The sequence below is a fragment of the Eschrichtius robustus genome, chromosome 12 (genome assembly GCF_028021215.1).
Source record: "Eschrichtius robustus isolate mEscRob2 chromosome 12, mEscRob2.pri, whole genome shotgun sequence".
Classification (NCBI taxonomy): Eukaryota; Metazoa; Chordata; class Mammalia; order Artiodactyla; family Eschrichtiidae; genus Eschrichtius; species Eschrichtius robustus.
The window spans coordinates 100,527,239-100,784,112 of NC_090835.1; the positions used below are offsets into that span (position 1 = coordinate 100,527,239).

The following is a 256,874-nucleotide window of genomic DNA, read 5'->3' on the forward strand; positions in this document are numbered from 1 at the left end:
TGGGGAAAAAAACCCTCAAAGAATAAAACTCGGTCCAGTAGACCCTGATGATATACCAAGTGTTAAGGATCTTTCAAAATATACTGGAAACCAGATTGTATATACGAAAATGTAGCTAAGAATGCGAAGTGATATGAAATAAGTATCACGTGAGTACTGTGAAGGTTTAGAAGAATGAGAGTTTTGTCAACACATTCATTAAGCGTTAAGTGCCCATGAGGTGCCAGACATTGTTCTTGGAATTGGGATAAAATGGCCTATTGGAGCTTATGTTTTGGTGGCGGGCCCAGACAGTAACCAGCCAGTGAATGTTTGTATAATGCTAAGTGTTATAAAGAAAATACAGAGCCGGTGAGAGGATGGAGACAGATCAGGACCCCCACAAAGCAGGGGCTTTCCTCCTCGTCTGTAATTAGGGGAACATGGAAGGAGTCGCCATTCGACCGGACACTGAATGAAATGAGAAAGAGCCGTGTGGGGTGAAATGGCCCATAAACAAAACTGCAGCAAGATTTTCTGCTCTAAAGACCTTTCATCTCCTTAATTGAGTGAAACTGCCTACAGCCTCAGGGTTATTACCCAGGATGCAAATACCATCAACCCCTGCTTTCTTCATCAGCTTGGTGTCCCGAAATACGTCCCAGCACAAGCAGCAGCGGGAGCTCCACAAAGAGCCCGTCGGTCCAGCTCAGACACCTTTCCCCCCAGTGGTGTGAAAACACTGGTCACTTGTTACCAGACTTAGTTCAAGTTAAACACAACAGATCCACTCTTTTTAAAAAAAATATTTTATTTATTTATCTATTTTGGCTGCATTGGGTCTTCGTTGCTGCGCACGGGCTTTCTCTAGTTGTGACGAGCGGGGGCTGCTCTTCGTTGCGGTGCACGGGCTTCTCACTGCGGCGGCTTCTCTTGTGCAGCACGGGCTCTAGGCGCGCGGGCTTCAGTAGTTGTGGCTCGCAGGCTCTAGAGCGCAGGCTCAGTAGTTGTGGCGCATGGGCTTAGTTGCTCTGCAGCATGTGGGATCTTCCCGGACCAGGGCTCGAACCCGTGTCCCCTGCATTGGCAGGCGGAGTGGAGTCTTAACCACTGCGCCACCAGGGAAGTCCCCAGGTCCACTCTTGAGCTCAGTCTGTTTCCACCCCTGTAAATTGGGGGAAATACCTAACTTGCATGGCTATTGTGAAAATTTTAGCTAATATACATCAAATACCTGGCATATATTAAGTGTTTGAAAAACAGGAGCTATTATTATTACTCACCATTGTGGTTATTAGTTCATTTATATCTACCTTAATATGTGGCAATCAAATTACAAATGTTCCCCCAGATTCTTCATCAGCTGACTTAGTTTCAGTCTCATTATTTGTTCTATGGAGTAATTTTTATAACGATTTAGAGTTCCCATAAACGAATAAGAGTTCCCTACCTCATGCCTCCCCTCAGCCTACCATAGTCAGCTGCTCCCTCCAGGGTATGGTAGTGGAAGGTAGGTGTTGAGTGGGTGGGCCTCTTCAGGGCAGTTTGGGGGGATCAGTGTAAAATATGCGTGAGTGACATTGTGGGAACTCAGCTGCATGAAAGGCGAAGATTTTATCACGTCTGCTTTCAGCCGTCCTCCAAACCTCTCAGAATCGTTCACAAATGTGAACACATTTCCATTCTTCAAACACATGGGCGACTGGCTGGGAGCAATCCCTCAGGGGCCTGCAAAAGGGGTTTCAGTGTTTGACAGCCATCCCGAGCCCGGGGAACAGGAGAGAGGCCTCACTGTGGGACGGGGCTCTAGTCTGTCCCTCGCCCCTGAGATTTTCAGAGTCATGTCTGGTTAACCTGAGCTGTCAGATCCCATTTCCTGACCTGCTGTCATCGAACACTTCAGATTTAGTTTTCTCTGAAATATTAAAAAAAAAAAAAAAGTAAAGATTTGGATACTGTGTCTTCTTCCAACTTAACACACTGTTTCATAAACTTAATGGCTTTTGCTCATTTTAAAAAGCAGTGAGGGAAGGGGGTTGGTCATGGAAAATAGGTAACTATTCTGACTGAATAAGTTTACTTAAAATGTCGTGTAGGGGCTTCCCTGGTGGCGCGGTGGTTGGGGGTCTGCCTGCTAATGCGGGGGACGCGGGTTCGAGCCCTGGTCTGGGAGGATCCCACATGCCACGGAGCGGCTGGCCCCGTGAGTCACAATTGCTGAGCCTGCGCGTCTGGAGCCTATGCTCCGCAGCAGGGGAGGCCGCGATAGTGAGAGGCCCGCGCACCGCGATGAAGAGTGGCCCCCGCTTGCCACCACTAGAGAAAGCCCTCGCGCAGAAACGAAGACCCAACACAGCCAAAAATAAATAAATTAATTTAAAAAAAAAATGTCGTGTAAAACTACGTCAACAAAATAGGACCAACCCAAGAGCTAGAATCATTGGATTTTTATACAACATAATGCCCGTGATAAATACTAAAAACCATAACTGCCTAAAACAACACTGAAGGAATGTGAAGAAGGGATGAGTGAAGGAGGGAGGAAAGAGGAAGAAGGGGAGGGGGAGGGAAGGTGAGAAGAGGAACAAGGAACATGAAGAAGGAAAGGACGGGGGAGAAGGAAAGGAAGAGAGGAACCCGGCATCTGGTTTAGAGAGCACTTAGAGACCAGGGGACGCACAGGCAGAGCTCTGGTGGCAGGTTTATTTCCGCCTTGCTTCCTGGCTTGGCTTCTGTGGAACGGCCCTGAGTCATGGTGATAGCGATTCTCATCCGATGGCAAGACGGCCTTTGCAGAGGAAAGTCTGAGCCGTCAAGGTGTTCGGGCTGGGGCAGTGCCCGCAGCAATCAGAGTTCACACCTTCGAGAACAGACCAGGAAGTGGCCTCCTGTTGGAGATGCCCCTGATTTATGTTGAGTCTCAGTCATCACTGTGGTGGCCAAAAATTAGGTGTGCCCCTCACGTCTCTCCTGTGTCCCAGGTACTCTCAGAAAATGGTAACAGAGGCAGGAGGGCATGGTGATCCAGTCCACCTGTGCTGAGAGATGCATGTCACATGGCTGGGAGGACCATCTCACCTTTCCATAAGAAGTCAGCCCAGTGGGTCTGCCTCTGATGGGTCCCGGCTACCCCCAAGTGGTGTTCCTTCTGGCAGTAGAACAAGGGGCAGACGCAGGACATCACTGGGTGGTACACAGCACTGCTCCTGGGGTGGGATACGCAGGGTGTGGGAGGTGATGATGGCAGTTGCAGTGGACGTGATGAGGTGGGTGGAGGTTAGCTTGCTCTGGGTTAGGGCTCTTTGATCAGAAAGATACATTTCTTTTTTCTAATTTATTTATTTTTGGCTGCATTGGGTCTTCGTTGCTGGGCGCGGGCTTTCTCTAGTTGCGGCGAGCAGGGGCTTCTCTTTGTTGTGGAGCACGGGCTCTAGGCGCATGGGGCTTCAGTAGTTGTGGCACGTGGGCTCAGTAGTTGTGGCTCATGGGCTCTAGAGCGCAGAGTCAGTAGTTGTGGCGCACGGGCTTAGTTGCTCCGCGGCATGTGGGATCTTCCCGGACCAGGGCTTGAACCCATGTCCTCTGCATTGGCAGGCAGATTCTTAACCACTGTGCCACCAGGGAAGCCCAGAAAGATACATTTCTGATGCTCTTTATTCCTTTCCGTAAATGCTACTTTCCATATGGAACCATTTCCCTCTAGATTGTTCCTTAAAGAACATCTTGAGCATACCTTGCGGTGCAGTTCTGATGCTACAGATTCTCTCACTTATGTGTGTATGAAAATGTCCTTATTTCACCCTCATATTTGAAGGATATTCTGCTCCTCTCCCCTGCAGTCCCCAGGCAACCACTGATTTTCTATCACATAGATAACTTTTTACATGAAAGGCCAGAAAATAAATGGAAACAGAGTGTGTATTCTTTTTTTTTGGTCTAGCTTTACCGCAACATCATAATTTTGAGATTCATCCATGTTGCGTGTGCATCAGTAGTTCATTCCTTTATGTTGCTGAGTAGTGTTTCATTGTGTGGTTATATCACAGTTTGTTTACCCATTCACCTGCCCTGAGTATTTGTATATGAGTCTCTGCATGGATACGTGCTTTTTTTTTCTTTTGGGTGGCCTAGAAGTGGCATGCTGGATCATATGGTAGGTGAATATTTATGTTTTTACCAAACTGCTAAACCGTTTTCCAGTGTGGTTGTACCATCTTACATTCTCATCATCTGTGGTCGGCAGTCAGCGATACACCTTTAAATAAGGCCCTACCTGCTCCCAATCTTCCCATGCTTCATCTGTTGCTATACACAGGCACAAATTGAATTCAAAGTCATGGAACGTGGGCTTTATTACACGGGCAAGGAGAAATCGCTAAAGTTGTTTTGGATGTGAGCTCAGAGAATTATTCTTTGGCAGAGAATTCTGTGGCCTGGGGAACTTGGAACACAGTCCGGAGGGGGAAGCTATGGCCACGGGCAGGCGTTTCCCTGGCTGAGAGGATTCTTTTCCTGTGTGGAGGGGAATAGCCAAAGGGTGACCAGAGTGGGGCCCTCTAAAGTGTGGGGTGCAGGCGGCAGCCATCTTGCCCAGGTCTAAGGGCAGAACTATTCCCCTCTCCTAATCCAAATTCTAACCATGTTTAAAAACCCACCTTAGGTCCTCACTCGCGTGGTATCTTCTGTCACTGTGGCCGCTCTGTGTATCTCCTCCTCCTCAGCTGTTGGGTGTCTGCCCTTCTCCGTGTCTCACTTACCAGTTTGTCTGTAAGCTCTTGAGGCAAGCACTCCATCCCTTTTTTCTTCTTGTGTCTGACAAAGTATTATGTACATAATAGCTGTTCAGAAATGTGGGTTGAATGAATGAAGTGCTGCTGGTAGTTGGTTTTTCTCAGCTCCTAGGGGTCACCTGAGAGAGTGTCCAGCACGCTTCAGCATTTACCATACGTAGGACCCAGGGTACGACTGGGAGCTCATTACCCACGCTCTGCTCTCATCCTTTGCTAACAGTTCGTCCTTAGTTGGCTGACGCTACCCCAACTCCGTACTTTCTCTTACCTTATACTGACCCAGGGTGAACTCTGATTTGTTCTTCTGATGTCCTCTCATCATTGTCTCTTTAGACTACATCCTCACTAACTATTAAATAACCCAGAACCAAAGAGGTAATTGTTTTCAGGTTTCTGACCTTCCCAGCCTTGGCTTTATTTCTGTCAGATAGGTCACTAGAGACCCTGGCCATAAGCATTTCCCAAGTGAGTCATGTCTCCGTATATTTGCTGATCCTTCCCTCCTTCTCCATCTAGGCGACGTCCTAGAGTCTTTCAAAACTCAGCAAAGCAGCAGCTCTTCCTGGAAGGCTTCTCTCTTTAAGAGATTTCCATGATATCTCCTGTCTTTTCTTTTGTTTCAGGTGTACAGTATAATGATTTGGTAATTGTGTATATTGCAAAATGAGCGCCGCAATAAGTCTAGTTAGTATCCATCACCTCACAGTTACAATTTGTTTCTTGTGATGAGAACTTTTTAGATCTACTCTCTTAGCAACTTTCAAATATGCAGTACAGTGTTATCATCTGTAGTCACCATGCTGCACATTGCATCCCCCTGACTTAATTTTTTTTATAACTGAATTTGTACCTTTTGACCCCCTTCACCCGTTTCTCCTATCCCCCAGCCCCTACCTCTGGCAACCACCAATCTGTTCTCTGTATCTATGAGTTTGGTTTTTTTGGTTTTGTTTCTTTTAAAGTCCATACATAAGTGAGATCATACAGTATTTGTTTTTCTCTTACTTATTTATTCACTTAGCATAATGCCCTCAAGGTCCATCCGCATTGTCGCAAATAGCAGGATTTCCTTGTTTTTATGGCTGAATAATACTTTCTTTCTCTCCCTTCTTACAGCACGTCCCCGTAAACCCCTCTCATCCTCCTTAAAAAAGCTGGCCCGTAATTACTGATTACTTGCCTGTTACCCTATCTGAAGATAAGGACCATGCCTCATTTGACTTCATGTTTCAGCATCTAACATGGTGCTGGTACATAGTAATGTCCAGAAAATCAGTTAATGAATCAGTAAATTAATGACTGAAAGAATTCATTCGTATTCATCTTTCATTCTCTTATTTTCTCTTCATGTCTTCCCCTCTTAACTTTTGTTTCTGTTTTTCTCCACTGTGACTAAATTTCTGCAAGATAATAGAAATAATATGAGCTTTGTGACCTTTAGAGTTTTCTTAGCTCGACAGATGTTGGAAGATGGATTTTGAACCCTAGCAAACAAATTGGAAAAGTTTAAATGTTGTGGGTAGATGTGGCAATGAAGATTTTATTGGTGTCTGTCATGAGGGTGGGAACATCAGTGAGGTTAACATTCTTTGCTCAGGAATGAGAGGCCTCTGGACAGATCTGCCCTATTCTAACGGCAACACAAATAAAATTCTGTCACACTGAGATGTTAGGTAGTTGACCTTTCTCCAATCTGGAGGTCTCCCAAGATGTCCATTATGGAAACCAAAGGTAAAGACACTGTTTAAAACCTTCCAAACTTGGTTTAACCCAGATACTTTTCATAGGGATATGACGAAATAATAAAGGTCCTAATACACTGGTCAACAAGTCGTGGGTGCTAATAAATGCTAGGCTTTCGTCGTTATCCTCCTTCCCGAGCTTCCTAAGGTACCCAGAGACCTAAGTTTCCTTGACATTTCTCTTCGGATCAATGACATGAATAAGGGACAGATGCAAACTGTACGTGCCAATCACCAACGTGCACATCTTCTTTACAGATGGCAGGAACTCAATTCTCCTCTTCTGCACCTATGTTTTCTTTGAGAGTAAGATGCTTTTGACTGCACTCCAGCTACTGATTATGGAGAATGTTCTGTACAGACTTCCTGAGGGCCGTCCAGGAAACTCACACGTAGTCAGGCACCGGTCCACTCGCCCAAAATCCTCCTCACAGATCCCTTTCCTAAGAGCACTGTGCAGTGATCCATCTTTTCCTACCTTTGCTTGAGGGAGGGGCTCTAGACCTTAGCAGCAGGGGTAGGGAACACCTGAGCAGGTATTTTGAGAGGTTATAGTGTCAGACCAGCGTGAAGAGGAGCCAAGTCAAGAGCCAGCAGCCAGTTTATCAGCATTAAGATTCTTAGCAGAAACTCTCCAGTCCCAACCTGAATCCAGTTAAAGTGGTGGTAGTTAATCTGGGATACCCTAGTGACGCTATATCTACTGTAACATTAAATAGATGCTAAGGTACTGAAAATGTTTTGAAAACAAACAAAACATAAAGGTAATGGGAAAAATAGCTATAGTGCTTAATTTCCTTACTTGAAAAACGTCGTCTTAATGGCTTTACATTCAGCTTTGGGAAATACAGTTCAGATGAATTTTCATTTAATAATTATGTTATGTAACACAGGTGTAGACTTCCCCTATTGCTTGCACACAACCCCTGTTAATTGCAGCAATAGAAGTTGCTTATGGAAAAGCTTACACCTCTAAAAGCATTGTCAAGGGAAATGGGATGGTCAGTAACCCTTCAGTGTCTAAAGGTACCAAACCTGTCTTCCAGGACTCCTCTTGCCTAAGAAAATGAAAGAGGAATTGTTTCCTTCCAAATCCTTACAAGCTTGTGAAGGTGAGGCTGCGTTTACTGGTCCACTTTCCTTAAGTCTCTGCAGTCAAAAGTCCTCAAGGCCAGGACCCTTGGAGAGTCTGTCAACCTCATGTTGTTGGCAGTGGTTCATTTTGAGAGATTCCAAAAACACCCACTTAAATCATTTTTTCTTTGTCTTTTCAGGAGCATCTAAAGGCCTTTGATGATGAAATCAATGCCTTTTTGGACAATATGTTTGGACCTCGGGGTGAGTGAGCTGCTTGAGAACTTAATGTGGAAGGAACCTGGTTTAGTGAGAGCAGAGGATGCTGTCCTTTCTGGTGTCTTGAAAATGGTACTTGGCATGGAGGGACTTACCCGCCCTCACCTTCGATGTCCTCCTCCCAGAACATGCAGAGGCGCCCCCTGCCTCCTGCTCAGCCTCTCCTGGGATTCAAGCTCCGGGAGCAGGAACAGAGTGCTGTGCGCTCCTTGCCTCTGGGCGCCACGGTGGCAGTACCCTTCCTTCCAGGTCTGCTGCTTCCTCTCCCCCTTCCGCCCATCCTCCTCCCACCTCCTCACGTGCACAGTCACATGCAGTCCTTCTGCCCTTACCCGTCCTGGTCCGCTCCCTCTAAAGATGTGTGGGCTTCGTCTGCCCAGGGCCACGGGGTGGGGCTCCTCAGCTCCGCCATCCGAGTGTCCCGACGGTTCCTCCATCACCGGTCACTCAGGCCACTACAGGGCGTCCTCATGCGTCTGCCCCTTTCTCATCATCTGTTAAGCGCCAGCTGCTATGATACTTTAGAAGCCTAAATTGTAGAATGCGGTACTCTAGCTTAGCACTCCCCAGCACCTTCCGGCGTCCTCAGGATGAAAACCCAGTTCCTCATGGTGGACCACGCAGCCCTGTACTGTGCAGCCGCAGCTGCCTCCCCGACACCAGTGCTGCTCTAGACGTCTCTCGTTTCCTCGACACGTGAAAGTCGTTCAGATGCTCTTCCTCCCGCTGGGTCCTCCCCCTCCCCAGTGTAGTCAGCTCCTCCGCATACGTCAGGTGCCGGCTTGAACGCTACCTTCTCCGATAGGCTCTCCCTGACCAGGATGGCAGAGGTTTGCCCTCGAGAGTGGCAAATCGAAAGCCTCTCGTTATGCTGTACTTCAGCCTCTCTGGATTTCCTTCATACGCTTTATTCATAGCTCTTTCTCCCACGAGGGCAGGATCCGTGACTGTTATCTCCAGGGTGTATTACGGTTCTAGGAACCTGTGAGACACTATATTTTGCAAATAAATGAATAAATTTTCAACAGCATGTTTTGTTTCCCTTGAGCCTTGCTGGTTCACAAAGCTGGAAAATCTACAGGTTCTCTCCTCAGCATTATTGGGTGGGAGGAGGAGGGAAGTGAGGACGTTTTCCTCTTTCTCAAAATCTTTAAACAGAATCACACAGAGATGACTTAGACCGCTCTCCAGTTTTCCATACAGGCTCCATAAACCATCCTGTGTGAACGACTATTGATATAGTTTTAGTGAAACGATACTGATTGTACAGAGCTTTAAAATATATGTATATTTTTTCACATTGCCTTTGGTTTTCGTTTTGTTTTGCATTTTATCCTTGTGATGATCCTACAGGCAGGGTGGGACCTGTGGCTCGTAACCTGCTTTGTTTGACGTGTTCTCTGCTGTACCGTTGTAGCGGGTAGCGTCGAGGGCGTGATGCTCTAACAGGCATGCGGGGCTTCTGGGTGACAGGCTTTCTGCGTGACATTTGTACTAGAACCATCAGTGTCTCTGAGCCAAGGTCACACTGAACTTTGCCATTGGTAAGGTCACTGTGACCTGGGATTATTTATTATTACTGTGGACGGGGATTAATTAAGGAATGGATTGCAGTTGTTTGCTCAGCTGTGGTCATTTTTGTGGGAGTTTCCTTTGTAGCAAGGAGGTTGTGAGATTGACAGTTGACAGCTGGATCAGGTGACCTCCACAGTGACAGGGAGTCTAGCCTCCAGGTCATCAAGTGCCCACTTCCCCTTTGAGGAGTGGCCCAAACTTAAGTTGTCTGGCAGGCCTCCTGCTAAACCGGCAGGTGTCCCCAAGCCTTTTCTGCCTTTACCCACACCACGTTGGTACCATCAGGGGAGACGGTTCTAGGCAAATACGTGACCCAGATGCAGAGCTAACATCTCAAGCCCCAAAGATAATAAATGATATAAGTATCTGCTCCCATCTTTTGGTTGAAACAGTTACGGTCTTCCCCAACAGCGGCGGCAAACATTTACAGGGCTGGGACAAAAGAAAATGCCAGCCTCAGGCGCTGTGTTAGCTAAACGTGCTTGACTCAGTGTGTCGATTGATACGCATTTAATGACTCTTCCCGTCAGCTCTGCACTAAGTGGCGATAAGTTACGAGTGAGACAGAGTAGAAACATAAGACGTAGTCGGGTCTCACAGAGCGTGCACTGTGGCTGGGAGGTAGAACCGTCACCTCTGAGGCAGTCGGAGAGCAAGGAGGTAGACCATGCGTGCTCGTCTCTGGGGCTGTCGTAGCAAAAGCCCACAGACTGTACGGCTGGAAACAGCAGCAGTTTATTCTCCCACGGCTCTGGAAGTCAGGGTGTCGGCAGGGCCCTGCTCTCTCTGCGCTTCAGAGAAGCCCGTTCATGCCTCGGCCCTTGCTGCTTTCTGCTGTTGCCTTGTGGCTGCGTGGCTCCGTCTCCGCCTCTGTCTCCATGTGGCCTTCCCCTCCTTGAGAGCCAGTCTGCCCTCCTTGTCAGGACGGACACTGGTCACTGAGCAGCGCCCACCCTAATCCAGTACGACCTCATCTTAACCGGCTTACGTCTGCAAAGGCCCTATTTCCAAATAAGGTTGTATTCACAGATACTAGGAGTTAGGACGTGAACACATCTTTCTGGGGGACACAGTTCAACCCCTAATACCATTAACAAGAGGCAGGGTGGCAGTTTAGTTCAAGTTATTTAACTTTTTTACCCAATTTTTCTCAATCATAAAGTGGAGATAGTACCACCTATGTGATGGATTTATCTATCACCTCGCCTGTGGTGATGGCATCACAGGGGTTTGCAGATGTCCAGACTCAGCAAATTGTACACAGTAAATATGTGCAGGACTTTATCAACTACACCTCCATAAAGCTGTTAAAAATAATATCACCTATATCATTAGCTTGTTTTGAGAATTTTTAAGACGTTAATGTATACACAAGGCTTTAGGACTGTGTGTGGCACAAAATCAGTGCTCAGTAAATGTTAATTATAATAACAGTATTATAGCCATGACAACATGTAAATTGTGAAATAACTATTTTGTCATGCAGATGATGAGCTGTAGTTAGGGAAGAGCAGTGGGAATTGGCTTCCTTCAGAGGCCAGGACCTCGATCTGGGGGTTGAAGGACACGGAGGCTTTAGGCCACGTGGCACGTAGGATGTGGAGGGGACATTAGGAAGTGGCACAGCGCACAAAATTTATGACGGATAATTGTGAGCCAGCTGTGCAAAAGGTAGTATCTGTTAGTTGCGTGAATGCTCCTCTCTTACCTTTTTATCTCTGTCAGAATAAGGAGAAGTTTACAGAAGAAGCGGTGGGACAGAGCTTGAGAAGGCACTTTGCTCACAGAATGGTGCTCTGTAGGATGGCGGGTGTAGAGAAGCTCGGGGTAGATGGGGTGGCAGGGAGCAGAGAGGGGAACTGGGACCGCGGGGGCCCGAGGGATCAGGAAGAGGGAGAAACCAGTTCCTACAGCTCTGTTTACAGAGATCAAAAGCAGCATGCAGTTGTCGTAATTCTGGGCCAAGTCATTTTCTCTGTTTAAGCCACAAAAAGGAGCAGAGAACAAAAATCGTTTTGTGCCTACAGTTATTTTCTAATTGCTATATTATAGATCTATTATGTGTGTTTTATTTAGGTTTTAAAATTTTAAAACCTAGATGAACAGAGGGGGGACACCTCTGTCCAGGTTCTTGCCGCCTGGCTCTTTGTACTTTTGGTCCACGATCGGGTTTGGGTCCTCGGTTGGATTTTCTGCGCTCGCTTCTGAGTCCTCAGCTCCAGGGCTCTCTGCCTCTGCCACCTGCAGCTTCTGCTGGCCCTCCTGGAATCCCACTGCTCTGTTTGGCTCAGCCGAGCGCTCAGCTGTGCCTGGTTTACGCACAGTGATCCTAAGCCAATTCCAGGGAGCGTGGGTTCCAGGAATTAGGACACACTCTCATTGTGTCTGCTCTCCTGCCAACCCAAAGCTTCTCCACGGGAGGCAGCAGAACGGTAAAATGGACGGGAGTCGGGCGTGAATTCCCAGCCACCGGAGCGCCTTCTGCAAATGCGGACGCTTTCGGAGCTGTTTTTACATCCATAAAATGGCATAATACTTAATATTTATTGAGTTAAAGTAACTACGGTAACTGTTCCGAAGTTAGACATTCAAGAATTGTGACTTCCCACCTTTATTACTTGTCCCTGTCACTCAGCGTTCAACTTAAACCCTGTTTGCTCCACGGACCCCTCCTTAACTATTCCAGCCCCCACTGGTTTCTTCTTCCGAACTATAACCCAGACCCAGCTTGCTTACGCTGTGGCCTGCAGTTCCCTGTCGAACTTGGGTGAGCAAATACAGCGCACGTGACGGCGTCTCCCAACTGAGCGTGCAGGGTGCCCTCGGGATTCTCACTGTGTGTTTCTTTGCAGATTCTCGAGTCAGAGGGTGGTTCATGTTGGACTCCTACCTTCCTACCTTTTCTCTCACTGTCTTGTACCTGCTTTGCATATGGCTGGGCAACAAATACATGAGGAGCAGAGCTGCTCTTTCCCTCAGGGGCATCCTCACCTTGTACAATCTTGGAATCACACTTCTCTCCGCATACATGCTGGCAGAGGTAAGTGTTCGTGTAGCTAAAGCTGGAGAACAGTGACCGAGTGATTTTTAGAAGCAATTACATCTGGCATTCTAGAACTATCCACGGTTGCTATCAGTACTGTTCTTTAACATCTCAAGAACCTGTTCCAGTATCTGATGTTATTCTTTCCAAAAGTCCTACAAGTCTTTGTTTCTAACTTGAATTTTTTTTTTATCCCAATTTAGACCTATTTCTTTAGTCCTTAGTCTTTCATTGTAATTTAAAATCACAATTTAGGTCTGAATGGGCCTTTAAAGATCATATATAGTTTTCTTCTTTTATGGATTATGATACTGAGGCTTAGAAAAGTTAACCTGATTTGCCTGAGCATAGACAGCTATTGAGTAACAGTGTTTTTTAAGTTAAATATCAAATGCAATTAGTTTGACCGAAATGCAAATATACGTTCCCTTAAAGGATACTCCTCCCATCTTTGGGTCACTGTGTATCCTCAGGACTGACTTCCAGAGGCCTGGAGTGACATTCCAGCTCGGCTGTGGCTCCCCACATTACATCATGTCTTCCCTGCTCCTTTATAACGTGCCAAACCTAAGTAATTTCACAAGAAAAAGAACAAGTAATGATTGCCCTGCCTATTACAACCAAAGGTTATTTTACTATAATACAAGAGAAAATCGAAAAGTGTTAAATAAATGTGCTTGAGAGAGAGAACTAAAACAGAACAATCTTTTTGGGGAAAAGTTAGGATAAACTCATTCATATAAATTATAAATGGCTGACAGTGGCATAGGTATAGCTGTCTTCCTGGTGTCCTTGGCTTCTAAACGAAAATAAATTCTTGCCTAAAATACAGGCCATCTCACCCATAGAGTTTAATCTGTACATTAGTCTAATATGCACCATTCTAATAATGGTTAATAACCATTATCTAAAATGACTGTCATGAAACTCTAATTATGGAATTTTAGGCCTCAGAGTGCAGGAGACAGAATCTGGGGTCAGGAAAGCCATGCTGACAGCTCTAAAATCATGTCACATAGGTGCTCCCTAATTTACCTGACTCTAAAAGGGGAATTTCTATTTTAGGTTTCTCTGGGTAGATTTTAGTTCACTAGATAAGCTTGCAAGATGGTAATTTACGGAGTTAGTTTCTCCCTGTATGACAGAGGGAGAGTTACTCTTCCTTGAGTGGTTCTCAGAAGTGGCAGCTGCATCAGGAGAGCCGGCCTGACCATCTGTCTGCATTGGAGGCTCTAATCCCTGCTGGAAGCCGCGGTGCAGTGGAGGCAGAAGACCCAAATTCAAGTGTCAGCCTTTCACTTTCTCTGCGACTTTGGAGGAGTTACTTAGGCTCTCTGAACCTCAGGCGGCTTCGCTTTCAAATGGAGATACGATGTCTGTCCTACTTCACTCCCTCGTGAGTGTAAGGATGAATCAGTTCTGTTCAGCCTGCATTCAGCGAGCACCTGCTCGGGGCAGCGCAGGGGCCACAGAGGTGTTCAGACGCGGTGTCTGTACTTGAGGAGTTCGCGGACTAGTGCGCGTAGCAGTCAGTCCCCGCGGAAGGGCCTCGTCGGTCTCCGGGTGAGCATCAGCCGCCGTCAGCAGGGGCGACGGCTCAGCGTTTGAACAGCCAGGCACATGGTTTGTCTTTTTTAGGGAGAACGTCTGCATGGAGCTCATTCTCCGCTACGAGTTTTAACTCTGGCTTGTCCAGTGCTTCTCTTTTCACAGGCTTCCGTCTCTTGGTTCCAAATCACTGCTGTTGGTTGATTGCCTCCTAGTCTCCCAACAGCAACTGCTTTCAGGGCATAAGGTCTTCTCTCTGACGCTATGGGGTATGTTTGGTAGACTCTAGTCAAAGGATAGCTTACCTTAACCTTGCTAACTTGTTACGTCCAGGCCAGATGTTTGCTTAGGCCAGAAAGCGACACTAAAATGACTAACACTCTTCCAACAAATGTGTTGAGTTCCTGCACTGTGTCAGATTGTGTTCTAGGCTCTGGAGCACAGCCTCTGCATGTGCGAGAGGGAGCGATGGGCGGGGCGGGGCGGCCTCTCTGAGGAAGTGATGTTTGAGCTGAGGCTGGGTGATGAGAGCAAGCCCGGCGTCCAGAGCTCCGGGGAGGCGCCGGCGCAGGAGGATCGGCAAGTGTGGAGGCCTTGAGGCGTTCGAGGCCCGTGAGCGGGAGCCGTGTGGCTAGGAGCTAGGACAGTGGGCAGAGGACCGATTGAAGACGAGGCAGGTTGGGGGCAGGTTACGTCGGGCCTTGTCAGGAATTTGGCTGCTCTTCTAAGTGTAATGAAAAGCCACTGGAGGATTTTAATGGGGGAGTGACAGGATCTCCCTTTTTAAATAGGTTATTCTGGCTGCTACATGGAAAATGGACTCAGAGTGAGTTGGGGGCAAGAATGGAAGCGGAGGGTCCGTTTAGGAGATGATTGCAGGGCTACAGTCAGCAGACGCCAGCGGCGTGGATTCAGGTGGTGGACGTGGGGAGTGGACCCTAATCCTATTTCGGAGCGAGTTAGTCCACACCTCCTTAAGGCTAACCCTGTTTGCCAGCCTGCTTTCCTTCTCTTCAACACGTAGGTTGGGTGGTTTCTGCCAGCCAGCCCAGCTAGGGCGTTAGGAAGGGTCCAAGGTGAGCAGCTAGAGCCTCCCGTAGCCTGATTGCTGACTTCTGCCGTTTAGTTTGTCAGATAGTCCTACAGAGGTGCCATGGGGATGGGGACAGCCTGGATAGAGCTGACTAAAGCAGAATACAGCCTGTCCTTCCCCGCCTCTGTATCGTTACTACCCAAAGTTGATACTAGAGCCCCTGACTGCAAAACTACAGCCTGACCAGACAGGTTTTTAAAAATTATTTACTTATTTATTTATTTAGTTTTGGCTGTGTTGGGTCTTCGTTTCTGTGCGAGGGCTTTCTCTAGTTGCGGCAAGCGGGGGCCGCTCTTCATCGCGGTGCGCGGGCCTCTCACTATCGCGGCCTCTCTTGTCGCGGAGCACAGGCTCCAGACGCGCAGGCTCAGTAACTGTGGCTCACGGGCCTAGTTGCTCCGCGGCATGTGGGATCTTCCCAGACCAGGGCTCGAACCCGTGTCCCCTGCATCGGCAGGCAGATTCTCAACCGCTGCGCCACCAGGGAAGCCCCTCCATACGGGTTTTTAATCTTTTTACAAAGTTAAGAAATTTATTTTGAAAAAGGCACACAAAAACTTACATGCACTTCTAGGTATTCCTAGATCCCCTGTGGCCTGTCACGGGTTCCCCTTTGAGAACCAGCATGTAAAGCTGTGGGGTACCTGGGGGGTGACTTGATCTGTAATAGACCCCATCAGGAAAGGTCAGTCTCCTTTACTTTCACCAGATTCACTTACCCTGATAATCTGTACTTGTCATGATGTTAACTGAAAGGTGTTTTTGTTAGAAGGATAGAGAAGTCAATAAGGATAGTAGAGCAAAGACTTGCAAAGGTTCTAGAACATTCCCAATGTTCTTAGTAGTTCATCTCTTCTTACTGTTCAGTTCATGAATATCTGTCCCTCCCTGCTCTGTTTGTGTATTGTAACAGTTCTGTACCTTTATACAGTTCTGATAAAGCAACAGAAAATTGTAGGCTTTCACATATAATATCTCATGTAAATCAAAGTCAAAGGCCTTATATTATATTCTAGAATTTTAAGTTTCTTAGTAATAGTGGGAAAGAATGGAGAAAACTTCTTCTGTAGAATTTTCCACAAAGTTCATATTCTTTTTTTTTTTTTTTAAACATCTTTATTGGAGTATAATTGCTTTACAATGGTGTGTCATTTTCTTATGATGTTGTAGAAAGAATACTAGACAAGGAATTAGAAGACCTGGATCCAATCATTGTTCTACCACTATCTCTCCATATGATTGTGAGCAAATAATCCATTCATCATATAGTCATTGAGCACTTTCTCCATGCCAGTCATTGGGCAAGGAAGTGTAGGTGCGAAGATGAGCAAAGAAGGAGGCGTAGACTTTATGGAGCACTTTGTTTTTTGAGCATAATGGGGAAAACAGATGTTAATCAGTTATAATCGCACAAATGTCTGGTTACCACATCGCGTAAATAAAATGAAGAAAATGATTTAAGAATGTTTCTGAGCCCTGGTTTTCACATCTGTAAAATGGTAGTAAATACATAATTCATAAAATTACTGAGATGATCAAGTAACTATTTATATATAAGCCAATGTAAAGTTTTAACATTTTAGTGGAGTTTCCTCACATTTGTTTACATTTTACTTCTACATTTTATTTATAGAACATATGATTAGATAAATTCCTTACATAAAATATTTTGGTACTCAAATGATAGCTAAATTCTGTTTTTGATGGATGTGGAGGTTAGAAGTAAATTATATTAACTAAGGATTGTAACCACTGATATCAGTTCAACAGCAAGAATTAGATCCTTTGGTATCACGTGTTTGGGGACAGGATCGAGTCAAACATTCTGGGAAGAACTCAATCTTGAATAGACGCCAATCAGAAACATGAATGGGAAATTCAGTTTTCGTCCAAAGTCTCACATTGACTTTTTTTTCTCCCCTTGTTACTTTGACAGCTTATTCTCTCCAGTTGGGAAGGAGGCTACAACTTACAGTGTCAGGACCTTACCAGTGCAGGGGAAGCCGATATCCGGGTGAGTCAACCATCTGTAACCGTTTCTCCTTCCAGATACGACGATGGAAGCTGGGGTTAGATAAGAAACGGTCTCCCGTCCTAATAGAAGTGCTTACTTGGGGGACAGACTGAATGAACCATGGTGCATCCACACAGTGGGTCCCTTTGCAAAGTGGGATGAGGATGACCGCTGTCCTGTTACCGAATCATCTCCAGGACGTAGCTCAGTGGAAAAGAGCAGCCCGCAGACCGTGCTTCCAGTACAGTGCCTTGTGGGCAAGAAATGATAGGAATATGTGTATATTTGCTTATGGTTTTAAAAAGAAACAATGGCAGAATAAACCAAAAGCTAACAAAATGGTTTCCTTTTGGGGGAGGGAACAGGTCAGAGGGGATAGGGATGGAAGCTAGACTTCTCTGAACGTACCTTGTCTTATATTTCAGAACCAGTTGGTGTTTTTACATAATTATAAAACAAATTTTAAAAGATGACAAGGCAGCCTCCCCCCAGATATCTCGGAAATGAACTAAATTAATATACCCACATATTAAGTTGTGTTGACATAACCACCCAAAGAAGAATTATTTCAAGTGCCTTTAAAACAGTGTTTTGACTGCATATCCCAAGTGAGATGCATCTTAACAGCATTCAGTAACTTGGGGGGCTGCTGTTATTAATAAAAATATTGGCATTGCTTGTGGTGAGACTATTATAGGTATACTTAGGGTAAGCTATATAATAATGCTATTATTACAACTAGTATTTGAAACATAGAAGAAAAGAAACTAAAACTCAGTAATTACAGATTCAAATTGGGAATAGCAGAATTAACTTTATTCTTTCTAAAAACAAATGTGTTTTTTAGCTCTGTGTACAGGAAAGGCCTAGTTAGTCTCTGACAGCCCAGCAATGATACCAAAATTGTGCTAAATGTAATCCACCAAAAGGGTTTAGGATTCTTAGAGAGTTGGCCGATTCCTGATTGGGGTGGGAAATGTATATGAGAAGAATCCAGGACATCTTGTGACAGGGCAAGGAAGCTACCCAAGACCACTAGGGTCATGACAAGAAGATGTAGGAGCCACCTTGAAGGGACTCCCACGGCTAAAGGTGGGACAGTTTGAGTATCAAAAGGAACACTGACATACTAAATTTATGAAAAACCGAGTCTAAAATGATACTAAAAAAAAACCCCTCATTGTTACCTTTTGAAGGTTGCTAGAACACCTAGAAGTTCTAGACGAAAAAATTAAAGGATGAGAATCAAACATTTATCTTGCCTTTCATACGTAAGTTTCCAAATAACTAAAGAGGAAGAGCTCTTCTCTATAAAGAGAAAAATGCATAAGTATGAAGAGAATTTGAAAATCACCATTTTGCAACTTCTAGTGAAGTAATGGATCCTAGACAGCAGTCATCTGTAAATGATGAAAGTAATGGGTCAAAGTTGAATGGACACTTCATAATGATTAGATTAGGCTGTTAACACCCAAACTCACTGTTGATTTTAATATCGGAAGTTAGGTACCTCTCGATGTGATTCCATAGGAAGTACCCAGAACCACGTCTGAAGTACGGTTGACCATTAAACTACGTGGGTTTGAATCACGCTGGTCCACTTATACGCAGACTTTTTTCAGTACTAAATACTACAGTACTGTACAACCCGCAGATGCGGAGGAACCACGCTACAGACGGCTGGCTGTAAGTTGTACACAGATTTTTGATGTGCAGAGGGTCAGCGCCCTAACCCCCGCGTTGTTCAAGGGTCAACTGTATTCTTGCCCCAAACCTTAAACCTGAATCCAGTTAAGCCTCTAACCCTTATTGCTGTTTACAGAAAATGGGGGGGTGGGGGGTACAGAAACAAGTTAAACCACACGAGGAAGAAACAGTCATCCAAATCCATATTAGGAGTTCTGTACAACTGATCTAGTTTAAGAAAGAAAGGACATGAAAGAAAATAGGGGAGCAGGGAAAGGGAACTGTTACTGATTAGAAGAAACTTAAGACCCACATCAAATAAATGCAAGCTGGACCCTGATCCTGATTTAAACAAACCAATAAAAAGACACTTTTGAGAAAATCAGGTGGATTTGAAGGTGGACGGACTATTAGAAGATATTAAAGATTCATTAATTTTATTAAATAAGAGATAAGATAGTGTCTCACCTAATGAAACTTAAAAGCTTTTGCACGGCAAAGGAAACTATAAACAAGAGGAGAAGACACCCCTCAGAATGAGAGAAAATATTTGCAAACGAATCAAGGGACAAAGGATTAATCTCCAAAGTATATAAACAGCTCATGCAGCTCAATATTAAAAAAAAACAACCCAATCAAATAATGGGCAGAAGACCTAAATCAACATTTCTCCAAAGAAGACATACAGATGGCCAAGAAGCACATGAAAGGCTGCTCAACATCACTAATTATTAGAGAAATGCAAATCAAAACTACAATGAGGTATCACCTCACACCAGTTAGAATGGGCATCATCAGAAAATCTACAAACAACAAATGCTGGAGAGGGTGTGGAGAAAAGGGAACCCTCTTGCACTGTTGGTGGGAATGTAAATTGATACAGCCACTATGGAGAACAGTATGGAGGTTCCTTAAAAAACTAAAAATAGAATTACCATATGACCCAGCAATCCCACTACTGGGCATATACCCAGAGAAAACCATAATTCAGAAAGACACATGGGGGCTTCCCTGGTGGCGCAGTGGTTCAGAATCTGCCTGCCAATGCAGGGGACACGGGTTCGAGCCCTGGTCTGGGAAGATCCCACATGCTGTGGAGTGACTAGGCCCGTGAGCCACAGTTGCTGAGCCTGCGCGTCTGGAGCCTGTGCTCCGCAACAAGAGAGGCTGCGACAGTGAGAGGCCCGCGCACTGCGATGAAGAGTGGCCCCCACTTGCCGCAACTAGAGAAAGCCCTCACACAGAAACGAAAACCCAACACAGCCATAAATAAATAAAATAAAAAATTAGAAAAAAAAAGACACATGCACCCCAATGTTCATTGCAGCACTATTTACAATAGCCAGGACATGGAAGCAACCTAAATGCCCATCGACAGATGAGTGGATAAAGAAGATGTGGTACATGTATACAATGGAATATTACTCAGCCATAAAAAGGAACGAAATTGGGTCATTTGTAGAGATGTGGATGGACCTAGAGACTGTCATATACAGAGTGAAGTAAGAAAGAGAAAAATATCGTATATTAATGCATGCATGTGGAATCTAGAAAAATGGTACAGATGAACCGGTTTGTGAGGCAGAAATAGAGACACAGATGTAGAGAACAAACGTATGGACACCAAGCGGGGGGAAAGGGGTGGGGGTGGTGGTGGTGTGATGAATTGGGAGACTGGGATTGACATATATGCACTAATAGGTATAAAATAGAAAACTAATAAGAACCTGCTGTATAAAAAAATAATAAAATTTTTAAAAAAAGATAAGTGTCTCGGTGGTTATGTTCAAGTCTCCCCATCTATTAGAAGTTGTTATAAACTGATACTTTGTATTTGCTTATGTTACATTCCCCCTGCGCAAAAAAGAAGTGGTAGGAAACAGAATTGATTCCACAAATTGGAATCATACTGAAAATTTTGAACTTCAGGGATAGATACCAGAGGGTTTGCATTCCTTACTCTTCCTGCATTTGTGAATATTTGAAAATTTCCATAATGAAAAACATGGGTTATTAATAAGAGGTGGTAGAAACCTTTTAATTAAAATTTAAAGATGAGCATTTTTAAACATCTTCAAAAGCTGTAATACAAAAAGTAAGATGTATAGATTTCTCTACACCCGTTTCATTTCTGTTATCCCAGACTAGTACGCTTTGGGCTACCATACAGTTCTCTAAAAGCCACTGTTGTATGTATGTGTTTACTTATGGTTTAATATTTTTGAAGGTTAATGATTCCCTCAAACATTTACGATGGTGCCAGCACACCTTATGATTGTCTTCATGGGAAGTAAATAGTAGAGCATTAAATTCTAATTTCAAAGCTCCTCATATAGTGTCTCCTCTTCTGTTTAACCGTGAGTGCTGAGAGCCCGGTGCCTTCAATGCAAGCGCCTCCCTGCGATGGGGGCTGTGTGAGGGACTTGGGAGGGAAGCAAGCCCTCGCTGTGACCTGCTGGGGCTGGGGGTTGAAGGGCAGAGAAGCACCTGGATTTTTCATCTTTTCTTCTGAGGAAGAGACATGAAAGGGTTCGTCCTAGACCGCTCTCGGGAAGCATGATGTTTAAGGGACAAAATATGAACAATAAAGGAGCAGAGAAGAATCAAAATCAGTGGAACAACAGTAGCGACCTGCCAAGCCCCGAGCGGAGGTGAAGGAGACCATCTCTGCCTCGGAGTGACTTACAGCCTAGTGGGAAGGAGACTTGTTCATGATTGTGGTTATTGATAATAGAGGCGTAAAGTAATTTGGGACTACAGATGAAGAAGGGGATGATTCAGCCTGAGATAGGGGGGTGAGGTCACGTTCCAGAGCAAGGTGGCATTTGAGAGGAGTGCCAATAGGATGACAGGAGCATGCCAGACGTGGGGTAGGGGAGGCGTGCCAGACGCGTGAGAATGAGGCGTATGGGGGCAGCAGGGCTCCTGGGAGAGGAAACGACCACTTTAGCAGCACACAGGATGCCCGGGGGTGTGCTCGGAGGAGGACAGTGGACACAGCAGCCCCCCAGGCCCGCGGAGAACCTGTATCAACCGAGGAATCATAGACTTGGTTCTGTAGGTGCAGAGGAGCAACTTGATCAGTTACTGTGTTTTGGAAAGAGAATTCCTTTCACCAGAGGGGGCTGGATTGCTGGGAATAAGGAAAAGCTGGAGGCAAAGACGCCAGGTGAGATGCTTTCTCGATAGCCTGGGAGCCGGGCGCGCTGGTGAAGCACAAACGGGGGGAACGCAGAGGCGGGCAGCACCGGGGCGGCAGCATGCCTCACCTTGTCTTTTTCCCATTGTACATTTCGTACAGGTAGCCAGAGTGTTATGGTGGTACTACTTCTCCAAATTAATAGAGTTCCTGGACACGATTTTTTTTGTGTTGCGGAAAAAAACCAGTCAGATTACCTTTCTTCACGTATACCATCATGCCTCTATGTTTAACATCTGGTGGTGCGTTTTGAACTGGATACCTTGTGGGCAAAGTAAGTAAAGTTGTCAGTTTTTCGGTTCTATGTGATGTGTCTCCCATACTGAGCGTTGCACAATCAGGAGAGAGAACTGGGCCCTGCCCAGCCTGCTTGTCACACGGGGAAGCACAGCTTTGCCAGTGGCCGTTTCGTTTATTGTCTTTGATCCTGGCAAAATCTTTGAGTATTACGATAAATTTTAAAAATGTTTTCTTTTCCATGCACCAAACGCCTGATGGCCGGAAACCCATACCCCAGCTGGAGCAGTTTTACTTCATTAACTGCAGCTGTAAAAAATACAGCACCTTCCACAGTCACCACTTAGCTGTGGTACAGGTTGAGTCACGTCAACTTTGGGGGCTTGTTTTTCCATTCTGAAAAAGTCACGTCACTGTGACCCACCAGAGCAGTGGCTTTCAATTTTCTTTTTTTTTTTTTACTGAGAGCTCAATAAGTAACACGTTTTATATCACAACCCAATGCCCTCATTCATATGTATACATTTTGTATGAAACAAATTTCATGGAACAGTATTTAGCCCAGCTCTGTGTGATGCACTTTATTTCTCGCTGCGTTGGGTCTTCGTTGCTGCGTGCAGGCTTTCTCTAGTTGTGGCGAGTGGGGGCTGCTCTTCATTGTGGTGTGTGTGCTTCTCATTGCAGTGGCTTCTCTCGCAGAGCATGGGCTCTAGGTGCGTGGGCTTCAGTAGTTGTGGCTCTCGGGCCCTAGAGCGTAGGCTCAGTAGTTGTGGTGCACGGGCCTAGTTGCTCCGCGGCATGTGGGATCTTCCCGGACCAGGGCTCGAACCCATGTCCCCTGCGTTGGCAGGCGGAGTCTTAACCACTGTGCCACCAGGGAAGGCCTGTGATGCACTTAAAAAAGGAAGAAAATTGATCTCACTTTTTCGAAAAGCTAATGACAACTCTCACTATATTGATTTCACAATTGATTGAAGTGTTGGTTATATGACCTGCAGTTTGAGAAACACTGAGCTCGAGAGAACAGTACTTTTCTATTTGATATTATCTTGTTGTTTTTTAATTTTATTTATTTTATTTATTTATGGCTGTGTGGGGTCTTCGTTTCTGTGTGAGGGCTTTCTCTAGTTGCGGCAAGCGGGGGCCACTCTTCATCGCGGTGCGTGGGCCTCTCACTATCGCGGCCTCTCTTGTTGTGGCTCACAGGCCCAGTCGCTCCGCGGCATGTGGGATCTTCCCAGACCAGGGCTCGAACCCGTGTCCCCTGCATTGGCAGGCAGACTCTCAACCACTGTGCCACCAGGGATGTACCCAAGAATTTAAAAGTATTCTGTGAAAAATTAGAACAGGTAAAACAAAATAATTTTGTCCTAGGATTTAGAAGCTTGTAGAGATGGTGTTTTAAAAAACCCCAAGGGTATTTGCAATACATCATTGACGGTGAAGATGCAAATTTAAACTCCAGTGTGAAGAAACATTGTTGGGGGTGCAGCAAAGAGAAAAGGGACGCCTTCACACGCCTCCTAGACCGACATACTCCGGTCTTGGTTATTAGGATTACAACAGACTTGCACTGTAATCAAAATATAGGCTGAAATCAGTACTGCAGGACCGTTGTCAAGGTTAAGTATGTTTTACGATTATCAAGTTTCACTTATAACTCACTAAAGCATCTAAAAGTTGGTCTTGAATAATCACTTCGTAAAGACATCGTATTTCATTCACAGGAATTGTGTGTGTGTGATGATTTCTATCCAAGCTAGAATATTATAAAAGTCAGCAACTACTCTTTTTTATTAATTGATGGAAATGAAAACTCAGGTTGGTAAAGAAACATCACTAATATTGTGCTGCCTGGCACTCTGGAACTATATTTGTGTTTTCATATAAATTCACTGCCCCTGACAAGCTATTCCAGCCCATGTATGAGGACTTGCTAGATTCCTGGTGGTGTTCTTCTTGTTTCTTATTCATTGACTTGAATTGATCTGTCTAGCTCGCTAATCCAGGATTGGGAAACCAGGCAGGAGAATTTAAATTGATTAGTTAACCAACATATGTGCAGTGCCTTTTAGTTTATAGAGTATTATCTCATTTAACTGCATCGCACTCTTAAGAGATAATTACTCTATACCTATTTTCCAGATGAGAAACAAAGTTTACAAACTAGTATGTCCAAGGGGACAGAACTATTAGGAGGTCCTCTGGCTCCACAGCCCGTCTCCTGTCCCACAGGGTTGACAGCTCATAGAGGCATAGCGCTCGCTTTGTGCTGGGCACCATTCCGAGCCCCTTGCCTGCACTGATTGATGTCATCCTTATGACGAGTTCCTTGTTTCCGTCTCCGGCACCTTACCCCTTGCAGCTCAGTCCTTTTGACCCTTGGTTGACCCAACCTAGAACTCAGCCCTCGCTCCTTGGTTTCCTGAAACACGATTCACCCACGTTGATGTCAGAAGATTTCATGAGGGGACAGCGGGGGACGGGGGAATTCCACGGCACAGCTCAGCACAGGAAATATCCTAAAACTGGATTTTAGACACTCTTTGTTCCAGAAGTCCACGAGGTGGCTTGGCTACTGGGAAAGTCCCATATGCCCGTCTCTCCCCTGCCCCAGCCTCCTCTTACCCCGCTGGACCTTTTCTCTCCCCTGTATTCTCTTACCTTCTGCAGCATCTTCTGGCTCTAGGTCCCTGCCAGGTAGATTTTATTTACTTAACTACGAAGAGCAGTACATTTTCCTTGACTCTTTAGCACCCTGTTCAGCCATGTACGAAGGCTCTTTCTACAATCAAAATGGCTCATCAGAGGTTTAGCGAAAGCAAAGACATTTCCTCAGATTCTGCCACCTGATTGGATGGTGGTAATGACAGAAACAGCAAAGCCTGTGCAAATCAGGAGTTACCTGTTTGGTTGACACTGACTGAAAACCTACCCCAGGTTAGTCCCTCTATCTAGGTGACCTTGGGTGAATCCCCGGATAATGGCACAGGAATCAGGGTGAATTTTGTTAGTGCCATACTGTTATTTGTCCTCAGTTATGATGTACAGGAAGAGTATTACTTGACAACGAACGATCGTACTTTCTAGAAGAACAGTAATTCATACTGTACTTTTCTAGGCTTCTTTGGACCCACCCTGAACAGTTTCATCCACATCCTCATGTACACCTACTATGGCCTTTCGGTGTTTCCATCTATGCACAAGTATCTTTGGTGGAAGAAGTATCTCACGCAGGCTCAGCTGGTATGTCATCCCTCTGTCGGCTTTTCTCCGTGTGAAGCATCCGCATGGCCTCAGTCCCAGCCCTGGAGGTCAGAGGCTTTTCTGTGTGTGATGAGGCTGCCTATTTTCCTCTAAAAATGGACTGTTAAGAGTGAAACCTTGTGTGTTAAAACGTCCATGTGAATACTTTTGAAATTAATGTCTGTTGTTAAAGCATTTTTACCTGAATGATTTCAACTGTGATTTTTCCAGGAGAAAATTAATCATGGCCAATTTTATACACTTCCTAATTTCAAACAAGATTTCTGGATAGGACGGTGGGCTGCTTCAGCGTTGTCTTGTTTGTTTTACCCCTGCAAGATGTAGGGAGTACGAGTAGTCGATTTCTCACTGCCTGACTGCAGAGTGGTTCCGCCCTTGCCGCCCCTGCAGGTGCAGTTCGTGCTCACCGTCACCCACACCATGAGTGCTGTCGTGAGGCCCTGCGGCTTCCCCTTCGGCTGTCTCATCTTCCAGTCTTCTTATATGCTGACGCTGGTCATCCTGTTCTTGAACTTCTATGTTCAGGTAAATATTCAACTGTAAAACACTAGCCTGTGCACTTTTGCATTATGTATTTAGTTTTACCAATTAAATATTATGGTAGCACAGGCTTGTTGATAAATTCAAATAACAGAGGTGTACACAGTACAAAGTGAAACCTGCATTTTTAACTCCTCTCCCTGTGTCCTCCTCCTCAGAGGATAACCACTGTTAATGGTCTGGTGGGCATTTTGTTAGATGTTTTTCAATGCATGCGTACAGTTTTATCAAAAATATGCATTCAAATCATGTATTTGCACCATGCTACCAAAGTCTGCCCTCTGAAAGTTAAACACTGTGTATAGTAACACAGATCCAGGAATTCTGTATGAACGGATGAAAACATGGACTAAATGAACTTAATATTAAAAAACTGTTTCCATGTCATCTACTGCTACGGTGTAGACTCACTATTTGGGGAAAAAAAAATTATCTTAAGGCGAACCAGTATGGAAAGGTCACATTGACTTTTTCTTAAGTGTCATTTTCTTTTTAACTAACAGTTTCAGTGGAAGAGATTTTCAAAATGCAATTTCAAAGTGACTGTTACAAGAGAACTGATGGCCGTGGTAATAGCACAGGCCTCACGTGGTGGTAGATTTTAAATTGCTCTCCTTTGTGGGCTGCGGAAACAGAAAGCTTCATAAGAAAAATGAGAACACACAGTTTATTCAAAACAGTACTTTTGAAATTGTATTCAACTGTATTTTCTCCTGCTTTGCTGATTTTTTAGTTTGGGTTGACTTTCAGCAAATGCATAGTGGTTTTACACAGAGGACAACTGTGGGAACTGAACTTCTGACAGCTTTTCCGCTCTTGTGTTCCTGAAACTGGACTGGCAAGGCTTTGTCTTTTGTAAGAGATAAAAGTTTCCTTTGAGAATTTCTAAAGAAATAACCATTGAGAGAACCAAACAAAGCCACCACCCAGCCCTGTCGCCCCCCACCCGCCCCCCAAAAAATTGCTCAGTGTTGCAGGAAGGCTAAGGGAATCAATCACCTTGGTGTTGAAACGTGAAGGGAATCGGTAGCCCAGCAGGGGGCGGTGGCGCTCAGAGCTGTGGCCCTACCTGCTGGTTCAAAGAGTCTTAGTCCTTTAAAGTTGAGTGTATGCTTTTCAGTCTTGACCCTTGTTGATGCTATTGCTTTAAAAAAAAAAAAAAAAAAAAAGTGGGAAGAATATGAGAGAACGCAAATCAAGCCAATCCCAGGTACTAGTACTTTTAAAGTAACAGCACTTTTTCACTTGAATTGTATTTTTCAAAAAATTGCATCCTTAAATAAGTCATGGGGATGTAACATACAGCATGGTGACTTCAGTTAATAATATACTGTATTGCATATTTGAAAATTGCTAAGAGATGTTAAAAGTTCTCATCTCAAAAAAGTTCTGTACCTATATGTGGTGATGGTAAACTAGACTTTGTGATCATTTCACAATATATACAACAAATCAAATCATGTTGTACACCTGAACTAACAATGTTGTATGTCACTTGTACCTTGATTTTTTAAAAAGTTCAAAAAAATCATATTCTTTCCAAGTAAGCAACTAATGCAGAATAATTTGAATGCTAATCCCATAAAACTTAGTACATAAATACTAACCTGATGTGGATAAGGCGAAAGAAACAACTTTTCATTGTTGGAATTCATGCATCCGTCTTGTTTTTACCCTATTATTATTTTTAACCCAAAGCTTAAAAATTGTCATATTACAAACAAGAATTCTAACTAGAAAGTTCAGTACCCAGTGAAGATCATGCATTGTTTTAGACCATATGTCACATTATAGACAAGGTCTTATCAAAAGAGTCTTTTCTCTTTCTCTCTCCAACATGTACACAACCAACAGACATACCGGAAAAAGCCAATGAAGAAAGATGGGGAAGAGCCACATGCAGGGAAAGAAGTTAATGGTTTTTCCAAAGCCTACTTCACTGCAACAAACGGAATAACAAACAAGAAAGCACAATAAATGTTGAGTAAGACAAAGCATATATAAATAGCCTAACAGATTCGCTTGTTTTAAAGCAAAGACTGAATTGAAAGTTATATATGTTTTCGCATAAACTAATTTCTTTTGAGTTTATAAATCATTTGTACCCGGAATGTATTACTATATTGCTAATAGGTTAATCTGTTGACTGAATGCTTCCATCAGCAGTGAGGTGACAACTCTGCAGACCTCAGAACTGGTGCGACTTCTCTCCTTCCCGCACCGACCTAACCCCTCACCAGACACTGTCGTGATAAAGCCTTCTGCACCTACAAAGCCAGGACACGGGGAGCACTGTTTCTCACAGCAAGTCTGCAAATAAGTTAGAGTTTTGTTCAGATTAAAACGTTTAAAACAAAATGTTAATTGTCTTCTAAATACAGGGTATGCTCTAATCAGTCCATTTGTTCCTTTACGAATCAACCCCAGAAAATAACCAAATGGTCACATAAATGGAAAACCCAGCAAAACTTTTCTCTCTCGTCGGTCTCTGGAGTCTCAAATTCCCACAACTACTCCTAATTCTCAACTTAGTGACATGGTAATAAAGTTTGTAATTTTTTTTTTTTTTTTTTTTTTTACTTTGAAGAAAAATCTTCTACCAAACCTTCATAGCTCAGGGGCTTGGGTAGGAGTAGTTCCTCAGTTTTAATTGGGTTTCCTTAATTATTCATATATTCACATCTACCTCCGATGTTAAGGTGCCCCAGGTTAGGATACAGGCGCAATGCTCAGTTTTAAAAGCAGGATCTGACTTTGCCTGCCCATTTCCTTTCTGACAAGGACTCGAGTCCAGTGGGCCCTTTTTCTTAGAACGACATGTCACTGGACTATTAATAAGTCAGAATTAATAGAGCGTTGGGGGCAAAACAGACATTGAACTTGCCGACGATTTCTCATAAGCTTCCTTGTGAGTATTATCCCCAAATACCTGCTATCACTCTTTGCAGGTTAAGATTTTGAAAATAAGAAGAAAAAGAGGGCTATGGGAAGGTTCCGGCACCGAGCCACGGGCTGGGAACGAGCCACAACAAAAAGCACCAGTTTGGCAAACTCGGCGCTTCCTTTGCCTGCTCCGAGTAACACGAGCTCCGCTGAGAAGCACGAGAGCAGAGGAAGGTTAGCAGGACCATCTCCCTTCTCCCAGCGGTGGGGCTATTATTTACTATTAAATTGTCCCAAGAATGGAAAGTGAGGATATTTTCTGAAGATTTGATGAAGATTTATACCCTATAAAACAAGATTTGCCAACTTTATCTTCTTCCTACCTTATTTTAAGAAGTTTTTAGGTCATAACATGGACATCAGAGGCGTAAGTGCCAGAAAGGCACTTTCACCATTGCCCCAACACATTACAGTCTGTTTGGGAACGACTTTGTCCTTTTGGGGGCATTTCTTTTTTTTTATGAGTATTTGGAAAAAAAATTTTTAAACTACAGGAAAACAAAAAAAACACACTGACTTCGGTACTGACACATACACTGACGAAACCAACTCTTCTGTTTCCTGTAAACGCCCCTTGGGATTCTGCTGCTCTGAAAGGTGACTGACCTTAGTCCCGTCTTCACGGTGAGGGCATGGTGCCCTGTAGCCCCTTCTCTGCCAGTTGACCCATTTCTACCGAACAGACGTCTTCTGTCTGATGCCCCCTCACTCTTGGAGCTTTCTAAATAGCTTTCTAAAACTGACTTGCTTTAGGGTGCTTAATCCCCGCTTCCATCACATCATACCTGCACGGTTATACGTCTCGTTCTCTCCCAGAAACTCACTTTAAAACAAGGGCTCGCTTCGAGCATGGCTCAGCACTCCTCTGTGACCAAACCCGCGACAGACTGAGGACGAAGCACCCTGGAGCAGCTGGGCTCTACTTCAGTTTTAGGTCTCAGACATGAGCTAAAGTCTGTTACCAAAGTGCACTCACCGCAGGTAAAAATGAGACTCAAAAGACAGATATCACTGGTCAGTCGTTGGCTCCAGCTTATCTTTAATCGTCAGTGAGGCCCTGGGCTCACCAGTTGGCCTCATACCTGCAGTTCTGGATGCACTGATGGGCTTCATATCTGCACAACAAGGAGGGAAGCACCCTTCAGCCGAAGGAGAAAGCCCAGGCAGCTGGAAACCTCTCTGATCAAAGGGAAGAACTTGGTTAGTTTACACTTTCAAGCTCAGTTTGGCTAGAGGTTTCAGGATGCTTATTTCCAACCTGGTCTTTAATTCTAGAGAAGCTTAATGAAACACTTATTGCCTTAAACCATTCAAGGGCTGGTAAAAAATACAGAGCTATATAAAGTCTTAGTCACAAAAATTGCATCAGGTAAATATCTTCACCTGTTTCTAAGTGTTACAATTTTAAACAAAATGTTTACTTTTAACGTGATTTTCCTAAAGCAAAGCTTTAAAAAAAAAATCTGTATAATTTGTTAAAAAAAAAAAAAAAATGTTTTTTCCCCAAATAAATTTCCTCTTACTCATAGGTATGAAAACATTTAAATGAATATTGTAAGCATATATGTTGCTAATTCCAATTTTTTTAAGTAACAAAATGGAATGTTTACTTTCAACCCATTGAAATTATATACTGAACTATTTAGGCATACTGTGCAGGGGGGAAGTCCTCTCCATTAGAGAAGTATTTTTAAGTATTTTAAGTTTACTGTGATGGACCACTAGCACTTTGTATAAGAGACCAGTCTAGTTCTTTCCAGTATTTCCATATCATTTTATGTTTCTGGGGACTTCCTTATTTGGAAAATAAGGATATCACTTTTTTGGTTTTCCTTTGAAAATACTTATATGTTAAGATCATAGTATCATGATTGGGGCAGCCGGGGAGGCAGGAGAAGCCATTTTTCTTTGTAGATTAAAAAGCATTCTGTATAATTGTTGTATAATAAATTGATTTGTACACTAAAGTATGTTGTGATTCTTTTTGTTTGGTTCAAAGAAGTTAAAATGTGTTCTGCATGCTGTTCCAAGTGACCTATTACTCAGGAATTTTTTAAAGTGACATTTTAGCAATTAATTTTAGATGTTTAATTCATTTCAATAAGCAGTGGGCTTTTATGTAACATTGTTACCTTTACGTAGTATTCATATACCAAGTTAAACTATTTCAGAAAATGGTCATTCATAAGGAAAAGTTAAGACCAGTTAGATAAGCAGAGGATATAAAGGTTATCACAAAAACCGCTTTACAGGGTAACCCAGGGAGGATCACTGGATTGGGTGAAGAGATGATGAGATTAGGCACAAACAACATGGTGCCATGCTCCGCAGCCCTGGACTCTCCTGTTGCAGAGACGGGCAGACAGGAGGCCACCGCAGCTCGGGAGTAGGCATGTGAGCTGAGGCTTGACCTTGGTGAAGCCTGGCAGAGACTTAAGGGCGTGGAGCAGATCACAGATTGTCATAGTCGACGCCTAGAGCAGAGGTTTAATGTGACGTTGAGAACAAACACACAGAATGGTACAAAAAAGGGCTCAAAGTCTGCTTATAAGTAGCTTAAAGTCCTGGATAGTAACAAGGATGGGGCAGAAAATACTGAAGATCAGGAGGGGAAGAGGGAGGGGGAGGTGGCCCTGACGAGGGGAAACTTCATCTTACCTCTGAATGGGGGCTAAAGAGCCTCCCTCTTAATCTACTGGGATTTCATTATTTTAAACAACGGGTGGAACCAATTCAATAAAGCACAGTAACTGTCGTTGCAAACTAGAAGCTGCTTATACATGATAAACGTTCACCTAAATAAGTTTTAGTGTCTCCGTATAAAGGAAAATTCAGTGTGTTTTTATTATTAAATTTATTTTATTACTACTTAAATTCATTATTTAGGCTTTCTTCAAAATCAAATTACATTCACATTGACTTACAGAAAGATAGACAAGATGAAAAGGCAGAGGGCTATGTAACCAGATGAAGGAACAAGAAAAAACCCCAGAAAAACAACTAAATGAAGTGGAGATAGGCAACCTTCCAGAAAAAGAATTCAGAATAATGATAGTGAAGATGATCCAGGACCTCGGAATAAGAATGGAGGCAAAGATTGAGAAGATGCAAGAAATGATTAACAAAGACCTAGAAGAATTAAAGAACAAACAAACAGAGATGACCAATACAATAACTGAAATGAAAAAACTACACTAGAAGGAATCAATAGCAGAATAACTGAGGCAGAAGAACGGATAAGTGACCTGGAAGACAGAATGGTGGAATTCACTGCTGTGGAACAGACTAAAGAAAAAAGAATGAAAAGAAATGAAGACAGCCTAAGAGACCTCTGGGACAACATTAAACGCAACAACATTCGCATTATAGGGGTCCCAGAAGGAGAAGAGAGAGAGAAAGGACCAGAGAAAATATTTGAAGAGATTATAGTCGAAAACTTCCCTAACATGGGAAAGGAAATAGCCACCCAAGTCCAGGAAGCGCAGAGAGTCCCATACAGAATAAACCCAAGGAGAAACACGCTGAGACACATAGTAATCAAAGTGGCAAAAATTAAAGACAAAGAAAAATTATTGAAAGCAGCAAGGGAAAAACGACAAATAACATACAAGGGAACTCCCATAAGGTTAACAGCTGATTTCTCAGCAGAAACTCTGCAAGCCAGAAGGGAGTGGCATGATATACTTAAAGTGATGAAAGGGAAGAACCTACAACCAAGATTACTCTACCCGGCAAGGATCTCATTTAGATTTGATGGAGAAATCAAAAGCTTTACAGACAAGCAAAAGCTAAGAGAATTCAGCACCACCAAACCAGCTCTACAACAAATGCTAAAGGAACTTCTCTAAGTGGGAAACACAAGAGAAGAAAAGGACCTACAAAAACAAACCCAAAACAATTAAGAAAATGGTCATAGGAACATACATATCGATAATTACCTTAAACGTGAATGGATTAAATGCCCCAACCAAAAGACATAGACTGGCTGAATGGATACAAAAACAAGACCCATATATATTCTGTCTACAAGAGACCCACTTCAAACCTAGGGACACATACAGACTGAAAGTGAGGGGATGGAAAAAGATATTCCATGGAAATGGAAATCAAAAGAAAGCTGGAGTAGCTATACTCATATCAGATAAAATGGACTTTAAAATAAAGAATGTTACAAGAGACAAGGAAGGACACTACATAATGATCCAGGGATCAATCCAAGAAGAAGATATAACAATTATAAATATATATGCACCCAACATAGGAGCACCTCAATACATAAGGCAACTGCTAACAGCTATAAAAGAGGAAATCGACAGTAACACAGTAACAGTGGGGGACTTTTAACACCTCACTTACACCAATGGACAGATCATCCAAACAGAAAATTAATAAGGAAACACAAGCTTTAAATGACATAATAGACCAGATAGATTTAATTGATATTTATAGGACATTCCATCCCAAAACAGCAGGTTACACTTTCTTCTCAAGTGCACACGGAACATTCTCCAGGATAGATCACATCTTGGGTCACAAATCAAGCCTCAGTAAATTTAAGAAAATTGAAATCATATCAAGCATCTTTTCTGACCACAACGCGATGAGATTAGAAATGAATTACAGGGAAAAAAACGTAAAAAAGACAAACACATGGAGGCTACACAATACGTTACTAAATAACCAAGAGATCACTGAAGAAATCAAAGAGGAAATCAAAAAATACCTAGAGACAAATGACAATGAAAACACGACGACCCAAAACCTATGGGATGCAGCAAAAGCGGTTCTAAGAGGGAAGTTTATAGCTATACAAGCCTACCTAAAGAAACAAGAAAAATCTCAAGTAAACAATCTAACCTTACACCTAAAGAAACTAGAGAAAGAAGAACAAACAAAACCCAAAGTTAGCAGAAGGAAAGAAATCATAAAGATCAGAGCAGAAATAAATGAAATAGAAACAAAGAAAACAATAGCAAAGATCAATAAAACTAAAAGTTGGTTCTTTGAGAAGATAAACAAAATTGATAAGCCATTAGCCAGACTCATCAAGAAAAAGAGGGAGAGGACTCAAATCAATAAAATCAGAAATGAAAAAGGAGAAGTTACAACAGACACCGCAGAAATACAAAGCATCCTAAGAGACTACTACAAGCAACTTTATGCCAATAAAATGGACAACCTGGAAGAAATGGACAAATTCTTAGAAAGGTATAACCTTCCAAGACTGAATCAGGAAGAAATAGAAAATATGAATAGACCAATCACAAGTAATGAAATTGAAACTGTGATTAAAAATCTTCCAACAAACAAAAGTCCAGGACCAGATGGCTTCACAGGTGAATTCTATCAAACATTTAGAGAAGAGCTAACACCCATCCTTCTCAAACGCTTCCAAAAAGTTGCAGAGTAAGGAACACTCCCAAACTCATTCTATGAGGCCACCATCACCCTGATACCAAAACCAGACAAAGACACTACAAAAAAAGAAAATTACAGACCAATATCACTGATGAATATAGATGCAAAAATCCTCAACAAAATACTAGCAAACAGAATCCAACAACACATTAAAAGGATCATACACCATGATCAAGTGGGATTTATCCCAGGGATGCAAGGATTCTTCAATATACGCAAATCAATCAATGTGATACACCATATTAACAAATTGAAGAATAAAAACCATATGATCATCTCAATAGATGCAGAAAAAGCTTTTGACAAAATTCAACACCCATTTCTGATAAAAACTCTCCAGAAAGTGGGCATAGAGGGAACCTACCTCAACATAATAAAGGCCATATATGACAAACCCACAGCAAACATCATTCTCAATGGTGAAAAACTGAAAGCATTTCCTCTAAGATCAGGAACGAGACAAGGATGTCCACTCTCACCACTATTATTCAACATAGTTCTGGAAGTCCTAGCCACGGCAATCAGAGAAGAAAAAGAAATAAAAGGAATACAAATTGGAAAAGAAGAAGTAAAACTGTCACTGTTTGCGGATGACATGATACTATACATAGAGAATCCTAAAACTGCCACCAGAAAACTGCTAGAGCTAATTAATGACTATGGTAAAGTTGCAGGATACAAAATTAATGCACAGAAATCTCTTGCATTCCTATACACTAATGATGAAAAGTCTGAAAGAGAAATTATGGAAACACTTCCATTTACCATTGCAACAACAAGAATAAAATACCTAGGAATAAACCTACCTAGGGAGACAAAAGACCTGTATGCAGAAAACTATAAGACACTGATGAAAGAAATTAAAGATGATACCAACAGATGGAGAGATATACCATGTTCTTGGATTGGAAGAATCAACATTGTGAAAATGAGTATACTACCCAAAGCAATATACAGATTCAATGCAATCCCTATCAAATTACCAATGGCATTTTTTACGGAGCTAGAACAAATCATCTTAAAATTTGTATGGAGACACAAAAGACCCCGAATAGCCAAAGCAGTCTTGAGGCAAAAAAATGGAACTGGAGGAATCAGACTCCCTGACTTCAGACTATACTACAAAGCTACAGTAATCAAGACAATATGGTACTGGCACAAAAACAGAAACATAGATCAATGGAACAAGATAGAAAGCCCAGAGATTAACCCACGCACCTATGGTCAACTAATCTATGACAAAGGAGGCAAAGATATACAATGGAGAAAAGACAGTCTCTTCAATAAGTGGTGCTGGGAAAACTGGACAGCTACATGTAAAAGAATGAAATTAGAATACTCCCTAACACCATACACAAAAATAAACTCAAAATGGATTAGAGACCTAAATATAAGACTGGACACTATAAAACTCTTAGAGGAAAACATAGGAAGAACACTCTTTGACATAAATCACAGCAAGATCTTTTTTGATCCACCTCCTAGAGTAATGGAAATAAAAACAAAAATAAACAAGTGGGACCTAATGAAACTTCAAAGCTTTTGCACAGCAAAGGAAACCATAAACAAGACGAAAAGACAACCCTCAGAATGGGAGAAAATATTTGCAAATGAATCAACGGACAAAGGATTAATCTCCAAAATATATAAACAGCTCATTCAGCTCAATATCAAAGAAACAAACACCCCAATCCAAAAATGGGCAGAAGACCTAAATAGACATTTCTCCAAAGAAGACAAACAGACGGCCACGAAGCACATGAAAAGATGCTCAACATCACTAATTATTAGAGAAATGCAAATCAAAACTACAATGAGGTATCACCTCACTCCTGTTAGAATGGGCATCATCAGAAAATCTACAAACAACAAATGCTGGAGAGGGTGTGGAGAAAAGGGAACCCTCTTGCACTGTTGGTGGGAATGTAAATTGATACAGCCACTATGGAGAACAATATGGAGGTTCCTTAAAAAACTAAAAATAGAATTACCATATGACCCAGCAATCCCACTACTGGGCATATACCCAGAGAAAACCGTAATTCAAAAAGACACATGCACCCGAATGTTCATTGCAGCACTATTTACAATAGCCAGGTCATGGAAGCAACCTAAATGCCCATCAGCAGACGAATGGATAAAGAAGTTGTGGTACATATATACAATGGAATATTACTCAGCCATAAAAAGGAATGAAATTGAGTCATTTGTTGAGACGTGGATGGATCTAGAGACTGTCATACAGAGTGAAGTAAGTCAGAAAGAGAAAAACAAATATCGTATATTAATGCATGTATGTGGAACCTAGAAAAATGGTACAGATGAGCCAGTTTGCAGGGCAGAAGTTGAGACACAGATGTAGAGAATGGACATATGGACACCAAGGGGGGAAAACTGCGGTGAGGTGGGGATGGTGGTGTGCTGAATTGGGCGATTGGGATTGACATGTATACACTGATGTGTATAAAATTGATGCCTAATAAGAACCTGCAGTATAAAAAAACAAACAAAACAACTAATACTAAACTTTCATTGGGTTATTTGTATGGAAATATGTTAATATAAATGTTTCAGACATTACATGAAATTTCTAAAAATCTTATATTTGTATTTGTATGGAAATATGTATGGAAATATGTTAATATAAATGTTTCAGACATTACATGAAATTTCTAAAAATCTTATATTTGTATTTGTATGGAAATATGTATGGAAATATGTTAATATAAATGTTTCAGACATTAAAAAAAAAAAAACAAAAAACAAAAAAACAAATTACATTCACATTAAAGAAGAGTTCTACTCCAGGGCAGGTAAAGAAATAATCACTCTTATGACCCCTAAACTACACTCACCTAAAATATCCCTTGACCTTCAGTAACACATGACTTTCAGTCATGGGGAAAAAAAAAAAAAGCTACTGATTTGTAGGTCATTTTTCTGTCTTGAGAAGCTGCGCTGAGGGAACACTCGGATGACACTAAGAGGACGAGTAAATCTGAAAGTCATACCCTCACTGAGCGCTCTGTAAACTCAGTCAGTATGGCTCTTACGGGCAGCCCACGGGGAGCCCATTATGACACCATCTGCGGCCAAATCCCACGTGGCGGCCCAGCTGGGGTGAGGCTCAGCACAGCCCTCGTCGGCGCTCTCCAAGCTCCGGCACGTACCGTGGCATTTGCATGCACCAGTCTGTTCCCTTGAGACACGGGGCAGTGCTCTTGTGCTTGCCAGTTACCACCACGCAGCCTTTTACACTTGGCCTGTGAACCTAGCTGACCCCGGGAGGCACCTCAATTCGTGAGATCTGAGCACTGAAAAAAATTCTGCATAGTTTTGCCTGGACTGATGTCATGTACTTCGAGGGAAATGAACTTTCCTGTTGACTGTGACCCCAATGATAAATATTACAAGTGGCAAATTTCTCTGAAAGATTTAAGCCCTCTACCAAAGATAGTCCATGTAGAACTAGCCTTTATTTTTTTTTAAGGCTAGTTTAATCCTATGGGCTTTGATAGACTCTACTAGAAATAGTAATGTTCAATTGCAAAGCTCATCAACTCTACCTTCCCAGTGCTGTATATTACACTCGGGATACAAAAGTGACCCAGATGAAATATGTGCCCTTAGAGTTCATAGTCTGGTAACGTAGATGGAGAAACATTTAATTATAAAACAACAGAAGCACTGAAAACAGCTTACCTTGAAAACTTTCCCAAAGGAGACAGTGCCTGAGCTGTCTTGATGGCGTGAGGAATTCTCCAAATAGACAAGGAGGAAACTTTGTCCAAGGAAACTCCAGAGGTTAAACACCCAGGACTCTAATGGGAGTCACGATCCCCTCCGCAATGGTGAGGCACTTCCTCCAGTGCCCCCCACGTGCCAGGCGTCGCACTAGGGTTTGGAATAAAATGGTGAAGAGATCAGACAAGGTATCTGGCTCAAAGAGATCTCGTCCAGTGGGCACCCCCTAGAGGGAAAACGGGGGTTATCACAAAATGGTAAGAATGTGCTGTTTATGCTGTTAAACATGTCAGGATTCAGTCTCCCCTCATTCACGTGGGGAACCAAAGATGAATGCTGAGGCCACTATTTATTCCTGATTCAGCTCACACCACCATGCTACCACTCCTGGCTCGAGAAAAATGACCAAGACAACTGAAACACCATCACCCAGTAAGAATAATCACACTTCTGAAGTCTATTTGAAGTTTTTTTCTTGTTTTGATAACCAAAAAAACCAAACAAACTATTGCACTGTTTATTAGTGTCCAAGCTGAGAAGCAGAACCACTAGGTGAGACCCACATATATCCCCACAGAACTTGACCTTACACAGCTGTGGGAGTGATTAAGCAGCCTCTGTAAGGCTGTTGTCGTCAGGTCTGATGTTAGAGCTTGAAGTCTACACGGCAGACAGTCAGGAAGAGGGGATAGATACGGAATGGGGAAGACCGAGAGCAAGCCCTGAGCTGGAGCTCCCAAGGACAGACTGCCAGCCTAGCTGCCTCTGACCTTGGGGATGAGGGTGACCTGCAAAAGCCAGGGCCTGTGTCACAGAGCTATGCACACACCTGGCCCATCACAGAGGAGGAGGTGACAGAGGATCAGGGGAAGGCAGAGTAGCTGCAGGCCCAGCATCTGCCTCAGGGCACGTGCACACAAAATGGCAAACCCGTTACTCTGCCCTGCAAGCCTCCCGCTGGCCTCTCTCTGTGGCCCACTCTCACCAGAAAGGTACAGGAGCAGGGATCCTGGGAAATTCAGGTCAGCCTAGCCGACACATTACAAAGCCACCGTGTCCCGTTACAAACAATTAAAAATGCTGGGGCTTCCCTGGTGGCGCAGTGGTTGAGAATCTGCCTGCCAATGCAGGGGACACGGGTTCGAGCCCTGGTCTGGGAGGATCCCACATGCCGCGGAGCAACTAGGCCCGTGAGCCACAGTTACTGAGCCTGCGCGTCTGGAGCCTGTGCTCTGCAACAAGAGAGGCCGTGATAGTGAGAGGCCCGCGCACCGCGATGAAGAGTGGCCCCCGCTCACCGCAACCGGAGAAAGCCCTCGCACAGAAACGAAGACCCAACACAGCCATAAATTAATTAATTAATTAATTAATTTTTTTTAAAAAATGCCTGTGCCACATAAAGAAAGAAACCCAGTGACCCAATGGAAAAATCGAAAGGCAAGCCCCTAGCTTACCTGAATTCCCGGTAAGAGGGGTTTCAGCCAATAGTGACCAGTGCTCTGGAACGCAGACGGCATTTGTTTCTCTATTATCAGGTCAGTAATAATGACCATATCATAAATGGGAGAATCAAATGATTAAATGACCAGAAACATAAGAGCCTGACCAAGTACAGCTGGGCCTCCTGCTCAAGAGATCCTGGTCCACGTGGCAACAAGTTTTTCCAGCTATCCTTGACCAAAGACAAAGCTGAGTTTCTTTCATGTTGGAGATTTATTGCTTTACTTAACATACTAGTTTTCTAGCACCAAAATTCCAAACTGATACTTATTATCCACATATTCTAACCACTCCGACCCCCTGCCCACCTTTCTGACACACACACACACACACACAGACACACACACACACACACACACACTTCATTCCTTAGGCTCCTTGGAGAGGTCTCAGCTACACTGGTTTTGAGACACTGGTATTAGTCAGGATTCTCCAGAGAAAGAGAACCAATAGGATATACATATAGATATCCTGATGTACAAAATATATGTATAAATAAATTATAGATGGGGGAGAGATATTTTTCAGCAATTGGCTCCCAAAATTGTGGGAGTTGGCACGTGTGAAATCTGCAGGGCTGGCCAATAGGCTGGAAACTCAGGCAGAATTTCTATGCTGCAATCTTGAAACAGAACTACTTCTTCCAGCAACCTCAGTCTTTGCTCTTAAGGCCTTCAACTGATTGAACGAGGCCCACCCACTTTATGGAGGGTAATCTGCTTTACTCAAAGTGCACTAAGTTAAATGTTAATCACGTCTAAAAACGAAGTTAATTAAACACTTTCATACTCTATAAAGCTTACAACAATATACTAAAACGTAGCTCATTAAAAAATTTTCAAGAAAAATGACGGCAAATTGGGGTTGTAAAGATTGCTTTAGGCTGATTAAACTATAAATGAGCTATATTATGTAACTTAATTATATAATGTATAAGCTGGTTTTCAGTCTACAGCCTTTAATTGTACTTATCGAATCATGAGCAAAGTTACTTTGTAGATGGCCTGAACTTATGTAGGTTTCATTTTCCTAAAATAAATTCACTCAACTGTATATACAACTTCATGCACCAGACTTTATTAGAGCATTTAGTAATTACTGAAAGATGAATATTTCTCCTCTGCTAAAGCTGGTAGTTATGTTAAAGTTCTACAGAAACCAGAATATTTGCGGATCAAATGAAAGAGTAACTATTTCAAAATACAACACCATTTTCATCTGAGCTATGAAAATAAAAGTAAACCCTCCCTTAAAGAGATATACTAAGTAGTATATATACAGATGCTGAGGTTTCCCTGCCCCCAAATAACTTGAAGACACTTCTCAAAAATCAATTTTACTTTAAAAAATCATTAAAAAAAACCCAAATCACTCCAAGTTGCTAAACATCCTGAATTTCCTATTTCCTGACCAAATTTTAATACAAAAGGTTAACGTTTGTAAACAAATGGACAAACTACCAACATATTACAGACTATTCCAACTTGACTGGTCTCAGGAATTCCGTTTGGAGTGAATGAGCACAGAGCATTAAGGCACCGCTGCTGTGGCCTGAGGTAGATTTATCTCCTTCCCGTGGCTCAGACTGGTGGAAAAGGAACAGGAGAACAGTAGTTAGTGGAGCCTGAACTATCCCCTTCCTGGTCTCTAGAACTCAGCAAGCCAACATGAATGTCACTCCTTTTCATCGGCTCCATCCCTAACTCAGATATTCACTGAAGTTGCATCGTACACGGCCACTGGAAGCTAAGGTCAGTGCAATGGGGGAAACTGCCCGGGGTCAAAATCGCTCTCAAAATTCTCTTAAACATGTGCTGCTTTCAAGACACACATGCCATCTCCTGACAGTCTAATGCACTAGGTTATTCTTCCCTCTGGTGTTGGAGAAAAGACAGCTATTTCTTGGGTGAAGGACCAGATAAAGTGGCTGGGCGGGCTTTTGGGGCCACCTTGTATGAAAAAAATGCATGTTGTTAATAACCAGTTGTCACTGAGCCCAGTTGGATGCTCACACAAGAGGTAGGTAGGAGCTGATGTCAACTGAGGCAACACAGTCTCCCATCCTCATGCAAACACTAGGGCGCATGCTCATTGAGAAGAATGGCAGACAGAATCACCTGTGCAATTTACTTCTCCATTTTTTCCTGTGTTCAGCACGTATAATTTAATTTAGGCATGACTGACATTACTGGTTACCTATCCAACATCTGTTCTCCCCTTCTTCCTTATTAACAGAACCCCACTTTGCGGGAGGACGGTAATATGCTCAGTTAGATTCTTGCCACCCCAGATTCCCTTGTAACTAGGGAGGTTCACGTGACTCAACAAGATGGAGACAAAAGTCTATTGGTTTGGCTTCCATGAAAACTGTTTCCTTAATTTTAAAAAAAGGGGAGAAGGACTTCCCTGGCGGTCCAGTGGTTAAGACTCCACACTTCCACGGCAGGGGGCATCGCTTTGATCCCTTCTTGGGGAACTAGGATCCCACATGCCACGTGGCACAGCCAAAAAAAAAAAAAGGGAGAATAGATTCTAGTGGCACACGTCTTTTACCAAATCCTTCACCCATCCCCTTCTCCCTGCCTGGAGTATAGGAGACATGCTTAGAGGCAGAGCTGCCATCCTGTGACCAAGAAGCCCAAAGCCCCATGAAGGATGGCAGAGCGGAAGGCTAGAAGAACCTGGGTCCCTAACGACCACTTAAAGCTGCTGTTTCAGCCCTCCGGGCTGCTGCTTAGAGGGTTAAAATTAAATTCCTATTTGGTTTAGCCACTGGAGTCTGATTTCTCTTACATATGACCAACTGTAACACGTACATTTAATTCGCATTTGATCCAATTCCCCACTAGGGCTGGGAATTCTAATATTCTTAGCCCAGATTAGTCTTTTACCCATATCCTCTTTTAGTACTATTCTGATTTGGAGATTTGTTATTTTTGTTTCCCCCAAATAAAATAGTAATGTCTTCCTGATAACAAAAGTCATTCAAGATATAGGTACAAGGGTATTCACTACAGATTTATTTGAAATAATTTAAAATAATCTGAATGTTCATCAATAGGAAATCACATGTATAAGTTGTAGTAGGCCCATAAGCTAGAATACTTTACAGTTATTAAAAAAATTAGCAGATCCTTACTATTGACTTGGAAAGGAATCCTACTTCTGTTACTGAGAGAACAAAGGAAGAGCAATACTCATAATATTTAGTATATCATTTGTCAATTAAAATATACATAATTAAACTTATAAAGAGATTTGTATATATCCTTACATAAACATAGAGAAAATACCTAGAAGAACATATACTAAACAGTAAGGAGAGAGTTCTCTCTGGATCATAGAGAAGAGGGAGGGTTGGGGAGAGGGGAAAAAGTTCACTCTTACTTTATAAATGTTATGCTGTTTAAGTTTACTACACAAAAGTAATTTATATCTTGCACTAAATTCTAAAAACACAGAACAGCCTATATAGAAAGTAAAGTCACCTAAAATGTCACCACACAGAAATAACCACAGATGACATTTTGATGAATATCTTCTAGAATCTAGACCTCTTACTACATATTCATGTACCCACACGCTCTCATCCTCTGCAACACCACCCCGTCCTTGGACAATTCTTTCTCGCCCTCTTCTTTTTTTTTTTTTTTTTATAAATTTATTTATTTAATTTATTTATTTTTGGCTGAGTTGGGTCTTCATTGCTGCGCACAGGCTTTCTCTAGTTGCGCTGCGTGGGCTTCTCATTGCGGTGGCTTCTCTTGTTGTGGAGCATAGGCTCTTGGCACACGAGCTTCAGTAGTTGTGGCTCGTGGGCTCTAGAGCACAGGCTCAGTAGTTGTGGCACACGGGCTCAGTAGTTATGGCTTGCAGGCTCAGCAGCTGTGGCGCACGGGCTTCGTTGCTCCGCAGCACGTGGGATCTTCCCGGACCACGGCTTGAACCCATGTCCCCTGCACTGACAGGTGGATTCGTAACCACTGCGCCACCAGGGAAGCCCTCTCGCCCTCTTCTGCTGGCTTCCTCTCCCTTATCAAACTTCAACACACTGGAGCAGCCCGAGAATTCTGTCCTGGAACAACTGCTCTCTATAAGTGGTCCCTAAGTCAACTCATCCAGTCTCGTGCTCAAGTCCCTCTGCCGTGAGTTTCAGTCCTGAACTTCCAGTTACCCACCTGACAACTCCATCCAGACGCTGAAGTCACAAATCAGATGTATGTGTCAAATCAAGTCTTCAATATCTATCCACATCCTCCTCCTCCCCCTACCCATAAAACCAGACCTTTCCTAGTCTTCACTATTTCCTTACATGACACCGATCTCCACCTCGCTGCTCAAGCCCCAAGCTGGAAGTTGCCCTTAATCCTGCTGTTTCCCCACCCACCACATCTAACCCACCAGCAACCCTTCCAGCTCCATGTGCCCCGGCACCTTGATCTGACTCCCCACACCAACACACACACGCCTTTGAGAACGGACAGTCCTTTACTTTTATCCCTTTCATTGCAATTAGAATCTAATCCAGTGTCCTTACTGTGGCCTGCAGGGCCCTAGGTGACCACCAGCACCACGCACCCGCCTTCTGACCTCATCTTATACCGCTACACCCTCAGTCCTTTTGTTTGGCCCTCACTGAATTCCTAGAACATACCAAGCTGCTTACGGCCTCAGACATCCCGTCCATTTCCTCCGAAGTGCTCCTGCCCCGCTCTCCCACCAGTGGCTCCATCTCACCCATCAAGTTTGAATGCAAATTTCACTTCCTTCGGAAGGTTTGACTTGACTCTCCTCTTTCCGTACTATCAGATTCTCTCACCTCACACTTTTTTCCTTCTTAGCCTTTACCACTATCATGAATTCTTTTTTTTTTTATCATGAATTCTTATCTGTTTAATTGTTTACCATCTACCTTCCTACTAGAATGTACTCCCTATGAGGTCGAGGACCTCTTGCCTTTTGTTCTACCCCCAGGATCTAAGACAGTAGCTGTTACCTAAAAGACTCAACAGTTCATTGAGTGAGTGAACATACGAACATATGCACCCTCATCTAACATTAAAAACAGATAGAGGGCTTCCCTGGTGGCACAGTGGTTAAGAATCTGCCCGCCAATGTGGGGGACACGGGTTCGAGCCCTGGTCCGGGAAGATCCCACATACCGCAGAGCAACTAAGCCCGTGCGCCACAACTACTGAGCCTGCGCTCTAGAGCCTGTGAGCCACAACTACTGAGCCCACGCGCCACAAGTACTGAAGCCTGTGCGCCTAGAGCCCGTGCTCCGCAACAAGAGAAGCCACCGCAATGAGAAGCCTGCGCACCACAACAAAGAGTAGCCCCCGCTCACCACAACTAGAGAAAGCCTGCGCACAGCAACGAAGACCCAATGCAGCCAAAAATAAAATAAATTTATTTTAAAAAAGTGTAAATTGGTACAATCTTTAAAAAAAAAAAGTGGGATTTTGTTATAGAAGCTGCTTTGCAACAAGCTTTTACTTTTTACTCATGTTGAACATCTTTCAAGTCAATATGATCTAAGTCATTCTTTTTGATGGCAACATGGTATATCACACGAATGTATCAATCTACTTAACCAAACACTAGCTGGGCATCTAGATACCTTCCAATATCTCCCTATTAGAGTAGTTTGTAATACATGTTGGTCTACATGTCTTTGCACAGTCCGATTTCATCTTTAAGGTCATTTCCTAGAAGTGGAATAACTGCTGTGTCAGAAATCTCAAATCACAACTTTGGACACAGAAGGGGTTTTTAGAAAATCACCCACTTCATTTACTCTCAAATAAAATGAAACGGAACACACGTTTTCAAAAAAGAAATACTACATTCGTTAAGATAAATGAAATTGCATTCTTATTAAAGTGTATTTGGATATGGTCTACTTAGGGAACCTAATTCCGACCTCTAGCTTGAAGAAAATCTCAAAGTTGATATCTGCTCAACAAGCCCCGTTATTAAATGCTGTAGGAATGAACAAAATAGTATTCGAAGAATCTAGCTGGGTGGGAGGGTGGTTGTCCTTAAAGTGACTGTGTCCAAAAACAGAAGAGGTGGCAGTTGCTCTACACATTCCGTATTTATTTACTCGGTGGGCCTGACAACACTGCCAGAAAGCTCTTGGAGTGGTAGCCCCATGAGCCACTGGCCCATCTGGGAAGCATTAGGGATCACAGTGGCAATTCTATAAACTCTCTCCTTTAAAAGTCTCTCAGAGTCAATCCTGTCTGGTTTCAAATCCCTCTTTGCCTTCGTAACTGCCAAAAGACAGCCGTTGTCACCCACACTGTCACCCGTTCTCACCAGCTGCTGGTTGTACATCTCCTCCTTTGCCCCAATCTACTCCCCTTCCCCACCCTCCTGAGCTCCTCCTCTCTAGCCCCTACAGCTCAATCTCTTGGCAACAAATTCCCCAAAATCCTCAGCCTCTTCCTGGAAGAAAATACCTCCTTGCCTCCTTCTTTTAACTAAAATGTGACTGACTTCTGATGGTACCACCCATGATCATAAGTGAGATTATTCCATGGGTCTCTCTGCAATTTTTCTTGTTTTGGTATTGCAATGCAAGATTCATTAAAAAAAAATTGAGAATTTTTATTCTCCTATGTGCTAGAATAGTTTCAACAACACCAAAGTTATCCCGCTTTAAAGGACTGGTAGAATTCCTCTGTGATGCAATCTGGACCATACACATATTTGGAGGGAAGTTCTTTAACAACTTTATTTCTTCTATGAATATTTGCCTATGTTTTCACATCTGTTTAGAAGTCTGTTTTATTAAATTGTATTTTTCTGGAAAATTGTCCATTTTTCCAGGTTCTCATCAACACTTGGAGGTGCGTGGACAACTGAAAGTTAAAATGTTAACAAATGAACTCTAGGTTCTGCTCCAGCCACACTTCCCTCCCCAGTCTTCCTTCTCTCTCTAAGTGGCAGCACCATCCAATTGCTAGAAGACAGCAACCTGCGAGGCATATCCCTAACTCTCCATCCTTTACCTACTGCTTCCATCTGTCAGTAATTTACTAATTCCAGCTCCCAAACGTATCTGGAGTCTCTCCATTTCTCACCCTCTCCAAAGGCCTCCAGTCAAGCTTTCCTCCGCTACTCTTCCCTCTTCCAATCAATTTTCAACATAGCAACTAGAAAGATTTTCTTACAGTATAAATCAGATTATATCACCATCACACCCAATGCCTTTGCTCAAACCCATCCATATTTTCCTTCACCCTTAGTATAAAATTCAAACTCCTCAGCATGGTCACAGAGGGCTTCCCTGGTGGCCCAGTGGTTAAGACTCCGCCTGCCAATGCAGGGGACACGGGTTCGAGCCCTGGTCCAGGAGGATCCCACGTGCCGCGGAGCAACGAAGCCCGTGCGCCACAACTACTGAGCCTGCGCTCTAGAGCCCGCGAGCCACAACTACTGAAGCCCGCGTGCCTAGAGCCTGTGCTCCGCAACAAGAGAAGCCACCGCAATGAGAAGCCCGCGCACCGCAACGAAGAGTAGCCCCCGCTCGCTGCAACTAGAGAAAGCCCGCGTGCAGCTACGAAGACCCAACGCAGCCATAAACAAACAAACAAACAAACAAACGTGGTCACAGAGAGTTAGTCATGCTCCCAGCTTCATTTCAAGTAACTGTCCCCCTTATACTACTATGATGCAAGAACTTTCAGTTTCTCAAAGATGTCAAAATTCTAGTGTGAACCTTTGGGACCCCTAAGGAGACTATGTTTCCAAAGGTTCTGTGAGGTCAAAACTATTTTGGTAATAATGTTACTAGTACTAAGACATTATTTGCTTTCTTCATTCTTCCTCTCTCACAAATGTACAGTGGAGTTTTCTAGAGGCCACGAGTTGTGTGGTGTCACAACGGATTGAATCCAGAAGCAGATATAAAGTCTTCTATTAAGCCAGACATTAAAGAGATTTGCAAAAACATAAAACAATGCTACTCTTCTCAAATTTCTTGTTTTGAAAAGTCTGATTATTTTTCATAAAAGTCTGTTATTTACATCAGTATGTAATGATTTATTACTGTTATTTTTAAATAAATACATTAAAAAACTCAGTCTCAACTTTTAATGTGGAAAATATTCACAGATATAACCCACAAAGCAAAAGCTCTCTGGGGATCCTCAATAAATTTTAAAAGTGTTAGGAGGTCTTATTCCAACCAGTTTGAGAACCATTCCTAACCAACCATGGGCATTCAGTGAAGAGAATTTAAATGGATATCCACTTTCATCATGTATAATGGTACATGGAAGACGATGTGTGTATGAAAGAACTTTGAAAATCTATAGACTATGCTGTCATTATTATTCATTATGTTAACTGGAGTAAATAGCAGAATGGATAACTCAAATTTTGACAGTTTTTGTTGTTCTGGTTTGAAATACACGATGTGATCAGAATTATACCCTTTTGGGGACTTCCCTGGCAGACCAGTGGTTAAGACTCTGAGCTTCCAATGCAGGGGGCGAGGGTTCGATCCCTGGCCGGGGAACCACATGCTGCACGGTGCGGCCAAAAATAAATAAATAAATAAATATTTTAAAAGGAAAAAAAGAATAATATCCTTTTTAAAACCACGTGACTTACATTTCTGTGATAAAAGCTGATGCTCAACTAGTAGAGAAAGCTTTAGCCATTATAACTTTATATAGGGATCCCTTTTGATTCAAGCAGGAAGAAAACACTAGAATTTCTCCCAGGGCACAGGCAGTGGAGTGAAGGGCTCCACTCTCCATTCCCCGACTCCCTACACTCTAGAAAGAGGAACAATGGTCCAAATGGATAGAAGCAGCAGCCTCAGAATATAACTGACTAATCACAGTGAAAGGAACGTGCAGCAAGATAAACCCATGTGTTGTTTTAAAATATATATATGTTTAAAATATTTACATATATTATATGTAAGGTGTATAGAATATATTCTTTCAAGAACACAATTCATTTTAAATGAAAATCAACTGTTCACACAGAAACCTCTATATTTTTCTTAAAATCTATTTTAATTTTTTAAAATATTGCTTAAAAAGAAAACACTTTGTATCAAAAAACACTGAAATTCGGATGATCTTTCCTGAGCAATATCCCAAGCCACGCCCTGTGCCCAGAGAGTGCCCCGGAAGTGGCTGCTTAGAAAAGACGCGGCTAATTAGCTACTTACATAAGCTTTTACCAACATCGACCGCTCATGCTCTAGCTAAATACCTCATACTTCCACTAAGATACTTCTAGAAAGAATGCTTGTTAAAAAATAAATAAATAAATACCTCAGCAGTTGCAGTTCACAGAATGATCTCAGATCATCAGACTGTTTCCCCCAAAATTCCTAAAATTGAACAAAAGGTTGGTTGGTTGAAGCGGTTGACAGTCACTCCACCCGGGAACAGATCCTCTTAAGTCACAGAGAATGTTCCAAACAAAAAGAACTTACCAGAACATCCTCTTCAAGGCGCTGCAGACCCCCAATATCCTCCTCAAGATTACTCAGCTCTTGAAGAACGAAAGTGTGAAACTGTTCTAGTTTATTCAGTCTGACAAAAACAAAAGCAACGAATTTCACTGGGACCGCCTGGACCTGACACAAGACCTTCTTAATCTTACTGCAAAGATACTTCATATTTTTCTCTAGACGGTTCTTGTCTTAAAAATACACGACTCCTGGGCTTCCCTGGTGGCACAGTGGTTGAGAATCTGCCTGCCAATGCAGGGGACACGGGTTCGAGCCCTGGTCTGGGAAGATCCCACATGCGGCGGAGCAACTAGGCCCGTGAGCCACAACTACTGAGCCTGCGCGTCTGGAGCCTGTGCTCCGCAACAAGAGAGGCTACAATAGTGAGAGGCCCGCGCACTGCGATGAAGAGTGGCCCCCGCTCGCCGCAACTAGAGAAGGCCCTCATATAGAAATGAAGACCCAACACAGCCAAAAAAATAATAATAATAATAAATAAATAAATAAAATAAATTTATTAAAAAAAAAATACATGTCTCCTTTCTCTTCTTTCCCCTTGGAAATGTTGTTTGTGAGGGATCCCAAGTCCATAAACTTGTTTTGAACCCAACACTTACTTGCACAGGTGTATCTGGTTTAAAAGTTTTATTAGGCAATCTGGTGCTTGCTTTGCAGTTTCTGAATAAAGTGGGCTCCTTCTGTACCTAAGCTAAACCATAACAATAACAAAATGAGCACGGTTGGGTTAAACATAACTACCCAAATCGGGTGTGGGCTTTGTATTAAAAAGATGTTGCCTGCACATAATATTCACAGCAAACATTATCACTAAAGAACTGTAATAAGACACCATGCCACACACTTCATGTGTTACCTCAGGTTTGATACCCATAAAGGACAATAAGCTAAAAATAGTAAAACTTATATTCATGCTATTAATACACATATTGAATATCATGAACAAATTTCCATGATAAATTAGCTTACACTGGTATTGCAGAAAATAAGATTGGAGATCTTCCAAGTTAGTTCAATGAATCTATGTTAGGGTAAGATACTTTTCTCAAATGTGCTAATAGATAACTCAGTAGGGATTTATAAATAGTAGGACAAAATGGAGGGGATGGAAGTGGTTTCAAAGTTCACCTTGCAGGCAAGGTTTTGTGACGGCCTGTAAGTGCGGTGTGTCTGAATTGGCCACCACTCAGCTGACCACCTGCCCACGGTCACCTCCTTCTTTGTCCCAGACACCTCTCTCACCCACATGGTCCCCCTGCCTTCTCTTCCTTGTCTATCACTGTGACCAAATCACTGCTTCCTGGTTGTCCAGTTTTCTGAGAATGCGATCAACAAAACCAAACCTTTCCATATAGGTCCATCTGGTCCCATGGTAGCAAATGGACATGGAATAGCTGTCTCATAAATATAAACCACAATTCACAAAGGCACTAAATTCAGTGACCACAGCTAAGACAAACCTACCTCCCCAGAGACTCAGGGACACCTTCACACAGGAAGGATAACAATGGTATAAATGAATATGAACCTGTTACTTTAAACACATAACAAGCTAGCTTTTCATTTTTAGTGGACCATTACCTCGTATTTTCTTTTCAGTTCTCTAGTGAAGTTTTCAAAGGTGGTGATCATCGCAGAACCTTTCAAGTTCTCTGGAATAACTTTTAAGGATGAAGTAGAAATGCCTTCTGAACAAGAATAGAACATTAAATAAAACTAACAAAGGGCTCAGAATAGGTGTGCTCAGTCCACCCGCTGCCCAGAGTGTGGACAGTCATTTGGAAGCACAGATGCGATCCACAGAAGCCCCACTGGCTGCCTGGCTGTGACCGCAGCAGGGCTGACTCTGGCCGTGACCCACCAGGCCAGCTTGAGCCAAGAGTCCTCGGCGGATGCTTCATGCTGCTTCCCACTAAAACTCACTCTCTGGCAAGTGCTCATTTCATCCAAACTTTCCCAGCACTTTAAATCAGAGCAACTGATAGTACGTCTAAGAAGCAGGCTGAGGTGTGGTAAGAGGCTTTTCGGAGGATGTGATGGGTAGGGCATTTCTAGGGGCAATGCTGGCATAACAGCTTCTGGGTGCCAAGGAGTTTTACGAGGGCTCATGAGGGGTCTGGCACTGTTCTAAGGGATATGTATGTATCAACTCATTTAATTCTCACAAAATCCAAGTGAGATAGGCACTGTTAATGCCCACTTTTAACACAGATATCACATAACTGGTGCAAGCTCACACTGACAGCTCCAGGATTGGAACCCAGGCTGCCTGGCTCTTAACCACAGTCCTCGAGTACCTTAGGGCTTCCAAATTTGCCTTCTTGGAGCCTTTTGTTTCAAAGTATCATAGTGTCACTCATCCAGAAGGCCAACGCCACATACGCAGCCTTTTCACATCAGTCTCCTTCATTTGTACAGAGTGGATATTTCTAACTCAAAATTTTAGCTAATAATCATCACCTAAAGCAGAGACCTGTAAATTTTACAACACCTAGGCCCTGAAAATTGCCACAAAGAGTTAAGAGGCAGAAATCAGATTTCCAGGAGGAGATAGTGCTTGCTTTTAGCTACCATTTGTGCAGCAACGCAGTTGTCTCTGAAAGGACAAAGCGCTTAGTTTTTAGGGTCCTGCAGCTACTATGATCTTAAAACTGTAACTGCCTTGTAATTCCTGTTGGGACATGCAGTGCTTACACATTTGCCACGTTCTTGCTTGACCGGCTGGCTGGGCACACAATGTTACCTGCCAAGTCTGTTTCTTCTGCCACTGAGGAAAGGCATCCTGGAGCGTTGCCTTCTTCCAATCGCGACTGTTTCCACTTAGCGAAATGACCATCTGCTCTGTCTGAAGGCAAGCGCAGTTTGCTGATAACCACACACGCGTTTCTTGGGTCCTAAATTTATCTTGCTCTCTTTTCAATAGTATCTAGCCTTGACGAGCAGCAAGCGAAACTCATTCCCTACTCGTTGCAAATTGCCTATCATTTGGCATGTTGACTAAGAACAACACAAGTATCAAAGCACTAAGTCTACTGGTGCCTGAAAGAGGACCCACGGGAACGTGCAATCCCTTTGATGAGCTCAGTAACATTCAGAAACACTCCCCTGAGTAAGATACAGGCTGCATCAAACGAAAAGCTGTAATGCTTGGCATCAAAACCACTTCCAGGGGCTTCCCTGGTGGCGCAGTGGTTGAGAATCTGCCTGCCAATGCAGGGGACAAGGGTTCGAGCCCTGGTCTGGGAAGATCCCACATGCCGCGGAGCAACTCGGCCCGTGAGCCACAATTACTGAGCCTGCGCGTCTGGAGCTTGTGCTCCGCAACAAGAGAGGCCGCGACAGTGAGAGGCCCGTGCACCGCGATGAAGAGTGGCCCCTGCTCGCCACAACTAGAGAAAGCCCTCGTGCAGAAATGAAGACCCAACACAGCCATAAATTAATTAATTAAAAAAAAAAAAAAAAAAAAGGCAGATGGTTGCTTTAAAAAAAAAAAAAAAAACCACTTCCAGGGCTCTGGGCCAAAGAGCAAGGTGGTGAGGTTTCCAGGCAGACTGGCCCTTGGAAGCGCATCGGATCACCCCGCGGAGGGCGCCACCTGCTGGTGACACAGGAGCTTCAGCACCGAACTGAGAGCTGCCTCATAAAGGAGCTCATCTTGGGTCCTCGCTAGCTCAAGTGACTGAGAGCCTCCGCTGATGAGATTTAAATACAGATTCTGTTTTCAGTTCAGCATTTACTAAACATTTTCTGTTTTAAAAAAATTGAAGTAGAGCTGCTGTACAATGTGAGATAAGCTACAGGTGTACAATACAATGATTCACAATTTTTAAAGGTTATACTCCATTTATTGTTATTATAAAATATTGGCTATATTCCCCATGTTGTACAATATATCCTTCTAGCTTATTTTATACCTCATAGTTTGTACCTCTTATAGACTCACAGATATGGAGAAGAAACTAGTGGTTACCAGTGGGGAGAGGGAGGCAGGGAGGGGAAAGATAGGGGTAGGGAAATAAGAAGTACAGTATCTTTTATTTTGATGTTCAGTTCACCCCAAACATGTCCTCACCCCATCCGGGCCCTCTGTCTTATCAGTGGCATCTTATCACTGTCAATAGTGCACTAGCACCAGGCCCGACTCCTGCTTTTTACCACCCTCTTCTCTCCCACCATCAAGGCCTGAGGCTCTGCCTACAGAAAGAATCCATACCCCTCTGCATCCCCACACCGTGACTGTCCCAAGGCCAGCTCCCAGGGAGGAGCTCATCAGGACATCCCTTCAACTGTCATCCCCCAAATCCCTCTCTTGCCCGAGCTCTCTCAAGCAGCAAACCTGTGTTTCCAACTGCCTACCCAACATCTCCACTCAAAACCCACTCTTTTCCATTCCTCCCCACCCCAGCTGCTCTTTCTTCCCCACCATACACTCAGCCCCGCCACACACACTTAACTGGGAAGACATTTGCTCTTCCCTCTCTCCTCCCACATCTAGCTAGTCACTATAGATTTTCCCCCTGAAAGTTCTGGAATTTAATTTCATGAATTTGCTCAATGAATATTTGAGTGTTACTACGTGCAGGGAGCTGGGCAAAATGGTGGGAAAGCAAAGAGGCAAGTTTCCCCTTCTGCATTCCACTGCTCTACCCTGGTCTCCTTCCAGCTCCTCAGACCCTGGGCCACTCTCACCTCAGGGCCTTTGCACCTGCTGCTCTTCTGACTTGCAGCCTCCCCCCACCACCTCCATAACTACACTAAGGTTTCCCCTGGCCATCCAAACTAAAATTTCAATCCAACCCCCCAGCTCTTAAATCCCCTTCCCTGCTTAATTTTTACTTAGCCTCTATCACAATATAAAATACTACATATTTCACTTTTCTTGTGTATTATGTCTCCCCCACTAGAAGGTAAGGTCCAGTGAGGGCAGGTATGTTGTCTGTTTTGTTCACTAGAATATCTAACACGTAGGAAAGTGGCTGGTGCATAGTAGATATCAGTAGACATTCACTGAATGAAAGAATGAATAAGTGAGTAAATGCTGCAGAATATCCAAGATTCTACAAAATAAGATATATCTTATATTGTCAAAAAAGGATCTTAGTAAAACAAGAATGTATTCTAATTATCTTATGCTAGCAGTGAGGGTAGAGATACAGGAATATCAAAAACCTCAGAGACCCAAATACCTACTACATAAATAACAAACTGAAATTAATAAAATTTAGCATGTTAAGATCTGCTAAAACTACCTTTTGGGAGGAACTGTAAAATACTAATTTTTAGAAATAGCACCATAGTAGGAAATACCAGTCATAAACATCAAAGTGACAGAAGGAAAAGAAAAAGAATTTTGCTATTAAAATTATGCAGAACAGAGAATAGTCAATGTTAAAATAGTTCATGCCCTGTGGTAAAACAGAAGATACATTTTTAAGAAAAATGAATAACTTAGGTTTAAATGTCAACTTAGATTATTTTCTATTAAAGAAACAAAAAGGAAATAGCAAAATGAGAGGTAAAACAAGAGAGATAATAAATATCTAATTGAGAGAAAAGGACGACCAAATGCAGAAAGAACTAAATTAATAATACCAGATATATAGATAAAATGATCATATATGAATGATGACCTTCATGGGACACCTTAGTTGCTTTGTTATAATAGAATTTTCATAAACTGAAAACTTCGGTAGAGGTCACATTCTCACTTGGAAAAGAAAGAGCCCACAACCAGCCTCTCTAATAAAAAAAATAAAATAAAATGAAAAGCATAAGAAAAACTCTCAGCTTTGAGAGGTGCAACTATCGCTTCTCACTGCTCTTAGATTAGGTGTGTTCATTTGTTTGAAAAGTATGGGTGGATATTTTCTAGTGAGTTGCACTGTTTCAAGGCTAAATGATTTTTAAAACTCAAAGAAAGAATCCAGACACAGCACTGTCCTCTTCCAGCCTCAAAACAAATAGAGCTCATGCTTGAATCCCACATGGTGTCCATATCCCAGTCAGGGCCCAAAGAAACCACTTAGAAAGGATTCCAGTCAGCCCCAATTAGGCACCGATGAACAACTACTACGTTTCTTTACATTTCTTTCCATGCTGCCTGTTCTGCCCCTTCCGGATTTTTTTTTTTTTCTCTTCTGACAACATATTTGTAGCAACAGCTCAAAGCATGGCCTTGAATTTTGATTTATCATGCTAATGCACCACCCGTGGAAAAGCAGGGCATCTGCTGGCACAGACAATATTTACCTTCAATGGAGAGACGAATCCAGGAACACTGTGTAAATAAGCTGGTTGCCCCCTGAATGAGCTGCTTGGAATTTGTGAACCTACTAAAGTCATCATCCAGATGGACCACTTCAGGGACATGGAAATAATTTGGCATAGAAAACCCTTTTTGAAGAGGCAATCTTGTTAAGTACTTTACCTGAAACAAAGGAATGGCTCTCCAGAGAGAACAGGGACCCCTAGGGAAATCAGTGCACTTGTTAAAGGATGCAGGTCCTAAGTGATGCAGTTGGCTCAGCTTTGTTTCCATGGTAACTGCATGCCTCTTTTAACCAGGACTTTTTGACATTCTCATAAAGGGGTTAAAACTATGAACACACAGCACTTCAAAAATGAACACAAGCAGTAAACACACTGTGGCTGAAACTAGAGTGATCTCAAATGAATGCTAACTCGTTTGTTGGTGGCTGGTAGAAGGAGTGTACTCTTGCTTTTGAACACAGCTCTCTTCATTGCCATGAAAATTGAAGACTTCTGCCATCTGCGGAGCTTCTGAACTTATTTTGGGCACAGGCTGTAGAGAATAATTTGGTGTCCATATTACATTTATTTACTCATACTTCTGATAAAACGGTTTTTAGTGCTACACAGAATCAACCCTATGATTAATAGCCAAGTTCTCCTAAGTTAAGGCATTTAAAAAAATCTTACTCTGAGGTGACACCCTGTGGCTTAAAATGATAAAGGCCAACAGCCTTCACTGGAGCGAGAATAGTCTTCTTTACCAAAATATCCTTCCTGTGGAGGCATTTTCCTAGCGCCAATTCCTTTGTTTCTTCTACCAATGTGTACTATGCCGAGAATATGAAAAATTGAAGACAATCTTTATTGCTGAATTCCTCAGTCTGACGGGGAGTACTGAAATATCTTTTGCCTGGATTAATACATTTTAAAAATCAGTAAATCAATTAATAATACTTAGTTGTGACTATGTATAAAGGATTATTCAATATGGAATTATGCAGAGGTTCATCACTAAATGACTTTCTAAGTTTCTTAGCATTTTCTAAATTTCTTATTCTGGTCCCTTGGCAAATATTTATTGAATGCCTCTATATGCCAGGCACCAAACTAGGCATTCATAGCACCATTGGAACAAAGAAGCTGTCCTCCTGACTCCTTCCCAATTCTGGAAGCCTCTCCAAGAAGGTACACGAGGGCAAAATGCAAAATCATGAGTAGTCATCCTGTTTGCTTGCAGTTCTGGGAGCACGGCATATCCAAAGTTCCAGGGCAAACATTAAAACAACAGTCTATGAGCAAAATAGCAGAATAGGAGTTTTCTACTGTTTTCCCCCAAAGGACACCGATTTTGAAAATCACCTACTGACAGAGTGGCCTTTGTGGAAGTCTGAGAGTCCAGTGGTGAAGATCTAGCACATTGTATGAGGAAGAAAAAAATCCAAGATGGGATGCATTGAAGACGGTAACAAGGACACTTTCGCTTGAGCCACATCACCACTTGCTCAAAGGCAGCACAGCTCAGGGCCAAGAGAGTCCCTCTTAGCTCATGATCTCTCCACTGGGGAAGGTGAGAGGGTTTGAGGGAGCGCTCAGTTTCCCCAGCTGTGAGGGACCCTGCCAAACAAGACCGTTTCTTGCTTGCCCCATCCAGAATACTGAGGTACACTACGTGGCTCGGGGGTGGGAGAACAGAATCCAGGGTTCTCAGGGAGCATCAAAGGGATGCAGATCTTACTAACTGTTTCAGGGACTCCATTAGGAAAGCCTACTCATGAGCTGCTGGGGAGGCCTCACCTACGGATCCCCCCGCAACTGGACCATGGACAGCGCAACCAATCCATATGCCTCACCCATACACAGCCCCACCCTGTGGCTGGCTCACTTTGCACACACCCCCACAGGGGCAATGACTGTGAGAGTTTGTAGACAGCCAGCCCTATTCAGCAGGATCGGGATTAAGCACACAAGCTCCAGCACCCGCCACTGCCCTAGGGAAAGCAGCAGGAGGCTGTGAGCAATTGGCCTGGCCGTGCAGATTCCAGAGAAAGTGCGATCTGCAGAGGTCCCCCAGAGAGAGAAAAGTGTGGAGCAGGCATAGCCATAGGAAAGGTCTGAGAAGGCTTCAGAATCCCTAGTAGACAAAAAGGTATTTCTCTCCTGAAGCCAGTCAGCAAAGACTAAAGGAGGTGACTGCTTCTTCAAATATGAAGACAGCAACGCAAAACTTCAAGGAACGTGAGAACTCAAGGAAACGTGACACCTCCAAAAAACCACAATAATGATATAGTCACGGACCGCCACAGAAAATGGAGCTCTGCAATTTGCCTAATAAAGACTGCAAAGTATTTGCTTTCAGGAAGCTCAGTTAGCTACAAGAACACACAAAGACAATTCAATAAAATCAGACAAACAATAAGCAAACAAAATGAAAAGTTTAATAGAGAAATAGAAATAATAAAAAAAGAACCAAACAGAAACTCTGGTGCGAAAGAATACAAAAGTGAAATGAAAAATGCAATAATAGAGAATATCAACAGCAGACCTGATCCAGAAGAAGAAGAATCTATGTCAAAGACAGATCATTTACCCAAATTATCCAGTCAGAGGAGAACAAAGGAAAAAGAATAAGAGAGAGTAAAAAAGCCTATATGAACTATGTGATAGCACTAATACAAACAAACTATACCATTAATAGAAACAATTCACAGAAACAGAACAAACAATCCTAAAATTTGTATGGAACAACAAAAGACCTCGAATAGCCAAAGCAATCTTGAGAAAGAAGAGCAAAGCTGGAGGCATCATGTTTCCTGATGTCAAACTACATTACAAAGATGTAATAAAACAGTAGGGTACTGGCATAAAAAAGAGACCCATAAATCAATGGAATAGAAGAGAGAGCCAAGAAATAAACCCAGGCATATACAATCAAATTAATTTACAACAAAGAAGCAAAGAGTATACAATGGAAAAAAAAAGTCTCTTCAATAGATGGTGTTAGGAAAACATGACAGGCACATGTAAAAGAATGAAACTGGACCACAATCTTACACCATACACAAAAGTTAACTCAAAATCAATTAAAGACTTATATGTAAGACTTGAAATCATAAAATTCCTAGAAGAAAATACAGGCTGTAAGTTCCTTGACATCCATCTTGATGATCATTTTTTGGATTTGACACCAAAAGCAAAGGCAACAAAAACGAAAATAAACAAGTGGGACTACATCAAACTAAAAAGCTTCTGTACAGAAAAGAAAACCATCAATAAAATGAAAAATCAAACTACAAAAGGGAAGAAAATATTTGCAAATTGTACATCTGACAAGGGGTTAATATCCAAAATATATAAAGAACTCACATAATTCAATAGCCAAAAAAACAAATAATTGATTAAAATGAGAGTAGAGAATCTGAATAGACATTTTTCCAAAGACATACAGACAGCCAATAGGTACATGAAAAGATGCTCAACATCACCGATGATTGGAGCAAACCAAAACCACAATGAGATAAACTCACACCTATTAGAATTCCTATTATAAAAAGACAAGAGATAACAAGTGTTGGTGAAAGTGTGGAGAATAGAGAACCCTTGTGCACGGTTAGTTGGAATGTAAACTGGTGCAGCTACTACGGAAAACAGTATAGAGGTTCTTCCAAAAATTAAAAATGAAACTACCATATAATCTAGCAATTCCACTTCTTTGTATTTAATAGAAGAAAATGAAAACACTAACTTGAAAATATATATGTACCCACCATGTTCACTGCAGTATTATTTATAGTAGCCAAGACATGGAAGCAATATAAGTGTCCAATGATGGGTGAATAAAGAAAATGTGGTATACATATACAACAGGATATTCAGTCATAAAAAAGAATAAAATCTTGCCATTTGTGTCAACACGGATGGACCTTGAGGGCAAAATGCTAAGTGAAATAAGTCAGACAGAAAGACAAATACTGTATGACCTCACTTACATGTGGAATTGAAAAGGAAAACAAAAAACAAAACCAAACTCATAGGTACAGAGAACAGATTGGTGGTTGCCAGAGGTGGGTGAAGGGGTGCAAATGGGTGAAGGGGGTGAAAAGGTACAAACTTCCAATTACAAAATAAGTCCTGGGGATGTAATGTACAGACAGGATGGCAACTATAGTTAATACTTTATTGTGTATTTGAAAGTTTCTGAGAGAGTAGATCTTAAAAGTTATCATCACAAGAAAAAAAAACTGTAACTACCTGTGGGGATAGATGTTAACTCGACTTATTGTTGTGATCATTTTACAATATGTACAAATGTCAAATCATTGTTATACACCTGAAATTAATATGCTACCTGAAATTAATATGCTACATGTCAATGATATCCCAATTTTAAAAAAAGGAAACAATCTACACATTATTGGAGTCCCAGAAGGATAAAAGAGAGAAAAGGGGCAGAAAGCTATTTTAAAAAATAATGGCTGATAGGGAAGAATGGATGCATGTATACATATGGCTGAGTTGCTTTGCTGTGCACCTGAAATTATCACATTGTTAATCAGCTATACTCCAATATAAAATTAAAAATTAAAAAAAAATAATAGGGACTTCCCTCGTGGCACAGTGGTTTAGAAACTGCCTGCCAACGCAGGGGACATGGGTTCGAGCCCTGGTCTGGGAAGATCCCACATGCCGCGGCGCAGCTAAGCCCGTGCACCACCACTACTGAGCCTGCGCTCTACAGCCCACGAGTCACAGCTACTGAGCCCTTGTGCCTAGAGCCCATGCTCCGCAACGAGAAGCCACCGCAATGAGAAGCCCGCACACCGCAAGAAAGAGTAGCCCCCACTCGCTGCAGCTAGAGAAAGCCTGCATGCAGCAACAAAGACCCAAAGCAGCCAAAAATTAATTAATTAATTAATTTTTTAAAATAATAATAATAATAGCTGAAAACTTCCAAAATCTGGGGAGAAGTTTGGACATCCAAGGTCACGAAGCTCTCAAACCCCCAAAAGATTCACCCACAAAGATCTTTTGCAAGACACATTATAACAAAACTGTGTAAAATCAAACACACAGAGAGAATTTTAAAAGGAGCAAAAGAAAAAAACTTTCTCACATACAAGGGGACACCCATAACGCTATTAGCAGATTTCTCTGCAGAAACCTTACAGGCCAAAAAAGAGTGGGATAATGTATACATATAAAGTGCTGAAAGAAAAAACTGCCAACCAACAACACTTTACCTGGCAAAGTTGTCCTTCATAAATGAAGGAAAGATTAAAACTTTCCCAGAAAAATAAAAGCTTAGGGAGTCATCACCACTAGATCTGCCTTACAAATAGTGTGGAAAGCAGTTTGTCAAAAGAAATGAAAAAATGCTAATTAGTAACATGAAAATATATTAAAAAATATAAAACACACTGGTAAAGTATATATTCAAATTTGGAATACTGTAATATTGTAATACAGTGGTGTGTTAATGAACTCTAGAATAAAGGTCAAAGGGTGAAAATATTTAAAATAATTATAGCTATAATTTCTAATAGATATACAATATAAAAAGAGATAAATTATAACATCTAAAACATAAAATGTGGGTGGGGAGAGAAAAACGGTAGTTTTGTATGCAATAGAAGTTATCAGCTTAAACTATATCTCGAAAATGTTTTATGTAAGCCTCAAGGTAACCACAAAGCAGAAATCTATAGTAGATACATAAAAAAATAAAGAAAAGGGAATCAAGGCATACCACTATAGAAAATCATCAACCACAAAAGAAAACAGCAAGAGAGGAAGAAATTAAAAGAAACTACAAAACAGCCAGAAAACAATTAATACAAAGGCATTAGTAAGTCCTTACAAATCAATGATTACTTTAAATGTAAACAGAGAGTGGAAGCTAACACAACATTATAAAGCAACCATACTCCAATGAAAATTAATTTAAAAAAAAAGAAATGTAAATGGATTAAATTCTCCAATCAAATGGCACAGAGTGGCTAAATAGATAAAATATGACCCAACTATATGCTGCCTACTGGAGACTGAACTCAGCTTTAAGGACGCACATAGGCTCAAAGTGAAAGAATGGAAAAAGATATTCCATGCAAGTGGAAATCAAAAGAAAGCAGGAATAGCTATGCTTATATCAGTCAAAATAGACTTTAAAGTCAAAATATTTAACAAGAGACAAAGAAGTTCATTACATAATGATAAATGGGTCACTCCATCAAGAGAATGTAACAATTGTAAATATATATGCACCCAATATCACAGCACCTAAACACTTTAAGCAAATACTAACAGATCTAAAGGGAGAAAGCAACAACACTGTAATAGTAGGGGACTGCCTTCCGTGGGGTGGGAGAAGAAGCATGCTGGTTGATGGGACCTGGGTCCCAGGCCATATGCTTCTTGACACAGACGTGCTTGTTCCTGAGTGACAACCTCTGCTCCTCCCCTTGACCTTCAGGCACACTTGGAGCTGGTAAGCAGATAACACTGCCCTCTCCAAGGCCTGGCAACTGTCACTCTGTATAGTGATTGTATCTGCCTCAATTTGAATAACAGCCCAGTCTGCCAAAATCAGACTACTTTTGCTTTATTCTGCAAAAAAAAAGTTTAGAATTCTCTCACCTCTGTCTTCCAAGTTTTGCAGTTTATGCTTGAAGCTAGTACTTTTCATCAATGACTCTTGGGTCACAGTCTTAAAAAAAAAAAAAAAAAAAGGCCACAAATACATGTATTCGTGTCAAAATAAGAAACACATGGTGCTACATTATCCCTTAAGAAGGAATAAGCTAGTACATTAAGCAAATATAATATTAATTCTGGAAAACCAGATGAATAACCAACAATTAAATAGTACAATACCTCAGATACATTTTCTTCAACATCTGAGGGCTCCAAGGAAGAGCGATCGCTCAGTGGGTGGGGACTTTGAAGTTCTGAGTATTAGAGAGAATGAATACTTTTAAGGGAATAAACACACTGAGAGGCAATTGAAGCAATAACATTTCACTATCAGTCTATAAATTAAATTTCAACATCCCCTGCCCCACCCCCTGCAAAAGGGACACAGTTCTAAAAAAAAAGAACCCGAAACCCAAACCAAAAACCACTTTGTATCTTGCAGGGCATGCATGGGTATTAGGGGTTACAGGTCTGTAGATAAAATGAATAGCCAGTTACCTACTAGGTCAGCACCTTTAGTAGCTGCCCATCTGGCCCCAAATACACAGCAAGGATTCTACCACCTCAACGTGGTCCTTCTCTTTCCTCTCTTAGATGCATTCCCTTACTCCTCTTCCTCTCTCCTGCTATATTTCCCTCTCTCCTGCTATATTTCCCTCTCTCCCGCTATATTTCCCTCTCTCCCGCTATATTTCCCTCTCTCCTGCTATATTTCCCTCTCTCCTATTTTCGTTTCCCTACTTCTTTTCTTCCAGTGGCAGCCAAACTAAGAGGCTGGCAGTCGTGTGCTTGCTGATGCCATTATGTGCCTGCCAATGTGCTATGCTCTGAAATGACAGAGGTGAAGAAAACAAAATCCCTACTCTTACCAATTTAAAAGATGTGAATTGTTTTAATAAAATACAGTGGGGGCTGAGATAAATCTTACAGGTCAAGGGGTGGCACACTCTGGCCCCTCAGGCCAAATCCAGTCTGCCACCTGGTTTTATAAATAAAGTTTTATGGAAACACAGCCATGCCCATTGGTTTACATCTTGTCTGTGGCTCATTTGGAGCTACAAAGGCAGAGCTGAATAGATGCAACAGAAACTCTAGGGGCCAAAAAGCAAAAAGTAATTACTCTGGTCCTCTACAGAAAAAGTTTACCAACCCCTGCAATAAATCATCATTTGAGCTTCCTGCTATTTTTAAAGAGGAAGAATACCAGCAATTCTTATGCACAAGCTGATCTCAAACGTTAAAACAGAATTCAAACAATGTCCTCTGTCTTTTGTTAATGAGGGCATAAAAGAGAAGATCAATCATAACTTTCACACTTTCTTCAACAGATATTAAAAGAAATACATTTTGCTTTTTCAAACTACCTTTCCCAAAATATAATTTTTTCTATGTAGATTGACAGAAAATCACATACCTATCTTCTGGGCAGAATCTTCAGGAGTTAAAAAGGCAGAACTACTCTGAAATTCCGTTCCAGAAATTTTTGGAGGTGTGACATTATTTTGCCCGGAGGTATCTTTCTGTAATGGTGTTAGAGTTTTAGCCTAAAATAGAGTATTTTTTATAAAGTGTTAACTTGTTTTGAGTGGTTGGGAATGTTATCAAAACATTCCAAGACACTTCCAACATCCTTTTTAAATGATTAAGTATTGGATATGCTCCCTTTGAAAAAAACAGTAAGACCATAAGATCGCAGGGTTGGAAGCACATTCGGTCAGGCATCAATTGATGGCTCTAAGTCAAAGTTCTCAAAGTGTGGTCCCAAACCACAGGCTCAGCAACACCTGAGAACTTGACAGAAAAGCAAATTCTCAAGCCCCAATGACAATGTACTCAATCAGAAACTCTGCAGACAGGACCCAGCAATCTGCATTTCCACAAGCCACCCTGGCCATTCTGGTCACTGAAGTCTGAGAACCACTGCTCTAATTCAGGAGCCAGCAAACTACAGCTCACTGTAAATAAAGTTCTTGTAAATATAAGTTTTACTGGAACACAACACATCCACTCATCTGAGTACTGTCCATGGCTGCCTTCACGCTACAATGGCAGAGTTGAATGGCTGCCACAGAAACCATATGCCCGAAAAGACTAAAATATTTAGTACCTGGCCCTTCACAGAAAAGGTTTGCCAACCCCTGCTTCTAAGTTATTCTCTTAAACTCCAGCACAGAGAAGTGAGTTCTAGATACCAATGTCTGTATAAAGTCAGCAATGCCTTCACTGAAAATCAGCATAGACTTCTTGTCAGTTGCACACCTTAAATTTATGACTTCTCAAAGCTTTCCTGTTTCTTCTTTGGTATCTAGTTTTTTTAAAAAAGCTGTATATTGCTAAAAACTGTTCTTTTGGCCTATTTCTAACTGATAACTCCTTATCTCAGGCTGAACTATTCAACAAATATTTAGGTACTTGCTCTGGCTCACAGGTTGGAGCTATCAGCTCTGTCACCTCAGAACATGAGTGTCCCTTAGCCTCACAGAGGGCAGCACCCCGCGCCCCCAGGCTGATGGCAGAAGGCAGGTCGGGCAGGGAGGGCAGATGACGAGCTACTATTAGAGCACTAACAACATTCTATTTCTGTACAGGCAAGCGGGGTACTGCTGACGCCCTCAGAATGCCAGCAGCTGCCCTTAGAAAACTCTTAAACACTTCGCACTATATTCTGCAGTGTGTGTGTTTGTGTGTGTGTGTGTGTAGATACACATATATAAAATATATGTACATATATGTATTATATATGTACATATATTAGATATGTATATAATATATGTATTACATGTGTGTAATATGTACATATATGTATTTTTATATATGTGTATAGTTTGTACATATAAAATATATGTGCACAATTATATATAATACATATCATATATACATGATTATATATATTATGTTACATATTTTATATAAAATATCATATATACAGTATATATATACACACTATACTATATATACTATCTATCTATCTAATTTCATTTGACAAAGAACAAAAGCCAACTGCTTAGAGAGGTAATTCAGCTAAAAGCATGATAAATTAAGCTCTGAATTGGCCCGGAGGACACTCGTGTCCATGTTCTTAACTACTTTGATATAAAACAAGGATAACTGAGAGGAATTAAGAAACTTTCAGGGCTTATTCAATATTTGAAATGGCTGAAGGCATTTCAACTGCTTGCAAAATAAAGACTTAAATGTTTAAATCATTAAAATATTTGGGAGTAACATGTCAACAAACTGAGAACTAACGGAAGAATTAAACCAAGAAGTTTATTTTAAAATATAAATTCAAAAAAGCATACATTTGCAGGAAATCAGAAGAGCCCAGATTTCAAGCTTAGTTCATAATAAACATCTTGCAACAAATTTGCAACCAATGAAAAAAGATCCTAAATTTTTACCCAAGATTCATATAAAATGTTTAGAAGTCCTTTAAGTTTCTATTGAAAGTGGTTTACATACTAGTAAACCACTGGTTTATTATTCTCATATTTCAGAAAGGAGTTTTTTGAGAAATAAAGGTGGTTTAAAGAGATCAACTTGTTTCAAGCTTACACCATAAGGGCACACGGCAGCCCAGACAAAATTTACTTACTTGGTCTTTCTCAAGGTCACTGCCACCGCTGAGAGGGAAAAGTGGCAAGGCTAGGATGAAAGGGAATATGAGTACAATGGGTAAGTTTACTTATCAGAAATACCAAAATACACACTAGAAGCAATTCCCACTTCCCACAGCTTGCTGAAATGTCTAGCTCTTATGACCTAATTATTCAACTTTGTTCCTCACTACCCAGCATGAATTCTCTGCTCCAGATCCTGTTCCTGAATGCTGTTCTCACATCTTTCTCGTTTTACCTAATTAGAATGCTTCCCCTTCTCCACACCTCTTCAAATCCTATTCTTCTCCCAAGCATTAGCTGAGGTCCCACCCAGCTCTTCCTTGAAGCTTTCCCTGATGATTTCAGCTTACGTCAGATTCCTCTAATCTGAACTCCTTACTCCATTTATCTACGGCTCAAATTTAACAATTATTGGTCAATTCCATATTCTTTTATACTGTTTTACATATGTACATTTTCCCTTTCCAGTCTACCAGGGAAGGAGGACCACATGATCATATATCTCTTTGGTACCCACTGCTTCCATCACGTATTGAAAAATTAATACCTGATACTTTATTTGAAAAGTGACTGGAAAGAAAACACACACCAAACTTACTTCTTATGTTACTTCTGGTTTTTATCTTTTTTCTACTAGGATATGACTTTAGGGATTTCCTTTTTTGGTTACTGGTCCAAGACAGTTCACTGGCACTAGTACTTGAATCTTCATTACTCTCCGAGAAGAGATGTTTCCTATAATTAACCTTTTACAAACACAGGTGATAAATGAGAACTATTAAAAGGACGTTAGTACCATTTATGTGCAATTAAACATATGACTATGAAGTTAGACAACAGAGAAGTAACTCCTTCTTCTAGAAGACTGGGCTTTCTTACATAATAAAAGGGCACAGAAGTAAGGAGAAGGGAGAAAAACAGGATGATTATTTCATTAGTCAGTTCTCCACCAAGCTGCTGTAGTAAAAGATGACAGAATCCTCTCTAATCAAATACTTGTTAGCTGTAGAGACGGTAGGTAACTTTCCAAAAGCTGATGCACCTGATCATTGGGCCAACACTAACTTCAAAACACTAACCCATAGGACTGAGAACCACCGCTAAAAGAAAGTCAGAAGGAGCCTTAACTTGTTTGTTTGAAGCCCATGATCTCTTATTTTAGAAAAAAAAATTTCATTTACTGTTCATACAGAGATTTTTTTTTTTAACGTACTGACAATAGGCTTAAAGCACTCTGCTTCCCAAAGCAAGAACAACAATGGAGAGATGGAAATGGGCGCACACAGGAACAAAACCACATCACTGACTCAGAGCCAAAAATTTCTTTTCAATTCATTAACACTTCTGATTCTATTCAGAGTAAATCTCAGCAGCTAGTAGGTCTTTAATATTTCTCTTCTACTTCATAATCTTTTTTTTTTTTTTTTTAACAAAGCAAGAACAGACTTTTGGCTCAAGGCCTAATACAAGGAAAAGTACAATTCGATATAACTTTGTTATTCTCCATCATATTTATTTGGGGGCTTACCAACTATTTGTTACAACTAATGCTGACTTTCCATTTCAAAGTGAAATGCTTTATGCACATGGCTGATTCACTTTGGTGTACAACAGAAACTAACACAGTATTGTGAAGCAATTATACGCCAATAAAGATCTATTAAAAAAATAAAAATAAAAGTGAGGAAAGAAAAAATAAGTAAATAAATAAAACAAGCTTAAGATAAATTTAACTGAGAAACAGAGAGCAGAGCAATGGTAAAGTTTGAAGATGGTATGCAAATAACTAAAACATGGGAAGGATTGCCCCAAAACAATGAAAGTGATTCCATTACCGACATCCTTGTTTCTTGCTTTCTGTCACCCTCAAAAGCAGAATCTTCCCTAAAAGCAAAATACATTGAATTAATGGAACTGTTTCACCAACATCTTCTCCTTTCCCAACTTCACAGCACTCTTTTTTCCCCTTCACACGTCCTTTGATTGTGAGCCCAACTCATGGGAAGTACCCCATTCTGAGACAAACTTTTTATCTTGCAATCCATTTCCATACATCTTCTGCCTCCCAACAACTGCTATTTAACACAAAACAAACCTTTGTTGAGCCCTTCTCTGTCAGGCATACAAAGAAGAGGCTGGCAGGGTAACATGAGCAAGTAAGCAGTGATTTGACAATGCTACAGAGCAGTGTTTCCTGCCTGGCTCTGCCTTAGAATCAACTGGGTGCTAAAAAGGCAAGCTTTTCTTGATGATTAGTGATGTTGAGCATCTTTTCATATACTTATTGGCCATTTGTATATCTTCTTTGGAGAAATGTCTATTCAAGTCCTTTCCCCATTTTTTTAAATCAGGTGGTTTTTTTTTTTGTTATTGAATTGTAGGAGTTCCTTATATATTATACTTTGGATATTTACCTCTTATCAGATACATAGTTTGCTATTATCAAAAAACCAAAAGACAAGTCTTTCTATTTGTTACCATATAGAAAGAAACTTGATTTTTTTTACGTTAATCTTATATCCTTCAATGTTGTTAAAGGGGAGTTGTTTAATGGGGACCGAGTTTCAGAAAGATGAAGATGAAAAAGCTCAGGAGAAGGATGATGGTGATGGCTGTACAACAACGTGAAGGTACTTAATGCCACTGAATGGTACACTTGAAAATGGTTAAGATGGTAAATTTTACATTATGCCTATTTTATCATAATTTTTTAAAAGTTAGTCTTACACTGGTAGTTTGTGTGTGCATAGTCTTGATTGGGATACAGTAGGATAATCAAATAGCTAGTTAAAAATCCCACTAGGGGATTATAGATAGACAGGGAACTTCAGGGAGCTTTGGGAGACCACTGTAAGTTAATGATCACTCAAGAAAGCAATCGGAAAATCATGAAACAAAGCAGGCTTGCTTAACAACGAAACTAACAACAAAAATATACATCAAGTCAATGATGTCTGTGTCCTGCTGGTTGAGGTCAGTAAGTTAATGATCCCTAGGACATGGTCCTCTGCACATACTAAAAACAAAAATATAAGGGAAAGGTGACATTCCAAAGTAGAAGACCCTCATTATACTGAAACCTGAGATGACTTACCATATTTTAGCATACATTGTCATCCTTCTGCTGATTTGAATAGCACCATGACCGTCCTGGTTTGACCACTAGGGACAAGAAAACTTCCCTGCCCGACATGGAGGAGGAGGTGATGAGGGAAGCTTGGTGTCTACTCAAGAATGAGGAAGAAAGTGGGTTTCTCCCCCCTTCCCACTTTTCCTTTGATTATAAAAATGTAACCCATTAAGTGCTAGGATTTCTCCCCCCTCCCCACTTTTCCTTTGTTTATAAAAATGTAACCCATTAAGTGCTAGGGGCAGAGCCCTCTCGCTTGTACCTCTTGTACCCCTCACAAGCCTCCTATACTAATAAACTCTTTCTTTACCTGTCACTCTGCCTCTTGCTGAATTCTTTCTGTGCTGAGACAGAAGAACCTATGCTCTACTGAGTCCCGAAATGCGTTCTGCGGTTTCAGTCTGAATTTAAAAGCAGTTGCAGGTGTTGTTTTATTCCAACATGAAAGAGCTAAAAAGCTCTGAGCAATACCCAAGATTTCTTTGCAATAATGGCATCTGAACGTCCCTTTTAATTGAAGTACTCATTTCCAGAACAAAAAAACAGAGACCGGGAGATGAACAGATTACTCCAGTCAGGAATCTTTAACTCAGAGTCTGTGGTGTTACTGTTAGATGCTCTAGGGGAATTATGTACCCTCCGTAAGTCCAAGACCTACCCTTCTGCTCTATGTGGAAATATTCCGTAGGACCAAGCACGCAGCCCCTTCCCAAAGCCGAATCTGGACTTCTAGGAGCAACAGCAACAATGTTCCATGCCTCTCAGAACAAGAAAAAGGATTCTCAGATTCCAGTGGGCTGAAGAATTCTCTCACTGCTGAACGGAGGATCAGACAGGCACAGAGAGTGGCAGCAGGTTGCTGGGAAGGCACAGCCCTGGCACGGTTGCCTTACAGCAGCACACTTCCAAACCATGCTGGAAGCCCCTGCCAGCGCCCCAGTCCTTCTGGGGCAGATGTGAGAGGAAGAGGTGAAGTCGGAAGAAACCTGGATTGCTCCAAGGATCTTAAAGAATGAGACACTGGATGCCTGGACAAAAAAGTGTGATGGGAAGGAAGTGTAGGGGTAGGGCAGGTTTCTACCCTCTTCTAGTTGAAAGAGATCCTTGAACAATGAATGGCTAGCCATAGCGATGGTATAAAAACACTACTTTTTATTTCCTGGCTCATGGCCTGACAGAAATGTAGGCTCTATTCCTGGCTTAGAACTCCCATTTTTTAAGGTCAAGAAAGAACAATTTCACAGTGTGACAGAGTGCTTTAAACTAACATCATAAAAGGAGAAATAGCACTGTTCATATATAAATTGTAAACCCTTAAAGCCCAAAACCAATATAGGCTGACACAGAAAAACAATAGGAAAGATATCTAGTAACTCAAAGAAGAAGAATGGTATTGGGGAGGTGGAGCCACAATAACATATAAAAATTAATGAAGTAAATAAAGGAAATTATAACACACTGAGGACCCTTTGGGGGACTGTGCAGTTCTGGCAGAGGAGTGAAGAAATAGCCCACATCAGTATTGGATCTGTTCATTCATTCATCAGTCCATCCATCAATGAAATTGTATTACTGAACCTATTGACAAGAATGTCTAGCAACTAGAACCCTCAAAGATTGGGACTTCCCTGGCAGTCCAGTGGTTAAGACTGCACTTCCAATGCAGGGGGGTGTGAGTTCGATCCCACGTTGGGGAACTAAGATCCCACATGCTGCATGTTGCAGCCAAAAAGAAAAAAAGAAAATCAAATAGAACCCTCAAAGACTGCTGGTGGGAATGTAAAATGCTGCAAAGACTGTGGAAAACATTTTGGCACTTTTTTAAAAAGTTAAACATATACCAATTATGATCCAGCTATCCCATTTCCTATATATTTACCCAAGAGAAAAGAAAACACATCTCCATACAAAGACTTACACATGAATCCTAAGGGCTTTACTTGTAACAACAAAAAACTGGAAACTCAAATGTCCATCGCAGGAGAATGGATAAACAAAATGTGGTATATCCATACAATGGATCCACTATTCTCCATACTACTCAATAATATAAAAGAATGAACTGTTGATACACGATGAATCTCAAAATAATTACACTGAATGAAAGAAGCTAGAAAAAAAGTACTTACTGTTTGGTTCCATTTAAATAAGATTTTTAAAACTACAAACTCATCTATAGTGACAGAAAGCAGATCAGTAATTGCCAAGGGGTGGGAATGCAGAAAGACAGGAGGGAGGGATTTCAAAGGGTCAGGAAGAAATTCTTGGAGATGACGGATATGGTCCTTATCTTGATTGTGGTGATGGTTCTTGGGTGTAGACATATGTCAAAAACTGTATGTCATAGATGCAAAAATCTTCAACAAAATACTAGCAAACAGAATCCAACAGCACATTAAAAGGATCATACACCATGATCAAGTGGGGTTTATCCCAGGAATGCAAGGATTCTCCAAAATATGCAAATCAATCAATGTGATAAGCCATATTAACAAATTAAGGAGAGAAACCATAGGATCATCTCAATAGATGCAGAAAAAGCTTTTGACAAAATCCAACACCCATTTAGTAGGCATAGAGGGAACTTACCTTAAGATAATAAAGGCCATATATGAAAAACCCACAGCCAACATTGTTCTCAATGGTGAAAAACTGAAACCATTTCCTCTAAGATCAGGAACAAGACAAGGCTGTCCACTCTCACCACTATTATTCACAGTTTTGGAAGTTTTAGCCACAGCAATCAGAGAAGGAAAAGAAATGAAAGGAATCCAAATCAGAAAAGAGGAAGTAAAGCTGTCACTGTTTGCAGATGACATGATACTATACATAGAGAATCCTAAAGATGCCACCAGAAAACTACTAGAGCTAATCAATGAATCTGGTAAAGTAGCAGGATACAAAATTAATGCACAGAAATCTCTTGCATTCCTATACACTAATGACGAAAAATCTGAAAGAGAAATTAAGGAAACACTCCCATTTACCACTGCAACAAAAAGAATAAAATACCTAGGAACAGACCTACCTAAGGAAACAAAAGACCTGTATGCAGAAAACTATAAGACACTGATGAAAGAAATCAAAGATGATACAAACAGGTGGAGAGCTATACCATGTTCTTGGATTGGAAGAATCAACACTGTGAAAATGACTATACTACCCAAAGCAATCTACAGATTCAATGCAATCCCTATCAAACTACCAATGGCATTTTTCACAGAACTAGAACAAAAAATTTCACAACTTGTATGGAAACACAAAAGACCCTGAATAGCCAAAACAATCTTGAGAAAGAAAAATGGAGCTGGAGGAATAAGGCTCCCTGACTTCAGACTATACTACAAAGCTACAGTAATCAAGACAGTATGGTACTGTCACAAGAACAGAAATATAAATCAATGGAACAAGATAGAAAGCCCAGAGATAAACCCATGCACGTATGGGCACCTTATTTTTAATAAAGGAGGCAAGAGTATACAATGGAGAAAAGACAGCCTCTTCAATAAGTGGTGCTGGGAAAACTGGACAGCTACATGCAAAAGAATGAAATTAGAACACTTCCTAACACCATACACAAAAATAAACTCAAAATGGATTAAAGACCTAAATATAAGGCCAGACACTATAAAACTCTTAGAGGAAAACATAGGCAGAACACTCTTTGACATAAATCACAGCAAGATCCGTTTTGACCCAGCTCCTAGAGAAATGGAAATAAAACCAAAAATAAACAAATGGGACCTAATGAAACTTAAAAGCTTTTGCACAGCAAAAGAAACCATAAACAAGACGAGAAGACAACCCTTAGAATGGGAGAAAATATTTGCAAGTGAAGCAACTGACAAAGGATTAATCTCCAAAATTTACAAGCAGCTCATGCAGCTCAATATCAAAAAAACAAACAACCCAATCCAAAAATGGGCAGAAGACCTAAACAGACATTTCTCCAAAGAAGATATACAGATTGCCAACAAACACATGATGCTCAACATCACTAATCATTAGAGAAATGCAAATCGAAACTTCAATGAGGTATCACCTCACACTGGTCAGAATGGCCATCATCAAAAAATCTACAAACAATAAATGCTGGAGAGGGTGTGGAGAAAAGGGAACCCTCTTGCACTGTTGGTGGGGATGTAAATTGATACAGCCACTATGGAGAACAGTATGGAGGTTCCTTAAAAAACTAAAAATAGAACTACCATACAACCCAGCAATCCCACTACTGGGCATATACCCCGAGAAAACCATAATTCAAAAAGAGACATGTACCACAATGTTCACTGCAGCACTATTTACAATAGCCAGGACCTGGAAGCAACCTAAGTGTCCATCAACAGATGAATGGATAAAGAAGATGTGGCACATATATACAATGGAATATTACTCAGCCATAAAAAGAAATGAAATTGAGTTATTTGTACTGAGGTGGATGGACCTAGAGTCTGTCATACAGAGTGAAGTAAGTCAGAAAGAGAAAAACAAATACTGTATGCTAACACATATATATGGAATCTGATGAACCTAGGGGCAGGACAGGAATAAAGATGCAGACGTAGGGAATGGACCTGAGGACACGGGGAGGGGGAAGGGTAAGCTGGGATGAAGTGAGAGAGTGGCATGGACATATATACACTACCAAATGTAAAATAGATAGCTAGTGGGAAGCAGCCGCACAGCACAGGGAGACCAGCTCGGTGCTTTGTGACCACCTAGAGGAGTGGGATAGGGAGGGTGGGAGGGAGACACAAGAGGGAGGAGATATGGGGATATATGTATACGTATAGCTGATTCACTTTGCTATAAAGCAGAAACTAACACACCATTGTAAAGCAAATATACTCCAATAAAGATGTTAGAAAAAAAACGGTGTGTCAAAAATTTGATGTTAAAGTATACATCAAATTGTACACTTCAAATATGTACGCTTTATTTTATTTCAGTTATATCTCAATAAAGCTGTAAAAAAAAATCACATGTATGACCCATTCTTCAGAGGCCTACATGGAAAGTGGCAATAAAATAATGCCAAGTAATACATGTTTTCTGGCGAGGGATATTCAGTGTTCTGCTACAGAAAACTACATCACCAAAGAAAACATTGGGACTATAATGGTAGAGACGCATAGATCAAGAGAACTTTCCAGCCCTGCTCAAATCATTCTGCAGAAAACTGCACACAATGCTCTCTCCTTGTGTGGAGCACAGCCAGATGCAAAAAAGGGGGAAAAACCTAGACAGTCGAATTGTAATTAATGAGTCACATTAACAACAATCTACATGGTTTATGAGTTTTGAAAATCACCTACCTAGATGTATCATTTAATTTAGGAACCTGCATTTTTGCTGATGGTTCTTGTAAATCTAAAGAATGCTCGAGTTTTGAAGTAACTTCCAAGCATGAAAATGAAAAACAAAAATTATTAAGCATCTCAAGTAAACATTTAAATATACCATTCAAGTCTTAGGACAGAAAAAAAATCTAACCTTTTTGTGTATCATCCAGTTTCGATTTTTCAGGTGAATTATCAGCTGTATTTGTTTGCTGCAGGAAAAACATATATACCTAAGTTTAATTATGTTGTCTATGAAATTTTTTACAATTCCAAAGAAAAGCATTTAAATAGTAGGATATCAGGCTCTTTGTTCATTAGATTTAGCTCCAAATGACTGTTGGCTGTTCCGTAAATATCAATATCCACCCTCAGAAGATTTGCCACCATCAAAGACAATCACAGAGTGTCTCAGAGTTACTAAGGGAAACATGAAAGGAAGACTTACAAAAATGTCTTCCACAGCATCATAATTGTGGAGATATGTACAAGTTCCCAAAAAGACAATCTATCTGGAGGAATAATCTTTGGTGTATTTGTTTTTAAAAAAATCATAACACTACCACATTTCTGTATAACGTGTCCATGTAATCAAACATAAGAAAATGGACTGAACACCAATATATGCCAAGCAGTGTGTTAGGTGCTTTATGTATATTATGCTTTTAATCCTAAGAGGGCCACACTGTAAACCAGCTATTACCTTTGTTTTATAGATGAGAAGCCTCAGGCTCAATGACGTTAAGTAATTTTCCCAAGTTCCCACAATCAGTAAGTGTAAACCAGGTCTGATTCCAAACATTAGGCTGCTTTCCCCACACTCAGTCTCCAGATCCCAAATGAGGGAATGAGGCAAAGCCAGCCAAAGTGACACATTCCGCGGGAGAGCCAAGATGAGTGAAAGTCGAGAAAAAATAAACACGGCAGACAAAAGTAATTGAAAGGAGGGGATAGTGGAAAAACAGAGAGATGGTTGACCAGGAGAAAATGGACAACAAGCCAGAGAATCAGTTTCCACCTGCCAGCATCCCGGTGGATACAGTGCAGAATCTTGTCCCCAGTTCCCTGTACTCACAGCAGGCTCAGACTGGTTATCTAAGGGGAGAGTTGTTAGGCAATGGTTATCCTCAGCACTGGTTAACTCTGCCAGCTCGGTAGATTCCTTTGCTTGGTCTATACACATTAAGAAAAGAGCAATGAAGAATGGTAACAATAACCGTACATGATGCTGCATACACCCTCCAAACACTCTTCACGAGATTCATACTGCTAGTACATCACCATCTTTTGGTAAGAGCTGGTAATTAGGACCTGTTATGGACACCTTGGAAAACTGCTCTTGGGTCTAACTCATAAGAGATATGTAACCTGTGCAGGGCCAGCTTTGTGGGTAGACAGGGCCCTACACACTTGCCTCCTGCCACCCCATCATAATTTCTCTTTTGTCATTTCCATTTGACCCCAAGACAGACTGTATCAGGTGGAGAAAATAATTCAAGGTTTAATCAGCAACTTTTCTTTCTCCAAAGGTATAGTAACACATTAATTATTCCTATATGACCACAGGTTTTCAGTGACCTCTTTCAAGTAATATTTTATCATTGCTTCTCTACGGAATCCAGGTAAGAAATTTTGTTATTTCCCAACATACCTGTCTCTCTTTCGTGGCTGCTAGGAATCTCAGTGTCTTCTTTCTCAAATTCACCAAAAAGGTCTGAGGAGATTTTCGTCTGGTCAGGCCTCACCTGAAATGCAAACCAAAAATCACATGATTTTCGAAAGCAGTAATCCTTTTAAAAATTTATTATTAACAGACCTAAAGAGACATAGACAACAATACAATAATAGGAAGGGACTTTAATACCCCACTTACATCAATGGATACATCACTTAGATGGAAAATCAATATGGAAACATCAGCCTTAAATGACACATTAGATCCAATGGACTTGACATATACATAACATTCTGCTGGAAAGCAACAGAATACACATTCTTCTCAAGCACATATGGAATCCAGGATAGATCATATATTAGGTCACAAAACAAGTCTTAATAAATTTAAGAAGACTGAAATCATATCAAGCATCTTTACCAACTACAGTGGTGTGAAACTAGAAATCAATTACAAGAAGAAAACTGGAAAATTCACGAATACATGGAGATTAAATAACACGCTTCTGAAAAACCAATGGGTCAATGAAGAAATCAAAAAAGAGATTAAAAAAAAAACCTTTTGGCAAATGAAAATGGAAATGCAACATACCAAAACTTATGAGGTGCAGCAAAAGCAGTTCTAAGAGGGAAGTTCATAGTGATAAATGCCCACATCAGAAAAGAAAAGAAGGACTTCCCTGGTGGTCCAGTGGTTAAGACTCTGCGCTTCCAATACAGGGGGCACAAGTTCAATCCCTGGTTGGGGAACCAAGATCCTGCATGCTGTGCAGAGTGACCAAAACAATAATAATAATAAAGAAAAGAAAGAACTCAAATAAACAACATATCTTTACACCTCAAGGAACTAGAAAAAAAAATAAATGAACCCAAAGTTAGTAGAAGGAAGAAAATGAAGAACAGAATGGAAATAAACAAGGAAATAAACAAAAGACACTAAAAAACAACAAGAGAAAAGATCAATGAAACTAAGAGCTGGTTATTTGAAAATATAAACAAAATTGACAAACATTTAGCTGGATTCACATATATGTGCACGTTATCTATCTATCTATATTTAAAACAGCATATTATTCAGCCATAAAAAAGAAGAAAATCCTGCCATTTGCAACAACATGGGTGGACCTCGGGGGCATTATGAAAAGTGAAATAAGTCAGACAGAGACAGACAAATACCATATGATCTCACTTATATGTGGAATCTTAAAAACAACAACAAAAACAAGCTCATAGATACAGAGAGCAGATTGGTGGTTCCAGAGGAGGGGGTTGAGGGTAGGTGAAATGGGTGAAGGGGGTCAAAAGGTACAAAATTCCTGTTATAAAATGAATATGTCATGGGGATGTAAGGTACAACATGGTGACTATAGTTAATACTATATTGCATATTTGAAAGTTGCTAAGAGACTAAATTCTCTAAATTTTTTTTGTTCTCACACAAAAAAAACTTCTAACAATGGTGATAGTTGTCAACTAGTCTCATTGTGGTGATTTTTTCACAATATATACAAAAATGGAATCATTATCATTTACACCTGAAACTAATATGTTTTATGTCAATTACATCTCAATTTTAAAAACCCTAACATGGAAATGTAAGAGACATGAAAACATACTAAAACATATTTACTGATAAATAATCAAGAAGAATTAAACATGCCACCTGTTTCTCATCTCCTAAAGCTTTAATGGAAGCTTGGGCTATGTTGAATTGCAATTCAAAATGAATTTCTATTTTCATCACTTCTTTGTTTCTGATATTAATAGGCTTCTTCAGGTAAATTTTGAGCATCTTCATCTCAGTTTCTAGCAAAAATAAAGTATACCAATGTAGATCAACATACTGAAAGGTTATATTTTTAAATTTTATAATTTTAAATAACTGCACTGGGATATTTGTTCACTGCCCAGATTCTTCTGCAATGAGAAGTTGAAAAGAAATTATTTTAATAAAGTTACTCTGAAATTATTTTTATTAGATGCACATGTGTATTTTTACACACACACATACACACACACACAATATGTTTAAGCAGTTAATCTAGCAGAGATAGAACTAACCTAGCAGCATAGCAAATGAGATATTTTGTCTTCTAAAATTCAATCCATTTTTAAAAGAACATGTGTGAATACAAAGCTATCATCTGTAACAGGTATTTTACTTCTCAATATATTAAGCACAACATTCATTCTCATTCTTTCTGTCTCTCAGATCCCACTCATTTCTAAAATTCAAAATAAAATCCACTGTTCTCAATATACAAACTGGAATAATCCACACTCATCTCAACAGACTCCACTTAAAGAAGAGAAATGGAAACATTCTCCAGAGAGGCCTAATTCTCAGACAACAGTCTCCTTGAGGGCCTCCTACCAGGACATCAGCCCTTTACTGACAAATAGTAATTGGGTTTAGAAGAGAAAATAGTTTAGACCACAATTCATAGCAAGCCCAAGAATAAGCCACAGTAAGTACACGCTGTGTTGGAAGCAGCAGGGGTGAAAAGAGTAAAACCCATGAAAGAGCAGGCAAAGCTCAGGGTCACAAATTGATGAGAATGAAAAGAGGAACAAAGAGACACACCTGGGTCTAGATCTGTGGCCAGTGATACTTGAAATGTGGCTAGTACAACATGAATTGCATTATAAGCATAAAATACACACTAGTTTGTGAAGACACAGTACCAAAAAAGAGAAGGTAAAATATCTCATTAATTGTTCATATTGATTACATGTTAAACTGTTAATATTTTGGACATACTGAGTGAAATAAATATATATTATTAAAATTAGTCCACTTGAAAAACTTTTTAATGAGGCTACTAGAAAATTAATTAAATATATGGTTCAGATCCTATTTCCATACAACAGTGCTGGCCTCTAGTAAAGTTCAACAATCCCCCAAATGCTGATCTTACTGGATGTTCAGTCACTGCAGAGAAAGTCTCTAAATCCCTGCAGCAAATTCTAAACAAGGTCTGAAAATGTAAATAGCTAGTTGGGCTGTGGGGCTCGATGCAAACGTACAAGGGCAAGAAGAAGTAGCCCGAGGGCTGCCCTCAACAGGCTCCTAAAACACTGTCAACCCCTTAGCAGGAAGGGCTGGGCACGCAAAAGGCAAGTCTTGCTTGTAGTGTTTGCTACACAAGCCTCAGTTTCCTCGGCTATAAAACTAAAACATCACACCTACTTCCTCCAGCTACTATGAGGCACTTTATGAATTTTAAAGTCTCCCCAAAATGTGATATATTTATGAAGTGTAGAATATTACCTTTGGCAAGTTGGTTGCTGAAAACCACCTCAACAGCAAAGTTCAGGTTCAGAAACTTAAAATATGTAATGTTAGGGATACCACAGTCAGAAAATCCATGGAAGTCTTTATAAAATATTGACTTCAGAATAAACACCAATGATATTTTGCATATCTTAAGTGAATAGTAACAGGTAATGACTATATAAATTGTTACTTTTAATTTATGATTATATTTAATTTACATTTCTAGTAAGATGTTTATAAACCCCTTTCCTTTACTACAGATAGGAGACACCTCCAACTCAGCGTATGCTATCTTTCCAATTTTGTGACTGTGTAACTGCACATTTGTGATTCCTCCCATCTGTGACACCATAAGAAATATATATTTGATCTTGGCCTTGGTTCCTGACACAGAGCTCCTGAAACGCATTTTAAGTGATGGGGTGCTAGGAGGATCTTTTGTTCTAATATTTGGTCTTTGACCCTGGTTCCTGACACCAGAGCTTCTAAGGCCCTTGGAATGCCTGGGGTGATGAGTGTTTTATAAGTTAATGAGGTGACTGGGGTTAGAGGACTGAGGGTTGGAGGACTTAAGGATGGGGACTGGTCGAAAACTTGCACAAGCCTCTTAGATAGCCTCAACCACCAGAGGGCAGACAGCAGAAGCAAGAAGAACTACAATCCTGCAGCCTGTAGAACAAAAACCACATTCACAGAAAGATAGACAAGATGAAAAGGCAGAGGGCTATGTACCCCATGAAGGAACAAGATAAAACCCCAGAAAAACAACTAAATGAAGTGGAGATAGGCAACCTTCCAGAAAAAGAAGGCAGAATAATGATAGTGAGGATGATCCAGGACCTCAGAAAGAGAATGCAAGCAAAGATCGAGAAGATTCAAGAAATGTTTAACAAAGATCTAGAAGAATTAAAGAACAAATGAACAGAGATGAACAATACAATAACTGAAATGAAAAATACACTAGAAGGAATCAATAGCAGAATAACTGAGGCAGAAGAACGGATAAGTGACCTGGAAGACAGAATGGTGGAATTCACTGCTGTGGAACAGAATAAAGAAAAAGAATGAAAAGAAATGAAGACAGCCTAAGAGACCTCTGGGACAACATTAAATGCAACAACATTCGCATTATAGGGGTCCCAGAAGGAGACAAGAGAGAAAGGACACGAGAAAATATTTGAAGAGATTATAGTCAAAAACTTCCCTAACACGGGAAAGGAAATAGCCACCCAAGTCCAGCAAGCACAGCGAGTCCCATACAGGATAAACCCAAGGAGAAACACGCTGAGACACATAGTAATCAAAGTGGCAAAAATTAAAGACAAAGAAAAATTATTGAAAGCAGCAAGGGAAAAATGAAAAATAACATACAAGGGAACTCCCATAAGGTTAACAGCTGATTTCTCAGCAGAAACTCTACAAGCCAGAAGGGAGTGGCATGATATACTTAAAGTGATGAAAGGGAAGAACCTACAACCAAGATTACTCTACCCGGCAAGGATCTCATTTAGATTTGATGGAGAAATCAAAAGCTTTACAGACAAGCAAAAGCTAAGAGAATTCAGCACCACCAAACCAGCTCTACAACAAATGCTAAAGGAACTTCTCTAAGTGGGAAACACAAGAGAAGAAAAGGACCTACAAAAACAAACCCAAAACAATTAAGAAAATGGTAATAGGTACATATCGATAATTACTTAAATGTGAATGGATTAAATGCTCCAACCAAAAGACACAGGCTTGCTGAATGAATACAAAAACAAGGCTCATATATATGCTGTCTACAAGAGACCCACTTCAGACCTAGGGACACATACAGACTGAAAGTGAGGGGATGGAAAAAGATATTCCATGCAAATGGAAATTAAAAGAAAGCTGGAGTAGCAATACTCATATCAGATAAAATAGACTTTAAAATAAAGAATGTTACAAGAGACAGGGAAGGACACTACATAATGATCCAGGGATCAATCCAAGAAGAAGATATAACAATTATAAATATATATGCACCCAACATAGGAGCACCTCAATACATAAGGCAACTGCTAACAGCTATAAAAGAGGAAATCGACAGTAACACAGTAACAGTGGGGGACTTTTAACACCTCACTTACACCAATGGACAGATCATCCAAACAGAAAATTAATAAGGAAACACAAGCTTTAAATGACATAATAGACCAGATAGATTTAATTGATATTTATAGGACATTCCATCCCAAAACAGCAGATTACACTTTCTTCTCAAGTGCACACGGAACATTCTCCAGGATAGATCACATCTTGGGTCACAAATCAAGCCTCAGTAAATTTAAGAAGACTGAAATCATATCAAGCATCTTTTCTGACCACAACGCTATGAGATTAGAAATCAATTACAGGGAAAAAAATGTAAAAAAACACAAACACATGGAGGCTAAACAATACGTTACTAAGTAACCAAGAGATCACTGACAAACTCAAAGAGAAAATCAAAAAATACCTAGAGACAAATGACAATGAAAACCCGACAATCCAAAACCTATGGGATGCGGCAAAAGCAGTTCTAAGAGGGAAGTTTATAGCTATATAAGGCTACCTCAAAAAACAAGAAAAATCTCAAATAAACAATCTAACCTTACTAGAGAAAGAAGAACAAAAAAACCCAAAGTTAGCAGAAGGAAAGAAATCATAAAGATCAGAGCAGAAATAAATGAAATAGGGCTTCCCTGGTGGCGCGGTGGTTGAGAGTCCGCCTGCCAATGCAGGGGACACGGGTTCAAGCCCTGGTCTGGGAGGATCCCACGTGCCACGGAGCGGCTGGGCCTGTGAGCCACAACTACTGAGCCTGCGTGTCTGGAGCCTGTGCTCCGCAACAGGAGGGGCCACGGCAGTGAGAGGCCCGCTCACCATGATTAGGAGTGGCCCCTGCTCACCACAACTGGAGAAAGCCCTCACAAAGAAACGAAGACCCACACAGCCAAAAAATAAATAAATTTTTTTAAAAATAAATAAATAAATAAATGAAATAGAAACAAAGAAAACAATAGCAAAGATCAATAAAACTAAAAGCTGGTTCTTTGAGAAGATAAACAAATTGAGAAACCTTTAGACAGACTCATCAAGAAAAAGAGGGAGAGGACTCAAATCAATAAACTTAGAAATGAAAAAGGAGAAGTAACAACTGACACTGCAGAAATACAAAGTATCCTAAGAGACTACTACAAGCAACTCTATGCCAATAAAATGGACAACCTGGAAGAAATGGACAAATTCTTAGAAAGGTATAAACTTCCAACACTGAACCAGGAAGAAATAAAAAATATGAACAGACCAATCACAAGTAATGAAATTGAAACTGTGACTAAAAATCTTCCAACAAACAAAAGCCCAGGACCAGATGGCTTCACAGGTGAATTCTATCAAACATTTAGAGAAGAACTAACACCCATCCTTCTCAAACGCTTCCAAAAAGTTGCAGAGTAAGGAACACTCCCAAACTCATTCTATGAGGCCACCATCACCCTGATACCAAAACCAGACAAAGATACTACAAAAAAAGAAAATTACAGACCAATATCACTGACGAATATAGATGCAAAAATCCTCAACAAAATACTAGCACACAGAATCCAACAACACATTAAAAGGATCATACACCACGATCAAGTGGGATTTATCCCAGGGATGCAAGGATTCTTCAATATATGCACATCAATCAATGCGATACATGATATTAACAAATTGAAAAAGAAAAACCATATGATCATCTCAATAGATGCAGAGAAAGCTTCTGACAAAATTCAACACCCATTTATGATAAAAGCCCTGCAGAAAGTGGGCATAGAGGGAACCTACCTCAACATAATAAAGGCCATATATGACAAACACACAGCAAACATCGTTCTCAATGGAGAAAAACTGAAAGCATTTACTTCCTCTAAGATCAGGAACAAGACAAGGATGTCCACTCTCACCACTATTATTCAACATAGTTTTGGAAGTCCTAGCCACAGCAATCAGAGAAGAAAAAGAAATAAAAGGAATACAAATTGGAAAAGAAGAAGTAAAACTGTCACTGTTTGCAGATGACATGATACTATACATAGAGAATCCTAAAGATGCCACCAGAAAACTACTAGAGCTAATCAATGAATTTGGTAAAGTAGTAGGATACAAAATTAATGCACAGAAATCTCTTGCATTCCTATGCACTAATGATGAAAAATCTGAAGAGAAATTAAGGAAACACTCCCATTTACCATTGCAACAACAAGAATAAAATACCTAGGAATAAACCTACCTAGGGAGACAAAAGACCTGTATGCAGAAAACTATAAGACACTGATGAACGAAATTAAAGATGATACCAACAGATGGAGAGATATACCATGTTCTTGGATTGGAAGAATCAATATTGTGAAAATGACTATACTACCCAAAGCAATCTACAGATTCAATGCAATCCCTATCAAATTACCAATGGCATTTTTTTACGGAACTAGAACAGAAATATCTTAAAATTTGTATGGAGACACAAAAGACCCCGAATAGCCAAAGCAGTCTTGAGGGAAAAAAAACTGAGCTGGAGGAATTAGACTCCCTGACTTCAGACTATACTACAAAGCTACAGTAATCAAGACAACATGGTACTGGCACAAAAACAGAAATACAGATCAATGGAACAAGATAGAAAGCCCAGAGATAAACCCACACACCTATGGTCAACTAATCTATGACAAAGGAGGCAAGGATATACAATGGAGAAAAGACAGTCTCTTCAATAAGTGGTGCTGGGAAAACTGGACAGCTACATGTAAAAGAATGAAATTAGAACATTCCCTAACACCATACACAAAAATAAACTCAAAATGGATGAGAGACCTAAATGTAAGACCGGACACTATAAAACTCTTAGAGGAATACATAAGAACACTCTTTGACATAAATCACAGCAAGATCTTTCTTGATCCACATCCTAGAGTAATGGAAATAAAAACAAATATAAACAAATGGGACCTAATCAAACTTAAAAGCTTTTGCACAGCAAAGGAAACCACAAACAAGATGAAAAGACAACCCTCAGAATGGGAGAAAATATTTGCAAACAAATCAATGGACAAAGGATTAATCTCCAAAATATATAAACAGCTCATGCAACTCAATATTAAAAAAACAAACAACCCAATCCAAAAATGGGCAGAAGACCTAAATAGACATTTCTCCAAAGAAGATATACAGATGGAAGAATGCTCAACATCACTAATCATTAGAGAAATGCAAATCAAAACTACAATGAGGTATCACCTCACACCAGTTAGAATGGGCATCATCAGAAAATCTACAAACAACAAATGCTGGAGAGGGTATGGAGAAAACGGAACCCTCTTGAACTGTAGGTAGGAATGTAAATTGATACAGCCACTATGGAGAACAGTATGGAGGTTCCTTAAAAAACTAAAAATAGAATTACCATATGACCCAGCAATTCCACTACTGGGAATATAGCCAGAGAAAACCATAATTCAAAAAGACACATGCACCCCAGTGTTCATTGCAGCACTATTTACAATAGCCAGGTCATGGAAGCAACCTGAATGCCCATCGACTGACTAATGGATAAAGAAGATGTGGTACATATATACAAGGGAATATTATTACTCAGCCATAAAAAAGAACGAAATTGGGTCATTTGTAGAGTCGTGGATGGATCTAGAGACTGTCATACAGAGTAAAGTCAGAAAAACAAATATTGTATATTAATGCATATATGTGGAACCTAGAAAAATGGTACCGATGAACCGGTTTGCAGGGCAGAAATTGAGACACAGATGTAGAGAACAAACGTATGGACACCAAGGGGCGGAAAGCGGTGGGGTGGTGGGGGGTGGGGTGGTGTGATGAATTGGGCGATTGGGATTGACATGTATATACTGATGTGCATAAAATTGATTACTGGTAAGAACCTGCTGTATAAAAAATAAATAAAATTAAATTAAAAAATAAAAAAAAAAGTTTTGCTTACATATCAATGATCATATTTCTAGAAAAGAAAAAAAAAAATAAAAGGATGGGGACTGGCCACCAGAAAGACCAAGATGTGGTTAAAGGGTTGGAACTTCCACCTCCCCAACCTTCAGGGAGGGCAGAAGGGTCAGAGATTGAGTTAATATTCCATCATGCCTACATGATAAAGCTTCCATAAAAACCCCCAAGCTATGGGGTTCAGAGAGCTTCTGGGCTGGTGAACACAAACGTTCCAGGAGGGCGATGCACCCCAACTCCTCAGAAACAAAAGCCCTTGCACTTGGGATCCTTCTGGATCTTGCCCTGGGTATTCTCTTCATCTGGCTGTTCATCTGTATCCTTTATTATATCCTTTATAATAAACAGGTAAATGTAAATGCGTGTTTCCCAGAGTTCTGTGAACCATTATAGCAAGTTTCAAACCCGAGGAAGAGCTTGTGGGAACCTCTGACTGGTAGCCAGTTGGTCAGAAGTACAGGTGTCAACCTGAGACTCGCGATTAGCACCTGAAGTGCGGGCAGTCTTCACTGTCCCTTCATTCTCCCAGAGCTTCACGGTGAAAGGCTCTCCTCCTCTTCTGCCACTTCCTTTACTGCCTAATCTAGCCCAAATTTCCCTCTTTTTCTAGTATGTAACAGGAAAAATTAAAAATAATATCGCAAGTGATTCTTGTTCATATAAATTCAAATTAATTGTGTCTGTGGAATGCAACAATCTAGTCGTACATGTATTTGTAAATTAATTTCAGCATTGCTTATATCTGTGATTCTTTGTATTCTCCTGGTTATTACATCTTATTAATTTGCTCATTAATTAATGAAATCTTTTACCCACATTTATTTTATATTTGTATGCGGGTCATGATTTTACCTTTTCAAAAATTACCCTTTAACAAAACACCGAAGTTAACTTATGTACACAAGAAATTCCAGCAAGGAACGCTCAGGGCTGAGGAAGGATTACCTTACCCTAAGTAGTCCCATGGGAGAACCGTCAGTTAAGAGTTCAAGGCCAGGAAGGATGGATTTGTTCTTTCCAGGACTTGTATGATGAGAATCATGTTATCCATTATACTTTTCACCCTGGCTTTCAGGAAGCTAAGCACCAAATTTGTTTTTTGTTGTTTTTTTTTTAATTGTACAATTTTCTTTTCTTTTCTTTAAATTTATTTTCTTCTTGGCTGCATGGGCCTTCGTTGCTACACACGGGCTTTCTCTAGTTGCGGAGAGGGGGGCTACTCTTTGTTGCAGTGTGTGGGCTTCTCGTTGTGGAGCACAGGCTCTAGGCGCGTGGGCTTCAGTAGTTGCGGCAGGTGAGCTCAGTAGTTGTGGCTCGCAGGCTCTAGAGCGCAGGCTCAGTAGTTGTGGCGCACGGGCTTAGTTGCTCCATGGCATGTAGGATCTTCCCGGACCAGGGTGCAAACCCATGTCCCCTGCACTGGCAGGCGGATTCTTAACCACTGCACCACCAGGGAAGCGCTAAGCACCAAATTTGAATCTCCATGGTGGCCAGATCAACCTTCGTGATAGACATTTTTATTCTTGTTTGTGGTTCCAATTTTCCATTTCTATTATTTTGTTATAAATATGCAAACTGCCCTAAATCCTTTGTGAAAAGTAGTATAAAATCCACATAATTGCATAGTATTTAGTTTTAACTCTTTAGTAAAGCCAATTACTTAAAAAATGATTATGTGTATTGAGTTATTTTCAAAACATCCCTTTTTTTAAAAAAATTAATTAATTAATTTATTTATTTATGGCTGTGTTGGGTCTTCGTTTCTGTGCGAGGGCTTTCTCTAGTTGTGGCAAGTGGGGGCCACTCTTCATCGCGGTGCGTGGGCCTCTCACTATCGCGGCCTCTCTTGTTGCGGAGCACAGGCTCCAGACGCGCAGGCTCAGTAATTGTGGCTCACAGGCCCAGCTGCTCCGTGGCATGTGGGATCTTCCCAGACCAGGGCTCGAACCCGTGTCCCCTGCATTGGCAGGCAGATTCTCAACCACTGCGCCACCAGGGAAGCCCCCTTTATTTTTTAAAAGACCCAATTCAGGAATCCTGGTCAAGTGTGACTATATCTGAAATACTGAACTGGACCAATACCTTACTTCTACCCACCCAGAAAAGGATCACTCCTGACTCCATGCCCCTCAACTCTACCTACCAAGAGGAGAAGAAAGGTGAATGATGGAGATTTAAGAAGGGGGAGTCAGGGCTTCCCTGGTGGTGCAATGGTGAAGAATCTGCCTGCCAATGCAGGCGATATGGATTCGATCCCTGGTCCGGGAAGATCCCACATGCCGCAAAGCAACTAAGCCCGTGCGCCACAACTACTGAGCCTGCGCTCTAGAGCCCACGAGCCACAACTACTGAAGCCAGCAAGCCACAACTACTGAAGTCCGTGCACCTAGAGCCCATGCTCCACAACGAGAAGCCACCACAATGAGAAGCCTGCGTGCAGCAACGAAGACCCAATGCAGCCAAAAATAAAAATTAATTAATTAATTAATTTTTTTTAAAAAAAGAAGGGGGAGTCAGAGGGCTGATATTTAAATAGTTTGTACATACCCAATTATTAGTATAAATATGTGGGAAAGGGAGGGCAGGTACTATAACCATTTTTAAAAATGGTGGTACAGGACTTCCCTGGTGGCACAGTGGTTAAGAATCCTCCTGCCAATGCAGGGGACACGGGTTTGAGCTCTGGTCCAGGCCACAACTACTGAAGCCCACGTGCCTAGAGCCTGTGCTCCGCAACAAGAGAAGCCACCGCAATGAGAAGCCCACGCACCGCAACGAAGAGCAGTCCCTGCTCGCCACAACTAGAGAAAGCCTGCACACAGCAACAAAGACCCAATGCAGCCAAAAATAAATAAATAAAATAAATAAATTTTTAAAAATAAAATAAAATAAAATAATAAAATTACAAAAAAAATAAAAATAAAAAATGGTGGTACAAAACATAAAGATGGTTGACAAGGTAAATGTTAAGTGCAGAGTTCAGTAGTGCTAAGTATATTCACATCGTTGTACAAGAGATCTCCAGAACCTTTTCATCTTGCAAATCTGAAACTCTGTACCCATTAAACAACTCCCCATTTCCCCTTCCCTGCAGCCCCTGGTAACTAACCATCATTCTACTTTCTGTCTCTATCAATTTGACTACTTTAGATACCTCATGTAAGTGGAATCATACAGTATTTGCCTTTTTGTGACTAGCTTTTTCCACTTAGCATGATGTCCTCAAAGTTCATCTATGTTGTAGCAAGTGTCAGAATGCCCTTCCTTTTTAAAGCTAAATAATAGTCCATTGTGGGTACAGATCACATTTGCTTTATCCATTCATCTGTCGATGGACACTTGGGTTGCTTCTACCTCTTTTTTTTTTTTTTTTTTTTTTGGTTGCACCAGGTCTTAGTTGCAGCAGGCGGGCTCCTTAGTTGCGGCATGCATGTGGGATCTAGTTCCCTGACCAGGGATGGAACCCAGGCCCCCTCCATTGGGAGTGCGGAGTCTTAACCACTGCGCCACCAGGGAAGTCCCTGCTTCTACCTCTTGACTCTTGTGAATAGGCTGCAGTGAACGTTCGTATGCAATTCTCTTCGAGTCCTGCTTTCGATTCTTCTGGATATATATCCAGAAGTGAAACTGCTGGATCATATGGTGATGATATTTTCAGTTTGTTGAGGAACCATAATCATTTTTACAACGACAAAATCAGGCAAGTCATGGAACCCCAAAGTTACAGAGTGGAGGACTCACTAATCTTTTGCCCTGAGCACAGCCTTCTGTCCACAGCACTCACCACCTCCCCTCCATGTCAAGTGCAAGCAAAGTCTGCTCGGGAATTAACTAAACATACACTGCAACTGTAAACAGAAACAATACTCAGGACTAAATGCGGGGTAGTTTAGAATTAACATCTTACCTATTATGCTGAAATTAATCATTGCTTCCTTCAAAAGTCTTACTGAGTCCCATAAAGCGCTCTTGGAAAAAAATAAGTGAAATTCATGAGCACATAACACATACTTGGATATAAACACTCTCTACGCACTTAGGTCTAAACAGGAATCGAACATGATTACCTCAGGGTTGTTTATATAAAAAGTTACACTCTGAGTTCCTAGGTTGAAATCAATCCAAAATTTCTCTAATTTTTCATCTGCAGGTTTTCTCATCTGTAAGATATAATTTCAGCATTAATATCATATGAAAGGGTCAAATGAAAATTACTCCATTAAAAACAGAACTGCTTTTCCGAGAACAACCCTACTTTAAGGTTATAGGGTCACCGTCTATTGCCTTACTCATTTCTGCAAAATAGGAGGAAGGTTTCAATTTTATATAACCAATCTATTTCTGGAAAAACCCTACTATACTTAGCAATTTAATAGATGTTTAAATGTGTCAGATAACTCTAACCACACAAACTTTTTTTTTCTGGTGCGAATCACCGAGAAAACTGCTCTATGTTAAAGCAGTAACAATCCACACTGCCTATGGATAGAAACTTCTAGCAAAGGAGGTACTCTGATCAAATATAAATGGTGACTTGCCATCTAACTTACCATATGTTAGAATAAGGCTAAGACCTGAAAATTTCAAATTATCTTCATTTTAATTGATTACAGTCAGCCCTCTGTATCCACGGGTTCCGAATCCAAAGATTCAACCAAATGTGGATTGAAAATATTTAGGAAAAAGAATTCCAGAAAGTTCTAAAAAGCAAACCTTGATTTTGCCATATGCTGGCAATTATTTACATAGCATTTACATTGTACTGACAACTATTTGCATAGCATTTACATTGTGTTAGGTATCAGATGTAACCTAGAGATGATTTAAAGTACGTGGGAGGATGTGTGTACATTATATGCAAATACTAAGCCATTTTATATAAGGGACTTGAATATCCGCAGATTTTGGTATCCACCAGGGGTCCTGGAACCAGTCCCCCATGGGTACCAAGAAATGACTGTATTATAAAATAAACATATGCTCTTAAAGAAAGAAAGAAGGAAGGAAAGAAAGACGGAAAGAAAAAAAGGAAAGACAGATTCAAACAATATGATGCTAATAGAAAGAGTAAACATCTCCTTCTCTGTCCCTCAAATTCCCATAGGTACCTTTCCGTGGGAACCATTAACAATGCCTTTGCTTCTTCCCAGATGTGTTCTAGACATACTCAGGAAGTATATACAAAGTTTTTATTCCTCAACAATGGGACAAACACTAGACTTAACTATTCTTCCACTTGTTTTCCAGTAAATAGCATTTCTTGGCCATTGTTCCATCATACGTGTCTACTTTTTAACAGCTATAGAGTTGAACAAAGGGTTTTTTTTTTGAATTTTATTTTATTTTTTATACAGCAGGTTCTTATTAGTTATCTGTTTTATACATATTAGTGTATACATGTCAATCCCAATCTCCCAATTCATCACACCACCACCACCACCCACCCCCTTCTCCCCTTGGCGTCTATACGAACAAAGGTTTTAACACAAGTCTATGTCACGGGAAGCCAGTGTAAGGACCCCTACTGAAGCTGATGGAAATTTAGAAGTCCTAGAAAGAAGAAGCAAGCAGAGATTGGAATCCTCAGACAACCAGAAAGAAAAACAGACTTGAAATACAGGAATCAGGCTACCAAAATCAGTTCTAGAGAGAAAGAATGTATAATGTAGTCGTGAGCTAACGGCTCAGCTCACAGAGGCCAAGAAGGGGGCCCTCAACCCAAAACAATGAAATGGTTAACTAGAACATTCTAGAGACACGATCCAGGAAACCTCAGCACAGTCCAGGTTCAGAGACCTTTGAAAAGTTTACCCGGACATTGAGATGCTGCAAGTTGGGGCACTTTTACATGACGGACCTTGTGCCTCTAGAAACCAAAGAAGGGGGTGAAAAGAGACTGTTCAATTTTGGACTATAAAGTACAAGGCAGAATGATCTAGAGAAAGGAGAGTGACCCTAACTGCTGGGGATAGAGTGGGAAGCATCTACTGGGTGGAAAGAAGCAATGGACTTGCCCTACTCCCTCCAATCCAGGCGTGAATAATGTTGTTCATCAATAGGATAAAATAAGGCAAGGTTCCTGTAACTGACCTCATGAACGCAGTATAAACCCTATAATTCCTTTATGTAGAAGTAACACTAGGGCTCTTCAATAATAAGCTTCAGAGTTGAGGCCTAAGAGGAGAAGCAAGTTTCCTTTTTTAAAAAAGCCCTTCTGTGTAGCAAGAGCCATTTGGCCTGATGTAAACCTACCTATGGGTTTCACTATACACCCCCCACCCTCACAGCCCCTGAAAGAGAGACAAACATACCTCATGCTCATCAGCAAAAGCAGCAATGCATGGAAATGAACAGACCCTGCAAAACACCTCACAATTAAAAAGTGAAATAAAATATGGACGGATCGCACACACGACCTACGGATGTTCTATAAACAAGCATGTATAACTAGGTACGCCATTATGTCCCTTGGTACAAAGTATGAAAGGGGCTCTCAAACCTACAAATGGAGATCTACCATGGGCAGAATTCAAATCTCCATCTGGCAGTCTACAAAAGCCAGGTTTTCTGGTACTATATATACCTCAACCCAGCTGCTTGGCAAGAGTCCTAACGAAAGGAGTGAATTTGGTCAATATTTTCTCATCAAGGACTTAACTGTCCATAATATGTCTTTCCCTAGTAACCTCAGATCTATAGGAAATCATTCTTCATAAAATCTCCCTGGAGGATATAAAGTTACAACTGTTCCAAATCACAAATAAATATGTTAAAGACCGAGAGAAATCATTTTTAAACACACACGAACGAATCACTAGGCAGAATGCGTCTAATCTTCTGAGGTTTCTACTCAATGGATAACTTAGTAATGCTCAGTAAACTCTGTATCCTACATTCTCTCCTAAAACAGATCCTAGATTTTTTTTTAATATTAGACATTTTCAGAATAGAATTAGTCAATAAAGTAAAGCTCAGAGAAACGTCTTACCTTCTTTGGTCACCAAGTCTGTCATTTAGGTGATTGAGAAACCGTCTACAATCCTTCAAAGTAAATAATGCAAACTTTTTTGTTAAAAAAAAAATCAAGATATTTAATTTCTATACTACCCTTTGCAGCATGTAGAGGCCAGTGTTTGCTACTACATTTCCAGGATCCAGTGACATCACAAGGCTTCACAAGGATTCATTATTAATTACGATAACTAAAATAATACTTTGTGTCACAAACAGGAGGCTCCAGACTCATGTTCTGAACCCCCAGCCATGAGACTTGCAGCTGAGGAATGCTTAGGTCTCCAGAAGTTTTATGTGCAGGAACAAGCAAGAGAAATACCTCTTACTGATGACCTGGATTGTAATATTTGACTAACCCACAGGGCATCCATCTCCCTGCCATCTCCCCAGCACAAGCCAACCACAAACCCATGAAACTTATCAATTTGGGGTTTATCCTGGTGTATTTAACCACTGTAGATTTTCCTTATCAGGAGTTCTCTAACCTGCTCCTTCCTGGAATCTCTCTCCCGCTAAAGGTTCTAAGAATAAAGAATACGTTTATAGTTCTCCCAACCAACAGCGACCAGGGAGGCAAACTGTTACCCCCAAATTTCTAAAACCAAAGAGATACTGATCCAGACTTTTATCCCTTTTGTTAGCAAGGACGGTCTGTTGTAGTCAAACAGTCCTCACACGCCGTGTCTAGATTCAGCACTAAACGGACATTAATGTGAACTTTCATCTAAAAGCAGTTCCACTAAGAAGCTGACGGCTCTAGGGGGGAAGTGATTTGAGACAGAGGATAATTACTTTTGTCTTACGTTCCCCTAATTTCCCTGCAGATGAGAGAATCGCACAGAGGGGAAAGGAAACTAATACTGGAGTGTCTACAACATCGCAGGCACTTTTAGTTTCTCTCATTTAATTCTCACAATTCTGAAGTTGGTTTTATTCCCATTTTACAGATGAGAACACTCAGGCTTCATGAGTCAACTATCAGCTCCAAGGACATATTGCACAACACAGGGAATATATACCCAGTATTTTATAATAACTATAAATGGAACTATAACCTCTAAAAATTGTGAATCACTATACTGTACACCTGTAACATATAAGATTGTACATCAACTACATTTCAATTAAAATTTTTTTAAAAAAACAAAAGTCAACTACTTTGTCAAAATGTATACATCACATCAGTCGGGGAGGTGGGACCCAAACCCGACTCATGGTATTCCCATTTAGATCAAACTGCATCCCGGCTAAACAACTACTGCAGATCTGGCAACGGGCTTAAAGTCAAATTTAACATATTTAATAATATATTTGTAGGTTCGGATTTAATAAAATCCCAAGTGCTCAGCAGTTTTGACCAGAAAGGCTTTGTTCAACATGAGCACTGTTACGAATAATTTTAGCTTTTCCTACAGAATCACCCTCATTTTAAGAACTTTTTTAAAGGAGAGGGAAAACATTTTAGCTATTTTAGGATAAAGGTGAGTATACAGCAAAGCCATAAACTACGTCTGTGCTACTTGAGGACATAATCACAGTGAGGCTGGGTTGCATGGAAGACACCAAAAATTATTGTTCTTCCAAACTGTGAAGGCTGGAGGGCTCACAACACAAGCACCCCATAATACTCCTCTGCCACCAGAGCACCCATGCCAGCTTCAGCCTCCTGTCATCATGCCAGCTGCTCTCTGCAAGGCTGAAATGCACATTCTTTTCTTCTCCAACTCTCCCTACCCTTCAAGGTTTGTTGAAAATCACTTCCCGCTCCATGACATTGTCTCTGACTGGATCCATCAAACTCACACAGTTCTGTCTCCAGGCTAAGTTTCCTGTAAAGATGTCCTAACTGTATGCTGGTATCTGGTCCACAAATATTCTGTTTCTATTACCCTCAAGTTATTTCACGTAAGTGGGAAACAGGAAGTTTAAGAATGGTGACGTAGTCACATTTAAGACAAAAATCCTCCCCTGAGCCCAACATACAGGAAGGCGCTGAAAGGATGCTTCATAAATATTGATTAAGTGGAATTTTCATGATCAAGAATCTCACCGTCTCAAATTCTCGATCCTTAATTTCTTTGAAAGCCTCAGCAATGGTATCATCTTCAAACCACTGATGGACAAAGTTTTCCCTTGATTTTCTCATGGTCAGTCTACACAATGCTTCACAAAGAGCCACCTGCTGGTCATAATCTAGAGATTAAAAATACGGCAGACATGGATAATTCTGGGCACAAAGCAAAAGAAAAAATGAGTTCCACAGATCAGCATTTGCTCTAAGAAGGTCCATCTTAGAAGACTAGCATTGTGTCTTATAGTTATAAGCAGCAAGACATATCCTGGAGCAATTATAATCATTTAAATTCATCTGTAAGAAATATTAGGGGAAAATCCAAATGATAGGTCAGTATACAACAAATTTTTAAAAAATGATATTTCTGCAATTTATATTTTAGATATATTAAAACATTCATCAAAAGCAACTTTGTCCAAGACTCACAGATAGAACAAGCTAGTGGTTACCAGAGGGAAGGGGGGAGGGGCAAGATAGAAGTAGGGGAGTAAGAGGCACAAAGTATTAGGTATAAAATAAGCTACAAGGATATATTGTACAACGTGGGGAATACAGCAAATATTTTATAGTAACTGTAAATTGAGTATAACCTTTAAAAATTGTGAATCACTATATCGTATACCTGTAACTCATATAATATTATACATCAACTATACCTCAATTGTTTAAAAAGCAGCTTTATCCAGCCTTAAATACGTCTATAAAAATAAAATCCTAAGAAACTGTAGTATTTCACAGCAGATAAACAAAACTACACATATCGACATGTTTAGATTTCAAACAATTTTAAAGGTAAAAAGCAGGTTGCAGCTGGATATGCAAACTTAAATTTGCAAAAACAATAATGTATGTTGCTTGTGAATACACAGAATAAAAGTACAAAAATATTCTTGAAAATGAAAAACAAATCCAAGTCAAAGGATTACCTCTACAAATGGCGAGGGGAATTGGAAGGGGGTCTGGACACAGGGGCTTTACCTGTAACTCTGATTTATTTAAAAAAGGATTTGAAGCAAATGTGGAAAAAGGATCAAATTTGACTACGCTCATTGGTGAGTAAAGGAATATTCATTAATTATTCTTTATGGTTTTAGCATGCTTAACGCTTTCATCATAAATTAAATACAAAAATCTTAACTTCTATTTTTAATTTGACCATAACTTATTCCCCATAGTTCCAAGATGCTCATAAAACCCCCAATGTCCAATATTTAACATTCTAACATTTAAAATTCTTAATACTTCTTACCACCCACAGTCAAGATTGTCCTTGCAAGGTCTTTCCTGAAACATTTAGATAAATTTCATTTTACTGAGATGAACATAAGTAAAACTCTACTATATTGGCATTAAAATTTTAATCCAAGATGTATATTTTTGAAAGTATTTCAAATTCATTGTCAAAATTTCCTCAACGTCACAAATACATTTTTATGGAAAAATTGTCAAGTTTATATATTAATGACTTACATATACTTTTTACAAAGAAGCTAGAGCTACTATACATTCTGAGGTTCTATTTCTTCCTCTGTAAAGTGAATTATAATTTGATGATCTCTGAGGATTCATCAAATGCTAAGATCCTGGAATTTTACAGTCACCTCACCAGCCTGTGTGGATGCATACCCTCTTTTTTTTTTTTTTTTTAACATAGTTTGACACCTGGAAGAAATGATACAGTAGGTGCTGTGGGTCTTTCCTATAAGCTTTTGGAACTTATTTTAAAAACTGATAAGTTTAAGTTAGAGATGTAATGGGATTAAGTTATCACATTATTGTAACTAACACAGACTCCCATATTGCATATTCACTTAAGAATTTCAGTTAAATGCTAACAAGTGTTGATGTTGATTTTTTAATATCTGAAATAACTCTCACGTTAAAGAATGGATTTAAGAAATCTTGTAGTAGTTCAGTTTCTCATAATAAATGGATTGATCTGTCACAATTAAATAGAAGCCTTAGAACAGCACCAATGAGAGTTCTGCTTACTTTTATGTTTGCAGATTTTACATTTGACTTGAAGTGCAGAACACTCAAGAACTAGACTAGAACACTCAAACACTCAAGGCAGGACCACAGCATTAGTTTGAAAACTTAGGAGAAAACATCAGGTCGGCTTCTCTCCAGATCTAAGTACACCACTAAGGGTAATGATTAACTAATCTAATCAATGAATATTTTGTAGGAAAAATTAAGAGAAAACACTGCATCCTGCAAAGACAAATTAAACGGACAAACATGATGAGCTCCATGCTCACCAATCCCGTCTTTCAGGTCTACACTATGATAAATTGGGTCACCCTGCCTCTTGCTAGTCATGGCTGCATGTCCCTAGAATGATAGAGTGCCACAGTGATGTCACCGATGCTGGCTGGTGGTCAGCACACAGTCACAGGTTTAGGTTCAGATTTCAAAACAGGGTGCTGGTGTTGCTTTTCCCATGGTCACACATTACAACCTTCTCTCCAAATTTCTATGTCCCAGGAACTACATAATTGTGAGTGGGTCACCAAAAACCCCAAAATCCATCCCTTGAAAAGCAATACATGCCCTGTTGGTATAGGTAATAGCTGGTAACCTTTGAGCATTTGCTCTCTACCAGGTAATGTGCTAATGGCTTTCAATGGATCGCCTGATTCAACCTGTACAATAACTCTATTGATCAGTGTTAAAGTTGACTCCATTTTACAGATGAGCAGACTGAGGTGTAGTGAGCTAAGACTGTGCTCTAGAGGAGCAACCAGCATAAGTGGCCAAACTAGGATTTGAAGCCTGAAGTCTGGCACCACAGTCTGTACTCTTAACATTCTCCCATGAGTCACTAATCCAGTTCACATTCACAATGAAAAATAATCTATAGCCTGAGAAAGCATTTCACCGCACAAATTTGATGGGGAAGAAAAAAAAAAAACAACCGAACAACCCCAAACACCCAAGGAGAACAAAGACTGAGGTGGTACAACCCCGGAGAGATTTTGCCCTTACGTCACCACCTAATCGGGTCAAGGTCACGTACATAAGACGACACGAGCCTTCCGACAAGACGAGTTGTTTTCTCTCTTCCCGAGGTACAGCTTGCAGAATGCAGTTCAAGTTCCTCAGTGCCTGTTGGGAGTTGGGGAAGGTTTTCACGAGGAAGAAACAAAACGGAGACCTGGGCACGAGCTTCTCCACGGGGTCCAGGGCAACTGCTACCAGCACTATTTGCAACTCACCTCCCGCTGGATCAAACGATTTACACTCTCTTCTGTCACCAGAAATCCTAAGGTAAATATGAAGGAACCCAACATCTGACTTTTCCCTGAAAGCAGAATTTTCAAAGAATCAAACTGATGCTAAAAAAGAATAAGGAAAGGACTCCTACACAGCAGGAAGAGGCAAAGGCTGAACAGCCATGGGCAGTAAACATTTCAGAAATGATGTAGTCTGAGCAAGGGACAAATCACAGCCTGCTTCAAGATCTAGAAACCCCCGGGCCACCATCGATTTGCATGGCATAGACGCCCACTGAGGTGAACAGCAGCAGCACGTGCAAAGTGTGACTGTCTGTGATCACTGCATCTCAGGCAAAGCTACTTTTTTGTCCAGAACGAACAATGTACAAGGGCAGCTCCTGCACACACTTTTCCGCTGTTTCTGTGCATTTCTTACATTTGTGTATTTTATAGAAATAAAAATTTTATAATGGTCTTATGCTAACAGAAGCAAGAATTTTTAAGTAAAGCGTTGGTCTTTGTTAAATAGCTTAATCATAGAAACTTCAATGGCTACTTATGTCAGAACGTAGTAACAAAACAAGGTATGTGGTAATGCTTTATGCTTATTAAACTTAATAAATATTATTAAACTTTATTTTATAATAATTTAAGTTTATTAAATTAATAAACTATTATTATTTCATTTATGCACATTGTGTTTAGATATGACAGTGGTAGTGTACACTGCAAAAACTCATGGTAAAGTCCTAACATTACTTTGATAGGTTCAGAGGTGCAATTTGGATATGTGAATTTTTTTTCTTTTAACCACACATTGCATACTTTTTAATCCCCATATAACTCATGAAATTGTGGGAATCCAAATCAGGGAGTAGAAATTTTAAAAAGATCCCTCTTCAGTCCAAAAAAGCCACATTGATACTGTTGAATGATTTCTGGAAACAAGAAATATGGCCAAGGGCTGAGCCAAAAACTTGCCTGCCGGCTTAAAACTTGAGAGAGAGATTGTAACAGAGCCCAGGTGACCCAGGTGGACAGCAGGGGACCCTAGAGACATTTATGCACTCTGTTAACCAGCAAGTGTCAGATGTCATTCGACCTTTTCACTTAAAGAGTAGTAAAGAGAAACTAACAAACATAGCCCTATGAAAAAGGAAGGAGCATAAGTTAAGAGGTAGCAAAAAAGTGACTTTTTGAAAAATGCTTACTTCAGGAAATAAAAGATAGAAAAGCTGGGAAGCCAAATCAAAAGCATCTGATTTATCATCTCAAAACTCAAAAGAATGTGAATTCTATGAAATAAAAAATTAGATTTGTAAGAGAAGGCAACAGTATAAGATGAACACAGAAGTAAATGAGAAAGAAATATGTAATATGAAAATCTAAGCCATTCTAGATATTTCAATCTGAGAGAATCTAATACAGGGAATTAGTTACAAAAACATAGGTAGCCACTACCACCCCCTATACATCCCTGGAAAGCCATGGGGAAGAAGTGGTATTACCAGATCCCGGGAACGAAGGTCACCTAGCAAATGCTGTAGCCACAAATAAGCCAGAGTCACAGGAACTATGCAGTCACTTCCCAGAGATAGCACCTCAGCAGAAGGGAGCGGGAGAAATGTCCTTCCTACCTCCAATTTCCTGCCATTGGCTAAACCTGGCAGGCAACCAGTTGGTTAAAAAGCCTAGGAAATTGTCCTCTGCAAAGTAGAGAGAGAGGAAGGCAGAGAGAAATGAATCTGAGAGCAGAGGTAGATCACCACCACCCACGGGTTTCAAGGAAGCAAAGATGTGAGAGCAGAATTGAAGTCCACAGTGGAAGCAATGAGAGCAGAATTAGTTAAAGCATTGGCTTCCAAGAAAAATGTAGCAATTGCTCTCAAAATACACAGGAAAAAACGAGTGGGAAAAAGATGTGAAGACAAAAAAAAGATGCAATGGATGAATAATAGATAATCTTAGAAAGAGAAGAGAATAGAAAGAGTAACTGTAATCATCCTTTCCCACCTCCTCTCTGATGTAACAATTATGCTCTTGGGTGGGACTAACTAGCTCCAGGGGTGGATCCTCATTGGCTTAAACTATGCAGGGGCATCCCATTCATCTTTTCACAGTGATCGGTTCATTAAGGGGGTGGAGGTGGGGGGACACAGCAGAGCCAAGCTAGGGCTTTCTTCTGCCGGTTGAGGAAAGTGAACGTTTCTCCCCCAGGAAGCACGGCTCTGGTTGCTGGCCGCCATCTTGCAAGCACTAAGGGAGACCAACTTGAGCTCAGAGACAAGACTCGGAGGAGGCAGAATAGAAAGAACTGCAGGAAACAGAGCCTAGCTACAGCCAAACTGTTCCTGAAACTTCCTGTCTCTGACTTTTTAGTTCCTTGAGCAAATTAAGTCATCTTTATCTCTTAAGGCTGTTTGAACTAGATATCCTGTTACATATACTGAAAGCACTTTAACTCATCAGTTTTCAACTGGAGGTGATTTTTGCTCTCCTACGGCGCTCTTGCAATATTTGGAGATGTTGTCACAACTGGGGGAGTAGCAGGGACTGCTACTGACGTCTAGTGGGTAAAGGCCAGGGATGCTGTTAAACATTCTATAATGTATAGGACAGCCCCCCCCAAACAAAGATTTATCCAACCCGACCCAAATGCCAATATTGCCAAAGTTGAGAAGCCCTGCTCTGATAAAATTATCAAAGAATAAAATTTCCCAAGCTAAAGTAAGATCTGATTTCAAAACAACTCATGAAGAACCACATAAAACAACCCATGTGCACATGTGCTCACAACACTCAATATAAGGCAGTGAAACAGTTTTGAGGTGGAGACTCTGGACTCTGCAAAGCAAGAGTTATATTGGATAAAAGCCACAAGAACACTCTTAAATGATAAAAAGCACTGACCATGTTCCACCCACATACCCTAATAACCTCTTCAAAATGTATTACAGCAGATGGAGACAAAGCAGAATAAAGAACTCAAGAATGAGAACATCAGGCCATAAACAAGCTGGTAGTGAGCCCTAAATAACTACTGTAAATAAGATTGCAATACAAGGCAAAGAGCAAATACTATTTACAAAGACATATATATATATATATACGTGTATATATATATATATATATATATATATATATATATATATATATATACACGTATATATATATATATATATATAAAATACAGGACTAAAACCCTGGATTAAATTAAATAAATCTGGGTAGAAAATGGAGGAGGAATAAAAACATGTTGAATTCTTTGCCATACATAAAGAAGAAATAGGTGCTATCATTTTGGCACTCTCATGTTGATGTTGATAATCAAATTAAGAGTAACAACCAGAAGAATAAAACTAGGACATAAGCCATTCAAATCACTAGAGAGGAGCAAATAGTGAAAGAAAATATAATCCATATAGCAAAGCACAAAACAAAGGAATCATTAAAATGAAACACATACAGTAAGGTGAGGTCATGAGGGTGAGGCCCTCATAATGAGATTAGTGTCTTTATAGGATGCCAGAGAGTGGCTTACTCTCTACCCGTGTGAAGACACAGCAAGAAGGTGGCTGTCTGCAAGCCAGGAACTGTGAGAAAATAAGTTTCTGTTGTTGAAGCCACTCAGCCCATAGTATTTTGTTATGGCAGCGTGAGCTGACTAATGCAGTCACCTAGAGCAGTGTTTCCTCCATTTGGGACAATGGAGTGATTGCAGGGACTATATGAACCTATTAAGTGGTCCAAGCAACAGCTATAGGCTCAACAGATCTCTCTCATATGTATTTCTTTCCAAATATGCAGTGTACACACACTGTTGTAAATCAATAAAAGTTTACTTTTAAAAGTTACAAAATTCAAAGTAGTTTTTACCACTGGGTATTTTATCAACCAACTTTAGAGGCAGGAACTATCACTTATGAAGTTCAGAAAAAACTGACTTGCAAGTATTTGGATCTGCTGACTTAGATTATGGAGACCTCTTTCTAAAAATCAACCAAGCACCATGCACACTTAAGCTTCTAGCTCTAAATGTCCTCAATTTACGAGGTACCATCCACTGTAGAATGTAGTGTCAATTTAATAACAGCTTTTCAAAAGAAAAATAAAAAGAGGGACAATAGGGAACAGACATACGCATTTTAAGATGGCCCCGATTTGTGCATCTTTGAATCCACAGTTTCATAATTCAAAGTGTTTGTTGGGTTACCTTTAACATGAGCCACATTGAACATCATCATTGCCCTAACCTCCAAATTATCTACTTTTTGAGCTCTTTAAAGACAGAGAAAGGCATGAGAATTGGCTCCAAGTTAAATCAGTAATAGCTAACTTTGGCTGTTTTGGAATGGTGAAAGTGGGTCTCCATCCCTGATTGGAGCTAAATGGCCAAACGGTGGCAGGAGCAGCTCAGTAAAGATGCACCGCAGGCAAATGAGACACACTTTACAACAAAATTCATTTTGGCATCACAATCTGACTAACCATAAGATGGCCAATTCATGCAAATATAATAGTTAAACCCACTTCACTTTTATATATCATTTAGATAAATATTCTTTTCTCTAAACAGGAATATTCTATTAATGAAAGGTAAACAGCCAATTAGTAGTAAATAATACACTTACCTTTCCTACTACTTCTGGAAATAATCTAATAAAAAGAAAGAAAAAAGTAAAGCTCGTATTATTTTTAAAAAGCATTATAAACTATAACATTAATGTGTTAATGCTGATAATTCTCTAACGGGCAGGAGTTGACTTTAACTACAGTAGAAAAAAAATTTAGAGAAATCCTATTTGACTTTCAATTACTTTATTAAAATCAGCCTATCACCTCCAATCAGGTGAATAATATATTTGAAAATAAATCACCTCATGTTTCTATAACATTGTTTATATACATTTGTTACTATTTCATATAATATTTCTAATAATAAAATATGAGAGTCTTTTAGAAAAACCCACATCTTAGAAAAACACAAGTTTTATGAACAACTTGAAGATTCCTACAAATTACCAATGGTATCTGCTCAGTAAAGCATCCAACCTCATCCTTACCATGGCTGTGTCAAAAAAGTCTTCTGTCACATTAATCAGAGATGTGTCCGAGGCTAGGTCTGTCATGGTCAGAAATCCTGTTGTTCTTTCAAACCAGGAAACCATGTACACAAGAGAAGAAACACTGATGCAACCTCTGTGACTGAATAGCTACTGCTCATTCGATAAAATTTCACAACAGAGTTCTATAATTTTAAAGACCCTTTTCCATTTCACTTAGGCCTGATTCTGAGGCCCCCATCTAGAACACTCCAGAATGGAATCAGACTGCTACAGAGTTGCAACAAGTTCTCAGATACCAGCCAGAACTGGAGACTTTGCCAGGATAATCAACACCAGAAAGGCTTGTAAAGGGGGCAGTGCGTGGTTAAGAGATAAATGAGCCTTGTCAACACAGGAGAAATTCCTGTTACCTGGGAGGCTGTAGAAAACAAGTCATCAAATATCAAAGGACATGCAGATTTTAGAAAGTGCTCCAGAAGTATGCTAGTACAGTACACATGCCTCAGGCCTGGCCACCTTCCTTTTGTCAAAAGCTTCCAGCTAACTGGAGATTTTTTCCCCATAGGAACATATATCCAAGTTCATATTACATTGCTAGAACTAGTGTGATTTAAAATTAACTTACATAAACCTTCCTAGAACATACTTATTCACAAAGCAAAGGCCATCTTTGGACCGTTTTATGCTGAGGCTAGTCACTCTTACCAAAAAAAGAAAAGAAAAAATCCTAGTTAGAAGTCATCAGTTGACCAAGAAGTTAGTGACATGAGTTCGTGATGAGTAACTCTTATAGGAGTGGGGCCTTGGAAACTTTGTCCACTTAGAGCCAGGAACCCAAGGTACCAGCTGAAGACCATGGACAAAGCCATCAGCTCTCCGTCTTGGCTGCACGTTAGGAAAACCTGGGGAGCTGTGAAACGCCCTGATGCATGGGACCCGTCGTGGATCCAGAAAATCAGAATCTCTGGTGATGGGACCCACGCAGTGCATCTCGTTAAAGCTCTCCAGGTGATTCTAAGGTACAGCAAGGTTCGGAAGTCACTAGGCAATGTTTCTTTTATCTCAAGTCAGACAAATATTTGCATTTGATTGAATCATCCATCTCCTGAAGCAAACCTTTCTCCAACAGCCCGAGGGAAGAAATGTCCCTCTACACAGCAAAACTCACCACTAGGGTGACATTTTCTCCCTCCCCATGTTCATACTCAAAATTCTATGCTTTTAAATACATTTTTGTCACTATTCTATTTATGCCCCCAAATCGTGTCCCCCTCCTAGCCCACCAAAATACATTGGCTGAGTATAGATTCAGAGAAGTGGGGGAAATGCCACATTACTTGATCAAGACTTGGACTAGGAGGTCACTCTGAAGCCATTTATGTGTCGTGATCATACATGGTAAGCTATACACCAGCTGCCCTCACAGCTGCGTCATTACCAGAAGCCAGATGGTTACTGACAGATGCAATAGCTGTTACTCATTAAGCATATGGTAAAGGACAAGTTAATCTTTCTGCATCTTCAAGTACAGGGCCAAATATGTTCCTTTCTGTAGGAAATTCTTATTCTGTGGAGAATAACTTCCCAGCACACTTCATGTTGAGCCTGCAAACACAGTGGGCTTTAGAAGTGTAAAATCTAGTATCCCATCCACTTTGATAATATCAATCTATTCTCCTTGGCCAAAACCTACATGAATTAATAGTACATGCTTTAGAATGTGTTTAAATTATGGCTATGGCATTTCCATCACCAGCTAGAATTCCAGTGGGATGTGGAAATTACTATTTGGTTTCAAAATTCCAGTGGAGACTTGATCTGACACTTTCAACCTTGGGATGGCATTCTTAAGTCTCAATAGGAATTTCAGTTTGGAGCAGATCCCAATTCATTCCCCCAAATCAGCTTAAAGCCCCAAAGTACCCCTGGGACATCCCTGCCCCATTTCCTTTGGAGTTCTTGCTCTTTTTCCCTGCTTCCTGTTATCTGCCTGAGTAAGTGTATCAGGGAGTTAGATGGGGCTAAATGAAATATATAATTCAAAATGAAATATACACGGCTTGCATAAATATAGCCCTGAGATTTACACTCCCACCCACCCCCTACCCTAGCCGCAAACACTTTTAAAGTTCCTGAGAGAAGTTAGGAAAGCCTGGAGTTTACTCTCTCTCCCCCATGGAGGGGCAGCCCCATAATTAGAGGCATTTTAAAGTGAAAAAGGACAGAGACATCTCCTTGGCCCAACCTGATCTTGATAAACTTCAGGTACCAAAGTCCAGGGGGTAAATCAGAGATTTAATGGCAGCCAGACCACCCTTCTGCCCTCATGTTCTCACCAATAATCAATCACAGGGCTGCAAATCTTATCATGAAAAAAAGAGAAATGCAGCAAGAGACTTTGCAAACTCCGCTTTGCTTCCAGATGCCATTATTAAGGCACGCGTGATGTTACCTCCTGATTAATTAAGAACAGGTCAGAATTGCGTAACTGGGGTGACTTAGAATAAGCAAAAAGTATTTTGGCATTTTTTTCAGACTCAACTAGGATTTTAGAAAGTTGGAAAGTGGGCTGTGGCTAGGGGAAGTATTTGATAATTTATCCAGGTCCAATCTTGTTGATAAAGTTTAACATAGTTATAGGGGGGTGTGTAACAGTCCACTCTCTCCATCCTATGTCTCCAAATTCACTAATAAAAAACATACTATTACTGCAATGGCTTGTCGAAGGGAGGAGAGGGCTGTGTCCGACTTATTCCTGTACACTCCCCAAAGTGCCCTGCCCACCCCATACATCAGGAAACATATGTGGAACTTAATTTTTGATTGGACGTAGGCAACAGGCACTGGTACCGATTCCTTTTCAAATTTGATTTCAAAGGAACATAAAATACCAAACTAGGCAACTGAATCCTCTCTAGTTCTTTAAGTTACCCAAACCCATACAAAATGAAAAGATGACACTTATCTTTGGGATCAGTCCCTGCTGAATTAGCAAAGGCTCATCTTCTCTGAGGCCATCAATGAAGAATCGCTGAACACATCTCAGCAACAGTGAAACACACTGAAATTCATTTTTATCCAGCGCCTTGGGATTAGACCACACTGAGTTAAAAACCTTACATATAGTTACACATTGGCATTCTGGTTACAAACCAAAAAAAACAAAACAACTCACTTGCCTTATTTATTGATCTGTCAAGATGGTGTAACAAAAGATTATTATATTTTTGAGGAACGTGGCGTTCTCTCTGTGGAAAATATTCTTTTATTTTCTGAAATCCTTCATCATGGAATGCATTAGTAATAAGTGACTGAAGCTGGAAAGTTGATAGTATGAAAATTACTATTTTTCCCCAAGAACATTTATTTCACAGTAATATTTCTATCATTATCAATAATAATTCAGTGCAGAAATAGAAGGTAAGTATAGAGAGTTATATCTTGAACAGTAACCATGCAGACAATGATTTTGTTGTCTGAAGACAGTAGTTGGCAAAGTGTGGTTCCTAGACCACCGGCAGCAGGGGCATCACCTGGGGACTTGTTAGGAGTCAAACTCTGGGCGCAGGGCCCGTCAGGTGATTCTCATCATGCTAAACTTTGAGAACCGCTGACTTAAGGAAAACTACACCTGAATTACAGGTATCTGTGGGTAAAGAGACTTTATCCTCCGTAATGTTGGAAATTCTAAACACTATAAAATTCAAGCCTATTATCACTTATTAAGTTACATAAATGATCATAATAGAAGAAAATGAATTCAACAGTAATAACTACAGTTAAAGGCAATTGATAAATACGCAAATTGCCATGATGAATGAAATTGAACTTCTCTGCCTGAAAGCTTGTTAAGACCTATTTCTAAGTGTGTATGTGTATATATATATATATATATATATATATATTTGAATAACAGATACATTCTTAAATATCTGTGCTATAAAAGATTTTTAAAATGCAGTCCAATTCTACAGGCTAAATTACAATATTCTTTTAATAAGGAGTCATTTTACGACATACAGCCTGAAATTCCACTTTTTCTTAGTATTGATTTAAATAATGAGACAGCATTTGAAACTAAACATTTAAACAGATTTTTTAAGTTGCCATATAGTAAGCTTTTTTGAGACAAGTGGGTTAAGTGTTCTGTAGATGTTATTTAATCCCCACCACCAATCTAGTGGTTAGACTCTTTATCTGGGGATAATAATAGCAAGGCTGTATGAGATCACCCAGCTGAGAGTCACACTCAAATTCTCTGACTCAGCAATTCAGGCTTCTTCCTACTTAAAACTCTGCCTGGCTTCTCTATACTCAGAACAAATCCAAACCCTTTGCCTTGGTCTGCAAGGCTCTGCACGATTTGATCTCTGCCAGCTTCTCCTGCCTGACTGCCCTGCTGAGTCCTAGAATAAGTCAAGCTCTTCCTTGCCTCAGGGCCTTTGCACTGGCTGTTCTATGCCTCGACTGCTTCTCCCCACCACTTACCATTCTGGCTCCTTGTCACCCCTCAGATGTCAGCTTCAGTATCATCTTTTCAAGTAGGTCTTCCAGGACCTAAAGTTAGTCAAGTGCCTCCCTCCTCCTGCAATTATTCTCCATCACAACACCCTGCTCCTTTTCTTCCTACCACCTTACTTTGGTTCCTAATCTGTCTCTGACTCTCTGCCAGGCTGAAAGCTCTATGAAAGCAAGAATCGTGTCTGTTTTGTTCAATACTATCTGCCTCCACCTAGAACAGTGCTAGGTACAAAGTAGATTAGGATATTAGTAGGGTAATCAAAGGCAAAATTGACAAGACGTGGTAATAAACTGGATGTGAGAGATTAGGGAAGTAGGAGAAGAGGATTCTTCTGCCTCTTGTTGAGCAACTGGAGGAAAAAGTATGCTGATAGCCCAGGAAACACAGAACTAGAGACAGCACACACACAAAGAACACAAACTTGATCTTTACATAGAAAGCATCCTGTGCCACGCCACTCCCATCCTTTTCCTGAACAGGCTGCAAAGGAACTTCCTTCTCCTGTGTACAAAAAGAGATATTTTTTAAAATTTTATTTCAAAGAAATGCATTAAGTTTTAAAATAAAGGTTCATATTGTTTTCCTGAACAAAGCTTTTTGTTCATTCATGCCACTGATTATAGATCTAAGACACTACTTTAAAAAAAAACCAAAAGCTTTATCCAACCTTCTTTAACACTGCCTCTGACGAATACAAACTATCACAAGAAGCTAACATCATTGTAATAAATGATCACAACAAATAAATTTAAACTCTATAATGGCAACTATAAAAAAGACTGAATTAATGAGCGGTTTTTAGAATGAGAGCTTGTAAAATAAAGTTTTTCAGAGTGCGTTTCAAGGTCAGTCATGAGTTTAAGCTTTATGTTCCTGACTTATATGAATTTTAAATGTGACTCTAGGACTTAAAACTGAAACTTCAAGGACTGAACAGCAACAACAAGAAAATTTACAAAACATTGAGTAATGGGTTGTTACACGTTTTCTTCAAGAAGTAATCCCTGGATCTACCAACCTCGTTTTCACAAACATGCTAAAATAACAGCATCTCATCTGCTCACTTCATCCCAACAATCAAAGAATAATTTTAAAAAATTTCATTAACCTCTTCCAAAGAGGTTTAAAAAAAAAAATCTAGCTTGGGCTAACGGTCCTATATGTACTTGACCACGATCCTTAAATGTCAGCATATTTTACAATAATACCATCATTATTATAAATATGAAAAACAGGATGAATTCAAAGACCAAAATCCATATTTGTTTTTTTTCCCCACTAGCAGTGTATTCAGTAAAGTGAATGCTGAAAAGTAGGAGCAGTAACGGTACCAATCCACCTCCCACCCCGCGACCCCAATCCCTGGGCGGCGGGTCCCAGCGCTTGGGACCGTAGACCTGGGGCCCCGGGTGGGTTAACGTCATTGCACTTTCTACTCGGCGAGGGAGAAAACGGGCTGGGAAAACGTCCCGAGCAGCTTAAAAAAGAACCATCTCGTTGCCTTCAAACGTTAATACTCCAGTTCCCCCTTCTCCGAACGCTTTACTAGCGAGGGACCAGATGTTTCTACCCCGCCTCATGCACTCACTGAAAGCTGCCAATAAACTCCAAGCAAACCTAAGGACGTGAAGCGCCCCAAGAGCCCCCGCAGAGCTCTTCCCCCGGCGGCGGCCGGGGATTGCAGCCGGCGCCGGGTCTCCGGGCGAGCAAGCGAGGCTCCGAGCCCAGAGGCCGACGGACGCGCGCCCTGGCGCCCGCCTCGTGCGGCGGAGAGAAGGCCGGGGTTCGACGGGTGCCCGGCTCCGCTCGAGGTCACTCACCTCCCGCATCCCGAGGCTCCCGGCCGGCCGCCGCGCACGCGCCCCAGCGCGCACACCCGGACCAGGGCGCACGCCCCGCCGCTGCGCCGCTCTCAGCCCCCGCGCTTCCGCCGTCCGAGGCCCGAGCGGGCGGGGATGCGCTGCGGCGAGAGCCCGGGGAGCCCGCGGCTCCCGGATGCCAAGCTTCCCCGGAACGCTGACTAATAAACCCGCCCCTGAAAATCTACTCAAGTCCGGTGTTTGAGAAGCGAGAAACGCTCGCGAGTTAACTAGCAATCAAGGTCAGGCCACCTGGGCGCACGCACACACACCTTAGGAAAAGCGATTACTTAAAGGATGTAAACATGTCGGCGAAATGCTGAACTGATAGGCGTCCCCCGTGCGGAAGCCGGCTGCTTTCTCTCCACCTTTAACGGCTGGTAGAGCTGACTGTGATCCATTGATACGGCTACAGACGGAAACCGAACTTTCCCCATAGGAACCAGATTTGTCCCCGAAATTGTGACCTTATTCCTGATATCACAAAAGAAGTGTTTTGTTTTGTTTTAATACATACCCCGGTGTGCTCAGTCAAAATAAAATAAAAACAAACATTTTCATCCAGTCTGCTTGTTTTCTGCCCACTTCCTTTAACCCAACAAGAATGTGTACTTATGGCCCGGTTTAGGCTGATAGGTTGTCTGTTATGTGAACAGGGGTGGCAAAAATAAGTTGGGCTGGAGTTTTCTTTTAAAAAACAAGCAAGCAGGGGGCTTCCCTGCTGGCGCAGTGGTTGAGTGTCTGCCTGCCAATGCAGGGGACACGGGTTCGAGCCCTGGTCCGGGAAGATCCCACGTGCTGCGGAGCGGCTGGGCCCGTGAGCCACAATTACTGAGCCTGCGCGTCTGGAGCCTGTGCTCCGCAACAGGGGAGGCCGCGATAGTGGGGGGCCCGCGCACCGCGATGAAGAGTGGCCCCCGCTTGCCACAACTGGAGAGGGCCCTCGCGCAGAGGCGAGGACCCAACACAGCCGTAAATTAAATAAATAAATAAATATAAAAAAGTGTATATTAAAAAAAAGGGACAGAGATTAAAAAACAAAAACAAACAAAAAACCAAGGAAGCAGACAAGAGCCCTCAAATCCAAACATTCCTTTTAAAAAATCAACTTGTGTTATAAGTAGATGCTATGGGTATTTTGTGTCCTGACGTTTACAGAAGATATTTGTTTACATCAAACCAAAACATACTATAACAAGCATCTCTGCATTGTACCTCCAAGTCCATTCAAAACAATACATACTTATTTCAAAGCTCATCATATCCATTTCCTGGCAAATATGACGTAAATATACGTACATTAATTTACCTATTCTAATCTAAACCAAGTAAATTCAAAGCCCTTTTCCTTTGCTTTTGTATTAATGGGCTTTTACTATTTCAAAATACTAACCAAGGAAGAACCAGCTGTGAATATAAAGTGTTCTGAATCAATGCAAATATTAGTGCAGGAAAAACTGAAGGATAATAACAAATAATAATCAAAATACAGTTTAAAAGCACTTTATTTTAGAGAATAAAACAGTTAATACAATAAGAATATAATATAAAACAAAATTAAAGTTTTCTTAATATTAGTTTAAAAGTTTTAATCAATTATTTTCAGACTTTGGGGAAAACATACATCCTTTCAAACTATATGGTTGTTAACACAGTCAAAAATTCAGGAGAAATTAAAGATAACACCACAGACAACAGCATTTATTTATTTTATTTTGTTATATTTTCACTTTGATTAGCTTCTTTTACTAACATGTTTTACCCAGACATAGTTTTAGGGCAACTTGGAATATGTATTCTAATTCTGCTCAAACTAAATATGGTGGAGACAATGACATTTCTTTGGCCACCGGAATCTATTTAGGAAAAAAAGTATTTGATTAATTGATTTAGCTTTAACTTTTAAAAAATGTACTTATTTTTGAAGGGTAAGGACTCTCTAGAAATATTCCAAAGTTACAGAGACAAGAAATAGTCTTAACAATGGTTATAATAAGACCAGAAATTAGTTTCTATGAATTCTCAGAAGTAATTTTAAGTTAGTTTTTGAAGTTATGTTAAAAACATTTTAAAGAGTACATTATCTTAAACTTCACAAAGAAATGTCGATTTGTAAATAAATAGAGAAGTGTCAGTCATTTTAACCTTTGAAAAACAAAACAACGCAAAAAAGCAACTGAATAACAGGAGCTGCCGGGCCTTCGGTAGGCGGTTAACATGATGAAAGTTTGTGGATGAAACTAGTAGGTGAAGAGTGAACGCGTTTCCTCCTTTCCTCCCAGACCTTCGCGGCAACTCTGTGAGAGTGATTTTAACCAGAAACGCTGACCGACACGACCAAAGAGAACTTTGGGGACGAGGGGGTGGGAGGAGGCCGGGGGTTGAACTAGTCACTTTCTTCTTTGAGAACTTTGCGCCTCTGCTTGGGGGTGGGGGGGAGGGTGGGGAGAAATCCCAGCGTGAAACCAGAGAAAGAAGAAAATTCGTGTAATTACCCAAATCTGGCCTTTCCCGTCTCGGGAGTTCTCTGCCGGTCGGAGGCTCAGAGGCGAACTTCACTATCGGGTTGACTTTTCTAACAAGCCTGACTGTGCCCCCGACCAGGGAGGTTAAGAGCACCGGGAGCGGGGACGAGGTTCGCTTCCTGGGGTCGTAAGGGCGCATCTGCTTTTCCCGTCTTTCGCCAAAAGAAGAGGCTGTAATCCTGCAGCGGGCGCTGGCCTGGGCGCCCTCCCCGCCGGCTCCCGAGTAGCATTCAGTCCGCGCACCTGGTGCGCGCTCGGCGATGCTGAGTCTAGGGCCCGCAGGTCTCGGGATTTGCCGGCATGTAGGTTGCGTGCATCCTCCTCTAACAATGATCCGCCTTTAGAGGCCGGCTTCTCCCTGGCTACGGCTGGGAACTGGAGCGTGTAGCCCGCAGAACAAGGGCGCAAGGAATAAACTCCGGACACCCACCTTCCCTTGCTGCCCAGAGCGGCTAAAGAGCGACTTAAGCCACTTCAATCGGTTTCTTGTATTGGGCGCTTCCAATCACCCTAATGAAACGGAGGCACAGGTGAAGAAGGCCTGGGCGCAGCCCTGGGGAGCCCACGGCGCCCTGCGCTCTCACCTGGTTCCTCCGGTCTCCAGGAAGCCTCTGCAGACGGAAGGGGTGTAAATAGAAGGTTGTCGTGGTATTTTCACGACAATACCGATGCGGACTATTTTTTTAAAGGGTCCTTTCAGGTGGATGGCGATTGAGAACTCACTGAGCCCCAAATCCTCTTTCAAACAGATAAGGAAACAGGCTCAGAAGTAGCCGAGGCGGCAGAGACAACTACGGGTTTGGGGGCAGAACTCAGCCCCTTCCTCCCCCTCCGCCTCCCCCTAGCTCATCTCCCCCACCTTCTCCGGGTTCACTTTCCAGGACTCTCTTCCCACGGGGCCAGGTCTCTCCGCAGCCCCCGGGAGCAGGCGGCCTCCTAGGCCGACGACCACACGGGGACTTCTGGCACCCCCTCGGGCGTCCCTCGTCCCCTCCCCCCAAAGATGAGCACAGATTCCAGACCACGCACATCAGCTACAACAAAATCTCCGGAAAGGGCCGGCCCAAAGCCAGCTGGCTTGGGCGCATCTACTCAGTCTAGGGCGCGCGGCAGCCGAGGCTCTTACAGGTGGTGCCCGGGCTGCCAGGGAGTGGAGTACTGTCTCTCGGGACTTTGCTGCAAAGGCTCTGTCTGAAAAGCCTCCCTCTAGATCCAATCCGAAACCCCAGAGGCGGGGCGCGGTTAGGGAAACAAAAATGATTTTCAACTTACATGAGACACTCCAACCTCCCCCCGCCCTGGCCCGCCTTGGCTTCAGTTTCCCGTCACCCCAAGGGCTCAGGTCAACCTCCCCCTCCGTCCCCAGTTCTGCCCGGGAGGGGGTGACGGGCCCTGCGAGGGCCCGGAGCGTGGGAGCTGGCGGGTGACCGAGGAAAGGCGGAGCGGGGCGGGATGGGGAGGGACGGGGTGCATTCGTATAAACGTGCGGGCAGCTGCCGGGCGCCCGCGCTGCGCTCCGAGGGGCGACCTCTCAGCACCGCGGCCGAGGACATGGCTCCGCCCGGGTCCTTAACCCTTGTCCGCCGCTTCTGGATTTCGACATCAGTCTCTCTGTCTCTGTCTCTCTCCACTTTCCTATAAGACAGGGGGAGAATCACCTTGGGCACCTCTGGGTTGGTTTGTTTTTCTTCTGTCTTTCAGGATCCTGGGCGGAGAGCGCCAGCGAGGAGGGCCAGATGCCGGCGGAGGCGGGGCAGCAGGCGGACGGTGCGTGTTCCCACGGGACGAAGCTCAGCTGGGACATCAACGACCCGCAGATGCCTCGGGTGCGTGAAAACCCCGCGCGCGCGGCGCTGTCCATCCAAAGAGGAGGGATGTCCTTGCAGAGACTGTGGACAGACCTCACCTCCACCCCCAAACACACACCCCTGAGAGTCCTCCAGTGTACAGGGACTCCACAGATAGCAGAGCTGGGTTCAGAGATGTGTCTTCTCCCAGCTCTTACCTCGCGCTTGTTAGAAAACACAGCGAAAGCAACAGGAACTGTCAATCAGGCTCCAAGTTCCAGGTCATCTGGCGGGAGCCGGACACCTCTTCCTTCATTTTCTTTTAACCGAGGTGGAAATCCGCTGAGTCTCTCCTTATCCATTCTTTGCCATCCACGAGAAAGGTAGGGGAGAATCTTGGCTAATGTAGACACCAGTGCTTCTCACGCCTCAAAACTGTGAGATAGGACCGTAAATCGCGGTGACCCGAATCTTAAACAGCAGGACTTGGGCCATCAGACGCCTGCCCCGGCTGCCTGGATGAAGCACGGCTCCTGGGGGGCCTCTATAGTCATGCCAACCAGGGCACAGGCGCCCGGAGAGCCCCTGGAATCCGGCTTTTGGACGCAACTTCTGAGATTACTTCTCTAATGACAAGGAAATCACCATCATCCGTTTAGGGTGAATTTGTTTTATTTTATTTTGTTTTAACGGAACGAAGGGGTTTGGAGCCTAGTACAGGGAATGAGCTGGGCGGTTATAACTGGTCATACTGGTTTGGGGCAAAAACTGAAAAGTGACTTTAAAGTCCTGGGTGTAGGTGGAGGGAGAGTTAGGAGCGACCTGGGAAGCATTCGCAAAGGCGGATTCCTGGCAATGCTGTGGTACAGGGGTACGAGACTTGGCCTTTATTCAGCATCTACTGTGTGCCGCGTATAACAATTCATTAGCAAGGTTGTCTAGCCTCTCAAAGAGATCAGTACTTTTGGGGATGTATGTATTTGCAGTAAGTTTGTTTATTTTCAAGTCTGCCTACTTTAGAGTCACACTGTGCCATTTTTGTGAAAGTGGACCACAGTACAGAAAGGGCATCTCGTTCTCACTGACTTCTGTCCGCATACATCTTCATAGGGAAAAAAAATCTAACCTTGCATTTTAGAAAAGAGCCACATCCAAATGAGGGAAGGATGGTTCCTCTCACGAGTATTATTCTAGACTTCCCATGTAAATGTGAATAATTTTTCCTCTGGGAGATTGGTTCTTAAACAGAGAGAACGTGTGTGTGTGTGTGACATCTCAAAAGAGGCAGGTGCACTGGGCTATAGAAAGAGAACTGGAGAAAGAGGATCCTAGCCCTGCTCTGGCTAACCAAAGGAGGAAGCGCTAAACTAGCTGTATGACCTTGAGACCGTTCCTGAATTTGCCTTAGTCTCAGGTTGCTCACCTGTCATCAAGCCGTGGAATTAGATAACAATCTTAAATTGTCGTCCAGATTTACTGTCATGTTCAGTGTGTGCACGCCTGTCTGTATGTGACCACATGTGCTCCCCTGCAGCAAGACATTAGAGCAAATGAAACCCAATCTAGGAGTCCTCCATTCTTGTTTTGATTTTAAAATGCAGTCTCTGTGTCTTCCTTTTCAGTGTCACTACTTTGGTAGTGGGGGTCTAGTCTGTACCCTTGCAGGGGAGTGCGAACAAAACATTCTCTTCTGGAAAACTGTCTATTTGTTACTAAGGTCCTTAAATTGAAATATTCACTTTAAAAACAAAGATACAGCATTTAGCATAAACTTAGAGTTGATAGCACATCATTATATATTTCATTTGTGATGTACCTTAAGTTAATGTATTGATTTATGTCAATTATATTTCTGAGAAAAGATAAATAATGCCTATTAGTAATAATAATGATTTCAACAATATCTCTGCGGTTTTGGAAACAAAATTGCCCATTTACCTATACACTGTTAGAATGTACAATACTAACGTGGTACACAAGTCTGAACTGTCCAACTAAGAATACTTTTGCTTTGCAGATGTTGGATCCAATTATCCTGGGCTGGGGGAAGGGAGAGAAGGTGTAAGTGGCTTATTACTGCGATAATAGTTTTCTGAGCCTCTATCACACCAGGAAGGTCAGTGGGGCCTGGCTGCCACAGATCTTCTCTTTAAACCCCAGCTCTGCCACTGGAGAAGGTTATGCATCTAACGTCCACTTCCTTATCTATTAAATAAGAGGAAGGATGGATGCCTAGGAGGCAAAGTTGTTGTGAGGATTGTAGGTACTTCATAATGTGGCTTTATGGGCCATACTGTCTCTGTCCCAAATACTCACATCTGCACTGTAGTGTGAAAACAGCCACAGACCATACATAGACAAATGTACATGGCCATGTCCCATTACAACTTTATTTATGGATACCAAAGTTTGAATTTCATACGATTTTCGTGTGTCACAAAATGTAATTCTTCTGATTTTCCCCCCAACCATTAAAAAATATAAAAATCATTCTTAGTTTGTGGGCTGTACTAAAACAAGTGGCAGGCTGGATTCGGCCCATGGTCCCTAGTTTGTACAGGAACCATATTGCAGTATAAATAATGCATAATATGGACAAAGGACCACCAAACGTGAACAGTAAAGCGGTGCTCAGTATCTTCTATATAACATTATTTTAGCCATGCAGTTCTTTGTGTAGTAGAATGACAATCCGTATTGCTCTGGGAAGAGGTTAGCTAAGCAGGCTCCACCAAATGCTCGGGTTTACCCTATGGTTAGGCTGTCATCATAACACCCTTGTAAACCTGGAGGGCTAATTTGGGAAACTGTTCATGTCTCTCTGATGTTGTGCTGGGTATCAAGCCAAGAGCTTTTGAAGAAAAAGCACTGGATGGAAGTAAAGATATTTACAGGCTCAACTGTATGTCAGTGATGGAACTTTCCAGTCACTTTTTGCCCTGGTGCTTTACTGCTTAACTGGAAAATATCTGTAACATTTAAATACACCGAGAAGCGGTATCACATAGTGGTAAGGAGAATAGGCTCTGGAGTCAAACTGTGAGGGCTCAAATCCTAGAGCCAAGTCTTACTAGCTGTGTGACCTTGGGCAAGTCAATGGAGCTCTCTGGTCTCCATTTACTATTCTATTAAATGGGGATAATAATAGTACCTATTGTCTGTATGCAGTATGAAGGCTAGATGAACGAATACATGTACAGCTTTTTAGAAGATAAGCACTATGTAAGCATCAATTTATAGCCAGTTGTCAGAAGGGCATACACAGGATGAGTGACATTTTCTAAGACCATAGTTTCTGGAATTAAAAAGACTCAGTTTTTATCCTAACGTGCTTGGGGAAGATAAAAACCGTGCTGTCTCTGGTTCGGGCTTGATAAACTTGACTACCCGTCCTTCTGGGCGCCTTCCCAGGAGCCGGCCCACTTCGACCGCTTCTGCGAGTGGCCGGACGGCTACGTGCGCTTCATCTACCGCAGCGACGAGAAGCAGGCGCAGCGCCATCTGAGCGGCTGGGCCATGCGGAATACCAACAACCACAACGGCCACATCCTCAAGAAGTCGTGCCTGGGCGTGGTGGTGTGTGCGCGGGACTGCGCCCTGCCCGGCGGCTCCCGTCTGCAGCTGCGGCCTGCCATCTGCGACAAGGCCAGGCTGAAGCAGCAGAGTGAGCTATGGGACTGGGTACGGGGTGGCCTTGCGGTCGCTGAGTTCCCTCTTCCCAGCGAATTTCCCCTTCCTTCCTTCCGTAGGGTCTGGGGTCAGGGTGTTATTAATATTTCTCGCCTCTGGCTTTGCAGAGAAGGCATGCCCCAACTGTCATGCTGCTTTGGAATTGATCCCCTGTCGAGGGCACAGCGGGTACCCTGTAACCAACTTTTGGCGGCTTGATGGCAACGCAATATTTTTTCAGGTAGGTGGCGGGACACCACGGTTTGTGATGGACATTCTCATCATGTCACAGGGACCAAACCACCTGCCATGTGTCTCAGGAGCCCTGGACCAAACCAGATACAGCTCTGGTGGCCAGAAATAGGTGCTGGGGCTCCCAGGGCCTTACCAGGCTCCTAGGAATTAGTTCACCTACTGTGTGCTCTCTAAGGGGGAGAGGGTGAACCTAGATATAGTTGTTTTCATATGGCAAAAGGACTGTTAGGTCATCTTTTAAGATGTCTATTATTGGTGCACTTTTATTTGTTCAGGAATGTTTTTCCCTGTCTCTCTGAAAAAACAAAAAACAAACAACTTGGGGTATTGGGAAAGGCACACTCAATTTTTGATCAGCGTTGCCAGCTTCCCTCAGAGGAATAATGTGATTCATCTCCTTATTAATGCAGGCCAAGGGAGTTCATGATCACCCAAGACCAGAGAGTAAGTCAGAGACAGAAGCTAGAAGAAGTGCTATCAAGAGACAAATGGCTTCTTTTTACCAACCCCAGAAAAAGAGAATTCGAGAACCCGAGGTAACAGGGAGCTGTCGTTACACTTGTGGTCTGTGTTCACCATCATTACCAAATGCACTGAGAATTATGTAAGATGTGAATGTCATACCTTCATTTAAAAGGTTTGATTTTATGTGAAAATTATATATCTCTAACAATGTCATTGAATCAACATTTTGAATAGGGTTTCTAATTCCTTCTTCTTCTTGATAAAAAAGCAGAATATCTCAACAGTTAATGATAGAGTGAGGATGTGAGCTGACATCCTAATACAAGGGCAATTATCGAATGGTCATACGGAAAGAAATAGGTGCATACCAATGACTTAGCGGTGCATCTTCGAGAGGGTCCTTTACATTGTTTACATAGAACAGATAAAATTTCTTTGGGCAACTTGATCCAGTTTGGCTGTTCAACCACAGTATGCCAAGGAGGCAGAATATCAGTTTGAGATAAGAGACACTGGCCTTGTTTGAGAACTTTCTATGTGCCAGGCACATAGGGTTTAAGTCTTACACGTGAATTGGTCACAAAAGCCTTAAGAAGAAATTACTGTTATTAAGCCCCATTTTTTTTTAACACCTTTATCGGAGTATAATTGCTTTACAATGGTGTGTTAGTTTCTGCTGTATAACAAAGTGAATCAGCTATACATATACATATATCCCCATATCTCCTCCCTCTTTAAGCCCCATTTTTAAGTGAGGAATCTGAGGCTCAGAGAGGTTAAGTAACTTGTTCAGTTCATGAGGGACAGTCAGGATTTGAACCCGGGTCTGTGTCAGGCTCCTGAGCCTCTGCTGTATGCACATAGTATAGGGAGAACAGACCATCTTCCACTCAGACCCACCCTGCCTGGCTACCATGGACCCTCCTGGTTCAGCAGCGTGGAATCCAAGCCTGAGCTCAAGCTGTGAAATTCCTGGACCCTGTGCTCAGATCATGTTTCTGAGCTCCTAACACACAGCCCACCAACTGAAAGCTTGTTATTTGGTTGGTTGACGACTGTTACAGGTGAGGGTGTCCACGCAATTTACATCTTTATTTACAAATAAAAATTTGTGTCATTTCTTTAGGCAGGAGAGAATCAAGATAACGGTGGCCATTTCAGCAACATACCTTCCCTGGAAAACCCCGAGGAGTTTGATATAATTCCTGACACCGGCTTCCCTGTTCCAGGGCAGCCGTGCTTTTCGTTTCCAAACTCGGATGCTTACAAAGCTACCTGTGACCTAGCTGCCTTTCAAGGAGATGTAGTACCACCCTTTCAGAAATATCCAAACCCAAGAATCTTTTTGCCTAGGCCACCCTGCAGCTATGAATTGGCAGGCCCTGGTTACACAAATTCAGGCCCGTATCCCACCCTTTATAAAGATGCCAGCAGTATTCCTGATGACACAGACTGGGTTCATCTGAATGCACTGCAATACAACATCAACTCCTACGGCAGCTTTGAGAGAAGCTTTGATTTCACCAGTAAACAGCCTGGCTGGAAACCAGCTCTTGGAAAAGCTGACCTTGGGGAGAGCACTGACCATGGACAGTTCCAGGCCGTGGCCACTCGCCCTTATTACAACCCAGAGCTTCCCTGCATGTACCTCACGACGGCCCCACCAGCTGCTCCAGCCCTACAGACAGTAATCACCACCACCACCAAAGTGTCCTACCAGGCCTACCAGCCCCCTGCTCTGAAATGCTGTGACAGTGTGCGGGAAGTTAAGAGCCTTTCTGGCTGTAACTATGATACTGAAAACACCCAAATGTCCATCTACCCGGAAGACTTGGACCTTCCAGCTACAGTCGCCATGGCAGCCTCTCCAACAGCATCACTTCCTTTGAAAATTCCTGGAGATTGCCGGGCCATCAGACACACTTTGCCTTTTCCTCAAGACTCAGCACCCTCCTGGACAGACGGAGCAGAGACATGGGATGTGTGTCCATCTGGACTGGGGTCTACAATTGGTTATTCAGAGAGAATCAGTCCGTTCTTTAGCTATGACCATGAGGACTCTTGAACAACAGTCCTGGGGCACAGCGTAAGATTGGTCTCCATGCAGGCAGTAGAACATGACATGGCAACTCTCTCTTAAGTTGGGAGATTCATTTAGCATGCAAAGAAATATATATATTATATATGTATATATATAACAGTAAAACCAATTATCAGTGGAGTAAATTATAGGTTGGAAATGTTTAGATAATATAGGGAAATCTTGCACAGCATTTTACTTACTTTTTTTTTTTCTGCCATGCCACTCGGCTTGTGGGACCTTAGTTCCCAGACCAGGGATCGAACCCAGGCCCCCTGCAGTGGAAGCGCAGAGTCCTAACCGCTGGACCGCCAGGGAAGTCCCTGCACGGCATTTTCAAACCCATTACAGCACACAGAATTAGGTCTGGAATGAGACTGTTCCAAATGAACAAATAAGCATGAAAGTTAATGAGCTAAGTAAGTCCATTTAGTTTGTTAGCTGGAGTAGAAGTCAAGAATCCTGGTTCTCACTCCAAGCCTTTCCCCATTGGATCATATTAAGGAATTTCACAAATCTCTCTTCGGCCCTTAGGGGTTGTCAAAATAGCTTCGGGAAGAAATCTTTACCATCTTATCTCCTGAGTCATTTCATAAGATTTTATTTAGCATTTACAACCTGTTAAAATAACTTCAGGAAGTAATTTTGATCATTTTACCTGCAAAGTATATATCTATAGCTTTTTAAGAAATCTACCGTGTGGCAACGATAAAGTGCAGTTGTTTTTAAGAGAATTTTGTTTTCCAGTATCAGCTGAATACCTTTTCTTAACATTTATGAATGTTTTCCTAACAGAGACAGCCTAACACTGATGATATGTATTTAATGCATTTTTATTGTACTATAATATACATTTTTTCCAGTTAGGTTTCAAAATTAGAATAGAGATGTTTTATTCAAATTTAGCTTTACTGTTCCTTTGTTACTCCTCATAAATGTAATTGATAATGTTATTCAATTAAACATAATGAAGACATTTAAAAATAATGTAGCTGATGCTTGAGTTATTTCAAAACAAAAATAGGAAAAAAATGTTCATATTATAACCTGGGAAACAGTTGTTATAGTAGATTAAACGTATTAGTTTATTTAAGTTTTGTACTTTAGTTTAGAAAAAACTATTTGCTATGCTGATAACGGAAATCCTCTTCAAAACAGTGCGCATACGTGCACACACACACACACACTTTTGCACAGCTCCCAATGCTTAAGTGAAAATATTCAGTTTTCAAATAAAAACAAACTACGTAAATAAATTTTTGAGAATGGAGTGGGGGAAGGATTATCCTCAAATTTGCATAGAATACCCAATTTGCACAACTAAATTGCAGTAAATCAGATGCCATTTAAAATCTTGGAGCCTTACATACTGCTCACCTGATTCAGAAAGCCCTCATACCCTGATGTAATAAATACACGCAGTACTGGCCACAAGATTAAATAAATATCAGCACACGCCTATTCCCTAGCCAACTTTTCCTCACAGGAAAAGATGCCTAGTACACTCATGGACTAGTTTTTTCTTTAGACTTCCATTGCCAACACGCGCAGCTTCTAATCACACCTAACATTTATATAGCACTTATGTGGGGCCAGACACTGTTCTAAGCCCTGAACATGTATTAATTTATTTAATCTTCATAACAGTCCTCTGAGCTACCTGAGAGAGGCCAAGTGATTTTCACAGTAAGTGGCAGAGCTGGAATTTGAATTCATCTCCAGAGACACTGCTTTTAAGCACCACATTACATTAGCTTTGATTAGTTATTTATCAATGAAATCCCATTCGTACTTAGCAAGTGTTGTACTTGGCATGAAGTAGAGAGTTTTATTACTTCTAAGCATTTACGTCCTAACACTGGATGCAAAGGATCCATGCAGCGTGGGTAGAAAGGGCAGGGAAGGGAGTGAGCAGGCTCTAGGCAAAGCCCTGAGGTAAGCATTTCCCAAAGTGTGGTACAAGTGTGCTCTGGTTACAGGGTGGTTCTACACGGTCCACAAATATTTTATGTTAATAGTTATGGATTTATTTTAATGTGTAATAGGGAAAGATATAAATAACACATCACACCTATGATTTCAGGATATTTTTGCCTAGACAAAGCAAAACAATGTTTTTGTTTTAAGGCAAGGTAATGTAAGGAAAAATATTAAGCAAATAATAGCACAGATGTTACAAGAACATGCAAAAAAGGAAATCATCAAAATGGTTGAGAGCTTGTGCTCTGCTGCCTGTGCTTAGTCATGCTGGCTCTGCACCTTTGTAAAAGAAGGTTGCCTAGTGCCTGAAATATACAGTGATAGCCCATTCTCAAGGCTCTGCCTCCCAGGCTTGACCTTTAAAGGTATGACATTTTTCATTCACACAAAGATAAAAAGTTGCAGAACAGAGAATAACATTTGTCATGTTGGAGGTTTATTGTTGGACCTACCGGGACAACTGCTAGAACAAAGGACTATCACATCCCCTCTGGGGTCTGGCCGACCCCAAGAAGTTTGCAGCTATCAGCTATACTCCCTCCCCTTTTAGTATAAAAGGAGCCTGAATTCTAACTTGGGTAAGATTCTTTAGGACACTAGCCTGCCATCTTCTCTGTCTGCTGGCTTTCCGAATAAAGTCGCTATTCCTTGCCCTAACACCTTGATTTATTGGCCTGTCACTCAGCAAGCAGTATGAGCTTGGACTCAGTAACAATAGTTTCCTAGGGCAAGGGGTCAGGGGGCCGAAAATAACTGACTCAGCTGAAAATGGGAAATGGCGCTGACAAGATTGCATAAAGCTGGAGCCTACGGGGCAAACAAGCCCAGGTGTGACGTTGGACATCTGCAAGTTTAACCCCAGTATTGAGGAGTCCAGAGAGTGGGCAACACTCAGGAGCCAGGCTGTGGGACTTGATCCCAGGGAAGGGGGTGAAGGCAGCACATACCTCAAGTGTTGGCTGGGGGCCCCAGCTACGCCATCCTCCAAGGAGCCAGGGTCCAGGGCAGAGTGTCTGTGTAGCACAGATGAGTTCTTGCAAACTGAGCCACCTGAAGCAGGCGCAGGAAGATTTAGACTCTGGGTCATATCTATTGCTCTAAAAAACTGATCTTATTAGGGAGCAAAAGAGTTTTCTGGAAAATGAAAGGAAGTAGGAAACTTACAAGGGCCTAAATGTTATATTACTAATATGAAATATTAATTATGACTATGAGTTAAGAGTAATAACTATTTGATTCCTAATTTAAAGCCTTCAAATGTGGCCGGTGTAAATTAGAGCAGCCAAAGCTTCTGACATACTTTGTTCTGATCAGCTCATGATTGGGTTGAGCCCAAGCCTTCAATCAGACCCCTGACAATATCAGCTACTGAGAGCAGAGGAGGATAATGCAAAGGAGGTGAGGCCAGGCTGAGAGGTGACACCTGTGATCAACTGTCCCCAGTTAGACTTAACCAGTGCCACGGGACACTGAACAGAAACACAAGTTATTCACTTGCTAACCATTCTTTCCTCTCCATGAACAGTGCATAGTCTTGGAGTAGACTTGATATACTTACTTGGAAGAACTTCAAAGTATTGAACCTAACCTCTGACAAATTGTTTCTATGGAACATCTGTTGGAGAAGCTAACAGAATTCTTTTCAAATTTTAGGTTCTTATGGAATGATTTTAACTAATATTCTGTGAGACGTTGTGCTAAGAAAACCACTGGAAATAGAATTTACAAACAACAAAAGAAAGATTGATAAATGGTCTCTCACTGCCTCTATCTTTCTATGGTTCACAACATCCCTCTACACATCAGAATCACCTGGGGAGCCTTAACAATCCTAGTATCAAGGCTGCACCCCAGGGACTTCCACGGTGGTGCAGTGGTTACGAATCCTCCTGCCAATGTAGAGAACACAGCTTCGATCCCTAGTCTGGGAACTAAGATCCCATGTGCCTCGCGGCGCGGCAAAGAAAAAAAAAAAGTATCAATTAATTATAGCAAATATACAACACTAATGTTAGATGTTAATAATAGGGGAAACTGGGTGCAGGGCATATGTGAACTCTGTACTATTTTCTCCATTATTTTGTAAATGTAAAACTCTTCGAAAAAATAAGGTCTATTTAAAGTAAAAAATAGGGACTTCGCTGGTGGTCCAGTGGTAAAGAATCCACCTTCCAATGCAGGGGACATGGGTTTGATCCCTGATAGGGGAACTAAGATCCCGCAAGCCGCGGGGCAACTAAGCCCACACACGACAACTACTGAGCTCGTGCACCTCAACTAGAGACCCCCAGCCACAAACTACAGAGCCCACGTGCCCTGGAACCCGCGCCACAACTGGAGAGAAGCCCACGTGCCACAACGAAGATCCCGTGCGCTGCAACTAAGACCTGACGCACCCAAAAAATAAATTAAAAAGAAAAAAGTAAAAAATAAATATTCCTGGGACTTCCCTGGTGGCGCAGTGGTTAAGAATCCGCCTGCCAATGCAGGGGACACGGGTTCGAGCCCTGGTCCAGGAAGATCCCACATGCCATGGAGCAACTAAGCCCGTGTGCCACAACTACTGAGCCTGAGTGCCACAACTACTGAAGCCCACGCACCTAGAGCCCATGCTCCACAACAAGAGAAGCCACTGCAATGAGAAGCCCGCGCACCGCAACGAAGAGTAGCCCCCGCTCACCGCAACTAGAGAAAGCCCGTGTGCAGCAACGAAGACCCAACGCGGCCCAAAATAAATAAATAAATAAATAAATATTAAAAAAAAAAAAAAAAATATTCCTCCTCCTGGGTCCCACCTTTGACAGCAAAATCCCAGGCACAAAGGAATGACAGAGCAGAGCCTTTCACTAGGACAAAAATGTCCTTATCTATGTATCAAAAACCTTATGTCCCGCTTATGTCCTATTTAAAGGCATTTTTTTCTTGTATAGGATTTTGATCAGACTGGTGGTGCTTGGACCAAATATAGCAAGAACCAATAGGATATATCTCTAGATGAGTGTATATATATATACATATATATATAGAGAGAGAGAGAGAGAGAGAGATTTTAAGAAATTGGCTCACAATTGTGGGGTCTGACCAGTCAGAAATCTGTAAGGCAGGCCCACAGGCTGGAAATTCTGGCAAGAGGTGATGTTACAGTCTTGAGTCCAAATTCTGCAGGGCAGCAGGCTGGAAACTCAGGCAGGGTTTCTAGTTCCAGTCTTGAGGCAAAATTGCTTCTTCTTCAGGCAACCTCTGTCTTTCCTCTTAAGACCTTCAACCGACTGGATGAGGTCCAGGCACATGATGGAGGGCAATCTGCTTTTATTCGAAGTCGACCAATTTAAATGTGAATCACATCTGTGAACACCTTCACAGAAACATCTAGAATAATGTTTGACCAAACAACTTAGCCTAGCCAGTAACCTCATAAAATTAACCATCCCACTTGATAAAGGTGGATTAAAGGGACCAGGGATATTTAGCTTAGAAGAAAAGACTCAGATGGGACATGATAAAATCTAGAAATATTTGCAGTCACCTCCAGCAGAGATGGGATTGTAGTATAGTGTGGCATTTAGGGTCATGGGCTTCAGATATAACTGAAAATAGTAAGCAGAGAAAGGATTCCGCCAGGGCTCCCACAGCTGTTTAGAGGGAGCTGGGATTTGGACCCAGCCCTTCCACGCACCATGAACATGGGGAAGGCAGTTCCTTTTTGCGAAGAAATGAGGGCTGTAGTTCCATCCTCTCAGGGGAACTGAAATCTCTCCTTCTTACTCAGGGGCAGAGGTTCTAAATTATTTGGAGGATTTGTACAGAAATATGGGAAACGTGCTTTACAATCTAAAATAATTAAGAGTGAAAGTGAGCCAGAAAAAAGGATGTGGTCTAGAAGTTTGCTTAGAAGCAACCCACCTAAGACACGCAGGAAAAGACTGGAGAAAAACGCATCAGATTAAGCAAAAGTGGTTTGTTATCATAGAATCTTTTCCATGGATCTTGGAATCCATGAATTGAGCTAAGCCCTCTGAGAATGGGACTCAGGACATCCTTAGAAGGAAGATACATGGTAAGACTCCAACATTTCCAATATCGATTCCATCACACATCTCCTGTTTTGTATTCTTCCATGATTCCCTCTGGACAAAAGTTCAGGCCAGACTTACAAACTGCCTAAACATAAAACACAGCTTAGAATACTTAGACTTCAAAGGCTTGGTTTGTTTTGACAAAATTTAATTAGCATAATTTAAGATTAGACCAGATTATGCATTAAAAAACTAAAATATATTTTATGTGGAGAAGAAAAGAGAACTAATAATACGCAAAGTTAATATATGTAAGACTTTGTCTGCTCATTAGCATGGTAACCTCACCATAGTAATCTGTAACTCTTACTTTGCTACTATTTGGTAGCAAGTGATATTCTTCTACACTCTGCACTGCCGGTGGAAAATATTGAAGAGATACGCATGATTGTCATGAAACCCTGGAGATTCATTTCTTTAATGAGGACAAGTTGCCTTGAGTCTGGGAAATGTTATACCAAGCATTTGCTGAACTTGAAGGGCGGGGCAAGTGGTGACAGAATAACAAATGTTATCAGCGACCTGTATCAGTTGTGCGAATGCCAGGAAAATAATTTCAAGGTGATTTCTCAGGTATTTGTAATAGGTTGTAAATCAAAAATGGCTGCTGGCTAGTAACATCAGGCATTCCAAAACCTTGAGTTTCTAGAGTATTCCTTGGACTGTAAATGTAAAAGTTGTTCTCAAAAATATAAATATGCCTACTTTAAATAATCCAGCAAAGAATGGATAAATATAATTTGAACTCCCACAGTTACCTCTTACTCTTCAAGTGTTCTCCAAGGGAAATTCTAAACTAAGTAAGAAATCAGTTCTAAAATGTAGAAATGGGGAATTCCCTGGTGGTCTGGTGGTTAGGACTCCATGCTTCCACCGCAGGGATCACGGGTTTGATCTCAGGTCGGTGAACTAAGATCCCACAAGCCACGTGGCACACACCCCCCCTCTAGAAAAAGTAGAAATGGAGTAAGGGATGAATTCTTCTTGTTTTAATTGGACATTTGCAGTGGTGATATATCTATATCAACTGAGTTGGGGACAGCTGAAGGGGGAGCACTTTGGGGAAGTGGGGCAAGGAGAGAGTATTAGGAGCTGAGTTTGAACATGTTAAGTTCAAACTCTTAGATTTCTAAGTGAAGTGTTGAGTAGGCTGTTGGCATCTGAGTCTAGAGTTCAGGATGGAGGCACAGATTTGGAGATACAAGTTTGGGAATCGTCAGCATACAATCAAACTTGTAATTGGTAGGTTGTAAAATGCTATTCAAATATAAAGTATCATTACCTAGTAATTACTCATGAATATAACACAGCAGCAATCATTGACCCACTAACCCTTCTGTTTGGAACATCAAAGATACTTTTTGAAGAATGAAATAATGCCATTTGCAGTAACATGGATGGACCGAGAGAAGTAAGTCCAACAGAGAAAGACAAATATCGTATGATATCCCTTATATGTGGAATCTAAAAAAAATGATAAAAATGGACTTATTTACAAAACAGAAACAGACTCACAGACACAGAAAACAAACTTAAGGTTACCAGAAAGGAAAGGGGGGAGGGATAAATTAGGAGTTTGGGATTAGCAGACACACACTACTATATATAAAATAGATAAGCAACAAGGTCCTACTGTATAGCACAGGGAACTGTATTCAATATCTTATAATAAACTATAATGGAAAAGAATCTGAAAAAGAATATATATATCTGAATCACTTCGCTGTATACCAGAAACTAACAGAACATTGTAAATCAACTATACTTCAATTTTTTTAAAGTTACTTTTTGAAAGATATTTTTAATAGAACTTTTTTTTTTTTGGAAAATAGGATATATACAAGTGTTAAGTTTTTCTTGTTCTTTCAACTATTTTATTGCTGATCTTAAGTACTAAGAAGTTCAGAGATTCTCTATTGATTTTAGGCTTACAAAATATTATCAATTGGAAGTTCTGAGAAGGCTGTGTAATGACATCTTCGAGAATGCTTATCTTCCTAGGAAAGAAAAAGCTCAAATGTGAAATGCAGTCTTAAAGAACCGTGAAGCTGCTAGGTCAGCCCTTGTCTTGATAGGAATCAAGTACTGAAGGATATGCTGCCAATCTTTGATAAGGAATATGCTGGTAGTTTAAAAATATACACACTTCTTTTCAACACTCCATCCTGTAAGGAGAATTGGAAGAAACATCAATTAAGGGTTTTTTTCTAAAGGATTTTATTTATTTATTTATTTTTGGCTGTGTTGGGTCTTCGTTGCTGCGCGTGGGCTTTCTCTAGTTGTGGCGAGCGGGGGCTACTCTTTCACTGCAGAGCGCGGGCTTCTCATTGCAGTAGCTTCTCTTGTTGCGGAGCACAGGCTCTAGGCACGCAGGCTTCAGTAGTTGTGGCGCGTGGACTCGTAGTTGTGCCTCGTGGGCTCTAGAGTGCAGGCTCAGTAGTTGTGGTGCACGGGCTTAGTTGCTCCGTGGCATGTGGGATCTTCCTGGACCAGGGCTTGAACCCGTGTCCCCTGCATTGGCAGGCGGATTCTTAACCACTGTGCCACCAGGGAAGTCCTCAATTAAGGTTTAACCACTGAAAAATTTATTATTTGAGGATGAAACAATTTATGGAAAGCACAAGGATGAGGATGTATAGGAGGGACTCCCCAAAATAATGATTACATTAAGCCACTGCCAATCCTGATGTTATGTTGAGACTCAGAATACATATTTTGCCATTTTGCTGTTACACATCTACACATCAGTCCTTCAAAATACAAATAGGAATATTAAGGTCATAGAATACAATATTGCGCTGGAATATTTGAAGTATCAACACTCAAAAGTAAATTTTTGAATTTCTAGTTCTGGAAATGGTGGAGTGGCTTGTATTGAACTAACTCTCCTTCAGGTAGCAGTTATAAACTCTGGACAAATATAAAGCGTAACTATTTGAAGGCCTTAGAAAAATCACCAAAGTCAAGTAGAAATTGGAGGGAATTTGGAGGGAAGGGAACCACAATGGCTGTGGTCCACGTCTACACAGCTTCTCTCCTCAGGACACATCCCCGTCCACACGACACGGGGCAGCTAGAACCGGAGCAGAACCCAGCGTTTCTGGCTTGTCAGAGGATGGAGTCTGGGGCTGCCAGAGCAGCTGGAAATTGAGGGAGGAACCTTGGAAAAGAGGAGCCACAGAGAGGAAGCCTCCTAAATCTAGGTACAAACTCACTTTAAATTGACCCCTGACCTGTGCTTGCGTAGACGAGACTCCAAGGAGACTGTTAAAGCAACAGCTGGAAAAGCTGCAGAAACACGGCAACCATCTCATCTGCCGGCTGCAAGGGAGATAGAATGAGGAGTTAAGTCTCTCCAACCTGGCAAACACCATGGGCTTTCCATCGAAACCCTAGAAGGGCCGTAGGGAGAAAAGTTTATATCCTAGGTCCAAAGAATGTGCCCTAAAACTAATGGCAAATCTAAAACAAATCCATCTTCAAAAGTGCAATACCAGGGAATTCCCTGCTGGTCCAGTGGTTAGGACTCGGCGCTTTTACAGCAGGGGCCTGGGTTAAATCCTGGTCGGGGAACTAAAATCCCACAAGCCGAGCAGCCAAAAAAAAAAAAAAGTGCAATACCACGCATCCACAAATGAGTCAGTAACATAACTGACTACTTAAAACAAAAATCACCACTCTATTAAATTTCCCAAAACTGGTGGAAAAACATCAACAGACAGATTCGAAAAAATCAGTGCATCTCAAAAATGATAAAGACAAAGAAAATCACACCTGGGCTCATCATGGTCAAACAGTTGATAGTTCAAAAATAAAGAGAAAATCTTAAAATCTTCGGACAAAATGAGGGAAAAATAATAAGCATAACTTCTGACTTATCAGAAATAATGGAGGACAGAATCACATCTTCAAATATCCAAAAGAAAAACAAAACAAAACACGTCAGCCCAGAATTCTATATCCAGCAGAAATGTGTTTCAAAAGTGAAGGCAGACACGATAGTGAGAGGCCCGCACACCGCGATGAAGAGTGGCCCCCACTTGCCACAACTAGAGAAAGCCCTCGCACAGAAACGAAGACCCAACACAGCCATAAATAAATAAATAAACAAATACTTTAAAAAAAAATGCAATTTAGAAAGCGCCTTAAAAAAAAAAAGTGAAGGCACAATAAAGACACATCCTATAGGCATCCAAAGGATAAAAGGAAAGATTATGACAACTGGAAGGCAATACATTAGACAAGTGTGATGAAATGAGAAAAATTCCGTGAAAGAAACTTACCAAAACTGATACAAAATGAAATAAAAATTATGAATAACCCTATAATTATTTTAGAAGATGAATTTGTAATTAAAAACCTTCCTACAAAGAAAACTCTAGGCCTAGATAATTAAACCGTTGAAGGCTATCAAACATTTAAAGAAAAAATAGTATCAGTCTACCCAAGTTCTCTCAGGAAATAAGAGGAAGGAACACTTCCTAACTGTTTTCCCAAGTTTAGCACAGCCCTAATATGAAAATTTGACAAAACACTACAAGAAAAAAAAAATTCAGATCAATATCCCTCATGAACATAATTGAAAAATTCTTATGGAAATATTATTAAACTGAATCCAGCAACATATAAAAAGGATAATACATCATTTTCAAGTGGGGTTTATAACTTTGACTTAACATTTAAAAAATTAATGTAATCCTGGATGGACCTAGAGATTATCATGCTAAGTGAAATAAGACAGAGAAAGACAAATATCATATGATATCATTTATATGTGGAATCTAAGAAAAATGATACAAATGAACTTATTTACAAAATGGAAATAGACCCACAGCCATAGAAAACAAACTTATGGTTACCAAAGGGGAAAGGCAGGGGAGAGAGAAATTAGGAGTTTGGGATTAACAGATACACACATATATAAAATAGATAAACAACAAGGACCTACTGTATAGCACAGGGAACTATATTCAATATCTTGTAATAACCTATAATGGAAAACAATCTGAAAAAGAACAGATATATATATATATATATAACTGAATCACTTTGCTGTACACCTAAAACTAACAGAACTTTGTAAATCAACTATACTTCAATTAAAAAAATAATTTAAAAAAAGAAAATAACTTTTCAAACTCATAAAAAAATGATCCACTTACCTAGATGAGTGACTAGAATGTAATACGTTAAATATTTGTTGTATATAATCTGTTATATTAACATATTAGCATATGTTAATAATGAATATTAAATATTAATACTGATCATTATAATTGTGCTAATAAATATTAATATTAACATTTTTTAAATTAATGTAATTCATTACATATCCACCTGGGGGGAAAATAAACCACAACTCCTACATATACAGAAAAAAATTAGTGTTGGATAATAGACCTACATGTAAAAGCTAAAACTATAAATATGCTTCAAGAAGAAAACATAGGAGAATATCTTTGTGACCTTGTTGTAGGCAAAGATTTCTTAGAACATGAAAAGCACTAGCTGTTAAAGAAAAAAACTTATAAATAGGACATTATCAGAATCTAAAGCCTCTGCTCATCAAATGACATCGTTAAGAATATGAGAAGGCAAGCCACAAAGAGAAAATATTTGCAAAACATATATCTGACAAAGAACTTGTATGCAGAATATATAAAGAACTCAAGCTAATCAGTAACAAGAAGACAAACAACCCAATAAAAAATTGCCAAAATCTTGAATAGTCACTTCAGAAAAGAAAACGTATGAATGGCTAATATATACATGAAAAGAGGCTCAAAATTATTAGTCATCAGGGAAATGTAAATTAAAACTAAATGAGAAATTTTGCAATCAGTGGAATGGCTAAGTTTTTTTTAATGTACAGTACCAAATGTTAGCAAGGATGTGGAGCAAAGCTGAATTATCATACGCTGCTGGTAGAATTGTTAAATGGTACAATTACTTTGGAAAACCATGTGGTAGTTCGTTTAAAGTTTAACATAAACCTCCTTTATGAACCAGCCATTTCACTCCTGCATATTTACTCAAAAGAAATGACAACATATTTTCATTTAAAAGATTTGAACAGGAATTATCATAGCAGCTTTATTTATATTAATTAATGTCAATTGACAGGAAGATGAACAAATAAATGATGGTAAATTCATATGATGGACTCCTATTCCGTAATTTCAAAAATGAACTACAGGGCTTCCCTGGTGGCACAGTGGTTGAGAATCTGCCTGCCAATGCAGGGGACACGGGTTCGAGCCCTGGTCTGGGGAGATTCCCACATGCCGCGGAGCAACTGGGCCCGTGAGCCACAATTGCTGAGCCTGCGCGTCTGGAGCCTGTGCTCCACAACAAGAGAGGCCACGACAGTGAGAGACCCGCGTACCGCGATGAAGAGTGGCCCCCACTTGCCGCAACTAGAGAAAGCCCTCGCACAGAAACGAAGACCCAACACAGCCATAAATAAATAAATAAATACATACATAAACCCAAAAGTTTAAAAAAAAAAAAAAAAGAGAGAAGTTGAGTTCTTTAAAAAAAAAAAAAAATGAACTACAGATAAACACAACAACACAGATGAGTTTCAAAACACTATGTTGAGCAAAAGCATCAGGGCACAAAAGACTAAATCCTCTATGATTCCAATTACATGAAGTTCAAGAACAGGTAAAACTAATACATGATAATAGAAATCAGTTGAAGTTTGTGGAGAAAAGGAGTAGGGATTGGCTGTTGAGGGACACAAGAGAGCTTTCTGGGATGATGGGAATGTCCTGTATCTTGATCCAGGTGGTAATAACACAGGTGTGCACATTTATAAACACCCGATTAATTGTACACTTAAGGTCTGGCATTTCAATGTATGTAAAGTTTGCCTCAAATTTTTAGAAAGTAAATTCTTTGCATTTCCTAGAATAAAATAGTAGCCTCTCTATGAATATTTCTCTAGAAATGAAATAACTTTAGAGAGGCAAATAGTCTAAAAAGAAATCCTTTAATCCTACTGAAAAGTGTTTGGTGAGAAACTGCTATATTTTTGAAGATGGGTATCCATTTTGGGATTATGTCAAGGCGCTTAAAGAAAAAAAAAAAAATCTTTAGGTTGATGAACTAAGGTCACACATTGTGGATCACTTAATGTCCCACCCCTTCTTAGTAATGCAAAGAGCAGAGAAATACGTAGCGATCCTGCACATTTTGATGTTACAGCTTTCTCCTAAAATGACCCAGCAAGAGTGATACCCACTGATCAAATCCAATGATAACCCTTCTTCGGCATATATCATTTGGTACAAAGTGAATGTGAAAATTGAGGAAACTGTCAATATAATTCAGGTTGCTCCAAAGTTAGAAATCTGGAATTGTGTTTGTTGAGGTGTGGAAATGGGCAGCTATTGAATTTATGGTCTCTTCATTGCTAAGAGTTTTTTGTTTGCTTGGATATTTTCCCAGTTTCCAGCATCATTTACCAATGTGATTCCTAATCACATGTGTGTGACCTGTTTTTTCTTTTTGGAAGCTTTTAGAATCTTCTATTTATCACTAATTTTTTGAAATTTCACAGTGATGTGTCTTTGCGTGGGTTTTTCCCCTATTGTTTTACTGGGTGTTTGGTGGGCTCTTTGAATCTGGAAACAAGTGTCCTTCAATTCTGTACTATTCTTGTGTTAGTTTTTTGCTTTTTGATTCCACTTCCTCTTTCCTTTCTTCTGCACAGTCATTAGTTAGAGGAAATACTTGATCCTCTTATTTTCTAATCTTTTCTCTTGTTTTTTTTAAAAAAACTATATGTTGTTTTGTCCTAATTTCTGGGAGTTTTCCTTAAATTTATCTTCAACTATTTTATTAATTTATTCTAGATTTCTGCCACCCTAGTTTTATTTTCTAAGAGCTCTTTATTATTCCCTGAATATTAATTCCTATTATGGGATCCTCTTCCTGTTACATTCACGGATACAGTATTTTCTCTTTATGGCTTGGAGAATATGAATTATAGTTTTGGTTTGTATTGCCTTTTAAGAAGATGTTCCCTGTATTTTTTCTGTTTCCTCTGAGTCACAGAATCTGCTTAAGAGTCTCACAGTCCTTATTTGGCCTTGTTTGTTTGTTTAGATATTTTTCTATTGTGCTAAAATATACATAACATAAAATTTACCATTTTAGCCATTTTTAAGTGTACAATTCAGCGGCATTAAGAACATTCACAATGTTGTACAACCATCACCACTATCCATTTCCAGGAATTTTTCATCATCTCCAAATTGAAACCCTATACCCATTAAACAGTAACTCCCAATGCATCCTTCTCTCAGTCCCTGGTAAGCTCTATTCCCCTTTCCATCTCTACGAATTTGACTATTCTAGGAATTTCATATAAGTGGAATCATGAAGTATCCGGCTTATTTCACTCAGCATGATGCTTTCAGGGTCCATGCATATTGTAGCATCTATCAGAATTTCATTCCTTTTTAAGGCTGAATAATATGCCATTGTATAATATGTATAGACCACATTTTGTTTATCCATTCACATCCATCAATGGGTATTGGGTTGTTTCCATCTTTTGGCTCTTGTGAATAATGCTGCCATGAACGCTGCGGCATATTTTGCTAGTAGGCTATACAAAGCTATTTAACCAGAATTTGGGCAAGGTGAAAAATAGGTTTAAAATCTTCCCTAAACTAATAGTTCTAAAACTTGGCCATACATTAGAATCACCTGGGGTGTTTTTAAAACCTTCCAAAGCCCATGCTGCACCCCAGACCAATTACATCAGATTACCTTGGGAGCGGGACACAGGCCATGAGTATTTTTGGTAAATCTTACCAGTTGATTCCAATGTGCAGCCCAGTTTGAGAAGCAGTGCCCTAAATAGTGGTCACAGTCCTTATCTGGATGGGGCTTGTCAATCCGGGGGACTCAACTCTCAGTACCCGCAGGATTTTTTCTTATTCCAATCCACTTGCCCAGAAAGTACTGCTCTAATCTATGACCTATGGCATGAGCCAGTTGCCATCCTTCTGGAAGCCAAGCAGAGAAAGTGGTCCAGGGTCTCACCATTCAAAATGCACTCCCTTTCTTAACCTGCCTATTTTCAGCAGCTGCCTCCTCCAGCCTTCTGCTGTGCTAGCGAGGGGCATCGCCCGTTTGGACAGGCTAGAGGATAAGACCTGGGGTCTGCTTCTTTTACAGACTTTCAGCCAAGCCTCTTGTCTTCAGCTCCACCTCAGCCACTCTCTAGGGTCCCGTGAAAACATTCAATTGCTGAACTTCATCTGAGTTTGGAGCGGGAATCAGCTTCCTTCTCCTTTGCCACTTAGTCTTTGCAGTTATGTTTTTACATTTATCCTCAGGAAAAAGTACTTTACTTGTCCTAATTCACCCAAACTTAGGCTTTGTGAGACTGTTTACAAGTAAACAAAAAATGAGCATGAATTGTTGTTAAAATATCTAGTGAATTGGACTAATTTTTATTTTATTTTATTTTATTTTAATATATAGCGTCTCATGGCTTTTATTTATTTATTTATTTATTTATTTATTTATGGACTAATTTTTAATTAATAAATGGTAAACTTAAGAGAACAAACTCTTTTCTGTTAAAAAAAAACTATAAATCTTGACATTTAAATAAAAACATATCTGGAATTCCCTGCACTCCAGTGGTTAGGACTCCACACTTCCACTGCCAGGGGCCCAGGTTCAATTCCTGGTCGGGGAACTAAGATCTTGCCAGTCACGGGAGATGCAGCCAATAAATAAATAAATAAATAAATAAATAAATTACAAACATATCTAAATAAATACCTCTAAAGTCTCCATCGTATGAAGCCAATTAAAAATTATACTTATCAATCAAAGAGTTGTGTGGTGTTTTAAAAATGTGAAGCTGGGCTTCCCTGGTGGCGCAGTGGTTGAGAGTCTGCCTGCTAATGCAGGGGACATGGGTTCGAGCCCTGGTCTGGGAAGATCCCACATGCCGCGGAGCAGCTAGGCCCGTGAGCCACAACTACTGAGCCTGCGCGTCTGGAGCCTGTGCTCCGCAACAAGAGAGGCCACGATAGTGAGAGGCCGGCGCACCGCGATGAAGAGTGGCCCCCGCTTGCCGCAACTAGAGGAAGCCCTCGCGCAGAAACGAAGACCCAACACAGCCAAATAAATAAATAAATAATAATTAAAGGTGCTAATAATTTTTTTTTTAAAATGTGAAGCTTACATTTACCTCCTGTACTTTAAAAAGCTGCATTGATTTCCTGAGTTTTTAAACTTAACCTCCCCCAAATGTCCCATCATAACCCAAATCAAAAAGTATGCATTTTAAGAAATGAAAAAAGCTGGGAATGAAAATTTTAATTTCAGTAGTCACTTGTCTTTATGATGTCCCTCTAGTATTTAAAATTTTTTATTTCAGAGCTTTCAAACTTCATTTTGGGCAGGAATTTGATGATATATCACATTACAGTAGAATCTTCTAAGTCAGTGAATAAAACATATAAACAAAGTTGCTGGACCTAGAAACATATTGATAAAGATCAGCTCCTCAAATTCATTTGACAGAAGCAAACACACTTGAGGGGATATAATTTATGACTTCCTCTGAAGCAGGACAGACTCTAGACTTATTTGCAAAAGGAACGAAGTGAACTGAATAATCTGTTTAAACATAACGCAGTGAAGTACCTGCTTCTTGACAGACAGGCCAGATCTCAGGTTCCCAACCCTGTCCTGTGGCCCTTCAAGATGGTCAAAGTCATCCATAGGGATGTTTTGTGGCTGAAGTTCCAATTGAGTGCTTTGGGTTCAATGTCTTTTGATCTCCTAGGTATGAACCCTCCCTGGCTTCTGCCTGAAACTTCTGGGATCACCCTGAGGCAGGTGCAGAGGATCTTAGCACTGGAATGACACCACTCATCTAAGCCACATGGTCCTGTCAATTTTAACTCCTAAATATCCCTTGGATTCTCTCCCTCTGTGTCCTATTCCCAGCCTCACTGCTATAGTTGGATCCTCATCATTTCTTCCTGATCAATTGCCATAGCCTCCTTTTTATTCTGTTGCCTGTACAATCACTGCTGAAATCTACCTTACCCACTGCTGCTTTTGTGATCTTTCTGAAATGCAAACATGAACATATCACTCCTCTGTAGAAAATGCTTCATTGGTTCCCCAGTTACTGCCTGATAAGGCTTAGGCTTCATAACTGGGCATATAAGACCTCCATGATCTAACTTATGCTTCTTACTTCCCCTGTCTTTTTCGCTTTAAGCTGTGAGAGGACCATAAACATGTCTGTCCTGCTACCCTGGCATTATTCTCAGTGCCAGGTCCAGAGCCTGACACCTAATGGATACTTACTAATAGGTACATCACTACCCCATGTCTCACGCTTCTGATTTATGGGCTTTTTCTTTTGCTAGCCAAATGAGCTTTTTTTTTTTTTTTTTGGTAAAAACACAAGTGTGCCCTTCTTTCACAACTCATTTATTCACACATTCACTCATTTACCTTGGGATCACTACGATCTAACACTGTGACTGGTACCGAGTAAGTACTCTGAACGAATAAGTGAAAATGGAGATAACACAAGCCTGAGGAGTTCCTTTTGCAAGGAGGACTTGCAATCCAGTGCAGTTTTTCCCCAGGCAGTACATGTATAGACAAATACAAGCACTAGGAGGCAAACGTTGCCTTCCACTTGCTCTTCACAAGTCTGGGAACAAGATTCAATAAATCAAGACTTTGTAGAATGAATCGGAGCAAACAAAATAAAGAGCAAACAAACCAACTTCCAATAAATAACTACAAAGGTAATCAGGACTCTCCCAAGCCCCAAATTAAACGGCAGAGGGCGCTAACTCCACTGACACACAGGTGTTCCGGAAGCCCCGCCCCCTAGGGAGGCGGGGCGTGCACGTATTGGGCGGGGCCTTCCGGCTCGATCACGCCCCGTGGGCGGGGCGTAAGCGGGAGGTCTGAGCTGGAGCATCCCCGCGGTTTCCTAGGAGATGAAACACACAGCACGCCACAGCTTGACAAGGGAGTGAACAAGGTAAGCGGCCGGTGCGGGCAGGTAATCCCGAGCGGGCAGCGGGGCCGCCACCCTCCGTCCGAGCCAGCCCGAGCCTGTCCTGCGAGGCGGCCCGGCATGTCCCCTCGGCTCCCTGTCCTACCAGCGCCAACCTCCGCCGAGAGAAGGGGCCTGGACACCGGTAGGGGGAGGGACTGGAGGGAGGAGAATTCGGGGAGGGGCGGGGCGGGCAGGAGGCGGTCAACCTGCTCCTATAGCTGTCGGTTCGCTCCGAGACCCCCTCGACCACTTTCCTGCGCCCCTAGACGGCGCGATCAGTCCTGGGTTGGAGGATGACGGCGGGAATCCAGCAGTCTGAGGGACCCGCAACCCCGAACCTCTACCCCAGGGTCTCCCAACGCACCCCCCGCCCTCCCCCGCTCCCTTGAGTGCTTAGGCTGGAGGGGACGCTACTTTTAGGAGTGAGGGGCGGGATCAGGTCTGGAGAAGGCAGTGGAATTGAGTTCAAAACTGTTACGAAATTAAAAAGGAGAAAGAAGAAAGAGAAACTGGGTCCAAATTCAGTCCTCATTCGTGCATTCCCAAATGACTCCCAGGTACAAGCGGAATCCCGGCACCGGGTGGACCAGCGGGCGCCCCCAGTCCTCACGCCGAGCCAACCGCGGGGGGGTCAGGGGCTCACCTGCCCGCTGCGGCCGGACACGCAGGGCCTCGGGGACGAGCCCTGCCCGCAGACTGGAGTCTTTTAAAAGCCCCGGTTTGCGAGAAAAGATCAGAGCGTCTGGGAGCCAAAACTGCTTCTTCACTACAAATAAGACGGAGACATGGTCAGTCTAAGGACAGGGCTGGAGTCGGGGGAGGGGAGGCAATAAAACTGGCTTTTTAGTGGTTTGTAATCTCAATTCTAAAAGGAAAGAAATGTATGTAATTGTGTTTAGATAATCTTTTAAAATGATCAGGCAGTCGTTCTAATTGTAACGGAATTCTCATAAAGAGAGTCAACGTTATCGGAGTGGTTTTAATCAGAAAAACAACCCGTTCGGTCGAAATAGTGGCGGAGGCAAAAGTTACTTTCCAGCCTTTTGGCCGTGCTTTATCGGCCCCCCGCCCTGTTCACCGCCGAGTGACCGGGAAGGGACAAACCCTCCCCTCCCCCCCAGGGCGGCCACCTTCTGCCTACGCAAAGCTGGCTGTTCCATCTCTTCGTTGGGGTGGGTTATTTTGGTTTGGTTTTGCTTCGTTTTAAAACAGTTTGTGAATATTAGCACAAAGCACCATGGTTTTATTTTTTTTAACACAGAATCCTGTTTTCCCATTGTAAAAGCTCCCCTTTTAATTTCTGTAAACGTATGATTTGGTTAGTTTGAAATCTTTTTTCTCTTTTGCTTTTGAAACAATGGTTTTTATGGCGTTACTTTTTTTTTTTTTTTTTTAAACAAACGTTAATGCCAGCCTTAGGGTAATAACATTACAGCAGATTCTACAAAGACAAGTTGAAGACATGGAAACGTTATCTGCTCAGTGATTGGGCAGACACAAATTTTACCCTCCATTTGCCCTCTCTGTTAATCTTCTTTAATCCTATCTAAATCCCTTATTAGCTGGCAGAAGCTGTTGAGAACAAAGCTCGAGTTTACAGTAATTGCGCACTTAGATAAAAGTAAGACAACTAGAATGGGAGAGAAATGATAAGGGTATTTATCTAATGTAGGCCTATAATTGAGCCTCTAAATAAATGTCTTTTTCCTTAAACCAGAACATAAGGTTTGTATAACTCATAAGGAAGTCAGTAAGTATTGGAGCTTGACTGCAGAAAATTCCAAGTTCCTAACAGTTCTATTAAATTAATTGAGGATCATAGTTACATTACATTTACTTGTTTTGCTTTGTTGCATATATATGGAAATATAAATATATGGAAATATGTGCATAAGAAATCATGTTAATGCATCCCTGTTTTGCAGAATTAGCTTTCCAAAGGTCCACAGAGAAGAATATATGTAACTTGCAGAGAAATATTATTGGGTGTGAACTGGGGACCCATAGGCAGTCTGTCTTTTAAGTTACATATACTGCTTTTTGACTAGTAATCTGTTTAGGACCTTCCTATTCTACACTGATAAAAATAGTTGTTTATATGCTATCAGTGAGTAGGTACATGGGAGTAATGATTACAAAAAAAAAAATCCTTTACCTTTATATATCTATGCCATTAGGCCATTATCCTTATATTTTTAGGGGGATAAGGGGACAGCTGAAATTGTCAGCTTCTCACCCTGGAGAGCTGTTTATTTTGTATTTAACATGACTCAAAAGAGGCCTTTTTAAAGTTTTGTTTGGGAGCATAGTATGTAAACTTGTGTTACTTAAAGGTTAGTAAACTGGCCCAATTCTCTGAGAGCCACAAGTCAGAGCTTTTCAAAATTTATGTCATATCCATAATCTCTTCACCCCTCAAACGAAAGAAACTGGGAAATGGCTGTGTCCCTTACTTATTTTTCCCTGAATATAAGTATCCTATGCTAAAGCACTTGAAACAAACTTTGCGTTTCCAGTGTTTATTTGGAAGATGATTGGTTAGGCTTGGAGTGCAGTTTCTACAATAGCCACTCCAAAACCGGTTGGGCTTCCAGGACAATGCAGAAAGGAGTCAATGACTGAATGGTCTGTTGTGCTAATAGTACTGATGATGGTGGGCTGATGGTCTTAATAGTGGACCAGAAAGAGGCAGTTAATTCCACTTTTGCAGGTTGTTGAGCCGCTGCAAGGGAAAGTTTCAATGTTTCTGGCACCTCTTACCTCTGAACTTCTCTCCCCATCTGGGCCGCTCCCTCTTTCACTCCCTTCTCAAGCCATTTGTCCTTTTCCAGAAGTGCCTACATAACTGCCTGCCTCTCAGACCCTCAATGCCTGTCCTCAGTGAGGTGCTAACATGAAAATAATTTGTTGCATATGCAGCAGATTTGCAAAGAAAAGAAGATGCTATTTATCCCATTAAAATTCTTAATTAAATAATTTTGGGGGGTTGGGTAAAAATAATAATTTTCTTAAGGAACTCCAGGAAGACTCCCTTCTCCCCCCATCTCACACTCTTTCCCGTCACTGTTTCTGGCCTATAATTTTTCACTAAGTCCTTCCAGGTGTCAGGACGAGACAGATGTAGCCCCAGGGTGTAGTCAGGGTGGGGAGAACCCTGTGCACTTTCCCGGTTGTTTATAGCAGTTAGGAATCTTTAGGGGGCAGAGGTGGTGGGCTGGGCAGCTTTCATTGCGGGGTAGATTCTACAGGGTTTGGCAGTGAAGAGGGGTGGTTCCTTTAGCTGCACCAGTGATTGTAAAAGCTGGCAAGAATGGGTTGTTTAGCAGTTGGGGACTGCACTAAAAAACCAAACAGCTTCAGGCTAATGCAACTATTAGACTGACTCCGTCATTGATTCTCTGATTGCTCACAGGTCATTTAATCCCTCTGTGTTTTTATTGTATAATTTTACTGATATGATAAACACCATGGCCTTTTGGACAAATTTATTCTCTGTATTGTTACTTAACTAGAAAGAATCAGTAAACCTCTAGAAAGCACATTTCCTTAAAAGAGATAAGTGTATGTCACCTTAAATAGAAAAGCTAGAAAAGAATGTCAAGCAATTTAGGGATTCCCTGGTGGTTCAGTGGTTAGGACTCGGCACTTTCACTGCAGTGAATGGGGTTCAATCCCTGATTGATGAACTAAGATCCCACAAGCTGCCCGGTGCAGCAAAAAAAAAAAAAAAAAAGAAAGAGAGAAAGAAAAACAATTTAACATGCTGATAATAAAATGCAAAATACTGATTTAATAAGATTCCAAGTCATCAGAAGAAATACACTTCATAGTCCGTTTTTTGTTTAATCATAGCACAGGGTACAAAACAAACCCCCAAAGAGCTTTCAAAATTATATTTCCTTATCCAGATAAAGGAAAAATGAAGAAAAGCAAATACACGTTTTGGTCAGGAAATATGTGAGGAGGCAGGGGGTGTTACCTTTCTCTATATTAATGCCTTAATATTGAGAATCTGTGTCTATGTATAATGTAATGACCACTTACAAAAGAACTTCATTTTCAGGCAAATGGGGAACCATTTGCTGGCATGTGTTAAGACCATTTGCTCAGATTTAAGCTGAGAAAAATGAAGGAGCCACTAAATAGAACTGGAATTTACTATTGTGATCTCTTTTTCAAGATCCTGGCCACAGAGTTAGCATGGCCTAAACTACCTCTCATGTGCCTTTGAAGTGGTTATTATCTATATGAAGTAAAATAAATGACAAATTAACACACACTCCCTGTTATTTAAAAGCCCCACAGCTTCTTCCAAAGTTTCCTGTGGACAAATGTGTTCCTGTATAAAGGAAACAACATAGGTTTAGCGCACCTCTCTGCCATGTTTCCTCAGAAAGCCTATTTTTGGAAGCCTTAGGTACTTTGACAACTACAACATATTCTTGTCGCTCCTAAATTTCTGCATCTAATGGAGAAGCAATTTTTATGATTTTATTTCGTGGAGATCGTGCTACAGTGAAAGAAAAATAATCTTTGAATGAAGCACCAGATTATAAAAGGCATTTTATTTTTTGGCCACACTGCATGGCTTGTGGGATCTTAATCCCCAACCAGGGATCAAACTCGGGCCCTTGGCAGTGAAAGCATGTAGTCCTAACCACTGGACCACCAGGGAATTCCCCGTAAAAGGCATTTTATTTTATTTTTTTTCAAATTTATTATTTATTTATTTATTTTTGGCTGCATTGGGTTTTCGTTGCTGCGCACGGGCTTTCTCAAGTTGCGGCAAGCGGGGGCTGCTCTTCGTTGCGGTGCACAGGCTTCTCATTGCGGTGGCTTCTCTTGTTACGGAGCACGGGCTCTAGGCACACAGGCTTCAGTAGTTGCGGCTCACGGGCTCAGTAGTTTTGGCATGCAGGCTCAGTAGTTGTGGCTCATGGGCTCTAGAGCACAAGCTCAGTAGTTGTGGTGCACGGGCTTAGTTGCTCCACAGCATATGGGATCTTCCCGGACCAGGGCTCAAACCTGTGTCCCTGCATTGGCAGGCGGATTCTTAACCACTGTGCCACCAGGGAAGTCCCTGTAAAAGGCATTTTAAAACAAACTATTTGATAGTGCCAAACATGTTGTTACACTTTGTTGCTAAGCATACAGCCTTGTAACAGAATGATAGAGATTTTTTAAAGCAACATAAGAATGATAAACAGGTATGAAATGAGAAATTGTTCCTTGAATGCAGAACGAAGACAGAACAATGGGAGGAAATTATTGAACGCTGTTGTAATGAGGTAGACACTAAGGCTTTATGTGCTTTGTGTGTTTTCTTTAATCATAGTTATAAAATCAGAACCTATAGAAACCTGTACCCTTCAAATATATACAGATCCACAATCCCTTTTCTGTAGTTTTGAAACCCACAAAGCTCTGAAAGATGAATTTTTAAAAATTAATCTGGGGCTTCCCTGGTGGCACGGTGGTTAAGAATCCGCTTGCCAATGCAGGGGACATGGGTTTACTCCCTGGCCCGGGAAGATCCCACATGCCGCGGAGCAACTAAGCCTGTGAGCCACAACTACTGAGCCTGCGCTCTAGAGCACACAAGCCACAACTACTGAAGCCCACTCACCCAGAGCCTGTGCTCCGCAACAAGAGAAGCCACAGCAATGAGAAGCCCGCGCACCGCAACGAAGAGTAGCCCCCGCTCGCAGCAACTAGAGAAAGCCCAGTACGGCAACGAAGACCCAACACAGCCAAAAATAAAAAAATAAATAAATAAATTTATTTTTAAAAATTAATCTGTGCAAATTCATCTGCAACAAAACGTGACCCGAATGACGCGAGGCCATTTATGGTCTTCATTTATTTTACTTAGTGTACTTTTCATACATTTTTCTACGGGCACATTAAGATGCTGCTTGGGAGGTGTTACGTACCATATTACTTTTCTAAAATATGCAAATTCCTGGTTTCCAAATACGTCTGGCCCAGGAGTTTCACATAAAGGATTATGGTCCAAATTAAATGTGATGCAAACATTGATTCAAAGAATGGACATAGTAGAGCGTCTGACTTCCCAAAATCTGATTTGGACTAATATAGATTATATTATATAGTCAATAAAAAAGCAATCATGCAAATCATTAAGCCAGTATTTATTGAACGTTCATGGGATAAGTAACATGGTACCGTGTAAATGAAGCATTCACCAGTGAGTACCATCAGTCTTTTATAGGTGAACATCATTTGCGTCGCACAATTGATTTACTGACACATGCTTAACACGTTGGTATTTATAATTTTCCTAGGTTACCAGTAAATTTTTGGAAGAGGTTCTTTAATGAAAATCCCTTTTATTCTTGTTTTGTTTTTTTTTACAGGGTGTTCATAAGAATGGAAGCACTGTTTCCTTGCCAGATTCCTTATTGCTGTATCTTATGAACGTATATAATCTTGGGGAAGAGCCTGTGTTTAATGATGACAAGCCTGTCACCAGTGTAGCAACAACAGTCTAAGGGCAAAAACGAACAAAAATAAAGAAGCATTTATAATTATATTCAACAAGGAAGTCATTTCGGTCAACAACTTGTGCGGCATTATTTTTCCAAGATGAACCGATACACAACCATGAGACAGCTGGGGGACGGCACTTATGGGAGTGTCCTGATGGGCAAGAGTATCGAATCAGGGGAGCTGGTAGCCATCAAAAGGTACCATGGGCAACACTGCCAAGTTTGCCGATCTTTCTTTTCCTTTGCTTGCTTGAGACTATATACAAGTACAGAGAGAAGTCTGGTTTAGACCCCATGCTTGTTAGGCTAATATGGAATGCCATTCTGGAGAAAACATTGCCAAAGAAGGAGTTCAGCTGATCCCCACATATGTTAATTTTCTGATTTGTCCAGCTAACATGGACAAATCAAAAAATACAAGGGCTCTGCTTTTTATGCATGATACATTTGAACTGAAACTGAAGGTAATTTTGGAACTTAAAGTTGAGTACAGAGTAGAGCTTATTGTTTCTTTGAAACAATAGGTCTCAAAATCAGATGGTATTCATAGTATCAAACTGAGTTCTGAGTGGCATATGGAATTTTCCTGACCTTACCAATTAAATAGAATTAATTATTATTAACTTATTTCTTTAATCCACTGTATTTGTTATCTATCATATGTAAAAAAAATTACCCCAAAGCGTAATGATTTAAGACAAGAACAAACATTTATTAATTCACAGTTTCTGTGAGTCAGAAATTTAGGAGTAGCTCAGCTGTGGTTCAGGCTACAGGTCTCTCGTGAGGTGGCAGTCAGAGGCGGGCCAAGGTCACAATCATCTGCAGGCTGAACCAGGGCTGGAGAATCCATGCCCAAGGTGGTTCACTGTTATCAGTCTGCTGGGGGTGCTATAACGAAGTACCACAGACTGGGTGATTTAAACAATGTATTTACTTCCTCACAGTTCTGGAGGCTAGAAGTCAGAGATCAAGGTGTCAGCTAACATGGTTGGTTCATGTAAGACCTCTCTCCTTGGCTTGTAGATGGCTCTCTTCTCCCCATGTCTTCACATGATCGTCTCTCTGCGCATGTCTGTGTCCTCATCTCTTCTTTTTTTTAAAAAAATTTATTTATTTATTTATTTATGGCTGTGTTGGGTCTTCGTTTCTGTGCGAGGGCTTTCTCTAGTTGCGGCAAGTGGGGGCCACTCTTCATCGTGGTGCGCGGGCCTCTCACTATCGCGGCCTCTCTTGTTGCAGAGCACAGGCTCCAGACGCTCAGGCTCAGTAATTGTGGCTCACGGGCCTAGTCGCTCCACAGCATGTGGGATCCTCCCAGACCAGGGCTCGAACCCGTGTCCCCTGCATTGGCAGGCAGATTCTCAACCACTGCGCCACCAGGGAAGCCCCTCATCTCTTTTTATAAGGACACCAGTCATATCAGATTAGGACCCACCCTAAAGACCTCATTTAACCTGAATCACCTTGTTAAGGGCTACCTCCAAATACACCCTGAGGTACTGGGAGGTTAGGGCTTCAGCATAGGAATTTAGAACATCATTTGGCTCACATTCAGCTTCTGTAGCAAAGTTTAAGCCACAGACTGGGTGGCTTAAACAGCAGAGATTTATTGAGACAGTTTTGGAGGCTAGAAGTCTAAAATCAAGGTGTCAGCAGGGTTGGTTCCTTCTGGGGGCTGAGAGAACAGGATCTATTGTAGGCCTTTCTCCTTGGCTTATTCATGGTATTTTCTCTCTGTATCCCTCCCACATCAACTTCCCTTGATGCCTATCTCTGTGTCCAAATTTCCTTTTTTTATAAGGACAAAAAGAGGCCTCAATTTCTCTCTATATGGGGCTCTACAGACAGTCACTTGAGTGTCTTCATGACATGGCAGTTGGCTTCCACCGGAACACGTCTTGGAAACTGATTACAACATCAACTAAATGATGATCATCTAAAAGTTAAATGCTTTAACAAATGTTTATCAAATGTTAAAAACTTTACACTATCATGATCTAAAACTTTACATATATAAGAAAATACTTTTACAAAATATTGTTAAATAGCCATTATTATCAAATAAGTAAATGTACAATGTACAATAACTGAAATGAAAAATAGGAATAATAAGAAACTTCCCTGACCTGAAAGGTGAAATATTACAGGTACTTCTTGTAAAGTTGGTTTTAAGACCAGAATGCCTACTATATCCCCTACTGATCAAGATTGAACTGGAGACCCTAACTAAGGCAATAAGAGAAAAAAATAATAAATGAGGTGTAAGTATTAGCCAAAATGAGATGAAATCATCCTTATTTGTGGGTTAAGCAATTATGTAAATTCACACAAATAAATACTTCATTACACATAAATAAATTTATATGTAAAAATATCTTTAAAAGGACTGTAAAGATTTACATAAACTTCATGAAAGCTGTGGCTTCTGGGGAGAGGGGGTAAGTAAATGAGAATGAGGGTTGGGTCTTGTGGTATCATTTAAGGTTATTACCATTGATTTGTTTTCTATAACAAAATGTTCATTATTCCTTCTGTGTGGCAAGATCATGTGTTTGTTTCAGTCTTCAGTTTCATAAAATGGGGAATTGGGCCTCACCTGCATAGAGCTGGGTAAGACCTTGAGAGAAATGAGAGGTCAAATACTTTAAGAAGTCAAATAGACTGAATGCTGAGAAGAAGTCATACGTGTATAATTTAGGAATGCTTTCGGTGTATGAAATAAAAAAAACTAACCAAAAGTAAATTAAATAGGGATTTATTTGTTTCACATTGTGAAATGTTTTGAGGTGGGCAGCCCAGGGCTCATACCTGGTCTCAATGCTGTTATCACAGACCTAGGTTCTTATGTCTTCAAAAAATAGCTGCAGTGGGAGAGGGTGTGGAGAACAGGGAACCCACCTACCTTGTTGGTGGGAATGTAAATTGGTGCAGCCACTATGGAGAACAGTATGGAGGTTCCTCAAAACACTAAAAATAGAGTTACCATATGATCCAGCAATCCCACTCCTGGGCATATACCCAGACAAACCTATAATTCAAAAAGATACATGCACCCCTGCATTCATAGCAGCACTATTTACAATAGCCAAGACATGGAAGCAACCTAAATGTCCATTGACAGATGAATAGATAAAGAAGATGTGGTATATATATGCAATGGAATACTACTCAGCCATAAAAAGGAATGAAATAATGCCATTTGCAGCAACATGGATGGACCTAGAGATTATCATACTAAGTGAAATAAGTCAGAAAGAGAAAGACAAATATCGTATGATATCACTTATATGTGGAACCTAAAATATGACACAAATGAACTTATCTATGAAACAGAAACAGACTCACAGACATAGAGAACAGACTTGTGGTTGCCAAGGGGGAGGGGGTGGGGGAGGGATGAACTTGGAGTTTGGGATTAGCAGATAGATGAAAACATATATAGAATGGATAAACAAGGTCCTACTATACAGCACAAGGAACTATATTCAATATCCTATAATAAACCATAATGGAAAAGAATATGAAAAAGAATATATATAGATATATAACTGAATCACTGGGCTGTGCAGAAGAAATTAACACAACATTGTAAATCAACCATACTTGAATAAAATAAATTTTAAAAAATAGCTGTAGCAGTCTAGGCCTTGAGTATGAGTTCCAAGTAAGAAGAAATAAGAGCTGAAACAGTTACTGTTACTGTCAGTCAGCTGCTGTACTTTCTTCTAATTAGGAAAGCAAAAGCTTTTCCCCACCCTTCTCCAGAAGACTTCTGGTTACTCCTCAGTGGCCAGGAGTGTGTCACATGGCACACGTAGCAATAAGAGAAGCTGGGAAACTGAGTACTTAGGTGGCCATTTTGTATCCCTGGGTTAAAGCTGGTCTATGTTAATAAAGAAGAGAAGAAAAGTGGCTCTTGGATAGACAAGTCATAGTGTCTGCCACATTCAGTAACTACTATGTGCCGGACAGTGTTCCTACCCTAATTAAAGACAGAGTAAAAATGAAAGAGAAGAGGAGGAGTCATTTGGAAGGCTTGCAGAAAGTTTAAAAATTCATTCAACACGTAATTGTTAGGCTCCGATTACACTTGGTGCTCGGGACAAATGGGGATGGGATAGATGAGTTATAAATAGACCAACAAATTAGAAAAGTTACAACACAAAATATGATAAGTCCTATGATGCGGGGATACTGGGGCCTATGGGAGCACAGAGAAGCAGTGCTGGAGAGGTATCTTGGAAGGCTTCCCCCATAAAATGAGATCTCGAGAATGACAGAAATTATCAAGAGGAGTGGAAGGATATTCCAAGCTGTAAGAATATGTATGAAGGCCTAGAAACAAGAGAGTTTTCCCTTGGGAAATTTAATTTAGGTCACTGGTAAGAAACCTTGTGGTATCTGCTGCCATCTCCAAAAAAAATCTGTAACAGAATTCATTCTAGGGGGTGTTGGTAAGATCCCCACACCTCATTAAATCAACAAATATTATTAAGCTCTCTGCCCTTTAAGGACCTGAGAGGCCATTCCATTCCTGAGGATCCCCCGTTGTGGGACAGTTCCTCAGGAGCCCAGCTGTGGGTATCGAAATCCATCCATCCATTTAGTAAACATTGATTGAGCACTTACTATGTGCCAGAAACTGAGCAGGCATGTGGAGGTGTCCTCAAGGAGCTTGCGTGTGAGGAGAGGGGAGAGGACTAAACATAAAAGTAAACTCTATGGTATGTAAGAAGGTGGGTAAAGTGCTACGGGAGAAAAAGCAGAGCAGGAACGGTGACCTCACAGCCATGAAAATCAGCTCCGGGCATTGAAGGAACAAGGATTGGCCTGAGGTGGTCCCTCATTTCCTCTAACCAGCCCAGCTCTTTCTAGCTGTTTCTGTCTGGCTGAATCTTCTTTTGTTCAGCCTTCACATGCTGGCACCTTCTGTCTTTCAGGTCTCATCTGAAATACTGCCTCATCAAAAAGGCCTGGGGCCTGGCCAATTCATCTCATGATCCTGAAAGCTCATTTGTATGTCTGTTTTGTGTTAACTAAAGTCTATTTCCTGTGAGATGGGAAGCATCAGGGTAACCATCTCTGATTTCATCACCCTGGCGTGTAGGTGTTGGATGAATCAATAAATGAAAGAGAAGATGGCAGGGAATCTAAAAGGAATTCTAACAAATTGGTTTAATTTTTTATAATTAATTTCTTTAGAAATCGGGATAATTGTTTTGCAAGGAAACTTCTGTATTTGCTGCATATAGATACATGCATTACCTTAGGGTAGTATTGATAACTACTAATTGCTGAAAAGAAAGTAGCATATTAGTATATGTGGATGCAGCTAGTACAGATTTTTAAGAAGAATAAAAGTTTCAATTTGTACTAAATTTTGAAAAGGAACTTGGATATATATTAACTAGCCTCTAAAACACTGGATTAAAAATTCTATAATTACTTTTTAGGAATCATAGAGATTATATGTATAGTTTTGCATGGATTTGATCAATTTACTAAATACTTTTATACTATATTTGAATTGACTTCTATTTTATCTCAAATTGAGCACTGTGCTAGATTTACTTTTATCATTTTAGCAAGACATTTATAAATCTATAGTACTGAAACGTATCTTTTGGTAAGTTGGTTAAGCCCTCAATTTCTTCAAGCTCCTTCATAAATTTCTAGCACCTGAATGAGTATAACTGAAATTCTGATTCACTAAGGATATTAGAGATAATAGTAGTGATGCCCTTCATACCTTATTGTAGCTGACCACAGATACCGGTAAAAATAAGGACATCTACAATAGTATTTACTGAGTGCTGAACTAAGCAGTCTACAATAGGCTTTTCTTATGCAGTAGTTTCTACTTTATAGCTAAGCAGTTTGCAGCACAGAGAAGTCATTAGGCAATTTGTCCAAGAAGTGACACAGTCATGGACCTGCACCAAATGGCCTTGAGATACACAGAAGGGAGATGATCTCCTTTTAAGTAGGAAGGAAGAGAGTTATCACAGCTTGCCCACAGTGAACTAATTATAGGGTAAGAAAGCCAATGGTGTAAATTGTGTCTTCAAATCCCCGGTCCCCACACACTAAACTTTTCTTCTTTTATTGCAGAATGAAGAGAAAGTTCTATTCTTGGGATGAATGTATGAACTTGAGAGAAGTTAAGGTAAAATCCCAGAGATGAAAAGAACCCCAGAAGGCCTTAGCTCTACCTCACACGTGTCTCATTTCTGAGGATGGTAGCTAAGGAGATGGTTCCGTTCTCTGCGGGAAGCAGACCAAAGATAATTACATTTCTTATGTTTTTCTTTATGTTCCTAATTTCTCATTTCTCATCAGAATGTCAGTGGAGAACAGAAAGTAACTATACCCTCATATTTAAAAGTATACTCTCACTTTTAAAAGAGCATATTAATCCATATTGTCAAAGGAAAGATAATTTTTTAAATTACCACATGCCATTTCTTTATATTTTATGTTGCATAACTTGGATAAATTTTTGGAGACTTTTGCATGGCATTCCACATAGTTAAGTCAGAAAAAATTAAACCTATTTAATGACCAAGAAAAAAAAAAGTGACAGACTGAAATGTTTTGTAGCTATTGTTGACCTGGTTTATTTTTGCACTTATATTCGTTACTTAGACAATGACTGCTTACTTTATATATTTTTTTAAATTTATTTATTCAATTTATTTATTTTTGGCTGTATTGGGTCTTTGTTGCTGCGTACGGGCTTTCTCTAGCTGCGGCGAGCGGGGGCTACTCTTCGTTGCGGTGCGCGGGCTTCTCATTGCGGTGGCTTCTCTTGTTGCGGAGCACGGGCTCTAGGCACGTGGACTTCAGTAGTTGTGGATCGCGGGCTCTAGAGCGCAGCCTCAGTAGTTGTGGCGCACAGGCTTTGTTGCTCCGCAGCATGTGGGATCTTCCCGGACCAGGGCTTGAACCGGCGTCCCCTGCATTGGCAGGTGGGTTCTTAACCACTGTGCCACCAGGGGAGCCCACTGCTTACTTAAATAGATGTTCTAGATGTTTTTAGACATGGAAATTTTTATAGATATTAAAAAGTTAATGAATTTAGAAGAAATGGAAAATTACTGAAGGTACTTATCATTCTAGCATTGATGAGATTGTGCCAACTTGTATAACTTTGCTTTAAGAATTTTAATGCTCATTTGCTCTATTGCAGTCTCTGAAGAAACTTAATCATGCCAATGTGATTAAACTGAAAGAAGTTATCAGAGAAAATGACCATCTTTATTTTATATTTGAATATATGAAAGAAAACCTCTATCAATTAATGAAAGACAGGTATGTCTTTATGAAAACTAATTTTTTCCTTATTGTCTCCTCCACGAGTCCCTTGGATCCCTTCATTATGTCACACTTGGCAATGTACAGATTTATCAGTCCATGAAGTAGCTTTAGTTATCTTTATAAAAGGATAATATCTAACGTTGAAGAACCATCATTTTTCCGTGGTAATATCTTAAAAGTCAAGGCAAATATTTCATATAAGCACACTATCTATCTATACTTTTTGAAACAAAAATCTATCTGTAGTTTAATACGCAATAATAAAGCTGGCCTTGGGCAAAATTGAGAAAATTGTCTTTCTTACTCTCCCAAGCATCTTGCAAAAGGTTAATGAAGGAATGGAGGAAAGAATGAAGTTGCTTTTAAGAAAGGATCTAATACACTTATTTATTAGAATGCTTAAGTGAATGATAAAAATGTGTTACCAATCCCAAGGAAATTCTCATTTTAATTTTTAAACATACGAACAGAATCTCTAAAGAAGGAGAGTTCAGTCATCTGCCATGAGCTTGGAGAGGATGACATTTTGGTGGTAGCTGCTGGGCACATCTGGGAGTTTAATGTCCATTTTGGCTGTTTTTAAAGCCAGAGTCGTTCAGTAAAAGAGCCTAAAATATGAAATGAATTTCCCAGTAGAATGATGTTGATTTCTCTCTCTCTATTTCTTAAACACACACACACTCTCTCTCGCTCTCTCTCTCTCAAGGTCTGAGGAAGGTCAGTGAATTTTTCTTTAATCGTATTTTTCCTTCTTTCAAAAAATACTTACTGTATTGAATGCCTGTTATGTTTCAGGCTGATATCATTATGACATTAATAGCAGTTAAAATAAAAGTAACGGCTATTCTACCTCTCAAATCAGTGTTTATTTTTCTAGAGTTCTTTCTAGCTCCTGTATACAGACATGCATATTTTCTATGTAGTTGTAATTTTAGTGGTGATACATTTTTCTGTTTGATTTATTCACTTATAGGCATTTTTTAATGCTGGTACATAATCTTCATAGTTACCATAGCTAGTATGTTCTGTTAAATGACTATAGCAAGCTTCACTTATCTCTTTGAACTATATAAAATAAACATCAATGGGAGAATAGGTTGGTAATTACAGTGTATAATACTGATGTAATTATTTTGTAGCCATTAAAAGTGATAATTATGAAGATTATAAGAGTGCTTATAAGTGAATAAAAAACAGAAACCAAAGTTGTATTTATGTAACATTGACACCTAATATAAAAGTTATACACACAGATGGATTAGGGATGGATTAGAATACTGAAAAATCAAAATAGTTTCCTTATCAGGTGGTGGGATTATGGGTAATCTTCTTGGCTTCTAATAATAATTTATGCTCTTTAAAATATATGAAATGATAAACATATGCATGGTATATTGAGATATAATTTTGAAGAAAAAATTAAGTACATGTAAATACATGAAATATTATACTTTCATATGATTTTAAATATATATATAAGTGGAAGTGGTGAATGCAATTGCAGATGAACATTAAAAACTCTCAGCTTTGGAATTTCATGATTCAATTCTGGATTTCTAAATTAAAAGGAAATTAAAGTGATATTGTTTAGAATATTATTCAATGTCAAAAGTATACATTAAACCATTAACAACTGTACATGGTAAAGGGCTATTTGAGGTTAGTGGTATTTTTACACTTTGTTTTTGGTAGCTTAGCTTCCTGAAATATTGTTTTTGAGGACTAATTTACAAGCCTTTTTTATTCAAGTAAACTTCTTTTCCATGTCAACTGAAGACCAATATACAAAACCTTTGCTCTGATACTATAACTGTACCTTTAGTGTACACAATTCTTTTTACAAATTGAATTACATAACTGTTTATTTGTTCATTTCTTCACAGAAACAAGTTGTTCCCTGAGTCAGTCATCAGAAATATTATGTATCAAATATTGCAAGGGCTGGCATTTATCCATAAACACGGTAGGTTTCATTGCCCTGCCTCTGTAGATTATTGTCACGGTCATGCATAGGAATTGTATATAAACTGTTAAATAATATTATATTGGATAACTACAAGTTTGGAGTATGTGCCTACTAACTGACAGTTTTATTTTAAAAATTTAGAATTTCAATAATTCTATATAAAATAGAATTTCTATAATCTGTAACTATCTTCCTCTACAGCAGAATTTTTTTACAGTTTGATCATCAGCATTTAGTCTCAGTCATCATAACCCCATCCTGCTACCTCATTCCACCTAATTTTACCATGAAAATGGAAAAAAAAAAAAAAAAGGTCCCTCTTTTGGAAAAGATTGGAATGCTTTGATCTATCATGATCAATTATTAACACTTAAATAGTTTAAAGCACCTGTGCTATGGTATTTTCTAGTTTTCCTTAGTATTTACATTTAGTTGTTTCTATATTTGGAGAAATTATTTTTATGCATTTCTTATTTATGTAATCTTGATTTATAGTTTTTTGCATATCTATCAAACCAAAATAAAGTTAATATTATTATGAAAATTTTTAGTGATTTAATGATCATTAATTTTTAATGATGCTAGTTTAGCATCACTAGATGTTTAGATAGATATTAAAGATGTTTAGATAGATATTTACTAGATATTAAATTAGGATAGTTTATATCGTACCATTGCTGCATTCTGAGCATTGGCATTCAAAAATCACCATTATTAGTCTCCTTTCATGTTTCATCCTATATTTTATATTTTCTTCTCTCCTTTCTCTTTTTACTACAGGAAATAATTTATTTTCTAGCAATGCTATGCAGAATTCCATATAAACATTGTAAGAACATTCCTGAATCCCCAGGGTTATTTTGTCTTATGTAAACTATTAAGGTCTTTAAAAGCCTAAAACCCATGAAAATATATTACAATCCATTGATAAAAGTCAGTCATTTATTAATTACATGGAATGTAAAGGATATATGCTATTTTAATTGTTCATATTGGATTCCTTATCTTCAACTCATTTTTAAACTCTGGTCAGCGTGGTTAACTCTTGATATTTGCCTGCATTAATTTATGCCAATGGAAGCAAGTGTGACGTGGAAAATCAAAAGCCTCATGAATTCTCTGATTTTTGGAAAGAGTTTTGTGTTTTGCTCATATTTTTTAGGCTAGTAATAAAATTGGTTTAGATTCCTTGGATATATACCAACTATCAGCAACTTCAGAGCATAAGGGATTGAAGGAGGAAACCAGCTTGGAATTTAAAAATTGTTGCTGAAAGCAAATAACATATGAGTAATCTAGAGTTGGCTTTATAATTGCCTACATAGTGATTTGGGAAACCAGACTCCAAGAACAATACACATTTTTACAAAAGCTAAATTATTCTTGCCAGAGTTCGTAAACATCTCAGATGTAATCCTTTGAGAAAATAGATATTTTAAAAACAGTAGCTGTCAAAAAAAATGGACTAATATTTTAGTTAAAGTTAGGACCAAGTTACCAATATATTTATATTAGTGAGGATGGGGAAAACCTCAACCGTGGTTTAATTAAGATTTTATGGAGTAATGCCACTTTACCATCACACGTGCTCCCATTCCTGTCTTCATATTATGAAATTACGATGTGTTTCTCTTGGAAGTTAGTGAAATGGATGGATCTCAGTAGCTAATTTGAGTAAGGAGTACCAGGTAAACAGAGTACAAAACTGTTGTAGATGTCATGGAGAGCCCACACTGGCTTTGAAGGGGTTAAAAAAGTTTAGGTTTAGAAAAGTCTTCCTAGCTCAAATCTGCATGAAAACCCTCTGGTGATAATGATGATCACCTACAATTGATGACCAGGCCCGTTCTTAATTCTCCACCCTACAAAGTCATTAGGATACAAGTCATCTGTGTACAACCAGTGTGCTTTACCTACTCCTTATACATTTGCAAGGAAGGCTTTCTGCCCTCATTTTCACTGGGCTGCCATGTAGCTTTGGTAGCTAGCCATTTACTTTATACATTAAGTTGGTAAATAAGCATTATAATTATTGGGGTTGTTTCAACAAGGCAGCTACCAGGGGAGAACTGAGCTGTTAAATAATTTTAAAAGAAGGAGTTGATTCAAATGTGTGGTGTTCCATTTGTGTTTAATGGACTTCTCAAAGTTATTACACTCAAGGAATCGCAGGTTAAACTACAATGTGGTAGAGCAGTAATAAGACCACCTTCACTGACTGAAGCCTGATAGGCAGCGCTCCTTGAGCTTTCACTAGACTGCTTCTCTCCAAGCTTCAACCTCCTCATCTGCTACCCACTTGTGATCATAATACCTCCTTAAGGGTGTTGTTCAAATTAGCAGAGATAATCATAATGTGGCAGTATCTAACCCAGTGCCTGAACTCACCGGATCCACAAAGAGAAATACATGTGGATATCTATTTTTAATGGCCATATATACTGTATGAACTTCCTCGCCAAATTATTTTGAAAGCAGGGTCCCCACCTCCCATCACTGTGTAGACAATAAATATGGTTTATTTTTTTCCTAAGTTCACCTTCCTGATTAGAACAGAGAGGCTCAGCTATCTTGTTAGTAAATCAAATATGTCTAGGTACGATGATTTCTTATTGTTTTTCCTCTCTGTATTACCAAGGCTTTTTTCATAGGGATATGAAACCAGAGAACTTGCTTTGTATGGGCCCAGAACTTGTGAAAATTGCTGACTTTGGACTTGCAAGAGAATTAAGGTCACAGCCACCGTATACTGATTATGTATCCACCAGATGGTGAGTAGTTTTTTGCAACTGTCCAGAGGCAAATGTCTCTGTTGACGTTTTCCTACAGTAGATTGTTACACATCTTTCTGGAGGTTCCATATCAAGTGTTTAAAGCAAAATGTAGAACTGAATTTTTTTGTATTCTTTGGAGAGAGAGAAGGATTGCCTCATGACTCTTGTGATAAATGAAAAGGGAAGGAAAAAGGATTTCACGCATCCATTCATTCATTTAACAAACATTTACTGAACCCCTATTATGTGCTGGATACTATTGTAGGCACTGGGAACACAGACGTGAACTAAGCAGAAAAGAATCTCTGCCTCATGCTGCTTACATGACAGCCAATACGTAAACAAATAGAGAATGTCCTGAGTCACCAACAGAGAGATACACACACGTTCATCACAAGACACGTAACCGTCCCATCTTACACACTACCCAAATGTCCATCACCAGAGGCATATATATTCACCCAGTGGACTGCTTCACGGCAATGAGAATGAAAGGCCTACAACTACGTAAACAATATGATGAATCTCACAGACACAATGTTGTGAGCAAGAGGCCAAACAGAAAAAGAGCACATATAATGTGATTCCATCTATATAAAGCACAAAAATAGAACGCACCTGTTAAAAGTCAGGATAGCGGCTACATGGTCGGGGTAGGGGCAGTAGCGACTGGAAGCGTGCAGGGGAGGGGCCTCTGCGGAGCTGATGACACGCAGTTCCCTGGTCTGGGTGCTGCGCCCATGCGTATGTTCTAATCGTAAAAATTCAGCAAGCTGTACTCTTAGGACATGTGCATTTCTCTGTATGGATATTGTATTCCAATAAAAACAGTTAAGAATATTTGAGTATCAGATAGTGATACATATATATCTCTACATATTATTATACAGAAAAATAAAGTCTGGAAAGCGACAGGGGGTCGGAAGAAACAGGGGAGGGAAAGGGTATGTTGCTGTTTTAAACAGGCGGTCTCACGGATGCCGGGCTGGGGAGACGTTGGGGACGCAAGAGGTTTTCAGGCAGAGAAGATGCTGAGTGCACAGGCCTGCGGACAGGAGTGCCGCCGTGGATTCTGCGAAGAGCAGAGTGAATAAGGAGGGCGGGAGTGGGAAACGAGGTCAGGGCGTCTGTGGGGCGCCGGATGTAAGGACTGGGGTGCCGTGCTCAGCTGAGTGAAGCAGGGGGCCCCTGGAGGGCTTTGAGCTGCCGTCCTGAAAAGCGCCTAGAGGAGCAGGGGCAGAAGCAGGGAGACCGGGGAGGAGGCTATTACACTATTTTGGGCAGAAAATGACAGTGACTTGGATCTGGTGGCCATGGAGGTGGTGACAGGTGGAGCATGCTGGCTGTGTTTTAAAGTATTTGTTTATTTATTTATTTATTTATATTTGGCTGTGTTGGGTCTTCGTTTCTGTGCGAGGGCTTCCTCCAGTTGCGGCAAGCGGGGGCCACTCTTCATCGCGGTGCGCGGGCCTCTCACTGTCGCGGCCTCTCTTGTTGCGGAGCACGGGCTCCAGACGCGCGGGCTCAGTAGCTGTGGCTCACGGGCCCAGTTGCTCCGCGGCATGTGGGATCTTCCCAGACCAGGGCTCGAACCCGTGTCCCCTGCATTGGCAGGCAGACTCTCAACCACTGCGCCACCAGGGAAGCCCTGGGTGTGTTTTAAAATAGAGCAGACGTGATCTCCTGGTGAAGCAGATGTGGGGAATAAGATGAAGGAGTCAGACTTCAAGGTCTTTTCCACGAGCAGCCAGAGGGCTGGAGTCAGCCCTGATGGAGCCGGGGCTGCTGTGGGGCTCGTGGCGGGAGGCACAGTTGTGTTTCGGGTTGAGGGGTGCCTCCGAGACAACCACGGGGAGACGTCACGGTAGGCGGTGGGACCTGTGACCTGGGGTTCAGGGAGCAGGGCTGGGCTGGAGACGTAAACTTGGGACACCTCAGTGTTAAAAATTACAGGGTTGGGTGAGGTCACTAAGGGACTGAGTGTGGTTAGAGGAGAAATGAACAGAGCCTGGAAAGAGTGACAATATGTCCCGGTTTGCTCCGGACAGTCTCGGTCGATGCCTGTTATCAATAGTTTCATTAAAACAAGTTGGGACACGTCTGATCGACCTCCGCTGTATGCTTCCTGATTCCTCTCTGGTCTGATCTGGTAACATGAGAGATCCATAAACCAAGTTCACACTTTAACACATGGCTAATTAACAATGTCAGTTTTAAATGAGTGCCTTCCAACTGGCTTCGAAGAGAAAAATCAGTTACCTTATTTCTAACAATGGTTTGATTTTTTTCATCACAATTCAGAGAATCAAAGTGAAGCTTTTGGAAGGTCGTTCCTTGAAAAGCGAAATGTCTGACATTACTATGAAGGCTATTTAACTTCAGTTAAAACCTTTGAAAATAAAATTATTTTTGCAGTGGTAATACATATACAAGTTTTAGTGAAGCCTAGCACCATAAAAACGGTATTCTTACTAAATTAAGAAACCTAGAAAGCAGAAATTTATTTGGATTGGTTAAGATGCATATCTATTTTGTAACTGCATCCAAATAAGCTGCTAAATTTGCATTCTACCAATCAAAATAAGCTGCAGTTGTCAGAATTTGCACATTACACATACACGCAGAGGGTAACTGCACTACAAAATTTTTGTGATGCTATTGATGTTGACTACAAAAATGGCTGAAGCATGGCTGTATGTGCTTTCTCTCTTTGCCGTCTGTCATTCGAATTTTAGAATTGTTTGAGCCTTTGAAAAACTACTTTGTAAGTCAATTTAAATGATTTACAGTGATATCTAGCTTTTTGTAAATAATCCCTTCATATTTTGGTTGCATTTTGTTTCAAATCACTTGGAAATCTTCATTCAGAATTTTTGATAAATGGATGCCAAAAACCCAAAGCTTCTGACGTTTATAGGAAACTGCAATTATTGAAAATGAAGTTTGCAAACGGGAAGATAACGATATTTATCCCTACAAAAGCAAAGGAGGAACTGAACAAATTAAATAAGAGCTCAAAGTGTTCTAGTTTTATCTTTTTAAAATGTATAATTAGAATTGGAAAATCTCTTGCAGGGAAGAATCTTTTTAAGGAGCTTCTATTTTCAACTGGGTAAATTTAGATTCTATACTGAAATGGAATGAAATTGAGAATACTTGTTTTCAGTATCTAAATTTGGCAAAACATTCAAAACAATTTTGTCTCCTAAAAATATCAAAACATAATAAAAAGTGTTGGCAAGGATGTGGAGGAACTGGAACCCTCATACATTGCTGGTGGGAGTGTAAAATGGTGCAAAACAGTCTGGCAGTTCCTCAGTGGTTAAACATATAGTTACCATGTGATCCAGCAAAATCCCACACCTAGGTATATACCCAAGAGAAATGAAAACATATGTCCACACAAAAACTTGTATATGAATGTTCACAACAACATTACTCATAATAACCAAAAAGTGGGAAAAACCCAAATGTCCATCAACTGATGAATGGATAACCAAAATGTGGTATAGCCATACAATGGAATATTATTCAGCAATAAATAGAAAGAAGTACTGATATATGCTACAACATGGATAAACCTTGAAAACGTGTTCAGTGAAAGAAGCCAGTCACAAAGGACCAGACAGTGTATGGTTCCATTGATATGAAGTGACAGAATAGGCAAATCTGTAGATAGATAGTAGATTAGAGAAATGGGAGCGTAGGGCTATTGGAGAGGTGTGGGGTTTCTTTTGGGGGTGATGAAAATGTTCTAAAGTTGATTGTGATGATGGATGCACAACTCTTGTGAATATACTTAAAGCCACTGAACTGTATGCTTTTAAATGGATGTACTGCATGTTATGTGAATTATATCTCAAAGCTGTCAAAGAAAGCTACTCTGAATGGAAGCCAAAGGACAATACTGCAAAGCATTTAGGCTGAAACGTTTACGCATTTCAACATGGAAAAAAAATTGAGAATATCCTCCACCCAGCTACCTTTGCCTTATAAATAGAGTATTTTTCTAATTAAAAATATTATCAATTAAGGAAATTGAGTCAATTGAGGAATCAGCACTTTCAAACAGATAAGCCAAAAGAAGGATGGATAAACAAGCACAGGGAACTATATTCAATATCCTGTGATAAACCATAATGGAAAAGTCTACAAAAAAGAATGTATATATATGTATAACCGAATCGCTTTGCTGTATGGCAGAAATTAACACAACATTGTAAATCAACTAGACTTCAATAAAATAAATGTTTTTTAAAAAGATGGGGAAAAGCCCACTACTCAGGGATAATCTTTGTTAATCTTTTGTTTTCGATCCTTCATGTGAATATATCAGGATTTAATGCATTGTAAAATTATACGACTGCTCCCATTCAGAACGTATCTGCTTCCATTCAGAGCTTCTCCGCCTTTTCTTAATGTATTATATAGCATTTCCACATTTATTTGTTGGAGTCCCTATCTTAGGCCACTTGGACATTTCGTTTATAGTCGTCCTGAGCTCCACTACTTGTTTGTGGTCAGGAAAAATGTGTGCTAGTCAATATAAACCCAACACATTGTGCAGATAGATGCCTGATACACAGAAGGCAGTTAATATCTGGTTCTCGATTGAAATGCCTGACCAAACAAAATCCTACTGCCATTCCACCTCTGAAACTACAATCAAAATGGCCTGTTTTGTTTTGTTTTCTGTTTTCATAGGTATCGTGCTCCTGAAGTTTTATTAAGATCTTCAGTTTATAGCTCTCCCATTGACATGTGGGCTGTTGGGAGTATAATGGCTGAACTATACACGTTAAGACCACTTTTCCCAGGGACAAGTGAGGTCGATGAAATCTTTAAGATTTGCCAAGTTTTAGGGACTCCCAAAAAAGTAAGTACTTTTGTCCTTAAGTTGTTATAACTTTTGATTATCTGTAACTTTTGGCCAACTAGCTGATATTTTCATTTTCAAAAAGGCTTACGCTTTAAGGGTTAATTTTCTTATAATCAGTCTTTTTTTATTGGGATGGGATGAGGGTTGCAAGAAGCCAGAATCCCACCAGACTATAGAAAAAAGGGGCTTACCTTTCTTTAAGAACTTAAGGGAAAATTCTCTATATTTAGAATTCTATGTATTTAACTTTGGTCTGATGACCAGACGATGACTACATGCTTAGCCTCTTTCCTGCTTGTTCTGTGAATGTCCATTGGGATCAACTCATTAATGCCAGGTGTCCTGGATTTTATTTTCTCTTAACCTTTTCTTGTTTACATTTATATACCTCTGCCATGGATATTTAATTTCTTGAACCGAGTACTTTTCAATTAACTATTGCACTCAGCTAGACTTCACTTTCTGAGATGCACTTATTTAATAAGTTTAAGTATGTATAATTACACCTGAATTAAATGAGTGTGTGCCTCCTAGTTAACATTAGTCAAGTTAACGCAGCTATTAAAGCTTTAACATAACTCATTTCCCAGCTGTGTGCAGTTTTTGACATTGGATGCAATGTATAACATATAATGAGGATCTTTGTAATGATCAGTGTCTTTGTAAATCGCTTGTCCTTACTTGTTCAGAGCCGCCTGGGTACCATCATCACCATCGAGATCCAAAAGACCAGAGTTTAACATTTTGAAATTTATAAAAGTGCTTTCTCATTTTTTCCCTAATTCTCAACTCACTGTTCGTTCTATACTGTTTATAGCACTGAATTGTGTATGTGGTCTGGTATTTCATTTTCACATTTATTTATATGAGTCAACATTAAAATTTTCATACACAAGTGATTTTTATATTATTACTCTGTTTTAAATTGATCATTAAAAACAAATTACTTATTGCCTCCCCTCCCCCACTTATATATTCCTTAAACAGAGTGACTGGCCGGAAGGGTACCAGCTTGCATCCTCTATGAATTTTCGCTTTCCCCAGTGTGTTCCTATAAACTTAAAAACTCTTATTCCCAATGCCAGTAGTGAAGCTATTCAGCTTATGACTGAAATGTTGAGTTGGGATCCAAAGAAACGACCAACAGCAAGCCAGGTAAGACAGATCTCCCCGGTATAGTTGTGTGTGGGTTGTTGTTTTTTTTTTAATTTGAGGTTTTACAATATCGGGGATATTTTTCTTTACAAAGACAAGTCTATTTTCAACCAGAGTTTTACCGAGAGAATTAAGCCCTAAAGCTTAAGGCATCCAGTGTATGTAATGATTTAACTTCTAGGCATGTAAGATTCTTGGGAGAATTGCAAAAATAGCCACTCCAATGATTTTCTGTTTTGTGGTTCAAATGAGGAACCCTGTGGAGGTTGAGGCTGAAAGGAATTAATCTCTAATGGTAAAAATTCAGGCATGTCGACACTTTGATCTCTGACTTCTAGCCTCCAGGATGGTGACAAAATACATTTCTGTTGTTTAAGCCACCCAATCTGTGGTACTTGTTATAACAGCCTTAGAAAACTAAACGGTGGGGATAACTATCTGGGGGAATAAAGCTGTATTTCTCTGGCTTTTGAGGTGAGGGTAGAGGCATTTGGATTTACTATTCCACTTAGACGACGTACACTAGGAGAAAAATGATCCCGCCACCACCACCAAAGGAAATAAGTGGTTGGCTATGAAGGCACAATGGAATCTGGACAGAGAATGAATGTCCACTTCAGTAACTTTTCAAGAAAGTTTTGAAATCACTATTCTTTCAATATTTATTGAGCACAAACTAAGAAACTAAGTGCCTGGTAGTATGTAAGGTGGTTGGAATTTCAGATATGAATATACGACCCCTTTCCTGGCCCGGTGGAACATTCTGCAAGTACTCAATTTTCTACCACACTTTTCTGGGGGACAGAGTGCTTTGATAATTTAGAGACAGTTAACAGAGAGATGTATAGGGATGATCCTTCCACCCAGAGGAAGGATGGTGGTAAAACGTAAGGAAGAATTTGCACAGGAAATGACGTTTACACTAGGCATTAAGAATGTCGGAACTTGCTCACACTTGTTTTCCGTCTAGCATCTTCCTTTCCCTTCTTTCTCTGGCAGAGCGATAGAGTTCTAAACATTGAGGCAGTGGCAGAACCGGAGGGTGAACGGGAACGGGGGAATGGTGGGAAACGGGCTAGAAAGACAACTATGAAATAACAAAAAATCAGATTTAGAGTTAGAAGAATGTTGACCTGATTTGCACAGGGTAGTTTTTTGTATTTTCTGTATGACTCCAAATGTTTATGATGAGCTTGTGTTCATTTCATAGTTTAAAAGAACAAAGAAAAAAGTAAAAGTCAAAAAAAAAAAATTCAGGCGTGTGACAAGCTAATTAGGAAGAAACTTGTCACAGGTAGTAAAAGAGCATCTCTTCAGTTAGACAGCCTAGTAGACTTTCCCACGCTCTCCTACCGTGTAGGGGACTCGGGTTCCCTCTACACAGCAGTATCATCCCTCCACAGGACCGGAGTACTGCTCGCTCCCACAAGAGGGCAGCGTGTGGGCTTCCCTGGTGGCGCAGCGGCTGAGAATCTGCCCTGCCAATGCAGGGCACACGGGTTCGAGCCCTGGTCTGGGAAGATCCCACATGCCGCGGAGCGACTGGGTCCGTGAGCCACAACTACTGAGCCTGCGCGTCTGGAGCTTGTGCTCCGCAACAAGAGAGGCCGCGATGGTGAGAGGCCCGCGCACCGCGATGAAGAGTGGCCCCCACTTGCCGCAACTGGAGAAAGCCCTCGCACAGAAACGAAGACCCAACACAGCCATAAATAAATAAACAAATAAATAAATAAATAAAAGTTAAAAAAAAAAGACTGCCATGAATCCTAGGTAATGAGGATAATAATGTAAAAAAAAAAAAAAAAAAAAAAGAGGGCAGCGTGTGATACCCACGCTTGGCTCCTTTGTGACTATACCCTCAACATCTACAGATGAATCCTGTCTCATGGTCTTAAAAACGCCATGGTTTTATCTGCAAAGGGCTTAAATTAAAAAGTCATAACAGGCTTTATGGTATTATTATTTAAATATAAATTGAGGATTGAAATAAACCAAATAATTATTTGGCTTTTAAAAAATTTAATTTGAGAAGATATTTTCTAAAGGTCAACTGGAAGAACAAATAGGAAAGAATAGCCAAGACAGGTTTGAACAATAATAAGTAATCAGAGGACAGTGGTAGGGTTAGACAGCTTGCCCTATCAAACGTTAAAATAATCTGTAAAATGATAGTAATTACAACAGTGGGGTACTGGCATGAGGTACTTAGAGTTGCAGAAGCTGCAAGTCTGTGTAAGGTAAAATCTCTCTCTCTATATATGTGTATGTATATGAAAGACAATGTATATGAAAGACTAGAAAGAAGTACTGAAAAGAAAAACATCAAAATGTGAGCAGTAGTTTTCTCTTGGTGTTGGCTTTAGAGATGATTTTAATTTCTTCTTCAGAACTTTCTATACATTCCTTATTCTATTCAATCAATATTCCCTTAACAAATGGGAAAAAAGAAGTTATTATTTTTTTAAAGATCCTCTGTTTCTTTAAGGATGGTAGCTGGTATCTTAAAAAGGAAAAGTTACAGATGAAGCCTTGAAGTTACAAAACATTCATAAAGCTTCTAGCTCCAAAATGTACATTACTGATTTAGGAATAGTGACATACTACTTAATGGGGCTACTTAATTCAGAACTTGAGTGCCTTCTCTGTGTCAGGTACTGATGTATTTAAATCGTCTACAGTTGTTGAGTTCCACTTAGCAATGTCCAATCAGGTGTGGTAGGGGACACAACGAAGTTTCTAAGGGGAAACTTAGAAGAAAAACTTTTTCTACCTCTGCCAAAATATACACCTCCCTGCCCTTCACCTCTTCCTTGTTCACTATTTCATTGCCCTGCTTTTTAGTGGAAGCAGGGAGACAGGAAGAGGTTAAGTTACAGGAGTTGCGTCTGTCCATCTAAAATCTGCCCCTGCACGCCTGAGAAGTTAACTGTGGGTCAGGGCTATGCCTCCACGTAGGTGGGTACTGGCTTAGGGCAGGAGGTGCAGGGGAGCAGGGCTTGATTATCTTAAGGAGCAGCCCCTTCCCCGATACACACACACACACACACACACAAAACAGCAGAACTGGGAACTTTCCTCCCCACCCAGACGTGTAGTACTGATAAGGGGACCTGTATCCACAGCTGAGCTGCACAGAGAGCTTCAGACACTCTCCAGACCAGTCTTCACCAACCTCAGTACTACTGACATTTCTGACCCGCTAATTCTTTGCTGTGGGGAGGCTGTCGGGTTCGCTGTAGGATACTGAGCAGCAACCCTGACAGCGTGCCTAGGTGCCCGGAGCGCCTCCAGCCCTCGAGTTGTGACAATAAAAAAAAATGCCTCCGAAGGGGCAAAATACCCCCAGTTGAGAACCGCTGCTCTAGCCTGTGTCACCCAGATGGTCACCAGCTCTGTCCCCTACCCCCCACTTCCATGCAGTAACAGTGATTTGATGACTGATCTAGTTACAACTCAAACAGTGACCATTTTTACTTGTACTTTTGTAGTTTATTCCCATAAGTATTTTCTCATTGCTGATATATTGTTAAAGCTTATTTCAGTTTCTTAGAATTTTTTTTTATTGCGAGCAGACATGTACTTATAGTTAGGCTAAAAATAACCCTGAATTTTATATGATGTTAGAGTTAATCATTTAAAATAAACTATGTAGAAGGCTTTCTTAACTCATTTCTTAATGCCTTTATGGAGTCTAAAACATTATCAGAATCTAGTGTTTTAGTTTGAGTTAATCACATCAAATTCAGCCAATGCTTATAAGCTAGACTTTGTTTTTTATACAGAGTCTTTAAAAGAACAGTTGCCTTGACTGGATGTTAAAATTACAAGTGAGTCATACATTCTTTCTACTAATATGTACTTTTTCATTTTTTTAAATGAAATTTACTTCTCAAATCATTTTTTTTTTCTGGGTATCTTTTTAAAGTCATCACATAAGGGGAAAACTGGATGCTTTCTAAATCTCTGAAGCTTACCTAGACTAGTGATATATGCCTAGCCCAGCGCTGGACAACAGTCTATATGCAATAAATTTAGGTGAAACCATTTTCCATTTGTTATTTCCATGCTTCTTTAGGCATTGAAACACCCATATTTTCAAGTTGGTCAAGTATTAGGCCCTTCTTCACATCGTCTGGAATCGAAACAGCCTTTAAATAAGCATGTGCAAGCACTAGAGTCAAAGCCACCTGTAGTTGATCTAGAACCTAAGCCTCTGCCAGACGTAAGTGACCAGACTGCCGGGCAGCCCCAGCCGAAAAATAGCCACCAGCCACTGCAGTCCATCCAGCCGCCACAGAACACAGGTGTCCAGCAAGCGCCCAAGCAGCAGAGCCAACAGAAACAGCCGCCAACGCTATTTCCAAGTATCGTCAAAAACATGCCAACCGTAAGTAGCCCATAATGACACTTCAGATGCGATGGTTTGGTTCCATTAGGATTTTGTTTCTAGGCATTCTAAAAATGTTGAGGAAGATATAAAAGATGTCTGTCTGTTTGGTTTCTCAGTACAGACCCAGAACCCAAAACAGTGTCTGGCACATGGTAAATTCTCAACAAATATCTGTTGAATGAATGAATGAATAATTGTCCACACTGTTTTTGAACCACCTCCAGGGTCTTGAGGAGTCCACATTATCTTTGGGGCAATTCTGACTACTAGAAAGTTCTTCCTCATACTGAGCTAAAATCTGGTTTCTGTAGCTTTTAATAAAAGTTAATCACTCTTCCAGAAAGGCAGCCTTTCAGATATTTGAAAATCGCCCTTATATTATCTGCCCCTTTCTCTAAGAGAAACACCCTCAGTTCCTTCACGTACTCCACTGGGATGTCATTCACCGATGACTGAGTGACCCTCGGTTCCTGTGTATGAAGGAGCCTTTGAGTCCCCTCACCCTCCTGCTTCCCCTGCCAGAACTAGAGGCAGACAGTAGGTAGGAAATATAAAACAGGGTGAATCACCGCCAACATTCCAGAACCCTGTGTTCACTCGTGCCATCAAGGACTACTTTTTTTTTTCTTGGAAGGCCCATAAAATGTTGACTCATACTGGGAGGGAAGGAAAGGAAGTTAACATTACTAAATAGCTACTAAGTGCCATGCACTATGCAACACCCTCCAGCCCTCTCGTATGCATTCACTAAGTACCCAATAAACTAGCCCGAAATTTTTAGATGGCTAATGAGTTCCAGAGTTGGGATTGAGCATTCTGTTAACTAAAATTCCCAAGTCTGTTTTTCACAAGTGCTTCTGTTCAATCACATATTCTGTACCTCTCATTGTGTATTTGATCTCTAGGAGTCAAAAAATTGGAAGACCTTATTTTTACCTCTCACATTTCTAATAAGTATTTTTGAACCCTTATTTTGTCTTCTCAGTTTAACAATTCTGCCCAGCTTGTCACCAGCTATGGAATGGTTGTTTGTTTTTTTGCTCCTGTACCTTCACGATGAACAGAATAGCAATGTGCCCTTGGGATAGCAAGCCACTAGAACCTTCTTCTAGGTGGATACTGATCCATTCATCAGTACTCTTGGTCAGATTATTGAACTATGTACTTGTCTCAGTCTGCTCAGGCTGCCAAAAGAAAATACCATAGACTGGGTGGTTTAAATTTTTTTTTTTCTTTTAATTAATTAATTAATTAATTATTTTATTTTTGGCTGCGTTGGGCCCTCGTTTCTGTGTGAGGGCTCCCTCCAGTCGCGGCAAGCGGGGGCCACTCCTCATCGCGGTGCGCGGGCCTCTCAGCGTCGCGGCCTCTCTTGTTGCGGAGCACAGGCTCCAGACGCGCAGGCTCAGTAATTGTGGCTCACGGGCTCAGTCGCTCCGCGGCACGCGGGATCCTCCCAGACCAGGGCTGGAACCCGTGTCCCCTGCGTCGGCAGGCAGACTCTCAACCACTGCGCCACCAGGGAAGCCCAGACTGGGTGGTTTAAATAACAAAAATTTACTTTCTCACACTTCTGGAGGTTGGGAAGTCCAAGATCAAGGTGCCAGCCAACTTGATTCCTGGTGGGGCCCTCCTCCTGATTTGCAGACAGCACCTTCTTGCTTTGTCCACATGGCAGAGAAAGAAAGCAGCTCCCTGGATTCTCTTCTTCTAAGGGCACTAATCCCACCATGAGGGTCCCACCCTCATGACCTCATCTCATCCCCAGTTACCTCCCAAAGCCCCATCTCCAAATGCCAACCCATTGGAGTTGGGGTATAAATTTTGTTGGGACATAAACATTCAGCCCATGACAGTACTGATGCTCCTTTGTTGTCCTTTCATTACTTCATTTCTTTGATAGCATGAAAGAAGACCCTGTCACCTCCTTTGCTGAAGGCCATATAGACTACATGCATTCACTGTCTGCTTTTTATGAAAAATGGTGGCCTGTGTGATGTACCACCTTTTATCCTTAGTGCTCAAAGACTTTCTCTTTAATAACTGATATTAGAATCTTTGCCCTCATCTGGTACCAAACTTATTAATGTGGAGTTTGCAAAAATGCACCTTCTACTTTATAAAAATTATTAGTATTTGTCCCTTTCCAATCTTCTTAGACATAAGACGACTTGATGTTACTGGCATTGTTCAGCAGGACCCTAACATAACAATTCCACTGAAATAAGAGTCTCGGACTCAGCCAAGTATAACTTTTGATTAACTCTACTCACCTGGGGCTTTAGATCTTCTTATTCTCCTTAGTCTGTAGCTCATTCTCTCTGACCAAGAAACAACAGTATAAGAGAAGTTGGCAAACACCACTATTTGTTCATCATCCATCACTATGGCACCATCAGCTTCAAGCAATGGCATATCCATTCTCTAAGCATCTTCTTACTTCAAACACAGCTGTATTTGCTGACCTTGCTTCCAAATTCCCCAATTTTCAATTGCCTTTTGGATTTTTCAGTTTATATGCCCCCAAACCACCCCATGTAAATTTGAATAAAACCACCTCATGGTCTGCCCCAGACCAGGTCTTCTTCCTCATTCCTTATTTCTGTTCACAGAGCTGCCATTCTGAGACAGTCAGGCTCACATTTTTAAAGTCACCCCTGCCTTTCCTTCTCTGTGTCCAATAGGATTACATTCAGTGACTTATGACAGAACCTGACCACTGTGGCTTAAACCACGAGGGATTGTTTTTCTCTCACAGCGAGAAGGCAGGTGGTGGGTAAGCCAGGGCTGGTGCAGCTCATAAAAGGAACCAGACTGCTCTGTCTTCCTGCTCTATTGCCCTCCTCGGCAGGTGGCTCTCGGTCCTGTGGCCACAGCTGGCTGCTGCTCCTTTGGGGTTGCATCTGCCTTCCAGAAGGGGGAAGAGTGGCAGACACTGGCACAGGCTGCCAGAGCCTAAACTGTTTCTCGTGGAAGCCCCTCCCGACAGACTTGCACTTACAACTCACCGGCTAGGTCGTGTCCCATGGCTACATAGAGCTGCAAGGGAGGCTGGCATTTCAGATCTTTTACGTGGGCATATTGCTGCCCTGGACAAAATCTTAGCGAGGAAGCAGTGTCTGCTACACTCTCCTTGACCTCTGTTCGGAGAGACAGAAAAAAGTCCAGACCTTTTATTTCTTGTTAACAGCAAACGTATTCTTTCCTGAGCATTCCAACCACTATGAACCCGTGGCTCTTGTTACCGCATGCCACTGTTAACTGCAAAGGCCTCCTATCTGGGGAGCCTGACCTTTCTCGAATGCTGCCTTTATCACTTTTTTTTTTTCTATTTTAAATATTTAAATATTTATTTATTTTTGGCTGTGTTGGGTCTTCGTTTCTGTGTGAGGGCTTTCTCTAGTTGCGGCAAGCGGGGGCCACTCTTCATCGCGGTGCGCGGGCCTCTCACTATCGTGGCCTCTCGTTGCGGAGCACAGGCTCCAGATGCGCAGGCTCAGTAGTTGTGGCTCACGGGCCTAGTTGCTCCGCGGCATGTGGGATCTTCCCAGACCAGGGCTCGAACCCGTGTCCCCTGCATTGGCAGGCAGACTCTCAAGCACTGCACCACCAGGGAAGCCCTATCACTTTTTTTTAATCTCAAAAATATCCAGAGTTCTCCACTGCCCATTGGACAGCTGCGATGTCCCAGGCATATAAGGAAGGCCCTTCATCATAGAGCATCGGCCTGTCTTTACAACCCTGTCCTCCATCCAGCACGAGCCATCTGCTTCAGGAAACGCAGTCTGCCCTTTCACCTGGAACACGCTCTGGCACTTTCCTATTAAAAAGCCGTACCCTACGCATCTCCTCTTCCAAACTCTAGAATAACAACCACAACAATAATACCTAACCTACAGTAACGCTTATGTGCCAGGCCCTATCCTAGAAACTTTTGATGTATTTTACTATCAAATGCGAAAACACTAAGTTAGATAAATACTGTATGTCGCCATTTAAGGAGAAGGAAACTAAGGCTTTGAAAAGTTAAGTCATTTGCCCAAAGAGACACAGCCACGCGTGGCAGTTTTCCAGATTACACATCAACGAAGAGTCAATTCTGATCCTACGTATTCAAGTTGCCCCCAACCCAAGTTCACAGAGATCTGGCCTCTCTCAATTTCCTATCATATTTTTAGCACGTGCTACCTATTTTTGCTAATACTTTTAAATATGTATATATGTTATCTCCTTAACTGTACGGAAAGCTCCTTGAGGATGGTGACTTAGCATCAAATGTAATAGCTTGCACACAAAAGGCATTCGGCACCCGATTAAAGAGGATGATACTGGTTTCCCATCACAGAAGCCAAGTGGCACTCTGGGCCATAAAGGTGCCAGGAGGCGCTGGGGTCAGGCTGTGTTCAAGGCTGAAGACGGCTGGGAAGAGTTTGAGGACTGTGACGTCGGAGTCTCCCATTCCAAGAAGCCAAGCATGAGTGTTTTCAAAGAAACGAGGAAAAAAGATTCTCCATTCCGGTAAGATTTCACATTTCTCGGGAAAATATGTTTTCATCATGCATCAACTTTACTCATTAAGTATAAATGAGTGTACATATTAAAAGACAAGAAGTAGCCTAATGTTGTTTCTTCTGTCAAATCCAGATCTCTGTGCTTTCACCTCTGAAAAAGCAGGACTCCTGCCTCCTCACAGTAACGATTCTCAGCATCAGTGGCTGAGCGTGTGTGGAGGGAGGAGTTCTAGTTCAGTCTCTCGTGGCCCCTGTTAAATTACGATCACCATAATTCCCATTCGAAATCCACATGCCTCTTCGCAAAAAGCAAAGCACAATCTACAAAGGTAATGGTTTCCTCTGGTGGTGGCGTTCAGAGTTAATCATTTATTTGCTTGCTGTTCTAAACTTTTTTGATCATTTTCTGAACTTCTCCTGGAAGTTTGATATCTCTAGCAATCCCTTTTCAGTTGCATTATTCAACTTTGAGGTGAAGATGGGTGAAATTTTGGTGACTATTTTGGGAAAATATTTTCCTTGTCCCTGCCCCGCCTTGGAACAAAAGAGGAATAGGGAGAAAAGATGGTGCACGAGTCAGGGAAACTTCCCTCATAGCTGTTTGGCACTGTACAGTGCAGAAGTCTTCACTTTGGAGTACACATACCTCTGAAGGTAGATGAAGACTTTCCATGGGGAGATAATTCTCAGTCAGTCAATTTCCAGATCCCCAAGTTCCATAGGTACTCCTCCCTAAAATCCACAAACTTGAGAATAAACAGAATAAACCTGCTTAATCCCCCTCCCACTTTAAGTCAGAAAGTCCCACCTCTCAGCCACTTCCAATCTCGCCCGGCACGAGGGTGTAACAAGCGTTGCAGTGCTAACCATACGGAGAGATGGGAAGACTGGCTCTTCGCCCTTCCTTGTTCTGTATGTATTTCTCTCAAGGGGAAAACCCGGCATTTAGAAATAGGGTATTTTAGCCTGTGTTGGAAAGCAGGGTGTAAAGACAGTGGCCGGAAATGAGTAGGGCTGTTTCTAATGAAGGGGGCTCCCTGTGTCCAGGGCCACCCCAAAGTGGTGGCCAGCAGTTCAAAGGGCCAATCACATCAGCGTCCATCCCTGAGGGGGTCGACGTGGTGAGCAGGGCTTTCCCGGGGGGAACCGCGGAGGCCGGGGGTCAGACAGATGACGAGAGCTGGCCGGGGGGGCCAGGCCTCAGCATGGGAAGAGGCCCGGTCACAGGTGGGAGAGAAGGTCGTGGTGCAGGGCCGCACACAGAGCGACAGGCAGCAAAACCAATCGCAGCCCCGTCCTCTGGCAGCGAAGGCTGCCGCTCGGACAGACGGCCTCGGGAACTAGACAGAGCTAAGCCTGGATGCCAGAAGGCCTCCGTTCCTACACAGAGCTGGGGCCGTAGGAGGCCGGGCCCTGGGGGACGGAGGCACCCCGCCAGAGGCACCCCGCCTGGTCCCCGCCAGGCACCCCGCCAGGCGCTCGCCACCGCCCCAGTCGATTCTGCCTTCCGGGGAGCAGGCACATGTCAGCAAATGCATGGTGTCTCTGTATGTCATTAGGCTCTTTGGAAATTCTGTTTGGGGACTTGCCTAACACTTCTTTCCCCACGTCAGTTCTCTTAGCCCAGCCTAAACCGTGTTCTAACAACCTTAGTGGTTACACACCGCTGGAGTAGCCAGCTGGAGATGGCTGTGATTCTCCTTCCTTCCAACATGCCATCTTCCCACATCACAAATCCACAGCTGCAGCAGTCGCAGGAAAAATGGAAACACACTGTACACAGGCAACTTGCTGCTTAGTTACAAAGCTTTCTGCCTCATACTGTCCAGCATTAGGAATGATACTAGGCACTGCCCGATATCTACTCGGGAGAGGGGCTGTCATTTAGTGCTCCTGTCAGCAGAAGGTCTCTGATGGAAACCACTGACTTCTTTGAAAAGATGTGCAGAGGGTGGGCGAGAGCATAGCAGCCGTCATCTTCCCGTTCTTCACTCGGTGATGCTACTTTATGTTGACTTTCAAGGCTTCCAGAGTCAGTACCTGCAGGCCCCAACCACTCAACAGGGGAAAACAAGAACTTACCCGCTGCTATTTCCCTAAAATCTGATTCTGAATTGTCAACTGCTTCAACAGCTAAACAGTACTATTTGAAACAATCAAGATACCTTCCAGGTAAGCAGAGAAAATAAAATGTTTCCTGGTAACTAGAATAGTTAATAGGTCATGCTCCAGGGTCTTTGAATCCCTGAAGAAAGGGCACCAGTGAAATACAATCACAGCGCTCTTTTCGGGCTCAGCCTGTCCCCGGGGACTTTTGTGGACCTCCTGCCTCTGTGAAGTCTGCTCAGGAAATGCCTGGCAGTCACCAATCAAGATGACGAGTATGGTTCAGAAAATACCACCCTCCCCCACCAAAGCTATGCCTTCTGTAAACTGTATTCAAACAATTCTGCACTCCCATTACCAGTTCTTATAAAAGGTAGAATTTTATACTGTTTCCTAAATGATCTGATTTGTGTTTTTAAAAGATCATTCTGGCTGCTAGGTAGACCACGCTAGGGGCTCAAAAAGGGTAGGGGACTGGTCGAGGGGCCCAAGGAGACTGGTCAAGAGGCCACTGCACACGTCTGGATAGAGAGGGTGATGACTTGTTCCTTAGGACGGTGAGAGGATTGGGAATTAAGACCGTAAGAGAGGGTGCACTTTTGAAAGGTGCAAAGACACCAGTTGGTTAGTAAGTTTCGGTGCTGAAACCATGAGGTAGTTCTGATCTGACTGCAAAAGCAGGAGTGTAATAAAGTTTCCAGAACACAGATTCATGGGGGACACTCTTCCCCCCATGTTTAAAAAAGAAAGAAAATTGAATCCATTTCACTGAAATAAAATCAGTGCTTCATCTTCGCTGTAGAAGTGCGCCCTCTGGTGGTGGGAAAGGGTATTGCAAAATTTTTGGCAGACACCTGTTTTCCCAGCTCTGCTTGCTCCCTCATGCAGTTTTCAGGAACATATTTCAGGGTATCTGAGACCCATCCGATCATTTCCTTTTTCACCAGGAAGATCTAACAAATTCTACTAATTACTCTGGGTCAGAAGCATAGCTGTAATTGAAGCCTAAGAAACAGACTCAAAATTAGAACGAACTGTTTGAAATCTAAACCTGAGCCTGACTGTACCCTATTTTGGCATGTTTTGTCTCAAAGATGGCCCCTCTAGAGCTGGGTGAGATTTGAAACTAGAACTGAGCTCAGTTCAGTCACTTGGACAAACATTTATTGAGCACCTATCGTGATCCAGCAACTGCAGAGGACAGAAATGCAAAGAAGAAGTGATCCTTGACATTTATTTATGGTCTGTAGTTAATTCATGGAATATCCTCAGGAATAACAAAGAGTATTATCTTTGGGAGGCTTCCATTTTCTTTGTTGTTTACCATAAAGCCAAGTATTAAGGTCTTACTAAGCATCAAACTTTAGGATCAAGGGAGCTCTAGAAATGTACCATATAATTTCAGGGCAGCCTGACATTATACTGCAAGGATTGGCAGATCTGTGACACTGGCCTTCAGGGAGAGGGACGCAAGAGTCATAGTTATTGACCTGCTACTGGCCGGCTGTGTACTGGAGCACGACTCTGAGATTATGTTTTCTGTTACTTAACGATGGGACTGCAGTCATCCATCAGCTCGCCCGTAAGCCTTAGGTACTTAATTATCACAAGGTAGTTGTTGCAAATAGAGTATACAGTGGAGGTGCTAACGATCTCGGCGGTGCCCTCTGGTCTCACGCCCGGTCCCAGCACTTTTGAAACCCTGTTCTGTGGATCCTTCTCGAGTCCCATTATCACTTACGGTCCTTCCTTCCACCCGGTGTATCCAACGTCCTGTGTCATTTGTATATGTGCCTCTCCTACTGCGTTTTAAATTTCTTAGCGAGACACACGAACTCCCCTGTGATCTGCTGCCCGCTCCCCCTCTCCAGCCTCACTCTGGGCCACGCCCTGTTCCGGCTCCATCCTTGCCAACGACTCCGACTCCGACTCGAGTTCTTCCCCTTCCCAGGTCCACTGCCCACACTGACGCCTCTGCCAGGAACACACCTCCCCAACTCCTATCAAGTCCTTATCATGATTCACATTCCAGCTTAAAATTACCTTTTCAGAAGACTGGCTTTGTTGCTTCCGTTTTTTGCAGCCTCAGCACCAGATTCTTCTGCATAATTTGCACACTGCTAATTACTCACCTAATTATCTGTAACTGTTCATGTCTCCCTTCTCACTAGAGTAGATTATAAGAGCCACAAGGGCAGAAACTGGTCTACTTTGTTCACCACTTTTTCTCCAGTGCCACACACACTGCCTGGCACGTGGTAGGTGCTCAGTAAATATTTGCTGACTGACTTTTTAATCTCCTTTGAGGGGACGGATGATAGTATATTAATTTTTGCTTCTCTTTAACGGTGTTTGGTTATAGAAGGTACCCCAGAAAAGCTTGTAAACTAATACATGTTTTAAAATTCTAGATTTTGTCTATTTCCAAGAAAATTGAAATCTTTTAACAGACAAAGAGTTAAAGCAATTATTTTCAATAGTGTAGTATGTATTTACTGAAAAAAAAAAAAAGACTAGGGATATCGCAAGGCTAACTGTATTAAAATAATTTAAGTATTCAGGGCCCATTCTTTGTTGAACTGTATTTATAAAAATATTCACCTAAAGAGATTTGTAGTTTTCTCCCCTGACCTTGCACCTTCTTTGGGGGTAAATATCTTTTGTGTGTGTGTGTGTGTGTGTGTGTGAAGATGTTTTTAACCTGAGTAATTGCTACCTAGTGCATCTTCTTTATTGTCAGGGAAATGCCTATTATAGTTCTATTTGTAGGTATTTTATTAGAAACCAAAATCCATAGGAGCAATATCCTATAATAAAGGGAAATGATCTACCTGATGGAGTGTTTCCTTAGAGAACTGATGACAGGTAACCTTGAGGCTTGGTTCGGAAAAACCAGGCTTGTTTCTGGCTTTAAAACAAGGAATATTATTATATGTCTCATAAATGTGAGATGTGACGTTTTGGAAGTCACAAAAATGTGACGTTTATGTCTCATAAACGTCCAATGTTTATTATTACTTGTATTACAGAAAATAACTTAACGTTTCTAAAAGACACTGTGAGGGTTCCAGGTTATTGTGTTTAGGGCTGAGGATCATGTTAGGGTCCATCAAAAAGCAAGTATTTGCTCCACTGTAGCCAAAATTTATTTCCATTCCCTTGCGTTCTTTCTAGTCTTAGTTTGAATGTATATTTTTCCTTCAAGTTTATGATGGCACTCTAACCTTCAAAATGACTGTTTTGCTCTTCTAAGGTGTAAGCCCCAAGAACGTGTCCTTAATAGCCAGTGGAAAGGATATGAACCCATATACCTGGAATAGCCAGTTATTTCCTAAGTCGTTGGGACCCATGGGGGCAGAATTTGCTTTCAAAAGGAGTAATGCAGGTAAAGCAAGACTACATTTAAAGTATGAACTTACACTGTTTTCCTTCTGCGGATTTTTACTTTTAAATGTTTCCTTCTTCCCCAAAGTGTAAAAATATGTGGGGTGCCAGTCAAAGGGCTAGTTTGATATATTGGTGTCAGTGTTGAGAAAGTGAGTAACTCTGATGATTGGGGAACAAATAAATCCTTTTCAAGTCAAGTGGTTTCCAGTTCTTAGCTTTTAAAAAATTGAAGGAGAACCTAGTTGAGTTATAGCTAACAGATAATTAAAAATCATTTGTGAAACTAACACAAAATTGTAAATCAACTGTACTCCAATATAAAATGAAAATTTTAAAAAAAATCATTTTTTATGAGATCACTATGTGATATTTGATCTGTAACTCTGAATAGTGTTCAAAGACTATAGTAACAAAGCTGTAACAAAACACCTTTCATTCCCTACTATGCATTTACAAGATTTCTCCTTGCTTCCCACCTTAAAAAAAAAAAAAAAAAAAATGAAGCTGAATCTTGTCTGATTTTAGCAATAAGTAATATTTATTGATGGATACATGAACCACTTGAAAAAGGTCCCATCTTTCTCATTAAGAGATGAATTTCCAAAAAAAATCTGACTTTTCACTTTTAATAATCAAATTCTATAATTTTCATCTTTTTGATAAATTATATACAACGAATCATTCTAACTATAATTTACTTAATCCAGAAAAAAGTATTTTAATATACTTATGGTTGGTTACAAGAAATTTTTTTAAAGGTTTCAATCTTTACACATTTTTGACTGGTTAATTTAAAGACTTTAAGTCTAAAATTATATTCAGATAAAATTTGGGAGTTGACATATGAATGAAAATAAAATTTTAGAGAGAAAAGGGATTCATGTGAAATTTCTACCTGTTAAAAAGGACTGTGGTCATGTATTTCTTTTTTTTTTTTTTGGCCTTACCACGTGGCATGTGCAATCTTAGTTCCCGGACCGGGGATCGAACAATGCCCCCTGCAGTAGGAGGGCAGAGTCTTAACCACTGGACCACCAGGGAAGTCCCATGTGGTCACGTATTTCTTAAGTCAGTATTGGTCAGCATAAAATCACTATGGTATTTAGATTCCACTGATTATATTTATAAGAGAGATGTAATAGTTTTATTTTTAAATGTCTATAATTACAGTATGCCAGAAGTTAAATCCTTTGGGACTGTAAAACTTATGAGGAAACATTTCAGATATCAGCTTAAAGTGTCTGAAGAGGTAGACAGCTCTTTCTTAAAAAATATGTAGGTGGTATTGGATCAAAAGAGTTTGAGGATCACTGTGTAGCAACCGAGGAGTCTCCTGAGGTGTTCTGACGTGACATCAAACGCTCTGGATACTTTATCCATTTAACAGTGCTGTGGCACTGCAATTTGCTAATTTTTTCTCAGTTATTTAAAAATAATATTCACTGAACCAAGTGGTTAAATACAATCAGGTAAAATGACAGCTGCACAACTTTGAGTCTCAGGGAAATATACGACTGACATCAAATGAAAGCTGAGACAGCACCGAGCACATTTTCTCGGAGAAACATTTTAAGGTTTCTTTCTGCATCTTTTCATTAATCATGGAATCCATTTTTTCTCTTCTTTTCCTATAACATTCTCCTTATTGTTCATTCTTTCCTTCCATCTGCCTTCTCTTTAGAAGAAAGCATAATTAAACCAATTGAAAAACTATCATGCAATGAAAGTTTTCCTGAAAAATTACAGGACTCACAAGGTAAATTCTGGGCCTTGTAGATGAGTACAATTTGTTCCTTGAATCTCCTGTCCAATTTTCTTCTCAACATCTACCCCAAATCTTGTCATAAAAGGCCACTACGAAGGCCAAGGTCACCTGCTTTTAGGGGTCAGATCAGGACTAGGAGAGACAGAAGCATCCACACTGTCAAGAACCTCTTTCTTCGGGAGCTGGAATTCTAAGAGTAATTAGCTCTCAAAAAGCTCTATGCTTGTCTTCTTAAATTAATTATGACAATTTAAAGAAATCAAGCAAATCTACGAAAAATAATTAAAAGAATATTTTCTAATTTTATAATCAATATTCCTGGAAATTTTTAAGTTCTGAGACTCATTTCTGAGCATGAACCATCATTTAAAAGAAAAAGTTAACCAGGTTTCATAGAGATGATGGATTTCCTAGAATTCTGCTGTCAGTGGTTTAAACAGTGCTAACTATTGGCTCCAACCTAAAAATTTGCAGCTCACAAGGTACTTCAAATGAAAAGCCAAAATAATTTAAGAAGACTTAATTTTCTATGCATTTTCCCTTAGCAACTTCTTCCTCCAATAGGAAGAAGCATCCTGTAACCGATCAGTGCATCGGTTTTAGAGCCTGACGTGTCCCTATTCGGTCACTCACTAGCCTTGTCATCTTGGACAAGTTACTTGGGTCCTCTAAGTCAGTTTCCCCGCCTGTAAGACAGAGGAAATAATACTGACCGAGGCATTATTATACGACCATCCCTAGGATTTTTGTCACACAATAAGCATTTAATAAGTGTTTGCTCTGATGATGGGGATGAGAGTGGGAGAGATCTTTTTTTTTCCGGCCACGCCACGTGGCATGTGGGATCTTAGTTCCCTGACCAGGGATCGAACCCACGCCCCCTGTATTGGAAGCGCAGAGTCTTAACCACTGGATCGCCATGGACGTCCCGGGAGATATGTTCTCAGGCTGCTACTGAATGGGATTACTGCCTTGAACTTCCCTTTCAAAAAGTCTTTTGAAGTAAAGGACTGATTCGTAAATTAGAATGAGTACCTCAAGGTGAAAAGAAAGGACAAATGAGGCAGCGGTGCCTATGCAAAATTCAGCAGTGTTAAAAATCGTATAAACTGATAACGTGTTTACTGTGTAACGTCCTTTAGGGTCTGATAAATAATATTGCCGTTTGACATTTGTTGGTTCAGGAGCAAACACTTATTGAGCGCCTGCTATGCACAGCACCGTGACAGACGTCAGGGACACAGGAAGGCAGAGTCCAGCCTTGTGGTCAAACGACACCATGTAAAAATAAGCTTCCGTCGTAGCTGCCAGATGAACGGTTCTTTGAAACCACCAAGGCGGTCAGAGCCCTGATTCACCTTCTCACTGACAAACCTGTCCCTTTTCTGGTGTAGCCAGGCTCCTTAAAAGAGAAGTTATATTCGTTTTTCCTCTGATTTCCACTTTACCCCTCAGCTCACTGCAGTGTGTCCTCAGCTTGCCTCGGGCCACTGAAACAGCTCCTGCCGGGGCCTGTCCTGCTAGCGGCCAAATCCCAGGGCAGTGCCAACCCCACCAGACCTCTGCCTTATTTGCTACTCCTTCCTTGTCACACGCCGTCTTCTCTGGAGTTTCCAGACCCTATTCCTACCGTCTACCTCTCCACTCTCTCCCCAGCAGGGTCCTTTTCTTTTCTCCCCCTTAGTGCTCTGTTCCCTGGGTTCTGTTCTATTCCGGGTCTTTGCATATCCCACTGTCCCTCTGGGCTGGCTCCTCCAAGCCCATGACGCCATCACTACCATGCCCCGATCATTCCAGATCTCCAGGCCTGCTGGACCTCTGTGACTTGAATCTCCCATGGGCACCAGGTCTTTACCCCACACTGATTCTTCCCCTGTATCCTGTTCTCAGTCACCTACGCTACAGACTTAGGGGTTTATATTACTCTCCTTCCCACCCCTCCCACCCCATACACCTGCTAGTTCCCTCCTCCATCCCTCCATGACCGTCTAAGTTCAGACTCTCTTACCTTCTCTCTCATTTCAGCTACAGCAGTGCCCTCCTGACTGGTCTCCTGCCTTTACATTTCCCCCCAGATTGATCATTCACTAATAGCGATGAGGATGGTGACAGCTGACATGTCTCAGACAGCAGAGCCTGTGCTACGTGCTTTGCATTCATCTCATTCAATCCCTACAACAACCCCTATGAGAATAGGTGCACTTATCAGGGTGATTTTACAAGATGAAGAAGTGCTCAGAGAGCACCGCAGGGATGGGGGCTTCCTGGCAGGAAATATACTCTCAGGTTAAAAAGTGGAGTCATAAAAACCTGGGTACATTCAGGGGGACACCTTGGGTTCATATTCTAACTTGGTCACTTACTAACTGTGAGAAGTTAGCCAAGTCAGGTGTGGATAGTAACATGCATCTAAGAGGGTTGTTATATGGACTGAATGGGAACATCTGTAAAACCGCAGTGCCGCGCATGAAATATAGATGATGCCCCCAAAACAGAATTTAGAATCGGTAGTGGTTGTAATCAAAGTTACTCTCCGGTGCTTTAAAATATTAACCTTCTGACTCTGAAACTTTATGATACGTCACTAGGAAATCTTGGAAGTTATGCTACTTACAATCAGTCAGGACATATTCCTTCCTTTCTCAAAAAAGAAGTGGGGTCAGCTGGCCAGAGGATACACTTAGCAACACTCGGTGCGACCGCTTCAGGTAAGAACAACTTCAGATACAGTTTTTGAGAATTCTGATCAGAAAGGAGCTTTTAAAGTTTATAGTCACCTTTCGTGAGTGAAGGCTTTTAAATTAGTCTCACCTATTAACTACAGTTCTGTTTTTGGCAAAATGTCCCATTTTTCTCCCAAAGATGTGGTTTGAGAGTCTAATAAGAGGAGCTACTACCTCTGATTCAGTGGTTTTTCTCGGTCAGACACACAGATTGTGCCACTGAATCCTCCCAATGACCTGATGAGGTAGATCTTGTACAGATGAGGAAACTGACATTGAGTCATTTACCTAGGGTCATACAGCTTGTAAACAGTGGAACTGGGATAGAAACTGTCTAATTCCAAAGAGTGTGCTGTGCTACACGACGAGATGTGCGAGCATGCACTTTTCAGAGCTTCCCACCTGGTACCTGGCACGGAGCGGAAAGCGCAACAGATGCTGAGACTCCGATATGTATCAGTTAATGGGTAGTCCTTCTGCAGTTCCATCTTAGGGTTTAGAACTAAACTGCGGCAGAACTTTGACTGGCTTTCGCTCTGTAATATATTAGGTGGTGAAGTTTTATTCCCCACCCTCCAACGCTATGACTAACTTGGTCACCTGCTCTGCAGTGGCGTGGCGTGTGACAGCCACATTCAGGGGGACGCTCTTGAAACTGAGGTGAGGATTCTGTGCTTGAGTTGACCACATCTGACTATGAATGTTCTCTAAGTTATTTCAGTCTAAAATAGATACCCTTCTTAAAGCACCTAAGATAAACACTGAGGCAGATAATTACAAGTTTGATAAGATATCTAGTTACAGTTTAATTTAAAAGTTGACTTCAAAAGTCTTCTCCCAGTCTGTCCCAGCCAGGATCTTATAATATAGAACTCCTGATTAGAGTTACCAGTCTTTAAAGTTCATGCTCTTGGAGCTAAAATTGTAAAAAGCACTGGACTTGCGTAATTTTTTATTTCTTACCATGGTAGAACTGCTTAAGCAGTACTCAGTTACCTTATCTGCGAAAAGAACTGCTTCATTACCTCTCTGCTGAAACAAAATATATAAATAAACATTTTATGTACAGCAATAATTTTTATAAAGCCTCAGATACTTTAGGGCAGCCTTATCATGAGTCATTAGTCATGGCTTGGTAGCAATTTTTAATATGAAGGCAGAAAATCGTAACGTCTCAAATTAGTTTGAGTACCTGCCCTTAGAAAGTGAAAGTGGGTATTTTTGAACATATTTTTATAAGGGACTGGAGGTCTTTATATATTAAGTATTCTGTCAGCTTAGCATGCATATTCCTGTTTTCATTTTTTTAAGTAAAATGCTTTCTCATAACTTTTCATCTCTTCATTTTACTCTGCTTATCAGATTTTCCTACAGATCGTGATAGGAGGAAAGGTAAAAAAAAAAAAAAAAAAAAAAAGAAGTAAATATTAATCATTCTCAAGTGGTCAATGCAAATCCTTAGGAAAACACTGTTCTGTAAGAGATGTGTCTTCCAGCCCTCCCACTGGTGTGACAGTTTCCCACAAGAGAATAAAACCAGGTCATTACCGTATTTACTCGACTATTTCCCCTTCTCTCAGCCTCCCTCTCTGCTCTTCTTCCTCATCCTCAAGTCTGGAGAAGAAAAACCACATTAATTTCTTCCTCCCTCCCCATGTCATCTCTCAACCCAAACCCCCTCATACTTCCTTGTCCCCTGCTCTGACAGTAACAAGGACTTAGAGGAGTAGTCAGTCTTTCAGACACAGCCGCCCTCTAGAAGCATGGGGCCCTGTTCTATGTGCTTTACGTGCATTAACTCACTGAACTCTTTCCCAATGGCTCTAACACAGAAGGTACCATCATTATGTCCATTTTACAGAAGTTTTCTATCTTGCTAAAAGTTATACAGCAGTCGCATGGATTGCATTCTTAACTAGAGGCAAACACCTTTTCCTTCAGCAAACATTTCCTACAAGAAGTTAAATGCCCTTGATAGGACACATGCAGGTTTTAAAATAAATGCACAGCAAGTGTTAGAGGGGCTGCCAGCTCCGTTCTGGGGAGTGGTGAGGTGTGGGCACAGCCAGCTGCTGAACAAAGCATTTCTTTGCCCCACACGAGACCTGGGCTCCTTTGTCAGCTACTAAGTTCTTCACCAAGGGTGCTGGAGTCCTAAAACTCTGTTCTTTCTCAGAAAGGAATCCTAAACGTCAACACTACTGCCTTACTGGCAAAATGATTCCCTTTTCAAAGAACGTTTTACGAATGGCCTAGACAGTTTCCTTCAAATGCATTTAGGACTTAAGACTATGTCATCATCTGGAAAAAAAGCTTCTCTGGATGTTACTCCCCAGACGCCTCACTTCTCACCCACTGTTAGCTTAAGAATGGGTTTTCCCTTTCCCTTTCTCTCAGTCACGGGGACTTATTGTCTCCTCCCTCCTGCCCTCCCCTCCCATGTGTTCTCCTCTGCCCATGGTACCATTTTGATGTGAGTGCACTAATTTATCAGACTGATGCTGGTCTATATTCCAGTGGGTTAGACTAAAGGGCTATTCCTAGAAAATATGGTGCACTTAACTGGCCCTTCTAGACACTGTCTCTGTCTTTGTTAAGGAGCTTTTTATTGGCTTTGAGAACTTTAAACCCAGTAAGAGTGGGATGAAATGACCCGTCAAACCAAGGAAAAGAACTCTTGGCCTCCTTGTCCCAACTGAACCACAAAGCAGTTGGGGTGACTGTCACCAGGGCGGTTCCTCACGTAGGGCTTTGTTCCCTTTAAGCTGAGGTTAGCAACACATCAGGACCCACATGCTCCCATAAGTTCCTCCTATACTTCCAATTCTACAGTAAAAAGAGAAGAAAAAACTGGGAAAACCATGTAAATAAATATAGTATAGCTAGCGTTAGGTGTACAGAATGGTTAGAGAGTCATTTCAAAGTTGACTCCTACAGAGTATAATCCAAGAATGACAGCTAGCACATAGTGTGAAAAGATATTTAAATCCCAAACAGAAAGATGGAACGTCAGAGAGAATAGCTCTGATACCTAGCTCCCAGTTTGAAGTGAGGAAGGGGTGAAGGAGGGACTGAGGATATTAAAGTTTTCTCTGAAATGATTTACTGCTTTGTCATTTGACATGTTCAAGCAATCTGAGCTTATAAATTGTTCAGGTAACAAAAGTCTAACACATTAAAATTTTCACAAAATTTTAATCAGCCAATACATGTATGAATAAAACCAACCTTGTGACGAAAGGTTTGGGATCCTAAGAATGGCTCACTTTTCAAAGGGATTCTGTTATCATCCATCAATTTCCCAATAAAACATGAAGTTTCTTGCCTCCAAAAACCACATTTTCATGTTTAAAGAGAAACCTGCTATGTGACCCCATCTGTGTGGCTCCATGAAGCCAGAGCTTTACAGGATTCACAATTCTGAATACATCTGCTGTAGTGATACTGTGTTCAGATATTATTTAGATGTAACCACAGTGTGATTTTAAATAGTCACTGACACTGTGGGTATTGCCCATTGAACTTAAACCAAGGAGTTATTCTTGGTCATCCCAGTTGGTATTGCCTATCAAAATATGATGGGCACTTCAGTGAGCCCAAATAAGAAACAGCAGCAGTGTCAGAACTATAAACCAGAAATTATGGCTCTTAAGCTGCTGAAAACGCTAACTGGTGTCAGCATAATACTACAATAGAATTTTTGGCTTATATATATATTTTTTAAAAAAACCTTAGAGACCACTGAATTAATCTTTTAAAGACAAATTCAGATTTTCGGACTTCCCTGGTGGCGCAGTGGTTAAGAATCCGCCTGCCAACGCAGGGGACACGGGTTCGAGCCCTGGTCTGGGAAGATCCCACATGCCGCGGAGCAACTAAGCCCGTGCGCCGCAACTACTGAGCCTGCGCTCTAGAGCCCACGAGCCACAGCTACTGAGCCCATGCGCCGCCACTACTGAAGCCCGCACGCCTAGAGCCCGTGCTCCACAACAAGAGAAGCCACCGCCATGAGAAGCCCGGGCACCGCAACGAAGAGCAGCCCCCGCTCTCCACAACTAGAGAAAGCCCGTGTGCAACAACGAAGACCCAACACAGCCAAAAATAAATAATTTTTTTAAAAAAAGATAAATTCAGATTTTCCCCCATAAAATGAACTGCTTTATTTTGAATTTAATAATCATCTGAATAAAATTCTAATTTCTGATTCTGCTTTCTTTCAGAATATCCCTGGAACACAAAAACTGGTCAGGGGCAGTTTTCAGGACCTACTTATAATCCTACAGCCAAGAATCTAAATATTGTGAACCGCGCACAGCCAGTCTCCTCCGTGCACGGGAGGACAGACTGGGTGGCCAAGTACGGAGGCCACCGATAGGAGTCTGGTGTGAAGTCCCACAGCGTCGCTCCACAGAGTCTGTGCAAGTCCCCTGACCCCGGGAAATGTCTACAGATGTCTATTTCTACTGAGTTCCGGAAGAAATATGTCATAGTGGGTACTTTGAAGAGCAAAACTCATCTCCTGTTTTCTTTCTTTCCTAGAAATGAAATGCATTTTCTTAGCATCATTGCCCACAGTGCTGATATATGGGTAGGACTTTACAAAGTATTGAATAAACTATTTGCCAAAGTGTCAAGTATTTGATCTACAAATTAATAGATACTAAGTACAATAAGAAGCTTTTTAAAAAAATGCCTCCAGAAATAAGTGTTTAGAGTGTTTTATATTTGCCCAAACTATTAAAGATTTCATCGTTTGGCCTCAGAGGTTTGTTTTGTTTTGGGTTTTTATAGCAATTACATAGATGTCTGTGGACTGTCAGTTACGGTTCTTATTTGGCCAAGGTTCTACTCTACCATTTTGGCAATGGCAGAAAGATGGTAATTTATCATTTTTCTACTTTGGAATTATGGAAGCAATGATAATTCTAATCTAAAGCAGGACATCTTTCTTAGAAATAAATATTTCTTTAACATAGAGATGTCAAAATCACATCACCTGATTTTAGTGGAGAAAGAGTCGATTGTTCGATTTTGATCAATACAACTGCTATGAATTCGTGGTGACTATCAAACCCAATGGCTTGATGACTTCCAAATTAACCAAGTCAAGGTTCTGTCATCTTCACATCAAGTGTGTTCATCAGACTTTCAAAATACATTGTTTCCGTATTCCCACGAGGCACAAAGATGAAGTATACCAGCTCGTTCCCCAAAGCAAACTCCTGCTGCTGCTGCAGACAGATCACTGACTCCGCTCTGACCTTCACACTTGCTCTGAAGAGCAAATGCATTCAGTTGCTATCGCAGTGATTTCACTTACTACATATTTTCTTAGTTTTATTTCTAAACTGGTATTTAACATAGACATTTTGAACTTAGGACTACTCTATTCAAGCTTGTCAATTTACGGAATAGATATTCTTTTTAAAGAACAATGTTATCAAACTGCTTATTTTTTATGTATTTTATGACTTTGTAACAAATGCTAATGTAATTGGTATCATCTTGTGGACATTATGCAAAGGCACAGTAAGAACATGGTATTTTTGTACAGAAGATTCAGCTCACCTTCTTGAAAAATGTTAAAATCTAAAGAGTAATTTATGTTAGTGGTAATGGTTATAGATATATTTGTACAGTTTTAATTAATGTCTCAAAGCAAAAATCTTTTGTGTTGCTGGGAAACTTTTAGACTCCGAACAGATATTAAAGTTAATATGGTTAACTAGTGTGTTTTCCTTACATTGTTAAACTTTACACTTATACTCTGAGGCCTTTTTTTGTTGTTAATTAGTCAACTTTTTTTTCTTTTTTCTTAGCAGTTTTAAGTTTACGGAAAATTTGATTGGAAAGTACAGAGTTTCCACGTACTCCCTAATCTCCCCCCTCCTCAATTTTCCCTATTATAAATATCTTGCATTAGTGTGGTACATTTGTCACAACTGATGAACCAATACTGATTCATTGTTGTTAATTAAAGGCCATAGATTACATTAGGGTTCACGCTCTGTGTTGTACATTCTGTGGGTTTTGACAACATGTATAATGGCATGTATCCACCAATACGGTATCATACAAAATAGTTTCACTGCCCTAAGGATCCTCTGTGCTCTACCCATTCATCCCTCCCTCCCTCCTTGCAAACCTCTGGCAACCACTGAGCTTTTTTTTTTTATTATCTCCATAGTTTTTCCTTTTCCACAATGTCATATAGTTGGAATTACGAAGTATATAGCCTTTTCAGTTTGGCTTCTTTCACTTAGTAATATGCATTTAAAATTCCTCCCTGTCTTTTCTTGGCTTGATAGCTCATTTCTGTTTATCACTGAAGAGTATTCCATTGTCTATATGTATCCTAGTTTATTTACCCATTCACCAACTGAAGGACATTTTGGTTGTTTCCAAGTACAGGCAATTATGAATAAAGCTGCTATAAATATTCATGTACATGTTTTTGTGTGGACATCAGTTTTCACTTCACTTGATTAACTGCTGGATCATATGGTAGGAGTATGTTTTGTAAGAAAGCACCAAACTGCCTTCCAAAGTGACTGTACCGTTTCGCATTCCCATCAGCAACGAGTGAGCATTCCTGTTGCTCCACATCCTCACCAGCATTTGGTGTCGTCAGTGTTTTGGATTTTGGCTGCTCGAGTGTGTAGTAGTATCTTGTTATTTTAATTTGCAATTCCCTAATGACATAGGATGTGAAGCATCTATTCACATGCTTATCTGCCATCTGTATATCTCCTTGCTGTCTATTCAGATCTTTTGCCCATTTTTAAATTAGTTTGTTTTCTTATTGTTGAATTTAAACAGTTCCTTGTATATTTTGAATAACAGACCTTTATCAGTTGTCTTTTGCAAATCTTACCTCCAGTCCGTGACTTGTCTTTTCATTCTCTTAAGGTCTTCTGCAGAGCAAAAGTTTTTAATTTAAATGAAGTCCAGCTTACCAATTTTTTATTTCATGGATCATGCTTCTGGGGTTGTATCTAAAAAGCCATCACCAAACCCAAGGTCACCTATGATTTTCTCCTATATTCTAGGAGTTTTACAGTTTTGCATTTTACATTTAGATCTATGACCCATTTTGAGTCAATTTTTCTGAAAGGTATATCATCTGTTACAGATTCTTTTTCATGTTGATGTCTATTGTCCAGCGTCGTTTGTTGAAAAGACTGTTTTCTCCACTGAACTGCCTTTGCTAATTTGTCAAAGATCAGTTGACTGTATTTGTGTGCATCTATTTCTGGGCTCTCTATTCTGTTCCATTGATCTATGTGTCTATTCTCTCACCAATACCACACTGTCTTGATTACTATAGCTTTATAGAAGTCACCTAAGTCAGTCCCTCAACTTTGTTTCTCTCCTTCAATATTGTGTTGGCTATTTTGGGTCTTTTACTGCTCCATATAAACTCTAGAATCAGTTTGTCAATATCCACAAAATAACTGGGATTTTTGCCTGGGATTGCAGTGAACAAGCAATACAGATCAAGTTGGGAAGAACTGACATCTTGACACTCTTGGGTCTTCCCACTCATGTACAAGGACTATCGCTCTATTTTTTTTTACATCTTCTTGTACTTCTTTCATCAGTGTCTTGTCATTTTCCTCATATAGATCTTACACATATTTGTTGGATTTATACCTGTTTATTTTAGTGCTAATGCAATTTTTAATTTCAAATGTGAATTGTTCATTGCTTGTATATAAGAAAGCAAATGACTTTTCTATATTAATGTTGTATCCTAATTCCTGTTATAATCACTTATTAAATCCAGGAGTTTGTTGATTCTTTGAAATTTTCTACACAGACAATCATGTCATCTGCAAACAAAAACAGTTTTATTCTTCATTCCCAATCAGCATACTTTTTACTTCCTTTTCTTTCTTATTGAACTAGCCAGGACTTCCAGTACAATGCTGAATAGAAGTGGTAGGAGTGAACATCCTTGCCTTGTTCCTGATCTTAGCAGGAAAACATCTAGTTTCTCCCCATTAAGAAAGATGTTAGCTGTAGGGTTTCTGGTTTTTTTAATGGATTTTCTTTATCAAGTTGAAGACATTCCTCCCTATTTTGCTGAGAGTTTTTATTATGAATGGTGTTAGATTCTGTCAAATACTTTTTGTGCATCTATTGATAATCATTGATCATACAATTTTTTTTTCTTTAGCTTGTTGATGTGATGGACTACAATAATTGATTTTCAAATGCTGAACCAGCTTTGTATACCTAGAATAAATCCCACTTGATCATAGTATGTAATTCTCTGTATACATTGTTGGATTGGATTTGCTAATATCTTGTTGAGGATTTCTGCATGTATGTTCATATGTTCATATATATATATATATATATACACAGAGAGAGAGAGAGGAAGAGAGAGAGAGAGAGACTTTTCTCTAAATTTGAAAATTTTCAAAATCAAATGTTAAAACAACATAAATATGTGAAGCAAAGATTAACCACAAATACAAGAAGAAATTGACATAACCACAGAGTGGGAGGTTTTTCTTAGAAAACAGATCTAGAGGCCTTAAAATAAGTACATGAGTAACACAGTAAACAAAATTTACCCACCATACATACTATATAGAACTTTGACCAATAAGGCAAAATACTATACATGTAACATGAACAAAAAATTGACCTTATGTTAGGCCAAAAAGAAAATCTCAAATTCTCAAATGTTGAAATATGTAAGCCACAACTTCTTCCACAGTTTAATAAAAGTAGAATAAAAAAGTATGCCTCCAAAATCATCCACTTAAAAATTCAAAAACATTGTTCTAACCACTACAAAGTCAAAAGGGAAAATCAAAAATGAAATAAACATCCTTTAGAAATGGACAATGACAGACCTCTGTATTAAAACCTGTAAAACTCAGTCAAAAGAGATCTCAAAGAAAAAAATTATACACTTGTTCCATTTATGAGAAAAACAAAAAACACTGAAGACATGGTGAATTTGAGCATTTAGCTTAAGAAACTAGAAAAAGGAATAACAACTTTAAAAAGTGAAAAGGAATGAAAAGTATAAAATAATGTCCTAGTAGCAACAAACATTATCCAGCACCAGGTCTTGGTTTCTAATATCACTGTCCAATAAAAGAAACCAGGGCTACTTGGAGAAATGGCTGATTCTAGTATCAGAGCATGAAATATACAAGATGAGCCTGGAGCCTCTTATAGTGCCAGAAAGTAGGGAAGTTCTATAAAAACAAAAAACAAGGAAAAAAAAAAAAAGCCTACACTGATTGGCTATGTCAAAGGACCCACGGGCCAGCTGAAAGAGCTCCCAATGGTCAAAACTGCAACAATTTGAGCAAGAAAACTAATGGAGAAGTATTGGATTATAACCCAAACCAGGAAATATATATACATGAGTCCGTACTGAAGGAGTGGATGGTTGGATGGATAGACAGGGAAGAAGAGGCATCTTCCATGCAGCAGAATTCCAAATAATTTATGTAGATACTCTGCCCTCAAGGAGGCAGAGCACAACTCCCCATTTCTTAAGTGTGGGATATGCATAGTGACTTCCTTTTAAAGAGTACAGTATGGGAAAGGAGGAAAAAAGGAATAGCTTCACAGTGGAGAAGCCTGAGGAACACTACCTCAGCCGGATGATCAAGGTCGACATCAACAGTAATATCATGTTCGTATATGTAACTTTAATATGATGTGATGAAAATGACACTTCACCCCTGTGGTCTTCCTCCTAAAAACCGATAATCCCAGTCTAACCATGAGGAAAACACTAGACAAATTCCAATGGACGTGCATTCTACAAAATACCTGATCAGTACTCCTCAAAACTCAGTCACCAAAGACAAGAAAAGTCTAATAAACAGTCACAGCCAAGAGGAGCCTGAGAAGACATGACAACTAAATGTAATATGGTATCCTGGATAAGATCCTGGAATAGAAAAAGGATATTAGTTAAAAAATAGGAAACACTGTACAAAGTATGGACTTTAGTGATAATGTATCAGTATTGGTTCATTAGTTGTAACAAATGTATCATGTTAATGTAAGATGTTACTAATAGGGGAAACTGGGTGTAAGGTGTGTGGGAACTCTCTGTACTGTCTCTTAAAACTGTTCTACAAAATAAAGTCTATTTTTAAGAAACAGATTTGATCAATCTATCCATTCAGCAAATATTTACTACGTACCTACTATGTACTAAGTGTAGTATATATGGTATATATGGTAGAAACGAAAAGGTCATTTTCTCTGATCTCAGAACATACATTCCGGAGACAGACATTAAATAAACACATACACAAAAACCCCTGTATATTTGCAAATTATTATAAGTGCTATTAAGAAAAAAAAAAAAACAAAAAAAACCCCCAGGATGTTATAGAGACTAAAGAAGGGATATAAATGTAGTGAGAGATGACTGAATAATTTTAAGAGTAGGAGTCTAATTATACTTGATATATGCCTCTGCCTGCTGGGTAAAGAATTAATTGTTGGACCAAAGCATGAAAACAGGGAGTCCTGTTAGAAGATTAAAAGATGGTGAGGCTTGGACTTGGGTATTAGCAATAGTATGGAAGAGAACTGATGATGGCTGCTGATGGAAAGCTATTGGGTTTTGGTGCTGATCTTGTTTCTTGCAGCTTTATAGAACTTCCTCATTAGTTATAATAGGATTTTAGTGGCTTGTCTTGGATTTTCTAGATAGACAATTATATTAGCTATTTAAAATCTTTGATTTCGGGCTTCCCTGGTGGCGCAGTGGTTGAGAATCTGCCTGCTAATGCAGGGGACACGGGTTCGAGCCCTGGTCTGGGAAGATCCCACATGCCACGGAGCAACTAGGCCCGTGAGCCACAACTACTGAGCCTGCGCGTCTGGAGCCTGTGCTCTGCAACAGGAGAGGCCCGCGCACCGCGATGAAGAGTGGCCCCCGCTTGCCGCAACTAGAGAAAGCCCTCGCACAGAAACGAAGACCCAACACAGCCAAAAATAAATAAATAAATAAATAAATTAAAAAAAAAAAATCTTTGATTTCTTTCCTTTTCCACTATTACTTTATACCTCATTTATTTCTCTTATTACTTTGTCTAGTGTCTCTAGAACAATGTTGAATCATCAGTGATAGCAAATATCCTATTGTTTCTAACTTCAACATAAAGCCATAGCACTAGATAAAGGGTAGTTGACAAAAACCTAAGGCAAGCAATGTGCTTGAGTCGACTGAAGCATTTACATTAATTATCAGAAATTCACTGCTCAGATTGATACCTAATTAGAAAATATATATGAAGAAGTTCCATTCATAATAATAACAAAACCATAAAATATCATGCAATAATCTTAACAGACATGCAAAGAACTAAGTGAATAAAACTCTAAAATGCTTTAAGACATTAAAAAAAGAAAAACTGAATTAAATGAAGGGACATACAATGTCCTGGATTGAAGAGTAAATATTTTATATACAAACAGCTCATATAGCTCAAAATTAAAAAAAACAAACAACCCAATCAAAAACTGGGCACAAGATCTAAACAGACATTTCTCCACAGACATGCAGATGGCCAACAGGCACATGAAAAGACGCTCATCATCGCTAATTATTACAGATATGCAAATCAAAACTACAATGAGGTATCACCACACACCACTCAGAATGGCCATCATCTAAAAGTCTACAAATAATAAATGCTGGAGAGGGTGTGGAGAAAAGGGAACTCTCCTACACTGTTGGTGGGAATACACATTGGTGCAGCCACTATGGAGAACAGTATGGAGTTTCCTTAAAAAACTAAAAATAGACTTGCCATATGATCCAATGCTCCCACTCCTGGACATATATCTGGAGAAAACTGTAATTCGAAAAGATACATGCATCCCAATGTTCACAGCAGCACTATTTACAACAGTCAAGACATGGAAGCAACCTAAGTGTCCACTGACAGATCAATGGATAAAGATATGGTATATATACACAATGGAATACTACTCAGCCATAAAAAAGAATGAAATAATACCATTTGCAGCAACATGAGTGGACCTAGAGATTATACCAAGTGAAGTGAGTCAAAGACAAATAACATATGATATTGCTTATATGTGGAATCTAAAAAAAATTATACAGATGAACTTATTTACAAAATAGAAACAGAGTCACAGACACAGGAAACAAACTTATGGTTACCAAAGGGGACAGGGGGATGGAGGGATAAATCAGGAGTTTGGGATTAAAATATAAACACTATTATATATAAAATAGATAACCAACAAGGACCTACTGCATAGCACAGGGAACTATATACTCAATATCTTGTAATAACCTGTAAAAATCTAAAAGAGAATAGATATATATATATATGTATAACTGAATCACTCTGTTGTACACCTGAAACTAATATAACATTGTAAATAAACATTTCAAAAAAAACTTTTTAAAGAATAAATGTTTTAAAGCTCCCAAATCTTCCTAAATTTATCTATAATTCAATGCAATCATAATCAAAATCCCTAGTAAAATTTAAAGCTGAAAGGGTAAGTCTAGATTTATCTGGAAAAGTGTGTAAAGAAAAATCAGAAAAGTAACAATGACAGACTTGCCTTACCAAATATCAAAACACAGTACAATCTACAGTGATTATAGAGTCACAGATCAATTAGAAAAACAAAAAAAGGGGAGTTTACAGAAAAAATATACATCACTGGTCAATAAATATATGAAAAGATGCTTAATAAGTCATACTAAATATATAAAACAATGGCTTCGATCAGGGGTTGGAACCATGGTCAGTGAACCAAATCCAGTCCATTGTCTGTTTTTGTGCAGCTGGCAAGCTAAGAATGTTTCTTATAAAAAAAAAAAATGGTTGAAATGAATATCAAAATAAGATTATTATTTGGTACTATGTGAAAATGATATGAAATTCAAATTTCATACATAAATAAATTTCATAAATTCCATAAATAGAGCTTTGTTGGAAGGTAGCCATGCTCACTCGTTTATGTACTGTTTATGGTGGCTTTTGCATTACAAGGCAAAACTGAATAGCTGGAGAGAGACGGTATGGCCCACAAAGCCTAAAATGTTTACTATCTGGCCATTTACAGAAAAAGTTTGCAGACCCCTAGCTTAATGTGTCAAAGATAAAAAGTCTGATAATACGCAATGTTAGCAAAGATTAGGAAACAAAACCTCTCAACCGCTATTGGTGGGAGTGTAAATCCGTACAACTCTTTTTGCGGACAATTAAAATTTTAAATGCTCATCTGCTTTGACTCAGCTTTTAGGGGTATAACCTAAAGATTCATTTGCACATGTGCACCGGGACTTAGTGATGTTCCTTGGTACAGCATTTTTTTAATAGCGGAAAGCTTTAAACAAGGTACCTTTCTGTCAGTAGGGGAATGGTAAACTAGATAGCCACATCATATAATTAAAAAGCCACTAAAAAGAATGAGGTAGGTCTCCATGTCCAGATAAAGAAAAGGTGTTAAGTGTGATACACTGTAGCAAAGTGTAACTCAGTGTTAATTCTGTGTCCTCACTTGTCTTAACAGTAACCAAAAAAGGATACATTTCTATGTTTTATACTCACAGAAAACTTCTGGGACAATAAATAAATAATGGCTACCTCTTAAGTTGAGAGACTAAGGGTCTGGGATCAGAAGGAAACAATTTTGCTGTCTTACATGCATTCTTTATCACAAGCATATTTTATCTCAATTTTAAACGACCTTGTGAACTAGGTATTTTTATAATTTGGAATAAGAAAGAACTTTGTAAAGCAATGAAGTAATAGATCTGACTATGTAAAGACGTACAGAAACTATAAACAAAGTTAAAAGACACACAATAGGTTGGGAGAAAATGTAATATATAATAAAGGACCTGTGCCCATTATATACAGAGAGCTTCCACAAATCTTTATGAAACAAAAACCAACAAAAATGATGAAACAAAATACAACAAAAATGAGGGGGAAAATGGATTACATTCAAACCTTTAGCTGGGGATGTCAAGGTCATCTAGATTTGACCTTGCCCTTCAGTCTCATCTCCTGCTGTTGCCAACCTCACCCGTGCTATGCTATTCACACCAAACAACTTGTAGGTACCCAACTGCGCCAGGCAGTGTCATGCCTCAGAGGCACTGCACATACCTTCCCTCTACCTGCAACATTTGTCTGTCCTTGTTTATGAACTCCTCATCCTTCAAGGCTCAGCTCAACCACCATCCCCTCTGTGAAGCCCTCCTAGACTCCCTGAAGAGAATTGACCACTTTCTTGTGCCCCTGGGGTAATGTCTACCTACCTCTATTAGCCATGTATTTCTATATTGCCTTTGTTTGTCTAGATGTCAGTGTTCTCCACTAGACTCCACGATAGCAAGCCATGCTTTGTTTTTCTTTTCCTTCTGGGACCCAGCACAATCTTAGGACAGTAAGTACTTGGGAAACTTTGCCGGGGAGAAGAAGGGGTTCTTAGCAAGGACCCTGTCAAGGCTGCTGGGCCATGAAGGCACCCCACCCCACCCCACCCCCACCCCTTAGAACTGTAGGCAGCCTTAGAACTCTCACAGGTGACCACAGGACCAGTCACACAGGGATCTACCTTGGACCTAAACTAATTCCCACCTCCAGGGAATCGTTGTCACTCAGAGTCTAAGGCTGGTGCCCCAACCCTAGAACTGAAGGTGGCCAAAATTGGTGCCCTTAGGAAACACTTCATGACAGAAGAAAAACCAGGGCCTCGCATCATGATTTGAAGTCCCTTCTGGAAGGATGGGAGCTTTGGACAGTCTACGGCCGCCTGATGCCTCCACCATCACAAGTGCCTTAATCGTCAACAGCCAAGGGTTAGTTTGGGTGCACACGCATGCACGTGTCACATGCACATGTCACACGCACGAATGGAGAAGACAGAAAATATTGACGAGGGCTATGAAATACATTTAACCATAAGATTTGAAGTAGCTATTTATCACGACGATCGCTGAAGGGCTAGCTCAGAACCCAAAATGTGTTTTTTCTGATGAACAGAATGACTATCTTTCGTTTAGAACAATCTTTTTCTGTGCCTCTGTGCTTACAATTCATATATGATTCAAACGTTTGGGGAACAACAAGTCATAACTGATGTGCATGTCCAGCCGACCCTCACACAGAAGCAGGGCTCAGGGAAACAAGCATGGAGATGAAACTCCGTGAACACAAACAATACACAGGCGTCTCCTCTCTGCTCAAGAGAAACCCAGCCTAGCTGTGGGTGTCCTGACCTTTGTAACACTAACTACAACCCGCTCTTTCTTTCCTCCCAAACACATTTCCATAAAAATCAACTTTTAAAATATAAAAAGGACAAAGAAAATGTTCTGCCTACTTGATTTTCTTTGTCCATTTTCCTTTAGGCTGTACAGGACTAACGTTTGAGAAGATCACAATAATCTGATTCACCAGGGCATAAAATCATACCAGATACCAATGAACTGTTTGGAAATGGATTTGTCTGTATTATTTAAACTATGAATTTGGTATAACTATATGATAAAAGGCAATTACTGACTATGCCAGGAACTATGGATTTTTTTATTTAATCAAAATACCTGCAAGTATGTGACATCAAACATCAACCCTTTCTTATCTATGAGTAGTTATTATTAACAGCAGCATGTGAGAAAAAGAACTAGGGTGTCAGTGGACCAAAAGCTTAATGAGTCACTGCTGTGATGGGGCTGTCCAAAAATCTTATTTTGATTCTGGTTGTACTAACAGAAATGTGTGGTCTAGAATCCAGTATCCTGGTCACACCCCATCTGTGTAGAGCTATGGGCATTATGCTTTAAGAAGGGGTCCTGTTCATTTCCAAAATATACAAGCAGCTCATACAACTCAGTAACAAAAAAATAAACAACCCAATCGAAAAATGTGCAGAAGACCTAAATAGACAATTCTCCAAAGAAGACATACAGATGGCCAATAGGCACATGAAAAGGATGCTCAACATCGCTAATTATTAAAGAACTACAAATCAAAACTATAATGAGGTATCACCTCACACCACTCAGAATGGCCATTATTAAAAAGTCTACAAACAACAAATGCTGGAGAGGGTGTGGAGAAAAGGGAACTCTACTACACTGTTGTGGGAATGTAAATTGGTGCAGCCACTGTGAAAAACAGTATGGAGGTTCCTCAAAAAACTGAAAATAGAGTTGCCATAGGATCCTACAATCCCACTCCTGGGCACATATCTGGAGAAAACTGTAATTCAAAGAGATACATGCGGGCTTCCCTGGTGGCGCAGTGGTTGAGAATCTGCCTGCTAATGCAGGGGACACGGGTTCGAGCCCTGGTCTGGGAAGATCCCACATGCCGCGGAGCAGCTAGGCCCGTGAGCCACAACTACTGAGCCTGCGCGTCTGGAGCCTGTGCTCCGCAACAAGAGAGGCCGCGACGGTGAGAGGCCCGCACACCGCGATGAAGAGTGGCCCCCGCCTGCCGCAACTAGAGAAAGCCCTAGCACAGAAACGAAGACCCAACATAGCAATCAATCAATCAATCAATTAAAAAAATAAATCTTTAAAAAAAAAAAAAAAAAAGATACATGCACCCCAATGTTCACTGCAGCACTATTTACAATAGCCAAGACATAGAAACAACCTAAATGTCCATCAACAGATAAATGGATAAAGAACATGTGGTATACATTTACAATGGAATACTACTCAGCCATAAAAAAGAATGAAATAAGGCCATTTGCAGCAACATGGATGGACCTAGAGACTGTCATATTAAATGAAGTAAGTCAGAAAGAGAAAGACAAATATGATATCACTTCTATGTGGAATCTAAAACATGACACAAATGAACTTATCTATGAAACAGACTCACAGACACAGATAACAGACTTGTGGTTGCCAAGTGGCAGGGCAGGTGGGAGATGGATGGATTGGGAGTTTGGGATTAGCAGATGCAAACTATTATATATAGAATGGATAAACAACAAGGTCCTACTGTATAGCACAGGGAACTATATTCAATATTCTGTGTAAACCATAATGGAAAAGAAAATGAAAAAGAATGTATATACATATGTATAACTGAATCACTTTGCTGTACAGTAGAAATTAACACACTGTAAATCAACTATACTTCAATAAAAGAAATTAAAAAAAAAAAAAAAAGGGCCCTGGCAGACACGTCAAACCATGGCATACACAACAAAGATGAGGAAACTAGGACTCCTTTCAAGGAGCTTAAGCCAATCCACAAAATTGTATATGCCTGAATTACATATTCTAAATCCAATCGATACCAGTTAGGATTGAGGTAAGTAGCAAATATCCCTTTTCTTTAAAGAGGGGGAAACTAAAGTAAGGGGTACCAGAATGAGTTAACTCAGCGCTGGTTAACAACAATTTCATTTTTTTCTTTTTTTTCTCTTTTTTTGGTTAACACAGTCCTACTAATCTTAGAAATCCAAGGCTCAATGCAATGTATAATCAAATAATAAATAACTTTCCTTCCTTGGTCTTTAAATTATTCAGGATGGGTAATTCCTAAATAAAATGTTAACAAAAACACCTTCATGCTCTTTTATCTTCTTGCTATTCACATCTCATTCTATGTTCTAGACAGCTCTGGCAACAAAGACACCGAAGAAAACATTATTTACAGTAAACTTTATTTTCATTGATTTCACTTAACATAATTTCAAAGTAGGTCTGTGCTCTAAGATAAGCAAAAGAACAGATATCCTAAATCTCATTAACACATCTTTTTCACACTGTTCCTCTGAGTAGGGTACAGGGTTTCAGGGACCCCAATGGCGACACCTTACATTTTATCCCTGGAGATTTTACCTACAGATTCAGAAAGAACAGATAACACCAACATACAAGAATCAAACTGTATGCTTCTACTATAGGAAGAAGCTCTTGTGTTACATTCTACCCACCTCTTTAGGGTTGTAATGATAATAACTGACATTTTTCTCTGCAAAGTTGGGTTTTTTTGGTTTGTTTTTAAGTAAAATGTCAGAATATGTGAAAATGCTGTACTTATTTATCTTAATATGCTAAAAATAGTGAAAATTTTAAAATTCTTCATGAGTCCAAGCTGGGCCATGACTACTACTCATGGGGTTTACCCAACACACTAATTCCAAGTTTGGCGACCATCAGCAAACTGTTCAAAGGAAACACATAAAAAAAAAAAATCAGATAAAGAACAGCACAGGCACTTGACTATTTTTAAGGGGCTGGGACTCAGCAGGTCCCTCACAACTACATGGTGACGAGGTGCCAAGGCAGAGCAAGCAGAGATGAACTCCCATGCCTGGAGGTGCCACAGGAAGAACACGCCAAAGGCAGTCCCACACTGGGGTTTTGAAATCATACACGTGAGTTGAAGTTCCTAATCTAACAGCCAATCATTCAAAGATGAGAAAACAAGGCTGGAGAGACCAAGGCCTCCCCAGTCATACAGGTCATCAGTGGTAGGTCTCCAGCCTCCCAGTTTACAGCTCTTGACCTTGGTCTATGCTGATTATAAAACATTATTCTTGACAGCATCATAACTATGATCAAAGTTGGGTAAATAACCTTTTTCCAAAGCAGATTTTTAAAAATTCTATTTTGGGGGGTATCTTTATTATACTTAAAGACTACATTTTTAAGAACAATCTGGTTTGGATTTTATAATTAAAGTTAATTACGATTAACGTTAAATAGGATTCAATCAGATTCCCTTTCAGCAAAATTTTCAATAATAAAGGACACCTTACAACTAAGAAACATGGACCCCATGCTGAAAGTCACACTAACGGCTGCAGTCATGGCTTTGCACTGAAGCCTCCTCCACTGCAGAAAGGGGCCAGGATGGACCAGAGAGCAAATGTGAAAGCAAAACCATTTCCAAAGTGAATGAATATACTTATTTCATTTTGACATTAAATCTGCTGTTTTTGCAGCCTTTCCTATTTGTATATAAATTTAAATCATTTCAGTCGATGCTCAGCATCAAATATACTGAAACAAGTAAAATTTTGAACGTCTAAAGTGTTTTGGGCATTAAACTAGAACTAGCAATAGAGCAGAGGGTACCTGGCACCTGCAATTAAGCCTGCAGGCATAAATTTTCCAGAGTGGTAGAATCTCATTCCCATAATGCCAGCCAAGGTTCCAGATGTAACTGATGGAAAGATAAAAAGAGTCAAAGATCACTACACCTTATATGTTGGAGGATGAAAATGTGGCCAAACTCCCACCCATCTTTCAAGGGCCCAGACCTCATCTCATACCTCCTCCTTCCCCGAGTCGGGAAGCTCCACGGCCACCCACAGTCAACGGGACTAAGTACAAATACTGGAATCAAAGGCTCTCAGTGTCTGAGCCCAGCCTGCCTCTCCAGCCTCACCTCCTACCATTCTTCAGCCCTAAATTTCTTAGTTTTCTCCTAAACTGCTGCAGGAGAAAGCTACATCTTTCCTACGCCGATGCTATTTACCCTGTGCGCCCTTAGGATCCTCCCACTCGACGCTCTTAGGCTCCTCCCACTCGACGTCTATTCACATACCGACCACCTGCCGTGCGCCGCACCAGGTGCTGGGAACACAGCTGTCATCAAAAAGATCTCTGCCCTGACGGTGCTTTGAGTTTGACAGGACTAACTTGAAAGAATGACACAAATAAAAACTCAGAAGTATAATCTGTGCTACAGGCGCAATTAATGCAATACAAATAACGTGATGAACAGGGGATCCAGCCCATTCAGGGAGAAGGACTTGCTGAGAAAGTGAGGGTGGAGCCGCGATGTCGAGAGTCGCGATTAACGAGCTCAAGGGGAGGAAAGCACGTTCCAGGCAGAGGGCGTAATATACGCGGGGCCCCGCGGTGAGAGGGGGCTGCTAGGCGTGGTGTGGCACAGAAACCGAGATTGAGTGAGGAAGAGGGCCACAGCCTACAGAGCCTCGAGGGCCACGGGACGGACTGCGGTCTTCTCCCGAAGAGCAGTGAAAAGCCATGAAAAGATATTACGCAGAGGGATACATACAAAGAGCTGCATTCTGCAAATATAACTGTGGCTGTACCATAGGGAACACACTCCAGGGAAAACAGAGAGGAGGTAGGGCACCAACTGAGAAACCTCCTCGGGAATGCAGGCAAGACGGGGGCTAACTGGGGCGTGGATGGTGGCCGTGGAGGTAGGGAAGGGGACGGCCTGGGATACGAGTTGCAGGTAGTGTTGACAGGACTTGCTGATGAATCAGACAGAGATGGAGGGGAGGAGAGCAATGGAGACCCAGATGGAGGGAGGACACCAGGAGACCAAGCGCGTGTGAGGACAGGGAGCCAGGTCTGGGCAGATGCCATGACACAGCTGAACGCTTTCAAGCAGGCAACTGGATATACGAAGAGTCAAGCTTGGAGGAGAGAGAAATTTGTGAGTCATTTGTGTATCGATGGTAATTTAAGACCTGGGCTTCAACCATACTGCCAAGTGAGAGAGTATAAAGAAGATTAAAAGAGCCCGGTTTTAAGAACCTTATTATCTAATGGTTGAAATGGAAGACAGGTCGACAAAACAGACAAAAGGGAATCAGAAAATAAAAAGGAAAAACAAGAGAACGGGAAATGGATTGGTATACTGTGCTGAGAACAGCTAAAAGGCCAAACAAAATGAGAACTGAAGAGTGTACGCTGAATTCTGAAACATACAGGTTCCTGGCAGCCTCGGGGAGAGCTATTCCCGTGGACTAAGGGGACAGAAGTGGAGGCCGAAGTGGGCTGAGAACGTGAGGTGAGGAAGTGAAGATGCGAGTGTAATGGATTTTTTTTAAGAGAAGTTCCTGAAGAGGAAGCAGAAGGGCAGCCACTGAAGAAAGCAGTGGGGTCACGAGAGGTCCTTTTTTTTTTTTTTTTTTTTTTTTTTTAAAAAATGGGTGAGAGATGAGCACATCGGAGCATCAATGGGTGGGATCCACCTGAGAGGCAGGATACGAGGAAGAGCCGGCATCACTGACGGTGTAAAGAAGAAGAGAAGAAGGAGAAGGTGAAGAGTAGAGACCCAAAGCCTGGCGGAGGGACCAGCCTTAGAGACGAGAGAAACAGGACAGGGGAAGGCTTAGAGGCCGATGGCAGCAGGGAGTCTCCACGTGACGGCTGCTGTTTCTTCTTCAAGTAGATGGTGAGGTTGTTCGCTGGAGTGGAGGAGCGGGGTCAGAAGGGGAACAAAGGGGCCTGAGAGTAACTCCGGGGCTGGGGGCTGGCGAGAGGGAGCCGCCGAGCAGGGCCAAGAGCTGGATGCTTCCTCCTTCCCAGCCCAGGCCGACTCGGACAAACCACCGCGACATGCCTGCTCCCTGCATGTTCTCTCACCCTGTGGGTTTGTGGGGACAGCGAGGGGCCCACACACCCAGCAGGGTGTCTGACGCAGGGTGGAGCTCAGGAAAAATGCACCAAAGCCACCCTGATAAGTAACCTTCCCCTCCCCGCGCTCCTCGCCGTCTGTGCTGGTCACAGGACACTGCAGCAGCCCCAGTCACGTTCTATGTCCCCAGTGAAGGTAAAGCCTCCCTGAAGGCAGGGCTTACATCTTACACACTTAGTTTACACCTAAAGGGCTAACAAATGATTTTCAAATGGGAAAAATGCAATACCGATGCAAACCTAACCCAGACACATGGTCCTTTAGGGATGCTCAAGCAGACGGTCTTCAGCAGGCAATCACAATGCTTAAGAGACACATGCTTGCCTTACACAAGTTTAACACTTATTTCGCTGGGTAAATCTACATTCATGAGGTATGAAAACCTTTCCATATTCTGTACATAAAAGATAAGTAGAAACCAGCACAAGACGCCCCCCCCCCCCACGCCTCCATTTCAAAACTTCCCTAGGACTTGGCAGCAGCAGTAAAACTGTCGTAATGTGAAGAACCTATCACACCCCACCAACCCAGGGATGCATCAGGGAGACACTGAAACCGACATACCTAAGAAAACCCAAATGTTCCTTGGATCCTGAGACAGCTGATAGGCACCGAGGCCCGCTAATCCACCGAAGAGGAGCCCGGCAGCCAGGGACGGGACACTGCCTGGAGGGAAGCAAACACACAGCTGCATTGCAATGGCAGACACTCATCCCACTGACAGAAGCCACCAGACCGCCCTCCCCTACAGAGGAAAACAGCAAAGAGAACGTCTCTCAACGCGGTTCAGGACCAAGGCATTCTCAAGCAGGAAAATGTTTGGGGGAGTCTGCTGTTTTACCAGAGAGGTCAGGGTCGTACCACACGGGTCCTCTCTCCTCTAACAGGCAGGACACCTCCCCGCAGGGAGAAAGGAAAGGCTCCGAGCCAGGCCTGATTAACCCTGCAAGGACTGGGACTCTCCAAGGGCAGGACCTTGGGCTCATCCCCAGAGGAAAGGGAAAGAGGGTCAGTGAGTTACAAAATGATCTGGGGAGCAAGAATTCTGGTGTGTGTGATGGGGGCAGGGATGCCGGCAAGGAGGGGGGTGGAAACAAGCACGTTCACTGACACACCTGTGCTGCCTGACTTAATGCGGAGACTTCAAAACTGCTTCTGCGAAGACTAGAGGTTTCCTCCTGCTTGAAGAGCAGAGATGGCCCTCTGGGGTCAAGGCTGATGTATGGCAGGTGATGATAATAACAATCTACTACCATCCCTAACCGGTCTCTTTATCTAAAGAGTCAAAAACAAGTGACTGCACAAGAAGCCTGGTGTAGCTCAGCCAGATAACCTCAAGGCAAGTGCAGGAGGAGCTACAGGGCTGATAATAAGCCTGCACTCCAGCGAGAGGGCCTAACGCAAACTTGACTCCAACAAGACTGCAGTTTGAGGACCCTGAGGACTCATTCTTCACCGGGAACAAGATTTTAAGAGGTTAAATAACTACAAACCATACCTGCTTTTGCATAGCCAATGATCCCGCCGGAAGCAACCAGTGCCGCATAGCCAAAGCCGATCCAATGTAAAGGCACTCTGAAAATAGAACAGTAAGAAATCGGTGCTAACCGTGTTTAAAAAAAACAAAGAACAAACAAAACAGCATGGAACCATAGGATGGGATCAAAAAGGTCACCATTCCAGAACAATCCTATCTCTGTATAAACGCAAATAAATCCCAGAGAGGTTAGATGACTTGCCTAGACTCAGTGGCAGAGCTGGGACTTGAACACAAGTCCCTGGCCTACACGTCCTTCCTCCCATAGCCCAAGCTGTCCAGCAGTCTTGGCTCAGCGCCCTTTTCAGATGATGAAAGAAACTCTGGTTTTGAAAAGCTCCTGACTATTCCACCCCCATTTCACTGGGCACTTACAGTGGGCCAGAGTCCTTCTCCATTGTTCTCTTTCACTCCGTCCAAATGGAAGATCACACCAGGCCTGCACCTGCGGAGGAGGGACTGGATCAGAGGTAGTTAACAGCACAGCTCGCTAGCAGCCAGGAAGCAGTGGGTCCAAGTTCCAGCTCCAGCCCTTGGGAGCTGAGAAGAATGGGCAAGCTACCCAACGTCTCTAAGCCTCAGTTTCCTTCACTGTCCCTACGCTGAGGATAGCAATGGTACAAATTTCCTAGGGCTACTATGGGCATTAAATGGGATAATATGTAAAGGGGCTTTGCACAAAGTAATTGCTGAACCATTCATACTAGATACCAACCATTCTAGTAATAACCTAGATTCTAATATAGCATAGGCCCACAGGACACTTCACTGACCAGCTCTGTACAGTTAATGAGCTAATCTCCTCATCACCTAACCAAATTATAACTAAACTGGAAAGTAAACACACCTCCCGTGCCCTTAATTCAAGTATTTTAGTTGCCCTTTCTGGGGGGAAAGGGTGCTGTTTTTCACCCCTGCCCAAAGAATTGATTTCAATACTCAACATTTGTAAAATTTTCAGACGGTTATTTAACTTTGCACACTCATAGTTATTGTTAGATGGGGGGGGCGAGAAGGAAGGATGAAATATACAAAGTCCAAGTCATAATTACGTAGAACACTACAGCCTTGGCAAAGTAGGGTGTAACTCCTAATTTCTTAAAGAAATGCATCTGGTATCCAACGAGGCTAAGCTTTAAAATGGATAACCTCTTCTGTTTAAATTACTGTCTATAAGGGGGGGTGGGGGGCCTTGGAATTGCACCAGTCATTAATTCGACGTAACATTGAGTCACCGAGATTTTTAAGGAGATGGCCCAGTAAAATCTCCAGGAAACTAATGACCTCGACGCTACCTCGGTAAGCATCTGCCTCAGGAGCTCAGGGTCTCCTTAGGATTCACAACCCACTTTAAGGAAAGCTGGAAACGAGGAACTACACAAGCACCTACCACGCAGCCTAAAGCCGCCGCCTGGATCCGGAGGACGAAGAGCAGGCGGCAGCAAAGCCTCTCAACTCATTTCTGAAAGTCAAAACAGGTGTAAAATAATAGTAATAATAATTCCAAAGTCCACGAACCTCCTTCCCGAAGGTCTGCACTCGCCGACGCCGGTGCACACGCCTACGAGCGGGAAGTCGCCGGCCTGCCGGAAATGTCGCGGCGCTTTCTCTGCGTCCGGGGGCGGGGCTGGGCACGGGGCGGGGCTAGAGGCAGGGGTCGCTGCGCTCCAAGCGTCCCGGGGGCGGGACATGGGGCGGGGCTTGCGCCGGATAGGCCGGCGCGTGCTCTTTGTCCCCGGGGCAGGGAGTCGCCGAGCACTTCGTGTATCCGGGGGAGTGGGCGCGGTGCCGGCCGTCCAGCACTAGTCCCAGATCCAAGCCAGCCTGGCCTAAAGCCGGAAGCCCAGGGTTGGAGTCTAGTTTTGCAAGAGGCCTTTGCGAGCTGGGCCAGGTCTGCGGTGAGGGTGGGGGGGGCTCACCGATGGGGGTGAAGGGCGTCCGAGGCTGGATTTTGAAGGACTGCATCAACAGAGGGCCCTATTACCAGGTGTCAACCAGATGCAGGCCATCGGGGAGGACTGTCACTCTAACCCGATCACGTTATTTGCTACCATGGGAAAGGACTACTTTCTATCTGCAGAAGATGGAGTGGCCACTAGACAGGCTAGACAGTGTGGCTCACTTCCCTGTTTGTTTCAGAGAGTGAGGCTACTTGAAAAGCATCTTAAAAGGGGACAGTGGGTGAGTTACATTTGCAAGTACCTCTGCGATGCCCCCGTGGCCACACGTTATCTCCACTCCCATTCCATATCTGCTTCTCTTCCCTGCGTTTCCTGCACCACCATTCACTCAGTTGCTGTAACACCAAAATGTGGGTGGGTGTCACGTTTGGCATCTCTCTCTCTTTCAGACCCTAAAAGTATCAACAAGAATAGATCTTATATACACAATCTTGAGTGAAAAAGCAAATTGCAGTGCATTGGCAACTGAAGAAAAAAATGCACAAGGAGACAGTTGTGAGCTAAGTTTTATTGGGGGCAAAATGAGGGATATAGCCCGGGAGACAGCCTCTCAGGTAGCTCTGAGGAACTGCTCCGAAGAGGTGGCGGGTGGCAGGTGAGTCAGTATATGTGCTTTTGGTAAAGGGGGTTGGGTGCCCTCAAGCACACATTTTGACAGAAGGTTGGTGCTAGTCATGAGGAGAAGGTGTCTCTGTTAATGATTTTAGTGCTTTTCTAGATATGAGAAGTTGCAAGAAATTGGGCTCATAAAACCTTCCCCTGAAAATATCTAACTCTCTGAAGGCCTGTTCTGCCAGTTTTTCCCAGAGCACCGGGTGCCTCATTCCTGATCTCCAGCCAGAACTTCTTTCAGGGTGTGTGGAAGGTCAGCGAGTGCAGTGGCTAGGGACCTAACCCTTGTAGAGGCAGATGGTGAGTGACAATTTTTTGTTGGCAGCATACATACTGTGAAAGAAGACCTTCCACTTGCAGCAACTCCTACTTTTCAGATATCAAAAGTGAAGTCAGTGTTTACCACAGCTGATTCTAACCAGCCGAAGCTGATAATGACTAAGAACTCTGAGCAATTCCACTTAGGCCAGACCCACAACAACTTAATGGAAGACTCTTCTGAAAAAACAATTACAGGGGCTTCCCTGGTGGCGCAGTGGTTGGGAATCTGCCTGCTAGTGCAGGGGACACGGGTTCGAGCCCTGGTCCAGGAGGATCCCACATGCCGCTGGAGCAACTGGGCCCGTGCGCCACGACTACCGAGCCTGCGCTCTAGAGCCCGCAGGCCACAAGTGCTGAGCCTGCGTGCCACGGCTGCTGAGGCCCGCGCGCCTAGAGCCCACGCTCAGCAAGAGAAGCCACCGCAATGAGAAGCCCACGCACCGCGACGAAGAGTGGCCCCCGCTCGCTGCAACTAGAGGGAGCCTGTGTGCAGCAACGAAGACCCAACGTGGCCAAAATAAATAAATAAATAAAATTTATATAGAAAAAAAACACAATGACAGGACTTGCCTTAACCAGCTGGGATGATTTAGGGATTCCTCTCTCCCTATGCAGATGCAAGCTTCAAACCTTAGTTAAGCCCACCATGATCCTCCCCCTGCCTTTTAGACTTAAAGAAATTGAATCACAGAGAATTAGTTACCTATAGTCCTAGCCCTTGGTAGAGCTGTTATTTGAAATAAGCTCTGCCCTACACTCTTAACTCTACCATAACGCATAGTTTCATGTGCAGTCCATCATAAAATATAAAATAAATGAAAGGAACCGGTTTCTGCTGTTTCAATTGGTTCCACACAAGGATTTGTGTTTAGTAATGTTTCTAGTTGACATTAGCATATTTTAGGAGATAGCTCAGCTCTTAACTAGGAGCCCACTGAATAGTACTGGAACACTGAACCACAAGTGTGTCATGGGGAGTGACCAAGATTGTGTGCGGGACTAAGTTTTTAGTCTCTGGCCACTGGGGCCTATCAATGGGATGTTTTTCTGTTAGTTTGTTTTCTGTTTTTTCTTTTTTTTTTCACAGAAGCCTCAAGTCAGGATTGTCTGCTAGACACACATGTACACCCACCCATAACCAGAGCAATAAAGACCATCTTCCACAACAGAAGAGCTCATGAGGAAGGAATAGTGCTTCACTTTGAGCATTATTTTCTCATTTTTGGAGCCTTGTATGTTTTGAATTTACACTTAAACAGACCTTAAGCAAAAATGGTCAAAATCAAATGCCAGTTGCAGTGTTGCAAGTCAACGTCTACTGAGTATCCACAATACTAATTACTAGGTCTTTAGGAACATTTTATAGCTTTAAGATTGATGTCATCCATTCAATAAAATTTTCTCCAAGAAATTAATAAATGAGATTATGAAAAAAACTGCCTATTTTTTTCAACCTACCCTATCTGCCACGTGCTTCTAGGACCTCATATGTGAGAGCCATAATAATATGAGCAAAGCATACAGTGTGCTTATTACATGCAGGACACTGAAGTGCTTGACATCGATGAACTCATTTAATCTTCATACCAACCCTATGCAGTAAAGACTATTACTTTCTTCTGCTTTTATCCATGGAGGAAATTAAGGCAGAAAGGGGTTCTCTAGCTGGTATAAGGTCACACAGTAAAGGGTAGGGCTGCCTAACTCCTTTAGTCTGTTCTCAGTACCATGACCAGGACAATCCGGTTACAAATTGGACTGCGTCATTCCTCGGCTCCAAACCCTCCAGTGGCTCCCGTACCTCCTGCAAAGCCCTGCACACCTCCCTCCCGACCTCGGCTCCCGTACCTCCTGCAAAGCCCTGCACACCTCCCTCCCGACCTCGGCTCCCGTTCCTCCTGCAAAGCCTTGCACACCTCCCTCCCGACCTCGGCTCCCGTTCCTCCTGCAAAGCCCTGCACACCTCCCTCCCGACCTCGGCTCCCGTTCCTCCTGCAGAGCCCTGCGCACCTCCCTCCCGACCTCGGCTCCCGTACCTCCTGCAGAGCCCTGCGCACCTCCCTCCCACCTCGGCTCCCGTACCTCCTGCAGAGCCCTGCGCACCTCCCTCCCGACCTCGGCTCCCGTTCCTCCTGCAAAGCCCTGCACACCTCCCTCCCGACCTCGGCTCCCGTTCCTCCTGCAGAGCCCTGCACACCTCCCTCCCGGACCTCGGCTCCTGTTCCTCTTTCCCCTGTGCTGCCGTTGCTCCAGCCTCCTTGCTTGCACCTCCGAGCACTTGCACGTGCGGCTGTTTCATCCGCCCGGAACCCTCTTCCCAGATCATCCCTCTCGCTCACTCCCTCACCTCCTTTAAATCTTCATTCGAATGTCACCTTCTCAGTGAGCCCTTCCAGGATCATCTTATTTAAGACTACAACCATCTACATTTCCTTCCGTAGCTAATTCTTCTGCACGGCACTTACCTCCTAAGTGGTATATAACTTAAGAACTGCAATCACCTCCCCTCTCTAGCATGCAAGTTCTCGAGAGTGAGGATTGTTGCCTGGCACAGCATGGCTCCACAAGCATGCGTTGAACGGCCGAGGACACGTAGTGAGAAGTCAGCAGCTGCTCTTCAGAAAGGACAACCGGCAGAGTGAGAGACGGGAGGGAGAGATTGCCCTGGCTGCGCCCTGGCCCTGAGGTCTGGTTCTCTCCCTGCCCCGGCTTGTCAGACACCTGCGTCCTTGTCATAAACCCATCCCCGTGCCTTCTGCGGAAGTTTGGGAGAGCCAAAGTTGCTTTTCTCTTCTTGCAGCTGAGTCTTTCTTAACCGCGGTAGCATCCCGTTCCCTCTGCCAGAAATGCCTTTTTCTCCTTGTTCAAAACTCAGTCTCATCTCTTACTGAAGTCAAGCTGCCACCAGCCACCACAGGCTGTAATACATTTCTTACCAAAGCTTTTGTCCTTTGTGTAGGGATCTTTTTTTTTTTTTTTTCCTTTTCGGCCCCTAGAATCTAGGATAGTGCCAGGCACGTGGTGAGCGTTGTTCAACGCAGGCCCAGTGAATAAACAAATGGAGAGTGGAGATAGAGGTGGCCTTCAGGGCTTTCAAAATATTGAGTGAATTTGCGGTAAGGAGCTGCTCATACATAAATATCAAAGTAGACAATTCAGCACAGAGATGGCTGAGATTATAAATAGACTATACATTCCTAGGAGGAAAAGAAAATGAACGTGACTCCCCCCAAATAAATATTTTTTGATACAAACTTGTTTGTGCAATGGCCTCCAAGTACACTACCAGGCAAGCTCAGCCAGAGGTCACTGAGCAGACAAGCTCACAGACCAAAATAAAATGCTCGAATCACATGGTTTATAGCAATTTTATATGTAATTGCCAAAACTGGGAGGCAACCAAGATATCCTCCAGTAGTGAATGGTAAACTGTGGTACATCCAGACAATGGAATATTATTCATTACTAAAAAGAAATGAACTATCAAGCCATGAAAAGACACAGAGGAAGCTTAAATGCATGTTAGTAAGTGGAAGAAGCCAATCTGAAAAGGCTACAATACTGTATGATTCTAACTATATGATATTGTGGGAAAGGCAGAACTTCAGAGATGATAAAAAGCTCAGTGATTATCAGTGGTGGAGATGGGGAGAGATGAATAGAACACAGAGTGGCAAATCTGTCCCTTCTCTCAATAGTGTTATAAACCCAAAACAGCTATAAAAAAGTAAAGTCTCAAAAACAAAATAACCAAACCTATATTCATCTTTGTTTACAGACCTGAAGTAAGACAACAAAGAGGTGGATGGAAATGTCAGACACATGGTTTGGTTCGTTTCCTAGATGATTTCCTCTCATGCAGTGAGCGGCACTTTAGTGTCCAAGTGTTAAGATCCTCATTTTGCCTAATCAGGAGGGAATCCCCTGGTGGCCTCAGGGATTTAACATCTTCCCAGCTAAGTCAGACCTATGAATCCTCTACTACTGTGTCTCTTCAAAACATCCAGTAATCCATTAAGGAAAATGCTTTAATTTTCTAGGTAAGAAAAGATTATCATCAACGGCTAGTTTTAAGACCACCTTTGTCAGAAGATTAGCTAAGTGAGTTTTTTGGATACCCTGAAACAGATGGGAAAATAAAAAAAGGAAATGTCATTTTCCTGTCCTTAAGTTACCTTGTAAACTTGGAAACAGAATAGTTTCATGAAGTTTGGAAGCCTCTCTTTAACCTTCTTATGTACATAGCCCTAAACTTGAGCATATGTTTTATATGTACATATTTTATTTTATATATCTAATTCTTAAGTTTGTCTTAACATACTCCCTGGTCTGAAAATATTTTTGTATCTTTTGTTACCAAAACGAACAAAATCCGCATTAAAATTACTAGAACCACGTGAAAAAGCCAAAGTAATGCAGGTTTTTCATCCTTCCCTCACTTAGGAGAAAAATCTGAAAAACAATTCCTTTATCTACTTCCTGTAAAGAAATGTGTTCGAGATTTTGCATTATTTTAAGCTGTAATAATTTGAGAAAGATCTTTGCTTTACACAACAGTAAAAATTATATATTACACATTAACATACTATATATTGCCATGATATATAATTAATAAAATATTGCCTATCAAAAAGTTTTACCACTGTTTAAAAAAACAAAAACCTGAAAGTGATTTTTAAGCTGTACATTTTCTTCAAAAGAAGAAATTCCTAGCTTTTACTCAGAAAAAAAAAAGTACATTTGAAAAAGTTTTTCTCTTAGGAGAAATCTGGGATTCACCGCATCATTCATATTTTCTTCTCTTTTTTTCTAACATTTCTACTGTTTTCCTCTTCTTGGTTGACACCAGGCTGCTTCCTTTTGTTGGCTTATTACTGTCACCAGTTAAACCGCAGTTCTTCGTGTCAGGTTTTAGCTGCCTTTCCTCCTCCTGGACTTCATGGCCAGATTCCTTTTTATTCCTTTTGGACTGTTCTTGTTTACTTACTAAAACACAAGAGACAGTGCATTTAAAGACTGTTTTTCCCTTTGAAATAAACACAAGCTGACAATAAAGTCAAGTCATCTGGATCTCCTCCACTTTAATGACTCAAAGAGATAGCAGAGGGCTTCCCTGGTGGTGCAGTGGTTGAGAATCCGCCTGCCAATGCAGGGGACACAGGTTCGAGCCCTGGTCTGGGAAGATCCCACATGCCGCGGAGCAACTGGGCCCGTGAGCCACAACTACTGAGCCTGCACGTCTGGAGCCTGTGCTCCGCAACAAGAGAGGCCGCGATAGTGAGAGGCCCGCGCGCCGTGATGAAGAGTGGCCCCCACTTGCCGCAACTAGAGAAAGCCCTCGCACAGAAACGAAGACCCAACACAGCCATAAATAAATAAATAAGTAAATAAATTTAAAAAAAAGAAAAGATGACTACTATCTTAAAAAAAAAAAGAGAGAGATAGATTATTTAGTTTCTGTAAACGATCAATTTCATTTACCAGGAGGTGGTTCTACAGCTGGAAGCAGGCTTTCTTTCGTGTCTGTCACTCTGTCCAGCCACACTCCAAGACATGTCAGCCTGGCATTAGTGTTTACTTCACACAGCAAAGACGGGGAAACCCCCTAAAACAGGAAAGGAAATTCGTGATAACTAACATAGAGGGATTTTAAATAATTACTTTCATTTTTCCATAAACAAGTTAGCTTAATTTAAAACTTACACTGTATTTTGAGTATAAAATATCCTGTCTAGAAGAAATTTATTATCTTGATTCATGATCGGTTTGACTAAGTCCTTCACAAGAGCCAATTTCTAAGAAGTGCTCCACTAAGGAAAGCGACCATTTTATCGTGTTCATTTCTGGGTTTAACAAAGAACCATGCACAAAGTAGGTACTCAACAAACCACATTCACAGAATGTGTTTATAAGAGAATGAAGAACAACAAACCAAGAATCTGTAAGAGGGAGACTACTAAAGGGAATTTAAATTTCCAATTATCTGTTTCAAAACTACTGTTAGGGGCTTCCCTGGTGGTGCAGTGGTTAAGAATCCGCCTGCCAATGCAGGGGACACAGGTTCGAGCCCTGGTCCAGGAAGATCCCACATGCCATGGAGCAACTAAGCCCGTGAGCCACAACTACTGAGCCTGCGCTCTTAGAGCCCGTGAGCCACAACTACTGAGCCCACGTGCCACAACTACTGAGCCCACGTGCCAAAACTACTGAAGCCCATGCGCCTAGAGCCCATGCTTCACAACAAGAGAAGCCACTGCAATGAGAAGCCCGTGCACCACAGGGAAGAGTAGCCCCCGCGTGCCCCAACTAGAGAAAGCCTGCACACAGCAATGAAGACCCAATGCAGCCAAAAATAAATAAATAAATAAAATTAAAAAAAAAAAAAACAAAAAATATTGTTAGTTCTACAACTGATCAAAAACTCCCCAATTTTTTTTTTTTCTTAGTAATGGCACTATTTTTATTTAACAAAATCTTACAGAGAACATCAATATACAAAAGAGAAGAAAGGAGTGCTTCTCTGATTGAAAGAGCATGCGTTCTGGAAACCTGCCAGCTCAGACTCGCCAATACCAACTCCTGAGGCAGTGCTACGGAGCCCTTACTTTAAAACCATGAATGTCAATCATGCCTGGAAGAGATTTTAAAAGTTTAAAGATCTGTGCCTTATGACCCTTAAAAAAAACTCCACCTCACTTAACTCAAAATAGTACTGACAGTAAGACTCGCATTCAGCGTTATTTACATGGTGCTGAGACACTGACCTTGTCCTCTTTGAGCTTCCACATTTTGATGAAGCCATCACTCGATGCTGTAACAATAAGATGATGCTCTGGAGTTTCAAAACTGAACATGTCTTTTACCCTAGGACAGAAATAGTAACATCATGAAAGACCCTTTCTTCCAGAGAGTATGATACTGCTAGAAAGCTTCTATGCAGTCTCTTGACTTTTCAACGCTTCAAGTGTCTCCAAACTGCTCAATGAACGGTGCCTAAAATTTAACATGCTTCAAGTCCCCATGAGTTGGTGAGTCATTTTCAGGGTCTAAATTCCAAGATAAAATTGACTGTCAATGATACCTTAAGAAAAAGTTGAAAAGATGATGACGGATAACTATAAATAATCAGATTATCATACAGGAAATAAAGATACTTAAAACAAAGCCCCTCACCTCAGGAGAGAAAAGACAACAGAGATGATCCAAGGCCTCCTCCTCTGCATCCGTTTCTCTTGTCCTCAGTGCCGCCACCCATAGTCTAAGCTACTATCATTTCCCTTCTGGACTACGGAGTAAACTAATCAGCCTCGCTGCTTCCACTTTTGCCCCCTAACAATCTTTAAAAAATCAAACCGTGTTACTCCCAGTCTTAAAATTCTACAAAGCTTGGATCTGCTTTAAAATAACACGGGAGAGGGAGGAAGTGGTGGGACACAGATAAACCAATATCCACAAAGGCACTTAGTACAAAATTCAAACTCCTCACCAAGTGGCTGGGGCATAGATAAACCAGTATCTACAAAGGCACTTAGTATAAAATTCAAACTCCTCACCAAGTGGCTGAGACATAGATAAACCAGTATCTACAAAGGCACTTAGTATAAAATTCAAACTCCTCGCCATGACTTGCAAGGCCATGCACCATTTGGCTCACTCTGACCCAGTCACATGGGTCTTCTAGCTGTTCCTAAAATACACCAAGTTCTTTCCTCCCTCAGGGCCACTGTGTCTACAGTTCTCTCCTCTTTTTAGAAATAGCTCCTTTATCCCTAAGGTCTCTCTCCCCCTTCCCTGATCAACCTATCTAAATAAGTTACCCGTGTTATTCCCAAATCATAATACCCATTTCCTTCCTGTAACAATTACCTGCTTACTTGTTTATCATCTCTCTGTTGCCCCACTACAAGATAAGAGCCAGGAGAGTGCAAGCTCTTGTTGCAGTATTTCATTATGGATGCTCAGTGAATACTTGTTAAATGAATGAATGGCCAAATTTCCTAAGTGCTATACGGCCTTGAAGAATATGTTCATTTCTCAATACAGGAGAAAACTAGGGCCTGTCTAATGATTGCAGTATTCTGAGTATTTACAAAGAGAGATTTCTCAAAGCTGAACTATTATTTAGAAAATAAAAACTAAGAGTTGTCTGAAACATAAAAGAGCATGCAAATAAAACACATTAAAGTATAACCATCCATAATCGACTTTTTCAAAATTACAGTGGAAACAGCAGAGGCAGAGTCAGACAGAACTGGGTTGACTCCCAGCTCCAACACCTAACAGGGGGGTAATCTTGGTCCAGTTACTTAACCGTTTACTCTGAGACTCACATTTACCCCCAGAGATACAGTGAGGAAGAGATAACAAACTGGCACAAGACAGAGGTCAATATGTCATTTATTTCTCCTGCAGGAAAAACAAATAGTGTAGAAAGGTGCTAGAAGTGGACAAGGAGAATGAAGTAAAAGGACAAGAGTGGTCAGGGGCAGAGCTCAAGATTGTTTAATTGTTCTCGCCTGTTCAAGTATGGATTGAGGATTTCAGGCCTCACGTCTAATGAAATTATTGGGAAAATAAATACCTTGTGCAAGTGACTAGTCCTGATGACAACTTCACCACTTTTGTATCACTCAGGCCAAGACAACAACATTCCCACTATCCTCTTAGGTTCTGGAAATCATATATATGTAGATATGTCTGACTATGTCTACGGTCATTCATAAAAAACATATACCCTGCTTTATGAAGCTACTGCATTTATAAGAGACTCTACACGTACATGCACACAGAGATTAGCGAAAAAAATACCTGTTTTCATGAGCTTTAAATTCAGAGAGGCACATCAGTGAATCACAGTCAAAAAATCTTACGACCTCTTCATCTCCAGCCACTGCAAGGACAGATTCCTAGGAGAGGAAAAAATAATACTATCCAGAATGGCATCCACAATTCCAACCATCACCACACACACTAAACGCCCATCACTGATTTCCAATCACTTACTGAAAGAAACCTAACAGAAGATACTCTCTTTTCATTTGTGATGGTGCCACTGACAGATGCAGTGTCAAGCTGATAGACATCTATTTTGTTCAGTATGACAACTACGTATTTCTCTCCTCTTGGGGACCATTCCACTATGTGAGCATCTGTAAGTTAAAAGCACAAAGCTGTTGTATTTCATGAATAAAAAAGAAACTGATCAGGGTCATAATAAAAATAACAAATATTTACACTGTGCATTTTCACATCCATTATCCCATTCAATCTTCACAACAAACTTATAACATGTATTTTGTGAGTTAAATTGTAGACAATGAACTGGTTCAAAGACTCATTAAGGTCATAGAGCTGGAAGGTGGCAGAGCCACACCAAGAATCCCAATCTGAAGTGGGAAAAGAAATTAACCTAAAGTATTTGCTCTCAGAGGGAACCACCACCATGCACAGAAATAAATGTATATGTACATGCACACAAAAATGTGTGTGTAGGGCTTCCCTGATGGCTCAGGGGTTGGGAGCTCGCATGCCGGTGCAGGGGACACGGGTTCGAGCCCTGGTCTGGGAGGATCCCACGTGCCGCGGAGCGGCTGAGCCCGTGCGCCACAGCTGCTGAGCCTGAGCTCTGGAGCTCGCGAGCCGTAACTACTGAGCCCGCATGCCACAACTGCTGAGGCCCGCGCGCCTGGAGCCCGTGCTCCACAACAAGAGAAGCCACCACAACGAGAAGCCCGTGTACCACAACCAAGAGTAGACGCCACTCGCCGCAACTAGAGAGGGCCCGCGCGCATCAGCGAAGACCCAACGCAGCCAATAAATAAATAAAAAAAAAAAAAAAAAAAAAAGTGTGTGTATATATATTCGCGTCTCATCAAATTTTCAAATACATTTCAAACAAAAATACTCACTTTGTTTTATGTTTTTTATGAATGCTGATCTTCCTTCCACAAGATTCCATGTTCTGCAAAACAGGAAGCTCACTTACGGCATGATCACCAACTCTGACCAGGTATAAAGGTAAGTTTAAGGAAGACTCAAATGAAAATTTACTAACTCCTTGGCTATTCAGAAGAACTGCCTTCTTTCTTACAGCACCATGTGAAATATTATCAAGCAAGATTAAAACTCGCTCTGTTCCCACAGCACTTTCTTATGTATGCTGAGTCCACTGTATTTTTCAAAAGGTTTCACCTCCTACAACTCTTTTTAGGATCACCCTCTACTTCACAGCTTACGACTGCAATGTAACTTGCATGTTTGAATATAGAGCCTGTCGTTTTTTTTCCATTATGAAAAGGTTCACTAGCTTTCAACCTCTCCCTTGTGTCAAAATGTCATCAAATGACTGACAATGTGAGACAATATAGAAACAAAATCTAATTACTATAGTAAAAGATGTCCCAGGGGTGGGTTCTTGTTATACTTGGAAAACAAAGACCACAGCTTAGTAAAGGTGCTCTTGGGCCTTAATGACTTACCTTAATGTCTTATCTGTACCCACAGACAGGGCCAACTTGCCAGACGGGTGAATGGAAAGGAAGGTCACATGTCCTCTAAAAGGAAACTGACAGTTAGTCCCCAACTTGACTGGCACCTGGAGACCACCGATGGGCAAGTCTGGACTCACTTGTGAGCTTTAATCGACTTCAGGCACTCCCATTTCTTTGCATCCCAGACACAAATGAGGCCGTCCTCTGCCCCGCTGATCAAGTGCCTGTTGCCGTGGAATTTCAGGCAAGTTATTGTGCCTGTGGAAAACCCAAGACAGGCAGAATTAACATTCATTTTGAGTGCAAACTCCATTTCTGGTTTAAAGGCTATGCTGCAGTAAGTAAAACATCCAATATCTTAATATTACTGAAATATGCCTTAAAGTCTCGGGCGAAGAAGTTAATTTGTTTTTCATCTAAGATCATACAGTTTCAAGCCTATGCAAATATTTTCAGCAAAGAGTTTCTCTAGTTGTAGATACAGGTTTGAACTAATCAGTTCACTTTTTTGCTTTACATCCCCATAATCGTGAATTTCAGAGATGGCTGGCTAGGATAGTTTGAGCAGAAGTCAAACAAAACTAACCAGCTAATCTGGGGAACAAACCAAGATGTACAGCCGTATGACTTCTACTTTCCAAACAGTGAATTAGCTACGCAACCATCCATAAAGCAGTTATTATTCCTTCAGAGCTATTTTTGATTTGACTTCTACACAGTTCTTATTCACTGTCATAAGAATTTATTACAATTTCATAAAACATTACACTCTCTAATTATACCTTCTGTATTCTCCTTCCATGGTTAACAAATCTTCCTACATCTTTTCAACTTCTTTACAGAATATCACACTCCCTTCCACTCAAACTGAAGCCTGAATCGCCCATGAATTTCCCCTACAGCGCTCCTCAAATATTAAAAGGCTGGAGCGAGGTGAGGCGATGGAAGAACCCAGTACTCAATCTCCCAAATCAGTCCTCAAGTAAGATTCCTTATCCTTTGAAGTTTGTGTCACCCAGCTTAACTGCCCTAAAGTTGAGGAGTCGGCAAACCACTGTCTGCCGGCCAAATCTGGCTGGTGGCCTGGTTTTGTAAATGCAATTTTACCGGAATACAGCCATGCTCACTCAGTTACAAAACGTCTACGGATGCTTTGGCATGGCCAAAGTGAGTAATCGTAACAGAGACTGTACAGCCGCAAAACCTAAATATTTTCTATTTTGTCCTTCTCAGAATAAGAGTGTGAACCCCTGGGTCATTACTGTCCATCTGCACACCTCCTGGTCAATCCCTTACACTGCCCTTTATATTGAAAGAGCCAAAGATCTGTGAGGAATACTTCTGCGCCCCCAAAAAGCACTAATAATATGTGGCCTCATGGACTCCCTTCTCCTCCAAGTGGGAGACTTTAGCCACTTTGCCCATGTCTTCCTCCTTCCCTACTTCTCATTTTGGGAATTTTGCTTTCCCACATCTTCTACTTCTTCTTTCCACGACTCCATTTGTTCCCTGGAAAAGAGCTTATCTATTACCAGCTGTTAGAAAAACAGGATTTGTACCAGGAATGAAGGAAATCAGGAACCCTATTTCATTCATCCCCTATCCAAACTCTTTCTAAGTCCCTTCTTGTTGAACACCTGTACCGATGGGTTTGGACAGACTAGACTTGTTTAACTTATTTCCTCCAAGCCTAAGGGAGAGAGAAGGCTTCCTTGCATGAACTGGGATTAGGAGACAGAGAGGAAAAGGAACGTACGTTGAAATCACTCAGAGCCGAGCTTCTGCTGAAAAGCGAGACACTTGTCAAAGTAGCTAAGGACCATCTAATATAAGAAAGACGTTGATCACTCTAAATTTACTGCTAGAAACCAATGCTTGGTGTGGAACTTCTGAAATATATGAAAAATAGTGTAAGAAAAAGGGTACCTGTCTTTATCTGCCTTTCGTTGCAGGGAACTAACTTGCTTGGCTGAGTTTCCTCAAACTAAGCATGTATTTAAGTGATTCTACCACCTTAAGTTCTTTCTTCCTTTCCCCTTTCCTTCTGGAACACATGTGAAACCCCTCCTTCTCTGTCCCCTGGGAAAATGCAGTGAAAATAGCACATGTTGTTCAATACTGGGGAAAAAAATTACCTGTTCAGTCTTTCTGTCCCTTGGTCCTCCCATTATCCCAGTCAACTGCACCACCGGCGTGGAAAACACAACCGTGGCTTGCGGATCACCCCCCCCCGACCTCCTCGACTCCAGTAACCTTCGCCTCCTCTGTATTGCGTCCCTCCCACCTACAGCCCGGACGCTGTTACCAGCGAGAGCTTTCCCACATTAACTCTACCCTCTGACCACAGCCACACATCATCCCAGCCCTTCTTCCACTCAATCCACCTGCTTTTTTTACTCTGGAGATCTGCAGACCCTTGACACCCTACCTTCTCTAGGCTGACAACCTATTCTTTCTCCGAAACCCTCAATTCCCTTGTACATCGATCCTTCTCTTGCACATACCAAGTGACCTTCCTCTCTCTCCAGAAACGCCCGCAGCTTATTGCAAACAGATGCTAGTCCTTCCACAGCCTCCAGCTTCAGTCAAGCAGGCCCTCGTCAGTCCCTTACTTGTTCCTGGCACCTCTCCCAATATCCAAACCACGAGCACTTTCCTCAGCGCTGCTGCCTCCTTCTCATTCAACCCCCAACCTCCTCCACTCGAGATCCCCCCGAGATCTGGCCCCCACTACTTCTCCAGCCACTCCCACCTCCATTTCTATCTTCTCGTAACACCGAGCTCCTCACAATTCCCCAGACACAGCAGTGGTTAAAAATACAGGCTCTAGGAAATTCCCTGGTGGTCCAGTGGTTAAGGATCCGCCTTCCAATGCAGGGGACACAAGTTTGACCCCTGGTCGGGGAACTAAGATCCCACATGCCACAGGGCAACTAAGGTCACACGCTGCAACTACTGAGCAGGCAAGCCACCACTAGAGAGCCACGGGCCGCAACCACAGAGCCCATGCACCCTGGCGCCTGCGCACCACAACTAGACAGAAGCCCACGCGCCGCAACGAAAGGTCCCACGTGCCGCAACAAAGATCCCGTGTGCCACAACTAAGACCCGATGCAGCCAAAAAATAAAATAAATATTTTTTTAAAAAACCCAAAAAACGGGCTCTAGACCTAGGTTCAAGTTCTAGTTCCAGTGTTTTGTGACTCTGGGCGAGTCATGTAACATCTCTGAGCCTAGGCTTTCTCTTCTGTGAACTGACGGTACAACTACACCTTCCTGGCATACCACCGGGTACCTGATACCCACTCGATAAAGTCAGCTACTCACGGGATGCTACCACCTGTGCCCCTCACACTGCCGGCTCTGCCTGGAATGTCCTTTTCTCCACCTTGCAAGTTTCACCTAGCCAACAACTGATACTTTTCTTATAAAATTATTCAGGTGTCATGTTAAGGAAGTTTTCAGTGAAAACTCACTTCCTCCTCCTTGCCCTCTAGACTAAGTGCCTCCCTTCTGTCCCAATACAGACTGTGAATAACTTAAGGACAAAGAACCACATTTTTTCCATTTCTATATTTCCTAGCAGAGAATCTGCTACGTATCAGACACTTAATGAATTGTTCATCTGAAGTCAAACTGTAAAGTAATAATACCTCAACATTATTGTCTTGAAGAACACAGTGTTCTTACCGTTGTGATGCACTAGAGCCCCGTGGTCTATCTTCTTTTTCATGTCATAAATGTGAATGGTTTCATCTTTGCTCCCAGTGACTACAAAACGGCTACTGACAGCCACCGCTGACAAGGAGGCAGTGTGGGCATGGTGAGTGAAGTCGGCCACAGGAGTCCACTTCTGCTAAAGAGTGATACGTACAGTCAGTGCCATGCCACGATCGCATCGCAGTTCTCTACAAAGAGATAAGTGGTTTCGCGATCTACGAAAACCCTCAACGGATCCTACAAATGGAGAAGAGACTGTGCAATGAAAGGTAGAGTCACACAAACAATCTGAGAATTGAATAAGGAAGGTAAAGCAGGAGATGGGAAGGCATCGCTGAGTATCAAAACAATTATGAAGACTAGGTTACAGGGACTTTACGGTCCCATCCAAACCCGTAACTCCTTAATATATTTACTTAGATGTGACACTTCCATACCATTCATTCCCTCAAATGTCCAAATCTTGATGTGAATTTATTCACTCAAATACTGAATGACTACTATGTGCTTGGCACCATTTTAGGCAGTTGATACAGAGCAGTGAACAAAAGAAACAAAAGTCCTTATCCTAAGGGAGTTGCCATTCCTGTGGGAAGGACAGACAAGACACAGTATGATGTCACACAGAGATGAGTATCAATATAACAACGCCTATAAAGAAAAATGAACAGGATTTGCATTAATACCAACATAAGCCCTAGAGAATGACCAATGATGAGGTCTTGAGAACTCTATGCTTGCTGCCATGCAACTTTTGGATTGGATAAGCGTGACTGTTTGAGTGCGAAGGATGCCGGCTGAATACACACACACATACCCCACAAATTAAGGGAGATGCATCAAGAAGTATTAACAAAACAAATAAAGCAACGAAGAAAAAAAATTCACCAAACTTGTTTGAACGCACTTAGGATGTGTTATTGCAAATTAATTCCTAAAAACGACAGCAGGATAGTCCTTCCGTCAATCAGGACCCAGGGGGCCTCTTTTGCGTAACGGTACAACATTCCTGAGGAGCTGCTATGGCCATAAGTCAAAGAATAACCTTTACTTGTGCATATTACAGAAGGAAGGCTGGTCATCTGGGATACTGCCTGACTAGGTTTAGAAGCAGTACCGGGTAATGGTTAAGCGCTTCAAGCATCAGAGACACCTGGGAATGTGAGTCCGAGGTCTGCCACTTATTAGCTCTGTGGCCTTGAACAAGTCACTTAACCTATCTCAACTTCTGGTTCCTCATCTGTAAAATGGGAACACCTGTATCTGCCTCAGAGGGGTGCTGTAAGGACTACTCTGTGTCTGGAACACGGAACGCAACGTAATTACAGAAAGAACACGATCAGCAGCATCACCTTTGAGTATTCAAAACACGCACCTTTCAGCCAAAGGCAGATTAACCACCAGAGTAGAAAACAAAAGAAACAAAAACAGTCAAGTCATATACTTCCAATTTTCTAGCTAATTCAAAACTGACACTTTGACTTCTTCATAAACAAATACTCAATGAAATAGGTTTCTGGGAAACACCTAGGACTCCTTAGGGGAAAAAACCAGCACAGGACTAAAGGTTAAGGGATCTTGTTTCTAATCCTGGGTATGTCCTAACCATCTGCTTGACTACTGCTAATTTACTTAACCTTCTAACGCACACACCCAGTAAAATTCTTACATTTTGGTGTAATTTTTCTGCATGTGTTTGCCTCCCTCATCCTCTCCTCCTTATGTCGGGAAGATCTCCAGTGCAGGATCCATGCCTTTGGCTTCTTTGCACCTTCACTGCAAGTACTGGCCTCACCGTAAGGGCCCAATAATGAAATGGTGTCACTTTATCTATGAGGGGTTTTTCCTGATTTAGCTCAAATATTTTGTAAAATCCCGGAACATAAATTCAGTGAAAGAGCGAACTGTCCTTTCATTAAATCCTGAACACCTCACAGGCTGTCAACTTGGATTCATAATCTACGGCCCACTGGCCCGTTTGCAGAAATGCCAGCTTCCTTCGTGCACCGTAGTCGGAATGTTTCCTAGTACGAAAGACAGACATCGTCTCGTCGTATGAAATGCGTTCTCCGTGTTTTAAAAGGCTAATGTGAAAAAAAAAAAAAAAAAAAAAAAAGGCTAACGTGTATTTTAAGTCTCCTGAATTTCGTCACCGAATCCCTAAGATATCAGACGATGCGCTCCCTTGCGGCGCTGCGTTTACCTCGGCCGTGTGGGAACCAGACCCGACGGTGCCCGCCCCACCCGCGGCGGCCCCTCCGCGCGCGGGCTCTCACCTCATGGTCGCCGCTCGCCTTGGGCTCCAAGCGTACAGCGAACCCAAAAAGGACCTGCTCGTAGCAGCCAGCTACCAGCTCCATGCAGCAGCGCACGCGCCTCCTCCGAGAGCCCGGCTCAGCGCAGACCGCTAGTGACGAAAGCGGATGCAAGGGGGAGGAAGGGGTCTTTCCTGCGTCGGCGCTCACGTTAACGTCAAGACCGCGGGGCTGCCTTTTAGGCGCCTGCATCCTTGGGAGGGATTTCAGGGCTAGAAGATCCCACGGAATTTCCAAGAAGGGAATAAGGAAGGACGCCCCATGACGAGATTCTCATTTCAAGGAGGGGAAGAAAAAAAAAAACAAAAAAACCCTGGGGACTAGCAGGCATATTCTAGGGAGCCTTGAGCTAGGCGCTTCTGAGGCGAGTGGGCGGGACATCCTCTGCGGAAGCCCCTCGTTTCCGGGACGTCTACGGAAGGGGCGGGGCAGCCTCCGGCTTGGGTGGAAAGTGTAGAGGAGGCTCGGCGTTGCCGCGCAGTTGGTTAATGTGGACCCATGTCTGTAGTGGGCTGTGATAGCGGGACAGGAGTTAGGTCTCCTTGTTGTTTAGGAAGCCGAGGAATGAACTTTTCTCGTTCACATTTTCTGTAATGGGGCAAGGAGGGGTGGCATTTAGGGTTCGCCGTTGTCAGAGGAGTCCGATTCCCTCGTTCCCGCGCGGGCTCGATAATCTCGTCCTGCACACCTTTCCTTGCAGCTAGGTTATGGCTTGTCGAACTCTGGGGGCAGATTGGCCAACGTTGTGGCACATTCTGGGGAGGGAGGAGGACCCTTTCTTTACTCGAGGGGAGTAAAGACATTACTTGAGGACGAAAGGTATATAGTCATCCTTGGTCAGGTTGCAGAAAGAAATCTCATTTATTTCCGTTTCGCCACCTCCCCCAGGTTAGGTGCAGAGTCAAACGTGAATAAAAGCAAAGCCCTAATTGGGTTTGAGATTTTCACGAGATACGGAGATTCAGAGATGTGTTAGGACAGCCTCGCACAGACTTAACAAAAGAATAAATCTTGGAGCGTAAAAATAGTCTCATGAACGCCCTAGTGGGTGGATATGACGGATACGAGGTTGACACACAGGTTGGTGTCGACCCTTCAGCCCCCATATGGATTGTAACACATCCTATAGCTCTTAGACCCTGTTGTCTCTGAGGACATTTGTTCACCGGTGTTCTGAATCGTCAGTCCGTGTTTTACTCAGGTTTGTTTTAATTGATGCTGGTTTGGATACCGTAGAAATGATTTCATTTTGGTTGCTTTGGTTGTCACTGCAGCGCAAGGGAAGCCTTGTCTTCTGTGTGCTTTGGCGACTCTATGTGTAAGGACTCCTCAGGCACTGAAATGCTGAAGTCTAGCTCATTCTCAGCCTCTTGAAAACCAGTTTCACTGTTTGGCAATAGAGGCACCCATGAGAGAGAGTGCGGGCTGGGTCCCAGACCACCGCAGTGACATGTCACACGAGTTCTTTGTTTTCCCAGTGTATATAAAACTTAGGTTTGCATTATACTGTAGTCTATTAAGTGTGCAATACCATTATGTCTAAAAAAATGCACATTCCTTAATTTAAAAACACTTTATTGCTGAAAAGTGCTAACCATCATTTGAGGCTTCGGCAAGTCCTAGTAGTAATAGCAAAGATCACTGATTACTGCACAAACTAGAATAATAATGAACAAGTTTGAAATATTGCGAGAATTACCAAAATGTGACACAGAGAGACGAAGGAATCAAATGCTGTTGGAAAAATGGTGCTGATAGACTGGCTCCATGCAGGCTTGCCACAAACCTCGATTTGTTTAAAAAAAAAAAAAAAGCAATATCTGTAAAGAACGATAAAGCGAAGTGCAAAAAACGAAGTATGCCTGTAATTCCTTCCCTTTGGGCTAGTTATCTCATTAGGTTACCAAAAGGCACAAGTTGTTTTACTATTTAAGTTGTTTTCCTATTTACTGCTTGTTAGTTCTGGTGGTTCTTCCACCAGAGAACCACTAAAGTCAGAGGAATGTGAATTTCTGGAGTGGTTGTCCCCTGGGCATGGGACAAAGAATGAGTAAGCAGGGGCTTCCCTGGTGGCGCAGTGGTTAAGAATCCGCCTGCCAATGCAGGCAACACGGGTTCGAGCCGTGGTCCGGGAAGATCCCACGTGCTGCAGAGCAACTGAGCCCGTGAGCCACAACTACTGAGCCTGAGCTCTAGAGCCCGTGGGCCACAACTACTGAGCCCGCGTGCCACAACTACTGAAGCCCGCGCGCCTAGAGCCTGTGCTCCGCAACAAGAGAAGCCACCGCAATGAGAAGCCCGCGCACCGCAGCGAAGAGTAGCCCCCGCTCACCGCAGCTAGAGAAAGCCCACGTGCAGCAACGAAGACCCAACACAGCCAAAAATAAAGAAAAATTTTAAAAAAAAGAATGAGTAAGCAGGACATTTCTTGAAGTCTCGTATTTTGTCTTTAAATGTATGACTTTTTACATATCTTTATTTTAATGGGAAGTCATAGTCACTCATCCGAAAAGGAAAAAAAAACCCCACTTTTTTCTAAAACTGTGTTTCAAAATCATGTGCTTTATGTATTTTGATGCTTCTGAAATCCCCCTGGTGCCCTGCCTCATTACCCCAGTGAAGTCTCAACTGCTGTTTGAGAAGAATTATTTCTCATTTGAAATTAATTTTAATGTATCACGATAACAGGATAATTACTACTGTCAGCATCTTTTGCCAGATTGCCGCATTTTATTTTTTTTAAATTAATTTTTATTGGAGTATAGTTGAGTATCTGTCACATTTTAGAGAAGAACCTTGTGGGTTTTGCTCCAACCAGGATTCTTTTAGAATCTAGTTGGTTCTAGAATGAAAACCATAATGCAAGTGACATAAACAACTCAAAATGGTTTACTCCTTTTCTTTCTTTGTTTACTGTTAAAAATTAGTGGAACCAATCATAGAGCTTAGAAGACCTTAGAGCATCTAGTCAAGGGGTTCCTAATCTGGGGGAGTTCATGGGTAAGTTTTTGGGCCTCTGAATGCCCTGAAATTATATGCAAAATTATGTATGTACATTTATGGAGGAGAGCATTGATAAAATTTTATTACATTTTCAAAAAGATTAGTGCCTCTAAAGCTAAAATACTCTAATCCAGTCTGAGGTTATAAATGCTGAAGTAGGTCCAGAACTCTTTCCACACACCTAAGTAACAGTAGACCCTGGTGTTGCTGCTGCCTTTTACGTTTCCTTGGGCTCTAACGTTCTCTTTAACGGACAAGAAAAGTGGTTTTTCATTGTCTAAAGAAAAACACACAATACAATATCATATATCTGCTCAACTGGATTCAAACTGAGCATACTTCCTGCCAAACCTCCTGTTCTCTTTCCAAACTCAGGACGTAAAAGCCATTCAATCTCATTCTTGTGAAAACAGCAGTTGCCAAGTAACAACCAACCCTCCAGAGATCATTAACTCTAAAGCGCAACAGGATTTCTAGTTTTGCATTTAAATTATTGATAGAAAAGCTTCTTACACTTGAGCCATGCATTGATTTATTCATTCACTCAAGAAATATTTATTGAGTACCTGGCTTTGGTTCGCTAAAGAAAAAAGAGCCAGTTTTCCTTTTCGCGGGTGGGTGAGGGTGGTGATAAGGTGGATATACTGAGCTAAAAGCAAGATACAGTGGAGAGGAATCGGCCCTGTTAGAAATATCATGTGCGTCTAACATTCCCTCTTAGTTACCTTCTCTTCACAGTGTGACAGGCGGCAAGTCTGTTAAATTTGGGGACTCTACCGAGCTTGCATGTGCTTGTATTCTCAGAGGACTTTGGTCTCCTCTGCGCGTGGAGCAGAGCGAGCTGCTTCCCCTGGACACCAGCCTGATAGAAATTTGCTTCACCTGCTTCATGGGAATAATCCTGGTGAGCTTTGAGAGGTTTACACTTGAGGCTGAGATCAAGGAAAGATTTGTGAACCTTTCCTTGTCACCATCATCTAAAAATCGCCTGAATGTCCATCTTCATCTCTGGAGCCTTGCTCATGGCCTTCGGTGCCCCGGCTCCTGCCGTCTTCCTGGGTGGGTTCAACATGCCCTATTGACCTCCCCTACAACCCCAGCCTCCTTACCACCTTGTCTGAAGGTTCAACTCCCACATTCCTTTCCAACTACAGCTCCACCCCTCTCACTCATTCATAGCCAAAATTCCGATTTTCTTTCCAAAAAAAAATAAAGTCAGTCCCAAAATAAGAGGAACAAAAAAAGATATTAACGTTTTTATGAAAGAATCTTAACTGATAATGTTGAATTTGATTTCTACGTTGCTCCAGTATTTAAGAATTTGTCTTTTTCTAAAAAATACAACAAACTGATGAATATAACAACAAAAAAGAAGCAGACTCACAGATACAGAGAACAAACCAGTGGTTACTAGTTGGGAGGGGGAGGGTACAAACTATTGGGTGTAAGACAGGCTCAAGAATGTATTGTACAACACAGGGAATATAGCCAATATTTTGTAATAACTGTAAATGGAAAATAACCTTTAAAAGTTGTATTAAAAATTTTTAAAGAAAACAGAAACAAAATAGTTTTCTAAAAAAAGGAATTGTTTTTAACCTTATATAACTTAACAGTAGTGGCTTAAACAAGACATTAATTTATTAATTAATTTATTTTTTTGGCCACACTGTGCAGCATGCAGGACCTTAGGTCCCCTAACCAGGGATGGAACCTGTGCCCCCTGCATTGGGAGGGCAGAGTCTTAACCACTGGGCTGCCAGGGAAGTCCCAAGATAACTTGTTTCTTAAGTGAAAGGCATCTGGAGGTAGGTTGGTCTAGTGCTGGTACAGGGACCCCAGTCCTCAGGGACCCAGATCTGTTCTCTCTTTAAGATCCTGTGTTTTGGGAATTCCCTGCGGTCCAGTCGTTAGGACTCAGCGCGTTCACTGCCAAGCACCCGGTTTCAATCCCTGGTTGGGGAAGTAAGATCCCGAAAGCCGCGCAGCCAATTGAAAAAAAAAAAAAAAAAAAGATCCTGTGTTTGGTCGTGTGACTTCTTCCTTCATATCACCTCATAGGCCAAGAGAGGTGCAGTTATTTTGTCTTCAGCCATCACATCCGTAATCTCAACACTAGGCGTGGGGGAAGGGTGGAGGACAGAAAGGCCTCCTTCCAGCTAAGCAAACTCCCTCTGCCAACGCTGTCCTCAATCCCCTTGTGATAGTTCGATTTACATTTATTAGCCAGACTTTGGTCACCTGGCCACGAGGCCTGTTGCTACCTCCAAATAAAATCAGGGTTCTGTTATTTTTTTTATTAATTAATTAATTTATTTATTTTGGCTGCGTTGGGTCTTTGTTGCTGCACGTGGGCTTTCTCTAGTTGCGGTGAGCGGGGCCTACTCTTTTTTTTTTTTTTTTGGTTTTTTTAAAATTTATTTATTTATTTATTTTTGGCTGTGTTGGGTCTTCGTTTCTGTGCGAGGGCTTTCTCTAGTTGCGGCGAGCGGGGGCCACTCTTCATCGCGGTGCGCAGGCCTCTCACTGTCACAGCCTCTCTTGTTGCGGAGCACAGGCTCCAGATGCGCAGGCTCAGTAGTTGTGGCTCACGGCCCCGGTTGCTCTGCGGCATGTGGGATCTTCCCAGACCAGGGCTCGAACCCGTGTCCCCTGCATTGGCAGGCAGATTCTCAACCACTGTGCCACCAGGGAAGCCCACAGGGCCTACTCTTCGTTGCAGTGCGTGGGCTTCTCATTGCGATGGCTTCTCTTGTTGCAGAGCACGGGCTCTCGGCACGTGGGCTTCAGTAGTTGCGGCACGTGGGCTCAGAAGTTGTGGCACACGGGCTTCGTTGCTCTGTGGCATGTGGGATCTTCCCAGACCAGGGCTCGAACTCATGTCCCCTGCACTGGCAGGTGGGTTCTTAACCACTGCGCCACCAGGGAAGTCCCAGGGTTCTGTTATTAAGGAAGAAAAGGAAACCAGATATTGGGTGACCCCTAGCGATGTGTGCACGGCTGCTAATCAATAACATCTTTCTTGAACGCAGGGAAATTCACTAGAGTATAAGCTCCACTGTATCACTAATGCCAGGCACCCACCTTGTATATAGGAGGAGCTCAGTAAACGATGGGTGAATGATTGAATGATTTGAATTCAACATGATGATTATTTTTCACATTACAGGTAAATATAGACTACTTTAAGCATTTGAATAGTGGAATAGTTATCAACAAGCTACAAGGAAATGGCCAGACCCTAAGTGTCCCTGTTTAGACTCAAAAGTTATCTTCTTACATGTTGACATTTTGTGTAGCCTTGCTACTTAAAGGGCCTGGGAGCTGGCTGGAAAGGCAGAATCCGAGGCTCCACTCCAAATCTATGGACTCCGGACCCACATTTTAAACATGCTCAGGTAATTTGAACCTGCACTAAAGTTTAGGAAGCACTGCTTTGTCATGCTTTAAAAAACAAAACAAAACAAAACAAAAAAACACACAGAATCACAGAAATATTTCTTTAAATTTTTTCCTGCACTTGCATTAAGGTAGGGGTGTGTGTGTGTGTGTGTGTGTGTGTGTGTGTGATGTGTGATATATCACTTCTTCCCACCCGCTGGTTGGGGTAAAGATTTCAACCTGCAGAGGATGTTTTTAAAAAAAAATCCAGGGACTTCCCTGGAGGTCCAGCGGTTAAGACTCCATGCTTCCAGTGCAGGGGGGATGGGTTCAATTCCTGGTGGAGGAACTAAGATCCCACGTGCCGCAGGGCGCGGCCAAAAAAAAAAAAAAAAAAGTCCGCTAGATGCTGGTTCCAATAGTTATTCTTTGCAGATGATGGAACTGAGGAGGGAAGCATCAAATTGTAGTCTTTGTCTTAAGGTTTTAGTGATTAAAAGTGACTCCCTTGGGCTTCCCTGGTGGCGCAGTGGTTGAGAATCTGCCTGCCAATGCAGGGGACACGGGTTCGAGCCCTGGTCTGGGAAGATCCCACATGCCACGGAGCAACTAGGCCCGTGAGCCACAACTACTGAGCCCGCGCGTCTGGAGCTTGTGCTCCGCAACAAGAGAGGCCGCGACAGTGAGAGGCCCGCGCACCGCGATGAAGAGTGGCCCCCACTTGCCACAACTTGAGAAAGCCCTCGCACAGAAACGAAGACCCAACACAGCCAAAAATAAATAAATAAATAAATTAAAAAAAAAAAAAAAAAGTGACTCCCTTACATATTATTGTAGGGGGGAGGGTGGGACTTCTGCGTGCTTCACAATTGCCCAACTCACGCTCCCTCTCTGGCCCCTCCCCCCGAACCTCCCCCCTCTGGCTGGCTTTCCCGGGCCTGACAGTTGCGGGAGGGGTCAGGCAGCTCAAAGCCCGCGGAAGTCTGCAGGAGTTTCCCCAGGTGACCCCAATACACTCCTTCCCAACCCCACCCACTCCTTAACCCACATGAAAGTCAAGGAATTAAGTACCTGGCCGAAATTGACACTGCAGGTAATTCCTATCTCGGAGGCAGCTGTAAGAGTTATTTGTGGGGTTGAGAGGGTTTAGACCAGGAGCTGGAATTTTTGACGCAGGAGTCAAAAGTGTGGATTTCCGATCGTTTTATCAAGTGTCTGGATAAATGGCTGAACAAGAGAGTTTTGCAGGTTTCGGCATAGCGCAACAAAATAATTATTACTGGTACTGGCAAAGGTGAGCTGATTTTTCCTACTCTGAAGGAAAAGGAAGACCGATGGTGTTCTGTTTCTTGTACGATTTGGCAGTTTACAAACTGTTGCTTTGAAAATAGGTGTGCTTAAAACAGTGAAAGCGGAAATCATCCTTACTTGTAACGTCTGGGAAAGAAGAGGGAGTCCTGGGTTTTTGAGTGATTCTGCCTTGATGGGTGATGTCATTCCTGTCCTCTCCCCTCTGCTCTTAGAGTGAAGGCAGACTTCCATTCCTGCCAGGGTTACCCCTTTGGCAACTGGTACCAGCGGCAGCACAGATATTACCCTCCTTCTGGCTGTAGCTGCGGCTATGGAATGGACGGAAATGGACCCAACCTTTATTCTGTGCGTGAGACCTCCGGATACCCAGTTGAAACTTCGCTTACACCCAAGGTATCTCTCCCTGGCATTAATACTGTGTGGTTTGGGTGCCCCGTACGGAAATATCTTTTTCCTTTCCTCACGCTTCCAGATCTTCTCATTCAAATTCCCACAGCCCTGGCTTCTGCTCCCTAATTTAGTACCAGAGAGTAGAAGCTGATGACCTGAGACATTTTGACTTGCAAACATTTTCAGTCCTCACTGTTTTCCAAAAATAAAATAATAGGTTGGTGAGGTCTGTGCGGGAATTCTTGCTACTGAATTGCAGCTTAGCATCATTCAGTAGATTTTACCCTTAAACACTTAACATTGGACAAGAGGTACTTTTTTTTTTTTTTTTGCTGTAGCAGCAAACATTAACACATTTTACTTTTTTGATGACTAAAGTAACATATTTCTTTAAAAGAGGTATTGGAGTAAGAGAAAGCCTCCACCACCCCACTCTCTTCCCCGTTCCGTCCTCACTTAGAAGAAAGCATTGTTCAAGTGGATCTACGGCCTCTAGATTTTCCCTTCTACTCTCACTAAATCACTGTGAATGGGCTTAATTTCTGTTTGGGGAGTTCGGGGCGCCTTGGCTAGAACGGACAGTGTCGGATAGGCTTACTAGTTTGTTCCTTGCTTGCTGCTGTTATGTTGCACCAGGAGAGCTTTCTTTAAAAGTTGCCTATTTGGATGTGCTGTGATTTTAGCTCATCACTTATCGACTGACATTTTAAATGTTTTCGGTGCTTTAACAAACTTCCTTTTACCTCTTTTCAAGAATTTGAGTTTTTTGGCTAAGGGAAAAATTCTAGAAGGGGAAGTTCTCGATGAAAGGATATGACAATTAAAATCTTAAACAGGAAGCTTCTTTCCAAAAAGCCTGCCTGAGCTTACACTTTCCATCGACGGTATGGCTTGCTTCTCCATGATTTTCTGTGTGTGATTAGCCAGCCTGACAGATGAGGAAGGCATTTGTCTTTCATTGAGGGCAAATAACTTTCAAATGTTTATTGGTATCTGTGCTCTGTGACTTCATTGATGTCCTTTGTCTACCTTTTTCCTTTTGCCTTGTGTCCCCCCCCCCTTTTCTTGACTGTGTGAGATATTTACATAATAGGGAAATTAGCACTTTGCAGTCAAAGTGTTACAAATTTTTTCCCCCAATTTGTGTGCACAGTAACACTCTGTGTGATAGCCTTGGCTTTAACACCTAAGCCTTCAGTTTTTAAAACGTGCATTTGCTTGGTATTTTTTTGCCCAGACTTTCATTTCCAATTTTTCAAGCCTGTTTTTTGGGGTTTTCTGGCTGTGCCTCGGTGCTTGTGGGATCTTAGTTCCTGGACCAAGGATTGAACCCAGGCCCTTGGCAGTGAAAGTGCCAAGTCCTAGCCCCTAGACCACCAGGAAACTCCCACCTGAGGTTTTATCATATTTTTCTTCTTTCACTTCTCTCTTTTTTGTGCTCTTTTGGAGATGGTCTGACTTCCTGTGGTTAACTTTGTATCTTTAAATAGAGAGGTATAGGTTTGAGTACATTATCAACTTCAGAAATTAACCAATTATGCAGTGGGTGAACTGAGTCCATAGAAGAAAAGTCACAAAGGAGGAGCTTCAGCCAAAGGCATCTGGCTTCTCTGAAGTTTTGGGGAATTAACTGGCATCCTGGGGCCTGGGCGAGGAACTAGACAGCAGGGGCCCTGGAATCAGCTGTACGTCCTTGACAAAGGCAGGTTCCCAGCCGGTGCCTGCAGAGAGGAGTTGTAAAAACTTGCATTGCCCCAGGAGAGCCCACAGAGTCTGGAGTAACTAACCAAGATTTATTTTGGGAGTGCTTCTGGAATTTACTTCTTTCCTTACGTAAGAAGATAATTGATTGGTTTGCTTTGGCCACGAGGGGTATGTGCTCATGGAGACTTTGCAGATTGTCACCTGGAAGGAAGGGCAGAGCTCCAGGTGGAGATTTGGGTACCTATTACAGTACCTGTGGAGTCTGATGCCAGGCTCCCTGCTGTCTGGTTCCTCGCCCAGGCGCCAGGATGCCAGTTAGTTCCCCGAAACTTCAGAGAAGCCAGACGCCTTTGTCTGATGCTCCTCCTTTGTGACTTTTCTTCTATGGACGCGGTTCACCCATTGCACTTATATCATTTAAAGGCTCTTTTAATCAAAATTCAAAGTAAAGTTGATCAAAAGGGAGTTTAGTGTATATTATTTTTGAGAGCTAAATTCTTCCAAGAAAGTGAGTAACCCTTTAAGTAAAATTAGTTTTTTCTTAACATACTGATTTTCATTGTAGGAAACCACAGCTCTGGCTGAAAACCAAGATGAAGATTCACTAGAAGGTAACAGAAACCTTCTGTTGCCCTCGTTGAAAACAAAACTAACCCCTTTTCCAGGTTCCTCATTCACTCAACTGGCTAGAAACTGAGAGATCCTACTGGAGAATTCCAGTGTAGGTCTCCCTCTGTTTCTGAATTAATTGCTATAAACAAGTTATTCACTTATATCAATCTGTTAACTAAATAGATAAAGCAGCATGCTTATTTTTCAAAGCCCTGTCGTAGGGATTTAGTTCTGGCTCACTCTTTGGCATTGTATCTGCCCAAGTCCTCATGCTAGAAACTCAAGACTGCTCCAAGTTTAATGCATTTCCAAGTCCTGTCCATTCATCTCCACATTATCTCTCAATTCCATCCATTTTCTCCATCTCTGCCACCATCTAGATGCTCATTGAGTCTGGTAGCACTACTTTTTTAGCTTCAATTTCTATTTTTAAGTTTATTGAAAGTAACACACAATTTAAAAAATTTAACATTAAATGTCTGCAATATTTCCTGCTAATGTTTTTTTAAAAGTTCTAATTTTAAGCCGTTTCTAATACGTGTCCTGTAAAACTGTATTTTTTTTTCATATGTGTTATTGGCTTCTGTAGATCCAAATCTTCATTTGAATATTGAGGAGTTAAACAAAGAATTTATGGTGGAAAGTGAAGAACTCTATGACTCTCTCATGAATTGCCACTGGCAGCCTCTGGATACAGTTCACTCTGAAATCCCAGATGAGACCCCCCAAAAGCAAGATGTTCATTAAGCTACCCAACTATCACATTAATTGTATCTTGTTTTGTTTTTGTTAAAAAAAAAAATTCTCCCAGGAATGTATTGGAGTCTGTATGCAAATACAGATTTCCAAGACTTCAATGTGATGGAGATGAGAGAATATAATTTAAATAAATTTTACCAGCACATTCATTTCCGGAAGTGTGGTTACATTATGGTTTTGTTTGTTTGTTTTTTCATTTTTTGGCTGTGCCACGAAGCACGTGGGATCTTAGTTCCCCAAACAGGGATCGAACTCACGCCCCCTGCATTTGAAGCACGGAGTCTTAACCACTGGACTGCCAGGGAGGTCCCAAGTATGTTATATTATGTAAGTGCCAGAGGAGGTCTCAGAACTATCATGGTAGAACAGGCTGCACAGTTAAGACATTTGAAAATAGGTTTCCTAACACAACATTGTGAATCAATTTGAAAAAAAAGATAATAGGTTTAATATGAGATGGGCCTGACCTGAACTGATGGTTGGCATTAGCTACTCTGATATAATTTGCTGCATTCCTCTATTCACAGACAATACAAGGTTTCTCGCCTGCATCTGGTATAGAAAAATGTAGATTAGAACTAGATGTTTGATTTCCTTTTCCTGACCCTCAGGCTCTCTTATGAGAGAACTAGACAGCAGAAGACAGTGGAAACTCACTTGTCACAGTTGAATCCTCGGCATGGAAAAAGTGTGCTTGATCAAAACAGATTATCAGCCTTCTAAGATAGAGGAATTGGACTCCCATAAACACCAGTTCTGAAACTTCAATGCATATGTTGACTGTGTCTCTTATAAAATATGGGTTCCTTTTTTTTTTTTTTGGTCCTGAAGGTAAACGCCGTGTCCTGTTGATTGCTTTGCCATGGATGGGTACTTAAGGAGACCCCCGGGACTGATCTGAGTGACCTGAAGGCCTGAAGACTTGTTACTTAGGTTAGTTAACCAGACTCTGTCCATAGACTTCTGTTTTGAGAGTGTTTAATACATGCTAATCCTTGTCCCAACGAGGCTCAAAGAGCTAAATCCAACAAGGAGAGCTGGACGGACTGTAAAGGAGCTTGTCCTGCCCTATAGCATAGGACAGGGTTTCTCAAGCTTGGCATTACTGAAATTTTGGGCTGGACACTTCTTTGCTGTGGAGGTTGTCTGTGCAATGTCCTGACCTCTACCACTACACGCCAGTAGCATGCCATACCCCAGTTATAACAACCAAGATGTCTCCAGACATTGCCAAGTGTCCCTTGGGGGTAGAATGCCCCCAGTGGAGAACCACTGGAATAGCGCAATGAATCTCAAACCTTAGAGGGCCTCAGAACTGCCTGGAAGGCTTGTTAAAACACAGATTCAGTAGGTCTGCATGGGACCTGAAGATTTCAGTTCTAAAAAGTTTCTAGGTAATGCTGCTGTTGATGGTACAGATGCCACACTTTGAGAACCACTGGCATTGGGAAATTCCTAACTGGTTCAATCTAGTTCGACCTGGGACAATGGTAAGGTTCTCCATTCATGTTCCCCATCCCAAAAGAAGGTGTGCAAGGCCCCACTTTCCTACAGAGCCCTGACCTGTTCAGGTATCCATCCTCCTCATACAGCCATGTGCTTTGGGGGCCAGCATCATATCTGGCTCTAGGGAATGGCTCTTGTGTGATCTGAGACACATGCAGTGGTCCCAATCCTCTTGCTAGAGATTGGTTTAGGTAGAGACATATGATAAAATTCTGGCTAATGAGATGTGAGGAGAATTTTTCCTCATTTTTTAAAAAATTTTATTTATTTTTTTTAATTTTTGGCTGTGTTGGGTCTTCGTTTCTGTGTGAGGGCTTTTCTCTAGTTGTGGCAAGCGGGGGCCACTCTTCATCGCGGTGTGTGGGCCTCTCACTATCGCGGCCTCTCTTGTTGCAGAGCACAGGCTCCAGACGCGCAGGCTCAGCAATTGTGGCTCACGGGCCTAGTCGCTCCGTGGCATGTGGGATCTTCCCAGACCAGGGCTCGAACCCGTGTCCCCTGCATTAGCAGACAGATTCTCAACCACTGCACCACCAAGGAAGCCCCCCTCATTTTTTAAAAGGAGAAACAGAAGACAGATACCTTCTCTTTCTCTGGACATCAGGTTTAGATATAATGCTCAGTACTGTTGCAGCTACCTTGTGACTGTTAGGGGAACAAACTGAAGGCAGTGCCGATCAGCTGGAAATGGCAATGAAGGAAGATGGAAGGAAACTGGATCCATGATAACGGCATTGAGCTGTTGAATTAGCTAACCCTGGAGTCTTTGTACATCTAGGCGTTATGTACGATAATGTATTTTTTTAACATCTTTATTGGAGTATAATTGCTTTACAATGTTGTGTTAGTTTCTGCTGTATAACAAAGTGAGTCAGCTATATGTATACATACATCTCCATATCCCCTCCCTCTTGCGTCTGCCTCCCACCCTCCCTATCCCACCCCTCTAGGTGGTCACAAAGCACAGAGCTGATCTCCCTGTGCGATGCAGCTGCTTCCCACTAGCTATCTATTTTACATTTGGTAGTGTGTATATGTCCATGCCACTCTCTCACTTTGTCCCAGCTTACCCTTCCCCCTCCCCGTGTCCTCAAGTCCATACTCTACGTCTGCGTCTTTATTCCTGTCCTGCCCCTAGGTTCGTCAGAACCATTTTTTTTTTTAGATTCCATATATATGTGTTAGCAAACAGTATTTGTTTTTCTCTTTCTGACTTACTTCACAATGTATTTTCTTACTCTTTAATCCACTCTGAATTTTTGTAATTTGTAGCAGAAGTATCCTAACAGATCCAGCTGGCATGTGCAAAGACCTTGATGTCCTTGAATCAAAAGGAGACCAGTCAGTGTGTCTAGAGCTGTACCAATATGGTAGCCCCATGTGGCTATTGAAATTAAAAAAAATTTTTTTTGGCCATGCTGCATTGCTTGCAAGATCTTAGTTCCCCGACCAGGGATCGAACCCGGGCCCCTGCAGTGGAAGCACAGAGTCCTAACCACTGGACCTCCAGGGAGTTCCTGAAATTTAAATTTTAATTAATGATAATTTAAAATTCAGTTTCTCTCTTACACTAGTCACATTTCAAGTGTTCAATAACCACACGTGTCTGGGGCTACCGTCTTAGCCAGTGCAGATTACAGAACATTTCTATCACTGCATAATGTTTTATGGTATAACACTGGCCTAGAGCATCAGGGGAAGAGGGGTCTGAGGTGAGGTGAGAGCAGGGTTTCTCAGCTGTGTTCATTACAGCTCCCTTTCTGGAGCCCTTCAGACACCTTTCCCCCAACCATCCCCCACCCCCCGTGAAATGTTAATTCCATAGCTATTCTATATACTCTATATCTGTGTTTTATACATTGAAAAAGTTAATTCCCTTTCTTCACTCTCCAGAACCAATTTTTGCCTCCTTGGGGAAGATATTTTCCCCTGTTGAGAATGCCTGGGTTAGTGTGTTAGTCACGAACAAGTTCAGGCAGGAATTTTAGGTCACCGTAAAGAATTTGGATTTTATTAAAACTGTATTGGGAAGCAACTAAAGGACTCTAAGGCGGGGACTCACGTGGTCTGTTTTTTGTCTTCCAACTATCACTTGGCTGCTTTATGGGGCACAGCTTGGAGGGAGATGGCAGCAGAGGTGGGGAGACCAGTAAGGAAACATGCAGCTGCCCTGGGAGAGAGGCTGGAGGTTCATCCTGGGGTCGTAGCTGTGGATTTGGAGAGAGGGGGAGAAATTTGAGGTACCTTTTGGAGATGACATGGCAGCTCTTAATAATTGTAGTGAGACAGATAGGAGGCGTCTAGAATTACCCCAGGGATTTTGGCTTGACTAATGGCATGGACAGTGGTTCCACCGACTGAAGTGGAGAAAACTGGGAGAGCAGTAGGGTGGCGAGGGTTGTTATGGGTGTGTTAGAATGGAGATGCCTGTTAGCCATTGGGCAGGGACTGCTGGAACCTTCTGAGATGTATCTACTCCACCAGTGTCTTTTTTTTTTAATATATATAAATTTATTTATTTATTTATTTTTGGCTGCGTTGAGTCTTTATTTCTGCACACGGGCTTTCTCTAGTTGCAGCAAGCGGGGGCTACTCTTTGTTGCGGTGCGCAGGCTTCTCACTGCGGTGGCTTCTCTTGTTGCGGAACACGGGCTCCAGGGCACGCGGGCTTCAGTAGTTGCGGCACGTGGGCTCGGTAGTGGTAGCTCGCAGGCTCAGTAGCTGTGGTGCATGGGCTTAGTTGTTCTGCGGCATGTGGGATCTTCCCTGACCAGGGATCAAACCCGTGTCCCCTGCATTGGCAGGCGGATTCTTAACCACTGTGCCACCAGGGAAGTCCTTCCATCAGTGTTTTGATTCCACCTCTGCTGGAAGCTTGCAGGAGTGAGGAATCCATCCCTTTCCACCTTCTCAGCCAAATATGGACCATGACTGAGACAGCTGTACCGGGGGACCCACCGAGAGAGAACCTTGTTATATGCATGTCTTATTTAACCAGAGTCGCCTCTAATAGGAGGAAACAGGCTAAAGGAAGAGCTTCTGTAGAAATTGAACAAGTGGCAGGACAGGCTTTGCACCTTTATTCTTTAAGTTCGAAGTACCAAAATGATGGGGACTTTTTAATATTAGAGAAAAAAACTCTAGTCGACATACTATGAATGTGGCCCTAGTTGCATGCTCTGTTATCCCTAATCAGGCTTTCATAATAGCTAAACTCCCTTGCTGAGGTTCCTCTTTCTATTTGCCCAACCCAAAGGAGAGAGGGATGGGATTTTTTTTCTAGTGCTCTTAAGGCAGTTACATTAGTGGACCCAGGTGAGTGGCTATGCCCTTGTGCAGTCCCTTCTTACGTGGATGCAAGGCTTGACCATGTCGACCTGCTTTAGCCAACGGACCATCAGCAAATGTGATGCAAACAGGGACTTGATAAGCACTTTCACACTGGGGTGTTTCTCTTTTGGGACACTTCCACCATCATGTGAAGAAGCCCACTCAAGCCTAAGGATAAAAGGCCCTATGGAGGAGAACAGAGGTGCCCTAGGAAATAGCCGGTAGATAGCCGCACTCACGGTCTGCTGACTATAACCCCATGAGTGATCCCAGGTGAGACCAGCAGGGGGGCCCAGCCCATAGTGTTGACCCTATTTAACATGTCTTAAAAAGATTACACTATGATTTGGCAGTGAAATGAAAAGGGCACAGACGCAGATCAACAGGGCAAAAATTTGAATTTAGTGAGGCAAATATTTGTCGTTAGAGAAATGACCACAAACTCATGTTTTCTTGCATATTTGTTGTACAGAAATAACCAATTTGTTTCATTTATATCAATCTTGTATATAAAGAAAAAGGAAAATATGGTTTTAAAAATATGTGTCTAAATGGAGCTAGAACAGAGGTTGGCTAGATAATAAAGATTTTTTGTCCATGCTGTCTTTGACCCAACTGCTCAAGTCTTCCAGAGGAAGTATGGTGCAAAAGCAGCCCTAGACTACAGGTAAACCAGTGAGCTTGGCTGTGTTGCAATCAAACTTTATTTATAAGAACAGATGACAGGCTGGATTTGGCCCACGAGCTGTAGTTTGCCAACCCCTGTCCTACAGGAACCCCTTTAAAAAGTTTTAAGTAAAAATTTTAAGTGGTAAGAAAACATTGTCATAGTTTAATTGGCAAGGTTTGTGTTTCTCAGTGATAAAATAAACTACGGGGCTTATCATCAGCGGTATTTCAGATTCAGTAAAACACAGTGTATGAGAATTCCCTGGTGGTCCAGTGGTTAGGACTCGGTGCTTTCACTGCCAGGGCCCGGGTTCAATCCCTGGTTAGGGAACTAAGATCCTGCCAGCTGCATGGTGCCGCCATAAAATAAAATAAAATTAAATTAAATTAAAATAAAATAAAATGTGCAGCCATAAAATAAAATAAAATACAGTGTATAGGTATATACATGTGTAAGAAATATGGTTTCACGTAATCTGGCTTAATGGGAATAAATAGCCAGAAGTTAGCAGATGCTTTAAAGTTGTGGGCGGCATTGGAACCGTAACTTAATTTGTTGGGTCTGTGTATAACATGACATGCAGAACTTGATGAAGTATGATTAAGGTCTGGATTTAGAATAAGATAAGAACTCAGTGAAGGACAAAATTAAAGCATCAGCATAAATTCATACATGTTGAAGGGGCTCCTGCTATGATGTGGAGCAGCCCACACTGCCTCCGACATCACTCTGCTTATCACCAATAGTCCTATAAAACGATAAACACCCAGCATAAGTGTGAAGGTTACCTTATATTCTCCATCACTGACTATAACTCAGAAGGTAGCAGATGCTGGATTGTGGGCCACAGAAAGCCAGACTGGCCGGATGTCTCTGTTGCAGAACGATGACTCTTTCAGAATTTTGGGGTTAACAATGATGGGGAGAAAAAGTCTCGTGTGAACAGAGAGGCTCCCTTTCGTGGCGGTGACCAGCCAGTGGCAAAATGAGATGAACAACAATGATTACTGCCAAATGGAACAAATTACAGCTGCAAAAAGGGCCAAGTGCTCTAAATTCTAAAAAGAGAGTGATAACAAAAAGATAGATGTTTACATAATGTTCACATGGTTTATAAATATCAGGGGTCGGTGCAGATAGCGAGGCGCTTCTACTAAAGTTCTGGGTAACAGCGATATGATCAGTCATTGATTGTTGTGGCCTCAGACCTGTTCCAGTTATTCTGTTGAGAGTTGACAGTAAGTGACCTAACTGATGGTGATAAGCGCCTGTTAGGCCTATGTGGGGAGCAGTGTGGGTCATAGATCATCAACAGTGGACGTTGTAGTTGTGTTTGTGATTATCTTGTCCACGGAGATGAGCCCCTGAGAGTAAGGGCAATATTTCTGTGCTGCAAGTAGGGAGATAAGAGAGCAAAAGAAACCTTGTACTTATCACTGGTTGATGAACATTGCTTGGAAAAATGTCTGAATTTCTGGTGCTGCTGTGTTTTGCTGTATTAAGAGAAAACCGCTAGGTCAATGGGATGGAGTCCCCAGCGTCTGATGAGGCAACTTTAGGATGGTGTGGATCCGTAGTCAATAGATCCTTGCTTCTGACTGAGTAGCCTTCACGGGGATGGGGTCTGGAAGGACGAGGCTGCTCCTTGTGATGAAAGAGGGGGGACATATTGAGGGCTGCCCTGATCGCTGTAGGGCACTTTGAGACCTGGGTCTGCCTCAGCTTCCCCTGAAAGAACCACAGTGGGGATTTCAGGAGCAGCCTCCGAAAGCCAGCAGGAGTCCTGCAGTTATTGAGATGTGACCTGCCTTAAAGACAAGGATGGGCAACTAGAGGCAGAGGACATGTGGCTGGCATCACTACTTCCGTTATCCCCAGTACCTTCGATAAGCAAGCTTCTGCCTCCAGAGTCTGGATGTTGTATCCTGGGCACCTGGTTTTGTCTGCCCTGCCTACCTGTCCTAGGAAGTGCTTTTCTGACTCAGATCTTGAGATTCTAGGGAGCCCTTTCCTATTACTGACCCTTCCTCTCTGGCCGCAGTTGATGACTGGTCCAGCAGTGGGCTGCAACCCAGCCTACGCCATGGTCCCTGCTTCAGCTGATGGATCAGGATGATCTCATGACCTACGTTGGACCCATCAATTTTTCCCTGGGATTTCTGAAGAAACCTCAGTCCTCCTCTGGTGGTGAAACTGGGAGAGAGAGGGCCCAGGAGCAGCTGTAGCAATGTTCCTGCTGTGAGTAAAGTTAATTTACGGAGAGACGCAGATAACAAGGCTAGAGGGACAGAGTCATGTGGTGTTTCACTCTCTAGGTTTTCATTTTCTGCACCCCTGTTCTTTTCAGGAATCACAAAGCTTCCAATACAGTTCCCCTTGTTGGTGCAGTTTCCTTCATGGGAACCCAAAGTGTCCTGATTTAATCAAGTTCTTAATTTGCCAGCCCACGTGGGCGGGTTAGAAAAGCTGATGTTCTCCACTTCCATTCCTCTAGTTAACTCCCTCCTAAGACGCATGTTATTCCATCTCTACAGTTTTCTCAGGGTCAGCTCATCCATTCCCATTCCATTCTGCTCTATGCATCCTGTGCAAGAAATTCACATTTATTTTTGCAGCTCAGGCCTTTCTTTTGAGCTCCACATCAAGTGTACTGCTTACTTTGACTCTTTACCTTGGGTGTCCAATAGGTGGTCCCAAATTACTGTGTTTGTAATGGGCTGTACTCAGTTTTACCTGTGTTAATAACTGTCACATTCTATCAAATGGTGATAAATACTTGGGGATCCCATGCCCTTAACAGGGAGGGGTTTGGACCTGGAGGAGAGGAGATGGACAACTTCATGAATCATTGCCAGTGAGTCTATCAACTGCATTTGTTTGCAAAAGTAGCGGGGGTGAATCTGAAATAGAATTTTGTGGAAGAATGCACGTTTCAAGCTGAGAAGTTACAGAAATTTACAGCACTAATTGATTCAATAAACAAATATTATTAGACAGGACACTTTGGATTTGCAAGATGAATCAGGCACATGATCACACCTGAGGAGGCTCATAGCTAAAGCAAGAGAGAACTTCCCAAACTACTAAATTACAAGATAAAATATGATACATGCCCCAGAAATGTACAGAGCACCATGGAAGTTATAATAAAATCCAGGTATAGAAATAAATCTCTATGTGAGGCAGTCGATTTTATTTAAGGCTCTCTTGTCTCAAATTGTACCCTGGTTTCACCTAACCATCTTTGTGGAGCCAATAGGCAAGGGTTTGGATGCCTCAGTACATATTATGAGGGGATTTCCTTAAAGTCATCAGTGGCTTCGTGGCCACCGTGACTGTGCTTTGTGACAGCACCATGTTATGCTATGAACATAGTTGGAAGTCTAGGAAGTGAAGCATTTCCCCTCTTCCAGTGAACCTGCAGTCATTACCTCCCTCCCAAGGAAACTGGATGCTCTTCATCGAGTCCCTTCTGGTTGAGGACCTCCTCTATCCAGGCTAGAACTTTAGAAGCCACATACTTCTCACTTCCTCCCCACAGTTCTTCACCGAGACAGAAACCTAGCGTCCCCTAGAGAACATGCTGCCACTCCCTTGGGAAGCCTGATCTCAGAATGTCCTGTCCTCCTCTATCCTTTTTTAAAAATCTCTCTTACTCTGTTAGCTGCTATCCTACCCTGTGGGGAAACAGACCTTGTTGGGCTGCAACCCGCAGACCTGCAAGCCTTGTAGTTGCCCAGCCTTGAGACTGAAGAAAGAGCCCAGAGACAGCAACAGAGACATCAGTGGTTGACTGGACAGGGGATCTTACATGTCTGAAACAAAGGGTCCTGGAGTGACATCCCACCATGTACAGCAGACGGCAGGCAGGTCGTGGCAACAACCTTTGCTACCCAGGGGAGAAGGAGGCTACCATTTATGGGGGGAATTGACGTCAGGTTGACTCATCAGTTACCAGGGAAACCAGCAGCCAGGCATGTCCCTCACAGCCCCTCAGGTTAACGACCATCACGAGGGCAGCTATTTTCCTTTAATAAATTAGCAGGTGGAGCTGTTCTGGCCTAAGGATTGGAACAATAACGAGCTGGGCCAAGGAGCAAGCAAGTGCACATGAGCAGGTGTATGGGAAGCAGGGACTGTCAAGCAGCAGATGATAAAGAGCAAGAGAACAGCCATCATTTTTTTAAAAAAATTTACTTATTTGTTTATTTATTTTTGGCTGTGTTGGGTCTTCGTTTCTGTGCGAGGGCTTTCTCTAGTTGTGGTGAGCGGGGGCCACTCTTCATCGCGGTGCGCGGGCCTCTCACTATCGTGGCCTCTCTTGTTGGGAGCACAGGCTCCAGACGCGCAGGCTCAGCAGTTGTGGCTCACGGGCCCAGTTGCTCCACGGCATGTGGGATCTTCCCAGACCAGGGCTCGAACCCGTGTCCGCTGCATTGGCAGGCAGACTCTCAACCACTGCGCCACCAGGGAAGCCCGAGAACAGCCATCTTGAGTGGCCTGACCATACAGACCTGAAAGGCTCCTGGGCTCTGACCACACAGTGGCGGTGGGGGGATGATTCAGGGTGGAAGGCACAGGGCTGGAAGGGGACATGGATGCTTCTGTTTGTCAAAAGAACTCTTTACCTAGATGGTAGGGAATCGTTATGAGCGGTGGCATGGCATGGTTAGATCTGTGGCTTTAAAAGAAGACTTGGTAACGGTGTGAAGGAAGAATTTAAAGGATAAAGACGGCTTTACCTGACAACCCAATGGTGAATTCACGGGGCACAGCAGTAAAGGATGAGAGAAAATGACTCTAGGAAGGGGCTGGTTGAGCTGATTAGAGAAAAAGGGAAAGGTAGCAAGGCTCAGGCGTTTTTATGGGAACAGCAGGTGAAGGTAACAGAAATGAAGTGATGTTACTTGGCATAGGGAGAGGAAAATACTGGATTAATTTTGCTTCTTGATAAAGCGAATCACGGGAAGAGGTGTGGGCACACCAACACATCCGCATACTCATTGTGGCTCATCTCAGAGTTCCACATGGAAAGCTGGCACGAGGGAGGGGACATCGATTATCTCTTCTAAGTACCGGGCAGACATACTGTTTCCCAAACTGGGATCTACGGAACACTAGAGTTACAAGAAAAGATATTAAATAGATGAACTACCAAAAATGGGAGTGGTGATTCTGTGGCCAAAATAAGTTCAAGAAATACTGTGTATTACAAGATGAAAGGCTCTGGACATCTCCCACTTGGATGGGACCAGAGAACCCCCTTGCCCATCACACCTTTACAGGGCCTGGTGTTGAAAGAGCATCATGTTTTAAATGAGACACTTAGTGCACTGGGAGTGTGTCCTGCAAACCGGCGCTGGTCCACCAACCGCTCACCAGTCTGCAGCAAGATCAATGCAGAAACTGTGTGGGTTTGGAAACTCTGACAGCACTCTTGACAGTGCAACATCCAAGCGCCATTTTATTTTTCTAATAATGCATTTCATTCTCTTTTACAAAGATATCACTCCACCACTGACCAGCGGGAGAAAACTGGCTTTTCTTCACAGATGGTTAAGAAACACTTTTAAAAAGAGCAATGGCCAAGAGAAATTGTTCTCCCAGACATTGCGATTTGACGGATTAGAAATTTTTTTAAAAAGTGAGATCTACGTACGATGGCCAACTTTTTGCTTCACCACTTAAACGACTTCCATCACCTGTTCCCGTCATTTCATTTATTTTTATTTTTTATTTTTTTATTTTTAATTTTTGGCCGCACCGCAGGGCTTGTGGGATCTCAGTTCCCTGACCAGGTGTTGAACCCCGGCCACGGCAGGAAAGCGCTGAATCCTAAAAACTAGACTACCAGGGAACTCCCCCATCATTTTATTTTTATCTTATTTTTAATTTTATTTATTTATTTATTTTTGGCTGCGTTGGGTCTCCCTTGCTGTACGCGGGCTTTCTCTAGTTGCGGCGAGCGGGGGCTACTATTCATTGCGGTGCGTGGGCTTCTCATTGCAGTGGTTTCTCTTGCCGCAGAGCACAGGCTCTAGGCGCATGGGTTTCCGTAGCTGTGGCACGTGGGCTCAGGAGTTGTGACTCATGGGTTTAGTAACTGTGGCTCACGGGCCTAGTTGCTCCGCGGCATGTGGGATCCTCCCGGACCAAAGCTTGAACCCATGTCTCCTGCATTGGCAGGCGGACCCTTAACCCCTGTGCCACCAGGGAAGACCCCATCGTTTCATTTTTAAATATGGCATCTTAATATGCAAACAAAAGAGGAAAGAGTTAATTTCAAAGAAAGACCAGTTCGTTAAATTTTAGAAATCAAGCTTTATGAAAAACTTGCTCTTCTTTTCTTCTCATTTTGCCAAGGACCAGTGAGACTTTGTCACACAGTGGCATTCTCCGTGGACCAACCTTGGACAGTGGTTGGAAAACTGAATCTTGAGAAATCTGATAAGTCAGTCCTCTCTCTCATCCTCCACTTTCATGAAGCAACAGGAAGGAGTGTAGACTCAGAGAAAGGGTAGCCAATTCAGCCTGTGACCTACTTTGTATATCCTGCAAGCTGACTATGGTTTTTACATTTTACATTTCTACATTCAAAGTGTTAAAAACAAAAACGAAAAAACCCCAAAAAACCCCACAAAAACAAAGAACATATGACAGAGTCCATACGTGGCCGGCAAAACCTAAAATATTTATTTTCAGGCCTTTCGTAGAAAAGGGTTGCTGGTTCTTGGTGTAAATGGCTGGGACATACCAATAAATATCAAAAACAATTGAAGAAAACTGAAACATGAAAGAGAAACCCCCAATTCAATAAAGAGAAGCACTACCACCTAAGAAAACAGTTAATAAACAAAAGAAAACTGAAGTAAAACTATAGAGACATGCAGTTTTGGGTCCTTATACTTGCCAATTAGTACTAGGATCAGCTTGTAAAATCCTGTTAAGAATTCTGCAGTGAAAACCTCTATAGTTTATCTGAAGTTGTTTATGACCATATCACTATTTGCTATTATTCACCTCTAAGAATTTTTTGTCCTTAACAAATGTGTACCCAGAGTTTAGCAACAAGGCCACTACAGTAAACCTGTCAGTGCGAGGTACATTGTGTGTATGTAAGTTTATGAGATGGTCTCTGTAGTAGATGGCTACTTCAAATTTATTCCTTGAATGATACAATTATATTAACTTTTTCTCTTATTTTGTAACCTTTGGACATTCTAACTTGAAAGACTAAATATAGATTATAAAATGAATGTGGAAATTTCAAAAAAAAAAGAATTCTGCAGTGATATTTATTGGAACTGCATGGAATTTATAAATTTATTGGGAGGTAATTATTTAATTCAATTAAAATATTGAATCTTTCAATCCATGAAAATAGTAGAGCACTCCATTTTTTAAAATAATTATTTCCTTTTAAAAATAAATTTATTTATTTATTTTTGGCTGCATTAGGTCTTCGTTGCTGCACGTGGGCTTTCTCTAGTTGCAGCGAGCGGGGGCTACTCTTCGTTGCGGTGCACGGGCTTCTCATTGTGGTGGCTTCTATTGTTTTAGAGCGTGGGCTCTAGGCACGCAGGCTTCAGTAGTTGTTATAGCACTCCATTTTTAAGTCTTTTATAAAATTTATAAATTTATATGTTAAAGTCTGTCCATCTTTTGTTAGATTTACCCTTAATAATTTATGGGTCTTTATTATTGCTTGAAATATTCTTTGCTGGTATATATAAACACCATTCACTTATATGTAATGACCTTATATTCAGCAACCAGCTGATTTTATTTACTAATTCTAGTAGCCTTCCTATAGGCTCTTAGCTTATTAACCTTCTAGACAATCACGCTGTCTGAAAATAATGGCAAATTAATTTCTTTTCCAATTCTTATACAAGTTTTTTCTTTTTCTTACCTTATTCAGGTGACTACAATTTCACTGAAAATGTTGAATATAGGATTGGTAGTGGACATCCGTATTACAGACTTTAAAGGAAATCCTTCTGAGATTCCACCATTAAGAATAATGTGTTTTCAAAAAAAATTAAAAATAAAAAAATAAAAATAAAAGGAATAATGTGACTAAAAATAGAACTACCACATGACCCAGCAATCCCACTACTGGGCATATACCCTAAGAAAACCATAATTCACAAAGGTACATGTACCACAATGTTCATTGTAGCACTATTTACAATAGCCAGGACATGGAAGCAACCTAAATGTCCATCGACAGGTGAATGGATACAGAAGACGTGGCACATATATACAATGGAATATTACTCAGCCATAAAAAGGAATGAAACTGAGTTATTTGTAATGAGGTAGATGGACCTGGAGTCTGTCATACAGAGTGAAATAAGTCAGAGAGAGAAAAATACCATATGCTAATGCACATATATGGAATCTAAAAAAAAGGTACTGATGAACCTAGTGACAGGGCAGGAATAAAGATGCAGAGATAGAAAACGGACTTGAGGACTCAGTGGGGGAAAAGGGAAGCTGGGATGAACTGAGAGAGTAGCACTGACATATATGCACTACCAAACATAAAATAACTAGCTAGTGGGAAGCAGCCGCATAGCACAGGGAGATCAGCTCGGTGCTTTGTGACCACCTAGAGGGGTGGGATAGGGAGGGTGGGAGGGAGGCTCAAGAGGGAGAGGATATGGGGATATATGTATACTTATAGCTGATTCACTTTGTTGTACAGCAGAAACTAACACAACATTGTAAAGCAATTATACTCCAATAAAGATAAAAAAAAAAAAAAAGAATAATGTGTTTGCAGTAGGTTTTTTGGTAGGTAGTTATAAATTCAGCTTATCTGTGAGTTTTCTCATTTAGCCTCATCTCCTTTGTCTCTCTGGAACCAAACCAGGTTCATAGACATTCTTATTGCCTGTCCAGGCACCTTGGACTCATTAGTGTAAAAAAGAGAAGGCTTTTTGGTTTTATACCTCTGAGAATGTCTCCTCACCTTGGAGAAATCTTCTTTGCTGGCTCTTTTGGAGATTTGTAGAAATACACATCTCCTGTCTGCTTCCTCTCACATGCAACAGTATTCCATCTTTGCTGCTTTGGAAACCCTTCTGCATACTTTGTGGTTTAGAGTTTCAATTTCTTCTAGTTTCATCAAAGTTAGAATTTCTAGTTCTCATTCTCCTTGTGGCTTTTGCATATCATCCATGAAAGGAGATTACTAAGCACTTTACTGATGTCTTCCAAAGAATCCCAGCGGATTCTTATCAGAAATTTACAAGCTGAGGGACTTCCCTGGTGGCTCAGTGGTTAAGAATCTGCCTGCCAATGCAGGGGACATGAGTTTGAGCCCTGGTCTGGGAAGATCCCACATGCCACGGAGCAACTAAGCCCGTGTGCCACAACTACTGAGCCTGCGTGCCACAACTACTGAAGCCCATGCGCCTAGAGCCCATGCTCCGCAACAAGAGAAGCCACTGCAATGAGAAGCCCACGCACGGCAACAAAGAGTAGCTCCCGCTCGCTGTAACTAGAGAAAGCCCGCGCACAGCAATGAAGACCCAACACAGCCAAAAATAAATAAATTAATTAATTAATTAATTAAAAATAAAGTTACCATGATTAAGACTTTATAAAAAAAAGAGGCATACATTAAAAAAAAAGAAAGAAATTTACAAGCTGATCCTAGAAAGATCATGGTTTTGACTAGATTGATAAGTGTTGATTATGAAGGATAAATAAGGTTTCTGCTGTACTCAAAGGGCAGAGAGGATTATGCTTGGAACTTGGCTTGTGGTACCACGATGTCCAGGGGTACAAGTTAATAGGAGCTCAGTTCTACCTTATACAGCTGTGCCATGAAGGTCAGAGTTCCTTCAGAAATGATGACTTCAGTCATATCACCAAGATGAAGCTTAAGCAAGTGAGGTTTTGGGTGTTTTTGTTTTGCTAGTTGGTTGGCTTTTTGGTAACTTTTCATGTTAATATATTTTCATACTTACAGAAAAGCTGAAGTAATAGTACAAGATCCACCAATTGTTTGTATATGTTCCATTTGCTTTACTATTCTGTGTGTATGTATTGTGTACATATTTTGAACCATTTGAGAGTATGTTGGAGACATCATGCTACCTTACACTCTAAACACCTTGGTACTTCCTAAGTAAAAAGAATTTTTTTGTATAATCAGGAAATTTAAAATTGACACAATAGTATTATCTAATCCATAATCTGTATACTATTTTTTTTTCTATTTTCCCAGTAATGTCCTTTAGAGCTTTCCTTTATACCTCCAGTTTAGGATCTAATCCAGGATCATGTGTTGCATTGATTTTCATTTCTCATTAATCTCCCTTAATCTAGGACCATGCTAGTTATTTTCTACAATGTTGATCAATTTGGGTTTGTTCGATGTTTTCTCATGACTATAAATTCAGTTTATTCAGTTTAGGGACACCACTAAAGTGATGTTATGTCCTCAGTGCTTTCTATCAGATTGATGTGAGTCAATCTGTCCCAGCGTTATGTAACTTTTTATGTAACTTATATCCCAATGTAACTTTTTTCCCCCCCGCAGTGCAGCACCACTTGCAGGATCTTAGTTCCCTGACCAGGGATCGAACCCGTGTCCCCTGCAATGGAAGGGCAGAGTCCTAACCACTGGACCACCAGGGAATTCCCAGTGATATAACTTTGATCACTTGATTAGATGATGTGTTTAGGCTTTTTTTTCACTGTAAAGTTACAATTGAATGCTTCAAATTAATAAGTAATCTATGGGGAGATATCTTGAAACTATGTAAGTATTCTGTTCCTTGTCAAACTTTCACCCGTTAGTTACCGCAACCATTCATGATTTCCTAACTCCATTATTCCTTCTGTATTTATTAGTTGGTCTTTTAATATAAGAGCTTTCCCTTCTCTTCCATTTAGGTGTGTATATATGTATGTATAAATGCATGTATGGATTTATGAACTCTTAGTTATTGAACTACAACCTATTGTTATCATATTTATTTGGATGCTCAAAGTGTCCCAGATTATCCAGCAGGAGCCTCTTCAAGGTGACTTCTGTGCCTTTTGATATGTTCTCATTATTCTCTGAGCACTACCCTAATTTCTGGTGCTACACTATGTTGCAGACTTATACTTCCCTGCCCAAGCACGGGAACCAACTTTGTCTTCAAGGATCTCTTGACTCGCTGGATTTTCTACAAAGACAGGAAATGCATTGGTAAAGGCAAGTCTCAACATCCAACTACAGTCTTTGTGATCAATTGCAGAGAGCAAAACTGTAGTCTCAAAATCTTCCCTCTGTGGAGAGGTCTTGCCTGACAGCCTAATCTATGGGAAACCCACTCTCTCCACATCTGTTGACCTCTGTCACTTCACCCTGTTTTATTTTCTTCACAGTAACACTTAATCACTATCTAAAATTATCTTGTTTGTTGATATATTTTCGTAATTTTTCTATCCCTTCAACTATGATATAAAGGATCTGCCAGTATTAATACACGGCTGTATACCCAGAACCTGAAACTGGCACAGTGCATTTGTTAAATATAGAGAGGAATGAGTGGAAGCTTCCTGCTCAAAAAAATCCTATGAAAACACAACAATATTTCTTTACCCCCATTTTATACTGTGGAAGTTTTTCAAATGGCATTTGCCCAGATTCCCACCATCCCTTAGAAAAATTTCTTGATCACATATCCAGGTAGGAAAATTTTCCATGTATGGTAATGACTACAACATCAGTGTTTTAGTAAATTTCCTAGATTTTCAAGTATTTCTCTACCAGCCTGCCATGTATTTAAGTCACTCTGTTGCTTTTTGTAGCTGTTATCCCCAAAGAATCTCATGTTATTACTGTGGTTATTTTTTAAACCATCATTCTTCCACTGGGTCATCTGTGATACACAGCCATGCAATTGGAAAGTCTAATTCGGGTACTTCCTGCTGAGTCCTCTGTGAAAGCCACCATGGAATGCTAATCATGGAGTTATCATGCCTCACCTGCTCAGAGGTATGTGGCAGGGGATCACAAAAGGTGTTAAGCACCAGAGTTTCAATGTGCAGACCTGGCAGTAATCAGTGCTTTTCCTCCTTGCTCTTCACGACCCATTACACCTATTTAGTAAAATCCTAAGAAAATGAATCTAGAGTTTCCCAACCAGTGATCTGTCAGACGCAGGACACATTTTAACTGCCCTACCCCTGCTTCCTTCCCCACCATTTTCTTAGTGGTGTGACTATGGATTTGCTCTCCTCCCCCATCCTTTTCTTTTATCTCATTTCCATAGTCTAGAATAGAGAATGTACAGAATTTTCCTTTTCATAGTGCAATTTTCATCTGTAAATATCATTTGAGACCAGTCCCTTGCTGTCATTTGGTTTAATGTGATGGCACTACACGTTACTGGGACTCACCTTACCCATCTGATCTGTCCTGTGCAAAGATGAAAGTCACCTGGCTCCGACTCTCAACACACAGTCAGCATAGAATTAAAAACCAAACAAAACTGGTTTTGATCATTGAACTTTGGTTTGGTAAGACGTTAACATTAGAAGTTGGGTGAAAGGTCTACAAGAATTCTCTGTACCATTTTTGTAACTTTTCTCTGCAGTCTAAAGTTATTTTAAAATAAAACCTTTTAGAAAGCCATCGAGGGGGCTTCCCTGGTGGCGCAGTGGTTGAGAATCTGCCTGCCAATGCCAGGGACACGGGTTCGAGCCCTGGTCTGGGAAGATCCCACATGCCACAGAGCAACTGGGCCCGTGAGCCACAACTACTGAGCCTGCGCGTCTGGAGCCTGTGCTCCGCAACAAGAGAGGCCGTGATAGTGAGAGGCCCGCGCACCGTGATGAAGAGGGGCCCCCGCTTGCCGCAACTAGAGAAAGCCCTCACACAGAAACAAAGACCCAACACAGCCAAAAAAATAAAATAAAATAATTAAATAAATAAATAAAAATTAAAAAAAAAAGAAAGCCATCGAAAACCTTCCATTGTTGCCTTGTGTACAGCTGATGCCCTGAAGCTCACTAATAATTAATTCCCTTTAATAGAAATAAAGGGCTTGAAGTTCATAAATAATTCACTTTCACCTTGCACTAACTTTTTCAACTACTTCTCCTAACAGCCTCAGCACCCATCACACGCCTGAGATTCACTTTTACAGCTTGACACGTGATGCTGGCCATTGGTTTCTGAATTTTGCCTTCTTTTCATAAGAACCCTTTTGTTTGGGACCATTCAGCCCCCAGTATCCTTCCCAAGAGGCAGGTCAGGCTTCCTGGGCTGGCTCCCAAGGACTCACCAAAGTTAATCTTCCCGGCAAACACCACGGAAGCCCACCACTTTCAAAGCTTGTAGGCGTTCCTCGTGGAAAAGTGAGCGTGGTCAGCGTCACCTCTTACCCTCCTCCTTTCAGAGATATCACTGTTAGTCTTCTTTCCGAGGTCAGAACTTGGTCCCGGGAGGTTGACCTCCCGTGTCTTTCCATTGGCTTGACCTCTTAAGCCCTTAGCCATCCTGACCAGAAGAGGGAGTAGTCACAACAGGAAACTTCTAGTTCTGGCATTAGTCTTCCCAAACTCCAGTTATTTGCTTAGTCTGTTCAAGTGAATCTCTGCTCCCGTTTCCCACTTGGCATAGACTGCTATACATAGACTGCTATCCTAAATTCTTTTATAAAATTTTTATTTATTTATTTATTTGGCTGTGCTGGGTCTTAGTTGTGGCACGAGGGATCTTCGTTGCTGCATGTGGGATCTTTAGTTGCTGCATGTGGGATCTTTAGTTGCGGCATGTGGGATCTAGTTCCCTGACCAGGGATCAGACCCAGGCCCCCTGCATTGAGAGCACGGAGTTTTAACCACTGGGCCACCAGGGAAGTTCCTGCTATCCTCAATTCTTACTGTGTAAAAAGATTAACAGTGGTGACCTTTCCCTCTTATCTTTTGAAGTAATATGTGCAAAGAAAAAAAAAATTTTAAACCAAAGTCACTCATAATTCCATTAAGCAACTAAAAAGAGATAGCAACTGGGGTTTAAAAAAAAATTAGAATCATAATATATTTTTATTTAGACTTATTTTCTGGTATTCTGATTCTTAGCTCAATAAAGGATATCTACCAGAAATCTACTTCAAACCTCCAACATCAAGTACCAGAGTTAAACATGCTTTTTAATGTTGGGAACAACTCAAGAACAGCTGCTATCACTGCTACCATTTAAAATTGTTTTGCAAATTTCTGCGTGTCAGAAGACAAGAAAAAGAAGGAAAAGGTAAAACTGTTATTTATTTTAAAGAGTTTTTTATTTTTATTTTTTCAGATTCTTTTCCTTTATTGTTTATTACAAGGTATTGGATATAGTTCCCTGTGCTATACAGAAAATCTTGTTGTTTATCTATTTTATATATATTGTTATGTATTTGTTAATCCCTCCTAATTTATCCCTCTCCCCCTCTTTCCCCTCTGGTAACCATAAATTTGTTTTCTATGTCTGTTTCTGTTTTGTAAATTAACTCAGTTGTATTAATTTTTAGATTCCACAGATAAGTGATATCATATGATATTTGTCTTTCTCTGTTGGACTTACTCAGTATGATAATCTCAAGATTCATTCATGTTGTTGCAAATGGGAATATTTTGTTCTTTTTTATTGTTGAGTAATATTCCATTGTATACATATACCACATCTTTTTAATTTTTCATCTGTTGATGGGCATTTAGGTTGCTTGCATGTCTTGGCTATTGTAAATAGTGCTACTATGAACACTGGGGTGCATGTATCTTTTCAAATTAGTGTTTTCATCTTTTCTGGATATATGCCCAGGAGTGGGGCTGCTGGATCATATGGTAACTCTATTTTTATTTTATTTATTTATTTTTAAAATTTATTTATTTATTTATTTATTTATTTATTTATTTATTTATTTATTGGCTGCGTTGGGTCTTCGTTGCTGTGTGAAGGCTTTCTCTAGTTGCAGCGAGTGGGAGCTACTCTTCGTTGTGGTGCACGGGCTTCTCATTGTGGTGGCTTCTCTTGTTGCGGAGCACAGGATCTAGGTGCATGGGCTTCAGTAGTTGTGGCATGCAGGCTCAGTAGTTGTGGCTCACGGGCTTCAGTAGTTGTGATGTACAGGCTTCATTGCTCCATGACATGTGGGATCTTCCTGGACCAGGGCCGAACCCGTGTCCCCTGCATTGGCAGACGGATTCTTAACCACTGTGCCACCAGGGAAGTCCCTATTTTTAGATTTTTGAGGAGCTTCTATAATGTTTTCCATAGTGGCTGAACCAATTTACATTCCTACCAACAGTGTAGGAGGGTTCCCTTTTCTCCACACCCTCGCCAGCAATTATTATTTGTAGACTTTTTTGATGATGGCCGTTCTGACCAGTGTAAGGTGATACCTCATTGTAGCAAAACTGCTATTTATAGATTAGCACTAGAAAATGCAAGGTGTAACACACTGAGAAACTATTGGAAATAATAAAAAAGTTTAATAAAAGCCACGGACAGGATCAAGATCAAATGTTTTATTTTATGCTATCAATAGCAAAATAGAAACATACTTTAAAAATCCCATTCCCCAAAAGAACAAAGACTTCTGTTAAAATACATGTTAATAGAGAATTCCTTGGCAGGCCAGTGGTTAGGACTTCTCGCTTCCACTGCAGGGGGCGCGGATTCGATCCCTGGTCCGGGAACTAAGATCCCGCAAGCCAAGCGGTACGACCAAAAAAACCAGAAACCAAAAACCAAGCAAACAAAAAAAGGCAATAAGCATACACGACACGTGCAAGACCTATATAAGAGAAACTATATTAGTGAAGGACATAGAAAAGGACCTGAATAAGTAAGCATATGGACAGCTCAACGTTGTCGAGGTATAATTACCCAAAGTTAATCAGTATGAATTCTGTTGCAAATTCCCAGCAGGATTTTTCAAGGAATTTGACAAACTGTTTCTAACATTTGTCTAAAAGTAAAGGAACAAGAAATAATGAAGAAAATGTTGAAAAAGAACAGTAAGAGATTCTGTCTTACCACATATCAGAGATCTACGATATTATTTTTTACAGTAATTTTTTTTTTTCTTTTCGGCTGCACGACATGCGGGATCTTAGTTCCCCAGCCAGGGTTCGAACCCGTGCCCCCTGCAATGGAAGTGTGGAGTCTTAACCACTGGACCACCAGGGAAGTCCCTACGGTAATTTTTAATATATGGTTTTGGCACATGAATAAACCAAAAGATCAGTAGAACAGAATAGAGTCCAGAAAAAGAACCATAAACATATGAAACTTAATACATGATCGTGTTGGCATTTTAAATCAATGGGGAAAGATAGTATTGGGATAATTGACTTTCTTTAACTGAGTAAAAATGTAAAACCTTATCTGAAATCATATGACAAAATAAGTTATAGATGGTATGAGTACTAAAGAGTTAAATGTGGGGAAAAACTATGAAAGTTAAAGAAAATACGGGTGAATTTTTGTACCAACTTTGGGGGGGGAACACATTA

The 256,874-nt window shown here is 41.5% G+C and overlaps 7 protein-coding genes and 1 long non-coding RNA gene across 16 annotated transcripts; 4 read left to right on the plus strand and 4 right to left on the minus strand.

Moving 5' to 3' along the window:
• The first annotated feature begins 584 nt into the window (after positions 1 to 584).
• On the plus strand, positions 585 to 28,043 carry ELOVL2 (ELOVL fatty acid elongase 2). The gene is made up of 9 exons (XM_068559233.1): positions 585 to 710; positions 2,742 to 2,960; positions 7,786 to 7,849; positions 12,292 to 12,479; positions 17,060 to 17,137; positions 22,125 to 22,296; positions 25,381 to 25,505; positions 25,917 to 26,051; positions 27,921 to 28,043. The coding sequence occupies exons 1-9, from the start codon at positions 585 to 587 to the stop codon at positions 28,041 to 28,043; spliced, it is 1,230 nt and encodes a 409-aa protein (XP_068415334.1).
• A 13,103-nt stretch (positions 28,044 to 41,146) lies between these two features.
• Positions 41,147 to 108,903, minus strand: SYCP2L (synaptonemal complex protein 2 like). Its single transcript, XM_068558138.1, has 31 exons — positions 108,888 to 108,903; positions 107,500 to 107,568; positions 105,725 to 105,862; positions 105,511 to 105,630; positions 102,543 to 102,647; positions 102,111 to 102,135; positions 97,480 to 97,565; positions 97,281 to 97,369; positions 95,511 to 95,545; positions 94,238 to 94,380; positions 92,162 to 92,214; positions 91,485 to 91,530; positions 89,241 to 89,333; positions 89,081 to 89,141; positions 77,536 to 77,678; positions 75,850 to 75,943; positions 75,274 to 75,371; positions 74,353 to 74,410; positions 74,175 to 74,256; positions 67,565 to 67,613; positions 66,328 to 66,475; positions 65,705 to 65,754; positions 63,524 to 63,653; positions 62,290 to 62,363; positions 62,053 to 62,122; positions 51,914 to 52,015; positions 50,752 to 50,858; positions 49,770 to 49,861; positions 49,135 to 49,234; positions 48,971 to 49,029; positions 41,147 to 41,256 (listed from the first exon to the last, which is right to left on the minus strand). Exons 1-31 carry the CDS (start codon positions 108,894 to 108,896, stop codon positions 41,202 to 41,204), a joined length of 2,583 nt encoding a protein of 860 aa, XP_068414239.1. The 5' UTR covers positions 108,897 to 108,903; the 3' UTR covers positions 41,147 to 41,201.
• Positions 108,904 to 113,187: 4,284 nt separating this feature from the next.
• Positions 113,188 to 119,692, plus strand: GCM2 (glial cells missing transcription factor 2). The gene is made up of 5 exons (XM_068559234.1): positions 113,188 to 113,277; positions 116,650 to 116,902; positions 117,036 to 117,148; positions 117,573 to 117,698; positions 118,754 to 119,692. Exons 1-5 carry the CDS (start codon positions 113,188 to 113,190, stop codon positions 119,690 to 119,692), a joined length of 1,521 nt encoding a protein of 506 aa, XP_068415335.1.
• An 18,053-nt stretch (positions 119,693 to 137,745) lies between these two features.
• On the plus strand, positions 137,746 to 186,717 carry MAK (male germ cell associated kinase). Of its 8 annotated transcripts, XM_068558613.1 has the most exons (16): positions 137,746 to 137,812; positions 138,388 to 138,618; positions 144,208 to 144,537; positions 150,454 to 150,508; positions 151,532 to 151,653; positions 153,543 to 153,622; positions 156,264 to 156,396; positions 161,104 to 161,275; positions 162,266 to 162,433; positions 166,509 to 166,820; positions 171,169 to 171,341; positions 173,358 to 173,506; positions 176,694 to 176,825; positions 178,509 to 178,583; positions 181,181 to 181,300; positions 185,536 to 186,717. In XM_068558613.1, exons 3-16 carry the CDS (start codon positions 144,437 to 144,439, stop codon positions 185,688 to 185,690), a joined length of 1,947 nt encoding a protein of 648 aa, XP_068414714.1. In that variant the 5' UTR covers positions 137,746 to 137,812; positions 138,388 to 138,618; positions 144,208 to 144,436; the 3' UTR covers positions 185,691 to 186,717. The 8 variants fall into 8 exon arrangements, with proteins under 8 accessions (XP_068414714.1, XP_068414706.1, XP_068414710.1 ...); XM_068558605.1 differs by lacking the exon at positions 178,509 to 178,583; XM_068558609.1 differs by lacking the exons at positions 178,509 to 178,583; positions 185,536 to 186,717 and adding an exon at positions 181,866 to 181,940.
• LOC137773720 (uncharacterized) lies at positions 168,098 to 169,959 on the minus strand. Its single transcript, XR_011075719.1, has 3 exons — positions 169,832 to 169,959; positions 169,097 to 169,144; positions 168,098 to 168,356 (listed from the first exon to the last, which is right to left on the minus strand). It is a non-coding gene; the product is annotated as an uncharacterized lncRNA (long non-coding RNA).
• A 12,257-nt stretch (positions 186,718 to 198,974) lies between the features above and the next one.
• LOC137773611 (transmembrane protein 14C) lies at positions 198,975 to 205,892 on the minus strand. The gene is made up of 6 exons (XM_068558423.1): positions 205,793 to 205,892; positions 204,650 to 204,719; positions 204,236 to 204,312; positions 203,302 to 203,403; positions 200,412 to 200,499; positions 198,975 to 199,494 (listed from the first exon to the last, which is right to left on the minus strand). The coding sequence occupies exons 2-6, from the start codon at positions 204,670 to 204,672 to the stop codon at positions 199,440 to 199,442; spliced, it is 345 nt and encodes a 114-aa protein (XP_068414524.1). The 5' UTR covers positions 204,673 to 204,719; positions 205,793 to 205,892; the 3' UTR covers positions 198,975 to 199,439.
• Positions 205,893 to 210,525: 4,633 nt separating this feature from the next.
• On the minus strand, positions 210,526 to 223,788 carry PAK1IP1 (PAK1 interacting protein 1). Of its 2 annotated transcripts, none has more exons than XM_068558855.1 (10): positions 223,655 to 223,788; positions 221,349 to 221,511; positions 217,796 to 217,916; positions 217,647 to 217,721; positions 217,077 to 217,129; positions 216,172 to 216,317; positions 215,977 to 216,074; positions 213,933 to 214,032; positions 212,650 to 212,773; positions 210,526 to 212,154 (listed from the first exon to the last, which is right to left on the minus strand). In XM_068558855.1, the coding sequence occupies exons 1-10, from the start codon at positions 223,736 to 223,738 to the stop codon at positions 211,952 to 211,954; spliced, it is 1,167 nt and encodes a 388-aa protein (XP_068414956.1). In that variant the 5' UTR covers positions 223,739 to 223,788; the 3' UTR covers positions 210,526 to 211,951. The 2 variants fall into 2 exon arrangements, with proteins under 2 accessions (XP_068414956.1, XP_068414955.1); XM_068558854.1 differs by having other exon boundaries at positions 221,349 to 221,514.
• Positions 223,789 to 231,300: 7,512 nt separating this feature from the next.
• On the plus strand, positions 231,301 to 234,841 carry C12H6orf52 (chromosome 12 C6orf52 homolog). The gene is made up of 4 exons (XM_068559345.1): positions 231,301 to 231,371; positions 231,601 to 231,781; positions 234,048 to 234,093; positions 234,684 to 234,841. Exons 1-4 carry the CDS (start codon positions 231,301 to 231,303, stop codon positions 234,839 to 234,841), a joined length of 456 nt encoding a protein of 151 aa, XP_068415446.1.
• Positions 234,842 to 256,874: the final 22,033 nt, after the last annotated feature.

What these genes read in the sequence shown, in the direction of transcription:
- ELOVL2 (XM_068559233.1), top strand. Translation starts at nt 585, where the DNA reads ATGCAAATACCATCAACCCCTGCTTTCTTCATCAGCTTGGTGTCCCGA. An exon ending in AGACACCTTTCCCCCCAGTG is followed by an intron (nt 711 to 2,741) that starts GTGTGAAAACAC and finishes TCATGGTGATAG; the next exon opens with CGATTCTCATCCGATGGCAA. An exon ending in TCTTGAACTTCTATGTTCAG is followed by an intron (nt 26,052 to 27,920) that starts GTAAATATTCAA and finishes CACAACCAACAG; the next exon opens with ACATACCGGAAAAAGCCAAT.
- SYCP2L (XM_068558138.1), bottom strand. An exon ending in TTGACAGATCAATAAATAAG is followed by an intron (nt 105,631 to 105,724) that starts GCAAGTGAGTTG and finishes TCTAATCCCAAG; the next exon opens with GCGCTGGATAAAAATGAATT. An exon ending in AGGATCGAGAATTTGAGACG is followed by an intron (nt 92,215 to 94,237) that starts GTGAGATTCTTG and finishes TTTACTTTGAAG; the next exon opens with GATTGTAGACGGTTTCTCAA.
- GCM2 (XM_068559234.1), top strand. Translation starts at nt 113,188, where the DNA reads ATGCCGGCGGAGGCGGGGCAGCAGGCGGACGGTGCGTGTTCCCACGGG. An exon ending in ACGACCCGCAGATGCCTCGG is followed by an intron (nt 113,278 to 116,649) that starts GTGCGTGAAAAC and finishes GCGCCTTCCCAG; the next exon opens with GAGCCGGCCCACTTCGACCG. An exon ending in AGAGAATTCGAGAACCCGAG is followed by an intron (nt 117,699 to 118,753) that starts GTAACAGGGAGC and finishes TCATTTCTTTAG; the next exon opens with GCAGGAGAGAATCAAGATAA.
- MAK (XM_068558613.1), top strand. Translation starts at nt 144,437, where the DNA reads ATGAACCGATACACAACCATGAGACAGCTGGGGGACGGCACTTATGGG. An exon ending in GATTATGTATCCACCAGATG is followed by an intron (nt 156,397 to 161,103) that starts GTGAGTAGTTTT and finishes CTGTTTTCATAG; the next exon opens with GTATCGTGCTCCTGAAGTTT. An exon ending in TTTCAAAAGGAGTAATGCAG is followed by an intron (nt 176,826 to 178,508) that starts GTAAAGCAAGAC and finishes CCTTCTCTTTAG; the next exon opens with AAGAAAGCATAATTAAACCA.
- LOC137773611 (XM_068558423.1), bottom strand. Translation starts at nt 204,672, where the DNA reads ATGGAGAAGGACTCTGGCCCACT. An exon ending in GAGAAGGACTCTGGCCCACT is followed by an intron (nt 204,313 to 204,649) that starts GTAAGTGCCCAG and finishes TTCTATTTTCAG; the next exon opens with AGTGCCTTTACATTGGATCG. An exon ending in GGCTTAATTGCAGGTGCCAG is followed by an intron (nt 199,495 to 200,411) that starts GTACCCTCTGCT and finishes TCCTTTGAACAG; the next exon opens with TTTGCTGATGGTCGCCAAAC.
- PAK1IP1 (XM_068558854.1), bottom strand. Translation starts at nt 223,738, where the DNA reads ATGGAGCTGGTAGCTGGCTGCTACGAGCAGGTCCTTTTTGGGTTCGCT. An exon ending in GGCTCTAGTGCATCACAACG is followed by an intron (nt 217,917 to 221,348) that starts GTAAGAACACTG and finishes GGTTTTCCACAG; the next exon opens with GCACAATAACTTGCCTGAAA. An exon ending in CTTCTGTTAGGTTTCTTTCA is followed by an intron (nt 216,075 to 216,171) that starts GTAAGTGATTGG and finishes TTCCTCTCCTAG; the next exon opens with GAATCTGTCCTTGCAGTGGC.
- C12H6orf52 (XM_068559345.1), top strand. Translation starts at nt 231,301, where the DNA reads ATGGCTGAACAAGAGAGTTTTGCAGGTTTCGGCATAGCGCAACAAAAT. An exon ending in TATTACTGGTACTGGCAAAG is followed by an intron (nt 231,372 to 231,600) that starts GTGAGCTGATTT and finishes CTCTGCTCTTAG; the next exon opens with AGTGAAGGCAGACTTCCATT. An exon ending in AAACTTCGCTTACACCCAAG is followed by an intron (nt 231,782 to 234,047) that starts GTATCTCTCCCT and finishes TTTTCATTGTAG; the next exon opens with GAAACCACAGCTCTGGCTGA.